The 288,358-nt window shown below is 37.2% G+C and overlaps 3 protein-coding genes and 1 long non-coding RNA gene across 10 annotated transcripts; 1 reads left to right on the top strand and 3 right to left on the bottom strand.

Annotated features, from left to right (window-relative positions):
- Positions 1-89,113: 89,113 nt before the first annotated feature.
- Fbxo5 (F-box protein 5) lies at positions 89,114-99,847 on the bottom strand. Its single transcript, XM_027939517.2, has 5 exons — positions 99,677-99,847; positions 92,798-93,512; positions 91,835-91,925; positions 90,434-90,616; positions 89,114-89,616 (listed from the first exon to the last, which is right to left on the bottom strand). The coding sequence occupies exons 1-5, from the start codon at positions 99,786-99,788 to the stop codon at positions 89,365-89,367; spliced, it is 1,353 nt and encodes a 450-aa protein (XP_027795318.1). The 5' UTR covers positions 99,789-99,847; the 3' UTR covers positions 89,114-89,364.
- Positions 99,848-100,128: 281 nt separating this feature from the next.
- Positions 100,129-127,732, top strand: LOC139706013 (uncharacterized). Of its 2 annotated transcripts, XR_011707691.1 has the most exons (5): positions 100,129-100,308; positions 117,706-117,891; positions 120,305-120,517; positions 125,277-125,402; positions 125,971-127,732. It is a non-coding gene; the product is annotated as an uncharacterized lncRNA (long non-coding RNA). The 2 variants fall into 2 exon arrangements; XR_011707692.1 differs by lacking the exon at positions 125,277-125,402.
- Positions 105,056-116,264, bottom strand: Mtrf1l (mitochondrial translation release factor 1 like). 5 transcript variants are annotated; one of them, XM_027939558.2, is made up of 7 exons: positions 115,897-116,254; positions 112,185-112,264; positions 110,747-110,930; positions 110,101-110,264; positions 108,500-108,617; positions 107,194-107,330; positions 105,056-106,269 (listed from the first exon to the last, which is right to left on the bottom strand). In XM_027939558.2, exons 1-7 carry the CDS (start codon positions 116,153-116,155, stop codon positions 106,069-106,071), a joined length of 1,143 nt encoding a protein of 380 aa, XP_027795359.1. In that variant the 5' UTR covers positions 116,156-116,254; the 3' UTR covers positions 105,056-106,068. The 5 variants fall into 5 exon arrangements, with proteins under 5 accessions (XP_027795359.1, XP_027795360.1, XP_071468994.1 ...); XM_027939559.2 differs by lacking the exon at positions 115,897-116,254 and having other exon boundaries at positions 110,747-110,905; XM_071612893.1 differs by lacking the exons at positions 105,056-106,269; positions 107,194-107,330 and having other exon boundaries at positions 108,506-108,617; positions 110,096-110,264; positions 115,897-116,261.
- Rgs17 (regulator of G protein signaling 17) lies at positions 120,506-219,066 on the bottom strand. 2 transcript variants are annotated; one of them, XM_071612894.1, is made up of 6 exons: positions 218,955-219,066; positions 152,157-152,300; positions 135,199-135,288; positions 133,480-133,714; positions 127,586-127,717; positions 120,506-125,497 (listed from the first exon to the last, which is right to left on the bottom strand). In XM_071612894.1, exons 2-6 carry the CDS (start codon positions 152,273-152,275, stop codon positions 125,309-125,311), a joined length of 765 nt encoding a protein of 254 aa, XP_071468995.1. In that variant the 5' UTR covers positions 152,276-152,300; positions 218,955-219,066; the 3' UTR covers positions 120,506-125,308. The 2 variants fall into 2 exon arrangements, with proteins under 2 accessions (XP_071468995.1, XP_027795321.1); XM_027939520.2 differs by lacking the exon at positions 127,586-127,717.
- Positions 219,067-288,358: the final 69,292 nt, after the last annotated feature.

Raw genomic sequence — 288,358 nt, 5'->3', positions numbered from 1 at the left:
GTTTACTTTTGAACATATTAATATTTTCGCTGCCAAAAAACACAAACAGATATACATAGGATTAAATAAAAATAGGATTAAAGAAAAAAAGTAAAATAGGGCATAATTGGAAAAATTAATTATATCTATATTAAATTTACAATGTAACAGAAAACACACAGAAAAATGTTAAATTAAGAAAATTGAATATGATACTCTGATAGTACCCTAAGTGGGATATATTCTAAACACAAAAAAAATATTGCCAATAAATCTCAATCTTTACCTGATAAGTTTGTTGTCACAAGTGATTTTGGTCAATCAATTCTGAAAATACTTTTTATATTGTGTAATACAGCCAATAAGAGTATGTTGCTATTGTTGAACGGGGAATGAGAATGTAGAACAAGAATTTCACGTGTTGAATTAGAGTTCAGATATCAGTATGAACTTTTTAGATAGATAAATGACAGGTAGATAACAGAAGATTCATATTACAATGTCACAGGGTTATAGTGATGTAATCTAGAAGCAATGACACTTCTGGTAGCAATAAACACATCTTTGCAAGTGGGGACAAAGAAGTACAGTAAGAGGAACATTTTATTTTGCCCCAAAGTAAGAATTTGCTTAATAACTGATAGACACAGATCAAAGGGTTATCATCAGCAAAAAGTATTTGAATGAAAAATAATAATCCAAACAATGTGGTATGAGCTATTAAATTGAATAGTGTTCCTAATGATATTCAAAAACTGAGGGTGAGGGAGAAAAGTCACACTCTTCCTTAGAGAAGAGTGGCAGCTAATCTATCTAGAAGGAATTATTGAATTAGAAGATCTCTGTGTTGGGATTATCCATGTAATAATTTATTCCATCAAGAATTATCAGTAGATGGTGGCTAAAACCACTGGTTGAAATTGTTTGTAAAACAGAATATTTGTGTCATCTGAAAGTGTTACCCCAGTATTACTAACTAATTACAAAGTATAGAGAGACACTTTTACACGGGATAATACCAAGTGATCAAATCTAACATTAATACCACAAACAGATCTTTGCCTCCTGGTTCATTGCTTTAGAAAGAACACTATTCCACCTATATAAGGTTTTTGCCAAAAAAAATGTTTTGAAGAAAATCTATTGATGAGAAAATAATCAGAGAATATTAATCATGGACAAAGGTGAATTGTGAGACATACAAAACCACTGGACTGGATGACTCAAAAATATCAATGTCACAAAACAAATATGTGGAAGAACTACTATAGATTAAAGAAGTCTAAAGAAATAGACAACGAAATTCAATTTTTAAGTGTATTCTGTATTCAAAACTTAACAAAAAAGAAGTTAAATAGGGCTGGGGATGTGGCTCAAGCGGTAGCGCGCTCGCCTGGCATGTGTGCAACCCGGGTTCGATCCTCAGCACCACATACAAACCAAGATGTTGTGTCCGCCGAGAACTAAAATAAATAAATATTAAAAGATTCTTTCTCTCTCTCTCTCTCTCTCTCTCTCTCTCTTTAAAAAAAAAGAAGAAGTTAAATAAGATATTTGGGGTAAATTTAAACAGTGATTTTGAACTACATTATGAGTCAGGCACAATATCATGTACTTTTAATCCCAGCTATTTGGGAGGATTGCTAGAGCCCAGGAGTTTAAGACCAGCCTGGGCAACATGGCAAGACCCTGTTTCAAAGAAAAAAAGTCAATATTCATGGAATTACAAAAGAATAAATACAATTTATTAATTACTTATATAGGAAGAAGAAAAAGAATAAATATAAAATAACCTATAACTCAATATTTCATTATTAGGGTGCAAATATATTTGGATTTGAATACAAAATAAAATGATCAGGCATTTGTCCCTGAAAAGAGACACACCATGAATGAGACAGTTATAAATACGATCTACTATCAGTGTGCTGCATTAGTGACGTAAGCAACCACAAACAGCATTTGAATTATGGCTATTCATTTTTCAGTGGTGAGAAAAATGTGAATTTCTTTGCTTTTGCACTACAGCTGCATTGCCAATAAAAATCATCAAAAGTCAACAACATACAAATATACTCTGTGATTAAATGTAAAAAAGAATTCAGTTCTAGGTTTTGAAAGACTTTAAAGGTATTCCCAAGTAGGTGCATATCTGGGGGTGGATTTTAAAGTCAGGCAGAATCAGGACAGCTGTTTGCTGGTGTGTTGCATTAGAAAGAAGATTATTCCACCTATTGAAAGATTTGTCCCCCCAAAAAACTTTCAAAGAGTCCTTGTTGCAGTCCTGATTAGCAAGTCCTGATTTTAAAAGTCCTGATTGGCATTCCAGACTTTTTTAATGAAGACTTGGGTTCAATACCAGTAGAAGAGAAGAAAAGAAAGCAAGGGTGGGCAGAGAGCTGGTCTGTGGGGCCGTCATCATGTCACGTCAATGGGGTCCCAGACAGCTCAGTGGGTGCTCTGAAGTTGAGGGGTCTCCCAGAGTGGAGAGGACACTAGATCTTTAAGCATACCTCCATCAGCTCATGAATACTGGCTGCTCTGAGAACAGGGTGGGTCCTTGGTCATGGTTGCTCTTGAGAGCAGAGAGAACCCTGAAGAGTCCTGAGGCCTGAGAGCCATCAGCCCACCGCACAGCGAATAGATTCTTCATACCTCATGGGGACCTGGGTAGAGTGTGACAGCTTCTGTAAAGCTGTGATAATAAAACTGAAAAAAATCACAGTTTCAATCTACTGAAAACATAATTTGTTATATTCCCTCCCCACAAGAGCAGGGACATTCTTAAAACTTTTAAAGATTTTTTTTTTTTGTAAAGATGATTTTTCAGTTTCCTTCTCTGCCACCACCGGATACTTTACTATGTGCATACATATGAGCACGCACACACCCCTCTTTGGTTTGGGATTAGAACTACATCAAATCTATGAATTATAAATTACCAGACCTATTAACAAAACTGTCCTCTCGCCCAGGAGAATGGTAGGGTTTTCACTAAAGCAGATGGCTTTTGAAACCCTAGCAACTCATAATAAAGAGAATATTATCTGAAAAAAAAAAACAAAACCTGTAACAATTTTGATGCTCAATAGTTGCAAATGATATTTGCTCATCAGTGGCAGACGGTGGAGTGGGGAAATATTTGATTCAACCAACACATAAAGTTTCCAGCCAAGACTGAAAAAGGTACTGCTTTGGCTTCTTATTTCAATTCTCATGGTATAAACAAGTGTCCTTTCCACCGTCTATTCAGTGCCATATTTTCTTTTCTTATATATCCAATTCCAAAAAATTACACGTCTAATCTCATACAACTATTTTATGCTCAACTGAAAATATCTCTCTCAAAGAGAAGTACCAAAAATCATGACAAGTTTCTTAATTCTGTTCAGTTTAAGATCTCTAGGGGTTATGAATTCTTCCTGGTAGGTCCCAAATGCTGCTCCTTATGCTTCAGCAAGTGACCAATGATGAATCCAATCCTTCTGACGTGCTCAAAGTATCACAGTCAAAGACAAACAAAATCTTCATCTTAAGGGCTTTCTTTCTAAAACAGAGACAAAGAAAGGCTGCAGAGTGATACAGTCAAAGTGACAACCACTTGCTCTAAAGGAGAACGAAGTCCTCAGGGGCTACCTGGTTGATGAAAGCTTTCCTTCTTGCTACAACTGAAGGAAGCATGGAGAAGGCCCCCTCTTGGGCACCTGGCTCTTGTACCCGCTTCCCATTGGTACATTTTGAAGGGTTGAGGATTTTCTTTGCTCATGTGAATTCAAGATTCTCTTTTCAGACTTGGGAAATTTCTGGCAATAAACTCCCTTAAAGTTTCAATTTAATGCTGGTCATTTAAATATAAACTGACTCTTGGTTTTAATTCTTGCACTATAGGAGTCTTATTCAGGAAGCTGGAGTCTGATCCCACATGATGAAGACTGGGGCCTACTTTTTCTTCTATTAGACGCAGAGCCTCTTGTTTAATTCCTAGGTCCTTGATCCATTTCAAATTAAGTTTTGTGCATGGTGAGAGATGGGGGTTTAATTTCATTTTGTTGGTAAATGGATGGTGTTGGAGAAAACAGTGCTAAGCGAAGTTAGCCAATCCCCCCAAAAAGCAAATGGCAAATGTTTTCTCTGATATAAGGAGGCTGACTCATAGTGGGGGAGGGAAGGGGGAGCATGGGAGGAATAGATGAATTCTAGATAGGGCAGAGGGGTGGGAGGGGAAGGGAGGGGGCAGGGAATTAGCAAAGATGGTGGAATGTGATGGACATCATTATCCAAAGTACATGTATGAAGACACGAATTGGGTGTCAACATACTTTATATACAAACAGAGATATGAAAAATTGTGGTATATGTGTTATAAGAATTTCAATGCAAAAAAAAAGTACATGTATAAAGACATGAATTGGCGTGAACATACTTTATATACAAAGATGAAAAATTGTGCTCTATATGTGTAATAAGAATTGTAATGCATTCCATTGTTATGTATTTTAAAAAATTAATTAAAAATAATAAAATAAACAAAATAAATGTATTTTTTACATCTAAATATATATATGTATATGTATATATGTATATGTGTGTGTGTGTGTGTGTGTATACACACACATACTGAATGTGTATGCTTTTCCAGGCTTTATTCTCCATACTTGGAACATATTCTCCATACTTTGAACCCTGGTTTCAGGATTCAAAACAAACTTAAGCCCCTGGATTCAAGGAGATGGTTCTAGTGGGAGCAGGCTGATGGTCAACAGAGATGTGATAATAAGTAAATCACATATCTTAGACAATGGTTAGTGCTTATAATAAAGAAGTAGAGCATGATCTACTATGGAAACGATGGTTGGGAGTGGAGGAGATGATTTTAGTGTCGATATGTCATTTTGTAAAGGTGAGAATTAAGCATTGACTCAGGAACTAGGGAGGTGGCCAAGCAACCAACTGACAGAACTGAATACAGAGAAATGAAAACAAATAAAATTCCACAAGGGGAAGAATGCCTGACCTGTCTAAAGAATATAAAAGGTCACTGTGGCTGGAAGGAATGAGGGCCAGTTGCAACCAAGGACATCAGGAAATATTGCAGAAACACAGGCAAAATATGCAGGTGAACCCCTCATGATTTTTATCTGGTCTTCAGATCAGCTTTATAGTAGTGGAAATAGTAGGAAACTTTTTTCTCTGGGTATTTATGTATTTCCAATGATTCAAAGATCTGTGTTTTGATAATTATTCATAGAATTGCCTAAGAACCAAAGCCAAAAATCATATCAATTCACGGCTCATAAGATCATTTTTCCCTCTCTTATAATTTGCACTATTACCTATTTCCTTTAACCTCAACTAATGTTCTTCTACCTTGCCCTTTGCTCAGGGCAAGCTGAAACTGGGGCCAGAGGACAGGTTCCTCCACTCTGAACCCTGATCTCCTGCTGACTCTCAGGGGATATTGATTCATGACAGAATTGATACCTGTTGTCAGGCAAGGAGCACAGGTGGTATTCAGGCAGGGCATTGCAAATCAGGACCCTGGCTTCTCCCCTCTTCTGCATTTTCAACTCCTTTCTCTTTGTTCTCATTAACTTTAGCTGAGATTAGACCAGAGACTTCTGGTTTTGCATTCTACAAAAGGCTCTCTAGTACACTGAAGTCCTTGGTGGACAATCTGATTGACTAAAATTCCCCTCATTCCAAAGAACTTCATACCATGGCAGAAGGAAGCAGGGGAGGGGCGGGGATTTCTGGCAACCAACTTGTGATAAGCTATAGGCAGATAGAATCTTTTACAATAAATTTTCATTAAGTTGAGAACAATATCTTTCCTTTTCTTAAGTTAGGACTGATGTTTATATCTTTCTAGCAAAGAATTACTAATGGCTGAGAGAGTAGCCAACACATTTCAACATCCTGATGTGTCCCCTCCTAATACCTATAAAGTCTCAGCCCTGTCTAAGGCTGGAGCAACAGTGTAATCAGTTCATTTTTTAAATACATTTCTCGCAACTGCAGGATCACTTAGCTAAAGTCATTCACCTACATTTTATCCTTAGCAACATGAAATTTATATTGGTTGAAAACTCTTGCACATCCCAAGGGAAGAAACTCAAAAGGGCTCAAACATGACTGGACAGTCCAGGATAATTGGCTTGAATCCTAAAATTCAAAAAATGCCTTCAGCTTTGTATATCTTGTCTCAGCTTCTCTGTGAGTGGATGGCCTCATGCTATGGACTCAAGCAAGTTAGCTATCAGCAGGCAGAGTCACAATATTAAGCAACAACCATAGCAATAGCTTCTTAGCCCCAGGTTGCAAATACCATCATCAATATCTTATCACCCTGCCCTGTCTCCAGCAATAATCTTGTCAAATCAGTTTAGCCAGAATCCCCCTCACCCCTAATGCTTCCTCTTAATAATTTTCCATCTGCTGACCACCACCCTGATCCTTAGCTATAGCCAAGATGTATAAATCTCCATCTGATCTTGTTCTGAGGGTTGAGGCTGGTCTCTCTCTCTCTCTCTCTCTCTCTCTCTCTCTCTCTCTCTCTCTCTCTCTCTCTCTCTCCCCAATCCAAACCCCCACTGTAGTAGCTCCCCTTGAATAAAGACTTCTTTCCTTTAAAAATTATCATAAGTAATTTTTTTCTTCAACATGCTGTGCCAAGCAGAGTGCTTTATTTTAGAAGAGGTCTGAATTGAGGATCCAACTTCTATTCATCGAGGAGTATGCTATTTGCACATTCTGCTAACAATGAAATATTATGCAATTAACATAAAGAACTATTTGAGTGGATTGAAGGGTAAGCTGCATAATGAGAAGCTAATTACAGGGAGAGATCCCGGCTGTAGATATTTGTAGACTATTTTTTATCCCCTGACAAAATGCAGAATATTTATATGGCATTTACATAAATCAACTTTTTAAGATTAAATGGTACAGAAAAAGATTGTTCTCCTAAACCAAGAGATAGAATTCTTCAGGCCAACTATTTCATGATCAAATTTCATGTCCTCTTGTAGTCAACCAAAATACAAATGTTGATTTTGCCACCTGTGTGTTTAAATAGAGCTGAAAAAAAAACTTAAAATTATTTTCCACTTGAAAGCATATGTAATTTGAATACTGTCGATGAACTCTTAAACACTGCCATAAAAATTTTCTTGCCTGTGAGACGAAAAGGTAGAATCACTACTTCAGTAAAATATTTAGGCTACATTATCTTCCCTGTATTCGATGACTCAATCTATTTTAGTGCTTAAGGTTTCTCAAAATGTATGCCAAGGCAAAGGAACACTTCCCCACCCCTCTCAGCTCCACCCTGGGACCACCTAAGAAGCTAATGTAGTCTAGAACTAGCTGAAGTCAACCCAGGAAAACCAAACTATGATAAACTGTTCTTGAACAACTGAAAGGCACAAACTGTGACATTTTTCTGTTATTTTTAATAACTCTAGGTACTAATTTAATAGATTTAGAAACTGATGTAGGTTTTCAAGTGATGCAGGTTTACAAGTGATCATTATATATTCCAAAACAAAAATCAAGGCCCATCATATAACATGCACTTTGACAATGGACAGAAGATGTAAAATCCAGTCTGCTCTAGAATATCTTATTCAAATGGTCTTGTTAAATAAATCTAAAATTTATTGTAATAAATGTAATAGAAATTTACTCTTGTACAGTACTTTGCAATTTTAAAATTGCTTTTGCATGTATTATTACTTCCCTACTATGCTGGGAGTATCTTAGGAGCCGAGATTTTGATTCATTTACTTTGCAACCTTTAAGCTTTGCAGGTTTCCTGGGTACTCTCACAAATTCCAGGCCCACTAGTTTTAGCAAGGGATACCTCCTCCTCAGAAGTCTGGGTTCCACCTCTACAAAGCTCTTCTATTAACTCTAAATTGAATATTTTGGGTTTTTGTTTTCTTTTTATTCTCTAGCCTTAGGTATGAATGTACATCCTGCTGTTAGTACCTTTGTCTTACAGTTTTCACATACACCCCAACCCTAAAATTCAGGTGTTAAAACAAAGGCCAATGTGATAATATTAAGAGGTGAGGGCTTGAGGACATGAGGGCTTGAAGAGCTCTACTTTTTATAAAAGTTTACTTTTCTGCTAGGGACTTGTTACCAAGTTGTTATCAACTATCACATCCCGTTCTCCAGCTGGTGAATTCCTTCTGGCTTCTAATAATAACAACTAGGAATTTTCTGCTGCTGCTAGTTTTCTTAGAAATTGGTAGTGTCAGCTTCAGGTTTCAACATCATATTTTATAAGTGACCCTGCAAAGCTTTCTTGTGTTTATGTTCAATAGAAGAAAGGGAAATAATTGAAGAAATTAAGGCAACTTTGTTTCCTTTAGTCAATTCCCTTGAAGAAAAGGAAAATTAAATATACAATACTAATAGTCCAAGTCTGGGTACCAACTGCATTATAGATAAATGGTCAAGTGAAATGTCTTTTGCTTCTTAGAGTTTTATTGAGTATTCTGAAGAAAAAATTAGTTCTCCTTGTATTGAGACCTCCAACATTGAGGTCTCTCTTGAAAGAAAGTTCCCAAATTATTCTGAAAAATAAGTTTCCGAAGGGTCAATTTCTGAAGATAGTTGATTTAGTTTGTTTTGACATAAAAATAGGCAACTACTATTCAGACGAGATTTTGCTATAGTACACACTGTTTAAAGAAACCACTTTTGTTGCATGTCTGTAAAATAATTTCCAAATCCTAGTATAAAGAATCTCCTAGACAAAACGGGGGAGATAGAATGACTCAGCCTTGTCATGTTTATAGTCTTTCTTGCAATAGTTTCCCTTTTCATTGTTACAACTAATTATTCTTTTTGGAAAGATTTTCCTTTTTCTTCCCATTTTCAAGGAAAGTCTTGAAATACTTTCAAATGTCTATTTTCTAAAAGGGAAGATAAAATTCTTAAAATGACATGATTCATCATACCTGCAGTTCCAAATCTAGCACTATCTTTCTTTGATTTTGATTACCCACAATGTGCCAGCCTGGATCACTGTACACTGGGTGTGTAGACCCAGAGCCTTCCCTCAAGGAGTTCAGAGTCTACTAAGATGGGAAAAAAGGAACAGACAGAGGACTTAAAAAAAATCTAGAAAAGGGCAAGAAACTCTCAACTGGGGGAAGATCAGAATGGGAGAGATGACATTTGGATTTAATTTAATATTGGCCTATTTCATCACATAGTCACTTGGATGTCATGTTAACGGTAGCAGGACAGATGAGACTTAAATGAATTAGAACTTAAAGTAACATTGACCCTCAAAATAGCAACTGAACTTGGGGAAATGAGACCAGTTGTAGGTTCTCTTTCTTAAAATATGATCCAGCAGTAACTCTGTCAGAAAGGTCTTGACACATCTTAAAAATTTAGACTCTTAAGATCGATTTCCATCATTGCTGATTATTGATTGGGATGAATGAGTACGAAAATCCATTTGACCCATGCTGGGAAACATTCTTGTGCATGCCTACATGTGAGACTCCCAAGAAGGATCTGGTGTGAGGTAACAAGTGAGAGGAGAAAGAAGCTGATGTTTGTTACATCTGATAGATGTTCTGACAGACAGGTGGAGCTAGAACACAGTGTCAGGTAACCTGGAAGCAGACAAGACTACAGATCCAGGGAGACCTACTGTAAGGCAACCTGGCTCTTCTATGGCTCTGACCAGAGTTTAGGACTCTGCTCCTAGGAGAAAATAGTGGGGGAAAGCAAGATAGAAAGAGTAAAGTAAATCTCACAGCCTTAAAGTGTTTCAGGCACGGGCGAACATATTCAGGATTTAGTTACTAGATTGAAAAGGCAGAAATCTAGTTGTTGGAAGCCAGACCAGAAGCACATTTTCTAGAATGAGTTTTAATTCTGATTCATTCTTTGAATCACCTAAGAAGATTTATAAAAAGAAATGTACTCCTAAACCCAATACTGGATCTGTAAAATTGAAATCACAAGGGCAGAAATAGAATTTTTTTTTTTGAGAGAGAGACAATTTTTTAATATTTATTTTTTAGTTTTCGGTGGATACAACATCTTTATTTTTATTTTTATGTGGTGCTGAGGATCGAACCCAGCGCCTCATGCATGCCAGGTGAGCGTGTTACCGCTTGAGCCACATCCCCAGCCCAGAAATAGAATTTTTTATCAAAGTTCTAGGTAGTAGTTCTGGTATTATTCAGTTTTGAGAATCTATAAACAATCACTTCCATTCTCTGTCTGTGACCTTCACAACACCCACCAACCACAGGCCATGGCTAAGACAAGAGGTAGAATCTAACGGCAGAGGAAATGCCAACTCACAAATTCTATAAATATTGCAGCAATCATGACATTAACAGCACAAAGATTCATTGAAGTTTGTTGCTGCTTTGTTTTGTGACAGTATTTAAAATAGTTCTCTGGCATATTAATACTTAAAACAGGAAAGATCCCATTGGGACCGCTATAAAATATCACAAACTATTTATAAATAGCAGAGATTTATTTTTCACAGTTATAGAAACTGAAAAGTACAAGATTAAGGAATGAGCAGATTTGATATCTGGTGAGACCACATTTCCTGGTTCATAAATAGCACCTTCTCACTTCATTTTCACATGGTGAAGGGTGAAAGAGATCCTTATCATATTTAATGATCTCATTCATGGGGGCCTAACCCTCATGACCTAATCATCTCCTAAATATCATCACCATAATTACAGAATATAAATTTGGGGAGGACACTAACATTTAGACCATAGTGGGCCCAGCCTTTTGCCTGTGCTCTGCAGATGAATATTATCATCAGGTATCACCAAGCCTTTTCCCATCCTGAGATTTTTTTCATACAGTGACCATTGACAAAGAGCAGTATTAACTATGATATTAACTTAAATCAAGCAGCATTAGCAGCAAGTAAAATAGTTTCTTGTTCCATGGTTTCACATCCCATTTTGCTATTTTATAAATCGAATATTGCCTTTAATCTTAGTTTTAATTTATCTCTACCCAAAACACAAATGATACTGATGACATTACCCAGAAGGAAAGTATGCACTAGCTAAACTGGAACCAGACTAAACTTTTTTTTTTTTTTTTTTTTTTGGTAAGGAAAGAGCAGAAGGATCACAAGACAATCAGTACCAAAACCCAACAAATTTATGCTAAAGAGTGGTGTCCAATTCCATGGGTTGCCACCCATTTGAATTTGAGCCAGGCCACCTGATTCCTTCTTCCACTGGAAAAGACCATCTCAGATGAACCAGCTGCCATGGATGTGGTTCAGAAAACTGTCCCTGAAAAAACTCTGGGCCATCTGTGCTTGCTGTTCTATTCATAGAATGTTCTCAAAATCACAGACGTGCATCCAAACCTCGCATCAAGTCTTTCTCCAACATGAGATCTGGAAACCATCACGCATCAGCTTTTCTTGTGATCTATTCAGAGGGCACCATGATTTATAGGGAAAGGTCAGGGGTATGGTAGTAACTGAGCAAGACCATGAGTTCCCTGAGGTCAGAGGTATATCTTTTCCCCTTCTGCTTGCCTGGGTCAGTCCTATGACTGACAAAACATTGGATGATGAGTTGCACTGAAGTAAGTAACACTCATGGTAAAATTACAAGGTTATTTTGTAATGGAAAAGGAAGTTTTCATGATGAAAGAAAGTTGAAAAAACATAGTCTCCTCAGTTAAGTAGCTTACCCAAGTTGTCAGGGATAGTTAGCGACCTATCCAAGGTCCTTTGACTGCATACCTGTCAAAGTAGTGGCTTCCACCTTTCATACTTATTCTGCTTTTTTTTTCCTTTTTGGTACATATTTTTTCCAGAGCCAATTCTCAACAGAATTTTTTATTGAGAAAGCCAGTGTCCAGTGAGATAATATTTATGTGGCTATTCTGACCCAGATACATTCTTATTGTCCCTAACTTAGCTAGGTTCGTAAAATAGAGGGGGAATTTCAGGGACGTGGTGTTTTACTTCCTTTTCTCCAAGGATAACAACAACCAGAAACATTACAACGATATCTAAAGACATTGATGTAAAATAGGAGAGAAGCATTCTCAACCTTAATACGCTGGTGAGGAAAGAATTGTGAGTCAACCAAGACTGACTACAGGTCCCGTATGGTATTTGCTCACTATGGCTCCACTCCTTTTTTTTTTTTTTTTTTTCAGAGATACACGCAAGAGTTTATTTGTCAGAGCTGACAAATAAAGGCCATCTCTCTATAGCATATAGAGGCAATGGTTCCACTCCTAAGAACAGCATCAAACATTAAAGGCATCACAAAAATACTTTGAAACACAGTCTGAACCCAAAGCCTATGCCATATGACATATATTAATATATCCATTTTTCTTTGTGTGTGTCTATTGTATATTATTCTGCCAAGAAGAAATGGTATTATTAACATATGTAAAAACAAACAAAAAATACTAAGGGAGAAATTGGAATACGAGACAAAAGAATAATCATTCCAAGAAGAAGATGGAACCATAGTTCATTCAGTTATTCATTCATGGGCCAGAAAGTGTTAAATGTTAGAAGTTAATGATGCTCACTCTCTAGTTTAGTCCTAGATATGGATACAATTTAGTGAAGAAGATTAAAAATGTTTTATAGTGAAGGATGCTGTCATTTAGATCTTGAATGACCCCAAAGACTCAGGTGGTACGGTTTGGACCCTAGCTGGTGCTGTGGGGATGAGGGGTACCTTGAAGAAGTGGAACTTAGTGGAAGGTCTTTAGTTCATTTTTGGCAGGCACTTGAGGGAGCTTGTGGGACCTGGAACATCTTCCCGACTCTCTTCTGCTTCCTGGCCATGAGGTAAATGGTTTTGCTCAGCACATGATGCACTACCTCACCTCCGCCACCCCCCAACCCCCTGCTAATGAGTCCAACTGGCCATGGACTCAAATCCAAAACTGTGAGCTAAAATAAATATTTTCTGTTTCTAAGTTGATTATCTCAGTTATTTTATAGTAGCAAACAAGGGAATAAAAAAGGTCTTCTTAAAGTATATTAATGAATGTGTAAAATTGGAAATTAGAGTAATGCTTATATTTGGAGTACATTTTAAATAGTTAAAACAAAAGAAACAAAAAAGAGAAAATGAGGGAGTGGAAAGGAGATCATAAATGATTTAGAAGATTATTTTAAAAAGCAAGGCAAGAGTAATGAAGTTGTTCCTGGGGCCACATTTGTTCAGTTAGCTACATACTGTCTGCACAAAACACCAATGGGCACTTTGGTTCCACAGAGGAAAACCTTTTTTCAAAAGGCAGCAGAATACAACATACACTAGTATGGCAGTAGGTAAAAAAGTGGATGTGTAACCGATGTGAATCTGCAATATGTATATAGGGTAAAAATGGGAGTTCATAATCCGCTTGAATCAAATGTATGAAATATGATATGTCAAGAACTTTGTAATGTTTTGAACAACTAATAATAAAAAAAAGATGTTGTGTCTGCCGAAAACTAAAAAATAAATATTAAAAATTCTTTCTCTCTCTCTCTCTCCAAAAAAAAATTAAATGTTTGGTGTTTGACACTGTAAAAAAAAAAAAAAAAACTTTTTCATGGCTCTGTACTAACAAGAGGAAACTTACGACCCTGCTTAGTGTTAATGGGGGTCAGTAAAGGAATATTGCATGGTTTTACTTTGTTTTCTTTGTTATTGAGGAATCTTCTTATAATTTCTCTTATTTGTGTAGAAATACCATGGATAAGAGAAAGGATTCCATAAATGGAAAATGAGAGAGAGAGAGACAGAGACAGAGACAGAGAGAGAGAGAGAGAGAGAGAGAATGAGAACAAAACAACTTAAATAAAGGAGAATAATATCCTCAGATGTTAAAAGATGGCTTAGATAGCAGAGGAAATTCTCACTTTTAAAGAAAAATGAGACATCAATGATCATGAGAAGGTGAGAGGAAGAAAGGAATGCTTTAGAATCATCTTGGTGACTTTTAAAAAACCATACCAGAGTGCACCCACCATACCAGAGTGCATGAGTGCACCCACACATCCTAGAACCTCATGTGCTTGCTGGAATGGCGTCCCATGATAGAGAATCAGAGTCATAATGAACACTACCATTGACAGGAATATGTCTTCTTCTTCAACTGGGTTGGGATGACAGAGATCATAAGGAAAGCAAGTAACAGAAGAATTAAGACAAGCAGAAATGTAATCGGCTCTTGGTTAAAACAAGAGACTCACTACTTACATAAGAGTAGGGTGTAGGAAAGAGAAGATATTCTAGTACGTGGCCTGTGAATGTACCACATTGAAAATCCTTTGGAACCAATTTAGAAGAAAAACAAAACCAAATTCCCAGCACAAATTCCATATAATTATTTTGTAAAGGAAAAAATAGCCCAAAATTACAGAAATGAAAAGCCTTTGAAATTGATAAAAGATCTGATAAGAGACAAATGAGAATAGAGAATTAGACTTTTTTTTTTTTTTTTTTTTTTGTACCAAAGATTGAACCCATGGGTGTTTTATAACTGAGCCACCACCCCTGCCCTCCCTTTTTACTCTTTATTTTAAGACAGGGTCTTGCTAAATTACTTAGGTCTTCACTAAATTGCCAAGGGTAGCTTTGAATTTGCAATACTCCTGCCTCAGCCTCTCAAGTCACTGGGATTACAGGCATGCACCGTCACACCCTGCTAAAAATAATTTTTTTTTATTCGTTCTTTTTAGATATATGTGACAGTAGAGCGTATTTTGACATATCATACATACATAGAGTATAACTTATTCTAAGTAGGATCCCATTCTTGTGGTTGTACATGATGTGGAGTCTCACTTGTAGTATTCATTATATGAACATAGGAAAGTTATGTCAGATTCGTTCTACTGTCTTTTCTGTTCCCATCCCCCATCCCTTCCCTTCATTCCTCTTTGTCTAATCCAATGAACTTCTATTCTTCCCTCCCCCCACTTATCATTGTATGTTAGCATCCACGGATCAGAGAGACCAACTTCTTCAACAAGACCTCTAAAGTGCAAGAAGTAAAATCAAGAATCAATAAATGGGATGGTATCAAAGTATAAGTGAAATTTTTAATATAATGTGCTTCTGAGATATTGGATGTGCAATCCATTTAGTTCTTACAGAAACTTTATTATGGATAAAGTATTATGCATTACCGTATAGTAAATTTCTATAAGGAATTGATTATGTAACAAAGCACCAATTATTACACACATACATAATTATTTTGATTTTGATTATTTCTGATAAGAAACTGCCTAAATCTTCCATCAAGGGTAGTCTATTTACTAAAGACTTTTCTTTCTAGCATGCCTATGTCATTGGGCTTATTTCTTTATTATTTGTCATATTTCACACTTGTGTCTTTTGCTAGAAAAATGTTAATATTCTACATTAGAGAAAAACACTAAAACTTTTAATGAAGAGATTGCTCATTTTTAATTTTTTTTTACTAAAATCACCTGCATATTATTTTTAATTGTCACCATTGTCTGGGGTTTTATGTTCCCAACTACTATTTTCTTTTTCCCCCTAGAAGAAGCTATTTTGGAGAACATCCATCCAGTGCCCTGTTGAAGGACTTGTAGACCCTTCCGTGACGCAGGTACTGACGGAATGCTGCCTCAAGCCACAGTCTGAGCCTACAGCTCCCCAAATTTGCTCAAACACAACCTTTCATGACCTTTAGAGTTTTGAAACTGAATGAATCATCATTGTAGGAAAACTGGACTGAGGCAGCTGGAGAGTCCATTTTTCAGAGCATTCACTCCATTTTGATTTGCACAGGAGTAGGGAAAGTCTGCAGAGAGCCACGTCATTTATCAAGTCAGGCAAAGCTTTCCTGTGACTTAATAGCTATGGTAAACATTTGATTCTATTTGAAATTTTAGATAATAAAAACCAAAAGGATGATTAATTCAAAGTTGGCTGTGTAAGAAAATTAAAGTTTCTGAAACTACTGCATTATTGTCACACTGACTGAACATTCCTAGGATGCACTGGACTCCCACAGAAGGTTACTTCAAGGTTACTATTCCAAGAGAATGACCTTTTTTCTAGCTGCATCTTTCCAATAGCAAAGACAGGGATCTCCTGGCCATACCTGAAAAATAACAATTAATTTGACTCATATTCCAATAGGTAAAATAGTTTGGTTTTAGGGAGATAAAGATAGTTTTTTGAAGAAAGTCCCTCTCTTACTGGTATGTACTTTATCCACATATAAAGTAGAAGGATATTATTATATATTCATGAATATAAGAATAGTAATCTAGGAGTACTCCCAAATCGTTGACTTATCAAGTGATATAGGATGTAAGGTCTGACCTTAAAGGTTTGGTTCATAAATTTTGCACAGTTCTCTCTCCATATAAAATGCTTCCCTCAAGATCCATCTCAAATATCCTTTGGTGAAGGATTTGCCACTTTCACTGTATCCTTAGCATATTAATGGGGCTCTCTTTCCTGAGCTTCATGGCATGCCCTTAAACCAATCTTATCTCATTTTCTTTGCAGGATGGCGAATTTAGCATATGTGTCAGTATCCTAAATCACTGAAAAGACTGAAAATAAAATCCTTAAGAGAGAAGTCTGTGCCTTTCCTGTCACATTATAAGTACTAGCACATAACCTAGATATAGCAGGTACTTGATATTTGTTAAAATAAACCAAAGTATATTAAATTTGCAACTTAGAATTAGATATGGTCACTCAAATTTTTATGTAATGCTCACCACTGATGAAGTTGAAGTTAAAAAAGTTTAAATTTAGAAAAATTATTCTAGTGGATCATTTATTGAATAAAATATGGAGACTTTTACAAGAATTCTTCATCCTTAACTTTTCTCTAAGAGTTGAAGTAAGGTAAAAGTCATACACCCCAAGAAGAAGCTTCTTAAAATCTTCAGGCTCCTGAGTTCCCATCCCAAGACCTCCCGGAATCCACAGGACAGCAAAAGGCACACTCTGCTGGTGTAACTGGTTAGCAGAACATTGTGCTAAACTGTGCTAATTGGGTTGACAAGCACATTCCAAATTGTCCCGTTTTCCCTCTGTAATAATAATAACACTGTGCGCTACAGAGTATAATCCAAAGGATTGCCTCACACAATGAAACGTCAACCACATTTCTGTTCCTTTCTCTGAGTGACCCCTGCTTGGGACTCAGGACGTGTTCTAGAGTCTCAATGTGAATACTCATGAGACCATCGGCAGGTTACTCATTATGAGGCATTCGCACCATGCACCATGATCAAAGCCATTCCTCTGTCGTGTTGTTAAGAAGCTGACGCACAGGCATTAAGTCAAAAAAATCACTGCATGGTCATCATCAGTCCTAACTATTCATGAGTGGATGAAATAAATGTTTTCATTATTCCAAGTATTTTCAACACATTTCATCTTGTATAATAAAAAAATTGAATATTTTCAACTTATTCTTTCATTTTGACCAAGCTTATTAGAAAAACAGAAAAGCAATTTTCTTACCCTACTTCAAATACTCCCACAGGAATCATTTCTCTAACAAAAAACTTCCAAATCACTCTTAAACCTACAGCTCAAAGAAACAAAGACAAAATTAGAAAAAACAAATAATAACCAAGCCTGTCATAAAATTTTCTTTATTCTCAGATACCCCTTTACTAAATGAATTGTCCTGCTGGCGAGGTAGCAGTCTAGACAATGAATCTATTTAGAAAGAAGCTTGGGGTTCCACCTCAATGAATGGACTTAATTGGATGTTAGGTAACATGATGGAAGTTATCGTAACCAGGATCTCAGAGACAATAAATACACCTTTGTAGGGAGCTCATGCTTGGTAATGAAGGCAAGGATGACAGAGGTGTGTTAATAAAACAATGCACAATTGCACTCCATTCTCTTTCTAACAACAACAACCATATTTATAGAAAATAAAAGGAACAGGGCTAAATTAAGGAATGGTTCCTTCACCTTAACTAGATATGCAGTTGTCATGCAGAGTCAAAGTCATAATTCATCTGTATTAGTAAACATCATAATTGTAAGTTACACCGTGAAAATCACGAGTAGTCACATCTCCAGCCAACTGTGCTCTTTGTTTTCTCTATTGTCAAAAAGGAGGCCATAATAGATGCCAACACAATTTGGGTGGAAAATGCTCTCCAGGAAACAAAGCTGAAGGAGAGGAACGTGGCGTCACCAAAGGGGCATCTGATTAAGTGAAGGAAGCCAGAGCAGACAGAAACACAGAGGAAAGCATAATGGTTATTTTGATCCAGTGAGTATTGACCACAGAGAGAAAAGGGTTTACATTGTCACAATTACTCCTATCTGACAAAGGCTAAAGGTTTCTAGGTCACGACGTACCCAGTTTTATCAAAGTGACTTTCAGATGTCACCTAACTATATAATTTATCTTTTGGTTGAAGTTAATCAAATAAAGTAGGAGGTCTTTGAGAACCTGGTTGACCCTGACCCGGCTCTATTCATTCTGTGTAGCTTGTTCAATGAGGAAACTATTTCAGTCTTAGCCAGTCTCAAAAATAACAGAAGGAACTCTTTCACGAGAACCTATACACCAGGTGGGGGAGAAATAACCATTTTCAAACAGCTTTTCTTCCCTCCACTTGATTACACGCATTATGTTTTGATGCTAGACTTTGAAGCTGGCCAACATTTTTCAAGACAAGAAAAGAACAGCTATAGTGACTTGGTCACAAACACCACAGCCCCACTGGAAGGGATGGGGATGCACAAGAACATAGTGAAACCCACACACAGATCAAGGTATTAGGACATCCAACTTCAACCTGGAGGATCCAAGAAAGGGCCAGGGCATAAAGGGAAGCTCCTTACCTGACTGCAGATACTTGACACCTAGAAAACATTCCATGCATAATCTGAAAAATAAGAAGGGAGGGCTTAAAAACCAGGTCCTGCTTTTTTTTTTTTTTTTGGCTGTTATCTATGAATCATTAATGAATCACTCTTAAGCTACCTGAGTTATAGTTAGATTTGTGTGAACTATAATATATTTGGTTATAATTATCTACTCATTTATTTTGTTTGGTGATTAATCTCTCAAAACCTCACTTAGGCATGATCAGAAATGTTTTTAATAACTTTCGTCCAAGTTATACATGCACATATTGAGTCATATAATTCTGCCAAGTTATACAAACACACATCAGGAACCAAACATCTCTATATGATTTACTAAGAAAAACAACACCCCTCTCCCCTGCCAACCCTCCCCTCCAGTCCAGGCTCCGGGTCATGGTTTACTGCTTCTGATTCTTCATCTACACATAACTTATATAGACTGACACTCCCTGAGTTTTCGGTTTCAGGAATAATCCCCACGACTGCATAACCCCTGGGTATGTGTGGTTCTCCATTCTCCTAATATTGAGAAATTATTCTTATGTTTGGTTTTATATCCAGTATCAAGTCTTGTGGTGACTTGAGCAACTGTTTTCTTCTTGAAGTTTCATAGCATTTGCTTTCTTAGTTTACTATGAAGTTATTATTAATTTATTTCTCACAAGTCCCCCATTGATGTAATTCTCATTAGTTTGAATCATGTTCCATATATTCTATTAATTTCATTTTTGACAACCTTCCCAAACCTAGTCCAATAGAAAGCACCTGTCCTCTGGGTGTGCTGCACAGGTTGCCATCCTGGGAATGTCCTGACTACCATTCTGGGATTCCCTTCAGGTCTTTTATGCATCTTATGACTTTTTTTCCCCATTTGGATGACCTCTTTTGTGAGTGGAATCATTTTCTAATACCTTCCTGATAAATGATGTATGGACCTTGCTTTATTTTCATTTTTGCTTTGAGTGTTGTTATTTAGGAATTTAATTACATTTTTCTTGATCTTTTTAAGCTAAGTTTTTTTTTTTTATCTTTGAAAGTGGCTAGAATCTTTTTTTTCCAATTGTTCTGAAATTCCACAAAATACTTAAAAGGGTTGTATTTTCATTTACTTTAACAGAATTTCAGATATGGGAAATCTACTTGAATCATATTTTTGACAATTTTCTCCCTTTGTTTTCTCTACTTTCTCTTTATCACTTCCTATGATATAGAAGTTGGTTGTAACATGCTAATCCTCTAACTTTTTTATCCTTTTGCTCCTAGTTCTTCTGTCCTTTTGCCTATTTTGTGGGATATTACTTTTTATCATTGAATTTTTTATTCAGTTTTCCATAATAATATGTTTAATTCCTATGAGTTCTTTCTTTTTCTATGACTATTCTTTTTTTAGCATTCTATTCTTTTTTTTTTTCCTACTGAGGATTGAACTCAGGAGCACTAGACTACTGAGTCATATCCCCAGCTCTAATTTGTATTTTATTTAGAGACAGGGTCTCATTGAGTTGCTAAGTACCTTGCCTTTGCTGAGGCTGTCTTTAAACTCACTATCCTCCTGTCTCAGCCTCCTGACCCACTGGGATTACAGATGTGCACCACCCACACCCTACTTAGTATTCTATTCTTGTTTCATGAATACATTGTCTTTCTTTCTTTTCTCATCCTGTTCCATTATCTGATTTTAATTTTTCAAATTGTTTTAGTTTATGTTTTTGTTTTTGTTTATGTTGGTTTGAGTTGGCAGTTTTATACCATAATTTGGATCTTGAACAAACCCCAAAGTCCAATTTGTTAAAGCCTTAGTCCCCAGAGTGGTATTGGAAGGTGGTGGTACTTTTAAGAGGTGGGACCTAGTGGGAGATCTTTAGGTAATTGGTGTATTCTCTTGAAACATATTCAGGGACCCTGGCCTTGTTACTCTCTTTTACTTTCCCACCACGAGGTAATTAGCTTTGCACCGCCACACATCCCTGTGATACTGTACCTCTTTACCACAGACCTAAAATAATGGGGCCAACCAATCATGAACAGGAACCTCCAAAATCATGAGTATAAATAACCCTTTTTTTCCTTTATGAGCCAATTGTCTCAAGTATTTTGTTAAATTAATGGGAAATTGACAAACATAGATCATTATTGTTTATTTTTGTTTCTCATCTAGAGGATTTATGGTGTCTGTTGAGTCTCAGCTATTAGGTCATACCTAAAAGTATAATGAAAAGACCTGATTGGGAGTTTTGTACAAGAATAAAGCTTTTTATCTGTGGAATTCACTTTAAGAAGGTCTGTACAGTGGTAGAGGTAAATCTTGAGGGTAATTAGCAGCATTTACAAGTACTTCTCAAGAGACCGTTACGATTTCCTTTATTTCTTAAAATATTTATTGGTGCATCATTATTAGACATAATAGCAGGATTAATTGTTAAGTATTCAAATATGGACATAGCATAAATTGAAGAATATAAGAATTTCTATGAGCAAAAGGAAACTAACTTCTTCTTAAGACAGGAGATAAAGGGATCCTTACATTGACTTAGAAAGCTTGGTAGAATTTATGACTCAACAGCTTCATCAATTTGCTCACATTTTATCATCTCAATTTTTCAGGATTCTCCTCCTTCACAACCAGTGCTGTAATTTTCACTAATAAGACCTTGTGAAGACTGGGACTTAATTTGTATTATTTTCAGTCAAATGCTGGATTGATTTTGGATTATTTAGCTATAGGAAATAAGAATTTATTTTAGGGACAACATAGGACTCTGGCCTTTTATTTACACTTTGATCATATCTCAAATTTTTATTGAGTTGCTTTCTCTTAGAAACCATAAACAAAGACCCATAATTCTTATCCATCAAAAGGCTATATGGTAGCAATCTTGCCTTCTATAAGCATTTGATTATAGAGGACCCAAGGGAAAATTGAAGTAATTCTTTTACCACCACAGGCCATGGAATGCCAGTGTCTCCTTTGCTGCTGATAAAAATGTCATTTTAACTTATCAGAACATAGAACCAATTGCAGATACTCATTCTTAGACTCATGCTCCTCTGGAATCTCTAATAGTGTCAACCGGGGATTAATCAAGAAGCAGACCTACTGTAAGCATGATGAAATAAGGGACATATAAAAGATATGAAATCTCATACAACTTTGTGAAAAGCTAGGAAATAAAGGTATTATGGGAGCACTGGAGAATCAAGAAGAAGTCACTAACCAGCCCTCCTAAAACATTGATATGTGGAGGCATGTTAGAAATTACAAGGAAATATTTGAAAAAAATCGAATTTTGGCATAGTGAGGCTATATAGAGTTGGTAAGAAAATGTACAGAGGGCTACTGCTCATGTTGGGTGGCAAACTGGATTATTCTTAGTATGTAGAACTGGCAGAGGAAAAACTAGATTCAAAGAAGGAGAGGGAAAGGAAGAGGGCAAGGAGAAGTTGGAATTTGTCCATATCTCTGGATGTGTCCCTCACTGCTAACATGTTTCTCTTCAGAGAATAATGGTTGTTACTCCAACTTCTGCTTTCTAAATCCCATACCACATTTTCATTTGGTAAACTCTAACTTGTAACTGCACAAGAAAGAGGATTCTGGGAAATGTAGTTCCCAACTTATCAAAATGTACACAATTTTATTACGTACATGAAAAAGATAAAGTCTTTAGAGGTATGCAAAAATGTCAAGGTTGTCTTATAAAGTGACACCAGAAGAGTGATTAAAACAGATGTTGGGAAAGGCAAACTCAACTAAGTAAAGTGTCTTTCAAGTAGAGTATGCTTCAGGAGATAATAAAGTGGATACATGGGTAAATGTAAAGAGATACCAACAAAGATTACACAGCTGTTGTTTTATTGTTAAAATACTTATCACATAACATAATGACTGCTAGTTCTATCCACATTGGCGTAAATGACAATATTGCATCCTTTCATGGATGACTAACATTCCACTGTGTATACATATCACACTTTCTTTATTCTTTCATTGGCTGATAGACATATGAGCTGTTTCCTTTTCTTGGCTATTGCAATAAATGTGGGAGTGCAAATGTCTCTTCAACAAACTGATTTCATTTCCTTTGGACTTGCACCCAGTGGTAGGATTGCTGGTTCATATGGTAATTCCATTTTTAGTCTTTTGAGAATCTCCATACTGTTTTTTATAATGTCTACTAACTTATATTCTATTAATAGTGTGTAAGGGTTCCTTTTCCCCTCATCCTCCCCAGCACTTGTTATCGTTTGCTTTTTTAATAATAGATAATTATTTAGCTATAGGAAATAAGAATTTATTTTAGGGACATCATAGGACTCTGGCCTTTTATATAAACTTTGATCGTATCTCATTTGATCGTATCTCACTCATTCTAACTGGAGTGAGGTGATTTCTCATTGTGTAATCTTTAAATGCTTTAACATAACTATTTCTAATTGTTACAATTAATTCATTAATTAATTTTAATTAATGCTATTTAACTTCTTCTTTAGGGAAATAAACCATGGAATTATCAGACATTGGGACCATAACAGAAATCATTCAGTATCTATCTCTGTGCTCCCCTAGTTTCCACTTGAAATATCATTTAAATTGCTCTTTTAAAATAAATAAATAAATAAATGTAGCTATCATATTGCCTACAGGACATCTTTGGTTGGGTAGAGATCTCCCAGCTACTTCAGACTCAATGTATCTGAATATAATTTTTTTCTTATCTACCAGAGAGCTAAACTAGCCTTCAGCCTTATGGGGCTGGCAAACATACCAGAAAAAAATAGGAGTTAAAAAGTAAAACAGTATGTGAAATTAAAAGCCAACCTGGAGATAGGAGGTTGGGAAGTTAGCTCAGTCTTCAAAGCCTATGTGATCAGCAAAGCACCATGAAGCCAGAGACAAGAAATAAAATAATAATAATAATAATGTCACTAAAGTCAAACCCACTGGGACAGGACAATAGTCTGTCCTGTTTTCAAAATAATATTAAGGACTCTTCCAGATGGTAAAGGTCAATTTGCAAGTGGTGAGGGGCAAAAACACATGTAAAATAATCACTAAAGTAACCTTTAGTTATTCTACTTTATTAGCATAGTAATACTCCTGAAGGTGGAGACTTAAGGTGGTAATGAGACAAATCCCATGAAGTAGCAAGCAGAAGGAGAGTGCAGGTACACTAAAACCCCACCTCTTTGTGGGATGATTTTGACAGACTGAGTCCCTGTCACACCATAGATGATATAAAGATGTATACCTTAATCTTTGTTTGAGACAGTCTAGGATTTCTGTCTCCCACATGTTACTTTACTGTGCTCAAGTATAAGAATAGAGTCCTATGTTTTATTAAAGATTTGGTGTCTCTATTCATCAGGTATATTGTCTGTAGTTTTCTTTCCTTGGTGTGTGTCTATCTGGTTTTTGTATCAGGATGATACTGGCTTCATAGAAACTGAGTGCTCCCTGCCTTTCTATTTAGTCTATTTAGGTTTTCTATATCTTCTTGGTTCAGTACGGTTAGTTCATATGTGTCTAGAAATTTGTCAATATCTTCTAGATTTTCCAATTTATTGGAGTATAAGTTTTCAAAATATTTTCTAATGGTCCTTTGGATTTCAGAAATGTTTGTGGTGATATCTCCTTTTTCATCTCTCATTTTGTGGATTTGGGTCTTCTCTGTCTTTCTTGTGGTTAGTTTGGCTAAGAGTTTATTAATCTTGTTTACTTTTTCAAAGAACCAACTTTCTGTTGTATTAATCATTTGTATTATTTTATTCTCAATTTAATTAATTTTGCTCTAATCTTAATTATTTTTGTCTACTGATTTTGGATTTAGTTATTGTTCTTTTAGATCCTTCATACGAATCATTATTTATTTGGGATCTTTCATTGTTTTTTTTTTCTTTTTAAAGAAAATGAACTAAATAGAAAAGCAAATTGTAAGCAAATGAACTAAATAGGCATTTCTCAAAAGAAGAAATACCAGTGGTCAGCAAATATATGAAAAACAATTAAAATCCTTAACAATCAAAGAATTAAAATCAAAACAACATTGAGATTTCACCTCACTCCAGTTAGAATGGCAATCATTAAGATTATAAATAATAGTAATTGCGAGGAAGTAGATAGAAGATACTCTAAGGCATTGTTGACTAGACTGCAAATTAATATGAACACTTTAGAAAGCAGTATGAAGATTCTTCAAAAGATAAGGGATAGACCCAATATATGACCCACATATCCTACTCCTAGGTTTTTATCCTCAAGCTCTAAAATTAGCATACTTCAGTGATACATGCATACCAATATTTATAGCAACACAATTGACAATAGCTAAGTTATGGAACAAGCCTAGGTGTCCCTTAATAGACAAATGGATAAAGAGAATGTGGTATAGATATACAATGAATTTTATTCGGCCATAAAGAAGAATGAGGTTATAGCATTTGTTGGTAAATGGATAGAACTGGAGAACATCATGCTAAGTGAAATAAGACAGATTCAGAAAGTCAAGGGTTGAATGTTTTCTCTCATATGCAGAAGCTAAAAAGAAATAAGGGATTTTCTTAAAAGGATATATCATGAAAACAGAAAAAAGAACAGTGGAGTAGAAGAAGGGGATTGAAAAGGAGGGAGGAAGGATCAGAAAGGGGAGGAACTAAAGAATGAAATTGACCCAACTATGTTATATACATGCATAAACACATCACACAATAAATCCCACCTTTATGTGTAACTATAATGTACCAACTAAAAAATTAATAAAAGGAAGACCAACAGAGTAGAGGAATGGAATTGGAGGAAAGGAATTTTGCAATTTCTCTTTATTTCTGGGAAACAATAGTTTATTAATTGAAATTAACTTAGGATATTCCTAACATAGTGACTATTTTTTATTCCTTAGAGGTATTCAAGGTGGAGTAGGTCTCAATACACCTTCTCTAATTCAAAGATGGAAAGAGATACATGATAGGAATGGAGGTGACCACAGGATACAATAATGGTCCCCTGTTGACTGCAGATAAATGAGACCTCAGTTGTATAGGTACAAGGAAGTAAATTCTGCTAAAATTGTACAGTCTTGTTTGAAACTCTAATCAGAGAACCCAGCTGAGTCAGACCAGCCTTTGGTCTTAGAGAACTGTAAAACAATAAATCATTGGGTTAAGTTCTAAGCTTAAGATAACTTATTATGCAGGAATAGAAAGCTGATAAGAAGGATAGAGGAAGAACAATCTTGCTTGGACCAGCAAAGAAGGCTCTAAGAAATAAGCTGGTCTACAAGATTAAATAGAATTTTGCCACATTGGGACATGTATTTTACCTAAGAAAATGGTATGAATGAAGGCAAAGGAATGTGCAATCAATGGCAAAAAATGGGAAAAATCTGGTTAGTCTATGCTACCCAGCCACTATCTTTTGTTGTTGTTGGTGGTGGTGGTGGTGGTATTGGGGAATGAATCAGTGAGCTACATCCCCAGCTCTTTTGGTATTTTATTTAGAGACAAGGTCTCAATGAGTTGCTTAGGGCCTCGATAAATTGCTGAGGCTGGCTTTGAACTCACGACCCTTCAGCCTCAGCCTCCCAAGCCACTGGGATTACAGGTATGAGTCATCACGCCCAACCAGGAACTTTCTTGATACTGTTTTCTAGTTTCAGAGAAATGAAAATTAAGTTGGGAAAGATGAATCATAAATCCCTGAAAAAGAACAAATTCTAGTTACTTTCCCTGCCCTACTTCTAAACTGAAACCAATTCATTTTCACCTTAATCTGGTCTTTACTCACATCAAATATTTAAAATATAAGCTATCTGCTTGCTTGATGCTGCACTGTTTTTGCCCTAAATTGGAAATAGATACCATTGATAAGCAGAAAGAAAATAAGTTTTGCATGGCTAACACACTCAATGAAGTTAGTGGTGAACAATTTTTTTGAGCAAAGTATCTATGTTAGTAATAGTTTATGAATTAGAGGTGGTATTTCCCTTTTATAGATTATAAAATGTAATTGTGATGACAATAACAAGGGATTATTGGAAATTTGTATCATGTAGAGGTAACATTTATATTTATTATACTAAAGTAACTAGATATATCAGAAACACTATATAGTTCACCAGGAATACTATAGCAACACACACAATACACAGACACACATTTATGTGAGGAAAAGAGTTTGATTTTTACTTAGTAAACTTTCATGCAGCGTGCTTAGAAGTTTTCACACTAAAAGAAAATGCAGCAATTATATCTGGACTCACTGGTAGTATACCTAATTGATATTGAGAATTGTGTATTGTCGTAAACTCCATAGATGTTACCTGCTCTCAAGTAGTGAAAAAAGGATTGAAATTTTATTTTCTTTATTGATATTAAATCAGAGGAGAATAGTAGACTAAGGACCTCAAAGTTTTTAATCTCCAAAAAAAAAACAAAGCAATAAAAACACAATTATTATAAATCAACCTTTTCAGAGCTCTGAAAATTATGCAAAAGTTTGTGAAAATCTAAGGAATAATTAATAAACATAAATAGTTGAATCTCAGTTTTAAAAAATCAAGATTCGTGACATTTTTAACTTGCCCTATTCCTATCTCCCTCTCCTCAACTCTGTGGTGGCTTTGAAAATGACTATCTCATAATATTGGTGCAAATCAACCACCTTACCAGTTCTGGGGGTGATCAGAAAAAAAATAGAAGCTCTTCCAAAATCTGATTATCAGGGAACTGTAATTATTTGACCTGTACAAGTTCCCTGGAAATTTTCACTCTCAAGTTTTTGGAATTCAAAGTGAGTCCAGTATGAACAGTTTTTTTTTCTTGGGATATTTTTCAAAAACAATCGTCATCAATTGTTTAACAGATGCTTGAAATTCTGGACTGTTGGGATGAACAATAAGCTAAATAATAAAACCTAACAGGAAAATCTAGGGAATGAGCTGTCCATGGAAGCTGTGAGATGTTCTGGCACATTCCTGGTTTCCCTAAACCTGTGCACAGGTTTAGGAAACACCAGAGATGATGTTAAACTCTCACCTCTGGCTACATTAAGGCTCTGTAAAAGCAGGAAATGAAGGCTATGGCAGGACATGCTCCTACCTGAGCATTAAAGGCATGCCCCAGCAGACACATAGACCAACCTGGCAAAGACTAGGAGACATATTGGATCCAAGTTTGAGGAAATCTGTGTCCAGTCAGTAGCTGACCATGGAAGAAACTGAACAGAAACTTCAAAAGCCACATACAACAAAGAATATAAACATAACAGAACTATTCAAGAAAATCAGTTTTAAAAGTCCAAAACCATTATAAATAATAAAATATTCTGGGGAGGAGAATATCTCAATTGTGCCTGAGGAAGAACAGATGCTGGGTTGATTAGGTAAACCATTCAATAAGTTAAAAATATGCTCAAAGAAGTAAAGGAAACTATAGAACCAAAAGAAAGTAGAAAACAATGTCCCCAAAAATACAGAATCAAAAAGATGTAAGTTACTTTTAAAAAGAACAAAATAGAAACTATAGAATCAAAAAGTACAATAACTGAAATGGAAAAAAAAATCACTAATGGTGTTCAACAGTAGATTTCAGCAGACAGAAGAAAGAATAGTACACTGGAATACAAGATAAGTTAGTTTAACCATTCAGTGAAATGAAAAGAAAAAGAATGAAAAAAGTGAATTTTTACAGGTCAAATAATTATAGTTCTCTGAGAATCAGATTTTGGAAGAGTTTCTACTTTGTTCTGACCACCCCCAGAACTGGTAAGGTTGTTGATTTTCACCAATATTATGAGATGGTCATTTTCAAAGCCACCATAGAGTTGAGGAGAGGGAGATAGGAATAGAGCAAGTTCAAAATGCCACAAAACTTGATTTTTTTAAACATGGATATCACCAGTAACCATATAGCATTTTCAAGAAGATTATGAAAAAATACTATAAATAATTTTATACCAACAAATTAGATAACCAAGATGAAGTGAACAAATTCCTAGAAAGACACTACCCCAATTGACTCAAGAAGAAAAGAAAATCTAAATAGATCTATTACAAGAAAATAGAGTGAATTAGTAATTTTAAAAATTATAAAGTAACTCTGAGGACCAGATGATTTCATTGGTAATATTACTAAAACTTTAAGTGTTCAATCCCATTTCTTCTCAAACTCTACAAAAACTAAAATAGGAAATAATATTTTCTAATTCATTTTATGCATCCAGTATTACCTTGATTCCAAACCAAAGACCAAAAAACTGTACATAACAATATCTCTTATGAATATAGCTGCTAAAATCTTTAACAAAATACTACCAAATTTAATTTGGCAACATATTGAAAGGTGGGTACACCATGAACAACTGGGATTTATCCAAATTATGTAAGAGTAGTGCAGACTACACACACACACACACACACACACACTCACACACACATAAAATGTTCACTAAAAATCTGCATTAAAAGAATAAAGGAGTGCTGAGAATGTATGGGATGTAGCTCAATGGTAGAGGGCTTGCCTACCATGTGTGAAGCACTGGATTCTATACCCAGCACTCAGGGAAAATAAAAGAGTAAGAAAAAGAAAAAAAAAATGAATGAAGGGGAAAAAAAATCACACAATCATCTCAACAGATGCCAAAAAAATAAGACCCCCCCCCCAAAAAAAGAAGGGTGTATTTGAAAAACTACACTCCAACAAACTTTAATGATGATAAAATCACTAAAAATCTAGAAACAGAGAACTTCCTTAACCTGATTTGAGATAGCTATGGAACCATGCAGCTTACATCACAGAAAAAGACTGAAAGGTTTTCCCCAAGATAAGGAACAAGACAAAAGTTTCAGCTCTCATATTATACTGAAGGTTTTAGACAGGACATTCACACAGGGAAAAGAAAGGAAAAAAAAAAGCTTCAGAATATGAGATCAGCAAAATTCAGTCATATTAATTTGCACTATCAATAAATAACATAAAAAATAAATAGAAAAACAATTACATCTATAATAGCTTCAAAAGAAATACTTAGAAATAAATTTAACTAAGATATTTCTCTACTCTGAAAACCACAAAATATTACTGATAGTAACTTCGAAAGATATAAATAAATGGAAAGATATCCATTTTCTTGGATAAAAAGACTTAATGTTAAGATGGCAATACTCCCCAAATGGAATCTCTATCAAAATTCAGTGTCTCTATGTGTTGCCTAAACTGAATGTCCAACTGCAAGAAAAAAAGACAACAACTGGACACTTAATTCACACCATATAAAAACATTCACTCAAAATGGATCAAAGATCTAAATGTAGCAGATAAAACCCTTAAAGAGGTTAAAAAATGGTATAAGTCTTTATGAACATTTATAGAGGAATGATTTCTTAAATATGACACCAAAAGCAACAGGTAACAGTGACAAAAGAAAATGGACTAAGATTAAAAACACTGGGGTGTCAAGAACACTACCAAGAAAGTGAAGACACATCCCACAAAATGGCAGAAAACATTGGCAGATCATTTGTTTGAATGGGTCTGGTATCTGGAATATATAAAGAACTATTACAACTCAGGAATAAAAAGAACACACATTTCAATTTTTAAATGGGCAAAGAATTTACATAGACATTTCTTCAAAGAAGAAAAACGAATGAGAACATGCCCCACAGCACTGTCATTGAGGAAATGTAAATCAAAAACCACAATTAAGTACCACTTTTGCCTGCCAGGATGATACTGAGAACAGTATCAATAACAGTAACAGCGATAAATGGCAAACCACAAGTGTTGGCAAGGAGGTGGAGAAATTGCTTCCTTCAGGCACCACTCATAAGAATGTAAAAGGCTTCAGCCCCTTTGGTTAAACATGGAATTCCCATATGACCCATCAATGCTACTCCTAGGTATAACAAGGAAAACTGAAAACATCTGTTAACACAAAACTGTGCACATGGGTGTTCACAGCAGCATTATTCCTAAGAGTCCACAGTAGAAACAACCTGAATGTTCAACTTGTGAATGGATAAACAAAATGAGGTGTATCCATACAATGAAACATTGTGTAGTCATCAAAAGGAACAAAGGAAGGACTGATATGCCATGACATGGCTAAACCTTGAGAGCATCACGGTAAGTGAAGAAAGCCAGACACAAAAGCTCACATGTTGCATACAATCTTTTACATGAAATGTCTGGAACAGAGAGATTCATAGTGACAGAGGTTACCTGGGGATGAGGGAAGAGGAAATTGGATTTTTACTTGGAATAATGTAAATGTTCTGGCATTAGATCAGTGTACAGCTGCTCAGTGTTATAAGTATACTAAAAGTTACTGATTTGTACACTTGTTTTTTAGTTATAGATGGACACAAAATCTTTTATTTTATTTATTTATTTTTATGTGGTGCTAAGGATCGAACCCAGTGCCTCACACATGAGCCATAACCCCAGCCCCAATGGTTTGTACACTTTTAAATGATTGAAATGATGAATTTTTATGTTTTATAAATTTTATCTCAATTCCTTTATAAGAGTAATTAATACTGACCAAGTACAATTTATCCTAAGTATGCAATATTGTTCCAACATATAAGTATAGATCAATATATTATACCACATAAACACTAGAATATTAAATGAAGAATCACCAAAGCTTTGCTCTTCATACTGGATGCTAATTCGTTTGCCTGATCTTTTTATGAAGTCATATTTGCAGGTTAGATTTACAAAACATTCATGACTTCTCAGGGATAAGTTTCTTAGTAGATCTTCACATTTCCATATTCACATCTTGGAATCCCTTTGTTTCATCAGTGAATATCAGAAACACCATCTGGATGAAGCTTTCAACTCGAAGGACGTCTCCATTTATTTAGAAGTTAGCAAAATTATTCCTGGGAAATTCAAAAAACAGTGGTTTGGGTTGGTGAATGAAAGTGAAAGGGAGGAGTATCACAAAACCACCTCTGGAATCAAGAGTTTTATCATAATAAGTTTGGATGAAATCAATTGTTTTTTTAAAAATTCTCTTCCTCTTGAGGGTAAAGCCACAGTACACTGGCCAGTTAATTGCTGGAGGTGTCCCACATACCACCACTCTTCACCAGAGTCACAAAGCCTTTTGTGTAATTCTGCTATTATGACTGGTTACTTCATCTCCAAACTCTCCTCTTCTAGCCACCTACTAACTCTATAATCCAGTAGTACAGATCTTTATTTTTATTTCTCTAATGGCCACATGCTTTCTCATGTGTTTAGGTCTTTGCTCTTCTTAGATCCTGATAACCTGATGACTTGTATTCACTCTTTGGAATCCAACTCACTTCTACCCTCTGTGAAGCTTTCCAAGGTCTCCTCAAATATAGGCCCACTGTATCTCTGTTATCACCGTAAGGACAATTGCACCGTGGACTTAACACTATTATGTGAACTGTTGCTCCACCAGAATGAAGGGCCTAAACTTTTTATATTTATATTCCTAACTTAGGACCCAGAACAGAGTAGTGACTCAAAGTTTGTATGTGAGGAAATGAAACGAATGTATGCATAAGTTATTTAGCACACGGTTCCCATCAATTTGATCCTCTGCCATTACCCAGCACCACTTGAGGGCACAGAGGAGCCACCCAGGCAAACACAGTGTGCACCTGGTAATGGCTTCCATGGCTGTTTATAGTACTGAGTTTAACTAAAATTGAGCTCACCAACAAGTTCAGAGAAAGCAAACAAATAGAGAGCATTCAGATTAAGACTCACTCACCCCTTTTCATTGTCCTCTCTCCCACTGAGAAGGGAAAGGGCATCTCTGTGTAGGGATGTTATATGGAACCCCCATGTGTTATCAAGACAATCTCAGGCCTTTTTCTCCTGTAGGCTAAGCAATGTGGGTCTGGATGGTAGCTCATTTTTCTTCCTTTGAATGAAATCATGTTGATAGTGTAGGCTCTATATCTATAGTACGGAATGCACCGGGGTAGGGACTTGACCCAAAAGTAGTTTGGCAAATTTTCTAAGCCAGGCCTTCACCTACTAATGCTGTATACATTTTCAAAAATGAATAACTGACACACAATTACAACACTGATAGACGCTGATGATATCTAGACCACCCATCACTCTACTCTTAGGACATCATTTTCAAAATGCTCCGCTGAATCTTTCTTCTTACCAGAGTCCATCTATCTTCATTATACAATGATGAGATTTGTAAATGACTTAAAAGAACCCTGAAGACCTCACTTCCTTACTTGCCTCACTGTTAAGATATGTAATTGGAACTTGATGATCTGATACTACCAGGCAGTCCATGGAAAATGACAAAATCCAGATGCATGACATCAAATGCTATCTTCTTTATTTATAAGATAAAATGCCATCATATTTAGACTGTCTTCAAGATCAATGCAGAAATCATGCAGAATAAGTATAACCCCCTAATCACTATTTCACTCTCAGAAGCTGCTCTTTGGAAGTGAATGTTTCGTGTTGCCAAAGGAAAGCAGGCACTGGAGTAAAGGAACAAAATTAGTCTAATATACTTATATTTCTTAGTACACATAATTAAGGAAAATGACCTTAAAATTCATGGAATTAGCAATTTTCCAGAGTTAAAGTAATTGTGATTACAATTGTTATATATGTTATTGTAGAAAACTTCAAAAAAATATTTTAAAAATTTTCTATAACCCAAGCACTGACCATAACACTGTTTTTGCTGTTGATATGGAAATTCTTGGTTCTATGACTAAAGTAGTATGGCCTTGGGGAATGGAAGGTTGGTGACACTCAATTGCTTATCCTAGGGAATTGCAGCTGGTTATGTACGTTATTCATGTGACCATTTATCTATATTTCCTTCTCTTTTCACACTTTGTTTTGTAGGGAAGAAAGGGTCAATAATCTACATTCTGATATAATTTAATGGAAAACACCATTTCTTCTTTACCACCTTTTACTTTGTTTCTCTTCTAGATGTTCTCAAATATAATAACATCATATTATTTAAAGAGGCATACAATAGCAAATTATTGCTCTTCATGGTGAAGTTATAAGTGTGCAGGAATGACTTTTATTTTTCAGTAGATTACACTGGATTAACCATGTTTTCATCAATTTAAATTCTAATGTGCTTTCTGAGCGCCAGCAATTGGAAGGACAGAGTGAAAGTGGACTTGGAGGATTTGAACACACTCCTGGGCGCTGCCGTGACTCACACAATGCCAGTGGAAGTCCCAAAAGCAAGTTCCTCTCAGAGAGGAGACTGAGACACCTACTGTGCAACACCTTCTTCTGTTGTCTTCCTAAGGAATAATACAAGTCTAAAATAGAGGGTTCCTTCTACTGTTAAAGTAATAGAAAAGACTCTTTCTTTCCTTCTGGCATTTGTTTTAGAAAACTTATTGTAATTTCTTTTTCTGACCTTTTAAGATATATATTTTTTTAATTAAATAAGCTTTTTGCCAGTTTTACAACCCAGGAAAGCTTTTCTTAAGGTCTTAACATCTTTGAACTACAGTCACCAAGAAATGTATAATCCCTTTCTCTCAGTTTCTGTGGGAGAGTGGGAGCCTGGCTCTAAGCTGAAAAGTACCTTCAATCATAAAGATATAAGAACTTTATTTTCTCTTAACATGAGGGTGATGATTAAAAAGAGGGGGCTATCCCCAATACTGAGTAAAACAAGGATGAACTATGCTAAATGTGGCTGTCAAGTCCTCTTGCGTAAGGGCCAACTATCACCTATCTTGAAAACATCAATGTAATAGATTGTACAGGACCTGGTTAAAAAAAAGCTAAAATTTCCTCCTATTTTTGCAGTCTCTTTAATTGATTGCCCTTGATATAAATTACTATCTAGTTTAATCCTCATTAAATAATAAACCTGTTCTTTTTCTTTTTTCTTCTACCTTTTTGGATAGTATTTTTTGGTAGGGGGTGGCAGGTGTTATGAGTTATGTTCCCCTAAAACTCATATGCTGAAATATCTGAACCCCCTGTACCTCAGAATGTGACTGTACTTGGAGATAGGTCCTAAAAGGTTAATGAAGTTAAAACAAGGTCATTCAGGTGGGCCCCAATCCAATATGACTCATGTCCTTATAAGAATAGATAAGACACAGATACATACAGAAGGACGGCCATGTGAGGGCACAGGGAGAAGCCAGCCATCTATCGGGCAAGAAGAGAGGCCTCTAAAGCATTGCCAACACCTTGGTCTTACCTTTTCGCCTTCAGAACTACGGGAAAATAAATTTCTATTTAAGCCATTCAGTCAATGGTGTTTTGTTACAACAGCCTTAGCAAACCAACACAGCAGATTTTGTTTGTAATTTTATTTCCATGCCTACTTCCAGACTTCCTTTATTCCTTCACTAATTCTTGCCTTCCATAAATATTTATTGAACACACTGTACATATCATGTCCTTATCCAGGTACTGAAGATGCCAGGTTTAATAAAGGACAACCTCATAGAACTTAAGACTACAAGAAAGAAAAGCAATGAAAAGAACAGCTATGAAGTGCAACAGATGAAGCTGAGAGCTTCATTTATGCTGTTTCCCAAGATCGTTCCAATGCCCAACTCTAGGCATAATCCACAATTGGCATTAAATAAATATTTGTTAAAGAGGAGAAGCATCCAAATTGGACTTGTGGCTCAGGGAGGACTTCCTAAGAAGAGGCATTTAATGGTGTGTTTTAAAAGGAAAGAGTGTGTGTGTGTGTGTGTGTGTGTGTGTGTATGCTTTTTGCAGGTAGAAAAAAAAAATTCCAGGCTGAAGCAATTATGTGTTTTAAAAGAGTATGGTATGAAATTGCAGAATACAGTTAAGGTATTTTCTGTTGCAGTAAGAGCACAGAATATTAATTTAGAAGTAAAAAAAAAGAATGAGACATCAGTGTAAAATTTATCCTTTCTAATCAGAGGCCAGTCTTATAGCTTGAATTTTCTCATGAAAACTAAGGCAAACTACTAAAGAATTTGTATACAGCAAGTGATGTTATGAGGCCAATTTAGAGGTGGAAAATCAACAATTGCAGATGAGTGAATGAGAAGGATTTAAGGCATAGAATAAGATAAACACAGATAGAAAAGAAGTCAGCTTAAAGAACAAGTTAGAAAGTAGTCTCAAAAATGAATGTTGTTAGAGTGGAAATTCTACAGGACACTGTATCTTTAAAACTGTATCTCCACTCCCCTACATATCTGTAAGCTCTTAAGTTGGTTCGAATGGTTTTGCCCATCTTGATGATAAACTCTGTCCCTTGAAGACTAATTTTATAGTAAATTAGAAGACTGGGAAATAGTGAGCGATAGCCAATTTTTCCCAGGTACTTCCTTTGTTAGTTCTTACTTTGCATTGTAGGTGTCTGAACAAATTAATGGAAGGATTTCAAAAGAGGATTTTATGAGCTCCCAGATTTAAAGAAAAAAAAAGAATCTTGTTTTGCTTTTATTTGTGTGAAAATAGTGCCCTTTACTGTTTGTTTCCATGAGATTTTAAACAATCCTCAGTAGATGTTTTATTCAACTTTGCATTTCTAGAACCTAATCCACAATATGATATTCAATAAATGTGGAAGGGAGGAAGTAAAGTCAGCAAAGAAGTAATCAGTGAAAATAATGAGTGTAGTTGTCTTGGAAGAGAATGTAGGCACTCTCGCAATATGTGTAAAAATGAAAGGCTCTTTTCACCTCAATACACCAAATCTCAAATGGCCCAGCAAACCTCGTAGCTCTCCTGTAACAGGGGCTCACTTGATGCTTTGACTATATCCTGTGTGGTATTGAAACTTACACTGTTTTTCTTTTTCCCAATCTTCTTTTTTCTAAACTTCTCCTCCCTGAGCTTCTTTTCCCCAACCTTCTTGTTCCTGATCTCTTCCGTGATCTTCTTTCCCCTGATCTTCTCCTTCCTTATCTCTCCTCCCTAATCTCATTTTCTCTGAATCACCTCTATAAAAGCCCAAAGTTCCTGTGGATGGGCAGAATCACAGGCTTTAGGATGGGAGTCCCCTGTGTTTCTCTTTTGCTAGCAAAGAAATAATCCTCCTTTTTCTTTTTTCTCAAAACCATGTCTCCGTTAATGAATTGGCCCTGGGGATAAGGACGGAGCTTTTTGCAACAACTCCAGCATGAGTGAGCGTCCACTTGAAGGCAGTAAGTTCACAGAGCCCATTTGTAGCATGTAGATGTCAGCTTCCCCTAGAGTTGATTCCGGGTATTGCACATCAAGGTTTCCAGCTTGCAGCTTGGGCAGCATGAAAAGCCAGTGTGTGACAGAGCAAGATCAGGCAGCCACAGTGCCATCATGCTGCAAAGATTTCAGGCCTGTAGCTCAGAGGAGCAGTCATGAATTTATCAGAAAGAATAAGAAAAGGGAAAAGGAGACACAGCCAGGGAGAGAGTGGATCCTCTCACAGAGAAGAAGGGCAGCATGCCTTTCCTGCCCTCCAGTTTTATGAGGAGGCGGGTCCCAGAGAAGTTTCCAAAGGGTCCCACCCAGGCCCAACTCCTGAGTTTTAGCTATTAGCAGGATTGCATCAGACTTCCAAGTCCCCACTGCACACTTAACGGTCCAGGGCAACTCCGGGTCACTTCAGCCCATGCTGGCCAGTTCTAATTATCATATCTCCCTGAGTTTTGGAATCTGATCTCTGAAGGGGCCATAAAAGTTCCCCCTTCAGGGTAACTTGTGTTCTCCCTATGGAAGGGGAGGAAACTTTTACAGTCCTACATTTCTCCTGCAGATAACAGGTGATTTGCTGAGGAATGCAGCATATCCTCTTGACTTAAGCCTGGTAGGGCTCTGCGTAAATTTCTTTTTAAAAGCAAGGGTATGGGAGCAACACAGTGGGCCCAGTTTATAGAGTTATCCCCTTAGCTCTCATCTGTACCACTTGGGCCTGTCTGTTCCATATCGAGGGGAGAAGGAAGAAGAATTAGTGAGGCTACAGTTTTCTTGGTCTTTTGCTCCTTTTTGGAACAGTGGCTTCCCTGCCTTTTCTCCTAATCAGTTACCTTATCAATGAAATAGCAGAGAGAAACTAACAAGGACACCTAGGAATGCAGGATAGAAGCTCACAATTCTGTAGCTCAGTAATTGCATTAGGTATTTTCTCAGATTCCCTGATTTAATTTAAGGTGCATTAGCAATGATTTAGGCAAACTCTGTTCCTCAACCTCTCTTCCTTGCTTAATGACTCAGTATCCTAAATAAAGAAAAGCAGGCCTTCATTTTCTTCTCAGGTATACACTAAGCACATTGCTCTAGCCAAGCATATTGCTTTCACATGGAAAAACTAATGTAAATATTTTAGTGTGTGGTTTATTTTAATCTGTTTCTATATTTTGCCATTCTTTCACTAAAAAGTTTAAATTTTTAAAAGTGTATCTCCATTTCCCTACATATCTGTAAGCTCTTAAGTTGGTTGGAATGGTTTTGCCCATCTTGATGATAAACTCTGTCCCTTGAAGACTAAAAGACTGAGAAGGTTCCCTTGTGCTTCTCCCAAGGTTTCATCCCCCACTGAGATGCTTTTCTAATCCTTGAAGTCCAGGGCCTTCTCACAATGGGTCTCCTCCACTCATTTTGATAAATTCCAAATTCTTCAAACAATAACTTGTAGTTCATAAGAAAAAGGCCTTTCACTTAAAGAGAACCCTTTGACCAACTATGTTCCAAACAACTGAAATTTACCCAACTCCTACAGGTACAACCCTGTAAAAAAAATTCTGCCACCCTTTCCTAGGGTAGAAGGCTCGACTGGAGCTTTCTCATGCTCAGGAATTTTTAGAATAAGGACTTTGCATGTACAGTGAGCTAGTTTCAAAAACATTTTTCTGTTTTGTTGCACAAGAGAATAAGTTATTCGTGGTGTTTTAAAAATGTTGGGTTGTTGAATGCTTGATGATATGGGAATCAGTGAGTTAACATTAGTGCTCTCAATATGCTATCGGTCAAGTACCTGGGGAGAGACAGCAGGCACTTATAAAAGATTTTAATGGAAGAAAAATGTAATGAAAGGACTGTGTCCACAGCTGTGGGCACAGTAAGGTGATGGACTGGCATCAGCAGGAAGCCATTCCAAACCTGAAGCCTAGGACTGTGGAAAAGAGGCTGACCAAAGCCTGATGTGGAGGAGCTCAGCCACCTCCAGAACAAGAGGCAGGAACGAGAATGGGTGGGGTGGCCCACACTCCTGCCACCCTGTGACCTCCTGCAGATTTCTACCACTGGCTGAAGAGAATGGAAACCAGAAAGCAAGGGAGCCTGAGGATGCCTTCTTCAGAGGTGATCACGGGCACAGCAGGCTGCAGAAGAGCAGAGAAAGGCAGAATGCAGAGCGTTGGGAGGAAGATGCCCTGAGAACGAGAACTGGAAGAGGGAACCTGACAGCTCCAGGCAGAGGTTGGATGGTCACAACAAAGGCATCTGCTGATCACTCCAAGCTCTGATGCTGGGACAGGCCTGCAGAGATGTCCTGAACAGGGACAAATGGCTTGGACGTTTGTAGCAGTTCAGTAAGTCATTGGATGTCATCTCAACCAAGAAGGGGACACATTCTCAAGAGTTTCTCTGAGCAAAAGTCAATTCCCAGGTAGGGATTTGGCTGTGAGCCATCTAAGAGCCAACACGGTGACATCTGGGAAACGAGGCTGGGCCTGAAGGAGGACCCAACTACATGGACAGTGTCCACTACAAAATCTTCTTGAATCAAAGAGATTCAGAAAAATAGTCATTTGCAGCAGTAGGGAACTGAATTGTCTATCTGGCTTAAAATAATTTTATTTATTATTTGGTTCTATATAAGATTTTGAGAAAAGCCCATCTTAAGTCTCAGTTAAACCACTTCCAAAACTGGCGTGTTTTTCTGTGTAGCCAAGCCTTCAAGGATTTGCTTTTAACCTCAAAATGAAGTCATCCTAATGGGAGAAGAGCATCCAACCTCAGGAGGCCTCTTTCACCAGGACAGCGGAACCAGAGCCTCTCAGGGCCCACTCTTTCCCTGCATATTTTACTTCATTTAAAAACTACAACTTCTTGTTTAAAACAAGAGTGGGATAGGCAGCAATATCTTTTTTAAAAATTTATTTATTTATTCTAATTTGTTATACACAATGGTAGAATGCAATTCATCTCATATTACACACATAGAGCATAATTTTTCAAGTCACTGATTATACAAAAAGTATGTTCACACCATTTGTGTCTTCATACATGTATTTAGGGTACATGATGTCTAATTCATTCTACCATCATTCGTATCCCTTTGCCCCCTCTCTTAATCTCCCTCCCCTTTGCCCTATTTAAAGTTCCTCCATTCCTCCCATGCACCTGCTCCCCATTGCCATTATGAGTCAGCGTCCTCATATCAAATAAAACATTCAACCTTTGGTTTTGGGGGATTGGCTTACTTCACTTAGCATTATATTCTCCAGCTGCACCTATTTACCTGCAAATGCTATGATTTTATTCTCTTTTAATGCTGAGTAATATTCCATTGTGCATATACACCAAAGTTTCCCTATCCATTCATCTACTGAATCTGGTTTGGTTCCACAATTTAGCTATTGTGAATTGTGCTGCTATAAACGTTGATGTGGCTGTGTCCCTGTAGTATGCTGTTTTTAAGTTCTTTGGGTATAGACAGAGGAGAGGGATAGCTGGGTCAAATGGTGGTTCCATTCCAAGTTTTCCAAGGAATTTCCACACTACTTTCCAGAATGACTGCACCAATTTGCAGTCCCACCAGCAGTGTATGAGTGTGCCTTTTACCTCACATCCTCACCAATACTTATTGTTGTTTGTCTTCATAATAGCTGCCATTCTGACTGGAGTGACATGAAATCTTGGAGTAGTTTTGATTTGCATTTCTCTAATTGCTAGAGATGATGAACATTTTTCATGTTTGTTGATTGATTGTATATCCTCTTCTGAGAAGTGTCTGTTCAGTTCCTTGGCCCATATATTAATTGGATTATTTGTTTTTTTGGTATTAAGGTTTTTGAGTGCTTTATATATCCTAGACATTAGTGTTCTATCCAATGAGGCAGCAATATCTTGCTTCTTGAAATGTTTATGCACAAAACATTTAAGAAGGTAAAAGCAGAAGCAAGCATGCAGGGAAAGATAATCACTAAATGTATTATTACCTAAAACAACTGCCATAGATCTTAGCTGATTCTCTAGAACAGTCCAGCAACACAGAAGTAAGAGCACAAGAGACCTCAAGTCACTTACGCTAGATGAAAATCTACTACAAAGTCGAAATATTCCTTTGATTTATAAAATTTACCCATATTCCTACCCAGGAATCCAAAGCTGGGCCAGCACCTATGGCAGCTAGGAGAAGAGCCATCGACATTCCTAACAAAATGCCTACGTGCAGGGCAGTATGTGAGGCAGATCTCAGTGTTTGCAGACAGAAAGATGTTGCCTCATGAAGTACCCTGAAAACACAGAAAACTATCTCGAAACAGTTTTCATTAAGAACGGGGGAAAGCTTATTGCTGGAGACTTCTAGTTTCCATTCTGATCCATAAAGAGCTTAGAAGTTGTCACCTCCTTCTAATGAGAAAACTCAGCTTTATTTCCAGGAACTCCACCAGGTTCTCATCCTGAAGGGAGGAAGAAAATTTCCTGTGCTTCCCACTGGAGAGAGGAAAATGGGCCCAGAGCATTCTCTTGTCCTTAGCAAAGGCCTGCCCTCAAGGAAAGCTATTTCATCATAGCCTATCTAACTTGTGGGAAGGAAAAGGCGCACACCCAGCCCCTTGACTTACCTAAAGATTATGAGGTAGAGGAAGCTGAGGACCTTAGTGAAGGTCACAGCTCAAAGTCACAGGCCCACTTAAAGATTAAGACCTAATCCTAGAGCTATAAAGTGTTCCCCAACCTCTATGCCCTACAGTACACCACATTAATAGGATGCCTGAATAATAACAGGATTACCCATGAAAGAACTGCAAGGCCCAGACCCTGTTCAAGATGCAGTCTCTAGGGAAACCACCCAACGACAAAAGAGACAAATCCAAGAACACCAGAGGAAATTTTACCTTCTGACACCAACAGCTAAAGCAAATAGCTACCACAGCCTAACTCCTAGCCAGACAAACCTAAAAGTTCACACGAAAGACCTACTTATCTAACTTCTTATTTAATTAATTATGCCTAGCTTTCAACAAAAAAGTTCAAAAGGATACTTAAAGGCAAAGAACAGTCTGAAGAGACAAACCAAGCACCAATCCCCAACTCAGCTATGCCACACATTTTGGAATGATGAGGCACATTCATCACTATGATAACTATGACTAATGTGTTAAGGACAGTGGGGAAAAACATGCAAGAAAATAGGAGTAGTCCTAGCACAGATATGGAAACTCTAAGAAAGCCTATTGCCTTTGAGTTGTTTTATGTATGTGTGTATGTATGTATGTATTTATTTAGTTAGTTATTTTTTCCTGCTTTAGTGTCACCTTCAAGGGAGAACCAAAAGTATTGAATTCATGGAATTCATATTTATAAAGCCCTGCTATTTAGTGCCCGTGTCTTATATTTATCTCACAGTAAGCACTCAAAAAATAACACAGTTATTATTATTTTTAAAAATCCGTAGCTCTTTTCTAGATACCATTATGGAATGTCAAATGACCCGCTGATTATAACAATAAACATACTTTCAAAGGGAATGCATTTTTCTTCATTCCAAGCAAAGCTGAAGAACCCACAGTCCACTGATATAACCTAACACAATATATAGGACTTCTAAATGAAGAGAATTAAAATCATATCAAGAGATTGTTTCTTTAGCAACTTCAGTAAATGAAAAAACATCTGTTATGATTATGGATGAAAAATTAAATTTATTTCATCTCTTTAATTTGTATAACATAAAATGTTAATATTTCAATGGATGAATGTAGAACTTGACAAAATAATTTTTAAAATTTATCTACAATAAGCAGGAAGAAATAGTTTTGAAAAGTTCAGATTGAAAAAGAGGTGCTCCAAAAGAATACTTCAAGGTTATAGTAATTAAATTCTAAACAGATAAAGGAAACGTGTCACTAGTACTGATCCTATATAATGAAATAAAGTAATTTGTAATTTATACTTTTATACTTCCATAACAGCAATGATTTTTGTTGCTTCTTTTGCCATATACTATGAATTCATGTGATATGTTACAAGTCAATTTGAAAACTCCATTGCAATTTGAACTATGGTTATCTTCTATTTCTGTACTATGACAAATTTACATTTTGAAATATGTTGTCTCTCTTCAGATATTTAAGTTTTTAATGATACTCACAATATTCTTGTATATTCTCCAGGTAGGTTTTATAACTAACCAATATATGTTTTAATAAAAATTTAAAAACATTTTTTTTTTTTTTTTTTTTTTTTTTTTTTTTTTTTTTTTTTTTTTTTTTTTTTTTTTTTTTTTATTGTTGGCTGTTCAAAACATTACATAGTTCTTGATATATCATATTTCACAATTTGATTCAAGTGGGTTATGAGCTCCCATTTTTACCCCATATACAGATTGCAGAATCACATCAGTTACACATCCATTGATTTACATATTGCCATACTAGTGTCTGTTGTATTCTGCTGTCTTTCCTATCCTCTACTATCCCCCCTCCCCTCCCCTCCCCTCCCCTCCCCTCTTCTCTCTCTGCCCCCTTTACTGACATTCGTTTGTCCCCCTTGTATTATTTTTCCCCTTCCCCTCACTTCCTCTTGTATGTACTTTTGTATACCTCTGAGGGTCTCCTTCCATTTCCATGCATTTTCCCTTCTCTCTCCCTTTCCCTCCCACCTCTCATCCCTGTTTAATGTTAATCTTCTTCTCATGCTCTTCGACCCTACTCTGTTCTTAGCTACTCTCCTTATATCAAAGAAGACATTTGACATTTGTTTTTTAGGGATTGGCTAGCTTCACTTAGCATAATCTGCTCTAATGCCATCCATTTCCCTGTAAATTCTATGATTTTGTCATTTTTTAATGCAGAGTAATACTCCATTGTGTATAAATGCCACATTTTTTTTATCCATTCATCCATTGAAGGGCATCTAGGTTGGTTCCACAGTCTAGCTATTGTGAATTGTGCTGCTATGAACATCGATGTAGCAGTGTCCCTGTAGCATGCTCTTTTTAGGTCTTTAGGGAATAGACCGAGAAGGGGAATAGCTGGGTCAAATGGTGGTTCCATTCCCAGCTTTCCAAGAAATCTCCATACTGCTTTCCAAATTGGCTGCACCAATTTGCAGTCCCACCAGCAATGTACAAGTGTACCCTTTTCCCCACATCCTCGCCAGCACTTGTTGTTGTTTGACTTCATAATGGCTGCCAATCTAACTGGAGTGAGATGGTATCTTAGGGTGGTTTTGATTTGCATTTCTCTGACTGCTAGAGATGGTGAGCATTTTTTCATGTACTTGTTGATTGACTGTATGTCCTCCTCTGAGAAGTGTCTGTTCAGGTCCTTGGCCCATTTGTTGATTGGGTTGTTTGTTCTCTTATTGTCTAATTTTTTGAGCTCTTTGTATACTCTGGATATTAGGGCTCTATCTGAAGTGTGAGGAGTAAAGATTTGTTCCCAGGTTGTAGGCTCTCTATTTACCTCTCTTATTGTATCTTTTGCTGAGAAAAAACTTTTTAGTTTGAGTAAGTCCCATTTGTTGATTCTAGTTATTAACTTTTGTGCTATGGGTGTCCTATTGAGGAATTTGGAGCCCGACCCCACCGACTGTAGATCGTAGCCAACTTTTTCTTCTATCAGACGGCGCGTCTCTGATTTGATATCAAGCTCCTTGATCCATTTTGAATTAACTTTTGTGCATGGCGAGAGAAAGGGATTCAGTTTCATTTTGTTGCATATGGATTTCCAGTTTTCCCAGCACCATTTGTTGAAGATGCTATCCTTCCTCCATTGCATGCTTTTAGACCCTTTATCAAATATAAGATAGTTGTAGTTTTGTGGATTGGTTTCTGTGTCCTCTATTCTGTACCATTGGTCCACCCGCCTGTTTTGGTACCAGTACCATGCTGTTTTTGTTACTATTGCTCTGTAATATAGTTTGAAGTCTGGTATCGCTATACCGCCTGATTCACACTTCCTGCTTAGCATTGTTTTTGCTATTCTGGGTCTTTTATTTTTCCATATGAATTTCATGATTGCTTTCTCTATTTCTACAAGAAATGCCGTTGGGATTTTGATTGGCATTGCATTAAACCTATAGAGAACTTTTGGTAATATCGCCATTTTGATGATGTTAGTTCTGCCTATCCATGAACAGGGTATATTTTTCCATCTTCTAAGATCTTCTTCTATTTCTCTCTTTAGGGTTCTGTAGTTTTCATTGTATAAGTCTTTCACCTCTTTTGTTAGGTTGATTCCTAAGTATTTTATTTTTTTTGAAGATATTGTGAATGGAGTGGTTGTCCTCATTTCCATTTCAGAGGATTTGTCGCTGATATACAGGAATGCCTTTGATTTATGCGTGTTGATTTTATATCCTGCCACTTTGCTGAATTCATTTATTAGCTCTAATAGTTTCTTTGTAGACCCTTTTGGGTCTGCTAGGTATAGAATCATGTCATCTGCAAATAGTGATAATTTAAGTTCTTCTTTTCCTATTTTGATGCCTTTAATTTCTTTCGTCTGTCTAATTGCTCTGGCCAGTGTTTCGAGAACTATGTTGAACAGAAGTGGTGAGAGAGGGCATCCCTGTCTTGTTCCAGATTTTAGAGGGAATGCCTTCAATTTTTCTCCATTCAGAATGATGCTAGCCTGAGGCTTAGCATAGATTGCTTTTACAATATTGAGGTATGTTCCTGTTATCCCTAGTTTTTCTAGAGTTTTGAACATAAAGGGATGCTGTACTTTGTCGAATGCTTTTTCCGCATCTATCGAGATGATCATATGGTTCTTATTTTTAAGTCTATTGATGTGGTGAATAACATTTATTGATTTCCTTATATTGAACCAGCCTTGCATCCCAGGGATGAATCCTACTTGATCATGGTGCACAATTTTTTTGATGTGCCTTTGTATCCGAGTGGCCAGAATTTTATTGAGGATTTTTGCATCTAGGTTCATTAGAGATATTGGTCTGTAGTTTTCTTTCTTTGAAGTGTCTTTGTCTGGTTTAGGTATCAGGGTGATGTTGGCCTCGTAGAATGAATTTGGAAGTTCTCCCTCTTTTTCTATTTCCCGAAGTAGCTTGAAAAGTATTGGTATTAGTTCCTCTTTAAAGGTTTTGTAAAACTCTGCTGTATACCCATCCGGTCCTGGGCTTTTCTTAGTTGGTAGTCTTTTGATGGTTTCTTCTATTTCCTCAATTGATATTGGTCTGTTTAGGTTGTCTATATCCTCCTGACTCAATCTGGGCAGATCATATGACTTAAGAAATTTATCTATGCCTTCACTATCTTCTAATTTATTGGAGTATAAGGATTCAAAATAATTTTTGATTATCTTCTGTATTTCTGAAGTGTCTGTTGTGATATTGCCTCTTTCATCCCGTATGTTAGTGATTTGAGTTCTCTCTCTTCTTCTCTTCGCTAGCATGGCTAAGGGTCTGTCGATTTTGTTTATTTTTTCAAAGAACCAACTTTTAGTTTTGTCAATTTTTTCAATTGTTTCTTTTGTTTCGATTTCATTGATTTCAGCTCTGATTTTAATTATTTCTTGCCTTCTACTTCTTTTGCTGTTGTTTTGCTCTTCTTTTTCTAGGATTTTGAGATGAAGTATGAGATCATTTATTTGTTGGTTTTTTCTTTTTTTAAGGAATGAACTCCAAGCAATGAATTTTCCTCTTAGAACTGCTTTCAATGTGTCCCATAGATTCCGATATGTTGTGTCTGTGTTTTCATTAATCTCTAAGAATTTTTTAATTTCCTCCTTGATGTCTTCTATAACCCATTGATCATTCAGTAACCTATTGTTCATTCTCCAAGTGATATATTCTTTTTCCTTCCTTCTTTTATCGTTGATTTTCAGTTCCATTCCATTATGATCAGATAGGATGCATGGTATTATCTCTACTCCTTTGTATTGTCTAAGAGTTTCCCTATGACATAATATATGATCTATTTTTGAGAAGGATCCATGTGCTGCTGAGAAAAAAGTGTAACTGTTTGATGTTGGGTGGTATATTCTATATATGTCAATTAAGTCTAGGTTATTAATTGTGTTATTGAGTTCTATAGTTTCCTTATTCAACTTTTGTTTGGAAGATCTGTCCAGTGGTGAGAGAGGTGTGTTGAAGTCTCCCATGATTATTGTATGGTGGTCTATTAGACTCTTGAACTTGAGAAGAGTTTGTTTGATGAACATAGCTGCACCATTGTTTGGGGCATATATATTTATGATTGTTATGTCTTGTTGGTGTATGGTTCCCTTGAGCAGTATGTAGTGTCCCTCTTTATCCCTTTTGATTAACTTTGGCTTAAAATCTATTTTATTTGATATGAGTATGGATACTCCTGCTTGTTTCCGAAGTCCATATGAGTGATATGATTTTTCCCAACCTTTCACCTTCAGCCTATGTATGTCTTTTCCTATCAAATGCGTCTCCTGTAGGCAGCATATTGTTGGGTCTTGTTTTGTGATCCATTCTACTAGCCTGTGTCTCTTGATTGGTGAGTTTAAGCCATTAACATTTAGGGTTATTATTGAGATATGGGTTGTTCTTCCAGCCATATTTGTTTATTTATGTTACTAAACATGGTTTGTTTTCCACTTTGATTATTTTCCCCCCTTTAGTGTCCTACCTCCCACTGTTGGTTTTCATTGTTATTTTCCATTTCCTCTTCCTGTAATGTTTTGCCAAGGATGTTTTGAAGAGATGGTTTTCTAGCTGCAAATTCTTTTAACTTTTGTTTATCGTGGAAGGTTTTAATTTCATCTTCCATCCTGAAGCTTAATTTCGCTGGAAACACAATTCTTGGTTGGAACCCATTTTCTTTCAGTGTTTGAAATATGTTATTCCAGGATCTTCTAGCTTTCAGAGTCTGTGTTGAAAGATCAGCTGTTATCCTGATTGGCTTACCCCTAAATGTGATCAGCTTCCTTTCTCTTGTAGCTTTTAAAATTCTCTCCTTGTTCTGTATGTTGGGCATCTTCATTATAATGTGTCTAGGTGTGGGTCTCTTATGATTTTGCACATTCGGCGTCCTGTAGGCTTCTAGGATTTGGGGTTCTGTCTCATTCTTCAAGTCTGGGAAGTTTTCTCGAATTATTTCATTGAATAGATTGCTCATTCCTTTGGTTTGAAACTCTGTTCCTTCCTGTATCCCAATGACTCTTAAATTTGGTCTCTTGATGTTATCCCATATTTCTTGGATGTTCTGCTCATGGTTTCTTAACAGTCTTGCTGAGCTGTCTATGTTCTTTTCAAGTTGAAATACTTTATCTTCATTGTCTGATGTTCTGTCTTCTAAGTGTTCTACTCTGCTGGTAGTATTCTCAATTGAGTTTTTAAGTTGGCTTATTGCTTCCTGCATTTCTAGGATTTCTGTTTGTTTGTTTTTTATAACCTCTATTTCCCTGTATAGTTGATCTTTTGCTTCTTGGATTTGTTTATGTAATTCATTGTTGAAGTGATCTTTCATTGTCTGATTTTGCTGTCTGATGTCTTCCTTGAGACTCCAGATCATCTGAAGCATGTATATCCTGAATTCTTTATCTGACATTCCATCAGCTGCAGCTATTACCTCTTCTAAAGTTGAGTTGACCTGCAATGCTTGTGGTCCTTTCTTTCCTTGTCTCTTCATACTGTTCGCGTTCCTTTCTTCTTGGTGAAACTGTTGTGCTATTGAATTTTCCCCCTATATATTTATACTGGTCTTGTATAGTTGCAAAGTCTCCCTCGCAGGCACGGGCGGCGGCTCTGCCCCTCCGCCAATTGGGGCAATGTGCCTACCACGCCGGCAGGCCGCTGGGCCTGCTCTGCCAGTCGGTAGCAGGTCCGCCGTCCTTGCAGGCGCGGGAGGCGGCTCTGTCCCTCTGCAGGCCGCTAGGCTTGTTCTGTCGGTGGTCGCCGTTCTGCCTACTTTGCAGGCGCAGGCAGCGGCACTGCCCCTCTGCAGGCCTCTGGGGCTGTACTGCCAGTGGGTAGCAGGTCCGCCTACTTTGCAGGCGTGGGGGGGGGGGGCGGCTCTACCCTTCCTCAGGCCACTGGGCCTGTTCTGTCTCTCGGTTGCAGGTCTGACCTGTTCTGATGGTGGTCTCAGTTCCGATTACCTTGCAGGCGCGGGGGGGAGGGGGCGGCTCTGCCTCTCAGCAGGCGGCTGCTCCTCTTCTGCCGGTGGGTCGCAGGCCCGCCTACCTTGCAGGAGTGATTGGAAGCTCTGTCCCGCCGCGGGCCACTGGGCCTTTTCTGTCGGTGGTCACCCTTCCCCTACCTGGCAGGCGAGGGGGGTGGGGGGCGGCTCTGCCCCTCAGCAGGCCGCTGGGCCTGCTCTGTGTTTGGTCCCAGTTCCCTCTACTATGCCGGCGCAGGGGGAGGGGGCGGCTCAGCCTCTCAGCAGGCGGCTGCTCCTCTTCTGCCGGTGGGTCGCAGGCCCGCCTACCTTGCAGGAGTGATTGGAAGCTCTGTCCCGCCGCGGGCCACTGGGCCTTTTCTGTCTGTGGTCACCCTTCCCCTACCTGGCAGGCGAGGGGGGTGGGGGGCGGCTCTGCCCCTCAGCAGGCCGCTGGGCCCGCTCTGTGTTTGGTCCCAGTTCCCTCTACTATGCCGGCGCAGGGGGAGGGGGCGGCTCAGCCTCTCAGCAGGCGGCTGCTCCTCTTCTGCCAGTGGGTCGCAGGCCCGCCTACCTTGCAGGAGTGATTGGAAGCTCTGTCCCGCCGCGGGCCACTGGGCCTTTTCTGTCGGTGGTCACCCTTCCCCTACCTGGCAGGCGAGGGGGGTGGGGGGCGGCTCTGCCCCTCAGCAGGCCGCTGGGCCTGCTCTGTGATTGGTCCCAGTTCCGTCTACTATCTAAAAACATTTTATCCTAAAAATAATGTGTGTATATACAGAATCATCATAGAATTATTTATTTATATCTGATTAAATTTTACATGTGTTGAGTAGGCTTGTCTTTTGCTTAAATAGTTTTCAAATTTGAATTTGTACTTCTTTTCATTAATTCTATTTTGCTCTTTCTATACTCTGTGATTTTTATCTTTTAATTATATTGTGTGTGTCTACCTTTTCCATTTTATGTCAACATTTATTATTTTCAGCAAAGCATTTTCCCCTTTTTCTTTTGAAATCAGATTTCTCCCACCCACATTTTATGGGAAATTCTTCTCCACTCTAATCTCTTCATTCAAAAGGAAGTTGCAGAACCCACATTCCAACTAGTGGTTGTTTGACCTGGGGCGACTAAAGAGATGTCTGCTACAATCTCAGTTCTTTGGCTACATTCCCTTGGCCTCGGGTCAATGAATTATGCAACATTTCTCCAGCATTACTTACACATCAAATAATAGTTATTGTTGTTGAAGAATATCAGAAGAGAATTTGTAATTTATTAGAAAAATAAAAGGTAACTAATCTTCAAAGCTGCCTTCTGTAAGCTTATTTTTTAAATATTTTTTAGCTGTCTATGGACCTTTGTTTTATTTACTTATATGTGGTGCTGAGAACCGAACCCAGTGCCCCACACATGCTGGGCAAGCACTCTACCACTGAGCTACAACCCCAGTCCTGTTCTATAAGGTTTTAAGTAGTACGGCATCAAATTTATTAAGCAATGAGAAACTTTGAATCTCTGAAAACTGTTATTTAAAAAGGAAGTTATTATGCATACTATGATTATCTTCTGTGCTGAAATAATATATCATAAGGTTTAAAAGCATGCATTGGCTTTAACACAATAAAGAATCATGAATTTCAGATAAATAAAGGAGATCCAAATTTCATCCCACCTTTCAGCATTATACCTTTCATTAAAAATCAGTTTATAATAGGTTTCTAGTTTTTATAGCAGGCAGGTGTTCAATGCATAATGAATTCTAAACATATGAATGCAATTTCCAAAATGAAATTTCACAGGGAAAGCATAGTCTGTCTATATTTTTAAATGGAAATAGCAACTATCACAGAATCTCAAATATTATTGAAAAACATTCAATGGCAATAAATCTCCAGAATTTCAGAATAAGAGACTTCTAACTCTGTTGAACTAAGAACTCAAGAGCTAACTACTAACTGAAAATAAAACGTTTAGGCTGCAGAGGTGCCAGCACCTTGCAATGCCTGCTGGGGAAGTTGCAGGCCAGTGTGCAAAACTAGCCTGAGAGGGCATTGATTTGGGCTGCTGCCAGCAAAGCTGTAGGGGTGGGCTTCCCAAAACCCTGGAGGCTTACCCCTCACTGCAGAGTATCCAGGTCCCTAGACACGGAGCTTTAGGATTTATTGTTTGCTTTGAGCAGGTCCTTCTTTCTAATCTCCCATTTCGCCCTTTTGGAATAGAAATGTTTACCTGTGCCTATCCCACCCACTGTATCTTAGTAGTATGTAACTTTATTTTTTTCCTCCACAGGAGCTCACAGCTGAAAAAGTTTGTTTGCCTGTCAGATAAGACTTTGGACTTGGACTTCTGAGCAATGTTGGAAGTTACATTTTGCATTGTAACATGGGCATGAACCCTTGGAGATCAGAAGCAGAATTCCATGGCTTGAGTGTGTTTGAGTGTCCCCAAAGTATTCATTGTGATCAAGGACTGGTCTCCAGAGTGGTCATACATGGACCTTTAAAAGATTAGGCCTGGCAGGAAGTCTTTAGATGATTGGGGATATAACATTGGAAGGGACTGTGGGACTCCAGTCTCTTTCTCTGCTTGGATGATTCAAATATGGTCTTTCCTCCACTTGTGCTTCACTATTTGCTATTTACTATCTGGTCCTTACCAGAACTCAGCCAACGCAGGTACCATGCTTTGAACTGAGTTAGATAAATTTTTCCTTTATAAGTACTGGTGTCAGGCATTTCATTATAATAATAAAAAACTGAATAATACAATATAGGTGCAAAAATCCTCAACAAAATACTAGAAACTGAATTCAACCATACATTAAAAGAATCATTCAAGTTGGATTTATCTCTGATATACAAAGATGACTCAACATATGAAAATCAGTTGATGGGATACATTACATTAATAGAACTGAGGACAAATATCACATAATCATCTCAATAGACGTAAAAAAAAGCACTTAGCAAAGGTCAATGTTCTTTCTTGAATGAAAGCACTCAACACTGAAATATATTCAGACAACATAATAAAGGTCATATGTGAAAAACTCATAGCTAGTATTATACTCAGTGGTAAAAACTGATAGCTGTTCCTCTAAAATCAGAAACAAGGCCAGTGTTATGAGCCTAATACTTGTGTCTCCCCCCAATTCCCACATTAAAACCTTAGTGTGGTATTGGAAGTCAGGACTTTGGGAGGTGACTCTGTCAAGAGGCGTCCCCAGTGACGTCTCGTGTCCTCATGAGAGAAAGAAGAGACCTAGCTCTTTTCCACCATGAGGATAAGATGAGAAGACCTGCAAAATCAAGAATGTCCTCTCCAGATGTGGAATCTTTTAGCTCTTGGTCTTCAAATTTCTAGCATCTATACTGTGAGCAATAAAGATTTGTTATTTCCCATTTTTCTCCAAAAAAGTTATCAGTACTAATAAACAAATTCAGCAAAGTTGCAAAATAAAACATGAATGTTAAAAAATTAGTTGTAGGCTGGGGATGCAGCACAGTGGTAGAGCACTGACCTAGCATGCATGAGGGCTTGGGGTTAATCCCTAGAGCTATAAGAAAAAGAAAAGCTGCATTTCTCTATACTAATAACAAATACTCTGAAAAAGAAGCAAAAGACCTAAACACTGAAAGCTACAAAATGTTCATACAGGACATTCTATGTTCATGCGATTGATCTACAGATTAAATGAATCCCCATCAAATCCCCTCCCACCAAAAAAAAAAAACAAAATCACAAATGATCCCAAATAGACAATATAATCTTGAGAAAGGACAAAACCTCACTTCAAAATACATTACAAAGCTATAGTAATCAAAGAAGCATAACATAAAAACAAACTAATAGACCAATAGAACAGAATGGAGCACTCAGACACCAAGGATAGTCTTTTCAGCAAATAGTGTTAGGAAAACTGGACACCTACCCTCAAAAGAATGAAATTGGACCCTTATGCCATGTGCCTCCTCAAATCAATTTGACATGGATTAAAGACTTAAATGTAACACCTGGCACTATTAAATTCCCAAGAAGAAAGCTTAGAGGAAAACCATTATAACTTTGGTCATGGATATGGCACTAAAAAAGCATAGGCAACAATACCAAAAATAGACCACGAGACTACATTATACTAAAAAGTGTCTGTGCACAAAGAAAACTATCAACTGAGTAAAAATCAAGATACCAAATAAGACAAAATACTTGCAAATACATCTGATTAAGGCATCTGTATCCAAAACACATAAGAAACACCTACAACCCAATAATACAATGAACAAATGAAAGGTGGGCAAAGGATTTGAACAGACATCTTTCCAGTGAAATGGCCAATAAGTATATGAAGAGATGCTCAACATGACCAGTCATCAGACATACAAATACATCACAGTATTATCCGAGTTAAAAAAAAAAAGTATTAGCAAAGATGTAGAAAAACTGTGACCTTTGTGCTCTGTTGGTGGAAATGAAAAGAGCAAGCACTATGGAAAACAGTATGGAGTTACCTAAATGAATTAAAAATAGAGCAATCCCACTGCAGGTTATTTATTTATTTATTTATTTATTTATTTATTTTTTATTAGTTGCTCAAAACATTACAATGATCTTGACATATCATATATCGTACATTTGATTTAAATGGGGTATGAATTCTTATTTTTCCCACGTGTACAGATTGCAGGATCACATTGATTATTCAGCCACGCAGCAGAATACAACAGACACTAGTATGGCAGTATGTATAAATGTGGCAGGTTATTTATTCAAAAAAATTGAAACAAGGATCTGGAGAACTCCTTTCTCTCCAGGGAGTTTTCTTGCTCTCCTCCCTTCCCACATGTGTTGGCTTCCACCTAGCCTCTGGACAGACCACTGTTAGGAGGAGCTTTCTCTCTCAAGTGATTTTGCCCAAGTCATGTCCAACATAATTTATGGCATGATGCAGTCTCCTGTGGTAATATCTTTTTCCTTGGCTGACCCAAATACGTTACAGTCTAGAGCTGCCAAAACCTTATTTGCAAAGAGCCTGATTTCTGCTTTTAATGGCCTGCCTTTTAGACCAATGGAGAATTTGAGAAACAAATTGCAGAAGAAGGAACAGCTAGCTGATGATGCTGCCAGTAAAGTGATTACTGGGTGTTTATAGGAAGACAGTTATAAAACAGTGTTGCCACACTTGCAGGTCTACCAAGAGTGGACAGCAATACTCTGTTATGGACTATGGTACCTGCTAGTTACTGTACAGAACTTCTAGGTTAGCCTTTCATATCAAATCAAATCATGAAAAAATTCTCATCTGATAACATCTTCATTTCCTGCAGCAATGTCTTCATGAAGATACACTATATAATTTTATTGACAGTCATTGTCAAGTATTGACATAGAAACACACTATTAGAAAATATTCCAAGACTGGGGAAATAGCTCAGTGGTAGAGTGCTTCCTTGGCATGCTCAAGGCCTGGGTTCAATCTCCAGTACCACAAAAAACAAAGAAAACTTCCTATACATTTGTATTTGTACATGAAGTGGCACCAGTTTTTTCATCGCACTCATTCAAGGCAAACATGATAAATTTAGTGCTATAAGAATAATACGTTTTTCTTGAGAAAGTCTCATGATTCCCCTTATATGAGAATTCAACTACAGTAGCTTTTTGTCTTAGGTTCAAATTTTCTTTTTATATATGTCTCCATCCAATGCAGGACTCAAATAATTTTTTTCAGAATTGCAATGATTTTGTGTTCTTATTGAGTTTGTCTTTTCTTATTACATTAGAGCACTTTGCTCATATCACCACTGTAGCTGACCACATGCATTATAATTACAGTTAATCACTGGCCTCGCTAGACAGTGAGCTTCTTGGATGCAGAGAACATGCCATATCCATCTTGATACCCCACCACAGAGTACTGTATGCTTCAATTGGGATAGGAGGTTGCCACAGTCTGGCTGGGCACAAATCACAAGCCACCACACAGCTTGTAGATTCAAACAGCAACTCTTTATTCCCCAACTCACACCAGCCGTCTACAATCACGTTCTGGGGAAATCCACGTTCTCTGCCCAAATCCAAATCCACTGGGCTTCTATCTCCAAAATATACTGTCTGAATCCCGTGAGAACTCCAGGGGAACTCAGGCAGCAGGATACGCCCTATTCCCAGCAGGAATAATCTTAAACCTTAAACCTGGAACCTAAACTGGGAATGCCCTAAACACGATTATCTTAAAACCGGGAACACCCTAATCTGCCTTGGTCCTTGAGCAAGGTCACCTACATTCAATGTCGCTGCAACATGTCAGCAACATGGGGTACGCTGGCAAGGAAATTGTCATACCTACTTGGCTAATGGCTCCCAGCATCTCCCCCCTTCTGATTAATTAAACAACAAGCAATGTGGCTTAAGGACCGTGCCTGGTAGGTTGTCCAATTCAACATATGGTTCTTACCCGTCATCGGAAAACTGACCTTTAGGCGTCAGCCTCCTGTCTTAGGTTGATACAACTGCAATTGGATCATACCCGTCACTGACTACCGGTCCAGCATAAGCCATTGGCCCCCAAATTTTAGACCATCACTAGCAGAAGGGAGGAGGATACAGAAATGCCACGACACCAAGCCAATTGACGGCTCCTTGGGAAAAAATGCATCACTGGTGACACCATCAGCAAAGATATGTCAGCACTACCACAATTAACATGGGGTGCGCTGGCAAGGAAATAAAAATTGCATCACTAGTGACACCATCAGCAAAGATATGCCAGCATTACCACAATTCGCTGCACCAAACGATAGTTACATAGTCCAGGCAAGTTCTGCAAGCAGTTCAAAGCAGAGGAATCTATCAATATGTCCATTTCCTCCCAAAATCCGTTTCCTCCCAAAGTAAGTTGACTCTTTGATTGAGCATTACTTGTTGAGTTCTTCACCGGCACTGGGATGGAGATAGGAATTCTGGCAATGATGCTAAAGAGACAGTATCCTGAAAAGAATTATTAAATATAATGAAAAGGAAAGGTGAAAGTAAACAAACAGATCTGTAGAGACTGTTTTAGTTAATCTCTTTGGAATCCAAATGGGCTGCTGTTCTCCCTGTGGAAAAACACAAACAGACCCCCGACTCCAGACAATCACTGGGTCAGGACCTTTCCATTGTCCTGTTAGAATATCTTTCCAAAGTACTTTAGGCTTATGTACATTTTTTTGGATACATATGTCTTTCTGCAGCACTAAGTCCTGATGAATCCAAATTTAAAAAGTTTAGAGTAAAAAGCGTTATTTTAAGTTTATCTTTGGGGGATATATACCCCTTTCCAATTCCCTCTTTTTGCTTTAATAAGTATGTTTTAATAGTTTGATGAGCTCTTTCAACTATGCCTTGTCCCTGTGGATTGTATGGGATTCCTGTTATATGAGTAATACCAAATGATGAGCAAAATTGTTTAAAAGAGGTAGAGATATAGCCAGGACCATTATCGGTTTTTAACTGTTTAGGAATGCCAACAGTGGCAAAATTTTGTAAGCAATGAGCTATAACATCTTTAGTTTTTTCTCCGGCATGAAGGGAGCCCATCAAAAATCCAGAAGAAGTATCAACTGTAACATGCAAATATTTTAATTTTCCAAATTCTGGCAAGTGTGTGACGTCCATCTGCCAAATATGGTTAGGTATCAGTCCTCTAGGATTGACTCCAAGATTAACTTGTGGTAAAAATGTCACACAATTTTGACATTGTTTTATTATATGTCTGGCTTGTTCCTTAGTTATTTTAAAACACTTTTGTAAAGTATTAGCATTAACATGAAACCTTTTATGAAAATTTGTAGCTTCTTCAAATGTAGAGAAAATATGTATGTCATGTGTAGTTTTATCTGCTAAATCATTGCCTAAACTAAGGGCTCCAGGCAATCCTGTATGTGCCCTAATATGTCCTATGAAGAATGGGTCTTTTCTGTCCCAGATTAGACTTTGTATAGTGGAAAACAAAGAGAAAACAGTAGAAGAAGGGGAAATCCTACCAGCATCTTCAAGAGATACTATAGCATTAACTACATACTGACTATCAGAAAATAAATTAAATACAGAATCTTTAAACATCAAAAAAGCTTGTAAAACTGCATTAAGCTCTACCTTTTGAGCTGATTGTTTGGGTACTAAAAATGTAAAAGTTTGATCAGGGGTAACTACTGCTGCTGTACCATTATTTGACCCATCAGTGAATATATTTGGAGCATTCATGATAGGTGTTTTTCTTGTCATTTTAGGAAAAACTACAGGATGTTTAGACCAAAAAGACAACAAAGGATTAGATGGTAAATGATTATCAAATGTAACATTAGATTTACACATGATTATTGCCCAAGTATTTAACTCATTAGCTAACTCATCAATTTGATTCATAGTATATGGAGTAATAATTTTATTGGGAGAAATTCCAAACACTCCCTTCGCTGCTTTTATTCCTTTGAGTATTAATTGTCCTACAGCCTCAGGATACCTAGTAAGAATAGTGTTAGGAGAATAAGATAAATGTATCCATAATAATGGACCTTCTTGCCAAAATACTCCTGTAGGAATATTTTTTGTTGGTAGTACAATAAATGATAAAGGCAAACTTATATCAATTCTATCCAAATGCATATTTTCCATATATGTTTCAATAATTTTTAATGCCTTTCTTGCTTTAGGAGTTAACATGCGGGGTGAATTTGGATCTGATGGACCTTTTAGAATATCAAATAAAGGTCCCAACTCTCCTGTTGGTATACCTAGATAAGGCCTTATCCAATTTATGTCTCCCAATAACTTTTGAAAGTCGTTAAGTGATTTGAGTTGATCTACTCGTATTTGAATTTTTGGTGGACGGACCATGGTTGAGGATAATAGAACTCCTAAATAATTAATTGGAAAATTTAATTGTACTTTATCTATTGCTATCTCTAGATTATAATTTTTTAATAAGTTTGTAAGTGTGGCATAACATTCCAGCAATATGTTTTTATCTTTATGTGCCAATAATACATCATCCATATAGTGAAATATTTGTAGTTCAGGATTTTGATTTCTAAGTGGCTGGATTGCTTTGTTAACATATATTTGGCACATAGTTGGACTGTTAGCCATCCCTTGAGGGAGTACTTTCCATTCATATCTCTGATCAGGACCTTCATGATTTAATGCAGGGATAGTAAATGCAAAACGTGGACTATCCTCGGGATGAATTGGAATTGAAAAAAAACAATCTTTAATATCTATAGCTAAAACATGCCAGGTTTTTGGCAAAGCAGACAATTGAGGAATCCCTGATTGAGCAGGTCCCATAATAACCATCTCATTATTAATGGCTCTTAAATCTTGCAATAATCTCCATTTACCAGATTTCTTTTTGATGACAAAAATGGGAGTATTATGGGGAGATATGGAAGGTTGTATATGTCCTTCCGCTAATTGTTGTTTGACCAGATCATGGGCTACTTGTGTCTTTTCTTTAGTCAGGGGCCACTGAGGAACCCACACTGGTCTTTCTGATTTCCAAGTAATTTTGATTGTCTCAGTGGCCCTTTCTGAAAATCCAACCCATGTCTGTCTGTTCCTTGATCTATTTGTACTGGTGCTGCTATACCTTGCCCTTGTTTTCCTAATCTTTTTTCTTTCCTAAAGCCTTGTCTAGCCCTAGTAGTGGGCGCATTAGGATTGATGTTATTTGTTAACGTCAAACCTAATTGATCTAGGACATCTCGTCCCCATAAATTTATAGGAAGATGATCCAATACATATGGCTGTATAGTTCCTTCACATCCTTCAGGATCCTTCCAATCTAATATCATAGAACTTCTATGGGGATTAGTCGCCACTCCTAGGCCTCGAAGCGTTTGAGTGGCTTGTTGTAATGGCCAATGTTTTGGCCATTCTTGACGAGATATGATGCTAAGGTCAGCTCCTGTGTCCAGTAGCCCATTAAACTCATGACCTTGAATATTTAGTTTTAGCATTGGGCGAGAATCTAAATTTAAAGACAACATAGCCCAATCTACACCTGTGGAGCCTAATCCCCTGGAACCTCTTTCTACACTATGACTAGGAAATTTATTATGTAGGCTGGGTATTATTAACAACTGTGCTATTCTATCTCCAGGTGAAATTACTGATATACCTCTTGGAGAACTAGCTATAATTTTTATTTCACCTACATAATCGGGATCAATTACCCCAGGACTTATCATAAGTCCTTTTAATGTAGATGAACTACGTCCCAGTAATAAGCCTACTGTTCCTTGGGGAAGAGGTCCTTTTACTCCTGTGGGAATGATTTGAACTCCCATCTCTGGAGTTAATACTGCTCTGGCAGAGGCGCAGATGTCCAACCCTGCGCTCCCTCGGGTTTGTCTGATGAGGGATTTAATGGACAATGTGTCCTGGGCACTACCCTGATGGTGTTGCTGGGATCCTCCACTGCCCCGTATATTTGTGGTTGTGGGCCCCGGAGCATTGGGCCCCCCTGTCCGTTTTTTGGCAATGGAGCCTGATGCCTTTCTCCACGATATCTTGGATAAATACCTGGTCTTTGTCCGTTTTTTGATAAGGGAGTACCTTCTATGGTGGTTTGAGAACGGCATTCATTAGCCCAATGTCTCCCTCTACGGCATCGTGGGCAAATACCCGGTATTCTATTCCTTTGATACCTACTTTTGTTAAACCCTCCTCCTATGGGGCAATTCCTTTTAAAATGTCCTGTTTGTTCACAATCATAGCATGTTTTTGGCCTGGCATCTAAAGCCTGTTGTACTGCAGCTGCCAAGACTTGCCCTTGTTCATTAATATCTCTACATAATTTAATATATGTGTTTAAATCTTCATGTCTTCATGGTCTAATAACCTCTCTGCAGCAACGATTTGCTTGGTCATAAGCCAGTTGTTTTATTAATGGCATTGCTTGTTCTGTATCCCCAAAAATTTTGGCAGCCGTTTGAATTAGCCTATCTACAAAGTCAGTGTAAGGTTCATTAGCTCTCTGTATTACCTTAGATAGCTGACCTTGTAAATCTCCATGTCCTTGTAAAGTCTTCCATGCCCTAACTGCGTCTGCAGCAATTTGTGCATATATAGCAGGATCATATTCAATTTGTTGCCGTTGACCCTCATAAGGTCCTTTTCCTAACAACATATCTAGATTTCTTTGAGGGTAACCAGCTGCTGCATTTCGCCTAGCTGTCTCCGTGCAAAATTCCTCATTGGCAACCTTCCATAACAAATATTGTCCTCCATTTAGTACAGATTTACACATGCTAGCCCAATCTGCTGGCGTCATGTCCAAGTTAGTAATGGACTCAACCATGCTTACCGTGAAGGGAGCTTGGGGACCATAGGTTGTTACAGCCTCCTTTAACTGCTTCACTGTTTTAAAATCTAATGCACGGTGAATTCGCTGCCCTCCTGCCTGTTCAAGTACAGGGCATGCTAATCTTTCAGGATCCCATTTATCAACTACGGGGTTTGAGGGCCACTCAGCTGTCTCCATCGGTGGGGCTGTTGGTTGAATTACGCCCTCTTGTGATAAAACGGAGTTACTAACAGCCTCCTGTTGTGGCCTTTTTCCTAACAACCCCTTTTCCTTTACATTTTCTTCCTCTGTCTGACTAGCTCGAGAGACCTTCTCTTTTGCTTGATCTAAAATGTCTTTCTCCATGGTCTGAACCTCTAACAATTTACTTAACATCTTTTCGGTTTGTTTTTTACTAATTTCTAATCTACTATAAAGATAACGCAACCCAATAAGATAGCACAAAACAAAGCAGAAACTGAATGAAACAAAAACGGAATAAAAAATCATTGTATCAATTTTCTCTTCCTCAGGGCCGACAAACTTCAAACCTTTAGTCAACCATTTTTTCCAGTTTGCCTGAGAAATTTCTAGGGATAGGCAGCTTGAAACAAAAACAAGATAAATCAAAACAATAACACATTGTTTTTTGAATTGGTCACCCATTCTTTCGCTCTTCCTGAGGGGCGAGCAATTTCACTTACCTGGAGGTAAGCTTGGAAGCTTCAGAAGTTCCCCGTACGGGCCACCAAATGCCACAGTCTGGCTGGGCACAAATCACGAGCCACCACACAGCTTGTAGATTCAAACAGCAACTCTTTATTCCCCAACTTACACCAGCCGTCTACAATCACGTTCTGGGGAAATCCACGTTCTCTGCCCAAATCCAAATCCACTGGGCTTCTATCTCCAAAATATACTGTCTGAATCCCGTGAGAACTCCAGGGGAACTCAGGCAGCAGGATACGCCCTATTCCCAGCAGGAATAATCTTAAACCTTAAACCTGGAACCTAAACTGGGAACGCCCTAAACACGATTATCTTAAAACCGGGAACACCCTAATCTGCCTTGGTCCTTGAGCAAGGTCACCTATATTCAATGTCGCTGCAACATGTCAGCAACATGGGGTACGCTGGCAAGGAAATTGTCATACCTACTTGGCTAATGGCTCCCAGCAGGAGGTATTGGTACATTTTTGTTGATTTGTTTCATTGAATTATGATATGCTACATCAAATCATTTTTGGTAGTAGGCAAAGTAAAATAAATAGTAATTCTAAGTCATACATCAGAAAGAGTATCAGTAGATTTTTACATCAGAATAAAACAAGTATTTACTGTCTTGCTTCTAGTGAAAGATAATTTCTTATGCTATTTGTATAAATAATTTCACAAGATTACTTGGTATCATTTCCATTCTGTCAACAAAATGTGATAAACATCTATCATGTGTTTTATTAACAAAAATTTCATAAAGAATACTAAATGTTGTCAGTGAAGTTTCCTTCTCAATAAAATATGCTGAAAATTTACTGTGTATAAATCACTATTCTAAGCACTAGTGGGAAATGATGAATTTGGCAGAAGCTTAAAGAATTAATGAGAAAGATATGATTTCTCACTTGAGGATTCTATTAATTAGCTCCAGCTTTCCTACACCCCAACATAGGATAATTTAGAGGAATGACAGTGAATATGGTCACAGACTTGGTCTGTTCTTGAACAGACTCTCTTGAAATACCAAAACGGAGACCTTGAAATAAGTGTCACTTAGGAACCACAAGTGAAGGTAGATGAAACTCACAGCTGTTTCCTTCAGTGTTTCCCAAAAGAAGCAGTTTTGACAGTGAGGGACCCATGGAACTAAGGACATTACCATGAAGTCCTAAGTGTGGAGGTCTGACATGGTTCAGAACATCATAAAGGTAACAGCGAATTCACAGTTTCAGGCTTCTGATCCATGGGCCCTTGGTGACCTCAGAGCCACTTTTCTTCATACCTTATGGGAAACTCTAGAGAGGGTGCAAATGATGCAGTAAGGTACTACTAATATGTGCTAACTTCCTTCTTCTCTCTCTACCTCATTAAGAATTAAATGATTAAATTATCCCATCATATCAATAAGCCAGGAACAAATATACCTGAAAACAAAACAGTTTTTAGTTAATCTAATGGCTAGTGTTACTCAGTAATGTAAATTTGATGTCAAAACAATATTTTCTTATTTTATCTTTTTTATTTCTTATAACTTCATTTTATTTATTTATTTTTTAATGTGGTGATGAGGATAGAACCCAATGCCTCACATATGTATGCTAGGTGAGCACTCCACCACTGAGCCACAACCCCAGCCCCTTATCTTTTTATTTATGTTTATTAGTGCATTGTAATTTTACATAATTCTAGGGTCCATTGTGACATATTTAAGAATGCAGATAATAAAGTTTGCTCCATTTTGATCCCCAGTACTACCTATGTTCCTTCTCTCCTTGCTCCTGGAATCCCCTACCTCTACTCTATTGATCTTCCTTCTATTATCTCTTCTTTTATAAATATTTTTATTGCTTTAATTATACATGACAATAGAATATACTATGGCATAATTATAAAATCATGGAATATAATTTGTTCTAATTCAGTCCCCAGTATTTCTCCTTCCCCTCCCTCCCACCCCATTCTCTTTCTTCTATTAATCTCTCTGCTATTTATTCTTTTTTTTTAAATTAGTGTCTTGTGAATGTACATGATGGTGACAGTCACTGTGGTATATTCATATATGTACAGAGTAAAGTTAGATCATACTCATTCCACTGACTTTCCCTATCCCATCCCTCCTTCATTCCTTTTATTTCCCTTTGTTTACTTCACTAATCTTACTTCTATTGTTTTTTTTTTAAATCCAACCCTATTATTTTGGATTAGCTTCTGCATATCAGAGAAAACATTCAACCTGTGATTTTGGGGAAACTGGCTTAGTTCACTTAGCATGATAGTTTCCAGTTCCATCCATTTACCAGCAAATACCATAAAGTCATTATTCTTTATGGCTAAGTAATATTGTGTACATACACCACATTTTCTTTATCCATTCATCTATTGATGGGCAACTAGGTTGATTCCACAGCTTAGCTATTGTGAATTGTGCTGCATCATGGCACTATGCTGATTTTTAAGTCCTTTGGGTATAAACCGAGGAGTGGGATAGCTGGGTCAAATAGTGGTTCCATTCTAAATTTTTAGAGGAATCTCCATATTGCTTTCCAGAGTGGTCCTAATTTGCAGTCCTACCAACAATGTATGAGTGTACCCTTTTTTCCCACATCCTTGCCAACATGAATTGTTACTTATATTCTTGATAGTTGCCATTCTGACTAGAATGAGATGAAATCTCAATGTAGTTTTAATTTGCATTTCTCTTATTGCTAAAGATGTTGAACATTTTCTCATACATTTGTGCTGGGAGCCATTAGCCAAGTAGGTATGACAATTTCCTTGCCAGCGTACCCCATGTTGCTTAGTGGAAGGACTCGTGGAAATAGGACATTTTGCAGTGACATTGAATGTAGGTGACCTTGCTCAAGGACCAGGGCGGATTAGGGTGTTCCCGGTTTAGGATAATCGGGTTTAGGGCATTCCCAGTTTAGGTTCCAGGTTTAAGGTTTAAGATTATTCCTGCTGGGAATAGGGCGTATCCTGCTGCCTGAGTTCCCCTGGAGTTCTCACGGGATTCAGACAGTATATTTTTGGGAGATAGAAGCCCAGTGGAGGTGGATTTGGGCAGAGAACGTGGATTTCCCCAGAACGTGATTGTAGACGGCTGGTGTGAGTTGGGGAATAAAGAGTTGCTGTTTGAATCTACAAGCTGTGTGGTGGCTTGTGATTGTGTGCCCAGCCAGACTGCAGCATTTGTGCCCAGCCAGACTGCGGCACATTTGCTGACTTCTTTGTTTGAGAAGTGTCTGTTTAGTTCCTTTGCCTGTTTGTTGATTGGGTTACTTGGGTTTTTTGTTTGTTTGTTTGTTTTGGTGTTGAGTTTTTCTGAGCTCTTTGTATATCCTGAATGTTGATGCCCTATCTGAGGAGCAGGTGGCAAAGATTTTCTCTCATTCTGTAGGTTTCATCTTCACACTCTCGATTGTTTCCTTTGCTGTGAGAAAGCTTTTAACTTTGATGCCACCCCATTTGTTGATTTTTAATTTTACTTTTGTGCTTTGGGGATCTTGTTAAGAAAGTCAGTTACTGAGCTGACATGTTGGAGTGTTGGCCCTACATTTTCACCTAGCAGGTGCAGGGTTTGTTGTATAATTCCTAGGTCTTTGATCCACTTTGAGTTGAGTTTTGTGCATGGTGAGAGATAAAGATTAAATTTCATTCTACTCCATATGGATTTCCAGTTGTCCCAGCACCATTTGTTGAAGAGGCTATCTTTTCTCCATTGTACATTGATAGCATCTTTGTCCAGTATGAGATAACTGTATTTAAGTGGGTTTGTCTCTATGTCTTCTAGTCTATTCCATTGGTCTTCCTGTGTGTTTTGTGACAATACCATGCTGTTTTTGTTACTACAGCTCTGCAAGATACTTCAAAGTCTGGTATTGTGACGCCTCCTGCTTTACTTTCTCACCAAGGATTGCTTTGGTTATTCTAGGCCTCTTAGTTTTCCAAATGAATTTCATGACTGTTTTTTCTATTTCTGTGAAGAATGTCATTGCAATTTTGATGGGAATTGCATTGAATCTGTATAGCACTTTTGGTAGAACGGATATTTGACAATATTAATTCTGCCTATACAAAAACATGGGATATCTTTCCATTTTCTAAGGTCTTCTTCAATTTCTTTCTTTAGTGTTCTATAGTTTTCATTGTAGAGATCTTTCACCTCTTTTGTTATATTTATTCCCAAATATTTTATTTTTTAAGGCTGCTATGAATGAGATAGTTTTTATAATTTCTTTTTCAGCATATTTATCATTGGAGTATAGGAATGCGAATAATTTATGGGTGTTGATTTTCTATCCTGTTATTTTGCTAAATTCATTTATGAGCTCTAGAAGTCTTCTTGTGGAGCTTTTTGAGTCTTCTAAATAGAGGATCAAGTCATCAGCAAAGATAGTCTGAGCCCTTCATTTCATATTTGTGTCCTTTCATTGTCTCTTCTTGCCTTATTACTCAAGCTAGAGTTTCATGGACTATGTTGAGTAGGAGTGGTGAAAGTGGGCATCTCCATTTTGTTCCTGTTTTTAGAAGAAATGGTTTCAGTTTTTTTTTTTCCATTCAGAATAATGTTGGCCTTGGTCTGTCTTATATAGTTTTACAAGATTGAGGTAGGTTGCTTGTATCCCTAGTTTTTCTAGTGTTTTATTAAACATTAATGAGTGCTGTATTTTGTTAAATGATCTTTTTGCATTTATGGAGATAATCATGTGATTCTTGTGTGTAAGTCTATTTATGTGATGAATTACATTTATTGATTTTCATACGTTGACCCAGCCTTGCATCCCTGGGATGAATCCCACTTGACCATGGTGCACTAACTTTCTGATGTATTTTTATGCACTTTGCCAATATTTTATTTAGACTTTTTGCATCTATGTTCATCAAAGATATTGGTCTGAAGTTTTCTTTTCAGAATCTCTGTTTATTGAAGTGATCTTTTGGCTCCTGTATTTTCTCTCTAAATTCATTCCTTACATCATCTTTTAGCTCACAGAACAGTTTATAAATTTTCTAAATTCTATCTCTGACATTTCCTTTACTGTGGTGTCAATGAAGTCTGTTGTTTAAGTGTTACGGGTTGTTTGGAATGGTTTGTTTCTCTGCTTTTTCATATTATTTGTATGTCTACCCATCTATCAGTAGAGTTCTGATTTCTTTTAAATGAAGGACTACTATGAGAGCTTTTTTCCCCATCTGTGGCTTCCAGAACTTACAGAAACTGCATTCCAACTATCTCATCTCCTAGTCTTCCTCTTCTCCTCTATTCTGTGGGCACTTTGGCCTTCTTGTCTTCCATGAGCATCCTAAGTTCAGCCCCAATTTAGGAGCTTTATCCTTGCTAACTAGGCTGTCCACAATGCTTTTCTTCCAGATTGCAAAGGGTTATTTCCCTTCACCACTCAAATTTCAGCATCGATGTTGGTGAAGAAACTTCCCTAACTCTCCCATTTAAACATAGGCCTCAATTTGGCCATTTTCTTGCCTCTTTCCTTGGTTTGTTTTCTCTATAATATTTTTGTTTTGTTTTGTTTTTGGTACCAGGGATTGAACACAGTGGTACTTTAACCAGTGAGCCACATCCTTAGTTCTTTTTTATATTTTATATAGAGACAGGGTCTTACTGAGTTGCTTCTGGCCTCACTAAGTTGCTGAGGCTGACTTTGAACTCAAAATCCCTGCTTCAGCTTCCTGAGCCATTAGGATTACAGACGTGCACCACCATGCCTGGCTCTGTAGTACTTCTTGATATGTAAAATTGTAACTTCATTTATGTATTTATTTTATTTTCCCCTACTACAACTTAAGATCTGAGACAACTCTTGTCTATCTTGCATACATTTACTGCTCAAAAAAATACTTGGTGAATTAATGAATATCTGAACATGAGTTCACCTTATTTGAAAATATCTCCATAGGAAGATAATGTTTTAATCGTCTAGTTGAATTAACTTGTAAGGAAGGATTTTTTTATTGATATTTACTCAAACTACTTTTTTCTTGTTCTGTTCTTCTCAGAATAAATCTCACATATTTGAATTATTTTCCTCAAAACAAGTCATCTCAGCTTCATCAGTTCTTTTTTAAAAAAATATTTGTTTTTTAGTTATAGGAGGACACTATATCTTTATTTTATTTTTATGTGGTGTTAAGGATTGAACCCAGTGCCTCACGTATGCTAGGCAAGAGCTCTACTGCTAAGCCATGACCCCAACCCCAATTTCATGCATTAATATTCTAATAATGTGAGTGCCTGGTTCTCCCCTGGCACCTATTCAAATTTTCTTGTTCTAAGTTCTAAGTTTTAGGAAATTAGGGAAAGTGGCCATTATAGGAATAATATTCTGACCAGTGCTGAATACGTATTCATCATCATTTAATTCACAAAGGGGTAAATGACAATCTGCTTCCTTTATTTTTTTCCCAGTGAAAATTAAAATTTTATTACTACAGTACACATACATGTAGAAATATTAAAGTTATATTCCTGAAAGTCATAATTTCTTATTTTCACCATTTTAAAAGATACAAAGATGATTTAATATTTTCATATTTTTTTAAAACACAGTTGAATAACCTTTAAAATGCGAGTAACCACAAATGAATGTTTTCTTCAAATCCTAATTAGCAATTAATCCCTTTTTGCCCTTCCTTCTTTGTCCTGAGTTTCAGCAATTTTATGTTCAGTTTGTGGGATAGCCTCTGGCATCTGGGCTGCACAAATCCCATCACTGGCATTTGATCTTGTGGAGCGTGTATGACAGGCCAGACTCCACAGCACCTTTGAAACAGCCCCTCAAAGAATCCCAAAGAGGTTAGGTTCCATTTCATGAGTATGGTAGGTTATCTTGTTGTACTGGTAGAATGAATATTACCATGGGGGACTGAGGTCTCTGATACTAGCCATATCCCTTCTGATATTAAATAGACTGACTAGAAAAGAATGAGAAAGTTTCTGAGAATGGTAGCTGATTCATCCTGTTATTTCACTAAAGCTTAAAATTTACGTGGCTTTTTATTCTTTTATCAAAGTTTTTCATTAGGTAACACTTTTTGCCAATCAGAATCTGAAGATTTATATAAAATGTAAAAAAACAGCTAGTCCTCTTACAAAGTTAAAAAAAAAACTCTCAGTATGCAAAAAAAAGAGTCCTAAATTATCTTAATTATTATAAAAATTATCTTAATAATTGAATATTGTGTAATGATGTCCTACTGGCTTCCCTGATCTTATTCTTTCATTGGCAATGGAGACTGGGTTCTGAGAAAGAATCAAGGGAAAAGAGAAAATGGTGTCTAAACCCCATCTCACCTGGCTCTATTCATATGGACTACCTTGGCATGGTCCATCTTCTTGCTTTTCAATGAAGTCAGTGTGTCTCACACACTCTCTGTGGCTACCTACATCATTTGCTTGGTTTCTAGACTCTTTCTCTCATAATTTGGTTTTATACTATCTGATCCAACTTACTCTTCAGTAAACTTCCAGTAGATATTCTCCAGTGTGCACCACACCCTAGAGTTGTCATTCCTTTGAACACACTCCTGCAACCCTGCTCTCATTCACACTCTTTCCCTCCTGCCAAGGGAGTTCACTCTCCTTATTCATCACGGACCCAAACTTCCAAGTCTAGACCAAATTACATCTCTTCCCATGAAATTGTCACCCATCTCCATTCTCCTCATGTCCAAAAACTCACACCCTCTGCCCAGATCCCAAAAGAGTTTTTCCTCTTCTTTGGATCCCAGAATACCAAATATCTCTCAGCCCCTTAGCACTGTACATAGAGTCAGTAGTAAATAAGTGCATCTATTGGTTAATTAGTTTCAAGTAGATATTTATATCTTGATTGATGAAAAAAAGTGATAATAGTAAGGACAGAAAGGAAGCAGTATTAATGATAATGAAGTAGCAAAATATCAGAGCCCAAATTAACAATTTGGAGGCTTAATAAATTGAATTGTTAATTAATAATTAATTATTTGCAATACAATAATTAATTATTTACAATACAATTTTCAACACAATACTATTACTAGTTTGAACATTTAGTGATTATATAAATCAGCTCTGCAAGCCTTTATAAACCTGTGAACCAATGATGCATAGTTTGCCTAGCTGCCACCTCTGAAAAGCCAGGTCTCACTTCTCACTAGTAAGGAGTTTGCTTTTTCTACTCAGTATTGTGCATAGTGCCTGGGACATACTCTGTCCAATAAGTATGTGTTGACTGAATTAATCTGACTAACATATTTAAAATTGTTTTAAACTACAAGCACTGACATTGAACTACTGCTAGCTTTATTTAAGTGTGACTTTTGTACTAAAATTTAGTTGTTTCACATTTTAAAACCTTAGCAACTGTGAAGTTAAATAACTGTTTCAATCTCCACTAAACACAATGATTTAAATGTTTAAAAATTTAAAGTGCTTGAAACTCAGCCCAACAATCCAACAAAACTTTGACTGGAAAAAAAAAATTGTCATGTAACATATAACATCAGTGAATAACTTGGGTCTGTGGTGCTATTGTTTCAGAGCAGACATGAAGCCTATAAGATAGCTCCAAAATTAAAAGTTACAAAAGGCTAGTGAAACCATAAGTGATGTGAGCTAAGCACTGAGTGAAAATAATATTGGTTTACATTAAAATTTCTGGTTTTAGCCATCATCATCATCAACGTCATAACATCATCATTGCCAACCAGAATATCTACCTAAGTGGTGTGGGACAAACTATGATAGAGAGCTATGGAATTAGGGATGTTGGGTACCCTGGATCAAGTTCAGGGTCCAAACACTCAAAGCACAAATGAGGAGACTCATTGTACCAAAGATAGAGCAGGAGCCACAGAAAGACATAACTGAACCAAAAGGTAACTGACACTGAGGTCTCTACTGACCATGGTAGGATCATTCCCATGACATGTGGCAACATTGGCCTAGGGGAAGGGGGAAACACAGACATGGAGTCGGGAAATAAAATGGCTCAATTTTAGGATTGTGGGAGACACAGGAGATGGGAAGGCCACTACAACAAACAAAATTTGAACAGCTGAGCTCAAACTCATTAAAGTCATACACATCCTGGTTCAGAATGTATAGGCTACAAATTCCACCAGGGAAGATATCACGTCTCTTTTGTTCACTTGGATCCAATATCTAGCACAAACTAAAGTACATAGAAGACATTAAATAAAATTTTATAAAAGGAATAAATAAATCAACAGTTGTTAATAATCACGGGTTAATTTAACTAGTTTTCTTTGTTCTCCTTGTTCATTTAGTGACTCAGAACTTTTGTTTTTCAAAAACCTGTTATCTTTCTAAGCCCTCCAAAAAGCCTAATCTACTTTCTAATTATCCCAGAGATAATTGACTTTTGACATCTTTTCTTCTTGGAAGAGAAAATTTGTGGGCATTCTTCTTTTTACCCTCATTTTCACAACAGAAAAAAAATAATTAAATCCACTCTACATAAAACAGTGAGTGTAATCTACCAAAAGAGCAACAGCTGACCAAGTTCTTTTGTTCTTTAAACTCTTCTAATCAATCTTCTAGCCCATCTTCTGTTGCAGTAACAAAATACTTGAGCATGGGTGAGTTACAAGGAAGAGAGATTTATTTAGCTCACAGTTCTGAAGATCCACAGTCAAAGGGCTGCTTCTGGTGAGGATCTTCTTATTGGCGGGACTTCAGGAGTCCTGAGGTAGTGTATGGCAAAACACAGCAAAAGTGCTACTAGCTCAAGTCTTTTTTCCTCTTCCTACAAAGCCACTAAAGTAATTATGATGGCCTCATCCTCATGATCTCTGCTAATATTTATTATCTCCCAAAGGCTCCACCTCCAAACCATTAACATACGACTTTGGGAATGAAGTTTCCAACACACAAATGCCTAAGGGACACACTCAAACCATAGCAGTTGCTATTGACATCTGAACGGATCCATACCTGACTTTCCAGAGCTTCCAGAACTAGAGAATGGGTGTCCAGCCTTACTTTCCATCACTTTCAAATTCCACCACATGCCCTCACTTCACTGGGCCATTGATCATCCTCCACCTGCCTAGAAGATTTTTTTCTTTCAATCTCTACCTCTTCCCTCCATCCCTCTTTTCTAACAGCTTTACAGAGGTATGATTGATGTGCAAAGAACTGCACATATTTAATGTGTAGCATTTAAGGAGCTTGGAAACACCATGTAGACACCATGATACCAGCATCTTGATCACCAAAATCAAGGTTATAGACATATCCAACACCTCCCAATGTTTCCTTGTGTCTCCCTTCCCTTTACCTTTTTGTAGTTATAGCTCTTAACATGAGATCGACCCTTAACCAATTTTGAAGTGCAAAGACCTTATTGTTAACATAGCTCTTAACATGAGATCGACCCTTAACCAATTTTGAAGTGCAAAGACCTTATTGTTAACCACAGGCACATGGTTGTACAGCACATCTCTAGAACCTATTCATATAGCACAAGTGAAACTTCATGCTCACTGAACAACTCCCTTATATCCCATCCTGCAAATCCTGTCAATCTCTATTATCTTCTCTGATTCTGTGAGTTTGACTACTATAGAATATCTCATATAAGAGCCATCAGGCAGAATATTATTCAGCTTTATAAAAGGAAATCTTGCCATTTGTAACAATACAGATGAACCTGGAGGACATGATGTAGCTATTCATTATTAGGCATAGCAAGGATATAAAGATCCATAAAACCTATTACACCTTATTACTCTGGTTTAATTCTCTATTTTTCCCTCTGGACTCTGTGCTATAGGTAATGTGACAGCAAGGCCTTTATCCACCTTTTTCAAAGATGTATCTTCTGTGCCTAACAGAGTCTGACACCTTGTATATAATAAATGAATGAATGAATGATTAACCTATGATACCACTGAGGCTGCATATTTCCAAACTCTTTCTGTCCACTTTTTCCAGTGCAACCATTTGGAGAAGATTAATTTACATCAAAGTCAATTTGATAATAATCCTGGTAACCACTCCACCAGTACTCTCTATATCTATAAATAAATAAATGTCCTTTATGGTCTGAATTTTTAAATGTATGATAATGTTATAAGAATAATTTAAAAATAGAAAAAAGTTTCTAATAATTAGAAATACTTACTTTAAAAATAAATGCATACTTAAAGTTCAGAAGGAGATAAATAATTTTGACAGGTATTTAGATATTCCTACCTGTTATACATAATGACTTTGTATACTCTTTGGTCAATATAACCTATTTATTATTTTCCAATTCTTAATTTTTATTAATTATGTGATCTTTATGAGCACATTTGAATCATTAAATTATTAACTAATGTGTTTTGATATTTCATCATAATCATAAGAGAAAAATCAGGCTATCAAGTATGTTGTAGGGTTTTTAAAAACTTTCATTTCTCTTTCAGCTGTGATAATAATTACAGACCAGATTCTTCAAAGTTATATTATCTAATAATACTATACACAGTTCTCATTCATGCTTACATTATTCAATCTGCATGAATAAATCTGTCACTTCGAATAATATGCTTAGGATTTCAACATCATCAATTATTCCAGCTAGTAGTGCTTTGCTATGTAAAAGCTATTAAATCAATAGTATAGAGCAAAAGTTATGTCAAATACATTTTGAATGGATTTAAAGAACAATTGGCAAAGCACTCAAAATCAAATAAACTTGGAATGAAATTAAAACTGCAGGGAAAAATGAGAAATAGAAATTAGTTCCCCTAAATTGACACATTGCTTACTGTATAATATGCAAAGAGAATTAATAATACAAAAGCTGTTTATATGATGTTAAATCACTTTTTAAATATCATTTTATTTCTGATGTTTCCCTTATAATATTATTAAGATGCTCTCACTTAAAAAACTTCTGAAGTCTATTAAAAAATGTGATTTTGAAAAAGCAATAAAAATAGTAATTTCATCCATACCCTCTATGTAATGAAAGGTAGATTATCCTAAATATAATTGTCATCTGGGAATTGATACCTCATAATTTTCTCCCCATGACTCACTCCCAAGTCATATTTTTTCTTTCTTCATTTGAGATGGTCATTAATGGCCCTAGGAAGAAGGAGCAAAGAAACCAAAAGCCTCTTTAAAGGTCAGTCTTAGTCATAGAAAAAGGAGATGGACATCTTTGCGATATGATTTCAGAGGCATCAATAAAGATTCTTATTCCCAAAATATCTTCTTATTATTTCCAAAATTTATTTCACAAGATGTAGTATTTTATTTCAGTTAGGGATAGGACCAAAAATATGAGCTCTCCAAAAATGTTACACTTGGACTTAAATTTACAGCACTGTTTATTATCAAACTATTCCACATAAAGAGATTTCATAGGTAGAAAGGCAGGGGAAAAAACGAGCAAAATACCAAGATACTGGGTTTCCATATGTGAGGAATAGTTAGGAGGGTATTTGAAATTCAAGTCTAAAGCAAGGTCGTAGAGATCAGATAGACTTGGTCTCAACTTTGCTTCTGTGAGCCCCAGTTCAAACATTTGTAAAATAAGAGCACTTAACTGAAAAACTGTGCTAGTCAGCTTTTCATTGCTGTGACCAATAAGAACGTAGAGGAGAAAAGTTCATGGTGGGCTCATGGTTTCAAAGGTCTCTGTTCACATTCAGCTGACTCCACTGCTCTGGGCCTCAAGTGAGGCAAAGCATCATGGCGGAAGGGCATGGCAGAGGGAAGCTGCTCAGCTCAGGGCATCCAGAAAGCAGAGAGGTGAAGGAGGACCCAGGACAAGATATAATCCCCAAGGACAGCCCTCAGTGGCCTAATTCCTCCAGTCATGCCCCACCTGCCTAGAGTTTATCTCCCAGTAATCCATTCAAAATATGAAAAGCTACTGATTAGCTTGTAAGTTTTATGATCTAATTGTTTCACCTCTGAACACTTTTGCATTGTCTAACACATGAGTTTTTCAGGGAACACCTCATATCCAAACCATAACAGAGTTTTCAGGCTTTTGTTGAGGGGTAGGGAGCAGAGAGAAGGGTATTAAATGGGTCAAATGAGTTGGTTGTGTCAAGTGCTTAGCTTAGTGCCTAGCACGTAGAAGCACGTTTGAAAGCAGATGTCTGGTATTGAATTTAATCAAATGTCAAATGTTTTGATCTCTCTCTCTCTCTCTCTCTCTCTCTCTCTCTCTCTCTATATATATATATATATATATATATATATATATATATACACACACACACACACACACACACATATATGTATACACACACACACATACACACACACTTTTTGTGATACTAGGGATTGAAACCAGGGACACTTAATCACTAAGCTACATTCCCAGTCATTTTAATTTTTTTATTTTGATACAGGGTCTTGCTAAGTTGCTGAGGCTGCCCTGGAACTTCTGATCATCCTGTTGTTAGGATAACAGATATATGCCACCACACTCAGCCATGATCATATAATTTTTTATTATGTTAATGTGGAAAATTATAGTCATTGATTTCTGAATGTTAAAACTGTTTTGCATTCTTGATATAATTCCAACTTATTCATCTTGTTCACAGTGTATTATCCTTGTTACACATTATTATATTCATTTACTAATAACATGCTAGAGTTTTTGTCTTCATGTTTATGAATAAGATTGGCTTATAGTTTCCAGAATGATGATATATGAACAGGAAATTAAGTCTAGGACAAAGTCTAAGGCAGGAAGTAGGATCTAAGAAGACCATCCTAAATCAGGATCTCCCAGTAGCTCTCCCTCCATTTAAACTGGCAAGAAGACTGCTCAGCAGACAAGACTTGTAGCAAGAAATCTTTTTCATGTTTGGGTATTAAGGGTAAAAGAACAAAACAGGAGAGTAACTTTCTACGTTAATAGAAACCTTAGGCATGAGTAGAGATGAAAGCATACTGGAAATTGAAAATATTTGTGTTGGGAAGGTAGAATTTCAAAGTGAAAAATTTAAGCTAAGCCTGGTGAAAAATATTTGCAAGTAAGAAACAGTTCTGAAAGATACTTTCATAGCACAAGTTCATAAGACCTACACACACACACACACAAAAAAAAACGCAGTCTCAGCCAAATATTAATTCACAATAAAGCAATTACATAAAAGAATGAGGAAATTATCAACCTGACAATGAAACAAAAAATAGATAACATAAAAGAGAACAGCAATTAAATTTAAAGCAATTAAATAAACTGTCACAGAACAGTGGTAATTAGATAAAAATAGATATTTCAAGCAAATATTCATCAAAGGAAATATACTAGTTGCTAGGGTTGCCAAAGCAAACTACCACAGATTGGGTGACTTAAAACAACAGAAATTTATTTTCTCATACTTCCAGAAGGGAAGCTGGAAGCTCAAGATCAAGGTGCAGCAGGATTGGTTTTTCCTGAGCCCGCTCTCCTGGGCTTACAGATGCACCCCTTCTTTCTGCCTTCTTGCATGGCCATCCCCCTGTGATGCACTTCTCTGGTGTCTCCTCTTCTTGTAAGGATACCAATTATATTATGTCAGGGTCCCATTCTACTCACTTTAGCTTAATCACCTCTTTAGAGACCTTACTTCCCAAAACATTTACATTCTGAAATACTGGAGGTTGGGGTTTTATATAAACCTGGAGAAGGGACACAATTCAGCCCTTAACATCTGATATAGCTGAACTACTATCAGGTTAAACAATAGGTAACAAAAATATACTGAGCGGTATGGGCTCACTACTGTGTGATAAAAGGGAAAATTCTCAGAAAAGATCTAACTATCCTGAGGCAGTATGTACAAAAGACCTGGACTCAAACTATAAAAATCATATATTGATAACAAGACAAGAAGAAATAGATAATAGTACGAGAGTTCTGTGAAAATTGACAGATGAGTCAAAAATAAGTAAAGATTAAGGTTCACAACCGCAGTTCTCAACCATGGACAGAAGTCTGTATCTTAGAAGTAAAGAAAACATATATGTTGAAAGCAAACATGAAACATTTATAATACTGAAGTTCATTCTAGTTGCCCAAGCAAATCTCAGAGAATCATTATATAAACTATCTCTTCACTGCATTTTCTATTGAAAAGTGAAGTTAAAATCAAGACCAAAAAGATAGGCCTGAAATTCTATTCATTTAGAAATGTAAAAGTATTTATTTATAAGTAATTTGTAGCCCCATAAAGAATAGTAATGGCAAAGAAAAAACACTTGGGCTGAAATGCCCGTGAAAATAATACATATTAAAACCTTTGGCCCATAGTTGATTTAGTATTGAGGAAGAAATTGATGGCCCTGATTGGATAAGCTAAAGAAAAAAACAAAATAAATTGAAATTTGTAAACAATATTTGTTTAATTCAAGAAAATATAAGTAGAACGGTGGCAGGAATGCAAAGATGAGTAAAGAAGAAATTTGTAAGGACAAGAGCAGAAACTCATGATATAGAGAAAACTAAAAAAATAAAAAGCAAAAAAAAAAAACCCCAAAAGCTGAGTCACTGAAAATACTGATAACATTTTTTTCCCAGTGGTATTGATAAAGACAAAGAGAATTCTAAATTAAATTATGTTGGAACTAAAAAGATGAATAGAGATAAAGATTAAAAGAATTCAAACAGCACATTATGATCCCCTTCATGATGGCACATTTTTAAAAAATACAAATTAATAAAATCTGTATTCTTAATAAAATGGGTTAAAAAATAAACTGGAACAAATACGTAAACATTACTAAAACCAAACTCTACGCACCAGGATTTCAATAGCAAAAAAATTGACAAGTGATTAAAATGTCCACATAGAAAATATAGTTAATCTATGTAAAGAAATAACAAGGTAGAATTGTCCCACTCAAGAATGAGACCAGTTTTCCATTAGATTCTATTCCTCAGGAGAATTCAACATGTAGTCTAATATACCTTTAAAAGTACTATAAGGAGTGGGTTAAGGGTATTCAGCTAATGAACTCTTTCTGTTTGTAAAAATATTAATTTTACTTCTCTATTCATTTGAGCATCACAAAAACTATGCCCCTAGAAAATCCTGCAAAGTGTTGCTTATGAATCCTCAGAGATCAAATTTCCATGAAATGTATTTAACTGACAAAAAAAAAATCACAATATGCTTTCTTTATATTTGGTGATCTCTTTACTTACAGACATTAAATCATCAGATCAGGAACTTGCCTCTGAATTCCATAGTACACTGAAATCATCTTCAACTAAACTCAACAGTAATATATTAAAATGTAACAAATAATGCATCACAAATATTTTCCATTGGTAATGATCTACACTAGTGCTATTGAGGGAATCTTCAATTTGACTACATTTTCAAATAGGTGGTCCCCAAACCACCAAGACATAGCCAAGGTATATGGCATGTGCGCGCTCACCCTCTATGGTAGTAGCAAGAGAGAAGAGCAAGTGAACAATGGCTGTTTCACAAAGTACAAAACCATTCTCAGCAGGATGAACCCCCTGTTTTGCTGAAATACATATCAAATTGAAAGTTAAAGCACGGTGCTTTTCAGGTGAATCCACCACAGCCATTAATAACACCATTTGGTTTCCTTCAAGGAAAGAATTCTCCAAAGCACAATGAGCTAAACTAATGCTGCTGCTTTATTCAACTAGATTTTGAAGTAAGGACAAAAAACTAGGGATATCAAATCTATGATCCTGTGCACATTTATAGAGATGTAAACGGAAAGAATTGCTACCATTTTGGTTTTGAACCAAACCAAAGATAATATCAGAGATGAATCTAATTAAAATATTCTATATTAAGGTGAGTAAATGTCGAGTCAGAGAGCTGCAAATGACTACCCAAGAGCAGTAATCAGCTTCATGTTAAAAAAAAATTTAAATTTATTTATTTATTAATTAATTATGTGATGCTAAGGATTGAACCCAGTGCCTCATGCATGCAGGGCAAACTCTTAACCACTGAGCTACAATCCCAGGCCCAAGAGTTTGCTTTTGCAGATGAAAAAATATGTATAGGTAATTAAATGAAAGAAATTCTGAAAATCATTGGAAGAATTTATTACTACTATTGTTTATAGCTTATGAATAATTTCTAATAATACTATACAGATACGTTGAGCAATAAAAAAAGAAAAGCCTACAAAGATATTTTAGTGCTAGTACTCTTATAACTTTAAAAAGAACGTTTAAGACATGTATCTATTTTTACTACAACAAATGATGACTACTACTTTTGAAAAGATATTGTAAATTTTATTAAAACTACTTTAAATTATATATAAACTACACACATTTAAAATAGCATTAAAATGGTACCAATAGGTGTAAACATGTGTAGTCTACACATAACAGATGTGTATGTATATACAATATATGCCCATGTATATATGCAACATACTATGCAGAAATGTTTTTAATAATATATTTCCATATAACTGAGACCTACATATATCACTGAAGATTTTTCTGCCTTTTCTTAGGCAGAAATGTTTTAATAATCAAATGTGAGACATCTGTCATGAAGAATGACAGTCCCATCAATTGTAGCTTGGCTACTTACCTTCACCTTGGATTTAAGAAACACATTTTGATGACTCACACATACAGCATAAGTGTACCTTAGACAGTAAAATGACTTCAAGTCATGTAATCCCCCAAATAAAAGGAAGTCAAACCTCTCACACAAGTAATCCACACAAGAAATCGTTTTTGTAAAATTGGAGGAACCTGCTCTAAATTGGCAAGGAGTGTACAATTCTAAGAAGAAATAAATGTTTTGTTTTGTTTTTTAGTTTTCCATTTAGAACACATTCCAGAGTTCCATGCTCCTCCCACCACCCAATATTTTAAAGTTTTATGGTGCCTAGCATAATTTGTCTTCCATTGCTTTACTTTTGAAACATGCTAAGCTGTGATTACTTAGTTAATGGGAATCTATCATTTGTTTTCCACAATGAATGGTTTGGTTTAGCTAGAACAGTTTCTCAAGACTTCTTGTGTCTGTAAATGACCTGGGTATCTTTTCAGAATGCTGCTTCTGACTCAGTAGGTTCGGGATGGGACTGCATTTCCGGCAAGCTTCTTGCTGATCCTGATCCTGATGGCCCGCAGCCGTCTTGCTGTGTACCAAGGACTAGAGTATTCAGCCATGTTATTCACTTCCATTGTGCCCCTCCAAACACGTGAATTGAGTGTAAAGCTGGTTTTTAAAGTTATTTTTCTCTACATTTTGCTTAATCCACTTGGCTACAGAAAACATCTTATAAAATCCCTTCTGAAAAATGAGTTATGACTCCTTGTTAGACTTGCTTGTGAATAATGAAGTGATGCCTTCCATTAGCTTTGCTTTGCTAAGCCACCGAATCCCAGTGGAAACAATCCTCATAAAGTAGTACTTAAAGGAATGCCTACATTCTTCCTCCTTACAGTATGAAAACTCAACAGTTGAAAGACTCCACCCAAAACACATTTTATTCAATACTCTCAACCTTACTTAAAGGTTAGAAAACCCTATGTAAAGAAGATTGTGTTTGGAGTTAGACCTATTTGAGTAAGGTACAAGAAATTCCAAAAGTTGATCCAAACTTTTGATCAAAAAAGTTTGATCCAAAAGTTGTATCAACTCCCTGAACCTGTTTCTTTTCCTGAAAACATGAATGTATTAGTCAGCTTTCCATCACGGAGAAGAAAAAAAATACCTGAGGGAGTCATCTTAAAAAGAGGAAAGGTTTATTTTGGTTCAGTTTCAGAGGCTGATGTTTCCTTGGCCCTGTGGCTTTGGACTTGTGGTGACAGAGGTCATCATGACAAAACCATACAGAAGAGACCTATTCACCTCTTGAAGGAGGAAGCAAAACAGAAGAAGAGATTGGGCTCCCAATACCCCTTTCAAGGGCACATTTCCAGTGACCTAACTTCCTTCTCCTAAAGGTTCTGTTGAGAGCCACAGCCAGTCGGAATGGCCCCTGGCATTTTGCCAGAAGTAATGGTTGAGAGGCGAGCCATTAAGATGATGATAATTAAGTTAAGCTGTATATAATTGCTGTGACTGGATGATGCTGGATTGAAATAGGCTGTGTATTCAATTGTATATAGACCCCTGCAGTCCAGCAATAGGGCGGCTTGGCAATAGGGCTCCTGCTACTTTGGAGTTCTCATGGGGATTCCTGGAGAGTTTGCATTGGTTGGAAAAAGTTCCGGTGGAGGGAGTTCTGGTTGGTGTGTGGTGTCCCTGAGAGGACCGCATGGGTGGCGTTTTGGGGAGTTAGGAAATAAAGTTTGTTCCTGCTTGAGTGGCTTGTGTTTTGTGCCCAGCCAGACTGCGGCAAGGTTCCGCCACCTCCCCATAGCACCATGGGGTAATGACCAACTCGTCAACACAGGAACCTTCAAGATCCATAGTATAGGTATGGGAATAAACATTATCTTCTACTTATTTAAAACATTTACTGAATACCTATGAGATAGGCACTGTTTTATCATTTGGGTCAGATCATTGAGCAAATGGTCATGGACTTCCCCATCATATGTATGTTGAATGAAAACAATGCATGTAAGCAGGCCCTGGCACATAGCTGACACTCAAAATGGCAGCAGTATAAACTTTCATAGCAACTCTCATAGAGTGCTTACTGTACGTCTGACACGATTCCAAGACAAGACAATCATCAAACCTCACAGTTGCCTGTGAAGCAAGTTAATACTATTCTCATTTCACAGGGATGAGAACACTCTTGCTCAGAGAGAAAATTAAGGAATTCTCTCAGACCACAGAGTGGATAAATAGCAAAATAGGCATCTAAACTCAAGGAACTTGGCTTCCAATACTCTACTCACAACCACAATACCTTGGAGTGATGAATTGAGAATCATTTTAAACAAGTCAGGAAAGTTTCAATGCATGTACTGAAGAAAATAGTGGCAAATTGCGTATTAGCTAGGTTTGTTATGCCCTCTGGTGGGTAAGTAAGGAATGGGAAGACTAAGTGCAGTAGGAAAAGTTCAAACAAGTTTCCTAACACTCTCGGCTCTTCTGGAGTTCCCAAGCTTAGGAAAAGGGCAGGAAAATCTAGCAACAAGACAGAAGAAAATCAAGCAAGACCCCAAGTAGGTGTGCCAGGGCAGTTTGAGGTGAAATCTCCAGCGATATAGAACAGAGGTGCAGACTTTACCAGAAACAATTTTAAGTAAAAAAGTTTCTGTCATCATTCCAAACACATGACCATGAATCTGTTGTACACTATCTTTCCAGGCATGACAGCTAAGAGGAAATGTGGCCTTTCCTTCATTGTGCTGCTATAATATTCTGGATTGATAAATTCCTAGGAGGATGCCCTCCTAAGTCCTCCCAGATGGCTTTTGCACCCCTTACGCCCTGATCTCCCAGGCAAAAGCCCATGTGGAGTAAGATAGTACTTCTTTGCTCATCAAACTATACATTCAAGTGGTTTAATACCAATGGGTGTTAACTGTCAGTTGACTGCTGCAACTTACAGATAGCATGGCATCTAATGTGACGTCACCGACACTGTATGATATGGATCCTGTGCTCCAGCTGCTGAGGGAGGGCAGAAAGTTTGCTCTCTTATGTTCCTCTTCTCTCTGTCCTTCAGTCTTAGTTGTGACAAAGTCCTCATTTCTGGGAGGCCAGGAGACTCTCAGAAAGACTGTTGCTTTGCTATTGCCCAGACTGTGGAGAAACCACCACTCTCTTTTATCTTCCTATTGGTCTCTTAGCAAGACAGGGAAGACATTAGAGATTGCTTTTATAGTTGTCTCCTGAGAATCTGTGACTTTGTGTAAATGCTAGTTTTTCTAGAGAGAAAGAACATGATCTATCATATCTTAGGCCTAGAACATGGATTCTTTAGGATGCTCATCCACTGGCATTAGACCATATATAGCTGTTCACTCTTCTACAACCTATCCTCCACTCATTTAAAGTGCTTCTAAATTACCCCTGGAATGAGAAAGTCAGTTCTTAAAAACACCCAAGTATTTTTACTTAAATTTTTCCCCAAAGTTAAAGTTCTCTATGAACTTCAAACTGCAGGAAGAAGAGGAAAACTTACTTCAAAGAAACAGAGAAGGGTTTGCAAGGGCCAGAGCAGGTTCTGCTGTTAATGTGGAGGCTAAGCCCCAGTCCAGTGGCAGATGCACTGTCTCCCAAGGAAGAGTCGGTTAGCCTGACTATATCTAGATCTTTCATTTATTAACTCTGGAAATAGTTAGGAAGCACTTTATAGGGAAAAGTGACACAAGGACTAGACCTGCAGTGGTAATAGCAGTTTCCTGTCAGTGGGGCAGGGATTAAATGAAGTGCTCATTACTGAAAAATCACAAGTGTGAGGTTCTGAAGGAAAGAAAGAGTCAATGTCTATTTAAATGAGATCTGCTTCTTCACTTTGCTAGAAAACAAGCTGTCATCTCCACATCTAGAACTTGACTTATAAGACCTGGGTATTAGGGTACTAGGGCATGACACACAGGTTACAGTGCCACAAAACTCCTAGGGTACCTATTTGTTGTATGATCTTAAACCAACACTGCCTAATAGAAACATGAAGTAAGGGATCTATGCAATCCAAAATTTCCTAGTTGCCATGCTAAAAGAGTAAACATAAACAGATAAACTGGTCTTCATAATATTTAAGCCAATATATCATTTCTCTGTGAAGTCAAAATGAAAATTGTTGATGGAGTTTTGGTTTTCTTCACACTAAGTCTTCCATATCTAGTGTGCATTTTGCAATAGCTCATCTCAACTTGAAGCCACATTTTAAATGTTCGGCAGCTATAAGTCACTCTTGCATTGGTTAGTGCAGATCTAAATTCTTTTATGTAAATAATGTTTCAAAATGTTGAAGAGAAGCAAAACTAGTGAACTTCATCACTGAGAAAAACAGGCCAATGGCCTATATCTACAAATATCTTACCTTAACACTATGTATGGACATCATTTTCTAAGCTGACAACATAAATGGAAAAGAAAAGTAATAACATCGTTCCACCAGGTTTTGTATCCAACTTCATATGAATAAAAGGACAGTGTTAAAAGAGCACCACCTTGTGGTGGTGTTTTCACATTGTTCAAGCAGAACTTGGGGTGGGGGGGGGGGAGAATAGGAAACAATCAGAGTAGAAGTATAAGAAATATACTTTAGCAGAGTCACTACCATTTTGTCCTTATGTGCAACCTTTATGGCAGGTCCTCAAGTTATGAAACAGGCTTGACAAACCAGACAGAGGACTTGGGAATGCTGAACTCTGGGTGCCAGATAACAATTCAACATGGCCCTTGGCTAATAGCAAGCAGGCTTCAGTGCTTCCATGTTAATATGGCGTTTGCTTCAGAGAGATGCGATACTCAAGTTTCAATGCATATGAGCACATCAACATTTTAGCAGAAATACTGAAATAAAAGCCCTACTATCTATAAGCAACAACATAGCTATTGGACTGCCAAACCTTAACTTTATTAGACTTAATCTGCCATTAAATTCCAACTGAACAAAAATACTAGTTAGTTCCATGCTCTGTTAGGATGAGAATACATTGGCTTAACCAGAGAAGCCATGGAAAGGGAGTCTTTTTGAAGCTAGCCATTTAGCTAAGATATTTTTGGCCAAGGTCAGTTTAAGGACCCTTCTTAAAGTAGTATGTATTTTTGCCACAATGTAAACCAACTAAGGAATCTTAGGAAATAGATTTCATTTGCATTCAGTGCAATTAGTAGATGCTGGAATACCAAGAAAAAAGTTTCAATGAGCTTTGGGGAGTACTGTGACTTTATAAAAAACATTTTTTTAAAAATACCATATATAGTAAAATACATATCTAAGTTATATATTCTCACTGATACAGAAGGCTTAAAATAATCCCTTTTTGTGATCAAATCAGCCCAAACCTATTTGGGCTTGGGAATGTGAGTTCCGTTTTTATTGAGCCCTTTACACAAGGACCTGTTGGCTTATAACCCTGTGCCTAAGCCAATATCAAATCCAGGCCAATCAATTCCAAGTCTCAAGAGTTCCAGGGAAGACCAGATATTCTCAGTATTAATTAGTATCGCGAAACAAAGAGTGTGAGACAAGACTTCTGCTCATCTATAAGTAATTGTTCACTTTCTTTTGTTCTCTCCCTCTTTTGTACTGGGGATTGAACCCAGGGGCACTTTACTAATCAGCCACATTCCCAGCCCTTTTTAGTTTTCATTTTGAGACAGTATCTTATTAAGTTGCTTAGGGCCTTGCTAAACTGCTGAGGCTGGATTTGAACTTGAATCCTCCTGCCTCAGTACCTGAGTTGATGGGATTACCGGCCTATACCACCATGACCAGCTGTTGAGTTGTTTTTAATCATGAAAGGATGTTTACATTCTTCCTATACCTGATTTTTACTCATGTAATTTTGTCAAATGCTTTTCTGCATCTAGTGAGATGATCATGTGATTTTTTTTTTTCATTTTGTCTATGTGTTGTATCACATTAATGGATCTGCATGTCAGGTTTAGGTTGACTTGGCCATGGTAAACAACCCTTTTAAGTACTGTTCAATTCAGTTTGCTAGCATCTTTTTAAGAATTTTACATGTTTGTTCAACAGAGTTGTCCTGTAATTTTATTTTCTTGTAGTGTCCTTGTCTGGTTTTGGTTTTTGTAAAAGTTGCACTTGTTTTTAATGTTAAAAAATTAACATAAAATCATCAGCATTTGTATAAACCAACAAGAAATACCCAAAAAAGAAATCATGGATCAATTCCATTTCCAATGGCATTAACAGTTAAGGAAAATTTTAAGGAGAGAACATGGTGGTTTAGAGGAAAGAAGCCCAGCCCAGCAGTTCCTTAGCACTGGACTTAGAAAAGCAAGGTGGGTAACTAAGGGAACTCACTGAAATTCAATATTGGACAGTAAAAGAAATCACAGAGACACAGAATTTAAGTTATGATATGTTACAGACATGCCAGCCTGGGGTGGCAGAGCTGGTGGCAGCCAGGTCTGCTTGAGCAGAGGGGGAGTGCAGGCAGAGAAAAAAGTGTGGCAGGAAAAAAAAAAAAACGGATCTGGAAGAACCTGTGGAACAGAGAGGGAGGCTGATCTTAATGGACTTGAGTTGGTGGAAGAAGTCATTGAGTGAAAAGCAACCAAAATCACTCAGCTCATGGGGGCAGATAGTTGGGTAGAAACCAGGGTCACCAGCACAGGAACTATTTATAAGCCTGGCCTGACAGCAAGCCAAGGCAGGAGATTGGGAACTCATAAGGGAAGTGGCAGCTGACTCAGCAGGCATCTACTAGGAGCCCCAGAATGTACCTGGACCAGTGTGACTCAAATAGGCCCAAAGAAAACTGCTAAGGAGAGCAAGCTCCCTTTGTAGTGGATGCCCCATAACAGCTAGCTATTGGCCACACAGAAGCATCTGCAATCCAGCTCTCATCCCTGCTAATTCACATCCATAGTGGTGAATGTGAGACCTGTGAAGGTTTAGACTCTGCACTCTCAAAGTAGAATGGATGGGAGGCCTGAGACATGGACATTCAGCCATTGGTATTTCCCCAGCAATAGAGGGTGTGGATTAAATTTAAAATATCCACCAACAGAATTCCAAAGTTCAGCTGGATTAAACTCCAACTACTGGAACTTTTGGTTTAGAGCTCTACACCAACCCCAATGCAGGAGTACACAGCATGTCTGTATTCACCCCTCTATCCCATCCCAATCTGGGAGACAGGAAACTAAGAGCTACTATAACCAGCTTTGGCTCTTGGCCACAACAGCTGGCAACATGCAAGGAAGACAAAGATGTTGGACTAAACAACCCAGCCCTTGAGCCAAGGGTTCAGAGCCCAAAAATGAAAAATGGAAATCCACCCATGCCGAGAATTTTGATGGAGGAAAAAAGCCCTATATTTCTCTTTTTTTTTGTCTACCCCTTTTCCCCCATACATTCCCCCTTTTTACTTTAAAATTTTTCAAACATTACTTAATTTACTTTTTTTCCCCATTCTGATTGTGTGCCATGCATTCACTGTGTGAACACATTTAATATATATATTCATATAATTTTGCTTCATTTTAATTGCTTCTTTTCTTCATTTATTATTTAGCCCTGGTTTTACTTACGTGAGATAAAACTATATTGTGGTCTGAGTTGTTTTGTTCTTACATTTGTTTTTGTACCTTGAATTTTGTCTCTTTTTGCGGCTTCTTCACTCTTTTTCCCCAATAGTAGCTAAATTTTCCTATTCCCTCTTCTACTTTTAAAAAATTTATTTTTATGTTTTATTCTTCCTTTATTATAGCTGTATCTGCTTCCTATCACCTGCTTCTTCCATATTCATGCTTAAAGTTTCTCATCTTCCCTACCCTATTTTCTCTTCATGTTAGAAATGTAGCCAGGTGCACTGACACACTTATAATCCTAGTGACTCAGGAGGCTGAGGCAGGAGGAGCTCATGTTTGAGGCCAGCCTTAGCAACATAGAAAGGTCCTAAGCAACTTAGTGAGAACACATCTCTAAATAAAAATTTAAAAGGGCTGGGGATGTGGCTCAGTGGTTAAACATCCTTGAGTTCAATCCTGGTACCAATAAATATATAAATAATAAAATTTAAAAGAGTTCTCCTTTGACCTTTCTATCAAACATTATACCAGAGGTTTTGGCCAGTAAAATGTGCCAAGAAATAGGTATACAGATTAAAATAAGAAAAATAAAGCTTTTTTTTTTGTATATGATAATTTACATAGAAAATCTGGTAGACTGAAAATTGTAACTTATTGCATTTAGCAAGGTTTCAAGGTAAAAGGTCAATATATAAGAACAAATTGCATTTCAATATATTAGGAACAAATCATCGAAAAATCAAAGTCATTTAGCATAAAAAATGTAATGGATAAATCTAACACAAATGTGCATATAATGAAAAGATAAAGCATTGCTAAAATCAGTGGAAGAATTACTGTGTTCATCATTGGAAAACTCCTTGTTGGGTTTGTTACAATCTCAGCCAAAACCCATCACGTATTTCATGCTTATTATAAAAAATAAACTGGTAAAGCTGATTATAAAATTTACACAGAAATAAAACAGAATGGACAAAACAGAAACAAAACAGCAGGAAAAAAATTTAGAGAAAAATAAAGGGCTGTCACTGCCCAATTTCAAGACTTCCAAACTAAAGAAATGAAGGCAATAATGTTGGAGTTTGAGCTACAACTCAGTGAACAAACAGCAGCTTTGTATGCAAACAGTACAGGAGCCAGGTGTCAATCCATGCTTCCCATCATATTCAAAACTGCAAATGATCATAAACTTAAGTGTAAAACTGAAAACTATAAAATATCTAGAAGAAAACAGGAGAAAAATTATTATATTCCTAGACTAGGTAAATTTCTTAGATAAAAACACCAAAAGCATGATTCAGAAAAGAAAACTAATCATCTCAACTTCATAAAAACTGAAAACTTTTCCAAAGACACTAGAAGAGACAAGGCCCACTCTGATAAAGTTCTTGATCCAGAATATATATTCTCAGATCTCAATTAAAAAAAAAAAAAAATAGACATTTCACCAAAGAAAATGTATGAAGCCAAATAACATGAATAGGTGCTAAACATTAGTCATTTGGAAGATATAAATTAAAACAATACTACTTCACACACATTAAAATGGTTAAAATTACAATGACTGACTAGCAAGTGTTGATGAAAATGTGAAATAAAGGGAATTCTCTACTGCTTGAGAACATAAAATGGTACTGGTACTTGGAAAACAATAAAATCTTTTCTAAAAATAAAACAAACGTAACATTTCCCATATAATTTAGCCATTCTGCTCTTATTTACACAAGACAAATGAAAATAACTTTTAATATACTTATAGAGAAATGTTTATAGAACCTTATTTAAAACCAACAAACAAAAGCCGGCTTCTGTGGTGCACATGCCTGTAATCTCAGCAACTTAGGCAGCTGAGGATTGTAAGTTCAAAGCCAGCCTCAGTAACTGAGCTCGGACCTAAGCAACTCAGAGAGACCCTGTCTCTAAATTAAAAAATATAAAAGAGCTGGGGATGTGGTTCAGTGGTTCAACGCCCCTGGGTTTAATCCCTGGTACCAAACAAAAAATGAGGGGAAAAGCCAACATCAATCAAAGGGTGAATAAAACTGGTATATCCAACAGCAGCATACTGCTTAATGAGAAATGGACTGCTGGTGTCCACACTTGGATGAATCTTGAAATAATGTCCAGCAAAAGCATGCAGACAAAACAATACATTTTAATTCCATTTATATTAAGCTCTTGAAAAGGCAAACTAATGTGAAAGAAAACAGATCAGTGAGTGCCTGGGAAGGGACAGGAGGAACTGCAGAACAGTAGAGAAAACTTAGGAAAGGTTATGTTCTTGGGAAAGCCTCATAGTTGTTATGCACATGGAAACTGAGGTATTTTACTTCAATAAAGCTGCTTAAAAAAGAAGAGTTTACCCCACCTGGGGAAAATTGCCACCTGACTTCTGCTGAGATGAAGGGCAAAGCCCTTAAAACTTCTCTGAGAGCCTATTGAGATGATCTGGGAGTTCCATCCTTAAATTTTAGGGGTCTTTTCTTAATTCCAAACCTCTTTCGTTTCTAGAATTAAGATAACCATAAAAATTTAAGGCAGATATTATTAAGTTCATAACAATTTTATTCATAACAAAATTTATCTATAGGTATATACAATACACTTATTTTTTACTTTGACACATAAAAATAGACATATTTACACATATACAAAAATATTAAAACCAACTTCAGAAATAAGGAAAACACGAAGACTTTACAAAGGATACATTCTTGAGAAATATATACACTGAAAAAAAAGTTTAAGAAAGGTAAACAAACATTTAAATTAACAGACTCCAGAAATTGATATTTTAATTGGCATTAATTTAGTGAAACAAGATGTCTCAAATGCTAGTTTTCCCTTTTTAAAAAAATATTTAAATTTTGTTTTGTACTGAGAATTTTAAGCTTTTTCACATTAAGTCATAAAATATTTTAAGAAGTTGTGTGTCTTGTATTTACTGGGGGAAAAATCCCAGATACATTGATTTCAATATAAAAAGCAAAAAAAATCACAACCATTTTTTTGGGGGGGTAAGATTAAAACCTAACATTTTCTAACTAACCCTCATGCACATTTATAATTGATTTAATAACAGATCACAATCTTTGTAAATTCTTTTTGCTTTTTTTAGTACCAGGAAGAGGACCCATTTTACAATTGGCTTTCAGGAGCTTGCCATTCACACAGTCTTTGGTGGAATGATAATCACACAGACACCTTGTACAATAATCAAATCCACAGCCTTCCCTTCTGCAGGTTGCACGTTGTAAATAGGAATCATATTTTGCAGGTGACTTACAGCGTATACAAGCTTTGAGGCTTTCGTTCTTTTTCAAAGTCTTGGCAACCTTAAAAAAAAAAAAAGAACAAAACCCATAAATTTCAGTAAGGACTGAATGTAATTTAGTTATAGTAAAAACAAGAAGGGTACCTCTGCTCCCCCTTACATATTTAAAGCACTACCATCACACATAAGACTTCTTTTCCTTAAGGAGACTAAATGTTCAATGGGTGACAGCATTACTTGTCAGGGGATTCAGTGGCCACTGCCACTTTTAGATATATTGCCTTTTACCTCAGGCTAGGTCTTAAATAGACACTGAAGGCTACTTGCACATCAATGAATAACTTAAATGCCACCATTTCTATAAAGCCTTCCTAGCTTCACTGAGGAGCTGGGTGCTCTTTTACCTTGAGTTCTTTTTAAGCCATCTTTTTTTTTTTTAAAGCGGGGGAGGGGGGGTATCCGGGATTGAATTCAGGGGTACTTGACCATTGAGACAAATCTCTAGCCCTGTTTTGTGTTTTATTTATAGACAGGGTCTCACTGAGTTTGTTGAGGCTGACTTTGAAGTCATGATCCTCTGGCCTCAGCCTCCTGAGCTGTTGAGACTGCAGGTGTGTGCCACTGCACCTGGCTTTTAAAGCCATTTCTGGGAGTTGAAATGAAGGGGGCAGAAGAACTATTAATTCCCTAATTGTTCTAATTATGATATAATTAAATTTCAATGAACATCAACATCTCTTCCAATTTAGAAGAGAATACATTAGTATTAAGAGCTAAGTTATATTTTGACCTTGAAAAATTCTTTTCTATTTCTTTAAAAGTTTTTTAAAAAAGTAAATGCCCCATGTTTGTAATTCATTGATTAAACATAAAATTACCTCAGAGAATTCATTGTGCCGACTGTATGTAGAACTTTTCGGATCACGTTGACTGGATAACTTTGTTTGCACACTTTTGGGGGGAGGAATGTGTGTTGCAGATTTTTGAACAGAAGCTAATGCAGTTCTGAACATAACATATTCTCTGGTTGAAGCATGTGGTGAACACTTAATGCTGTTTTCCTAATTAAAGAAATTTCAACAGGAGTTATATTTCCTTTGCTATATCAATTCAACAACCAATCACGTAGATTTGTACACATAGGAAAGGTCAAACAGGACTGAAAGGAACTTATCCCTACATCTAACGTAGCTGCACATGCTTAAACATAGCCACAATAACTATTCAGAATTTGAAGCCTAATTCTTGATGGAAAGTGAATCAGAAACTGAGAAATCACTTTATGTGTAGTCTATGAGGTATTTAATACTAAACAATGTCAAAGACAGAACAAATGGTCATTCTTCCTATCACCAGTAGAAGGCAGGAGCCAAGTATAAGTGTCACTACAGTATTTAACAGATTTATAGTCTTTTATACTAGAGTTTTCATTAATACCAGTAAAGAAATTCAACCTGGAGAATTAAGCAATACTTGTATAAAGTCATTTATTTAGTAGTAGCACCAAATTTTTGTACCTAAGCCTGTCCAATTCTAAAGCCCAAACTTTTAATCATGCATTGATCTCAATTCTTAGACACATCTATAGTTACCAAGTATTTTAGAAATATAAACATATTTCCCTTCCACAGTAAGAATCTTCCATATATTGATATTACTGTTTTTCTGGCAAGAAAAGTATACTTTTTATAGCCCCTATTATTATTATTGTTTTTTTGGTACTGAGGATTGAACCCAGTAATCCACATTCCCAGCCCTTTTTAAAAAATATTTTATTTAGAGACAGGGTCTCACAGAGTTGCTAAGTGTCTCACTAAGTTGCTGAGGCTGGCTTTTGAACTCTCGATCCTCCTGCCTCAGCCTCTCTGAGTCTTTGGGATTACAGGTGTGAGCCACCATGCCCGGATAGCCCCTATCACCAGTAGATGGCATGGCCATCACCATCTATTAATAACTAAGAATTGCAAATTAAATCTTTTTCCAAGATTGGCTAGATGGTCAGTACATGAAAACTTAAGTTATTTCTCCCTTATTAGTTTGGGCATTCTATTTCTAGAGGGAACCCAATAAATACATAAATAACTGAGGTGGAATTCCCTTTATTTTTGAATTTGGTTTCTTAATCAGTTCTGTGAAAGGCTAAAATTATTTGCAAAGCATTTTTCCTTTTGGGAAAGGGTTTCTAGATTACTTTTTTCTTTCCTATTTCACTTTTATTTCTAAAGGTAAGAGTAGTAGCAGTATATTTTAAAAAGAAAACATGAATTGCAAAGACTTACAGTAACTCTTTGCATTGCTTTATTGTATAACTGGAATGTTGCCTTATCATCTTCTAGAATCTTCTTCCAGGCTGTGCTCACTTTGGACATACTGGAAAATAAATGACCACAAAAGAAACAAATAAAGCACCAAAAATATGCTAAGATGGATATAGTAGAGAAACACTAAGTATAAAAATGAAATTTAAGTGTTTTTCAAAAACTATCCATTAGAATGGTTTTAGGCATTTGAGACTTAAGGACAGATGCCCAGGGCTAGTCATTTGGGTTTAACTGGTCTAAAATGGGGCTCAGGTTTCTATATTTTTTAAATAGCTCCTCATCAAGTAATTCTTGTATACCCAGGTTAAGGATCACTCTTTGTACTTTATTATTATTTTTTATAATATCTGAGAACACTAAATAAGTAGCCATCATTGTGATATATGATACCATGTTTGATAAAAAAGTGCAGACACATTTCGAAGTACTCTAGGACATACCACTATTAGCAGAAATCTACTTGAAAAGCCCATTATGATAACAGAAAAGGGTACAATCTTTGAGCCCCACACTTAAAAACTGGTCTAAAAATATTTTATACTTCAAGCGTGGCAAAAAGTCATAGGCGTATTAGATATGCAGACTGTAGATATGTAGTTTATCTCCAGAGACATAACTAATAAATTAGAAATTTCAGAACTAAAAGAAACAAAAGATGCCAAACAATAGAAACAGTTTTCTAACAGTGAACATGAAATTCATAATGATCACATTAAATACATACTTCTATAAGATTTTCTTTCATCTTAGTGGCACACAAGTAGTGAAATAAGTGCCAGTGATCAAACAGTCATTATTTCAATTAAACATCGTCAGACTACTACATCAGTCTTTGTATCAGCTGATAGAACTGAGATACTGAGATATCTAACAGAAATGTACAGTAGATTATACTCATATACTCTAAGCAATAATACTTACTTGATTAAGTCCATATCACTGAGCTGTGTCAAAATATTTGCTAGGAGATGTCTGAGTCCCCTTCGAAAGAGTTCACCAAGGATATCTACACATTCTAGGCCCATTTTCCTGCCAATTATATTCTGGAGTTTAAAATTTCCATTGGATATAATTTCCTTCAGCATTTCTCGATCTATTTTAGGATTTCTCTTAGCATTCTTTTTTAATGTTGAACAAACCACTTTTTCAAAATGAAGAACTGGCAGCAAGTTTTTGTTGGGATATTCTGGGCTTTGTGTCTGTAGTAGGCAGGACTGTGGGCTGTTTCTGAAATCTTCCTCGAGTGAAAAGCTACTCTCTTCATATTCATTGAGGATACTTTGCTGAGTAAATGAGGAATACCCACTGTCTTCACAAAGTCTACTGGTGTCCAGTTCTTCTATTTCATTGGGACTATTAAGTGTTTGTTGCACATGTTGATTTTCTTTGTTATGCAAGGGTTTGCTTTTAGGTTCAAGTTCTTTAGTCCTGTAGCTCACAACTGGTGACCCAATATATGATAACCTTTCATAGTTTTTAATGCAGTCTTTACAAGAACCTTCTAAATATGCAGGAGTGTAGGAGCCTTGTCTTCCACTTTCATCTGGTTTTACCAGTTTCGATTCAGAATGAACATGGTTACAATTAAAATCACACTTCATTTTGCCAGAAAAAGTGAAACCTTCTTCTTTACAACCTACAAAAAGAACACATTTACTTCTTAATTGCAAAATTTAGATTGGAATATGCAAGATTCAATAACTTTGCATTCTCTTAGAACTATGTATTGCCTACATGCATTTGCCTATAAAACTGAAATTATCCAAGTTTAATTGAAATGACAATACATGTGGAAATATTTAAATCTTATAGACATACATATTCTTGAAGACTTCAGGACAGATTGCTTTTGAATCTATATATGTGTAAAATTTGACTATTTAGAATCTACATTTGATTAAGTAAAAAACAATGGGAAAAGGAACCATATACATCTGAACACATGTAACAAATGAGGAATGTGATATGACAAAGAGTAGGGCCCAAAGTTAAAATCATCCTCAAAGTAATCACAAACATTTCCAGAATCGGTGTTTCTACCCTGGACTTTGAACATTCATACGTTAATGTATACCTAAACTCCCAGTTTTCATCTCCAAGTTTTATTCTGATTGAGGCTCTAGGTGACTGTGCAGATACACTTAAAAGTGTTTGTGTACTGTAATGAATGAACTCAGTCAAAGGGACATCTCTCTATATCTGGCTTAACGTGCTAAAAATGTTGCTATATTCAATCACTGAGCAAAGGTGTTTCATGACTAATTAACCAAAGAATCAAAGTACTTCAGCTACCAGTCAGAATTAAGACTTGACAAATAAACATGACACTCCAATCATTATAAAACCATATTTAATAACTCGAGGGGAATAGGTCAGCAGGTGTGAATTACTGTGCAATTGCTTTAAACAACTTAAGACAACATACTGGTTATAAGTAGCATAAGAGGAAAAAACAAATACTATCAACAAATCATGTAACTATTTCTGAACATTACTCATTAGAATTCTTAATTACTGATTCAATCTTAACCTTAAAAGAGTGAAAGATCTAATCAGTGCTTTTACACAATCCTCAGTGCCTAAGACATTAGTTAAGACACATGGAAAAGGCAGCTTTAAAGCAGGGTTTCTCTATCTCTACTCACTTAATTCTTGCTCTTATGTGCTCCCCGGACATGTGGCTGTTTAGCAGCCTTTACTCTTAGACATCAGTAGCAGCCCCCAACCACAAGGTGTAACAACAAATGTCTTCGGTAACCAATTATCACAAAATACAGCACAAAGGAGGTGGTAATGGCAACATTTCCTTTATTCCCAAGTAGAAAACTACAGTTTTTATGTATTAAATATTGGTAATTTGTCCATATTAATATAACTGGTTTTACTGAGAGCAAAACTTTTCAATCCAAAGTACAAATATACCTTTCTATCAAATAAACTTGCAGTTGGAGGCTCCCTTTAACTTCCTGATGCTTGACAGTGACAGTTCTATGCTTTAGTATCCCACTAAACCTAAAAATTAAGTTTTAACTAAGAGTTCAGGGACATAAAGAGTACATAAATAGGGCTGGGGTTGTAGCTCAGTAGAGTGCTCACCTAGCATGCTTGAGGCACTGAGTTTGATCCTCAGCACCACATAAATGTAAAATACAAGATATTTTGCCCACTTAAAAAAATATTAAAAAAGAGTACATAAATAAATTCTAACTTCCCAATTAACCCTAATCCTAAGAACAAATTAAGTTGTTTCCTTTATTGGTAAAAAACACCAATCAAGGCTTTTTTCCCTATTCTTGTCTCAACTAGAGAATTAAGTTTGATTTACATAGGATCACAATTTATATGAGAAGATAAAAAAGCAGAAGCAGCCTATCAAAGGCATAATTTTTACTTTAGGTGCCTAAAGCAAAGAGGCGTGAAGCTGACCTCCAGGAACTCCTTTTTCAAAGGTATATTCCCTGTTTCTAGAACCCAGATTTGGGAAGAATGTCCTATAGAACCTCTTTTATTCAACACAATTTCTTAAATAGACAGTCCTTTAAAATACAGCTAGCAATGATTCAAATATTTTATATTTGTTTAAAAGTTTGTGATTTCCAATATCCTCAAACAACTAATTAGTCCTCACTTAAAAAAAAAGTTATCATTAGCCTGTTTTGATAATGGAGCACAGTCAAGCTCAGCTAAGTAGATTGCAAAAGATCTGATCATGAGATAAGAAAGCCATATCACTGGACTGTAAATCCCCTGCTTTTTCCACTATCTCACCTGGGAATGTGGCACAAACCTGTTTACAAGTGACCAAAAAGCCAGAATTTATGATGCAAGAAGTTTTATATTCATTCAAGGTATGTATTTTCTCTGCCAGAATATCTTTTTGGCTGCCTTTGTCTGGTTAACTCCTTCCTAGTTTATTATTCACGTAAAGCTTCATGTTTCATTTTATTTTTTTGAGGGGTCTTCTTAGACCACATCAAACCTTGTTTCCTAGCTCAATCAATTTTAAATTTGTAAGCTTACTGTAAACTCCTTAACACAACTGCTATTGCTTATGATGCAATCTCAAGCAAACAATACAGTGCCTGACACAATGAAGACGGACATAAAATGTCAGCCGTTTCCTAAGATCAAGATTAGAATCTGTACCTATCACTATGGTGCCAACACTTTTCTTTTTTTGCTTTGGTGCTGGGCTTGAACCCAGAGCCTTACACGCCAGCCATTGTATTTTCATTTGAACCGTACAGAATCCCCTATACATTCAGCACCAGTACCCAACTCAGATTACCATGGTGTACATGTCACAAATAATGAACAAATATTGATGCATTATTAAGTAAAATACACATTTTAGTTGTTTTCAGTTTCTACCTATTGCTTTCTTGTGCTCCAGAATCCCATCCAAGATCCACTGTCATGTTCCAGTAGACACCCCTTGTTTGTGCCAATTTCTGACTTTCCTTATAGAATGCCCATCAATGGGGATTTGTTTAATGTTTTTTTACGGTTTGGGGTTGTGGGTTTTTAGGAAAAAAGACACAAATAAAATGCTGTCATTACGTCCTATAGAAGGTAAAAGTTATTAATATAGTAACTTATCACTTCCAATGTTTATCTTAAGCACCAGGCGGAACTGATCAGGTTATTATCCTTTCGGTTACCTCCTGATATCATAGTATTTAAAAAGAAAAATCACTATACAGCTTACACTTCTGAGAAGTGCTGACTTTTGTACTTTTTGTCTAAATTTCTATTTTTCAAAGGGGAGTAAATACATAATCTTTTGGAATCTCTCTGCAGATTATCTATTTTATCCCATTTCTTTCCTTTTTCAACCATTTATATCAGCATAGACTCATGGGTTTTGAATCATAATCCAATACTACTTAAGTTTTTTTCTCAACTTGTTCCAGCTTTCACTATGGCAAGCTCTTTCAGCTGGTGCTGACTTTCATTTGACATATCTGCAAATGACACATCATTTTGTTTTTTGAACATTCCTTATTTTTTGGTTCTACAGGATGCTCTTGGTGGTTTTTATTTGAGAAAGGAAATAAAATCTGGATACTGGTTGTAGATTTAATTTTAACATATGAAGTGACTGTAATGAATTTTTCATCTCCATAACAATACTGAAAAGTAGGTTGATTTAAATACCACTGTCAACAGGAAAGGAAGCAGAAGTAAACTGCTTGCAAAGGCTAAGAGCATGCCTTTAACTAGTCAGGTACTTTCCAAAGACCAAGTCAAGTGTTCCCAAACTCTTTGGGAACTATCTGTATCCATAATTGACCTGATACTATCCAGATAAAGGGAGAGACTATTACTTGATTCTATAGCCTCTTGAAGTTAGCAAATAGGGTCAAGAGTCCAGTTCTGCCTCTTCATTCATTTATACAATATTTAATGATAGTATGGAGTGAGGAAGACATTAATCAGGGATGACCTTTAGAGAAGGTGATATTCTGAAATCTAGAAGCCTTGTGGAAATCTGTTAGGAAAATTCCAGATTCAGGGAAACACAAGGAAGCAAGGAAACACAGGCAAGCAAAATGTAAATTCTTAATGTTCAAAAAAGAGTAATAATAGTGCTGCAACTTAGTAAGATGGGGAGAATGACTCAAATAATGTTGGAGAAGTGGAACAGTCATAGGGTAGGTTGAACCTTTGCATTGTTCCAAATAAAGGAGAGAAATTTGGTTTACATTTTAAAAAGATCATTGGTAGCTGTGGTGAAGCTGTGCAGGAAGGTAAAAGTGAAGGCTAGGAGGTTAGTAAAGTATTTTACCATAGGAGTAGAGTTGGGGACTAGGGCGACTGCAGTGGAAATGAAGATAACTGGGTAGGTTCAAGGTCTATTTTGTAGGAGGATAAAGACTTAATTATGTTGCTAATGTACTGGATGTTGATGACCAGGGAAAGTGAAATAACAATACCCTAGGAATTAAGGTTTGAGCCATCCAATGTACAGCCTTATTTACAGAGTTGGGGAAAGGCACTGACTTTTTCTCAAAGTCTGTTTCCTCATCTATAAAATGGGAGGAAGAAATTAAACTCCTTATACTCCTCAAGTTGCACATCATTAACATTTAAAAGCAGTAAAATATCCTCCAAAGCAAAAATTTGGGAAACAGATCCAAGTTCAAATGAAAATACCTGCCCAGCCTTTGTTAATTGGAACAGTGTCCTTCCATTACTATTCTCATTTTCCCTAAAACAGATACTAATGATACTCAAATACTGCATTTTAAAAAACTCTTTATTAACCAACTCAGTTCAATCATGAAACAAGTGGTATTATGACAAACTCTACAAATTTGACCTTCCATTTAACTTCCCAATCTAGACACTCTATAGAAGCCACCATGTGCACAAGGCTACACATGCTCATTCCTTAAGAATCTGAGAGCCAAGACCTATGGCCAAAGCTGTAAATCAGCCATAATCCTCAACAGAAAATTTTAGGAAAGCCTACTTTCAAAAGTATTTGGATGCGATATTTAGTTTTCTCAAATCTGTAAACAGGTAGAAATAAAACCTTGGAAGCAGTAAATGCTTTTAAGAGAGAAAGGTAGTTAGAAAACTGGAGGGAAAAAAAATTCCATCATAAAGACATCAACGTTCAGAATTTCGAAGGCAGAGTTAGGTACCAGGATATTTTAGAAGTATATATTATTGAACCCGTTAAAATTAATTTCTTTTACTACTTGATTCCTTTTCTAATGAATGAGACATTACCAAACACTGGAATACAGATTTGCTATTTTTTCCATTTGGGGCCATTTGTGAGGTAAAATATGCATTAGGACTTCATTTAGAGATGGCAACAAAGAAGATAAAAATAAGCGTTGGAGTGTCCTCCAATCTACCTAAATTTTGTAATAAAGGACTATGTAGCTGTTCAGGAATACAACCAAATAAAAATCACTTTTTCAATTCTCACAAATTGGCTAAATACCCTAGACAAATTCACAGGTTTGTATTAAAAAGTGCTTTTATTTTAACCCTTCCCTCTCGAATCTAGGCCTTGAGATTGAGTTACAGAGCAAAAAGAGGGAAAAAAAGGATAAAACTGACGTTTTTGTCTGGATGTCCCAATGGAGCTTGGTCCGATGTGGGACGGGGGGGGGGGGGGTCCTCTCCATTTGGCGGGAGTGGGGAGGAGACCCTGAAAATCCGGCGGGGTGGGTGGGCCGTCCCCTGCGGGCGCGGGACTCCGGAGGCGGGAGATCACCGCGAGCAGGATCTCCCGCGCCCGCCAGCCAGCCCCAGGAGGAGCATCCGGGAGCGGGCTTGGGCTGAGAGGTGTGCGTGGATGCAGAAGAGGGGGCGAGGAGACGCGAGGAGGGAGACGCGGGGAGAGGGACGCGGGGAGAGGGGCAGGCACCTGGCGGCCCTGGGGTGTCCCGCGCCCAGCCTGTCAGCTCCAGCGCAGGTGGGGGCGGGGAGGGGGCATTTTGGCGCCCATTCAAGCGGGTGGGGCGGGCCGACCTTCCCGGGATTAGGTGCAGCCTGGTCTGCCACCGCCCTACCTCCCCGCAGCTCAGCCCAGGTTCCGCATGGGCGGCGGGACCCCGCGGTTAGCCATCGCTTCCCAACACATCTGGCCTCCCCTTTCAGAACCCCCGACTTCTCTCTCCTCCCCATCTGAGAACCATCGCGACCGTCGCCCGCCCCAGGGTCCCGCGAGAGGCCACGCGACCAGGCTGGGGAGAATGCAGGGTCAGGTGTAGCAGACTGCGTCCCTCATCATGCACCCCTAACTGAATGCGCTACTACACTCGGGTTCCCCTCACTCACCGTCTGGGCAGCTAGGGCGCCCGGCGGCTGTCAGCGCGCTGGAGCTGCAGGAGCAAGAGCTGCAAGAGCAGGAGAAAGGCCGTGTGACGCAGCTGCAGGGGCGCCAGCTCATGCCAGTGGACTTGGGGTCCGCCTCAGGTGTGGTTTCGGCCACACCAGCGGCGAAGCGTGTGCTTGCTTCACAGGGCTGTAGTTCTTAAAAGGCGCCAGCTGGTACTTTTAAAATCTTTGAATTTGGTGCCCAAATCCTCGCGGCCCAATGAGGAGCGTCTCTCGCACGCGCGCGCCAATAGGAAGGCAGTGGGAGGGGACGTCCTCGCCCACGCCCAATTGAAGGCTGCTGAGGCGGGGCCGAGCCGCGAAGCCCAACCCCCTTCCATCCTGCTCCACTAGTCCCCAAAGATGCTGCAGCCTGGGCGGGGCCTAGGAGGACAGGGAGCCCGCGGTCCAGCTGCACGTGGAGAGAGCCTACCACGCATGCGTACACCCTCCGCAGTTCACTCCGCCGTCCTGGGAACGGCCCTCCTTCAAGCCCCATTATTAGCCAGAAGACAGCTCTGGTTTCTCCGAAGATCTCTGACGGGAACAAACGATATCCAACGTTCTTCGATCGTCTCACAAGCGGGAGTCCGGTGAGCGGCGACTCTGGTCGTCCGGGAATCCAGGCTTTCCGGAAGACGAACCCTCCCCCAAGCCCTACGGAGCCCGCCTCTCTAGGATTTAGGCGCGCTCACCTCTCCCTCCTAATTTTGCCCCTCCCCTCGTCTAAGGCCTCTGCGCAGGCGCTTTTGGCGGGAGGCCAGAGAGTTGGCGGGTTGGCGCTTGCGCACTGTAGTGCCCCGCGGTTCCCTCTTGAGCGGGCGGGGCGCGGCGGGCGCGGAGCAGGTAGCGGTACGTAGGTGCGCGACCTTGTATAGAGGCGGGGCCCCTGAAGCTAGTCGCCTTGTGGCGGGAGACTGGAGCCTGGTGTTTATGCCTTTCGGCGTGGCGGAACGTGAATCCTTGCTGTTGCGTTTACGTGTATTTTCGGCTGTAGTTGTTCAACCACCTTTGATTCCCCGCCCCCCACCCCGACGTTAAGTGTACTGAATTTGTATGTATGCCTTCCTGATTTTTCTTTCCGTGGGCTAAGTGCAAGAGACATTAGTGCTATTCAAAGAAATAAAATTCCAACTTTCTTGAACTGAAGACCTCTGGCCGGGTGAATGTTTTTCCTAGCGATGACGGGAGTGGATGTAGTAATTGTTAAATCTTTGCTGACATATTGCACCATATTATTACTGATGCCGAACCTGGTATTATTTGAGCATGCGCCTAAGTGGTGAGGGTGCATTCCTTGGACTCAGGTTTTGGCTCCTTAAGTGAAGCTACAGGATGTATGCTTTCAAAAAACCCAAATCCCCGCCTTTTACTATTTCCCCTCCTTTAATTTCCTGTAGTCTCAGGAAGGGAGAGTTGGCAGTTGGCTTTCAGTTAGTGTTCAATGCAATTGGTTCACACAGTTCCTGTGTGAGGCAGGGCCAAGATTAGGATGAGTCATACAAGTGCTGGCTGGATCCATCTTTACCTAAAATTTTTATAATTAATTCATATTTTTTTGCATCTTTTTCTAATGTTCCATTAAAGTAATATTAATCTTGGGTACTAAAATATGTTAGCCCCTTAAGTTTTGTACCTGAAGCATGTGTCCCATTCACCTTATTCTAGCCTGACTCTGGTGGTAGGTCCTGGAAATACTGGGTTAGAAAGACAAAAGTCTTTCTAAATTGACAAGAATACTAGTAAACATTAAGAAACATTAAGACAACATAAAACAATGAATCAAGAATGGGGAGGAGAGAGACATAGGTTTTAAGAACTTTGGAGGATCAGAACAGTTTCTGACGCTTTGAACCATTGTCTACATGTTGAGCTGGCAGTGCAGACAGCTACATGAGCTGGGAAGACCAGAATGCCTTGCTAGAACTCATTGAGCAAGGAGGAAAGTGGAAGATAATTACCAGAGAGGTAGGGAGAAGCTAGATCCTGTAGGGTGTTGTAGGTTTCCATGTAAACTTTTAAGAGTTTTTTCTTGCTTTGAGTAACTGTCCAATGGATTTTAGCATAGGAGTTGTTGAGTGAATATTAAAACTATATAAAGTTCTTTTATGTACTGTGCAACTAACATTAACATTAATAACTAATGTTAATTCGTTAAAGATGTTGGCATTATTTTTATTTTATGGTGATTGTGCTTTGAAGTCAATTCTCACTTTGTGGGAACTAAAACTGCTGAGTGGGAAGATTTCTGACAAACAGTCCTCACATGGTAAGATGAAAGGTTCAAAGGACCAAACTCATGACAACTAGGAGTGAGATTCAGAAAGTCCATTTACTTTTTTCTGTTATGCTTTGGAACATTTACTGGGGTCTTGGTTGTTGACTAAAAATTTTTACATTACTTCCCTGTTTGACTTTAGAAATCGTCTTTATTCACTTTATTTTCAGATATGGGCAGAGGTAGGAAATTTGAGAGTAGGGAAGGGTTCTCATTAAACTAGTTGAGCACATGGAATAGAACCTTTGTCTCTTAACCACCCCTTACAAGTGTTGTTCAGCAGGATTCCCCCCCCTCTGAAAAAGGCTGACATATTATTAGAAAAATCAAAATAACTTTAATAAGGTAATACAGTCAAGCATAGTTAGTCACATGTTGGAATAATTTGTACCACTCCTTTTCAGTTTATTACTTAAGTGATTTGAGCTTTGATTATTCTTAACTGATACTTTTAACAGGCTCATGACACCTGTTAATTTCATCTTTAGGGATTAAAGTTAGAAAATGTCAGTAGAAGCACAGACCTCTTTTTTATGAAAATCAACACCAGAGTTGCAGGGTTTTTAGGTGCAAAAGAACTCCTTAGAGAATTGCCCTTATTCTTGGTGATCAACTGCTCTTTGCAGACTTAGTGCATGCAAGACATATAGGGTGATGTATATGGGAATAATTGAAACATGGTATACTTACCCTCGTTGCTTAATATTTGTGGGCTTGCTTTATAACATTAAACATTTTTTTAATAAAGGAGTCAGGAAGTACAGGATGGAATTAGGTGCACAACATAAGGGTATAATACAACTTTGGATGGATCAAATACATTTGAAGTTACAGTGAGGAATTTTTATAGAACACAGGTTGATTCTATGCCAGGATAAGGGAGTAATCCATAGGTGTAATCCATAGGTCAGGGTTTCTCAACATCAGCACTATTAACATTCTAGGCTAGATAATTTTTTTTTTTTTTAATTGTGGAGTCTATGCTGTGCATTGCAGGGTGTTCAGCAGCATCACTCATCTCTAATTCACCTTCCCAAGGTGTAATTGTCTTAAAACATTGCCAGAAATTCCATGGGAGTTGAGGTGGGGGTGAAGCCTCCTCTGAATGAGAACCACTGCTGTGGGGATATCTTTTTGAGAGAATTGGAGGAGGTGGCTATCTGCAGTATAAGGAACAAAATGGAGGAAAGGTTACATGCAAGGGTCTTTAATTTGACGGAGCATAAGGAGGTGGATATATAAAATCACTTCCCTAATGGGGAGTCATTCTAATGCTGGATGCCAGTCATGGATGTATTGTATGCATAGTTGTAGTTTTATTTGGCAGTGGGGACCTATTACAGTGTTGAGCAAAGGAATGTTGAGATCAGAGGCTTGTTTTGTAGACAGATTAATCTGGAGGTTATTTGTAGCCAGCATTATACAGCATCTAGAGAGGATGCAAGGAGAAATCAGGTAACTAATAAAGTATACCAGGAGATAATTAATTCTGGACAAGTCAGTGGTAATGGAATTGGAGAGGATGAGAGGACATAGATCTTAGCAGTAAATTGAATGGGAAGCAGAGGAATCTAAGGGGTCTACATTTTAAATTTGAGAGAGGGAAAGTGGTACCATTAATGGTGAGTTATAGAGGATTATGATTTTTCATTTGAAAGATATCTATGGCTTCAAAACTGTCATTCAACCTAATAGAGTTTTGATTAGTTCATTTCAGTTTTGGTTCTTTATGAACAATACACCAAATTTCTAGAAAAAAATACTTCAGGTATTACTGCTTGTGATGTTATGTCCTAAAGAGAAAAGAATGGTGAAAACACAATCTTATGCATTAATGAGATAGTGTAAGGTCTAGATAAACAGATGTTCCTTAAAATAGGGTTATGTCCCCATAAACAAGTTAAAAATGGATTTCATACACCTACCTACAGAATACCCCACTACAGCAGTGTAGAATCTTGGGTGTTCATTGCCCTAATAATTGTGTGGCTAAGAGCTGAAGCTCCAGAGTATCCCACCCCAAAACTGAAAAATCCTCAGTAGTGTACCCACCTTAGGTTGGGCACCAGCTGACTCATCCTTTTCTATTCCTTAGCACACAATTTTGTCTTTAATAAAAGTACAAATAAACCAGTAAATTAATATTTTGAAGTAACTGTTGCCATACAGATATTGTGGTATCTTAGTCTGTCTTGTATTGCTGTAACAATTCCAGATAAGGTAATGTATAAAGAACAAATTTTCCTACAGTTCTGGAACCTAAGAAATCAAAAAAAAGATCAAGGCTTCAGCACCTGCGGAGGGATTCTTATGCTTCTAAGAGGGTACTTTGAGTGTTATGTCCTCACATAACAGATAGAAGGGCAAAAAGGGCCCAACTCCCTTTTTCAAGACCTTTTATGACAGCTTTTATCCATTCATGCCCTCCCTCGGGACCCAAACACTTCCCCAAAAGCCAAACCTCCCAACACGGTTGCATTGCAAACTAAATTTCCAATATGTGAATTTAGGGGGACACATTCAGACTACACATAGCATACAGTAAAGTACTATGGAATACAGATGAAGGGAAGTTAATTATTTATAGGGGACACGATGCCTTTTAGGTTGGAGCTTAAATCTGCATTAGTAAGTGGAGTAAGTTTTCTAGGCAGAGGGGTCAACATTAGTGATGTAGGCATGGTGGTGACATGCATAAGCAGTGACAATGCATGGTTTTTAATGAATACAGTTGTATTGTGTGTTTTGGCAAACATACACAAATTTGAGGGATCTTAAAATACTAAGAATTAGGATTCCAAAACTGCCTCAGTTATGGTTCTGTACTCTTATCCAAGTTTCATGGGTTTCCAGAATTCCATTTGATTAATTAGGAATAAATAGTGAATGAAGTAGGAGCCCATGTCAGCTCACAGATCATATTTGCCAGTTATTCTGCATGTGTTTATAATACACCAATATGTATTTTATTTTTAAATCTTATTTATTTTTTGCTGTGCCAGGAATTGAACCCAGGGCCTCACACATACGAAGCACACCTTACACTGAGCTACATTCCCAGCCTAATTTTAAATATTTATTGTTAAAATCCCAAATGTGTTAAAAGACAGTTTTTAAAACTGACATTTCGATCAGAGAATTTTGAACAAAGCAGATTCCTTCCATGTCAATGGGTTTCATCCCATCAATTGAAAGTCTGAACAGAATAAAAAGACCAGCCTCCCCTAAGCGAGAGTTTTCTAGTCGACTACCTAGGAATGGAACTGCGCCACTAGCTCTCCTAGGTCTCCAGCTGGCTCCCTCGTGCTGCACATTTTGGACTTTTCAACCTTAATAATCGTGTGTCAATCTTATCTTTCTATATATACATATCCTAGGGTTCTGCCTCTCTGGAAGATCCTAGATATGGAAATGCACTAAGGCTTACCATCAGTTTTGTTCATACTTTGGCAGAAACCTCCTTGCTTACCAGTCCTTCAGAGTTTGAGGTGCAATGCCAAGGGCTAATGCACCAGCTACATATCAGCTCTGGCCCTCGGCAAACCAGGAACCTTTCCATCATTGATTGGGATATACCCACACCTTCTAATAGGCCCCACTACATCATGGGGAAGTAAAGACCCTTGCAAGGGTGGTCTTACATTGTGTACTCTTGGTCTTAGGGTACTCTCTTTCAGTGTACTAAGTGTTCTTTTATTCTCACTTGTTAATTCCATTACCAATTCAATTAATGACAGGGCTTCCGTCTCCTGACTAATATGGTATCTACTGTCATATTTTAAGTTTTTTTCAAAATAGAGTTAAAGAAATTTTTCGATTAAATATTAAAATATTTAATTTTAAGGATCTTACAGAAACAAATGAGTTTATCTGTTTCTTGTACAGAAGAGCGCAAGATTTACAGCAATCATTATGTTTTACTAATGCACTGAGATCTACATTAATTATGCATTACGAATATGTATATTGCTTACCATTGTAAAAACTTTTTTTTAAGAGAATACTCATGAGTATGCACAATTGATGTGCCATAGTATTTTCCTGAGCGCATGAAATACTTTAATAACAAACCAACCTAAGCTTTTTTGGAAATAATTTCTAGTAAATATTCATAATCAGCATAGTCCTTCAGTGACTGTATAAGTTCATCCAGTAGATAATCTCCTTGCATAAAAGTCTCAAGACCATGCAGTGATTTGTTTATTCTGTGATCTGTGACCCGGTTCTGTGGAAAATTGTATGTTCTTATTTTCTCTGATCTTCCTTTAGTTCCAACCTATACATGTATAAAGAAAGATATGAGATACAATTAGATCAGGAAAACTTGGACCTACAAACTTAACTTACTCTCACTAAATTCTTGATTTACAGTTGAATCACAAAACAAGATGTCTTCAAGTTTTAACATGTTGAATCTCTAAATGACATGGGATGTGATGAAAAAAGAATGTGGGCTTTAAAATCATAAAGATTAATACTTGAATTCTGTCTCTGCCACTTCAATGCTCTATGAGTTCAGGAAATAGATTAAACTTTAAATTTACCACATAAAAATAAGACAAATGATGTCTACTGCATAGTGACATTGTATACATAATCTCTGTGAATTAATGTAGCCATCTTGAGTGTTGATAAGATGATGAATGCCCCGTACTGAGGAAGTCTTAAAAGGGCTGTGTAAGTTACAAAATTAAATATTAAATAGGAAAAAAGTTCAGTTCAGTTTGCAAGAGTTATAAAAATTTGTTTTCCTTGGGACTAGGGATTGAACACAGGGTTCCTTTACCACTGGCCGAATCTTCAGCCCTTTTAATCTTTTATTTTGAGACATGGTTCCACTAAGTTGCTCAGGGCCTTGCTAAATTGCTGAGACTGGCCTTGAACTTGTGATCCTCCTACCTCAGCCTCCCCAGGGGATTAAAGATGTATGCCACCATACTTGGCTTTCAAAGGGTTAAAAATTAAGGGAATGGGACTCAATATCTTTTTTTCAGTAACTGACAAAATCTGAGAATGCCTTTGAATATAGAAGGCAGGGGAGCAAAATTACTATAATACAGGTATATACCTCAGTCAACCTACTTGAGTTGTTTTCTACCTTTGACAATACATGAAAAGCGTTTGGACATAAAAAACTCAGTTATTTAAGAACATTTTCTATCCTGTGGAAACATTTTTTTTTTTTTTAATTCAATTTTACCTGGATCTTCCTAGCACTGTATCTTTTACTTGTTTCTTCCTCGAGATGCATATTGTACAGCTTTGCACGCAACTTTTTCATAGCCATCTCTCTATTTTTCAGTTGAGACCTCTCTTGTTGGCATTCAGAAACAACACCTGAATAGTTTTATGAGAATTAGAGTTTTAATAGAAAAATCTTCTTTACTTAATATGAAGGAATACTCCTTTTCCTTCTCATTCTTTTTCTATCTTTTCAGGGGAGAAAAACAGGACCCTCACATAAAAAGGAGACTTTAAACTTAAATAGCTTTTTATAGTTTATCAAAAGTGAAATTTAAGTCTGAACTATAGCAAAATGCATTTGCATACTGAAGAAGTATATAATTAAACAATAAACATAAACCATTCGATTATTTTCCTAGTCTCAGCTAACTACAATAAGTTTTTGAATAACAATTATAGAAAAAAGTTGAGTCATTTAACTCTATTAATGTTTTTTGAGGATTTTCTTTATTCTCATTACTGTTATTATATTCTATATTACATAAAATTTGTCCTTGAAGTTTAACATGAGGATACTCCCATATTTAAAAGAACAAAAACATCAATCTAGCACTCCCATCAACCACTTCTTGTTAATAGGACATAAGCCTATTTGAGATCAGTTACAGAAGTTCTTATATTCTTTCTAGATAGCAGAAGTTTGCTAATTCCAAATACTCATTTATAACATGTAAATCACTATATTAAGGCTGATAAAGCACACTTAGTTCCACTTGGTGTATAGTGGGGACTTAAAGATTTAGATTCAGTCCCTTTGCCTAATAGGTGTGTGAATGAACTCAATGGGAAGATGACCCTGAAATTATATGCAAAACTTTGCATGTATACAGGTATGTTTCTGGGTAGGACATCAAGTGCTTCATTTTCTCAAAGGAGTCCATGTTGCCCTCTCCCCAAAAGAGACAAGAACCAGTGGTTTAGAGCATTTTCAGATATATAACCAGTGATAATTACTTCACTGTGATCATTTTTCTTAAACAGCTAAGAATATTAAATATAATTTTCAGAAGGCCATTTAGAAAGATTGTACTTTCTCTTCATAGTCTTTAATATGGAAATTCCCTGGGTTCAGAACTCCCTCTTTTCCTGGCTTTGAGATTATCCTGCAGAGTATCATGTGCAGATTCTAAATCAAGTAATCAATAACTGTCTTTAATAAATATATAGTCCTTGGGTGACAAAAGGGTCTGTTGCAGTGGAAAATGAGTCAAGTCCTTCAGAAAGTGACTCTTTAGTTTTATGTTAAAAAAATAAGTACATACCTGTTGGAAGATGAACAATCCTGACAGCACTGTCCGTGGTATTTACATGCTGACCCCCAGCTCCACTAGCTCGCTTAGTATCGATTCTCAAATCTTTAGGATTAATCACCAGATTAATCTATACATAGAAAGAGAAGATTAAAAAGATTTTAAAAACTTACATTTATCAACTATGTAGATAAGGATGAACTGTTTAATAAATACATGTCATGTATATTATTCATGTTGAGACTTTAAAATTTTAATTTTAAGAATAGGCAATAGTTGGAATGATGCTATTTTTAGACCTTTCTTTTTTTTTTTTTTTAAAGAAGAGTAGGGAATCTAAGTATAATACAGAACAAAAACAAACCCTTCCTAATCCTCAAAAACTAGGCTTAGCTTCTCTGCAAATACTCCCTTTTTACCACATGAACAACAAAACAGCTATTATTAGAAATGTGTTAAGCTAAAATGAGATTTGTAGACTATTTCTGAGTTCAAAAAGATTAGCACAGGGGGAAAAATTGGTAGCTTGAGTGCAGGGTTTGTTTCAAACACATCTAAAGGCAAAGGTAAGACAAGTAGAAACAGCAAAAGCCAAGATGCCAAGAGTCTAGACTCAGTGGATACACTGTGATCTGACATCAGGATAACACTTTGTCTTAGGAGTCACTATAAGAAGCGCTATGTTTAAAAGTTTCCATAAGCTATGAACTGCGTTATGACATGTCCACAATCTTGGCAATAAGAATATTACCATTCCCTAAGCCCTCCATGTCTCCCTACATAATTCTTAGAGTTGCTAGAAGCATCAGATGGTAATAGGGACCTCAGTATCCCATCATTTCCTGAAAGTGCCTACCATCTCCAAAACGTTAAACCAGAAGTGACTAGTACCTAGGTGTGACTCCTGCTACTTATTCTACTTTACTTTCTCCCTTAACTGTTCCTCATCTATGCTTCACACAAACATCAGAACTAAAGAAACTCTATTAACCCTATTACATAGAGTCAAACAGCACTTTTTCTCTCAAAATTAATAACAGAAACCCTCCATTAAATTTCTTTCTCAAACCATGTATATTTCATTTTGAAAAATGTTGAAAACCTATCACTTTTTGGGAGAAGAGAAATTAAAAAACAAATACAAAACTAGACTGAGAATTATTTTTTTTAAGAATAAATAATACTCATTAGGAACTATCATAACAATGTTAATGTGATTGGGCTATGAAGTATTAACTAATTATTATCCTTGTTCTAATAATATCTGGGGATCCAGTCACAAAAAGCAAAGTCATTATTAAGGCTACCCAACCATATTTAAGTAGGTTAGTATTATTTTACCTAGAGCGATGGTCTCACAATATCTATTTTAGTGGTGGAGAAAAGTAAATTGATAAAGCAAGACTGGATCATTTATAAATATTTAGTTCTTACCATCTTTTGTAAAACTACATTTTGAACTAAGATAATTGATTCTTAGAATTAACTCAAAATATGTGAGGAAGGCCAAATACTAAGAGAAAGAAATACTCAATTCAGTAAAATTTTGAGTGTTACTGGGGAGTGGAGGACAGGGGGCACTATGCTAGAAAAGGGGGGATTACTAACCTTACCTCAGTGGGCTGGGGTAATATTGCCACTGTCATGGTGCTAGTATGGATGCGGCCTTGCTTCTCTGTCTTTGGTACTCGCTGTACCCTATGCACTCCCCCTTCAAATTTCATGTGTTTATAGGCTTCTGAACCGCCAATGCTGGCAGATGCATGTCTAAGGCCACCTTGAAAATATAGGGAAGATAGGTTCTTTTTATTATTTCTGACATTTATAAGTAACTGACTATTATACCTACTATCTTGAAATATATTTAAAAGAATCACAAAACATAAACAGAGATTGCAAATATACTCATTTTGGCAAGCCTACTTTGACATTTAATCTTTATTGCTTATGATGATTAAACATAACATTTACGGTGCTACCTAACTGACATCAATGAAACATGTAAAGGCCATTTTTAGAGACCATTAATCATTCAGCATTATTAAGTACTGAATGAATATCCATTAGACTGTATAAGCTGTTCAAAATTGCTGTGCTTGTAATCAAAATTATTAGCTAAATGATGAGCATAAAACAGCTTAAGACTTACAAGTAAGTTCTGAAGCCCAGTCATGGTCTTGCCAACCCTTTTTCTAGGTCCCATGTAGATAAATAAAATACTACTATACTGTGCCAAAATAAATTGAACAATTTACTTACCTATTTCACTTGGAAAGTATTCCAGGGTTTCAAAATGCCATCTTTTAAATGCAGCGTATTGCTGATACATATCAAACATCTCAGAAGTAAACAACATGGCCTCCTGACCCCCAACTCCTGCAGTTACCTCCAGGATCAAATCACTTTCATCAGTTTCTTCTGAGGGAACCAAAAGACAGATAATCTGTAAACATAAAATATTACCCCTCCTATAATTAAGAATTATTTGAAACTTAATAACAAGAAAAAAAGCTAAATGATCAGATAGAGGATTTTAAAATATTTAACCTAAAATTTCTCTAAGCAAATAATTTAACATTGCTGAGTACTATTCAACCATCTTGCCAATTAAAACCATATAATTAAATTGGTACTTCCATGGAGTACCAATATTATTAATATAATAAATGTTTTAAAATTCATCTTAAACTTACTGGCTTGATTTTATTTTTCCTTGGAGATCTTATATGCTTTAAAACACTTCCCTATTCAATTATTAAGAAGTAGTTGCTCCTTGTGAGCAGTACATATGCAAAAGAAGATCCTAGCACTAGTGTTTTGAAAATTAAAGCCTCAAAGGGGGGGAAAAAAGGATTCAAATCACATCTGTGTTTTTTAAACTTAATAGAAAAAACTTGTCATTTTGGAATTCTAGGACTAGCACTCTAATGTTGAGGGCCACAGCCGAGTCGGGATGACACATGGCATTTTTGCCAGAAGTAGTGGTTGAGAGGTGACGCCAGCAAGTTCTCACGGAGTTCCCGTTGAGTTCCCCTTGAGCTCTAGCGGGGATTCCCGGAGATTTCCCATTGGTTGGGGAAGTGCAGGAGGAGGGATATTTCCAGCTGCTGGTTCCTATAGGAGCTGCGTGGCGTTGGAGAGGATTCCCGGGGAGCGTGTGTGGAGTGTGCTGGTGGAGTTCAGAAAGAAAGTTTGTTCCTGCTTCAGTGGCTCCTGATTGGTGCCCAGCCAGACTGCGGCACTCTAATAGTACTAAAGACACATTCTTGCCCCTGAGGTGCCCACAGTCTGTCATCTCTTTATAACCTCTTCTACCCACTGTCCATTCTGATCCCTTAAAATAACAAGAGGGGAGATATTTTATTGCTTTTCCAGAAAGTGCTATTAATGAGACATTTGTGTTTTTGTGAGAGCTCTACAATCCTTTTGGTGTAAAAATAGGACCACATAAGTATATTTTTTCCACTTTAAAGACTAGTTTGTTGATAGTGGTAATCATTTTATAATGTATGCATTGAATACCTTCAGTAGATAAAATTTTTGTCAATTACTCCTGAATAAGACTGGAAAAACTTAAGTTAAAAAGCTTATTCTGAATACTAAAAATCTAGTTACTTACTTGTTGATTTTATTATAAACTTCTAATAAAATACATACGAAGTAATGACATGATTTGTTCTTTATACCAATACTGTACCTGATGTTTCAACTGAGTTATTTCTTTTTGACACAAAATTATTTCATTCTCTGCAAGTTTCCTTAAATCTTCGTTCTCATCTAAGGAAAAAAAAAGGCAGCAGTTGAGTTTTTCTTAACTTACTATTAAACTGCTAACAAGTCTCCGGGGTAACAGGTTTATTGCTAGTATAGCTGAAGGGAAAAATAAAATGTCTATCTTGTCATTTTAATAATTACATTAAAAACAGCATTTCTACATTAGTTTTTGTAAGCAAGTAGCTGTGAGAAGAGAAACTTTTTTTCCCCTGATGATTAAGTATAAATGAATCTAACTATTAAAAAACAAACCTCTAGTTTTCCAACTAAGGCTGTACAATAACAAATGAATACATTTAGCAAGATCAAAAAGCCAGAGAGGGAACTTAAACCAAAATTGAATCCAAAAGTAGGAAGTTATTGTCTTAGTAAATATTTCCTTAGTATAACTAAGTACCCTACTTAACCTTTATGTGAAATGCTCCTGTCTCTCTGGATTTACCCTTGTTTCATCTTTGAATTTTAATTTTTGACGTACATAATATACTCCCTCATTTATTCTATAGATAATAGACAGCCTACAAAAGGAGAAAATGGGACCCTTTTTTAGCTGTTACCAATTGTTCTTTCTGTGAAAGATCAAACTCTGTTTACAGAGTATCTGTGTGCTTATCTGTTAAGAACCAACCTTTCTGGGGTTCTGGTGATAGTAGGAATATAAGACGTACCCTTAAGGCAGGATTATAGATCATTTTTTTCTTTTTATACTTTTCTAGAGGAGAAAAAAATAATCCACAATAATAACTGAAAGCACTATGTGATTAAATATGTAAATAGCAGTACCTTTAAAGAGTTATTTTCCAGTTAGTTTTTGTGGCGCTGGAGATTGAACCCAGGGCCTTGTGCAAGCAAGGAAAGCACTCTACCAACTGAGCTATATCCCCAGCCATAGTTTATTTTTGAGTTGTGCTAAAGGAAAGAATTAGCTGAAGGAGAGCTTATGATATCAGCAAAATGGAGATAAGTACAGGACGCACTGGTGGAAAGGTAGAAAATTACATTGGACAGGGTATGGTATGGAAGAAACTAGGTGAAATGGATAATATGTGCAGTTAAGGAAAAGAAACATGAATTCTAGCTAAAACTCAACCCCTAAGTTGCTCTTAGAGCAACAGACCCAACTTCTGGAGTCTTGGGTGACATCAGTAAAATGAAAGTTCTGAACTGCATGACTCTATGAGGCCTTTCCAGTTCTGAAATGTTCAGTTCTGCAAGGCTAAGGAGATTGGAGCTAGTGTCTAGAAGTAGTTTAATTTTAAGACTACATTTTATTTAAACCAGTATATTCAAGATATTATAATTTCAATGTGTTACTAGTATAAAAATGTGAAAAACTTTTTCTTTAGTGAGGACTGAACCCAGGATATGGCTTACCACCGAGCCATATCCCCTACCCTTTTTATTTTTTATTTTGAGGCAGGGTCTGGTTGCTTAGGGCTTCACTTAGTTGCTGAGGCTGGCTATGAATTTATGATTCTACTGCCTCAGCTTCCCAAGTTACTGAGATTCTGTACCTACAGCATATCTCAATAATTTGAATTGACTAATTTGAAGTCACATTACACACTCAATAGCCACTTGTGGCTTCTGACTACTACACTGGACAGAGAAGTTCTAGAGGGTTTAGACTGAGGAATTATTCATAGGGAATGGTAATATACTAATTGTTTTGTCTTTCAATATCATACATTAAAATATTTACAGTACACCACCTATAGTTTCCCCATTCTAGAGGGGTACCTTGCTCCAACCATTAAAGTAATTGCTTATTGTCATCTCCTCTTTTCCCATCCAACTGCTGGAGATACAATGCCAGATTTATTATTTCTCTTCTGTTAACACTCTGATTTCTGGAGAATATTCCAATTCATCCTCAACAATGGTGCCAACAATAATTTTTCTTTAGAAAGATGTCACTTCTTACTAACTTTTTATAGTCTAAAAAAATAATCTGAATTTTTTGTCATGCAAGGTTCTTAATTGTCTTTCTGGCTTCAGGTTTTTCTTAAACTATCACAACACCTATTCTATTTCCCAATTTAGTATCTTTATTCTTACTGATCACTTTTGCCTTTAATTCTGTTCTCTTGATCCACCTGACAACTCCTTGCTTATCCTTCAAGATCCATTTAAAAGCCAACTTTTCCTTTTATTACACTCTGCTCTTTAATATAGAAATTAAAACATTCACCCACTTGTTTTTACTTATCTTCTTAAATATCTCTCTTCCTCATTAAGCTGTAAGCTCCTAAAAGGTTGTTCCATAATTTTTTGGTAATCAGTGGTGTCTGACACATAATAATATCTCAAGACTTCCTGAATGACAATTTCTTTTAGCAACAATTTCTAACAGTCTGTTAACATCTCTAAGTTTGATTTTTAAAATACTCCTAAAATCCACTTGGATTTTAAGACTGGCTTAAGTTATGAATCTAATTTTTCCCCAAGATATTTTTTCTCAATACCATTTATTAATTCTTTTTAAAAAAATCACATGTTGTTTTTCTCTTAAGTCACTTAGACTCTTCTTAACTCTCACACTACTCCATTAGCCCCCCCCCCCCCCCTTTTCATGGCATCTTCAATCCCATTCCAGGGTGACTTTTAAATTGCCACACATCAGGTTTCCTAAGTGATAAACCAACTCTATCATTTGCATCCTAATAAAAAAACTTCTGCTGGCTCCCTTCTGCCAACAGATAAATCAACCTCTTATCTTAGATTAATATTTGATTTTCTTTACAAAAGGGTTCCAAACTGCCATTCCCCTTATCTCTCTTCCTAGATTAACAAGAGAACAGTGGTTAAAAGAGTGAGATTTGGAGTGGATCTTATATGGAGTGGAGGCTCCATATATAATCTGTGCTGCTTTTTACCTTTATGACTCAGGTTCCTCTTCTGTCACATGGGGTTCATAGTACCTACCTCATAGCTTGTGTGAACTGGATGAATTAACCCATAAAGAAAGCTTAGTAAAGCTTCAAGCATGATAAGGGATCAATAAACTATTAATAATGGTTAGGCTCTTATACCTCTGCAACACCAACAAATTCTTTACTTGGGTCTTTTTTCTTCTCTATATATCTGTTCTCATTTATCAACTGTATAATTAATTCTGTGTCCCTCAATAAACTGCAGCCCTCTCTGGAACCTTGCCACCCAAAGTGTGGCCCATGGACCAGCAACTTGGCATCCCTGGGAGCTGGTAGCAGTGCAGAAAGTTCAGCCCATTCCAGATTCGAATGCATGAAAATCACTTGAGAAACTGTAGAAAATGCACATTCCTAGATTTAAGATCGAATCCTAAGTCGCACCTCTTTACACTGGTCTGGAGCCCGTCACTGGGTAGAGTGCCTTGTTTGTCCTTGCTCCTGCCAGAGGATAGGCAACAAATAAATAAATACAGTGGGGCGGAGCACTGTGGCAAGGGAGCACAAAAGCGCCAAAAAGGAAGAATGAGAAAAGAACATGTGTAAGTATGTCTTGACCTGTCATGCAAAACAAACAAAAAGAGGCTGCAAGTTAGTTAAGAGCTTCAAACTCAGTAGTGTGGACACCTGGCCAGTGGCTTAATGGAAAGGGCAAAGGAGGAAAAACAATCCGATCAGATGCCGCTCCCCTGGCGCGGCCCTTACCGTGCAGCAAGTGCTCCGTCTCCCGCAGCTCCCGCTCCTTCTCGCTCAGGAGTTTGGTGACCGCTACCAACTCTGGCCCCTTGACTCGTAACTGGGCTTCTGACCCTGCCTGGCGCTCGAGGAAGGTCCGTAAAGGCCCGCCGCGGGCGAACAGCTCCTCCAGCGGCGGGCTACTGCAGCTTAGGGGCCGGCGGGCTGCGCCAACAGCTCGGCCAGCCCACAGAACACGGGCAGCGCCCCACAGAAGCCCGCCCCGCATGGCCGGCCCAAAGAGCTAGGCCCATCAGAACCGGAAGTTCCGGACAGAGTAGGTCTCGCGACGCTGCACAGAGCTTGGAAATAGGGGCGAGAGCTAGCCACACCCCCGTCGAGCGCACGCGCGGGTTTTAAAAGACCTCTCGGAAGCGTTGGCGAGAACTTCCGGGCCAGCACGGGAACGCTGCGTAGTTCATGAGGGCCAATATTGAGGGGGCGTGGCGGGGGCGGAGCTCGCGGGGCGGAGCGGGGCTGTCCTGAGGGGCGGGTCGGAGAGCTGTGGGGGCGGAGCTGGCGGGGAGAGGCGGGGCGTAGAGAGGGGCGAGGCTGTCCTGAGGGGCGGGTTGGAGAGCAGTAGGGGCGTCTCCGACAGTGATGGGCGTGGCAGAGGGCGACCGGGACAGGGCTTCCCGCGAGGGCCGGCACCTGGTTCTAATCCTGGGTCGGAAAGGCCTCCTCGCGGGGTGGGTGGGAATAAATTGCTCTTCTGAGACAAGAACCAAATGAGTTTACAAAACGTGCTGTCTAGTCTTGTGTCTGCTACGTAATTTACTTGGTTTCAAGTGACTTCTCTCAGTTGCCTGTCTATCCTCACTGAGCCATGTTTTTCTTTTAATGCAGTTGTGTGAATTCTGTGTGATTACCACACAACAGCCCTGAGCGATGGTCTCCTGGGTCGGGTGTGCTGCTGGGCAGAAGAGCACTCACTGGCCTCTCCCCAGGTGGCATCCCCAGCACTGCGCACAGGAAGAACTGCCTCTGGCAGCCTGATGCTTATCACTTCCAAAAAATTTACAGATAGGTGCCAAGAATACTGAAGTTTATTGGCAGTTTTTAAAACAGTTGTTCACAGGCCACCGGAGAAATAAATACAACCAAGACAGTCCTGGGAATGCAAAGGTTAAATGTCAAATGTTCAATCTGGGATCCCCTGCGATCTAACTGTGTTAACCAGTGTCCCCATGGTGTGTTTTTGTTTTTGAGATAACTTATTTGAAATAGCTTTTTATTTTTCTAAAAAAATGAAAACATAAAAAAAAAAGAAATGGTAAATCATAGGAGCGTTTAACAAAGTTAAAATATCCTTCAGTCATCTAACCAAAACTATTAAGTATAATATTCTTTCAAAAAAAATAATTTGGGGGCTGGGGATTGTAGCTCACTGGTAGAGCTCTTGTCTAGTGTGCTCAGCGACTGGGCTCATCCTCAGTATTGGGGAAAAAAAGAATATGCATTTTTGCATTGCTTCTCTCTCTTAGCACTACATAAAAAAGGAGGTGAAATGAAAGAATGAAATGATCCTTGACATAATGGAAATAGTTTTGCTACTTAAAAGCTCCAATTATTACAATTCTTTCACTTTGTATGTTCAAGGTCCACTACTTTACAAAATTTTCTTGCTGTAAGATAGTGTTTGAAATCTATTTTATTTTAATGTTGATCCAAGAATAGAATGGGACAGTAGGTTTGTTTATACCCATTATATACCCACTAGGAGCAGTTATTTCCTAACTCTAAACTCAACTTTGATTTTTTTTTTTTTTTTTACTACAGAAATAAATGGCTGGAGTAATTTGAACTCAACATGATAAATCTCTCAGCTGAATTCTCAAAACATGTTATTTCAAGAATATATTTCATTATAAAAGGTGCAAAATTCTAATAAGCTTATAGAACAATGTAATGAATCCAACCAGAATTTATTTTTCCTCAGATTCATAAGCAACTTAAGCAACACATGTAAGTGTACCCTTTATTCCTGTAGTGTTATACCAAGGAGGAAACAATAACTTGTCTAAGGATACATTGGTGAATTCTTTATTAATTCAAAAACATTTTAAGAAAGTGAAGAAAGTCTAATGCATACGCATTTTACAATGGTGTCCATAGGTTTCCACAACATAGTTAAATGAAAACAGCTGTTGTTTGATTTACTTTGAAAATTCAAACATACTTAGTATGAGACTTCTGGATTTTCTTACACTGTTGACATGCTCAAATTCTATTACATGGTAAAAATGTAGCATTTGGGGAAGTCTACTGTTGTACATAGGTAAAATCATGAAGTAGAGTCAAGGAAAGGGGAATAAAAATCCAGAATAATTTAAACTGGAGGAAAAATAATCTTGATTATCTATGCAATTGATGAGTAACTACAGTTATTTTGGCATTGCAAAATAACCAAGTGTGGTGCCTCTTAAGATGTATTCATGCACTTAAAACTTCTTTGTAGTCCACTAATAAATGTTGGTGGAGTCCAAAATATGGATATAGATTACTAAATATAATGAACATGGTAGTAAGAAATTATACACATTCAATATGATAAAGTATATAGAATCAAACACATTAAAATTTTTAGTATTAGTAAAACATCTTAAAATAATATACAAGAAACATTGTATTTATGACAAATAGTTAAAGCTGGGGTGAAAATATCAAGTCTTTTACATTATTTCAATATTGTGTACATTGTTCAGTGGAGGGCATATAGAAAAGCACTAAGCAAAATGATTACCAATTTAAATTACCTCTTATTACAATTAATAAGATTAAGATCTTTATTATCCAAAGTGTGTGGAGGCTTAAAATAATTGCACAGGTAGTTCAAGGAAAAAAAATTTACTTCCACCTCTATTAAGCAAATATTCGACATAACACTGTTTTAGTTTTATTCTCCCATTTGATTTTCCAGCTCATTGTATTCATAGCATTTGTCATTAATCCTTTAATGAACCTAATATTAGTATTGAAAATCTACTCAGAATTTTTTTAAAACTCAGTGTAAATGTCCACTAAATTTTCCTCTAGTGTAACCTTATAAAAATTGATTACTTTATAGTGGAGAAGCCTAACAGTCAGTCCCTCATGCAGTTGATCAAGGTCAACATTAACAGCTAAGAGGATCCCAAAGTTTGAGAAATTCTCACAGCAAGAGGAGTCATGACCATGGCATGCACCTTTGATATCGTGTGACAAGAATGGCATGTTTCCTCTGGTATTCCTTCCCCAAACCAAAACTGCTGTCTAATCATGGAAATGCATCAGTCAAATCACAACAGAGGGAGGGTCTACAAAATGCCTGACCAATACTCTTTGTCAAGGTCCTTGAAAACATGGAAAGGTATACAGACTCAGCTCAGAGGAGCCGGAGGTGACATGGCAACTAAATTGAATAGGGTATGGTGAATGAGACCCAGGAACAGAAAAAGGCCCTTAGATAAAAAACAAACAAACAAACAAAAACCAGGAAATCTAAACATAGACTTAATTAATATTAGTTGATTAATGACTAATACCCCCATGGGTGTGAAGTATTTGAGGACAGTTTTTCTTGTTACTATCTGTGCAAATGAGAATTTACAGAAATGTATATATAAAACTATTTCAAAAAAGATTTAATGAAAAGTTTTCTGAAGACATAACTACTCTTACTTTTCACATGTTCATGGTAAAATTGTTAAAGAAAACCATACTACTCTAATATTAAAAAGTCTGTTATGATCAGTCTCTTATTAACTTAGCTTTAGCTCTATCATCCATTTACATATTTGGCAAATGACTTGATATTTATATTATCATTTAGAACATAGCTTTTATTTCCATTATGTATGTGTATGTGTATATATAAACATATATTGTATGTGTATTATTTATACACATATATATAACATTGTGTGATACATGTATATGTATGTGTATATATATATATATATATATATATATATATATATATATATACACACACACACACACACACACACACACATATATCTGTGTATATGTGTGACTGAAGAAATTTTTCTAGATTACAGATAAGGTGAGAAATTGTTAAAATTAAAATAGTGGTTTTGAATCATATTATTGAACAAAACAATAGTATTGTTATAATCTTCCATCTTAAAATAAGCTTGGTTATATTTTTCTGGATAATTAATTAGTTAGATTTCCAAAGTATGTTTTGCAAATATTCAAGGTAACACTGTTTTAGTTTTAAACAAACAAACAAAAACCCACAGATATTCGTGAAAAGTAGCAATTACTATTGAGCTGAAAAACTTTGATAAAATATTACATGTAACACTATTCTTTTTATTTAATTTTATTTTATTTAATCATTGCCAACCTGTAAACTAATATTCTTCATTTGCAGATGAGAAAACAGACTCAGACAGAAAAAATGATTTGCTCACCATCACAGAAGTCAGAAATGTAATTTGAGCCAGGCTTGGTGGCACAAGCCTGTAATCCCAGCAACTCAGAAGGCTGAGGCAGGAGGATCCCAAGTTCAAAGCCAGCCTCAGCAACTTAGTGAGACCCTGTCTCAAAATAAAAAATGAAAAGGGCTGGAGCTATGGCTCAGTGGGTAAGCCCCCTGGGTTCAATTTCTGGTACCCCTCCTCTCTAAAAAGAAATCTAACTTGAAATCAAATTTGTTATTCTAAGTTCTTGATCTTTCACACTATATTCTAAATGTGAATCTGTGTACATACATTTCCATTTGTAAGCATTGTGTATCACATCATCTGAATACAGCAATAAGGGTTAGAGCTTTATGAGAAGGAAATGTATTCAAACCTAGGACAGAAACACAACATAACTATTTAAAAGCTAGAATGTTATGACAACGCATAGGTATAAATCAGCAGCTTTAAAATTCTTAAATTTCTGCCAACAGAAAAGAGAAATATATGATAAATTTTGAGTTTGCATATGTATTAAAAATGCTATATTTGGTTATTTTCTTTAGCACTTAATAACATCCTTTTTCCTTACATAGAGCTTAAGTCATAGTAATCAGATTTGTCGCACACTGAGATATGTTACCAGTTAGGTAGCACTTTGTCTTCCACACTGGTTTCATTAGTCAAAGTCTAGAGCATCTCCTTGAATGAATCTGCAGAGATGTCACTGGGAACTATAGGACTACAGCTGTAAGAACAATAATTTAAAAAATTCTTATAAAGACTGAAAAGTCTGATATTTGGAAATAATACTTATTACCCTGTACACTGTTATGTGATGCAAGGATATTGTTAAGTGTTTCAGAGAAGATCTGAAGCAAGTTTTCAGTTATCAGTTTGCAACTGTACCAGGTAAGAAGTTACTAAAATTTTTTACAGATTATATATTGTTTTCTCGGGAGGACATTATATATTGATCAGAAATTTATAAACTGAAAAAAACACTCTAAGTGTTGATAAAATATACTTTGAAGGTTAGGGTCATAAACTGTCAATGTAAAATAGATGGGCAAGAAAGTTTTCTGTAAATATCTTTACTATATTTCAAAATAACTTACTAATATATCAAGCTCAAAGGGTTCAAAATACATGTTTGATATGGCTCTATACATAGACATTTTTAAAGTCTTAAAGAAATTTTGATGGTTTTCCAAAAGGTTCTTACTTCCCTATCTTCTGATTGTCTTTGACATTCCTTCCCTTTAGATTTCTTCACTAAAGCCTTTGATAATGTGTTGTTTTTTTTTATTAGCTACACATGACATTACAATGATCTTGGCAATTCATACATTTGAATCATTGGGGTATAGATAATATGTATTTATTGAAATTTAAATGGCTAAAATTATGATACTTTTGGTATTTAAAGTTAAACTGTATAGAAAAAATGAATAAACTCAAAATTAAGAATCCGGTATGATTTTAAATAAGCTTAATTGAGTGAAAATGTATATTTATTCCTCCAAAATAAACATTATTTACCTATTTCTGTAGTCCTTTTACAACACTGAGCTATCATGTAAGTATATAATACATACTTTATACTAGGTTCATTAAAGGATACTTATTTATAAACACCCCATGCATCATGACCAACTACCAGAACTGGTCACCCTATGTACATCTTTTAGGATTTTTTTTTAAAGGACTGCGTTCTGGTCTTGGCATTTGCGTTTCTTAATTTCAGTATCAAAACTGATTTGCTCTTATTCACATGTGCCCTATAACACTGTCAGAACATCTATGCTAACTCTGAGTAACATAACAATTAGAATAAGGAAGTATCGTCCATCCATTATTACTGTGATCTATGTACAAGAGCAATCTCTGAAGAAATCTGGGTCTCCAATTTATCTATATATACATAATCTATATCACGTACTTTTCTTTCCATTCTAGATACACCTGAAGTTAGGCAATTCAGAAAGTGCATTAACATCTTTCTGTGCGCATTAGCAGATTCTAACTGTACACAAAGATCATTTGGCAATCTAAAACACAAAGTGCTCCTTTTAAAGTGCTCATTTTTCCCCAGGGAGGAATTCACTCACTAGGAAAAATCAAACTCTAATAAAGCAAATATTGTGCTCTTGGAATGGTAGCATAGACACCAGTTGAGGGCTTTTTTGTTTATTATAGCTCTGTAACTTAAACAAAAGGAATTATATCATACTTAAAAAATAGATAGAGTTGCAAATACACAGACATATTCTTAGATACTTCAAACATTTTGAAATTAAATGAGAAACCATCCCATCCCCTGAAAATAGAAGTTTAGCACAGGAATGCTCACGAAGCATGGTTACCAACATCTGATGCATAAATCTGCTCTAGAGTCCTTGTCAACCCAACCTCATTATCAGGTTTCAAAAAGACACACCAAGTTCAAAAATCTGTATTCTACAGTCACCCAGGTTAGACATTAGGGCTCTTCATAAGGGCCCTTATCTTTCCCATTTGGTAAAATATTAAACATATTGTCAAACAGACAATTCATCTAATAGTCCAAAGTATCTTATAAAGATAACTTACAACTAGCAGGTCACCATCATATATAGTAACAACAAGAATATATAAAGTCTACAATTAAAAGATCAATGCATGCGAGTATCATAGTATATTACATATCTTCTAATCATGTGCACCAGTTTATTGTGCCTCAAACACACAAACAAGTATGATAGTATACCATATATGTGTACACATCATAGTAGCATAATAAACCCAATTCCAATCAAGAAAAAAAGTAAATGACTTAGGAACAATAGAACTTCGCAATAGAGGTGATGATGTTTTTAGATCTTTCTTTACTCTTTAGGAAAAAATATGACTTTTTGTAAACATCTTCATAGCTCTTTTTTCGACACATTACCAAAAACTATTATTAAATAGTAAATATCTAAGTGACATGGATAAACTATGTCTTAACACACAACACTTTCATAAAGAAAACAAGCATTTGTTAAAAGAAATGATTATAAATATTTTCTATCTTGCATTTTAACTATATTTTCATAAATAATGTCTTTAAAAGTGCTGAATATGGTAGGATAGTCAGCAACGCCAGTGTAAACAGAACATTTTGTTTTCTACTCTGCAATTTTTTTTTTTAAATCCCATTTTGTCAAACACTGCAACAGTTAAAATATTTGCATAGGGAATAGATAATAGCCCTTTTAATCATGTCTCCTGAATTCTATATAAATTAGAAAATCATATTCACTTAAAAAAACAATTCTTGAAATGTTTTAAGTTTATGGAAAAAGAAACTTACAATGCTAACCTTTCAAGTAAAATAAATTTAAAAAGAAAACCCCAAACTTGTTTTTTAAAAATATGTTTAATAAATTAAAAAATGAGAGGTAGTTAAAAATGACAAAGAAAACCTATAATTTTAATATCATCCTTAATATAAGGCCAGTGTTCTCAGTGGATATAAATCTTTTTAAAACTTTCATTTTAGGTTACTCGTTATTATAGTCATTCAGTTCAAGATTAAAAAAATAGTCTCCAGGGGATATTAATATTCAAATGTAACACGCTAATATAAATATGACAATGATTATTATTATTATTATTATTATCCTTTTTGTGCACAATAGGATATTGTTTTCTTGAATGTCAGACGTACATGCCAATGTTGGACAAGAGTTTTGTCTTAAATAGTGTATTTATAAAAAATAATATGGCAGCTAAAAGATTTGAGCACGGTACTGCCTTTTCATTATGGATGAGAATTAACAGTTTGATTTTGACATTTTTAAAATAAGTCATTCGTAACGATAGTACATGAAAACAGTTAAGGTCTGAAGTAGAGAATTATCTCTTCATAACCCTTATAAACTTTTCCTAGTATAAACAGCTCTTCACTGGATTTCACTTTCAAGGAACATATGCCACAGGACAGATGCTAGTCATCAAAATGTTTTACAGTGCTACATGTAGGCATTCTTTTATTAAGTACTTTTCTACATATTCCAAAACTAATTATCAAGCTTTTCTCTTTTTTTTTTTTTTTTTTTGTTGAAGTACATAACTTTACACAGCCATTGTAGAACTGGAGAGCCAGTCTTTAATAAATTAATTACAGTATTGGACATCTTATATATACATAGATTCATTTTCATCTATTACAATTAAAAACAATATCACTCTTTGATTTGTCACTGAGAGAAGATATCTTCAAATTGTTTTGTGCTTTGTTTACTTTTCTTCTTCTTCTTCTTCTTTTTTTTTTTTTTAACATAGCAAACGCTTCTGTAATGAAAATGCCACATTTTTGGCAGTGAACAATCAGAGGGATCCTCCCCTACGATTTGCCAACAAACATAGATAAATAGCTCTTTTTTTTTCATGTACAGAAATATTGGCTTCAAAATTAGTGTTCTGAGCACAGTATTATAGCATGTTGAATACCACTGTTACATTTTAAAAATTGCCTTTTTCTGTCTCAGATTATATTAAAAAAAATGCAAACCACAGCCATGTTTTGGCAATTATTTCTATAAGACCATATTGCACAAAAGTCTTTAAATACAGATATAAGTTATGCTATTTGATTAAATAGTACAACAACTACGTGGCAAATGAAGCAGCTTTACTTTGCACATGCAGTCTCTGGAAATACACTAGGAGACTGTTCATAGGACTACGAATACAGTTTGCTTGCAAGTAGGATGGGTGTTGAATAAAACAAACATAATTTGGCAATTCATTGTTTTGTGTGGTATTTTCTCCAAACGTCATCATGGATAACCTTTATAAAAAATGGAGACCAAAGACCATATGGTGGTATGTTCACAGTAGCCTGAGGAGTGCTATACTGCAGTTCTCCAGGGACTCAATTTCTGTATTATTAACTATTTTTATTCCCCATCCCAGCCCTCCAAAATTGATGTTTTTTTAAATGAAAATTAAGATTCAGAAGAAGAGCCGGCAGTACTTTCAACAAATGACTTATAGATCTGAGAGTTCAAAAACCTTGGGAAAGAATCTCTGTGCATTAAGGTATATATCTGAAGTTGGGCATCTTCATACATGTGAGGATTAGGATCCAACAGATTTCTATTGATCACCTCTCTAACTCGAGAATCGAGACTGACCTAAAAAGAAAATAGAGCAGATCCATTAAATCATATATTTTTTCAAAAGACCTCAATTAAATAAATGCAGGTTTTTGACATTTCAGACAAACATCAAAGAGTAAATTCAACTATTGAAAATAATGAGGTCATCTTTTCAAAGGCCACATAACCTTGTATAATTTTCTCCCTCCAATCTTTGATTTAAACAGACAAAAAACAAAAAATTAGTCTTTCTGCCAGAAATCTGGTTCACAAACATCTTGACTAACTTGGATTTATTTTTTCTATGCATTCATTCAGGAGCTATTGAGAGTTTCATTCACCAATGAGGTACCAGAGAATAACCAGAATATAAATTCACTTCCTCCTTTTCTTTAACTGTTGGGGAGTTATTTGATAATGGGATAAAACTCCATTGGCAGAGAAGAGTTCTCCGATCAAAATTAACATGCATATCAAGGCTGACTCTCAACAGTTTCTTATCCCAACAGATCCTATGGCATCACAGTAGGAAAAGAAGAATGTGGAAAAGCAGAGTGAAGCAGAAGCACAGGAGGCATTCTTAATAATGTATCTACCTGGCAAGACCCAAAAACCATCCTTGCATTGCAATACATCCAAAGATCTCTGTACTCAACAAAAAGCAGAAAAATTGCTTGAAATGGAATCTTTGAGAAAACTATAAATAGGAACTAAGAATATGTATTAAAATAATCAATGCAGTGTTATTTGAAAAGTGCATAGAAGCCAGGCATAGTGGCACATGCCTGTAATCCCAGCATCTTGGAGGCTGAGATAGGAGGATTTCAAGTTCAAAGCCAGCCTCAGCAACTGCAAGGCACTAAGCAACTCAGCGAAACCGTGTCTCTAAATAAAAAACAAAATAGGGCTGGGGATGTACTTCAATCCCTGGTACCCCCCCCCCCCTAAAAAAAAGAAAAGTGCATAGAAATGAAATTCTGTTGTGATATAGCACCCTCCTCCCATTCCAGGCTGGAACAGGTAAGGACACACTGGGAAGGGAAGAGTGGAAAATAAGTAGCAATGAGGGCATGCTTGGGGAACAGGATTGATGCTCTGCCTTGAATGGCTTGTTTAAGAAACACTCCAAGAGCCCTGACTGATTTCTTCAACTTTACTACTGAGCAAGGAATAGGAAATTGTGACCCATGTTTACTGGTCTAATAATATACACAACATACATATTTATACCTACACAGCCTGTTATAAGCATTTATCAACAGTTTCTTTGGTTCTGGTTTCTTTTCCCATCACTGTCTGGGGTCCAAGACAGTCTCTGGATGAAGCCACTCACATTCCATTGAGTGTTCCCAGATTCCTGAGCTCTACAGATAATGTGGAATTGGGTTGACTGATACACTCCAGGGATAGCTGCTAGGTTTGTCAGGAAAGGGTGATCCAGACTAAATTTCGGTGGTTTAGTTAGACCAATTTATAGATAGAAAAATTATAAGTTTCTGGCTGAACTGTGTATTTTTCTTTGTAGGAAATTCCTTAAAAAATAATGTTATGGAAGTGTATCATTTAGTTTTTCATTTCTGTAGCATTCGAAGTCATCATCAATTACCAAACAATAAAAATAGATAATTCCCCCCCCCCCCGGCCATTTTCTCATTTCATCTAAAGGTATCTTTTGCATTTCTACTCAGTGGCACAATATTGACATTAGAGTTTAAACTAATTCATCTTATTTTGAAATGGGTTGTTCTGGTAGGGTGAAGTCTTACCAAACACATGCCACTGTTTTTGTAAATGGTGGTTTTATTTTTAAACTTGAGATAACTTTTTGTTTCAATGGAGAAGAACATTTTAGATTAGTGAAATAGAAAAAAAGGATCATTTACTTCATAAATAATAGCATCATTAAGTTTAATATAATAGTCCCTTATCAGTAGCTAGAATCAATAGCTTAAAGTTATCTGAAGACAGAGAAATAAAATAACCTTAATTATTACTTGTTTTGAGTCATTCATTTTCTTTGCAAATTAAAAACTAGTAAGATAGCATACAGTAATATAGCTTAACATTTGCCAATCTGTAACAAAAGCACATTTGTTATTTCTATTTGAAAAATAAAACATTTACCTTAATATCTTGTTTGTCTGAAAGGTTGTCAGTCAAAAGAAGTGTAGAGAAGTCAATAACAAGTTTAAGCCCATGGGAATAACAATCTACAGTCTCATCTTGTGGTGTCTTGTGCTTCAGAATGAGGATCATCTATAATACAAGGCAATGGGGTGGATCCAGGCTTGGGCCTGGGCCACAATCACCCTAGGATCAGGCATCTCTAGATGGCTTGTAAGCCATCTTAACTGGGGTCCACCTCGGGGCTGAGGAATTCCTGGGAAAATCTTATCCCAAGGAGAGATAAAGTTGAGCACTACAAGAGCTATCTTTAGGCAAGGGAAGTTGTCTTCTTTCTCTGTCTGTATTACAGCAGTAACAGTTTACATACAAATACAGCTACCACGAGATCTGACGCATGAGATCTCTCTGACTACTGAGAATTTGGGAGCATTTCGTTGGCAGCATTTAGCTGCTGGTTTCAACAGTGCTGACCACTGTCAGTTTAGGGAGGTGGCAACTGCAGCTTCACAAAGATGGAAGTGATTTTATGGCAGCCTCTGTGGACTTGGAAATATTCAATCCCACAGGGAGGAGGCTGGAAGAAGAAATGAGAATGGCTTGGAAGCATAGCAAACATAGGAAACTGTCCCGTGGCCATTTCACACACTACTGGAGAGGAAAATTCAATGAGTGCTTAGGTTTCACAAGAGTATACAGGTAAAGTGGGGGGAATGAAGATAGAAATCTTGATAGTGTGGTTTGGGAAGATCTGGGCTAACCATTGGTGTACTCTGGTCAAACTTACTAGATTTCCTATGCATTGAAGAGGATTACTGTGCTTAGGTGAATACTTCTGATCTGACCTTTATTTTGTTGTTTTTTTGTTTTTGTTCTAGTCCTTAAGATATAATGAAAATTTTGACCCCATGGATATGGTTGTCAGAATTGTAGTGAAAATAATTTTCACTGAAAGTCTTTTTTTTCCCCATAAGTCTTCCTTTATGTTGATTTTCTGAACAATATTTTAATATAACTTGATTAAATACTTCCTCCCATTTTCCATCTTATTTTTAAGAAATTGTTTTACTTAGGATTCTTTTCCAAGTCAAATTCTGATCAATAATTTTGTTTTTTCATTTATAAGCACCTATCAGATTTTAACAGTTAGAACTTTTGCCACTGGAGATTTTTTCTTAATTTTAACTAAAATTATTTAAATTATTTTAACTAAAATTTATTTTCCCCACATTAGTTTTAGAACCAAAGATATCAGATTCTCCTATCAATTTTAATAAATCTTGAGCATGTGCACATTACTTATGTATTATTTTATGCTTGTTATGTCTACTGAAAATAATTATAAATTACAAATAAGATGGATGATATGATTGCATCTATTGGAGCATTCTATGAAACAGCTTTACTTTGCACATGCAGTCTCTGGAAATACACTAGGAGACTGTTGATAGGACTACGAATACAGTTTGCTTGCAAGTAGGCAAAGATATTAGTAAGATTAAATGAAGTGATTGTATTCTTGGGCGGACTCAGATGAGACAGCATATCTTGCTTGTTTTGAGAGTTCCAGCATGTGGTAGGGTGGTTGTTTCTCATTTTTATCTAAAGTTCTAAAGTTGGGTTTATAGACGTCAGTCATGAAGAAGATACTGGACAATGGAGGAAGGACTCCACATGCTTCAGTAAGAAGAGCTCCTCAGTTGGAGTCACAGGTTCCTGGGCTTGTGTTCTATAGTCACCAGATTCAACTGCAATTTCTCCTGACATCCACTTTACCTCTCTGAAGACCAGCTTCCTCTGCTGTGAAGTGTTGGCCTCTCTTCTCCTGGCTGAAGGACTTGGTGAGATGTAGATTGTGAAAACGTGTGTGAGACCCTCTTACCAACAGTGAACTTTGAGCCCAATGTGGAGAGATAAGAGGAGATGTAATAATTTATCATAATTATGAGGACGACGTTTTGATCAAACCCAGTCAGTGTCTCTGCTTTTGTGTCAAATGGAGCTTCACCTTCTCAGTTTCTTTTCTGAACACTCCTTTCTAGACTCTATCCTTCGGCCTTGCCCACTCCAACATTGACCACAACTTTTAGTTACTTATTTCCAACATGTGTTTTCTGTCTTCATAGAATGTGAACTCCATAATGGATAGGCCAGTGTCTGTCTTGTTCACCATCATATATCCAACACCCAGTCCAGAACCTGGCTCATGGGACTCCAATTATTAAAACCTGGTCTTGAAACAATTTGAAGAAATTTCTACTATGTTGGCCTCAATAGTTTCATTAAGGAAAAAAGTCATATATATACGTGTGTGTGTGTGTGTGTGTGTGTGTATATATATATATTTACATGTATAAATAACTATAAATGTAGGCTTTCTCTACATATAACAAAATGAAACATAACTCAAATTAAGATAAAATAAACTTGAGTGAAGAAAATGTAGTCCAGTCAATAATAAATGCTTCATAACTTAGTTATTATCATTTTATAAATGATGCAAATTTTCATGTTTTTTAAAAATATCTGAGTAAGTAAGGCCAGATCATTTTGTTCCCATGTAAGAAATCAAGTTTGTAGTGCCTATCTTTTATTTTGATTTTTGGTTGTAGGTATTGAATCCAGGGGCACCTAACCACTGAGACACATCCCCAGCCCTTTTAATTATTATTATTCTTTTATTTTGAGACAGGGTCTTGTTATGTTGTTTAGGGACTTGCTAAGTTGCTGAGGCTGACTGTGAACTTGAGATCCTCTTGCCTGAGCCTTCCAAGCCACTGGGATGTGGTAGGCATGCCCTACCACCCCCAGCATGTAGTGGCTGTCTTAAAAGCTGTGCTAAGATTCGAAGTTCAATCTGAGTAGGAGGACCATATTGACTAGCTCTGTCATTTGGTGGGGGAGGTTATGGTTAGTCTCTGTGCCCATTTTTATGGTTACTCTTGTAAATAAATGAACTGAATAATGAGGCTCAAAAAAAGTTAAGTGATTTATCCAAGTCACACAATTAGGATGTTTCAGAGCCAGGACTTGAATCCTATGCACCTGGACATTCATCCCATGCTCTGACTACTATATAATCAGGGATCTCCTGGATGTGACATGTGTTCTTACCAAGGAAAACAACATTTGAAGAACAATAATGCAACCTTGTCAGTAATATGTGGTGCCTGATTAGAGACTGAGAAAAGTTCACACAGGATCATCACCAAGCTAAAATAGATTGGAAAGGGCTCTAATTTCCATGATGTTTTGTGAATCAAATCACTGAACATGGCTCAAGAGTAAATATATCCATTCCTTGGCTTAAAATACAGCTTTTCAATAATTATTTTGTATAAATGAAAAGACCTACCTTCATTTTACTTGGTTTTTGAGAGTAAACAATAATCAAATATAATTACTACTAACTTGAGAAGAGAAAAACCAGGTAACTAAACAAAGGCACTTCATACAGTTGTGTAACTTAGATTCTATATCAAAAGTTATTTATAATTTATTCACAGGTCAGCACATAGGTAGCAACATGATAAAAATGTGAATTCTAACTCTTTCTCTTTTCGCTCTCTATTATATGATATTTTGAGATTTAGGGTAGGTAATGGATCAAATGTGGATGTTAGGAAAAATGGAAAAAATAAATATGGCTATTAAATTATACATTAGTCTTTAGAAAAGTTAAAAAGGTCATGTTCCTGATTAGGAAATACTATTTTAAAGACTTTGTGGTGAAATTCATGTTCAAAATAAAGAAACTAGGCCAAAACATAACTTCATTATTTTAGCAAAAAACGTGAAAACCTAAGTTTATATTTCAATAGTCAGTATCTCTGGTAACTCTCAGCACATCACAAAGAAGAAGTAATTTTGTGAAAATCAAGTATTTTACAAAGCTCCATCAACCAGGACATCTGAGAACGAGGAGCTGTGAGAACAGTACAAGTGCCCCACATAAAAACTAAAGGCCAGGACATGGGGACCATAGAAATAAAGAAATGGTAAGTACTAAATATGGAGAACACATTTTTTTCCTAACAATTTTTAAAAAGTGGAACAATTTTTAAAGCGAACCATATGTAGTACGAAGTACTGACCTAGGTAATCCAGACCCCTATCACTTTAAGACAACACACGTCACATACTCTAGGGAGAGAAATGGGCTAGATAATCTTCCCAGTGACTCTGTAATTTTGTGTAACTATAGGCAAGGACACAATGGGGCACAACTGGATCATATGGCTTATTTGCTGTATAATGCAACTTTGAAATACAAATGAGAATAAAATCATTATGCTAATAAGATTCAAGAAGAGTTGATTAGATCCTGAGGTTCTAGATACAACAGAGAACTGAAGGAAATTTTTTTTGAATGTAGAATTATTCTACTGTTAGAAATACAAGGTGATTTCAGTAATAAATGTATCAGTAATAAATGTAAAAATTTCCTACTTAGTTTCTATGACTATTTCTATATTAATGCAGGAAATGAAAAATGAATCAATCTTTTGTGCCTCCAATTTAGGAAGTTTTCTCATTTTGTAGAGAGAATACTGCTGGAGTATCTGGAATTCCAGTGACACTTTAACCTAACATATAAAAATAATTAAAGAATTTAAGTACACTTTATTGGAAGTGAAATAGTTTATGTAGCATTTCCAACTTAGAGATTGGTAAAGTAGATGAAAATGCATTTTTCAGGTCTCAGAGGAAGGAGTGCAAAGCAGGATTTGGGGGCTGGGGTTGTGGCTCAGTGCTGGAGCACTTATTTAGCATGTGGGAGACACTGGGTTCCATTCTCAGAAGTTTATATAAATAAATAAATAACATGAAGTTCCATCAACAACTAAAAAAATAAACAAAAGGCAGGACGGGGCTATCTCTAGCACTCAATGAAACACTGATGACAACAGCCCAGTCCTAGGGCACAAGAGGGCAGTGTGCAGGACAAAGGGAACAGAAAGCACCAGGACCAGATATTTAACAGTGCAGGTAAAATCACAGTAGTTTAGTAGAGACAGAAAAGGCAACTGGAGGGTAAGGAAAAGACAGCCTCCCTGGGTCCCTGGGTTCTCTCAGGGCTTGAAAGCACTCTGAAGCTCTGACACCTGGGTGCCTGGCCACACTGTTATCCCAGGGCTTCTAACTCTGTCAGCTGCAGCATTTCTCATGCACAAAATTAAATTAATTTTTTAAAAGTTAAGAGGAGCATGCTATTTGATGGCTGGAGGTGTTTCTTACTGATTAGGTATATCCTGGCAATGGGAAAACAAGCTTGCATTTTCTATAGAATAAGTAAGATAATTCCTATTTCCCACCCTTGCCCTGAAAACATCAATAGTGATAAGAGTCCATTTTCAGTGCTGAAAAATCCAATCATAGGCATCATCAAATATGTTACTGGGTTTTTTTTTTTTTTGAGCCCTTATGCCAGAAGTTTTCAAACTAGTACATGTATGAAAACAAAGTGCAGATTCCTAGGCTCTGTTTCCAAAACTTCAGATCTAGCATAGTCATGGGTAGGCCTCAAGAATTTGCTTTTTAGACCTGCTTTCATAGGAGTGATCTAGGGAGGATGTTTTGAGAAGCATCACCCTGAGGTAAATTCTTCTTTTCCATTTTAGTTTAAGCCACAGCAAGTTGCTTAAACAGGTGTTAGTTCTGAGAAGCAAGTAGACTACCACACACGGTTCAGCCAGAGATAAGTGATCAAAGAATAGTGGAGGAACCTGACTTTCAAACAGGGATATTCATGGTTTGGAAGTTCAGTAATCTGCTCAGAGAAGTCTTCTGACCTGTCCACATCCCATGTACTACCCAATTTGGATTGGACTGTGGTTCCTTTAAGGCTCTCCTTGGTCTTAGAGAGCCCACCTCAGTGCTTTCCAGATTTTTACCTCTTTTGGCGATAGTATGGAAATGTAATCTTCATATATCATTCTGGCCTTTTCTTCAATTACTTTTTTGTTCTGCTCTTTCTTTAAGTCTTCACAGGCGAGCCAGAAAAGTAGATTCTCTTCACTGTATTCTGTTCGCAGGAACTCTCTGAACAGGTTCCTTCCTGCAGGGGCCTTCATCATCTTGTCGAAATTTTGAGACCAGGACAAGACTTCATCTGCAGTGGGATTCTGGCTGCAGAGACAGAATGGGACCATTACCAAAAGCAGCCTTGACCTGGGAACACTAGACTAGGTGAAGGAGGGGAGGAGATAAAGTCTACTCAATTGCTGCCATCTAGTGGTCAGTATTTTGACATGCAGTTCAGTCTGGCAAATAACCTGCCAGGACCAGATGAGTTTTCTCTAGGTCTTGACCAACAATCAGGTAGGCACAATAAACCGGGAAAGGAGTCAGGTGATGAAATAATAAGGACCTATACACTGTATGAAAATGGTTATCATAAATTCCTAATGAAGGGGCGGGAATTATGGCTCAGCGGTAGAGCGCTCGCCTAGCACTGGTGGGACCCGGGTTCCATCCTCAGCACCACATAAAAATAAAGCATTGTGTTGTGTCCATCTACACCTAAAAAATAAATATTTAAAAATATATTAATAAATAAATAAATTCCTAATGAAGCTTGAAAATGTTTAAACCCTGACAATAGGTTGTGAGTGAATGGTACTCTGAAGCATAAAATAGATTTTTTTTCTTGACATCATAAAATAGATTTTTCTAGCTATAAGGAATAGTTTATTTTTTTCTTCTCTATCAGCCATTTATTCACTAGTCACTGGATCTCAAATAAGATCATATAGTGTGCACTTGTTATGTTTTTCTAAAATGCCATTGTAAACCAGAGGGATTTTAGGAGACATTGGGGAGTTTTAGATACCTATGTGCAGATTTTTTCATGACTACTGAAGAAACCATCATTCATTGTTCCATCTGCATTTGGCCAAAGAGGTATCTATATTTTATTTTTCTTAACCTTTCTGACCAGGTATTTAAAATAAATCTGTTACTATTCCATAATGTCTGAACTTTCTCCTTTGCTTAGAAATATTAAGTTTTTAAAAGTTTTAAATTACAGTGAAGCATAATTATGAAAAACTCCTCATAAAAGAAAACACTTACATGAATAGTCAACTTGTATTTTGACTTTTATGCCCTAGACATTGCAGTTCAATTTCTCATTTTGGATAAACTTGTCAGAGTCTGTTTATGGAAATAGAACCAGAAGCCAACTGGGTATCCTTCCCAATTGACCAAAGATGTTGGTTATCCAACATGTTTGTGTGCGTGAGTGTGTGTGTGTGCGTGTGTGTGTGTGTGTGTGTGTGTGTGTGTGTGTTTAGAGTCTTTGCTCATAAAGAAAACAACTTTAAAAATACTCTCAGAAAATGAGAGTTAAATAGGCAGTTTGGGAGGCTAATTCATGCAATAATCTCTACCTCTTTCAAGAGAAAAGATAAACGTAGTTGATGTTCTGGCTGATAACAGAGCTAATAGAAAAACGGAGGAAAAGCAATTGCAGTCACAAAACAAGATCTCAATAGACTATGTTAGCATTCACTTCACAAAGTCATTCCAAAGATCACCCTGAAGCAAGACACACTGCTTAGGCACTCAGTAGACGTTAACAGCACAGAAAACAGTGTCCGCCTCACACTCACCACTCCTCTAGAACCTGGATGCTCTCCATTTTTGTGGTGTGTGTGGGTCTTCCTGCCGTCTCCCCTCTTTCTTCATTCCTGACGGTGAGGCTGCAATGTAGCATAACACATTATTTTGTTAAGACTCAATTAAAGAATGAATTTTGGAGGAGAAACATTTCATAAGAGATTTTATTGTCAATTATGTGAGAATATTTAAAATATAGAAAAAGAAACAACACTTTTAAATGGTGGGTAAGACTGTGCCAACTGAAAACAAGAGAATAATCTTCAAATAAAGTGAAAAAGCAATTTAGAATAATCAAAAGGGAGAGTGCTACTTATTCTAACCTCACAGTTACATAATTTGGATTACTAAAAAAAATCTGAGATATTTATGTGATTATGTGCTTCAATATTTGATATATAGTTTTGTTTTGTTTTTGCAGTACTGCGGATAGAACCCAGGGGTGTTGGCCTTAAACTTTCAGTCTTCCAAAGTTGCTAGAATTACAGGTGTGTACCTTCACACCTGGCTTAATACATACTTTTATGTAGTAATATATACTTTTATATATATTTATGTAAAAAAATATATATATATATACTTAATATATCCTTTTATATATTTTCTTTAAATGAAAAGTCATTTTGACTTTGGGTTAATTCTCTTCAGTTTGTTTTCCATTTATTTTTCCCATAACAGCAAAGAAGATAAAATGTCTCAGAATCGAATACAGATTTTGTTAAATTCACACATCCTTCCCACAGACCAGGTGTGCTGTCAACCAGTCATCTGAGTTTAAGTTACTGGATTTGTATTTGACTTTGTCTTTGACCTTTCCCCTGATGATCTCCGATGCTCTGAGAGGAGCAGGCCTGCAACTCTGAAGGTTTGGGACAGGAGAGCATTGGGCAGGAGGAATCTCTGTTTCTGAGGTGTAGGGTGGGAATTCTACAGGATTACAGGAGCAGGATGATCCCATTAGCTTTAGTGACCCAAAACAAGAATAAGTATTGTCTGACTCAGATAAACTGCAGCTGATCAGTGCCTGGGGTGGAACACCCAAAGTTCAACGTGTGGACTAGCAAGGATGCAGGAGGGTGGGAAGGATAACTCTGTCCTTCTACAACTTGAGCTCCTGAACTAGCAAATTAAAGCTTCTGTCTAAAAGCTGAAGAGCTTCACTAGAGCCTGTCAAGAGCAAAGCCAGGGCAGATAACACCTCTTTCATTTGTTCCTTCTTTCATGTATTTACTCTGCAAGAGGCAAGGGAAACTTTTTTTTTTTTTTTTTTTAGTGCCTGCCATGAGCCCATCACTACTCTCTTGGGAGTAATGTTATTCTGAGTATGAGCAAAGTAATGTGTAGAGTGGATTGGCAGGTGGGGCAAAAACTCAATATTAAATGTGTGGTATGGCTGGAGTGGGTTGGAACTCTAACAGCCTGCATTTCTTTTGAGTGCCTACAAACCTCAGTCTTCCATGTTGCTATCCATTTAGGTGACATATGTGTTTCATAAGAGAATCATTTGTTTCTCAAAATTATCTGAGTGACAGTGCTTCTCTGGAATTTCAAAGTGGGTTGTTGGGGGAGATAAACCACTGACAATACTCTCTGAAATTTCTTGCATATATAAAATAAATATATGTGCATGGATATATGTGTATATATACACACAATTTTTGGTAAAATCTATAAAGATCTTTTTTTTATTTTGTTTTAATTAGTTACACATAAGATCTTTTTTAAATAGGAAAATAATACTCATTCTACCAAGCATTATTGATCTTATATGTGTGGATATACATACATATTAAGGTTCTGCAAGAAGACTGATAAAGAGATCTTTCCCTGCTTAGATAGTAAGGTCCTTGAGAGCTTATTTCTGTTGCATTCCCACATGTCCCAGAGAATGTGCCCCACAAAATGTAGGCACGCCCCATGTCATGCAATATCTTTGAAAATTTGTTCTCCATGTGCCTCTGCTGCAGAGTAACAAATCTGGAATTCACGTGCATGATTCACAAGTTTCCAAAAATGAGTTCTGGCTCTTAAATCTGTTTCTGCAATGTTTACAAACATCCCAAATGCTACCATATTAGAGTGATCGCGATGAAGTACTGGGTTGTGTTTACATCTTGCACTTCCACAGATGGTAAAATGTGGACACATATTTGGACTACAACTGCTTATAACAGATATTCAATAAACGCTTAACTGCTCCCCATTTGTGTTCTCTCTCCATCTAATGTTGGAACCTGTACAAAGAGGCTAAACTCTAGCAACTGGCAATTTATTCTCTTAATAAACTTCTCTATAATACCACTCGTCAAAATGGGTTTCAGGATTGCAATGTTCAAGCACCACTGGAAATGCCATTTTAAGACAAAGTGCAGAAGATCAACAAGAAACTGGACTGTGTGCCTGCCCTGATACATACAAGTCTGTCACCTGCCCCCAATTTCACTTGGTCCTGATCTAAGGAAGCATAGTTTGTTTGTTTGTTTTATTAAGGTGATAAACTACTGGAAATATTTGCTATAGAGCAACATCCACATATAGTCTGTGTTGGAGAAATTTCCAAAAGGAAAATATCAAATGTAAAAGTCGTAAAGTCTCAAGACTTTTTTTTTTTGGTTGCATGCATGTAATATTTATAACTAACATTTCTACTTTTTAAACAATTAACTCCATCAAGAGAACAAAACACATTTGCAGTACCCACTATGGGATTCTTGATCAAAGCTTAAATACTTTATGGATGAAAAATGTCAACAACCTGGGCTAAGTATATTAAAATAAGCATTTAAGTTCTACTGGAGATTTTCTAGAATGGTGGCTTTGAAAAAGGAGGAAATATATATGGTCCATTTCAGAAAAATCAGAAAATATGCTCTGTTTCTTGGTGAATTGTTGGTTTATGGGGGATTGGATAGTGGCATGGGGAAAGGTTGCTGCCAATTAAACAGTTTACCTAGGGTTTTGTGATCAGCGATATGTGCAAGGTCTATTATGGAAGATGGTCTACTAGTGCTAGAAGAACAACTGGCTTTCAGGAAGAACCCTTGAAATGGTGCAGATTGGATGAAAACTTTACAGTAGCCATGGTAACTCTGGGAAAGAGGATGATCATAAAACCATGTATGTTTAAACAGAAACTCAACTGAGGAATCAAGATGCTCAAGGTTAATAATGCTGTGCCACCAAGGCTCCAAGAAAGAACCACTGTCATTGGTAAAGGCAGACAGTTTCCAATATTTTAACCATCTCACCCTGTGATATCAATCTTTTTGTTGTATATAAAAGCTTTTAACTAAAATTTCCTAGTACATAAATGAAATCAACATCCATTACCTTCTGAAAAATAACTGGCAGATTATTCTTTAATATTTCATTTTCATCATTCAAAATATTCATAGCAAAATACTGTAGCTTTATTCAAGAGTTGACAATAACCTACATATATGTATGAAACACCTGGCTTATGCCACTGTGACTGGAAATTCCACATGCATAGGACAAAAACGTGCTGCCCCGGAGCTCAGACAGGTAAGTAAACATCACACGGCATGCTATCAAGAAGTAAAAATAATGCATATGGTGTTTCCAAGACACAAGCATGGTATCTATACTTTTGCAAGAGGGAATTGAGACAGGCTTTGCAGAGGAGGTAATGATTAAATTGGGTTGAAAATGAGCAGATGTTTGCCAGAGATATCTCCTGGATAAAAGGGATTCCAATCCAAGGAGTGATAAAGTTGTATAGAGTCTGGGAGCAGTCAAAAGGCACCATCTAAATGGAGAAGAGTGGACAGATGAGATGGTTCAGGGCAAGAGCCGAAAACCAGGATAAGCAGTGAAGTATGTCCTAAGTGACCAGCCAGTATGACCGGGTGGACTGCACAGGCAGATCACAACCCCCTTGGGATGATTCCAGCTCTGCTTGCTTTGTTTCCCCTTCAGGATGGTGACAATGAAGTGATCTATTTCACAAGAAGGTAAAGCAACAAATAAGAACTTGGGACCAAAAGGAAAATTATTTCAAATGCTTAATTGGATGTAAGGACCAATGAGCGGGATTCTAAAATGGGAATGTCAAATTTATCAAAGAGCTCTTAAATTTCAATGGAGGAAACAGACTTCTATTTTGCCGTTATTATAAAACACTCCCTCACACATTGCCTTCCTTACTTCTTCCTCCCAACAGTCCTGTGAGGTAAGCAGGGTGTTTATTATTAACCATTCCATTTTATTTACAAGGAAACATCACACAGTCTATTTATATAGCACAACTAAAACACAGCAGGACTAAGACAGCATCTCCCATCCCTGGACTTCTTATCTGTGCTCATTTTCACTTTGCAGGGACCGCTCTGCACATAAACGAGCTGACTGTGATGTTTTACCTTTTTGGTTATTTACCAAAATTGATTTTTTCTTCAAGGTTTGGTAAAGGCAAACCACTTATTCCAAGTGTGTCCTGAGTGTAAATGCCCCTCCGTGGGCATCACCCCACAGCCCATTCCAAAGGAGCTGTGCCCCAGGACTCAGCCTGCAATAGATATGGGTGGGTGGCCACTTGTCTTCAGTTCCCCAAACCTGAGACTACCAGAAAGGAGCTGGTACAGAAAGTTTTGAAAGAGGAAGAAAAGATGTGATAGCACTTGCTGGGGACAAGCTGCTGTGGCTTCGAAGGCCTGCCTGGAAGCCCACCTTCCTCCCGTCAACAGGAAACAACTTTCAGAGAGGAAAACAAGGGAAGGAGAATAGGACTGAGACCCTGCTTACAAAAGACTGCCAACCCTCCCCCACCCCCACAACCAAACAAGTACAGAGGCACCAGGAGGGAACAGTAGCCATGTGACATCCGTAATTTCAGACACATAAGAGCTGAGTGCAAACCTATGACCTGAACCTCATCTCCTTCATTTCTCCATTTTTATAATGCAACTTGGTTTTGAGTGGGGTTTGTGAGATGGAAATAGTAGCTAGTAATCTGTGCCTGGAAATGTTACACAACACAAATGAATAATTTTAATATAGTTAATTTAATATTTAAAATAGCATCACCTCTGTAAAAACTCTTGCATTTCATAGTCATGTATTCTGTGTCAAAAAACAGTTTTTCATTTGGTTTAAGTTTTTGCTTCAGGTACTTCAATCTCTTAAGTAAAATATTAATCTATTAAAAACTTGTCCACTAGATGGCGGTGTTACCTTTATAAATACAATGTTTTAACCAAGTCGGAGTTAAAGAATAACTAAAAAAGTTTCTGGGAGTAATTACCCATATTTGGAAGAAAAAAAATCTATTCTTACAATAAGAAGTTTTGATAATTATGTCTTTTTCTAAGCAATTTGAAAAGAGTCCTTCAATTTTTCTGTGAATGTAAACTCCAAAGGGATAAATTTAATCTTGGGAGGTATGCCAAAGTGGAACCATTTTTTCTTTTTGTTATTTAGAAAATATTCTGAATACTCCCTGGCCCAAAGTCATTGATTTGGGAATACTTTTGGTCTTCAAAGCAGGTAGTTATAATCTTATTCACATTGTTATTATGCTTTCCAATTATAAGTTAGTTTGCAGTCTACTGTCTTGTGCTGGGGGATGTAGAACTTTGGTCAAACATTCTTAGAACACATTCAGTAGATAAGGTTTTCATTATCAACAGGTAGGGAATGCATTTATGTAAAATGTTTTATGAGAACTATTGTGAGAGGGGGATCTCCAAATTATTTCAATCCCAGTTTTGAGTTGTCCATAAACCTTAGTTTCTTCTTTTGAAACATGGAAACCAAAGCACTTCATTCTCCAAGTCTTTCTCTTTGCTACTAATTGTTCCTTCTACATGAATCTGCTTGAAATGATGAGTTTTAAAACATTCCTCTTTTTGTCTGTATTAAATTTCTATTTCAAACCTCAAGCCATGCATTTTAGGCTCATCAGTATGTTCATTTGATTTGGAATGCAAACTGCATCTAACAAGTAATTGCATGGTTAAAATCTGGAACCACTCTGTAAGCTTAGACAAACAACCAAAGTTTCTTCTTTGGCATAAACAAAGTAATCTTTATTTTTCCTTAGAATTAACAGAATCAGAGGACTGAGTATTTAGATGAACTATTATAATACATACCCCATGATTTGTTTCTGTTTGTTTGTTTGGACTGGGGATTAAACTCGGGGATGTTTTACCACTGACCCACATCCCCAGTCCTTTTTATCATTTATTTTGAGACAAGGTCTTGCTAAGTTAGTCAGGGTCTCACTAAGTTCCTGAGGCTGGCCTCTAACTTGTGATCTTCCTGCCTCAGCCTGCGGAGCCACTGGGATTACAGGCGTGCACCACCATACCCAGCCACGCCCTCGGGTCTGAATCACCTTGGTTTTCAGGTTGCCTGAAATGTGAAGCTGTTCCTTCCACCCACTGTGAGCTTCTCTGAAATTTATAGGTTAGTGGATACTTTTGGGGAAAAGCAAAGGTCTGGGATGTGAGATCAAGTGGACATCTGTTTTATTAAGACATTATGGATAAAATGGCATGTGATCAACTGAGTCTTTAAATGCCTTAGTTAAGACAGAGCTTAAGCTTTTGATTTTACTTAACTTGTGTCCCTGCCATAAAAAGCAGAATGAAAAAACCACAACTCCAGCAGCTGGTATTCAGCGATGCATCTGATAGCCTGCAGTCGCTTACCCACCACCCATTTATTCCCCCTTCCCTGGTGCTTTTCAGTTACTGGATAGATGACTTTGTCTAGGGTGCAGGTCGGGGGCATCCCTGGGCACAAATGCAACGGATGACAACAATCCAGACCTGTGGGGAAACTTAACTGCAGAAGGCAGAACTCCTAACACTCCGGCAGTCCTGTGGCTGCTGGTTCTGCTCTAGGATATGCTGGGCAGCATGCAAGCTGGGGAGGAAGGGCCCAGTGATGGACTGCAGGAACAGGGTCCATGACATTAACTGACAACGTACAAGGAACACTGGAGAACACACAGCGCTCAGACCTTACCATGTTGGGTAAATTCCTTTCAGCTTGGGGCATCTAAGGGGGCTGGAAATACCTGTTAATAAAGGATTATTCAGGGGCCCTGAAGCATATACTGAACCATAAAATAAATGATTTATATATGTAGCTAATCTCATCTCACCAAGAAAAAACTGAGGCTCAGAGAGATTAAGTGACTTGCCAAAGCCTTCAGGGTTGCATGTCACAAAACTGGGACATACCCAGATCTGCCTAATGACAGTGTGGCAGTTCCTTCCCTACCTCATGCTGCCTCTTGAAAGCAGTTTCTATTTGAGGAAGATGTGACATGAGAATTTGTGTATGATGGTGTAATATGGCAACACCACCTCTACTTACAATGAAACTCATGGAGCTAATATTCCACTGATATGCATGGAATTGGTTGATTGAAATAGTTCTTTAATTTAAATAATCTAAATTTTTTGGGATATGCAGTAACGGAATAACTTTGCTTTCTCTTAGGACCAGATCCTCCAAGGTATCTGACATGCATTTATATGTGTAATCCTGATATCTGAAACAAAGATTTTATATCATTGGAAATTAAAATACTCATAATACCCAATTTGGTAGACTTATCATACAATAAGCTCCATTTTCACTGAAAAATAGGCTTCATGATCTTACCTAGGAAAGACAGAACACAAAATTCTTGAATAATATTCTAAAATGGCAGGCAGATTGTAATAGGTCTACAATACTTAGACCATAAAAAAAAGTAAACTAGGTCCAAAGGAAAGAGTGAAGAATTTTAAAAAGATGGACAGAATCAGAGCTAATACTTATTTCAGTCAGAAATGGCACAACTAAGACCCACTACTGGCAGGGGAAGGAAGGAGTAGACACAATGTTAAAACCTCATCTTTGTATTACTGTTCAGGGGAGGCCTGGAAATTCCTGCAGGTGTCCAAATAGCAACCTCATTTGTCCTGGATTTAGAGAGGTTGAAATTCATATTGTCTTAGAAACTGAATAATCTGCTTTGGTTAACTCGAGAAGGGAACTTCGACTCCCTCAAACTTAACCTTCATCACGATGTCTCAGGACCTTTAAAAAGGTGCTCCCTCGTTTTCTCTGACAGCAGCCTGTCTCTCTCCAGTTCCTCCCTGTGGCCTTAGGGAGAAGCGGGACTCTGGCAAAGCTCACCAACACCTCCTGGTTGGCCACATCACAGGTGTTTTAGGATCCCCATCGGATGGGACTTGCTGTCCCACTTAATGCAGCCTTGCCCTGCAAGCTGCAGACTCAGGTACACACAGAACTCCTAGGCACTGCGAGCTGAAATCATCGTCTCACCTTTGGTCTAAAAATGTCCTATTTGCTCATTTAATGAATCAACATCAAGTCAGACACTCAAGCAAGTAGTATGGGGTTTTCCTTATCTCTTCTCTAATCACTGTATCTTGACAGCGCCTTCTAACGTTTTCTTGAATATCTAATTCCCTGCATTCTTTTTACTGCCACTTTATTTTGGAGGCAGTAAAAAGGGTTTGGATCTGGAATGTCCCCCAAAGGCTCATGAAAGCTTCTCCCCAATCTAGCAATGTTCAGGGGTGGGGCTGCTGGGAAGGAACTGGATCATGAGGACCCTGACTTCATCAGGCATGAGCCCACTGAGGGATTCAGAGTTGAGTGGACTATTGGGAGGTGGTGGAACTGTCACAGGGGGGACCTAGTTTAGGGAGTGAATCCTTGGGGCGTGCTGTCGGGGACTTTATCTTGTCCCTGGTCCCTTCTTCTCCCTCTGCTCTGGCTGCCGTGAGGTGAAAGGCTTGCTCTAACACACCCCTGCACTATGATCTTCTGCCTCGTCTCAGGCCCAAACAGTAGAGCCAGCCAACCATGGACTGAAACTTCTGAAATCGTGAGCCAAAATAAATCTTTCCTCCTTTAAGTTGTTTATGTTGGGTATTTTGGTCACAGTGACCAAAAAGCTGACTAACACTTTCACTGAGGGTATTGCGAAAGTCTCCTAATATTTCTCTTGCTCTTTGTCTTGTCCTTCCACATAATTTCCATGCCCTTCAGAATCTGAAATATAAAATAGACTTTTTCAGCTCCTTACTTACTCAACTTCAGTCATTTCTCCTCTTTAAAAAAAGTAAAGAAGGTCCTAACTACCTCAATGGCATAAAGAACTTTTTTTTTGTACCAGGGATTGAACCCAGGGACACTTAACCACTGACCCCCAACCTCAGTCCTTTTTAAAATTTTACTTAGAGACAGATTCTCGCTGAGTTGCTTAGGGCCTCACTAAATTGCTGAGGCTGGCTTTGAACTCATGGTCCTCCTGTCTCAGCCTCCTAAGCTGCTGGGATTACAGGCATGTGCCACTGTGCCCGGCCATGAAGAACATTTTGTTATCCTCATGGCCAATCTCCCTGCAGACACAGGACCTTCTGGACTTTATATCCCAGCAATGCTACATGGATTTGATTGCTCTCTCCCCAAAACCTTGCCCTTCTTTGCAAAACTCACTAGTCCTAGTTCTACTGCTAACAACCCTCACACAGAAGGACGAAGGAAAATGGTGCCTAAGAAAAACTCTCTGGTGCTGACCTGCTCAGCACCAGCTGCCACACAATCATACTACGTTCTGAGAGAATGTGCTTGTGCTTTTTTATAAGAATTTCTGTGACACAAATTTTCATATTTTATTCAGCAAACACAACTGGCAAACCCAAATCAATCATCCATTCAGCACATGTTAAGGAAACACCTACTGGAGGTCAAATAGCATATTATGAGCCACAATGTCTTCCTGGCTATTTGAAAACACGAAACCTGAGCATATGGCCATGAAAGCACCTAGTGACGATTAACCAATATGAACTTTTGGGAATTCAAGTACAAAATCCACATAATTTGACAGAAGGTATTGACCTGATAAAGAACAGGGTCAAATGGAAGAATCACTGATATTGAAAAAAAAAAAAAAAGGGGATAGGGAGTTTTGAGTCAAACTCTGGCCCTCCCTCATGTGGTCAGCCTGGTCCAGGGCAGAGGGGGTCATGGCTCACCACTGGCCCTGGGCGAGGACTTCCCTGAACTCTGGCACACCCTGGTCACTCAGCCCAGATGGTGCTCACCACATTGTCACATGCTGTGAGTCAGCCACCATGCCGAGATCCCAGAGGTCCTTCCCAGGTCTGAGACGGAAGGACTGGGAGCTGGCTGGAGTACTGGGCTCTGGACCCCACCCACGTCTCCGCGCAGAGCCTGTTCCCAAATGCACTGCCCCCGGCTGTCTCTCCACCTACGACATCTTTCAGCTGTCTGCTCAGGATGGGCTTCTGCACCAGAGGGAGGCTCCTCTGATCCTCGGAGGACTCTTGTTTTCCTCGGAACTCCCTTTCCTCATGGAGTCCACCCCGTGCATTCTCAACCTGCTGGGGCCCACTCTCTGCATGGACCCGCCGGTACCAGTCTCTGCAGAAACTGGCCTCTCAGGAGTCTCTCACAGAGGTCACTCTTCCTACTCACCATAGGGCAAGGTGGGGCCTGGCATTTTTCTTTAAAATCCTTTGAGGTTAATGCCCTCTGACTTGCCCTGTCCCCCTCGTCTTATCCCTCATAATTCTGTGACCCCCCATGGCACCTCACAGGCAGACTCTTCCCTCTCTTTAGGCAGATTCCCCTGAACAGGGGAACCATGCCATAGGTGACCCCAAAGTGTCCCCATGGTAGCTACTAGGACACTTACTTGGTCCCTCACTGCATTAGCCAGCAAGTGCCTTAGCTCTAAATGCCTTCCTCTGGCCTGAATCCAGTTAACCTGCTGTCTCCCGCTCTTGACTGGATCATTGTTCTCCCTTCTACTCTCCCGAATAAGACCACGCAGAATATTTTCATCTACTATTTGTTTCTTTCCTGCTCATCTTTTAGTCAATAATCTAAATGGCACAATGTGATACCTTAAAAAAAGAGTAAATGCAGAGAAAAGGTACACATAGCACACCTTTGAAGGAAAAGTGTCAATTCAGTTCCGACTCTGTCAGCTCTACAATCGATAGGACTCTGGGCAGGAGTAACGCAGACTTGGCAGAGGCAGCTTAAATATTAAACTCTTTTAGAAGGTGACCTGGAAATAACACCAAATATTCATATCTAGATGCAGCCGCTTAATGAGACTTTGCTCCCTGGTATAGCGGAGTCAGGGAGAACCCCAAGAAAGCTGACGAAACCCAACAGGACAGGGGGAAATGGGCATTCAGTTAATTGCAAATGAGAGATTGAATGAATGAATGATATCTACAAGTTCCATAGTCCTAATGTTGGACTGCTGATGGTGTGTATTTGGCTTGTGAAACCTGGGTTCAATTTGGTAGATGTCTTTTGATGGTGTAGTTTATAGTTCATATAACTGATAAAAAAAATGTTGAGGAAATTCACCTATGTTCTTCTGAGATGGAGTTTTGAAACTGTTGGGTTCTTTGTAAGTTCTCTTTATCTGGTTACAAGTGCTTTGGAAATACTGTTAATCCAGGGGAATAACTTATGCTGCCTCATGGGCTGCATCTGCTCTCTGAGAGTGATAGGTACAGAGGAGGCTATTCATTGATGCCTCAGATGGAAGGAGTCAGCTTACACGTGTGAGCAGTTTTAGTTCCAGGGAGTGGGCTCTCCACCATGGTGCACACTATATTTTTTTCCTCCTTAAAAAAAAAATCCTTTGACTTTGAAAGCATGCATCTTAGTATTTATTTCCTTTGGCATAGAGCTAAAGTATGACAGCATCAGAGGACAAAACACGGCATTACTTCTGCACTGTTTTCAGTTACAGAGGCTGTAGTCCTTGTTAGAAATGGAGGGTGAGCTGCTGGGAACACTGATGAAGCGTTGAACATTCACCCAGAAAGATCTGTCCCACGGTCCAGGGACTCTGGGAAAGAATGTGTCCAAAACGGAGACGAGTTCGGTTTCAAAGGACTAATCAATTTGCTAGATTTCTTCTATGACTGATCTCTCCTGAGAAGAACCTGATGCCACGGGGCCAAGTCTTGTGGTACCTGAGATTGTGAATCTGCTGGGGAAGGTTGGATTTGAAAATAGTTCATAACAGACCGGGGAATGTAACGTCTGGAAGTATTAACGTGGATCCACCAATGGAGTGGATATTAAGAGGCCTGCATTTCAATCCCACCTCTACCACTAACACATTCGGTGACAGCCATCAAGGTCATCAATTTCCTCATCTGTAGAATTAGACGTGGCATTTTTTCAAACGCTTTGTAGTCATTGTTGTTGGTTTTGTGTATGTTTTGTTTTGTTTGTGCATTTTTTTCTCGAGCAAAAGCCTACACCTAAGTCCAACAGGTAAGACAACTAAAGACAGAACCATTCCATTGCACACTCCAGGGGGGAGCCAAGCTGTGGCCAGCAGTCCTCTGCTCCACTGTCCCCGCAGCTGTCACAGCACCAAGAAGAGACCACACAAACATATGGGAAGGATGGTAGCTGAGGTCTCCTGATTTTTATTTTAATAACTAAATATAGGGAAACCCATCTTGCTTGATGAAACACAGCTAGGACAGCCAGGTATTAAAAGAGTGATTAGCACTGAAAGACTGCTAGAAAAAACAGCCTGGGTTATTTCAATGTAACCTCTGGTGCTGTCAGAGCATTTAGCTCTCAGCTCAAAATAAAATTTTGAAAGCTCTACTTTTCTATCCCCTTTTTGATGCATGTTGTGTTTTTGAGCATTTCTGTTCTGCAATGCAGCTGATGTGTTACTTCAGGTCCAAGATCTGAATACCCTGACGGTCTTCACAGTGGTTTGTGGGGAGCCCCCAACATCTTTCAAACATTTCTTCCAGGTGCAGAACAGAAAAGAAGGCTACCACCTGAAAAGGCAGTTATTCTATTTTCCAGTGTCAACCCTGAAGCCCTAGACAAGGGGTCTTGCTAACATTATCTGCTCAGCTGTTCAGATTTGAGAGTCTCACATATGGAAGGTTTTGTAAGAGGCCAGAGTGTCCATCTCATAGCTGAGATGCAGACATCAGTCATTTATGTCAGACAGTTAAGTGGTCTAAACCTCCTTCTCGTGTCTTTTCATTATGTGGATATCTATGAGGAGAGCTGGGAGGCAGGAGAGAAACTTGTGTGGGGAAGAAGTGGTTCTTGACAAGATTGGAGAATGGGTCAGCTCAACAGCTACAAAGTCTACCCAGACTATTTAGATCTTGAAGGAAACTGTGGAAATATCCAGCAGTTAACATACTCACTCCCTGTATCCTTCCCCCAAATAAAATATAATGGTAAGTTTATAAAGATGGCAATAAATAAAAAAATGAGAGAACAGATGACAGTGAAATATGAAAGAGAAATGTAAATCTGAGAGAAATATTAAATTGTTTAAAAAACCCATAATATGTGAAGCTAGGGTGAAGTATTTATATTTATTGCTAGATATAGAAACTTATTTTCCAAGCACTATATTTCCTTAAAAGGAAGTAAAGTCAGCTACATGACAACTGCTCCTATTTGCAAGTGACAGCTATTTCATATTTTGACTTCTAACTTTTTTTAGTCCTTAAATTACATTTTTTCATGTCTCTTTTTGTTCTGCTCCTTTGACCTAGCCTGGAAAATTTGAAGAACATTTCTTTCTTTTTTTCACTCCAAAAAGCCCTTATAAATTTATTTTCTTAAGCTCAAAGTACAAAAATAATGATATTTTCAAAATGAATGTGTAAAGGAATTTTCATTTGCAATCTGATAGGATAGCATAATTAAAATCCCTGATTCAAAGCAATCAAACTTATTCTTTTTTCAAAAAATCCAACTGTTTACATTAAAAATCCCCTATCATTTGTTTTATATAGGACTTGTCAATGTGCAGACTGTACATTTTGCAGCTCAGACTCAGGCATCCATAACCCATTGCTAACAAGTGCAGTTCCTGACCACCACGCTCTCGTCTAGGACTAGCAGGGAATACCTCATGCTTGGGGATCTGAAGTATGTGTCACCCTAAAGGTGTAGAGAGTTGCAAAACCTCTTCTTTTTTGTTTTGCTTTGTTCTTGGTATGTAGTTAGTTTTCAGCAACACTTTGCTTTCATGAGTTAATTTGAGTGTGTGTTAATTAGTGCATATTTCAAAAATTAATAAAAGTCAGTCTCACTATATATCTGTGTCAGTAAAAGCAGGTTTCACTAAACAGAGTTATGTACCACATAAGGATGTTCCAGTCAGTGACAGACTATATACAGCAGGGGATGCATAGGGTCATAAAGCAGCTGAACATTTCCTATTACCTAGTGACGTCACTGCCATTGTATCATTGTTTAACCCATCAATCAAGAATTAAGGTGGTGCGTAGACAAGTTTACTGTGCTGACAATTGTACAAAAGTATAGTGTGTACAATTATGTATGGTACTTACTACTGGGTAATAAACAACTGTTACTAGTTTATGTATTTATATATATATCACATTTATATCATTAGCATGTAGTCCTACTTATGCAAAAATGTTGACTGTACAACAGACTACAGTGTTATACCAGTGGCAACATCATCTAACTCAGGCTTACCCAGTCTCTTAATTACATCAAAAGGCCACAAATGACAGACTTATCCCATCATGGTTCATTTAGGATTACACTCTGTGTTGCTTATATGGTGACAGAATTGTTTAGCAATACAGTTTTCATAATATATCCTCATTGCTAATTGATGCAGGGCTGTATTTATTTGACAGTTAACAAAGTGCAACCCAACTTCAGTATTCTATTTTGGTGCTTTAGATGTAAAGAAATTAAGAAACAAGTTTGGGCAGATAAATAAAATGACATCTGAGCATAAGAACATGGTATAATGCAAATGAGAAATAGAAGTATAATTCTGAGCAGTGTATATCAATGCATTTGCAACATTTTACACAGAATTTAAAATGGCTTTCTTTTTCAAGGAAATTTCTGTGTTACAAGTTAATTTTTAAAATTTTTATATTACTTTGAACTACCTCCTCCTTAAAGATTCTTTTTTTTTTCCTAATGTGAAATGTCCCACAGCCAATTCTTTTTTTTTTTAATGCCTTTTTTTTTGTTATTTATTTTTATGTGGTGCTGAGGATTGAGCCTAGTGCCTCACATGTGCTAGGCAAGTGTGCTACCACTAAATGACAACTGCAGCCCCCCACAGCCAATTCTTTTTAAGTGCTCACTCTGTGTTGGATACTGTTCTCAGCTTGTTGTAGGTATATGGTATCTCATTTAATTTCTATAATAACTTCATGAGGCATGAGTTCAGGTCTTATTATTATGTTATTTGGTATCTGAAGATTAGAGAGATTAATTTGCTAAAGGTCACCCAGTTAGTGACAGCTGAGGACAAAATTTGAACCCTGGAAGTTTGAGTTCAGAACCACCATATTAAATCACTACAGTGTTTCATGGATTAAGACCACAGCTGGATAATCTCTGTGGGAGTGTAAGAAAACAATTACACAATTATGACTGAAATACACCTCAACTAGAACTCTATTTCCTTCCTCTGAAATTATTAAGGCTTAAGAATGAAAGCAAATGAATCATCTATGACTTTCTCTAACAAAGAATCATCATTACCCAGTAATTTTTGTATGTATACTGCAATATCAGTCATTCTTCTGGGCCCGAGGGGTTTCTAGGTTGGGTAGGGCTTGTTCATCAAGGGCACCACTCAGAACACCAGTTTGACCACAATGATATTCTATCACATCAAAATACATCCTCGCTGGGCGTGGTTGCCCATGCCTGTACTCCCAGTGGCTTGGAAGGCTGAGGCAGGAGAATCACAAGCTCAAGGCCAGCCTCAGCAACTTAGTGAGGCCCTAAGCAATTTAATAAGACCCTGTCTCAAAATAAAAAATGAAAATAAAAAAAAAATTAAGAAAGGGCTGGGGCTGGAGGTTAAGCCTCCTTGCGTTCAATTCCTGGGTTCAATTCCTTGGAAGTTAAACGTCCCTGGATTCAAACAACAACAACAATAACAACTCAGCCTCTGTGGATGCTGGGAAATTGTTGACTCATGCTCAAGAAGGAGGCTCAACCATAATCACTTGAGCCTTTGAATAAATGTGAAGTGGTTACAGGAGAACCAGATGACCACGGCTAGTCCAGAAGTTCTAAATTGGATCTCAAAGGACCACAAAACTTAGGGTTTCAAGGAAAGTTTCATTAAGTCTAACATCCCCCTGAGGACTCTCATCTGCATAAATGTCAGGACTTGGAGTCCTACTGATTTTCTCACTGAAAGGAACTTCAGGATTTGGAACTGGGAAGATTCCAGAAGGTACCTGAGCACCTGGATGGGACCTGGCAAATCAGTTTGTCTCTCTCATTATCATTCTGTCAGTAAGGAAAACCAAGAACAAAAAGAAACCTCAGAGCCTGTCAGTGATAAAAAGCAGGTTTTCTGTATCTACTTTCTGAGTTTTTGGTGAACTGACTTGGCCTTCATTCCAAGCATGGCCTTTCAGATTGGTGGTCAGGATCTCTGCTCTTCCCTCTGTGCTACTGGGAGGGGTTCTACTCTGAAGTTGCCACCCTGACTGAATTACCTGGCCATGAACCTTAATGATCAACACCCCAGGAGGAAGCGCATAGTGAAAAACCACACTCAACACTACATGGAACACTACCAGGGATCGTCTTCATGTTCTCATACTATCATGATTCTGGTGAATACTGTTTATTTACAAATAAATAACTATGATCTTATTGTTACCCAGAAGGTTTAAGATTCATAGAGAAAAACTTGACACAGTTTTCCATTCTTTACCTATCGATTTAAGTGTAGATTCTGAGGAAATTAATATTTTGCTAATGAATGTTTGCATGAGACAATGATCTGCAGTAATTCCTACTTTCAAAGCAGTGGGGGGGGGGGGGGGGAGACTGTTAAGGTCCAGCACGCATGCTCAGGGCGCACGGTACCGACAGCGCCACCTACCAGGAGCAGCTGCAACAGCAGCACCAGCAGAAGCAGCACGTGTTGTTGGGCCTCTGGTTTCCGGGCGCTTGAGCCACAGCGGGTGCTCCTTCATTCTGGGATTGCTGCCTTTTTCGCATTGCAGCTTCTTCAGTACTCAACTGGCTGAAAGAAGGGAGAAAACACAAGGTATGTAACAAATTGCCATAAGGATAAGTTGCCTCTGCAGAAGGACGCATCGTGTCCTTAAGGGAGGAAGGAGGTAATTTACGAAAAAGTAAAACCAGTCAGGTAAGTTTTAGCAGTCAGACCAATGTTTTAGAATATTATATTCTGAAAACTTTGGGGACAAAATTCTACCATGATCTGCTGCATAAATTATAATAATTATGCTGCTGCAAAGTCAAAACCATTGGTCAGGTGAATATGATAAGGATTGAAAATTTATTTTGAACTAATTTCTTTCCTCAAGAATGCTTAAATCTTCTTTCCTTAAAGTGATCACAGGGGTGAATGTAACTCGTTTCTCCACTGCTGTTTGCAGTAAGGCAAGTGGAGCTTTACAAATCACTGTTGCAAAGTTTCTAACTCTATGAGCATCATGGGGAAGATTAGGTTTGTGTTGGGTGCTCTCTCCCCTCCTTTTTAACACATGATCTCCTTGACTGAATATCTATCTGACTCATCCTCCAAGGGCCTAATCTTGAAAGCACTGTCAACAGGACCTCCATTTGGTTGGGTGGCCCTGTTGGAAAGGCATCACCTCCCTTCCGCCAGTCTTCAAATTTTAATTTCATTTAGGAAAGGATGGAGGAAGACAAAAAGCCATCAAAATGGGGGAAATGATTTTGGTGGAATTCATACGTCATAGCAGAATTAAAAAAAAATACTAGGATACAGAATGCTCTACTTGTAACCCTATGAATCAGGACAATGACTTGCCTCCTACTGATACAGTCTATCCTGATCTAGGACTACATTACGTTTTTTTTTTTTTTTTTTTAAATTTTAGTTCAGTAGAATAATGTCAAATTAGCATGAACTCTCAGAATAGAAATTAATTCTGTTGAATGATGCTTTTCACAAATATGCAATGTATGTAAATCATACACAGTTATTGTCATATTTATGGCTAAAAATAACACTTATTAAGACTATAATATGTAACAGGTGAGCTTTTAAAAATTATATTTTTAGTTCTGAATACAATGATAGATAATCTTTTCTTGAAAATAAGACATCCTTTTAGACCACAGTGGTAGATAAATAGGGGCTAAAGCCATGGGTACCTTGTAGTTCACATGTGGAAACAAAAGGGCAAAGGTCCCACTCCAGTGGGGTATGAAATGCCACACCATGAGCAGTGGGAGACAAACTCTAGGCTACCTGCATGTAATCAGGGACTGTGGTTCTGTCACCCACATAAGAAACTGTCTAACCATTCAATGGCACCTAGCTGCAGGAGAGGGAAGTAGGGAAAGCCATCCAGATGGGACCTGTGCTGTTATAGTTTCAATCTAGGAAAGCCCCAAGAATTAGGCAGTGTAGCAGTGGTCAGAGGCGAAAAGGTTCGATTATGAGAGCTTTAACATCATCAGTGGATTCCTCCACTCGGTGGATTAATAATTTGGTGGTAATTGTAGGCAGGTGGGGCATGGCTGGCCTTGGGCTAGATCTGTCCCTGGCCCCTTCCTCTCTCTGCTTCCTGGCTGCCATGAGCTGAGAGCTTTCTTCTGTCCTGCCTTCCTTCCACGATGTTCAGCTTTACCTCACACGCAGAGCTAGGGGGTCAGCAGCTAACCATCGACTGGGATGTCTGAAACCATGAGCCACAAGAAAATTTCTTCCTCTAAATTGTTCTTGTCAGGTGTTTTGGTCACAGTGGCAAAAAAGCTGATTACCACAGATGCGAAGCAGCCCACTGGTTCAGTGACCAGGCCAGGGCTGTTTCAAAAACCTTTGCTGGGTGGCAGGAATCCTGAAATACCAATGAAAGAGCTGCTTCAGGATGGAGGGTCTTGAGACACTAGTGGAGACACCTGAAAAACCTTCCATTAGGAAGAGTGAGAATGAGAATGACACTTCTCACTCAGTGTGATGCCTGCTGTCAACAAAACAACCACCACAACAAAATCCAAATGAACACTAGAACACAGAAAGCCAACTCAATAATTTGGAGGTGAATATATCTTGACCAAATGCAAGTAAAAGAATCACCTGTAATCAACTTAACAGAGATATATTTAGGTTAAACAATGTGTTCACGGAAAGACTAGTATTCATGAAGGAAACTTAAAAAATTATAAAAAATAGACAAATATTTGTAACAAGAATAAGTGGAAATGGAAAAACCAAAAAACACATAATCATTAAAAAAGATTCAGATAGAATTGTCTCCCAAGAGCAGTACCAAAGAGAATCAGAAATAGTGCCAAAGAATATACACAGAATGCAGCAAAAATACGAAACATAAGTGAATCCAGACAAATAGAGGAGTAACACTGAAAGGCTCCAGAACACCCAGGGAGACTTTCATCATAAGGAGAGAATTAACGGATTGTCAGGGAAGTGGTATTTTAAGGGAAGTTGGCTAAGAAGTTCTTAGCACTGAAAGAAAACAAACAGCACAAAACAAAGACTCACTTTGAAAGAGCACACCACATGCTGAGAAGGATGAATAAAATAAAAATCAATCTACATTTACACATAGGAGAGTAAAACTACAGATCTACAAGATAAAGGGAAAAAAGCTAAATTAGCCACAGAGGAGTCATACTTCAGGTGACTTTTTTTTTTTTTTAGAGAGAGAGAGAATTTTTTAATATTTATTTTTTAGTTTTCGGTAGACTCAATATCTTTATTTTATTTTTATGTGGTGCTGAGGATCGAACTCAGCGCCACGTGCACGCTAGGCAAGCATGCTACCGCTTGAGCCACTTCCCCAGCCCTGTACAGGTGACTTTTAAGAAGCAATATTAGATGCCCAGGACAATGGGCAAGGGGATAATATCATCCTACAACTTCATATTTAGCTAAATAATAATCTAAGAGTGAAGATTATCTCATAAATTAACTGAGCTTATGATTTAATCTTTGCTGGAATTAACTTCTGTCCAAAGAAAACAAAATTAGAGAAAGAAGTCAGAATATACTAACAACTAAGGACTGAATTTTGTAATATATGACACTGAATTTAATGTCTGGCTAAAACAAAACTCCATCTTTCTCTGTTTAAGACTGCAATAGTTAGGAAAATGGGAGGGTTTCTCTAACCCCTCCATCGAAACTGATTTTGTAGATATCAGAATGTCTCCATATTTTAAAATCTGAGTTATTCTGTCATCTTTCACTGGGCTGCTATAGTTTGAATATGGTTCTTCCTCAACAAAACTCATGTTAGGGCTTAATTCCTCAATGTGATGCTGGTAAGGGGTTGTGGGGTCCTTAAGAAGTAACCAAGCTATGGTTGTTCCCTGCTCAAAGCACTGATGTAGTTCCAGTAACAGTGGGTCAGCTATCATGAAGGGTGTTGTATAAAGCAAGGTTGGCCCTTGTGTTCACTGACTCTTTCACATATGCCTGCTTGCCCATCTGTTTCTGCCCTGAGCTAAAGCATAATCTTGAATTTCCCAGCCTTCAGAACTATGAGCCAAAATGAAAATTTTTCCTTATAAATTTCCAAGTCTTAGATTATATATTGTAGAAACAGAAAACAAACCAAGTCATGAGCCTATTAGCAGCACCTGACACTGCAATGCACTGCATAGGTATACCTAATATGCATCAGGTGAATTCATAACCTCCAATGAGATGGCATTGAAAGAGGACTTTTAGGAGGTAATTAGGTCATAAAGTTGGATCCCTTCTGAATGGAATTAATGTTCTTATAAAAGGAATCCCAGAGAGCTTTCTTCCCCTCTTTCTGCCGTGTGAGAACAGGAGAAGCCAATGGTCTACAGTACAGGAAGGACCCTTCACCAGAACTCAACCATGTTGGCACCCTGACTTTAGACACCCAACTTTGAGAACCAGGAGAAATAAATTTCTGTTGTTTATAAACCACCCAGTCTCTGGCACTTTGTAATGGCAGCCCAAACTGAGCAAGAAAGACACACTAATAACTCCATCCCCTTTGAAATACTTTCTGCCCTTACCTTCATGGCCCACATTCCCCCTGGGTGCTTTCTATTTAACCAGTCACTTCTCACCCTACTTTGCTGTTTCCTTGGCTACAGTCATCTATCCTTAGAACTCTTCTCTGTAATTTCTTTGATAAACTCATTTAGACATTTACTGGATCTACTAGTCTGGTATACCAAGTCTCCAAACTAACATGTCCAATAAAGGTGCTTTTCCTAAATTCAGGACTCATGATCCAACAATCTACTTGACATCTTCTCTTGGCTTTCTCAACCTGTTGTCTCAAACTTCCTACATTCTAAGCTGACTCTATTAGTTTTTCTCCAAAACTTATTTCTCTCCTAGTTTTTCCTACTTTAGAACGTAAAAAGTCTCAAACTTCCAGTTATCCAGATGAAAGACTTGATATTTATTCTTAACTTCTCTATTTCATCCAGATTCCCCATCAGCAGATCAGCAAATGTGAGCCTTACCTGGTCCTCTCCACTTTCCTTTGGTTACTACCACTCCCCAGCTCTTCCCATTCCAATTCAATTCCATTCTGTTTTCAACACAGCAGTCAGAGTGTGTCTTTTAAAATATAAGTCAAATAATTTCAGCCAAGAATCTTCCTTTCAAATCTGTTCAAAATCTTCTGAAAGTTTCTCATCTTATTAAAAGCCAAATTTCTTGCAATGTAGTCCTTCATTATTTTTCTAACTGTATCTCATTTTGTGTCCTCCCAGTTCTCTGTTTAAACCACAGTGGTCTCCTGGCTGCTTCTCAGTCACATCTGATACAGTCATGTGTCAGGACCTTTGCACTTATCCCACACTTGGAGCTCAACTTGTTCAAGTCTTTACTCAAATATTACATTTATTTCATTGAAAGTTTCATTCCATGGAACCTCCCATGACTATCTCATTTAAAACTACAACTCCTTCACTTCAGCCCCAGCCTGACTTATCACCCTTCCCTTTCCTGTTTGATTTTTCTCCACATTATAGATCACAATCAATCATACTACAAGTATTACATATTTGTCCAACCAGCTAGAAAGTAAACCCCATGAAGACAGAGATTCTTGTCTGTTTTCCATCGTTGTAACCAGGTTTGACATATAGGAAGTACACATCAATATTTGCTGAATGGCAAACTTTACAAGCATTCCCATTAATGACAAGAAAAAATACAATGAAGTCTTTGCATTCAATATTCAAAGTTATTAATTTCCTATCCAATGCAATAAAACAAGAAAAGGTGAGTAAGAGTTGGAAACGAAAACACAAATCTTAAAATTTATAATTGAATGGTTATCTACAAAGAATTCCAAGTGATTGAACAGACAAGTTATTAGAAACAATTCACAAGAGATACTAGGTCAGTCTTCAAAAATCAGATGCCAATTGTAATTAATATGAATATATAACATAAAAGCATATTCAAATAAGCACAATTTTAAACAATGTGTAACAAAAAATTCTAACAATTTCTAACAATGTGTGACAAAAATTATACAAGAACTTTACAGTGATATTATAAAACTCTATCAAAAAAAAAAATAAGACCTAAAAACTGAGAGAGTTATTTTCTCAAATGGGAGGACTAAGTGTCATTAAAATGTTAATTGTCCCAATTTTATAAACTTGATATGAATGTAATAAAAGTACTAGTTGAATCATTCATGGAACTTAAAAGATGGAGTCTAAAAATGTATGTGAAAGAATAAAGAGTGAAGTATAAGCCAGGAATTTCTGGAAACAAGAATATCTGGGGGTACTTGTCCTATCAGTGTAAATAATAGAAAACCATAATAATTAGGATACTGTGGCAACAGCATAGGAAAAGATAAGTGATCTATAGAAAGGAATTCCCAGAGTGCTGAGAAGTGGAGTCAGGGACATGTGTAGTCATTACTTAGACCAGAGAATGTTTCTATATCATTTGAAATGACAGACTATTCAAAAATGGTGTTAAGATGTTTAGATTTCTAAATAGAAATATTACATCTCTAAATGATAACCCACATACAAATTCCAAATGAATAAAACACAGGTGCTGTAAACAAATTATACAACTACAAAGTAGAATAATATCACCATAGCTTCAAGAGAGAAAAAAGACTTCTTAATGGAAGACCAAGTCAAAAGGGAAAATGTTATTTTTTATGCAGTCAAATTTGTCAAAAACTTTTGAACAAACAAGGAAACCTTTTGAAATAAATAAGGAAGCCAAAAATAAAGTTTAAAAAGATGAGAACTGAACTACAACATACAAAGGATTATTAACCACCACATATAAATAACACATACAATTTTAAAATACAAATAAACTAATAGAAAAATGGGGAAATGAAATATGCAGGCAATTTATAAAAAGGGAAAATATGAAATACTCCTAAATGATATGAATAGATGCTCCAAACTAGTCGTCAGAGAAATTCAAATTAAAAAAATTATTCCACATCCAAATTTTCCATGGTTAAAAAGTCACAAAATACCAATTTGGGGAGAGAACTTGAGTAAATGAAAAACTCTCAAACATTGATGGTGGGAATGTAAATTGATAAAAATCACTTTGAACAATATTGAGGACATCTAGAAAAATTATATAACCTATGACAAATTCCACTTGCATGTTTATATGTCAGATAAAAATTCACACCTGCACATGAAGATATTAATTATGGTACATTTATTACCTTAAATTGGCAACAACCTGTTATAGATTGAATGTTTATATTCCCCCAAAATTCATATGTTGAAATATAATCCCCAATATGATGTTCTTTTTAGGTGGCCTCTGGTAGGTAATTGGGTGACTCCGATGCCTTTATAGAAGAGGCCAGGGTGCTTTCTATGTGAATACACAACAAGTACTCAGCACCTAAACCAAGAAGAACTTCCTCATCAGTCACTGAATAGCAGGCACATTGATTTTGGACTCAGCCTCCAGAACTGTGAGGCACACATTTCTATTGCTGGAAAGTCATACTGTGGATGGTAGGTATCTTGTGATCCCAGTCCAAGACAACTAAGACATAACTCATTATTGGGAATGGAGCATTGCTTTGACAACATGGAGGTAGCTTTGGAACTTGCTAATGGGTATAGGCCACTGGAGTTTTAAAGTGCCTGCTACAGAAACTATGATTGTCCTGAAGGGACCTTTACAGGTGCTTTTGGTGATGATTTTTGTGAGGAGGAGAGCTCTAGAAAAAGCTGGAACTGAACTACAACTGAGGTGGAACTGAGGAATGCACTATTATCCTCACATTGATGTTGTTGACCTTTTCTCCACTTTGTCCAATGAAGAAAGGGCAATCCTCGTTGTAACTGTCAAAGAACTTGGCTGCACTGGGCTCATGTTCTAGTGTTTTGTGGAAGTTAGAGTTTCTGAGCAATGAAATTGGCCATTACTAAGTGTGAAGGAGTGGCTTGGTTCCTCCTGCCTGCTGATAGTAAGATGTGAGAAGAGAGAAAAGACTTGACAGAAGAATTAAACAAAAAGGAACCAAAACTTAAAAGAGGTTTGGAAAATTCTCAGTTTACTCACATTGTAAAAAAATGAAGTCATGTGCCTAAGAGAACACCAGGGTGTGGCTTGATGAGGAGGTGAGGAAAGGTGTGAACCATAAACTTAATCAGCTACCAGAGCTGGAAAAATGACACTTTAAACTGAAGAAGGAGCCGGGAAGAAATGAAGAAAGGGTGTCAGGCTTCTTGGAGTTTCCAGGACAGACCATAGAACTCTTCAGCTGAAGACATGCTCTAGTCTTCAAGACAAGCCAAGAAGGACCCTAAGGTGATGTCAGCAATGGTGCCTTCCTGTTCAAAAGCAAACATTTTCAGCAGATCATGTGGCTTTTGCCCAAAGCCACCGGGTGGGACTGCCTGGAGCTGTGGGACTGGACCCCTGCTCAGCAGAGTCTTGAAGTTGAGACCCTCTCTTCCCCACCAGCAGAGCTGCTGATCCACTCTAGTGGTTCCAAAGGTGGGATCTCTACCCAAGTGGTCCCAGAGGGGTGAGCACCAAGCCACAGAGGGTCTTAAGATCTCATGGAGTTTGTCTCACTAGGTTTTGGACTGACTTGGACCTGTCACTACTTCCTCTGTCCTATTTCTTCCCTTTTGGAAAGGGACTGCATAGTCTACACCTGCCCCACCGTTATGTTTTGGAAATGTATAACTTGTTTGGTTTTACGGGCTTACAGCTAGAGAGAGATTTTATCTCAGAATGAATTGTACTTTGAGATTCACTCCTGTCTGATTCTGATGTACTTCACTGAGACTTTCATCTTTGGCCTTTAGAACTGATGCTAGAACTAGTTAAGACTTTTGAGGCTATAGGGGTGGAAGGAGTATATTTTGCATGTGATAAAGACATGAATTGGGGGACAAAGGGCAGAATGTTATAGACTGAATATTTGTGATTCCTCTAAATTCATATGAGGAAATCTAATATTCAATGCGATGTTTGGAGATGGAGCCAATGGCAGGTAACTGGGCATGAGTGGGGAGCCCTCATCAATGGGATTAGTGTCCTTATAAAAGACCTTGATCTCAGATATTCAGCCTTCAGGACTATGAGAAATAAATTTATGTTATTGATTAAGCCACCAGTATCAGCTTGCTAAGAAAGAACCATATTATTATCTTTTAAGGAATGAATAAAAAGTGACATTACTATATGATGATCTGTGTAAACAACATTTAAAATAAGCAACTTAGAACTACAGGGATCAACTTGGGGAGATTGTAAAAACAATGTTGAGTGGAAAAATAGCTGTAAAATATCAAATATATATATAATTCACAGAATTTGCATAAATATACAAATTAATAGTGCATATGTCTTCTGGAAAATACATGTAGAAGTCCTAAAAGCATAAATTTTTGTGGATCTATGACAGGGTCCTGGGAGAGGATAATGGAGGAAACATGATTGGAGAGGAAGAATTTCAACTTTATCCGATCATTTGTTTAAAAGAGATCTGAAGCAAAAATGAAATAGTAATATTATTGGAGTATGGGGGTATTTGCTTTATTATCTTTTGTACCTATCTGTATTTCATTTTTTCTTTCAGACACACACACATATACATGCTCACACAGCACAGAAGTCTTTATCTATATCCTGAAATATTGCAGAAAAATTCAGTAGTTTTCTTGAAAACTGAATATCTTAATTTTTTCACTGTTAAATACTCAATTTTGAAAAATCTGGAGGTGAATTCCATGTTGGGATGTCCAGTTGTTATGATGTAGTTCTTAAATATTCCCCCAAATCCCAGTGTTGAAGGTTTAGTCCCAAGGCACGATGCTCAGAGGTGGAGTTTTAGGAGGTGATTGGTTCAGAACTCTGACTTCATGAATGGATTAATCCATTTATGAATTCGTAACTTAATGGGCTATTGGGAAGTGGTGAAACCTTTGGAGGTGGGGCCTATAGGAAATAGTCATTGGGGGATGCTCTGGAAAGTTCTATTCTGTCTGAGGCCCCTTTCTCTGTTTCCTGGCTGCCGTGAGGTAAGCCGTTTTGCTCCATGATGGTCTACACCTCAGGTCTCAAAGCTGGAACCAGCTGACCATAAGCTGGAAACTCAGAAAACATGAACCAAAATAAATCCTTCATCTTTTCAATTCTTTATCTCAGGTATTTTGTCACAGTGGTGGAAACCTAAGTAAAGCACCGTTTATTCAAGGAATCTCTAAAGATGTTGGCTGAAATCATTTTAGAGGGAGCTAAATATTACTTATTAGATTTGCAAACTCTTCTATGTCTTTTGGCTGGCTAGAAAATCATCAAAAGCAATGCTTTCTTTGTGTTTCCTGAAGTAACTACATGTGTGGTGCCATAAATATCTCCCTTCTGGGAAAAAGTTCCTACTCACTGATATTTTTTTGAGTGTGTAGGTTCTCATACCATTTGGAGCAGATCGGTTCTATTTTTCTGACTGATTTGTATGTTCCCGAATACCGGCATTTTAGCATCTCATCTGTGTTCCAGACTAAACTTCTGACCTTCCTGGCATATGCCTATGTTGAAGAAAAGCAGCCAGCGTCCTATCACATTTTGCTACTTAGCTGCATTGTCCAAGGAATTAGACACAGAAAGCTGGGGGGGGGGGGGGGTAATACTGTCTGTGATTGCTGTAGTGACGGTGCCTAGGCAGCATTTTCCTGAGACCTCATCTACAGGTGCATCAGCATGAAGACTGGCCCACCCTCTGGTGCTGGATGGTCAGTCCTGAAACCTTTATTTGCACTTTCTTCTAGTGTGCAACTGTGAACTGTGGGGGTAAAGGGAATTGGCTGGGTTTACCAGTAAACACAGAAGAGAAAATCCCTATGACTTATATTTTTCTTTTCCAAAGTTCATCAATTTCAGTTTTAAGCACTACAAAATTTATTAATGTCATCAATAAAACATGAAAAGGTTATGCAAAATGAGCATAATAATGACCTGAAACTCAAACACTTTTGAACATGTGAAGACCAATTCTTTTTTCGCTCCTTTCCAACTCTCTATGGAGAAAGATTGTCAAAGTACCCTTTAGTTTTGCAGCATAGTGAAAAACAGGCAGAGGAAACTGGTTCCACTTTTTAAAAGTGCACAAAACAAAGACTTTAGTCAGTGAGCTGTGCAGTCCTTGAAGGGCCCTAGATCCAGAACAGAGCAGGACTAGTACACTGTGTAGCTGGTGTTCCAGAATGTTCCTCTCACACCAGCCTCACTTAAAAACATTTCATTTGGTCCTTGTAGTGAAGTGCTAGGAACATTGTAATGGAATAGTGGGCCCAGCATAATCACCCCCCCTCATTCAAAGCTTAAGTTTATTAGTAAAGAAGCAATTGCTAGAAGAAAACATAGACTCAACACTCCAACATATTGGTGCAGGCACCAACTTCCTTACCGAGAGCCCTAAAGTGCAAGAACTAAAATCAAGAATCAATAAGTGGGACGATATCAAATTTAAAAACAGCACAACAAAGGAAATGATTAAGAGTATAAAGCAAGAACGTACAGAATGATAGGAGATCTATGCTGATTGGTCCTCCAGCAGGGGATTAATACACAGAATACATAATCAACTCAAAAAACACCCAAATAACCCAATTAATGATGGTCAAAACAATTAAACACACACTTCTCAAAGGAAGAAATAAATACAAATGATCAAAAAATGTTCAACATCAATAGCAATCAGGGAACTACAAGTCAAAACTATACTAAGATTTTACCTCACTCCAGTCAGAATGGCAATTATCAAGAATACAAATAATAGTAAATGCTGGTGAGGATGTGTGGGGGAGTACACTTATGCAATATTGGTAGGACTGCAAAGTAGTACAACCATTCTGGAAAGCAGTATGGATATTCCTCAAAAAATAAGGACTGGAACCACCATATGACTTAGCTATCCCACTCCGTGGTATTTATCCCAAAGAACTAAAATCAGCATACTATAGTGATCTAGGCACATCAATGTTAATAGCAGCACAGTTCACAATGACCAAGTTAAGGAGCCAGCCCAGGTGCCAGTCAATAGATGAATGGATAAAGAAAATGTGTCATATATACACAATGGAGCTTTACTCAGCCACAAAGAAGAATGGAATTATGGAATTAGCCAGGAAATGGGTGGAACTGGAGAACATCATGGTAAGTGAAATAAATCAAAATCAGAAATCAAGGGTCTAATATTTTCTCTCATATGTGGAAGCAAGATCGAAATAAGGGAGCGGGAGGCATGGGTATCCCATGAAAACAGAAGGGAGATCAGTGGAGCAGAAGAGGGGGATAGAAGGGGAAGTACCATAAAAGAGAGGAATGTTGGAATGAAATTGCCCAAACTCTGCTATGTCCATATATGAATATATCACAGTGAACTTCACCTTTATGTACCTCTATAAAGCACTAATTAAAAGAAAACCATAAATTTATAGAAGACCAGTAGATTAAAAGAAGGGGAACAGGGAAGAAAGGAGGGGAGGAAAAGAGGAAGGACTGGAGACCAAAGCCAGTTATATTCCATGCACATATGATTATGTCAGAATGAACCCCAATATCATGGATAACTATAATGCACTAATAAAAATTAGTTCTCATCTCACTTCTGATACCAAACTTACAAACACGTGACTGGCAGTATCCCTCATCCCTACCCGCATGGCACACCACAGTATGGTGAAGTAAACAAGTCCTAGAGTCATGTCTGTCTCCAAATCTTGCTTCTGCCATCAACTCGATGATTTTTGGTTACTGAACCTCTCTGTGTTCCACGTTCCTCACTGGCAGATAATGACTGGTGATAATAGAACACACGAGAACATCAAAACCACTGTAAAGATTCAAGGAAATAACCACATAAAATACTTGGGCCAAAACTTCACCCTCACAGGGAGCATCCAAAAAAATGACAACCCTCTCATGGGAATATGGAGGGGAGTTGTTCATAATGTACCAAGAAGTGGGAGTGGTACAAACTTCTCAGGCTACAGATGTTGAAGATTTCCATCAGGATCATCTTGCTGAGAGATCATTTCGCTTCCTACATGGTGGGTTGAAAAGTTTTCGTATCCGTTGCTTAGAATTTTCCTATCTCAGGGTTCTACACAAAGGCTTACTCAGTGAAGAAAGAAGACTAATGGTTTGGGATTTTATTTTTTATTTTTTATTTTTTATTTCACGACTAACACTGTAATTTCTGTCACATGTAAATGAACTGAGTCTCAAGTGACTCATAGCACCCACAATCAACTCGTTATCCAACAATCAAACTCCATTTTAATTGCAGCCATCTCGTCATGTTTAGTGAAAGCATTCCGTTCTGCCTCTTAGTTGTTGATTCAGTGTTGAGCCCCAAAAAGGTATTTGCTAAATAAGCCAAATTTGTGAGGCCCTCTTTAGCACCAGGGTGGACAAGGAAGCAATTCGCTAAATACAGACACTTATTCTGAGTTGTGCTGTGAAGAAAAGCAACTCATTTCTCAATTTAAAATTTCTGATCACTACCCTGCTTCAGCTAAGCCAGCACAAGTCTGTATGTCTGAGTAAGTGTTCAGTGCCCCTTCCTATTTCATGACTTGCTTATCTAAAAACAGTTGTTTCTAACCTACTTTTTGCTTTTTTGTGTGTGGAAGGGGTATTTTTAGTATTTTTTTTTCCTTTTCAAAATCATCATTTTTGAGACTACATTAGAACTTTCAGAAATACAAGAAGTCAATATCTTATGTTAAGAGTGAATTAACTGGACACAGTGGTGAACATCTACATTTCCAGAGACTTGGGAGGCTGAGGCAGGAGGCCAGACTTGGCAACTGAGGAAGAACCTGTCTTAAAATTAAAAAAAATAAGAAAAGCAATTGGGCATTCAGCTCAGGGGTAGAACATCTGCATAGTAAGCCCAAAGCTTGGGCTTCAATCCCTAGTACCACCTTATCCGTACTTCAGGTGACCAGAATCTGGCTTCATCAGTGAACAATATCCACATAGTTCCCTTTCTCAGTTGATAAATAATACTTGCCAAAATGTCACATTCTGTTGAGTCAGCAATTCTCTCTTCATGTTCATGTTTACATATATGTATATATATGAACATCTATGAAATATATTAAAATGCTAAAAAATAATTACTCCTGTGCTTTCCTCTGTCTTTAAGATGTGTAATCAGAGGAGCATTAGTACTTCCTCATGTTGGTTCCTGTGCAGAATCTATTGGTCACATTTAAATGCATTGTTTGACAAGTCTATTTGATAAGAGTACCTCCTATAGCTCAGCTGCTGGGTTTTGTCCCCAGAAGATTCAGTCATTCCTATTCAACATAACAGCACAATTACATCTCCTAGTTCTGCACTTCTATTAACTTCCTGTTTGCTTCTCTGACTGTGCTTGTGGAGTGCACTGCTTTAGAGTAGGAGATCTGGACTTGAATTACAGAGGTCTGCCTCGTATTGGCCATGTGGCACTGAGCAAGTTACATCGGTGGCCTCTGCCTTTGTAAAATGAAGAAATGATATTTACTTCACTCATTAGTTATTAAGAAATGGAAGAAAATATATATTGCTATTATTACTACTAACCATAGCAGCGTGACAAAAAGCACTCGATGATGTATAATCTCAATCATAATAAGCTACTGAATAAACTTCTGTCTTCATATTCATCAGGCAAAAATGTCTGATGATTGTTCTTCAAAATTTCATGAGGTTTTTAAATATTAACTACAAGAGTGACAGATGCACTTGGTATTTGCCCAAGTTCTCACTTAAATTTTGCCCTTTGCCCTTCGTGCAGCTGGTGGACCACCAACATCACATCAGTGGGAGGTGTTAGAAATAAGGACCTTAATCCCTGAAATTTCCCCCATCTGAATCTGCATTTTAACAATATGAAATTATATGGAGCTGTAGGTGACTGGTGTCCATACTGAGCCCAGTAAGCACTGCTTCAGGTCATGTGGAGCTGTGACCTTGAGACTCACTAGATATTGTAACTGGTGTACAGAGGAGAAATAAGAAGCATGCAGAGTACTCTAGCTCCATGAGAGAAGAATGATAGTGAGGGGCTTGGTGAACAAGAAAAGTCACCCTTTATCCACAGGTTAGCATCAACCAACTGCAGTTCAGAAATATTAAATGGAAAAATTTCCAGAAATAAACAATTAATAAAATTTCAAATCCATGCCGTTCTTGCACCATCCTGCTTCACTCCCCCTTGGATGTGAATGAATCCCCTTTGTCCAGCACATGCATGTACCTACTACCTGGCTGTTGGTCAGAGGTATGGCAGCACTTGTGTTCAAATAACACTTAGATTGCTTCATAATGACCCAAAAGCCATTATACTGGTGTATAATGTACTGTGCTCAGTACTGTGCCCATCCAGGAGGTCTTCAATCCCCTCTCTGTAGGTAAAGGGCCCATCTCACTTATCCCCTCTCTGTCCTCTTTCATTCCATTTGGGAATGAATAGGTTCCCTGAGCAGTAATTTATAACAGGCCAGCTTCTCTAGCTAGACTCTGGCTTTCTAAAGTGTCTCCCCTGCCTCAATCTCCCTGGCACCTGGCAGAGGTCCCCTCTCCAGGAAATCCTGGCACAGGCTCCAGCCTTGGGAAGACACCTGGCACTGCTCCAATGTGCCTGTTATTCCATGTTGACTTAGAGATTTGGCATTTGTGAGTTTTTCCTCTAATAAGAGTCTGAGCTCTTTGAGCGCAATAACCCTATGAACTAGTGAGCCAAGTCAGTGTACAGTGTGTTATACAAGTGAAACAAGAGAGAGAAACTGCTGTCTCGCTCCTGTGGGAAGACACGGTCTCTAGCAGGCCAGATCTCGGCAGCGGACATGAAGGGGAAGGTCATTAGATTACTTAGAAATTTAAGCAACACATAAATGTCGTGCTTTTAAAAATCCATATTTGACCTGACTTGTTGAAGCTTTACTTTCTTTTAAAATGGCATCATTAGCTTAGGGTGAATGTTTTGGAAATGAGGACAAAAATACAGTAAGAGAAACTTCTGTCAGAAACACTACACAGTGACAAGAATCCCTTGCACGGCCTATTACTTTTATTGTGCCATTCTAAAAAAAAAAAAAAAAGAAAAAAGTGTTTACTATAGAGTCATAATATATTTAACTTGGGGAAGCAAGTTAAATACATTATTTAACACTTTCATCTCTGACACTTCCTGATTCATCAAGCTGTTCTGCAGAGCAGACATGCTCATTATTTCAGTCCCACATAAAGAAGAAAAGAAAGGTTTTCAAAAGGCAAAAATTGGCCAGGCGTGGTGGCGCATGCCTGTAATCTCAGTGGCTCAGGAGGCTGAAACAGGAGAATTCTAAATTCAAAGCCAACCTCAGCAAAAGTGAGGCACTGAGTAACTCAGTGAGACCCTGTCTCTAAATAAAATACAAAATAGGCCTGGGGGTGTGGCTCAGTGGCTGAGTGCTTCTGAGTTCAATCCCCAGTACCAAAAAAAAAAAAAGGCAAAAAGACTTAAAGCATGAAAAGGGAAAAATTCAATAGACAAATCAAAAACTACATTTGGGTCTGCAGCAGGAGGATTTTGAGTTCAAAGCCAGCCTCAGCAACTTAGTGAGGCCCTCAGCAACTCAGCAAGACCCTGTCTCTAAATAAAATATATAAAAGGGCTGGGGATGCGGCTCAGTGGTTAAGTACTCCTGGGTTCAATCCCCTATAGGACAAAATAAAAACAAAAACATATTTGGATAAGGGTATGAGAGATTGTTTCCCCCAATAGTAATTATTCATAATTATTAATGATATTATACAAACAGGAAAAATTGCTATGGGAATTTAATACAGACCAATGGTTAAATACATTAAGTGTGAATAAAGATATTAATATAATGTAGAAATATTCACAGAAGAAGAATAAACACACTGAATATGTTTTGTTGATGTTGTGTCTAATATAACATACCTATATGCTCCTCTGTTCTTTTTTCTACAATTCAGGTTACCTGTGATCTCTTGTACCTCCTAACACCTCCTATACTGAAGAACAGTTTTACATATGCAGCATATGAGGGAGTATATTATCTAGTCTGTCCAAAGTCAACATTTATTTTGTCTTATAGTAACAGATATCTAAAAAAAGCATTGAAAGATACAGTCAAATAATGAGTAATCTTTTGCAAAAGTCTTTATACTATTTAAGGTAAAAATTTATTGGGAGGATTTATGGTCACCTTTCCTACAGTACATTACTTACTATCTGTTTAATCAAGACATTATCTTGATTAAACAGATGACTGAGCCTTTAGCATAATGTATTTTTGGCAAACTCATCCTGGGCCTGTTATAAAGTTTATACCAAGTCAATATTTTTTGTAAATAAACATATCAACTTCCAGGAAGTACAAAAGTGATGGAATCAATTCAGTCAGCACTCTTCACTCCTGTAGCAAAACATTTACTCATCTCCGGAGGAGCAGGCAGCAGCTGTCAGAAAGGCTATGCGTGGTGATGAAGATGACAGAGGGGGATAGGCCAGACCCCAAGCCTCAGCACAGCGCTCCCCAGCCTCCCACTACAGCCACTCTCTGAAATCTTGAAAAAAGACAAGAAATAAAATGACAGGCTTTTTTTTTTTTTCTTTTTCTTTTCTTGGGTCAGCAGAATGATACAATGATTCTCTATCCTCAGGCCTCCAGGGAAGAGCACTAGTCATGAAAGGAACTCCAGCCATTCAGCTAGCAAAGAGAAAAGCTGGGAGAGAAGTGGGCATTGACAGCAATATTCAGAACCTAGTTGGAGAAAGCAGACATAGTGAATGTCTATTTCATACAGTTCTAGGGATGTTGTGAGAATATTAAATAATTTTATGTATGTGTATATGTGTGCTAAAAACTAAAAGTATAAGGTACTAAGCATGATCATGGGCACACAGTAAGTGCTCAGTTATCACTAGCTATTCATACTGCTGTCATAATCCTCACTTGACCACCTTACGGATCTTTCACCACTTTTGATGAAAGACAAGGATGTTTTTTGCTTTTTTTTCTCTGTCTCTCAAATTTCCAATCAGCCATGGAGAAATAATTTGTCAAATACTATAAAAAATTTATTAATAGATTTAATAATTTTACTATTAGATTTAATAGACAAAAATTACTGCCATATTGCCATAAAAGTGTCTAAATGCTTACTCTCACTTTCATTACTAGTGATCAGCTGCAGACCAATAATGAGGATTTTGCAACTGAACACAGACCCACAGATCACACTGAACAGTTGCATTCTCACACCTACAAAACATCAGAACTAGCATTTTTTAGGGAGAATACACTCTCTCATAGTCCTCTTACTCTTTGAGCAAGTGGCTTAAATGTCTTCATCCTGGACTATGCAATTACAAAATCAAGAGAATAACATTACCTAATTCGTGATGTTGTAAAGATAAAATAAAAGATCCCTCTAATTAACAATGGGCACAGGATGAATCTTCAATTTATGTCAATTACCTATATTTCTAAGCTTTTGTACTTTCCCTCTATGAGGGTTTTAGGATAAAGAACCTATCAAATTATTATCTGTATTCTCAGCACCTAAGGCGGTGCCCAACTGTCACAGGTTGCACAGTTAATGTGGATGACTGTCACATAGAAACATAAATATTACTAAGGAGTATGAAAAAATATAAGCAATTCATACCCTCTTGGAAAAAATGCCAGTGTGTTACTCCATTCCACACAATCACAAGCCATTAAAACATTAACCTCTCACACACACACTGCAGTTGTCAGAGGTCTCAGCCAAAGTCAGCCTCATGAAACAAGGCTTGCAGTGATGCACAATGCGGTCAGATGCAAATAGATCATGTGTGGGAAAGAGGGAAACCCATTACTGAGGACTTTCTACCTACAATATGCAACCCTAAGAACAAACCTGTGAGGTCTATTATTGTCATTTTATCTTATTTGATTTTTAATTGGTCCTGGGGATTGAACTCAGGGGCACTCAACCATGGAGCCAGATCCTAGCCCTATTTTTGTACTTTATTTAGAGACAGGGTCTCACCAAGTTGCTGAAGCTGGCTTTGAACTCGAGATCCTCCTGATTCAACCCCAGAGAGATAACTTAGTCACTGGATATCCAGCTAATATCCAGTACGGGTCTAAACTTAAACTACCTCCACAGTCTATGGTTCTTCTTCCTGTGTGGATAATTCCTAAACAGTATGGTCTAGCACAGATCCCTAGGGCAAGCCCCTTAGAGGATCCAACCAGCCATCATAACTGGAAGCCCTCATGTAAACTTCTCTGCTAGGCAATGGGCGGATTCCAGAGGCCACTGAGAACTGGTTGGCTTAGTTCATTAATGATTCCATCAATCTCTCTTGATCATCTAGGCTTCTATACTTTTCCATAACAACCCAGAATCACTAGAGTTATCTTATTCATTGAGGAAGACTATAAAAATCAGCCTTATCTGAAATACCCAATGGTGGTTCACCCTAAACATAAACTTCAAGTACTTGGTTTCCATTTCATATGAGCTATAAAATGTTTGATCCAAAATTGAAAATACAAAGATCATGGCTTTTAATAAAAGATTAACAAAATACAGAAAAATCAGTGAACTTGCATAAATTGAGTTCCTACTCTGTACAGCTCATGGTCAGATCAAAAGAAAGTATCTTGTTTCTTCATATTAATCACCCAACCGTTTTTATTAATTAGTTTGCAATGAGAGTTTGTAAGTTGGTTTGCAATAAAGGGCATCCTTTGTTTAAAAACAGGTGTGGGCAAATATAGGGCAACCCCAAGAGATGGTCCTGCCTGCTGAGGTTAGGAAATAAGTCACAGGTGGATGTGGTCATTAGAGACAAGGGGACACCCAAATAGAGAACAGTTAACAGAAAGAAGGGACAGAAGATCTGTGTGCAGAGAGGCCTTCCAGCCCAAGCTGTGGCCTTAGCTAGGTCAAGAACAGCTGTCAGCCCAGGTGACAATAAAGGAAATAAATGCTTGGACACTCCCTGGGCCTTCCCTTTGATCTGCTGTCAGTGTTCACTGTTGGTCAAACCACCAACAGGTTTTTCAGTTAGGCCTTGTATGCCAGTTTCCTGTGATGGATGCATGTAGAGAAGTGAGAAGAACATTCTGGAGGGACACATGGGGGATGCTGTCTCATGAGGGCTGCCCTGTTGGTCCATTTTCCTGTATGCCCTGCATCTTCCTGAGCCCACTGATGACAACATGTACGGAGAGGGGATCAATTTTCTTACTATTTGTTACTTACTGTGTCAAGTAGACCCCCCAAGAAGAGGAAAACAAGACTCAGATCTACCTAAAGATGGGTGTTAGAACTCAGACATGTTTTAGAAATATTAAGGTAGCTCATAGGATTCTTGAAATATAAAAGCATGAAATGTTTTTCAGCATTTAAAAAATTCTTGAGGAGAAAATACATCTCACTATCCCAAGGAAACTGCTGTTCCCACTTGTGACACAAGTGCACACAATTTCTTACATCTCCCAGGCTGTGGCTTATTGAACAATTGACTTCTGGCTGTTCATCTGCATACAATCAGTCCAAAGTCAGCAGCGTTCTATGGATGCCAAGGCACCCTTTGCAGAGTTTTAGCAAGAGGGTAAAATCCATGCAACATGAGTCTATGTCTCTTAATAATGCATGCCCTGAATTTTGTTTGAGTCTACATCTCTTCTTTTTAATGAGTCACATAAAATGCGTTATTACGAACACTATTCACTTTCAACAGCTTCCTCACTACAGAACTCCATGTTAATGTGGAATGGGTGTCAAACACACCTGGGACTCTCAAGCTACCATTATGATATGACTGTGAAGTAGAATGAAAAGAAAATGTTTCTTTAATTCTGTAATTGGTAGGAAAAAGGCTGTCATCACAATTGTCAGGCATGAAGAAGTTATAAACATGAGACAGTATATTACAAAGCCCTACTTAGCCTTGGTAAATTGGATGTCGTCAGCAGTGTTTACTATCATCTTTGGGTTGATAATATTTTTAAAAGGATTTCTGTATAGAGAGCAGTCTGTGGTTAATATCAAAGAAGGTCTATTGATTGATTGATTGATTGATTATTTACCATCTATATGGAAACCTGAGGATGGAAAGGAACTAAAATCCATTTTTCCAGCTCTTCTTTTGAAGTACACTGTTGAGAGAGAAGAAGCTTGGCAAAACAGAGGCCATCATCTGCTCCCGTTAGTGCCATTCAGTGTGGAACCAGGAGTCGCTTCCCCTGATACCCGTCACAAGAGACCATGAAATTGGGCTGATTATTTCAGGTGGATGAATTCACAAAACCATGAGTACAAAGCAACATAAATACATAAGTTAATACACATTGCTATATTTAAAAGTTTACATAGACCAAATTAGGTAATTGGGCTTTAAATGAACTGAAAATAATTTGACATTGTTATTGAAGTCATTCACAGGTGAACCTTAAACTCTGCCCCAGAATATACTCTAGCTATATTCTAGACACAAAATCAAAATTTGGAAATATACAAGAAAATATGAACCAATTCCTTTATAACATGGGCAAAAGCCCAAATCTTCAAACCATGCTCAATTTATGAAAAAAAAAACTTTGCATGGCAGAAACAAAGCAAGCAACTATCATAAACATGATTAATAGACAGATGACGAACTGAGAGAAGTTAAATTACAATTATAACTATTGTAATTTATAGTACAGAAGGTTAATTTTTAGATAAAAGAAAACTCTTTTAAAAAGAAGAAAAAGACCAAAACCCTAATTTAAAAAAATAAGGAAGAACATGTACAGATGATTCACTGAGAAGAAATAATTACTTTTTAACATAAGAAAGTTTAACCTTATATATAAAATAAATACAAATTATAATACAACTAGGTACTATTTTTCAAGTACCATATTTCTGGGTCAAAAGCTCTGTCACTTTTATGCACTACAAGGGAGGAGACAAAATTTCGACCCTCAAGGAGGGGATTCTGGCAATATCTAGAAAAGATCGTATGCATTATTTACCCTCTGATTCAGCAAGTCCCACCTCCAGGAGTCTACTGTGAAGATTCTTCTCTACCAATGAAACAACACATGCACACAATCAGACCTTATATTATTTGCAGTAATAAAAGATTGGAAATAACCAAAGTGTTCATCAATGTGGGGGCTAGTTGAATAAACTCTGATGGGTTCTCTTCACCATGAGGATTTACCTTTGGGTGGACTGTCCAACACTACTCCTGGATTGATAACGGTAGAATGCCAACTATGTCCTATTAACATTGCCTCTGGTAAAATCACTCCACTTATAAATTTCATCTGGCCTGGTAGAAAATTTGAATGAACCATAAATACCTTCACTTGGGACAGTGACTTTTCTTTTCTTTTTTTTCCAGTACTAAGGATTGAACCCATGGTCACTCACATCCCCAGCCCTTTTTTGTATTTTACTTAAGACAGGGTCTCACTGAGTTGCTTAGTATCTTGCTGTTGTTGAGGCTGGCTGTGAATTTGCAATCCTCCTGCCTCAGCCTCACGAGCTGCTGGGATTACAGGTATATGTCACTGTGCTTGGCCCCTAGAACAGTGACTTTTATAACTGGGCATAGGCCTCCTGAACACTCCTAAACTATGGTTCTGGAATTGTTACAAGAGATACTGGCTTCTGTGGAAGCCAGAGCACCTGCCCCAGCCCTGTGTCCACCCTGTCTGCTGAGGAACTCATCCAACCAAGGACTGAGCTCCGTAAGTCCCCTGTGGGCTGTGACTAGCTCCTACTGGGCTGCTGTGGGATTCCTGCTGAAAGCAAAAACTGATGCTGTTCTGCAGGTTCCCATCTTTTATACGTCCAAGTGGACTAACAATCTTTTGAGTCTGAATGGTGAGCAGGGCCTGAGAAAACTCCCTGGAGGGCACTGCACATCCATGAAGTACAGGGTGGTGCACCTGTGAGAGACGTGAGCCCGAGCTCCACAAAGTGGTGTGAAGTAATTTGAGGCATATGTGTTCAATGAGGAAAAGAAGGTGATTGGTTCTTGTGTGTGTGTGTGTGTGTGTTTGTGTGTAAAAAGGTAAATAGAATACACGTGTGTCTTTGTGAGTGCATACACACATACACATGTACTTGTTAACTTTTACAAAAAAGGACACAGGATAAACCAGACAATAAAAGTAACTTGTACAGTGGGCCAGTAGAACGAGAGTCAACGGTGACAATTAGAAGCGGATTTCTCACAAAGTAACTTTTTTATGTGGTTTTGATTTTGAAACAGGCTTTTCATGTTCCAAAAAACAAAATCAAATTCAAAAATTCTGAAATCAAACATAAACACAAGCAAATCAACACAATGCATATTCAATTCATACTATAACTATACACAGAAGAATCCATTCAGGTAATTTCTTAACAGAACACTGTGATTGTATATCCTTGGTGGGATATAAGCAAAGAAAGCTTGAACCTTACTCAGTAAGGTTTTCTGTTAGTAGTAATACTGGTGTTTTCATTATGAAACCAACATCACATGTACAATAACACAACTATGTAAAAACTAAGTAAATGGAGTGAAGAACCACTGTTTTTAATATAAAACAGATATGAAAGTTAATAAAAAGTGTAATATTACAAATGAACTAGAATTATTCACATGAGTTTTACAATATATTTGCTTGATCTTTCCATCGGAACAGTTAAGAAGCAATGGCATCTCCGTAATAATGAGCACACACAGCATCTAGATTCTGAGTCCTAATTTTTATTCCCCACCAAAAGGAATTTGAGCTTCATAGAATTAAAGCATTTGTGCCAGATAGCTGGGCCATGCTTAAAGACTAATGGTTCACTTAAAAAGAAATAGAAGCCAGTTTGAAGAGGCTCCCACTGGCCCAAGTTAGAGTACGCCTCTAAAAATTAAGGTATAATAATTTTATACACTAAAGAATTAAAGTTCCATGGTCTGTAATAACACTAAAAATGTGGACATAAATCTTCCTATGGAAAAATGCCAGGTAACAAACATAAGATGGATGATAGAATTAGGAAATCATCATCTGATTACAAAATCTATGAGGTGAAAAGCTGGGAATAATACCTCTATGTGGGGTCAAGATAGTACAGATTCTTTACTAACTGCAAAGGGGAAAAATGTACTTTCATAATGCAGCGATGTTTCAGTGCCCATTTTTAGCAAACGTTACTAAAGAGGACCATCTGACACTGTAATTGACATACTATGGGGTAGAACAGAAGTAACTCACTACCACCCTTCCCCCAAAGAACTTAACTTGAATATCATCAAGGCTCTGGACCTGATTCCACATTACAGAAATGAGGAAAACAGAGGAGCAAGTTAAGTGACATTCAAAAAACAGTAAGATGAATCCACAATTTGGGAAATTCTCAAATCCAACTCTCCTGTTCTCCCTACAAAATAAACACGATGGAGGTGTGGTGGGAGAACTGGGGTATTATTTTAGATCAAAAGAGACTACAGATATATGACCAAATGTGATGGATGAATTTGCATTCGATCCTGTGTAAAATAAATGAATAACTGACTGTAAATATTTGGAACAACTAGGGAAACTTCACTATGCTCTGGATATGAGATGATAATTTGAAATTACTGCTCATTTGACTAGGTGTGAAATGGTATTGTGATTTAGTAGCAGACAGTCTTTTTTCTTTTGTGACATACGCTTATGTATGTCAGAAGTAAAGTTTAAAGCCTTCTGCAGCTTTACAAATGGCATAGCTTTTTGTATGTTTTAGAAGTTCATAATCAATATGTTGTTATAAAAATATCATTAGAAATAAAAACTAAATTGTAGCCATTTGCAAGTAAAATTATTCTTCAAATGAGTAACAGGAAGAATAAGTGGGGAGTTTTTATGCCATTATAGAGTCAAACTACCATTTTGGAAGAAAGAAGAAAATAGTTGTGTGGGTGTGCATTTCACATTATCTAAAAAAAAATTATCTAAAATAATTGGTATTCAATAGCATATAATGTATCCAATATTGAGAAGTTTTAAATATTCTTTACCATAATCTTACAATTATATAAAAGTTTGTTGATATGCAAGGTGGGGCTCATGAGAAAAATATTCAATCATGTTTTGAAAAATCATTTTCAACTACTCTTTGGAGCAATATTGTTAATAAAAATTGTATTGTTTATTAATAATGATCACCTATAGACGTTTCAGAAGTGTCCAGTAAAGTATTATCAAGTATTATCTCTACTACCAGTTTATAACAATTTAACATTTTTTTAAAGGACCAAGAGCCAGTTGAGAGAGAGAGAGAGAGAGAGAGAGAGAGAGAGAGAGAGGGAGAGAGAGAGAGAGAGAAAACTTTTTTTTAATATTTATTTTTTAGTTTTCAGCAGACACAACATCTTTGTTTGTATGTGGTGCTGAGGATCGAACCCGGGCTGCACGCATGACAGGCAAGTGTGCTACTGCTTGAGCCACATCCCCAGCCCCAACAATTTAACATTTTTAAAATACCAGCTTGTATAGGCAGTATACACTGACTGACTTCTTTCTTTCCAAAGTATACCAGATGGAGAAACCTTATTTCCCTTTTAATAAAAGTATAATTATATTGTTTTATGATTTTAATATTTATTTCTTTTCAAAAAATTTAGGAACTATAGATAAATACCTATTTTTCTTTCTTGATTTTAAGTTTCTAGAAGTATATTTCACCCCCCAAAAAATGGTATTAATTATAGTACACACAGTACAGAGTACAGTGGTTAAGGACATGGACACTGGAGACAGACTGCTATCATGTTGAGTAAGATACTTAACCTCTGCAAAATGAGGATGACATCATGAATTTCGTTTTCTTGAATATTAATGATATAAGCAACTTTTCCTATGTGTATTTGCCAGACTTATATTTTGTAAAAACTCCATTCAAATATTGGGCCTATTTATTTCTTTCTTTAAATTTTTTTTTTTTTTTTTAGTTTAGACCTTTTACTTTCATTTATTTATATGCAGTGCTCAGAATTGAACCTAGCGCCTTGCACATGCTAGTGCCTTGCACATGCTAGTCGAGCACTCTACCACCAAGCCACACTCCAGCCCCACGGGCCCATTTCTTAAATTGGGTTGTCTTCCTATTACACTGAAAGAACACTTTATATAGTCTAAAAACAATTCCTTTGCCAATACATGCACTTCATTTTCTTTCAGTCTGTGATTTACCTCTTCATTTCATTTAATGGTTTCTTTCAAAGAGTAAAACATTTAATTGTGATGAAGCTGAATATACCCATATTTGTATTTTTGTATTCTAAGAAATCTTTGCCTATGATATCAGGCAATTTTTTTCTGTGAGTTTTATTATTTAAAATTTTTCATGTAAATCTATGATACATTTTGAGTTAATGCATAGAATAAGGTTGTTATGGTTTGGATATGAGGTGTTCCCCCAAAGTTCCAGTGTTTCTGCAAAAAAAATATTCAAAGTAACATAATTGAATTCTGAGATGTAGAATGTAGCTTAACATAATGTAGCTTAATCAGTCCATCCTAGTTTCAATGGATGGGGTTGTAACTGTATGGAGATAGGATACGGCTGGAGGTTGTTGGTCTCTGGGGCTATGCCCTGGGATGATTGTTCTTCCTGCTGCCCCTTCCCCTGTCCTCTCTCTCTGCTTCCTGACCCCACAAAGAGTTGAGCAGCTTTCCTTGGCTGTGCCCTTCCCCCATGATGTCCAGCTTCACCTTGGGCACACAGCACTGGAGTCTATTATCAATGGACTGAGACCTCTGAAACCATGAACCCCAAATAATACTTCCTCCCTCTATGTTGTTCTTGTTGGGTATTTTTGTCACAGCAACTCCAAAGCTGACAAAAGCAAAGGTAAAAGTCAAGATTCATTGTTTTCAATATAAATATCCACTGTTTCAATATTGGGTCAACTTCTATCCTATAACCATTGTTATTCCTATTCCTGTGGGTTTAATTTGAAGTCTCTAATGTATACAAATGATTTTCAGTGCCTTTATAGGAAGTCTATAATCAGCTGATGTTACTCCCCTACTTTTACTTCTATTTTGAAATTGATTTGATCACTCTAGATCTTTGCAATTCTGTATTTATTTTTAGAATCACTTTGTCAATTTCGACAAAAAGTCTCTTTGGATTTTGATTGAGATTAAAATTATTAGACATGGGGAAAATTTACATTCAAAAAAATACTAACTCTAATGGTTCATTAATATGGCATATCTTCATATATTTATATCTTCTTAAACTTTTCAGTGCTGTTAAGTAGTTTTGCAGGATTCCAGTCTTGCATGTTTTTAAAAAAGATAAATTTATATATAGATTTTAAACAATTATTGTAAATGGTAATAATTTATTTTCAATATTTCATTTTCTAATTGTTCACTGCCAGCACATAGAAATACAACAGTTCTTGCACATTAATTTTGCATTTTAACTTGCTAAATTTTCATCTTCGTTCTAGAAGGTTTTGGGTTTTTTGTTTGTTTGTTGTTGTTGTTGCTTGTTTTTTGGCAAATTCCTTAGGATATTCTACAAAAGCTATTTCTTCTAAATATAAAGACAGATTTTTTTCTTCCTTTCTAATTTGTATTTCTTTTTCATGCCATATTGCACCAGCTAGGGCATCTCATACAATGTTAAAAAGAAGTAACAACAGACATTCATTCATTTGTTCCTACGCATAAAAGGAAAGCATTCAGATGACACCGTGCATCACGGTGTCAAGTGTTGATCTGTCACAGACATTATCCATCAAATTCAAGGAATTCCCTTCTATTCCTATTTTTATAATTTATTTTTAATCACAAATGGGCAAATGGGTGATGAATTTTGTTGTTGCTGCTGTTTCACAGATACTAGTGTGATCGTATAATTTTCATTTTAGTCCATTAATATGGTTCAGTTTCATTCATTAAATTTCAAATATCAAATCAAGATTGTATTCCTGGAATAAGCCCCACTTTATCAGGATGTATTACCCTTTTTATATGTTGCTGAATTTGAATACTAACATATTCTAAGGAATTTTTTAATATTTATATAGAGAATATTTTTTTAAATATTTATTTATTTATTTTAGTTTTTGGTGGACACAACATCTTTGTTTGTATGTGGTGCTGAGGATCAAACCTGGGCCGCACGCATGCCAGGCGAGCATGCTACCGCTTGAGCCACATCCCCAGCCCCTTATATAGAGAATATTGATCTATAGTTCACTTTTGTTGATTTAGTTTTTGTTTTTTTAAAAAATAAGGGCAGTAATGGTTTTATAACAGGAGTTGACAGGTTTGTTTCCTGAAAGACTGTGAGTATTATTTCTTTAAATATTTGAGAGATTTAATCAGATATTTGGATCTTATAGGAAATTTTAACATTATGAATTTAGAGTTGCATAATAAAATTACGTTAAATTTGTTTTTCTCTTAATTGTTCTGTTTCTTTGAAGGAATTTGCCCATTTTTTATAAGCTACTCAATGTTGCCATAAAATTGTTGATAGCATCCACTATCCCTTCCATATTCTTAATATCTAGTGACACCTCTCTTTCCATTTCTAATAATTCCTGCTTTTTTCCTTCTCTTTCTCTCTCTCCTCCTCTCTCAATTCTATTGCTTTTGCTTTCATAAATTCTACTTTTTGTCTGTTTTCTATTTTCATGATTCCCGCTATCTTTATTGTTTCCTCCCTTCTGTTAATTTTGAATCAAAATTTCTCTTTCTTTTAGTATATTATTCTGGAATTTTTGTTGACTACATATCTTTCTTGAATGCTATAAAATTTTCCTTAAGCACTGCTTTAAGTGCATTATAAAAGTTGTGTTTCATCTCAGTTCAAAACATTTTCTAAATTCTCTCTTTTTTAAACTTGACCCATGGTTTATTTAATAGAGTATTGTTTGATTACTGAGTAATTGTGTACTTTTCAGATATCCTTCCTTCTAATTTAATTCAGTTTTGGACTTAGAATAAGTTAAATTAAGTTTTTCATTTAATAATTGATTTGTGATTGAGCATATGTTCTATCTCAATAAATATTACATGTTACTTAAAAAGAAAGTATATTCTCCTATGTTTGGGTGCAACATTTATGAATTTCAGTTAGTTTAAATTGGTTGATGGTGTTATTCAAATTTTTTTATTCTCTCTGATTTTTTGTCTAATTGTTCAGAAAAGAACGTTAACAATCTCTAATGTTTATTGTCATTTGAGTTTTTTTTTTTTCCCTGTTAGTTCTTTCTGTTTCTGCTTTAGGTATCTTGAAGCTATTTATCATGTGAAGTCTTATTCATGGAATTTCCCTCTTTCTTCCCTGGATATAATCTTAATTTTGAAGTCATAATGATTCTAAAGGCTTCTTATGACTACTGATTTGACAGTATGTTTTTAATCCTTTTAATCTTTATGTGCTGTACCTTGGGTATAGAGTTTTCCCTTATCCCTTTGTAACCTAGTATTCAGTAAAGATTCAGAATTACCTTAATAAGATTTTTAGAGATTTTTAATCTACAAAGATACTGTGTCTCTCTCCCCTACAAATTCCTGTCTCCATCTCCTTCAAGATTGTATCTCTAAATGTTTATCTGAATCCCAATGGTGAGAAAACATTTGTGTCTTGTTTACAAATACTCTGTCATGAGATTAAGAAAATTTCCTTTATTAGTTTTAGAAAGAGATTAAAGAATATTGTCACCATAAATTTCAGGGGTTTTTTTTCCCCCTCTTTTGGGTAAATGTTGAAATGCAATAAGGTCCATGCCATAGCCAGATTTATGGAAGACAAACATTTTCTAATTCCTTTTTTATTTTTTAACTAATGGATCATTTCCTATGGGCTAGCCTGCAGAAGGAAAAGCTGGCAGAGTAGTGAGTCTGTTTTTATGAAAATAAGGTCATTAGCACTAATTTTGATGGACACGATTCATTAACTTTTGGACAATATTGATAGGGGAGAAGAGAGAAAGAAACAAACAAGAAAAGAAACAGTAAATACTACTTTATGGCTGAAACCTTGGAATTAAAATGCAAGAGCCACTACAGCAAACATTAAATTTAAACCCCCTTATTTTAACAAAGGGAAATCTAAAATGACAAACTAAATGTGCCCGAACTATAAAATAGTATTCTTATCTTGAACAGACAATGCTAGTTTTGGCATATTGAAAGCTTTCCAGATAAAGGGTTTATTTTTAAAGATACACACATACATCCACCTATTAAAATATGCACAATTATTGAAAAAATTGTAAACCTCATTATCATGAAATAACAATGTTGAAAGTACTGGTATAGAATATCCAGATGTGAGCTTGGTTTGTCAGAATGTTGTGATGAATAACTGGCTGGAATTGGATTAATTCCTTTATTTATCAGACAGAAGCGGTGGCCACATGAGGAGGACTGGTCATCTGGAATGCAGGGTGATGGAAGAGTTTGGATACCCAAAGATGAGAGGAGCAGGACTTCTATTGCTAGCTGGAAGCTTAATGAAAGCCAAACGGGGAGCAGCCACAGTGTCCTCTCTGCAGTGCCTGCAGCTGGCCCTTACTCTTATCTATCTGCCTGGCCCCCTCAGAGATCCAGGAGCAACCTAACATCCTTTAACAACTGTACTTCTGTTTTATTCTAGAATGGACTCTAAAGCTGACATGGAGATGATAAAATATATTAGATTCAACTACAGAGGGGTCAGTGACACCAAAGGACAGACTGGGCTGTTTTAATACGGTCACACGATGGCAGTCTGATTGGGGGTGAGAAACAAAGATGTGAGGAAACAGCCAGCTCAGCGACTCTCTTGCAAGGAATGATGGAGAACAGCTGCTAAGGCTGAAGGGGCAGGGAAGGAATTTTTATTTTTCAGGAGGGAAGGGGACTGAAGGTTCCTGAGAAGACTGGAATACAATCCAAAGGACAGGAGGAGAGACTGCCTTGCCTACGAGGAGCTGTGCCTCTTCAGCCTATTAGGTTTCTAAGTACTATCCAGTGAAATGATTTGATGACTCCAGAAATATACAGATATTTGCTCTGGAAGAGCCTCACCTGGTGTACCAACAAGAAACTGACAGATGCCATGGGAAATTCCAAATGATGAAAAGAAATCCATTCCATCCATTAATGTATGTGCGAAACAACTGAGATTTGTTGTTTCATTGAATGTGTTCATAAGCTATTTCTTCGTTTATATTTGTGAATGATATAATCATGTTACAAAAATTGAGATAGTAGATTTATCTAATACTAAAAGAAACAAAGTCAGTTTTCAGATACCATTGTTTTACAATTCTTTTAAAATATGTTTTTAAATTTATGTTCAGGCTTTTTTGTATGGATACTCTTTATAATAGGGTATATGTGCACATAGTACATGGAATATTATTTGTTTCATTTATCATAATTATGCTTCTATCTTAAACAATATTCACAGTCATCACTTTAATAACATAATACCTAACTGCCGTAGTTCACTTATCTTTTTCTCTGTTGCTGGCCATGGCTATATCTACACTCAATCATGGCATAAATTTGAATTACAGATCTGGAAAGGACCTTGGTGATTATCAGGTGCCACATCCTCTTTATACAGAGAAGGAGATCAAAATACAAAGCACTTAAGCTAATTCCATCAGTATCCTACGGCAGATGAGACGCACAGTGAACATCAGACCCTGAGCTACGACAGGCGAGTGCAGCGCGGAGACCTGATTTCACTTGCTAGTCTAGTTCAGTGCTTCTCAAAGTTCTGCTCTGGAAAATGTTTATTACCAGTCCACATTGAAATAAGGGCTTGCAGAAGAATGAGGGAAGCAGTGTTATGATCACAGTCAGCTGCTGATCAGAAACTATCAGTTTACATGCGGTATCAGTTAGAGGACTATTTTTATAAGTAGCATAAGATTAATTGAATGAAAAACCACTCATAGAATGTCTGGTTCTCCCTGTCCTTATGAATGGCATTAGAAAATATTATCTTGTATTTTCATAAGCACATTTAATGTATTACTCTTATATTTTTTTTTTCTAAACAAAATCTAGTAAGTGCCCAAGAGATTGAGCTTTGAAAAATAATGCACATGTACCCACTCTGCAAGCATGAGCATAATGTGCTAACCCTGCGGGTTCAAATGACTTTACATAAAGGGATTCTCATAGGAAACTGCAGGTAGAAGAGGCAGGCTGTCCTTTTACCCTTGGCTCTTTCATCATTGGATAATTCAGCACAGTTCTTGGGATGCATATTTGTCAGTGTATGTCAGAAAAAGAGTCCCTTGCAGGATAAATAATCTATTCTGGTTTATTTTTTTCTAAACAGTAGAATATGACTAGAGGAGGAAGGAGGATAAGAATAAAGAGGAGAAGGAGGAGGAGGAAGAAGAGGAGGAGATGGAGAAGAAGAGGAGGAGGAGGAGGAGGAAAAGAAATAATAAACATAAAAGATGACACAATGCCATTATTTGCTATATTCAATGTGAACTGATTTTGAGAACTAATGATAAATTTGGATACAATGGTTTAAAAAATATATTCTATAGCTCACAGGCTATCTGAAAGTTAATTCCAAGCATGAACAAAATTACTATTGTGTCACTTGGGGAAAACAGAAGACCAGCGGTTGCTGATTTCATTTCTGACCTTATAAACTAGCCTGCACACTAGTTATGCTCAAGAGAAATTATGTGCCCTGTTTTCCTATATTTAAAAATTTCTGGAGGAAGAAATGATGCTATAGTCCCTGTGGTGGATAACATATTCAGGGCCACCCTGAAGGAAGCCTCAACTGTCTTCCAGAATACGTTATCATCTTTTGGTTCTTAATGCAATTGTATTTAAAAAAAAAAAAAAACACTGAAATCTAAACTATTAAATTGTATCCTGTGAGGGAAAAGCGTGATAGCTGAAGAGAGATGGCCTTTTTACACAGAAAGAATAGATTTAGAATGCAAGACCAGCCCAACTCAAGTGAATGTCTGGCTTGTCAAGGTGTCTCAACAGCACATCATTCCACAATGGAAACATTTTTCAAAGTTAGAGCAGAAGAACACTAGCTTTTTTTTTTTTTATTTCTCACTTTAATTCAGTGTTCACCCAGCAATATTCCCATGATGAATGTTCCCATATTTATTCATACAGGGAAGGCATGCTAGCAGTAATATTTCTTAATATGTATTAGTAAATTGGCAGTGTGATTTGCACTATTTTCTGTTCTATGATTTGGAAGTGTAAATTCATTACGTCACCATCTGGGATTTGGATTAAGTGCATTTCCCTCCATTCTTAAAAAAAAAAGTTTTGTATGTGGGGGGACTATGTGTTACAAAAACTAAAAATGTTTACTTGGGAAAATTTAGAAAACATAGACAAGGATGGAAAACATTCCATAGTTTAGGAATAATGCTTAACTTTCACATGTGAGCTCTAGCTATGCATCTGTATCTCCTCTAAGTCTTTCTTTTCTTTTGCAATACTGGAGATTGAACTCTGAGGAGCTCTACTACTGAACTACATCCTGACCCTTTTTAATTTTTGAAACAGGGTCTCACCAAGTTGCCCAGGCTGACCTTAAACTTGTGATCCTCCCCTCCTCAGTCTCCTGAACAGCAGGGGTTACAGGCGCCATGCAGGGCCCCTCTGATTGCTTATAAGCACAAGCCCACATACCAGTCAGCTGAAGCACAGGCTACCTTTCAAAAGGAAGGAATCATTCCCAGACCTAGAGCCCCCACCAAGAACTTCCAGCATTTGCCCAGTTACATCCAGAATTTCTATGGACCAGTGATTTTTTTTTTTTTTTAACTTTTCCATTCTTGATAAGAAATGCTCACTTTATGGTCAATATGTAGCAGGCAGTTAACTTGTCTCTTCAGTCTACAGATGAAGATAGAAAGTACTCTATAAATCAAATTAAAGAACTAAACCCAAGAAGCCTCTTCCACATCTGATTTAGAGAACAATATTCTGGGCTTTATATCCACTTTCAAAAGAATGAAACTGGGGCTCTCTCTCTCTCTCACCAGTTACAAAAAATAAAAATTAAAAAAAAATCAACTCAAAACGGATTAAAAACTTAACTGTAAAACCTGAAACTACTAGAAGAAAACAGGGCAAAAGCTCGAGTACCCTGGAGTAGGCAAGGATTTTCAGGACAAGACCCCCAAGGCACAGGGAAACAAAAACAAAAGTAGATAACAGGAATTATTATTCAAACCTAACAAGCTTCTGCATAGCAAATGGGACAGTCAACAGAGAAAAGAGATAACCTACAGAATGGGAGAAAATACCTACAAACATTTGACAAAGGGCTGATAATTAGAATATATTGAGAACTCAAAAAACTAAATGGCAAAACAAAAATAACTTGGTCAAATAATGGGCAGAAGACTTAAATAAATCATTCTCAAAAGAATGCATACAAGTGTGTGCACATACACACAAGAATCACTGCTCAACATCACAAATCATCATGGCAGTGCACATCAAAACTGCAATGAGCTACCACCTCAACCCAGTAAGAATGGCTAGTATCAAAAAGGCTGAAGACAGCAAGTGTTGGCAAGGGTGTGGAGAAAGGGGAACCCTCGCACACCCTTGGTGGAAATATAATTAGTAGAGCTATTGTGGGAAATAGCACGGAGGTTCCTCAAAAAAAAAAAAAAAAAAAAACAAAATTACCATGTGATCCAGCAATTCCCCCACTAAGTGCGTTACCACAAGAGATGAAGTCAGTCTGTCAAGGAGGCATCTGCACTGCATGTTCCCTGCAGTACTAGTCCTAACAGCCAAGACATAGAAACAACCCAAATGTCCATCAACTGATGAATTTTAAAAATGTGGTGTATATATACACAGCCGAACACTGTTCAGGCACAGAAGATGAACTTCTATCATTGGAGACAACATGACAGTCATTATGTATGTTTTATATATATACATAGGCACAGAAACACAATTTCTGCCTCATCTCACTCATGGGTGGAATCCAAAAATAATGTGGGTCTCATAAAATAGAGAGTAAAATAGTGTTTACTACAGGCTGGGAAATGTATGGAGGTGGAAGGTTGATCAAGAGATATGGGAGTTACAGTTAGGCAGATCAAGAAGTTCTGGTGTGCTGTTGTATACAGGAGGACTCTAAATAAGAATAATGTTCTGTACATCTGAAACACCTGGAAAAATGGAGGTTGTTTTCACCTTAAAGAAATGATAAATGAGGAGACAGTCATGTTCAATCTAACATTACTCAATATGCACACGTGAGAACATCACACATAACCCCATTAAAATGTACAATTTTTATGTTATTGTAAATAACTCTGAGAAAATTCTAGGCTTTGAGCTGATTAAAGGAAGGAGTCTTCTGAGGACTTTGAGATGGCCCAATGATCCCTTCCTCTGGGTACTCACACAGAGTGCATATCCTGAGTAGAGACAGGATTTATCAACTAACTTGGCAAAAGTGACAAAATGTTATTTCTGAGATAAGGTCATAAGAGACTGTAGCTTCTGTCTGGTCTCTCTCTCATTCCTCACTATGTCATTTTTTGCCAGAGCTCATGTGACAAGGAAATGATGTCTCTAGGCAACAACCAGGGCATTTCAGAGATCTCTTGGCCATGTCCACATGATCAGTTTAGAGGTGGATTTGCCTCCAGTTGAGTCTTGAGATGACAGCTTCTTTCAACAAATACCTGAACCACAGCCTTTGAGACACTCAAAGCCACAAGCACTCAGATGAATTTTGAGAGAAATTCTGCTGGTTTCATCACTATATTTTTACTTATGTAAAAATAAACAATCAGCCAGGCATGAATTCACACACCTGTAATCCCAGTGGCTTAGGAGTCTGAGGCATGAGGATTGCAAGTTCAAAGCCAGCCTCAGCAACTTCATGAGGCCCTAAGCAACTTAGCAAAATCCTGTCTCAAAATAAAAAATACAAAAGTCTGGAGATGTGGTCAGTGACTGAACACAACTGCATTCAATCTCTGGTACAAAAAAAAAATCAATATAGATATCGAGTTTGATATAGAACTGATCCCTTCTTTTATTACCTTGATTAATGATTTCATGTGCATTGAAACCTGACATTATTTGTAAATTTACAAGTGCCTGAACAATAAATAAATAAGCTATATTTTCCTTAAAATATTTTTTATTTCTACTGTTTAATTATTACCTTTTCATAAGTCTTTCTTATTTTATGAGTGGGATATTTTATATCTTATATAAACTCTGAGGGAATCATCATCTTATTTTGAAGTTTTCTGTCTTGTTTCCTCAAGTGTTGGCTCTTTATGAGATTGGATGTCTACTCACCTGATTTCAGAGAATTCCTGTTTCCTCATCTGCAGATGCTCTGGTGACTGTGGGGTGCAGAGTGTGGCACACTGGGAGTAACATGTGCAGGTAGCTAATTTTAGGTGTTTGCAGCTTACCTATTTATACTTCAAATTTTAAGGTAGTACCATGTCTTCTTATCCATATCCAGTACTTTGGCATGGCAGCTTCCCATAGACTATTATTATAAAAGAAAACGGAATGGATTACAACTCAGCTGTTCAAAAACATGGTTCTTATATCTCACCAAAAGATTGTCCCAGAAACATATCCTATCTTCTGTTTCTTGTAATCATGAGTTTGTAGAATCTCAAGAATTGCTTCCACCTATAAAATAATGTCCTCAGTGTTTGGACTATGGTTTCCATTCATCTTATTTCTTTTAAGAATGTTTCAAAGTCTCTGATCTGACAATGGTCCTCCCATCCTTCTTTAATTATTGTTAAGCATGCATCATAAAATGCATACTTATGTCTTATACGTGTACATGTATGCATGTGTGTATAAATGTATGTCTATATGTTTATTTTTTATTAAGTGATTTGAGAATGGGTAAGGACACATATGCAATTACTTTGACAGTTGAATTCAATTAGTAATATTCTTGAAATCAGAATTCTAAGACTTTGTCTAGAAATAGAATAAGTCAATTTTTGATAAAACTGAATATATGGGTCTAGGAGAATTGTGATACTGGGGATTAAGAAGTAGAAATGAACACTCAGAAAGTGGCCTAGTCATTTAGTGAACGTTGCCTCTGCCATCAACACATTAATGAGGTGTAGTACTTTAATCTGTGTATAAGAAAGTGATATTTAAAATACAAAAAAAAAAAAAAAATTCACTCTAAGATTGACACAGAGGGTTATACACATTTTACTCCCTGGTAGCTCATGTCTTTAGTAACATCATTTAACAAAATAAGACCACTGTGCAACAACAAAATGAAAAATAATAAATCAATGATTTAGCCAAGCATGAAAGTATTCAATAAACAGTTATATAGAATTTAAAGAAAGTTTTAATATTAGAAATTTTCTAATTCTATAGTCCAGAAAGTTAAGAGAAAAAATATGAGTTTGGTTTTACAACTAGCATGAATCTGGCATAGATTCCTACTAATTAACCTCATGGTAATAATTACTCTTACTATAAAATGATACTTGTACACTGCATTCCTAGGAATACATCATAAAAACACAAGTGATCCTAAAATGCATTCCACTTGTATGCTGAGATATTGTAGTAATACTGAATGTGAAATATAACACTATTGGATATGAAATAATAGTTAATTTGGAGAAATGTCTTGTGTGATTTTGTCAAGTGTGAACACTGAAATATTTGTAAGAAGACATCTTCATTAGTGGTGATCAAGCTAATAGTCCCATAGCAACATATTATTCAGAGATATGATGCTTAAGATCCATAATTTACATATAAAGATTCTAATACAATTGCCTAATTTTCAAAATGCTATCTCCATTCAACTGTATTCTGGAAATTTGGAGAAATTTTTTTAAAAACTAATATCTGTTTTAAATTGGTATTTGACCACAGACATCTTTAAATAAAGCCTAAGCTTTTTTACTGAAAAAGAAAAAATTCTCACCTTTGGGAATACGGGTAGAAATATGATATCCAGATTCAGTTGGAAATCCCAAGACTGTTATTTACTATGTGAAAATTTTAATTTAAACCAATCATTAAAAAGTTTTCAAAAACTTATTTAACTTTTTTGCTTTTTCTTTTAAAAAATATGGACATCATGCACCTTCTTTAAATCCACCTAGATAAGTCACAATTTTGCAAGGTGTATGACTGTTTGCTCTGCGTAACTCCTTGTGCAAATAGATTATGTCACATTTATATATTTAGATGCTAAGGCACCATTTTAACTTTATGATTTTCATGGCAGTTGTTAAAGACTCAGGTAGCCCTTCCTGAGGACAGTCAAAAGAGTTTGCTGTGTGGCTTTTGACACTGTAACTTTTATCAATACCTGTTCTATTATTGTCTCTCTAGGAAATGAGTGTTTGAGAGTTAGAATTCAAGTAACTCCATGTTAATCTGGCTGTTTTATCATCTTTCGTCTTCATCTACCTCTAACCTCTCTTTATTCATTCTGCCTTTTGAATAAAGATGTGTAATTACACACAGTTTGGTACAGAAGGGGCTTGGGATATCACAAAATCAAAGTGGCACCAATCCACTTAAAAAGACCTCTAAGTGAAATTTGGATATGCAAGAAGTCAGAACATTACTTACAAATTATCCCAGTTCAATTTAGCTTATAAATGTTTTGGAATCATATAAACACTGTTTGTCAGACTCATATTACTTGTACCTTAAGTGACTTTTGCAGTTGGGCATTCCTTTTAGTCCAGGTACCTCCTGAGAAGCACAATGTTAGAGAATAGTTATAGTTTCAATTTCCCTTCATGCTTTGCTTTCATTCAAAAACCAGTAATAGTGAGTGGAGGGTGGACTGCCCTACTCTCAATGTTATGGGGACCTAAGAGTACTAAATTTCCATTCTCCTGGTAACAAAGAGAGAGTCCTGACAATGGCTACAGATAACTGAAGATACCAAAAAATATGAAGACATTACTTAGGAAATATTATCATCAATACTAATTAGTCTTATAACCAAGTACTACATCCCTGAAGCATTTTTTAAATTTTCTAAAATACTTGCATATCTAGTGTCTTATTTGATTCTGAATTTTGAGTTAGTGTCACTCAACCATGGATAGTGTTAGGGTATGCATCTTCTCTCTATAGACATAGAGACTGCAGCTTAGAGTATCAGAGTCATCTGATCTAACAAGTTCTGCTCACTTTCTCCAGAGTTGACCTCTCAATGGTACCTAGTAGGGTCAACCTTTCTATAAGTCAACACAGCATGCACTGGTTTGGTTCATCTTTCCTTTTTCCACTAGGAGAAAGTTCACTTAATATTCCACAAGCTCCTTGACTCCCAGGAAAGAGACCCAACTCCTAACTATGATCCTTCCTTGTCTTTCTCCAAGGAAGAGTAAAACACAGGAGACAACTAGTAAGGGCACTGAGACACATCTGAGGAAGGTCATGGGTAGGACATATTGTACACACTCCACCAAGTCCACACACAGAAGAGCACCTAATCAACACAATCCTGACCTGGTAGATTAGTGAATAAATATACAATGAATACCAGTTTTCAACTTCCTGGAGTTGCAAAGTGAACTATTGAAAAGATCACTGATCCTGGAGTTAGAAGACTCAACTTCAGTCCTCCCCAAGGACTAAATCACCAGTTAATATGTAACAAGTGACTTAAATTTAACTAACAAACTAAGTTTTGGTTTCCCCATCTGTGAAATAGGGATAAAATATTCTGGTACCTCACCTGATTGTTTTCAAGCACTAAATCTGGAAGTGCATTAGATAAATACAATTATGAAACATTTGGCATGATCAAGGAATAAGGTTTTCTGCATGTACTCTTCCAAAACTAGCACACACATCCAGGACTTAAGGCAGGTAGATTGAGCTATTTAAGTAATATGCATTTAAAGCCGACAATAAGAATTTTTTTTCCATTGTACTAATAATTTCTAGTCGTCATGTCTTTGCTTTTCTCTGCTAAATTCCCATGCCTTCATCATTAATTTCCAAGCTTTTTAAAAAATCAAATACAGAAAACTCAGAGCACTAAACACTTTCAAAATGTTCCCCCCAGTTTTGTTATCAAAAAAAGCTTTTGAACTATCTTCTTAATGTTTTTTACATCTCTAATTACTTCTTTATAATTATCACATTCAAATATTAATATAACTTGGGAATTGACATAATCTTCACAAATAAAGGAACAAGGTATTTGTCTCTGAAATAACAACATTAATAATAATGCAAAATCTCAAATGTATTAAATTCATTAAGAATTTTGTTTAGTATGTATTTATGGGAATGTCTGAGTTATAATTTAAAAATAAATAAATAATAAAAAAATTATTAAAAAATAATTAAAATAATTTGAAGAAAATAGAAATTTAAGTGTAATACTCTGTGGGTAGATAATATTGATGAAATCCAGTTTTCTCTAATTCTTGGCAAGTGATTTAGACACACTGAGTAAGAGGGAGAACCACAATGTTTCATCAAGACAAATTCTTTTATTTTGAAGACAGTACATTAAAAGAAATATTTTGGCCATCCCATAATAGATTTTTTTTAAAAAAAGAAAAACAGAAATAGCAAAAAGAGTACAGCATGAAACATAAAGCACGAGAGACATTTCTGAAATAGTATTGCTATGTTCACAATTTTAATTATGTCTGCTTTGGTTTCTGGAAAAACATTGCAATTAAAAGAAAGATTTTGAAATCAAATACCAAGTGTATTTACTTCAGGGAGAGTGACCCACTTAATGACTGAATCTGTGGTATAACAGGCATTTGAATATTATCTACATACACTATTCTGCATAGAATTCAATTTCTAAAACTATCTGAGCAATTCTCCAAAATAAGTATTTTAAGAGGAAAGATCCCAAACTGGTTACCAGAATGCTATTTCCCTAATTTATTGTCAGATTATGAAAAATGACCTAATTATATCTATTATTCACATTTGCTGAGTCACTTCAGGGATACATAACTATGGGAAGGCCCTTGATTTAATCGAGTCTGTAAGAAATATTTATATCTGGATTTTCAAATACACTAAATCCAAACAATACTTAGGATCCAAACAATACTTCTTAAAATTTGAATAAAGCAGCTACAGGTCTCTAAAACACATAGTTGACTGGAAGTATCCTTGTATCCAACTAACATTTGCTAGACATCTCCTATGTCCTATATATGTGTTAGGTTCAAAAAATGTAAGGGAAACAGGAAGACTAAGACAGTCTTCAAGGAGCCAACAGCTGTGTGGATAGAAGAGAAAAGGTGTGGCTGGGAACCAAGGAAGGCTAGAGTGGGTAGGAGAGTCATGGGATTCTGCCTGGATGGTAAGAATGGGGCCAAGAGGGGCAGGATAGAAGCAGTTTCACATACACAGGTTTAGGGTTAGGAAAGGGCATGGGTTCAACAGGATGGCCGGGCTCTGTCCTTGGGGCTGGCTCTTCCCTCATTTGAAAAAACCAGGATGATAACCCCACCTACCTCACTATCTCATTGTGAAGATCTTATGAGTGCTTCTCACTCCCTATTGAAATGCTCAATAACATCAGCTCCTGCAGATTAAAGACTGCAGGTGTCATGTGGCTTCATTTCCTTATCACATTAAGCCAGCCATCTAATCTCCTTGGGTTTTTTTTTTTTTTTTTCCTTTTCTGTAACAGGGGGTGGAGCAAACAGATGTTGACTTCAAGTCCCCTCCAGCTCCCAGGTTATTACAGCTGGATAACCGCTGCTTCATACACAGCAGTTTGCATTAATTTCTAAAATGAAGGGTTTTTTTCCCGCATAAATAACATTTTCCATCACATAATTTTAAAGTCAAGTTTGATGAGTAATAGATTGCCCTTCACTTCTACAGGTTTGATGATTCATGCCAAACTGAATACCTCTAACTTTCATGTTTATTTCAGGTAAATTAGCTTTGTGTGTGTGTGTGTGTGTGTGTGTGTGTGTGTGTGTGTGAATTTTGACAGATTTCAGAAAGATGACAGCATATCTGACTAAAGTAAAGACTGCCCCTTTTTATACCAGTGCTCCTTCCTCTAAACATAACATGAGCTGTAGAGGAACCATCTAGAACCATTTAGAACCTGTTTTGTTTGGAGGCTGTTTCACTCAGTGTCTGGTTGGACTGCAACTTAAAGAGTGAGAAGTAATAGCTTTTAACAGGCTCTTTGACTTCTTTGTTCCTTAACAAAATGCAAAAAGCAGTGAACTAGTCAGCAGTTATTTGTGGTTTTTGGTGAAACATGTATCATAATTACATAAAAGAAAGAACAAATATTTCTTGACAGCAAAAGCAGGGAAAAATTCCCTGTGGGTTTAAACATTCATTCCATATGTTTTGTTTTGTTTTATTTTGTTTTAATGCAATCAGTGTTCATTGAACAACTGTTATGCGCCTAGTAGGGTTTAGACAATGGCAATCCAGAGCCCAATATTAAAAAATCTCTAGCACCCAGGAGAGAGAGGGCATCAAGGAGTTAAGGAAGGATGAATTAGTGGATCCGTGGTCTCTGTGCAAAGAATTTGGGAATGTGGGAACAGGATGTACACGGGGCAGTGGAGTCAAAGAATCAGGCAATACAGAGTTGCAGAGGTGTTGCATGAATTTGTCAGGCCTTGGTCTCAGGATATGTGGAGTAGGAAAGGGGTCAGGCAGAGGGTGGAACACCACATCACCACTAAAGAAGAGGTCAGGGAACTCTAGGAGGGGGTCCCAACAAGTATTAATAAGGGAAGGAGGATATGAGAGCCTCATTGCCCCAGCAGCAAATACTGGTGGGAAATGAAGGAGAGGGACGGACCCAAGGGTGGTTGGTGTCAGAAGTGATGAGTGGTGCAAGACAGAGTCTAATTCCCCAGGGGCGTATCTGGAGGTTTTAGGGAAGGAGAAAGACTGGCCTGGTAGGGACAATGGTGAGCAAGGATCATCTATTCCACCTGGTGGCCAGTGGTGGGAAGGGGTAAAAAGCCACCAATGGCAAGGTGACTTCATTCAGAGTCAGGCTCTGGGATCAAGAAGGTAAGAGGAGGATGCGAGAAGAATGTCTAGTAAATGCTGCTGACAGTGAAGGACACAGTGGAATGGGGAACGGGAACAAAATAGGATATAGTCTCTCAGGGACAGGAGCAAGGATGAGGAAGTGTCCTTGGAGGACAGGGTTTTCTAGAATGACTTAAATGGAGAGAAAGAAAGTAAAAACCTCTAAGATGATTGCTTAACATCTTTAATGAAGATATCAGGATCCAATGCTTCTAGATCATATAACATACATTTATTTTTGAAAAAAGTATTCCAGATATTTAACACATTCTATTCCTAAAAACAAATGCACATTGTGTGTGTGTGTGTGTGTGTGTGTGTGTTCTGAAATGTTATAAAGTACCTATTTTGGGCACGTTGCTTTTTCCCTTTGTAAATATTCTGTCTTTGGTGCAGTGATTCTTATGGTCTCATCCTCCTTCCCCAGCATGATGGTCAGCCCCCCACCCCCAGGGAAGTCCTCAGCCTCTTTGCTTCCCCAGATGAGTTATGAATCTAAGGGACAGGCACTTGAGAGAATCATCAAGTATTCAAAGTAGACAAGGCTTAACATCCCTTCAGATGATCCTCGGGCAGCTCTGTCTTAAAAGTTATGTCATTCGTAGAAAAATGGAAGAACCAGAGAGCATCATGTGAAGAAAAGTAAGACACACTCAGAAAGACAGTCTTATATCTTATCTCTCATATGCAGCAGCTTGAGGGAAAAATCAAGGGGTGATGTTATGAATGTAACAGGGAGACCATTAGTGTGGGGAAAGGTGGGAGAGTAAGGAGAGGTACTGGACAGTGAAATTTATCAAATTATGTTATGTATATGCATGAATATGCCACAATTAATCCCTCTATTTTGTATAGTTAATATGCACCCAATTAAATAAATTTTAAAAGTTATATAATACTTAAAAAATGTGTGAATATAAAGTCAAGTCAAAGTGTAGGGTTATCTACCAGAAAAGGAGAATTTGAAGTGAGATTTTTAATAAAGTCCTTTCCATTAAAAATACTATCATTTTATGGCTTAAGAGATTGAACGTGAACTTGGAATTGACTTGATAAATCAGAAAATCAGCCAGAACTACACATGCTACTTGAGGAATAATGATGAAGAGATGTACTGATGAAGTAAAAGAGAAACACGGGAGCAGATTCTTGGGGTCAACTGAAGTGACCATGTACTTTGGTCTGGAATTATCCATACTCACATCTCATGATCCAACATAAAATTTCCTAGCATTGCTTTTCACTTTCTAAAATAAAACTGACTTGGATGATAAAGATCACTCTAGATATGGCAGATTGATAAATAAAATAAACAAGACCAATGAGCTCCACATACATCTGACAAGCAGTTAAAAGAAAATCCACTCATTGCCTTGCACACACTTTAAAATGAAGGTGGATCTTTCTACCTTTCCTTCTCTTTCTCTCCTAGCAAAGACAGAATTTAGAGAAAAGTGATGCCGTCTCTTTCTATTTACTGTTTACTGCTTAATAATTTACACTGATATATTTTCAGGACTTTGAACTGATCATTGTTTAAGGATTTAGGGGAAAAGAACTGAGCTAAAATTTAAAATTCTTTGTGGGGTAAAATGAAGTTCAAGTAAATATAACCTTGACTTAATTTAAATTATTTTCCTCCTTCCTTTTATTAGAGGATAACTGAGCTAAACTCTTTTCTAAAACTTAGGGGGAGAGGGGAGGAAAGAAAAGAGCTGTATCAGTTTTAAAGGAAGGATGCTTTCTGCCATACTTTTCCCTCTTGCTGGAACTGAAGTGACTTTGTACCTCATGAATGGCTTTGTGAAGAACAATTAAAGAGTTTGGGTGGAAAAAAAAAATGGTTAGGATTCCTAACTAGTAGTCCTGTGTCCATTTCTGATTGCGACACTCCTTAGCCTAATAACTAAGGGTAAGCATATTACCTAAATCCCTACACTTCAACTTTCTTATCTGTACTGTTATTATCCCACAGGGACACACTTCTCCTCAGAGAGTTTGAGGATTAAATGAGTGTGTGTGTGTGTGTGTGTGTGTGTGTGTGTGTGTGAGAGAGAGAGAGAGAGAGAGAAAGGACTTGTCACAGCTCCTGGCATTCAGTCCTTCAAATATCACCTGCCTACTCTACTTCCAGTTTCTGATTAATCTACAGCCCTTCAAAAGAGAACTAGCTTCAATAATGACATCTTTAAGATGCCACGAGTTCCCATATCAAAGACTATATTCAGGATATTCTCCTTGAAAAGGAAATTAATACAACTTCAAAGAACTTTCCCCAAGTCATTCAAGACTGTTTAAGCTTTAATACCTAGATAATCCATTCTGAGAATTCTGATAAATCAAAATTTTATGTGAAGATATTATCTGGCAATACATATTTTTAAAGAGGAATATATTTCCATAGATTGCCATGTTTTTCTTGTCTAAACAATAATAAACCCCTATTTATGAGTTTGTCTGTTCTTTCTTCTAGAAACTCACTTCTCCTAGATACTTGTTTATATCCTGACATAGTTCTTCATGTCAAAATTTGACTAGGTACAAGTATCTGAACTGGAATTAGAATTTACACAGCAAAAGGAAAGGAAATCTATAGTTTAAATACTAATATATATTGGTCATTATTGCTAGAAGTTTTACTTGGACCCAATTTATTCTTTACAATTCTATCAGGTAAATGTTTTCTTCTCTTTAGAAATAAAACCTGAGTTTTAAACATTCTAAGCAATTTGCCCGTGTTCTAATCAATGGAGTTAAGTTTTGAACCTAGTGCATTAGATTTCAAAGTGTATGCCCATTCTACCATATATTCTACCAGCAACCATATTGTATGCTATCGATTTAAAATCATGGGAGATGTCTTTTCTGTATACCAAAGAATTCCTTCCTAGAATATAATTGGAGAAAGGTAGGGTTGTCCTTAGCAGCTCACAGCAAATAACCACAGTGTTGACTACCCACGGTTATGTGGTGGGCTTCCCATCAGTAAGATATCAGATCCACTGTCTGGCGTTCACGCCATTCCTGGAGCCATCTCTCTGGGTACTCCGGAGGAGGTATTTTGCTCTTTGGCAGACTTCTATCAAGGGAAGTGATAAGCCATATCACCTCACGCAGTCAGTAAGTCCTAACAGCCAGACACCAGAAGTGCTGGGAGAGGGACTAAGGAGACACAACAGGAAGGATCTGAAATGCAGCATGCCAGAGACATTTTATCCCTGGTTTCTCTCTAGGGGTAAAATGGGCAAAACGAACTCTTCTTCCAAGTCAAGTAAAGTTCCAAATATAATGAATGTGCATGTACACAAACACAAGAACACACAGACTCATTTTAGAATTGTCACACTCCTCAAGATGATGTGGTGTGGTCCATGAAGGAGTAATCAGCGGCTCTGGAGCTTTTTGATGTAAATCTTTAGTCTTCACTTAGTGTCTTTTAAGTTCCATACTAAGTCATATCCACATCATTCTGTAACCTATTTTCATTTATTTTATTTTGGATGGAAATAAATCCAAATGAAAGCTCACACTCACTTTTTAATGTTCAGATCAAAGGAAAAAGAAGCAAAGAATAAAATTGCAGAGACTCACGAGTTAGCTGAGTTTCCTGTCAATCTGGTTAATCAATTTTTCAGAGAAAAGAAAATTAAAGGTAGCTTAATTTTATAAATCTTGCAACTGGATGAACTGAAATACACTCTCAAGAATGCAGATTTAGAATGCAAAAGATAAGCCTGAGTCACAGACTTGGTAGAACCCATCAGCATATAAAGAAAAAAGGGAAGAAAAAATCTTTCTTGAGCTCTTTTAAAGTTATCCAGAGATAGTTTGCTGATCTGTAGCCCAGCTCACTCCACTGGCTGTCACGCCGGCGATGTCACAGATGGAGATGGTCCCTTAGTGCTCCCCAGGCCCCACTATGTATGTGGAAGAATCTAATCACCGTTGCCAACTGACAGCTGGCCTATTGGATGAATCCTAAAATATTTTTTTTCTCCAGAATATTACTTTCTTTCAAATGCTAATAAGGGCTGAGCCCAAATCATTTTGGTGCCCTCTTGAAATAAAGGAAAACTACAATACAAACATTAAGCATTCTGTTTTCATTGTGCGTGTGTCTTGTTTTATACATTCTATCTTAAAATATTTATTTATAGCCACTGCCCTGATACTCAGTGGCTGGCACTCAGTAGGCACTGAGCCACAACTGCTGAATGAATAAAATGAATTGTACAGTGAGCTCCCGCCATTGAAAATCATTATGGAAGCCTATTACATCCATCTCAGAACTTTATAGTTCAGTTAACAAAGACTGTGGCTGACAGGTGTAGCCTTTCTCTAGAACCCACCTTGCACTCTTTAGCTATTCTTTTTCAGTTTTGTGAACTGAAAACCAGGGATATTACAACAAACCATAAGATATACAGGAGGGTATAACCTCTGAGTAATGATCTCCTGCTAGATTGTTAGTAGTTTCTGTTTAACAGAAGAGTGTTTAAGGAATAATGGGCTGAAGTGGCATGTATTTTTATGATGACATCTTTAGTAATAATATTTTTATACCATCTGTGTCTGTAATTTATTTAAAATGGGCCATAAAATATTACCACCAGTTGACGAGGGCGTGATGGGATAGTGATGTTCCTGTGCCCTTCAGCAGAAGGCAGGGTGGAGAATGCTGCTCTGAGCTCTTGGCTTCTGCCACAACCTGCTGGCTCCTCCAGGACAGCAGAGCCACATGTCCTTACACGTGCTGTGCCTACCCTTTTCTCCTAGCAACGGTATTATGCTAAAGTGCAGTTGCTGGGGTTGCCAGGATATTCTTCTATTCTTGTCTTCCATGAACGAACCAAAGGCAAGAGGAAGCGTAAACCAAACCAGAGGTGGAGCCACAGGTAGAGGGACCCAGAAAAACAAAGTGCCTCTTACGAAGAGGAAATAAATTGAGCAAATTGCTTTGTTGTTAATGCTCTAAAGCTTTATCATTTCTCTTCTTTTGGGTAAAATCAGAAAAGCAAGTTTTAAAGACAACTTAGAAAATAATCGCTATTAAGCATTTTAAGACAAAATTCACCACTTTACTCATTAGAAACCACATTTTCCTGCTAGAGAAAGAGAAACATCTTGAAATTGTCAGAGCAACCTGAAGTATTCTGAACCATAATCACCATCCAGTTTTACACATAAAAGCGCTGAAGTAGATACCACATATCATTGAACAGAAGAGACTATTGATTGTAAAATGGAAACTTATTTGTGAAATTTTATGATGCGGAAGAAAAATGTGCAGGTTAGAATTATTGAATCAGTATATTACTTCATTTGATATCTCAACCAATTCTGTGATAAAATGTCTTCCTTAAGGAGCCAAACTAACTTTCTCAGTTATGCAGCTAAGAAGGGATGGAGACAGAACTCAAATCCTGTTTCACTCCTTTGTTCTTGCTTAGGCCACACTGCTTCTTCAATTCCTTGCAAAGATAATAGATAAAAATAGCCAACTAACATGCTTATAGCACTTTATAGCTGTTGATGTGTTTCTTAATTAAACTCCTTAAGATTTGCTAGGTATCATTAACCCTGTTTTTACCAATGGGAAAAACTGGGCCTAGAAAGACAGAATGACTCACTCAAGGTCACATAATTAGCAAGTGACAGAGCCAGAAATGAAAAAAAAAAAAAGATAAATGACTCTTAATCCAGAACATGTTTGACTAAGGTCAGACATTAACCAAGGACCAGATCTGAAACTGGATGGTGGACAGAAAGATAATTCAAAGAGAAAGCTATCGGTTGGACTGCAAGAGGAGCTTGTGCACATGTCATTGATTTATTCAACAAATATTTATCGAATGGCTGCCATCATCTAGGCTCTATTTTAATACCCAGGATACAGTGATGAATACAAGGCATAAAAATCACACAGAGCTTCTAAGTGCTCTGGAAAGAAACAGGGCGTGGGGGAGGGGCATAGCAATTTTAAATGGTGTTTAAGGAGGCATCCCTGAAAAGTTGACCTTTGAACAATAAAAGGAGATAAGGCGTGAGCCACGTGGACATCTGTGGAAAGAACATTCATGAAAGAAGAAAGAAAATGGCTGAGTTGGGGATGTCCTTGCTTAAGGCTGAGAAAGAAAGGACAGAGGGGAAGGTATGTTCAGAAAGGCATGGGGGCGGAAGAGACCACGAGAACTTTTGAGGTCAATATAAAGCCTTTGGGATTTTACTCAACATAAAGACTTTGGGGATTTACTCATAACCTTAGGCTGAGCAGCCTCGTGAAATCTGAAATCTGTTCTGTGCCAACGAATCTATCCTGAGATCACAAATATGTCTATTTTATCAGTCCAGTTTGATCTCGGGCTACCTAGCAAACAGATGCTACTTTTTCCGTCTTGTTATTGTATTATGAAAGCAAGGCCTCTTCTAGAGAGTGACGGGAAACTTTCCAGCTCTGTGGATAGCTAATAAAAATGCTGAGCATTTTAAGAAAATCCCCTACACCCCCACACACAATAAAAAAGACTTAGTGCCCACTCTCAATGATCTGTGAAATCATAAAGTGTTTGTGGAGGTGTAAGTATGGAATTATGATTAGTCAAAGATAACCAGAGATAATTTTGTTTAAAATAATATTTCAGGTGAAGTCTGACAGCAATATGTAACGTGAGGTTTTCCAAGTGGACAGAGGCAGCTAAAACATTCTGCCTAGAGGTAACAGTGTAGACAAAAACAAGAATGCCTGAATAGCCTTGGCTTCCTGGTTACAGATCCATCCATCCCTCCATTCATTGTGGCTGGGGCATGGCAAGCCTGAGAGGTAGCAGGGACAGACAGCAGGAAGGCCCTTGTAAAGTATCTGGATTTATGCTGCAGGCTACGGGGAGTCCCTGCCTGCTTCCACAGTACAGCATGGCACTGGGACTCACATTTGATTGCTGTGATGAAGGCGTGGAAGACAAGGGATGGAATGACAGGGGAGGCAAGGCAGGTGCTGCAATGGTCCAGTGATGAACTGAGAAGACAGAGATGGAGAAATGAAACAGACATAGGAAGCCTCAGGTAGACCCGCTTAGGTTAGGGATACAGCGCAAAGGAGCAGAGCAGAGAAAGAAGGGATTGAGGTCGCCATCGATGTTACTATGTGAGATTATGGAGATGTCATCCTTTGATGAGCACAGGGAAAGGAAAAGCTTTCCTACTGGAGAAGACAGGGACACCAGTGTCCCAGTGCCAGCAGGAGAGGTCACTCTGAGGTGGCCAGTCAGGGGTTCATGAAGCTCTTAGGACTTTTACCTTAGACGTTGAAAGATGGTCTGGATTTTTAAAGGGGTAGAGAAACACGTACAGTATTCCAGGCTTAAAGAGAAAGAGCAAAGGCCCCTAGAAGTGGCAAATTAGAGACCTTTTTCCAGGGGTAAGTGAGTCGACTCCTGCAAGTAGCAGAGGGAGGAAGGGGCTGAAGAAGGTTGGTCTTTGAATAATACACAGTATTTGCCATTTTCCTTTCGGGAAATAATTCATTTTTTGTAAGACATTTAGGTGCACCACTAATCAGCTATCCTTGATGATTATGAAAGTGATCATAATTGCCCTGATTATGTTAATTGATAATGATCTTGGTATGAATATTATAATTCTTTGTCATGTTAGGCTTTATAAACTACCCAAGCAAATCTATAGCTGTAGCTAGACTCAGTTCTTGTGATCTCCTCTGAAAATGAAATAAACATTTTAGCAATTTGGTAGTCAAACAGTGGCGCCATGTTTTTTTCCTCCAAGCACCAAATGCTGTAGTTATATATGAAGTGTCAAAAAACAAGTTTAAAAGTTTTTATTTAAATTCATTTTAATCTTACCTTGAAGTCCATACGTGTTCTTATAAGTTAAACTAAATGAATTCCGTAGCAGGTGTTTCATGCTGCTTTTAAAAAACTAATTTCACATATAAAAAAAAAAATTGCAGTCAATATTATACTTTCTGTTGCAACAGGTATTATAATCATCAAATTTTAATTCCATCTAAACAACATAACTTTTTGAAAAATTAACATTTAAAAGTCTTGGCTATAAAGACATCACTTGCTCTATTTAGCCTTAAATTATTATCAGTGGGGCAGAGAATGCCTTCTCCAGGGCCAGCATTTCCAAACAAATAAATACCAACTGGAGCATTAGCTGTCATTACCTATTTTCCTGGAATACATTTGGATTCTTTTCCTTCCTTTCCCCTTGGCAACAATCAAATCCCTAACAGCTCTTGATAATTCATCATTTCTTGTTTCAGTGCCATCCTTGAAAATTTGAAAACAAAGCCATTTGGTTATTCTGTATATGAAGTTATGAACTAAAAAGAAGAAGAAGGAAATATCACAGGTAAAAGCAGACTCAGATTGCTCCAAGTGAAATGCTTTAAGTAAATGCTGCCTCTCCTGTAATATAACCGGAAACTTGGAGTACATGTCAGTCACAGGACAATCCACAAAATACCTGCCTCCCACACCCAGGAAAGAAAATACCACATTTTCCCTCATTATTTTAGGCTGCCTCTGTCTCTTCATTGATTTCACCGCACTGTGGCTCTGCATATGACATGGCTTCCATACATAATTTTCCCAAGAATTTGGATGAAATAACACTGAATTCTTATTACCTAAATATGCATTTCAGGACCATACTACTTTTGGTCTTTTATGTCTGTTAAATGTGATCTTAATTTTTTGATGTATCTTAGAATTCTTCTGCTTCAGTTAATTATGTTCTAAATTCTCTGAAATGTACCTCCATGCCTAGAACACTTGAAAGCAAGTTTGGCAGGAAATGCAAGAAACAGCTAAGGGATGGAAGGCAAAACAGGCAGCTCATTCCTGGAGAATACCTAGGGGGAAGTCCGATTTCTAGCCTGAGAAAAATGAGCTCACTTCTCCCCCTTGTGCCCAGAACTTTGGATGCCCTGACCTGAGCCATATATTTCCTTGACTGATGGAAGGCAAAGCAGTGGAATCTCCTTCCGCTGAGAGCTCATCCCAGTATTTCTCAAACTGCATTTAATAGATTTGTGTAGTACAATATAGGTTTGAAAGTACTAATACCAAATTATATCAATTTTTAAATTATTATTATTATTGTATTCCAATTTGACACAACCAGCATGTCTTTGATACTCCATCATTTGATCTCATTTATTTGCACCTAATGTAAGAGTGAAAGAAAAGAATATATGTAAAAAAAAATACAGAGATATAGCTATCCATAGACATAAGTCTATATCTGCATCTATACATATGCATACAAATGTATATGTCAATTTGTTAGCCCTGCATCACAAAGGACTGCAAATACTGCTCTTTGCAGCAAATAATAAACTCAAGCATTAAGCACAGAAACCTCCGTCAGGCAGGCATTCTGGTCTGTTTTGTTCTCTAACAAATCAGAATCTCCTAGAACAGTGCCTGGTAGAGGGTAAGCATTCCATAAGTATTTGTTAAAAAGAGAAAATCTCTTGATGAACCAACCATACACAAAATTCAGCACGAATCTCTTTTACTTACACCTTCTTTTTTCCAAAATAACTTCCTCCTTATTATCTGAACCTCAATGTGCTGCTCATCCCTCTACTGTTGGACAATACTGCACCATCACAGAAGAGAATATGTATAGATGAGAGTGGACTTTATTTCAAATACACATTCCAAAGAGCACTTTCCCAGTGAGTTCTTGCTCTGAGTATTTTTCTTTTCAACTCATTTCCATTTTTTAAGAATATATTCTTGCCCAATGGAAATGTGATAATTTACTTCTGCTCACTGCATGAAAACAATATTCATTAACTTGGACATCCTCTTTTGAAACAATTTAACAAATTCTAATGAGGAAAACATTTGTTTACTTGTATCACAGTCAAACATGTGGTTAACTGACTAATGCAGTTAATATTATCATCAGACTCCCCCAGCATACAAGAAATACTAGATTGAAGATTTTCTGTTCTTTTTTTAAGTTGAAAATACTCTTTGTTACTTCACATGCCTCAAGTAAAGCCACTGGAGAAAGACCAATTTGTAGTATTTGCCTCACATCTTTATTCTGGCTGTGAGTTAAAATATTAAAGATAAGATGAGGGGAAAAAAAGAACCCGTTATTTTGTAGACTTAGATGATTTCAAGGTGCCTTTTGAACTCATTATGCTCCATGATTCTAAAATCCCCTGCCTGTCCATAACCTGGGGGAAATTTCTCTCTCTTAATAGCAAATGTGTACTCTAGACCCTAGAGGCAAAGCCCAATGTGATGCCTAAATAATCAAAACTGTATATTCCCCACCCACCAAGTCTAAGACAGAAAACAAATGAATTAATAAGCAAACCAAACAGACCTTCCATTAAGCATCATATACTATTCCTTAACACATGTTTTTGTTTTAATATAGAAACATTTTAAATTGCTCAAGAATGAATAAAATTGATGCTCCAGGAAATCCCTGACATTTTCCCTGACCCTTCTCCATTGATACATTTGCTTCTCACTGCCACCAACTTTAGTTCTCTCTAAAATCTTTAATAATAAATATTAAAAGTTTTCTTCGGTTCTGCCACTGACCTCAGTCTGCTGCTTCCTCTCTCCTGGTTGATCCTAACTGGACCACACACCCAGTGTTCTCTGGCTCACCCCCTGGTCTGTCTCCAGTGTGTCATTTTCTGAATTCCAGTGAGCTTCCCCCTACAGGCCTTGCTTTTCTGGGTGTAGATGGGCAAATTGATGTATCTTTTAGGCAAGTTGTGAAAGAAAGTCTTCAAAATCAAATGGGTAACATGAAACAATCTTAGCCAATAGGAGAGAAAAGAGTTGCCACAATGTAGGGCTCTTTATATACTCTTCCCATTTAGTCTTTTATAAACATGATCAATGAATATTCATGAACTTACCAGTCGTATCAGTACCCCTGCTCCTTGTGAGCGGACAGGGAACTCTAAAGGGAATGTGTGCTTTTCCCCAAAACCCCAAGTTCTTGAAATTTCCAGGACACAGCTATATCATATCGTATTCTTTATTATCTTCTTAGCTAACACACTTGGAAGAATTCATTCCATTCCTGATACCATTCCATGTAGTTCTTGCATCAATACTGAGGTGTGTTCTTTCCCATATGCACAACCTCCATTCCTCCAACACTGTGCACATTCTGTTCCCTGCACTATTCCATGTACTAGCTTGTGGGAGGAGACACACTGATACCAAATAAAGCAAATGCTATTAAAAAAAAAAAAAAACAAAAAAAAAAAACAGCATTTTTATCCTAGTGTGGATGAAGGGTCCATAGTAGGCTGAGAGTCCAATAATGGCTATTGTAAAGAGTGACATCCGAACTGAATGTGAATGATGAGAAAGTTCAGCTCTGGGGGCAGAAGTGGTGATGAGGTGGCACCCTGCTCAGTGTGCCCTCTCCCCGTATTCCTGGAATCACATTAAGGCTATCTCATATGCTGATTCTTCTGAAGTATATGAACGTCCAGCTAGTCTTTGCTCATAAGAACCATCACTGCTGTACTTAGATCTCACTTTAAACTGCACACCTGACCTTCCAAGAGTTTAAAGAAGAAACAGCAATTCAACAAACGCCTGTGACGTGAGCAGTCACTGTTGATCCCACCGTCTAACATATCACTTTCCTTTAAGTAGGAATCCATGGCATATATGCTTCATAGAATTGGGTCCAGGAAAGAAAATTCCTCTGAAAAACTGATTAACTAATTGATTAACTAATGAGTTCCAGATACCCAGGAGTGGTGGGTCTGGACTGCTGCTGTTCTGTCACACTCCCAACCTTAATCAGGGTTTGTTTCATTGACCCCCTCTCCATTTATTTATCTTGGTGGTTTCTTATCTTTATTTTGTCTCGTTTTCACTGCCCTTTGTGAAAGTGTTTTATTTAACCTGCCTAAAACCTTTTGGAAATGGATGATGTATAAAGCATTAATCACAAGTGCTTTCTAGACAATCACAAGTAACTTCCGCATTGCAAAATCTAATGGGTCATCTTGGTCCCTGGTCTTAACTCAACCTTTCTGCGAAATGACATAACTCAGCTGCTTTTTTATCTTAAAACTTTTTACCAACGCTTTTTTATTTTTTTGTGGAAGATTATTATACAGATGAATACAAATGGCAAAAAATAAAAGAAAAGCATCTCTACTTTCTTGGTTTCAAGGCATATTACAATAGTTCCCTTTTAAATACTTTTTTTTTCATTCTGACCAGCTTATGTATGAACATACATGTGTATGTATGTATGCATGTGCATATATGTATATGTATTTTTAGTTTCCTTCTTTTTCCATATATCCACCCATTCAATGCAGATATGCTCTGGGATTTTATTTAAGCTCCCATTCACTCTTCTTCTTCTTTTTTTTTTTTTTTTCTTTTTCTACTATTGACACCTATAAGTATAAGATTTCCAAGTTTTATTTTTAGCCTCAACTTCTCTCTTCGATTTTCATTCCAAATTCCCTGGAGCCATGTGAACCTCCAAGTTAGAAAGAGGTCTTATATCTCCTTCACATTCCCAATCCTTAAATTTCCTCCATAACATCTCTACCAAGTATTTACCATATGATCTCCAGGGACAGCAAACCTACTACCTTTCAAGGCAGTGCACCTGACTAATTCACTATGACTGTTGGAAAGTTGTTTCCAAGGTGTGGTGGCACCTGTCTATAATCTCAGCAACTTGAGAGGCTGAGGCTAGAGGATTGAAGGCCAACCTGGGCAATGTAGTAAGAACCTGTCTCAAAATAAAATAAAATAAAATTACTTTCAATAGGATGGCAAATTCTCTATGGTGTGTGTCCATTGTTTCTAATGCTATTCCTAAGAGAGTTAGGGCTCATGTGCATTGAAGGCCAACTGTATACCAGGGCATTACACACATCACATTATCTCTTTTCAACTCTGTCCTGCAGTGTTATTGTTTCCATTATACACTGGGTAATCTAGGTCTAAGTATTTCCCATGGCTCTTGTCCAAATGGTTCTCCAGGGGAACCACTCCATTCCAGGTTAACATGGTACAACCTCCTTCCATCCCTCTTCACGTGAATTAGTTCTGTTTTGCAAGCTTATTTCACCATCTGTATCCCATTCCCATGTGACTCGAAAAGGCAGAATAGAATAGAACTGTCATCAACTTTGTTCTGTGAACTTCATATATTATGTGGCCCTCCTGCCATATCCTAAGATCATACTTTTGCTTCTACTTAAATCAACTTATATCCCTGAGGCTTTTTAATGGACAGCACGTTGAACGTCTGTGAGCATTCTGGTGGACATGCCAAACTGTTTCCAAATTGAACAGAGCTTATTTCCTCCTTGTGACTTTGGATTCCCATGCCTTGGTGGCATCTTTATAACTCAGACTCACAGGCTCACATGTTCTGTGCCAGCTTTAAGCCTCCTGTGGGATCTTCTAAAATTTCCACTGACCAAGTCCTAAAGGCTCCGGGGAGTTTTTTCTCACAATGTCATCATCCCACAGGCTGGGCTCTTGGCTCTTCCCCAGTTCAGGCCTCACCTTCTCTTACCTGGACAACTGAAATCACATTCTGATTCCCTTTCCCTTCCTCACTGATAGCTTGATGAAGTTCCCCTTCCAAAGCCTGACCCTAACCCTGTAATCCCTCCTTTGATGAAGCTGCATGGATTCTTTGCTTATCAAGGAAAATTCCAACCTTTCACTTCAAGAGTATCACACTTTAGCATATATCTCCTTTCCAGCCTGATCTTGTGATTTCCTGTGTAGGATTTGGAAAATTGAGCCACACTGTATTTTCTGAATTTTCCTAGTTCTGTGCCTTCTTTTATTTATATTGTCCTTGAGTCTAGAAGGTCTTTCTTTTTACCTATCAAAATTCTACCTTTCAATTTTGAAAGATTGTCACAATCTCTATGAAACTTCCATCTGGCTTCTAAAGCAGAATGAATTTGTCCCACACTCCCACTGTGAATTAAGAATAATTTCCTCATGGTCAAAGGGTGGCCTCTAACCCCCATTGTTCCTCCCCCACCATCCCACCCCCATCCATCAGGACACCAAGTAAGCTCAAAGGGAGGCTGCCTCCTGCCCTGGCCTGTCTACCACATGCTAACTAAATCTGCATATGTGTATTTCCTGCCTTTTGTCCCATTTTGTCCCCTCTTCTGGAAAACTAAATCTACATACGTATATCACCTGACTTTTGATTCTATAAATTTTAAGTGTTTCCATGGGACCAGTGGAAGAGGAGATCCAGCAGCTTTTCTCCAGATTGAGCAAACTGCATAAAATTCACTTTTCCTTTTACAAAACATCTTATGCCTGTTTTTTTTTTTTGTTTTTTTTTTTGTGGAATCCAGGCAGGGTCCCGAGGAAAGGTTCCTAATAATACCATTTAACATTTCTCTCAAGTTCCTGAATTCTCCCAGCATTTTATTTCTCTCTTAGAGCACAATGATAATAGAAAATTACATACACATAGTTTTCCTCTAACTCATCTTTAGGCTCCTTGAGACTTGGCTATGTCTTATTTAATTTTACTATTCCCAGATACAGAGGAGGGTACCAATGACATAGTATGTTAATTAAGCCTGAGGAAGTAGGAAACAGAAGAGGTGAAACTGATGAGCAGCTGAACCTGAAGAAGGCTTGGAAACCTAAAGCAAACACTCAAATTCAGAACCACACAGGCCACATTAGCCGGCGCACCAAAGGAGCTCTCTCTCTCTTCCATTATTTCTGCTTGTCCCTAGTTTAACTTTTTAGTTAGTATCCTCTGAGCTCTCCTTCAGGGATATGACCTTCTTCCCCCCCCCCACCCCCCAAATCTAACCAGACAAGAACTCTCTTGGGCCTAAGTGGTCAGAGGCCAGCACACCAAGTGCCAGAGTTGATTTTGGTTATAATAAGCAGCTTCACTGAGTAACCACTTTGAGTGACGTTACTAAGCCATAAATTCACATTCTCTTAAAAACCATCTCAGTGGCAATGAGCAGACAAGCTTCTCTAGGCACACTTGTCATCCCCCCCAAGTCTTAATAAACACTGCAGATATTAAGCCACTACACTGCCCCATTGTTCCATAAAACCAAACTTAGCATGTGCATTTATTCATTGTGGCTCTTTAAAAATAATATACAAAGGACTGTACCTCATAAAAATAGAATTGACTTTATATAAGATAGATTTAGGAATAGTTGCATTTCAATAGAAAATTGTGGTATAGATTTTTTTTTTTAAATGTGACTGAATCTTGGTATCACCTACAAGAATTTTTAACTATGAAACATAACCTATTAAAAGGAAGTGAGGGGAAAGGGAAAAATAATACAAGGGGGACAAATGAATGACAGTAGAGGGGGCAGAGAGAGAAGAGGGGAGGGGAGGGGAGGGGAGGGGGGATAGTAGAGGATAGGAAAGGCAGCAGAACACAACAGACACTAGTATGGCAATATGTAAATCAATGGATGTGTAACTGATGTGATTCTGCAATCTGTATATGGGGTAAAAATGGGAGCTCATAACCCACTTGAATCAAAGTGTGAAATATGATATATCAAGAACTATGTAATGTTTTGAACAACCAACAATAAAAAATTAAAAAAAAAATAAATCATTATGAACATAAAAAAAAAAAAAAGAAACATAACCTATTGTCAGGTCAAGAAGTGTTCCACATTTTTTTCTTTCCTGGAATTAACATTTATTTAATGGAATTCTACCTCTTGAAATCCCACTCGCATTACTCAGATGTTTAGTCAATGAAATTACTGAATTAATGGGGGAAAAAATTAGCTTCTTAAGATTAGGTCATGTGAATTCACAAAACTGGAAGTAGTTACATAACGTGGCCGAGTTATATAATAATATATGAATGATATTATACTAGACGATATAATGAGTTTTAGCTGAGAGTCTTGTTTCCTGAGCACAGCCTTCCTGGTTTTTATGTGACTTTCCTTCTCATCTCACTGATGCCTGCTCCTGTATTTCCAAGCCTGTATCCTTTATCCCAGTCCCTGGACTATGATGACATAGGCATGGTGGTAGTTATTTTCCTTTCCATTCATGACTACAAAGAGAAAACACACACAACATGAGCCCTATACTGATACGCCAATCATGTGTTTCAAAATTAAACTTTGGAGACAATTCTATTCTATAAAAGGTTTTTCTATCTCTTGCTTTTCAATATTAAAAATGATATCTAAATATATTTTCAAATAAATCAGTAATTTATGTAAATATATGTGGATCATTAGACATTGAATTTCTAACAATAATTTTGTCAAAATAATTCTTCAACATCGGAAATAGAGATTACTGGACGTAATGAGCAGATGAAGAAAGTCTGAGCAGAAATTGTCAACATTATTTATTCATAAACTAGCAACAGGACAAGCAGACCCTTTATCCTTAACCACCAGGAGACGGTAAAACAGCAGTTTTTTTTTTTCTTTGCCCTGATAGATTAAACATTTGAGTTCTTGATATGTTTTAAATTTCAGACAAACGCTTACATTCAAAAATCCCAATTATATAAAATGACAACAATAAGCATCAATTTTTCTTTGAAGTGTTAGAAAAGGAATTTATTCTCTTTCTCAACTTATTTAGAATACTGCTACTACTTACATCTAATAATATTAATAAAGGGAGGACAAAATTTACCAAAACTGTAGGTAGGGAAAATGTTCATATTGCAATTCACACTAGAGGATTTAATATTTGGACTCACAGCACCACAGTCAGTCACATCAGTTTGTAAATTACACAGGTAATTGTATTGCTTTATAGCACGTGTATGCTTTAGTATCCTCATGAAAGATTGGTTTGTCCTTTTGTTTTATCTAGTGAATCTTAATCTTTCTAAACTCATAGGTCACAAGTAAAATGCTGCATGGTTATGCTAAGTAAAAATAAATAGAAAAAGAAATAGGCTTAAACTTTACAGTAGCACACATGGTTATTTATTAACAGCTCAGTCAAAGGTTTAATGACAAGTGTTAAATTTAGTGGCTGGCACCAGGTTTAGCTTACCTTCAAACTCATTCGTTCCTAATGTCAGTATCTTTCTTTACCATAAATAGGCCAGTTAGCTGTATACTCATAACATATTGCTAGGAAGGACTTGATTCATTCTTTTTTTTTCTCTTTGGTACTGGGGATTGAACTCAGGTGCATTCAACCACTGAGTCACAACCCCAGTCCCAAAATCAAACATGTATTTTTCTCAAAGATTATTATAATTTTTTTCTGCCATCGTACTATATTACAAAAAGATCCCTATTGAAGATGGAACTATGATGATATCAGGAGAGGGTGTTGTAACATTGTCATTGTATGGAATATGTGGTCCTAAGGTAGGGCAGGGGTAGCCGGTCTCCCTTTGCTGTCACAGAAACATTTCATTATATGAGGAAGATCACCCAGGGTGCTGGGGGTGTATGCAGATATTTCCTTTAATGAGGGAGAACTGGGGATTCTTTCTATGGGTAGCCTCACAAAGAGGCTTAAGTCTCCTGCCTTTGATGCTGCAGCAGAGGTTGTTAATCTACTATAGGAGCCTTTTCCAGCTTCTCTTCTCCTTATCTCCAAAACTCTGCTTGGCAGCTTGTTTGCACTTTAGGAGTAGAAGTTCCTAAATTTTGAGATCGAATTAACCTAAATTCTAAACCCTAAGAAAATCCTCACCTGGTATTTCCACCTGGTATTTAGGTGATTCCTAAGTTTACAATGACTAGTGCCCACCAGAAGAAAGCAGAATAGTAAGTTGAAGCAACTTACAGGTGCATGCCTTATGGGAAAGGGACATGTGTAATTCATCTTTGTATGTAAAAGTCATATCACAGAGCTTGAAACACAGCAGGTACTCAAGAATGCTTATGAATGAATGAATGAATGAATGTTCACTTAACGGGTTGTTTAAAGGAGCCAGTCAGGAAAGGATCAGAAGGAAAAATTGGAGAGCAACTTAACTTATTAACGTTAATTAAGACAAGTACTAGCAAGAAAATAAAATCTCTTCTATGCAATAGTTTCTTATATTTAGTTATTTATTTAACTCTAGTATACTAACACTTGCAGAGCGGTTGCCAATATGTGAAGCATTTTAGTAGACATTCTTGCGTTTAATCTTTCAACAATTTTGAGGTACATGCAATCATCATTTTCAGTTTTGCAGTTAACAATAATAAGGTTCAAAGAGACTAAGGCTAAATTCCTTATTTGAATCCCAAGCTTGGGTACATTCTACCAAATTACATGCTCTGCTTTTAAAACCTCTTTCTGACTCAGGAGGTTGAGGCAGGAGGATAGCAAGTTTGAGGCCATCTTTTGCAACTTAGCAAGACTCTATCTCAAAATAAAAAAAAAAAATAAAAGGGCTCAGGATGTAGCTCAGTGCTAGAGCACCCCTGGGTTCAAATCCCAGTACTGAAACAGAAACAAACAAAACCCCAAAACTCTTCCTTTTGAGGGCAATATTCCATATTTTTCTACAGATATCATCTATACTAATTAATATAGACTCTGCTGCTTGTGATATAAAAGAATTTGATTTTGGCAAATCGAAAGCTTAAAAAGTTGAAGAGTTGGGGAAATAGGACAGGTTTTGATAACCTTTCATAATAACATTAAAAAAAAAAATGGCTCCACACTCAACTTTGTGAAAGCCTGAGTGTTTTCAACTTTACAGAACTGTTTTTACCAGACTGAATTCATGAAGAACAGAGAAGATATGAGGTAACTGAAGAAATGAAATAAACACCTGTTCATTTTCATTTATGTCATAATTTCCCCCGGGCTGTGTCTGTTTTATTGTAATGCCACGGCCCTTGAATTATAACCTGTGTATTTCAACAGCCAATCAGCAGTACTATGAAAAGCCTATGGCCCACAGGAAGTAAATATTTGCTTTGTGAACCACATTCATTGTCTATAATAAAATTATATTTATTGACACAGGGATTTAAAAGAAAATCTCACATACACAGTTTAAGAAATTCAGAGAGATTCTAGATGTTAATTACTCATGCTAGAATTCCAATTACAAAATACTCATATAATTTTATAAAGATGTCTGCGCATCTAATAAATAGTAAAAATGCAAATCCAGTTCTATTTGAAATGAGAATGCATTTTCCACCATAACTTATTGTTTCTCTTATATTTTCCAATTATTACAAATTTTGGTTCTCCAATGACTAAGGTTTTTTTTTGTTTGTTTGTTTTTTTTTTTTTTTTTAGACAGAGAGAAGAGAGAGAGAGAATTTTTTAATATTTATTTTTCAGTTTTCGGTGGACACAACATCTTTATTTGCTGAGGATCGAACCCAGTGTCCCGCGCATGCCAGGCGAGCGCGTTACCACTTGAGCCACATCCCCAGCCCAAAACCAGGAGTTTTTGAGACCACTGACTCATGTGGAACATTAAGGAGACAAAACTTATCAAGGTAACAGATTAGATTCTTACCTTTTAATTATTGAAATTTTACCTACAACTGAAAATTCAAGATAGGGCATGTTAACCCGATAATGATTTCATAATTGAACTTAATTATTTCATTCTGATGAGAAATGTGAGTTATCGTCCCATGGGACCTCCACCCACTGCCATCTTTCCTTTCCATCCCATTTATCTTAGGAAAACTCCCAAGTTCTCCCATAACACTAAGAACTGACAGAAACAATCCATGAAAACTTAGGTGCTCTTTATGTACAAGCCTTTCAGCAGGGTGTTTGGCAAACCAATGGGTGACCCTGGGCTTCTCAAAGGAACTGGGCAAACTGGCAATCCCAGACACCATGATGGTATCCTGTGAACACCAAGGTAGACCCACTCCAGACTAACCTACCTCCAACCCTTCTGCTGTAGCCACAGTAATCTCTGTAGTCTTTGCCACAGGCAGTCTTTACATCTGAGCATTTCCTTCCCTTGTTTGCTTTACCCTTTTTAAAGAGGTTAATATTAGCAGTTAAATAAATAAGAAAAATGCATCCAAATACCAAAGTATACATGGGCAAGAGACTTTTCTTTCTCAAAGAAAAAAATAAAAATTTGCTTAAGAGCATGCTAAAAAATAATCTGATTTCTTAGTAACCAGTTTTCTTAGTTGGTGAAAAGTAGATGTTCTTACACATCAAGCTTGAAGGAAAAAACTGCATTACAGATATACATACAATTTAGGAATAAGGATGTACATCAGTTAAAACAGAAAATACTGGAAATAACATAAAGGCTCCAAAATAAAAGAAAGCCTAAATAAATTAATAAATTCATTTATAAGATGAATTTATTTTGTGGCGACTATTACATTAAAAATATGAAACAGTGATGAAATAATATTTATTTTCAAATACAACATTCTATGACATGATTCCAGTTTTTTAAACAATGGTGTAATCATGTACAGGATGAACAGGTGTTAAAGTACTCTGTATTGGCAATAGCAGTTCTTTAGACATTAGGATAATTCTAGGTACTTGGCACATACTAAGCACTATGTACTTTACATACACAGCACTCTATTTAGGCTTAAAGCCATCCTAGAAGGTGGATCTTTATTCTGGTTGTATAGCAGAGGAATAATAACTGAGGCTAAGGGCAAGTGAGTAACCCAAGATCATAGCTAATAAATAGAGGAGCCAGAACATAAGGTAAGGTCAAGTTGGGTTCATCATGTCCATTTCTGCCCACAGGACATTTATTTTCTATTTAATACATTGTTCTCCATTCTAGGGGATCTAAAATAAGCAAATATTCTTTTATAATTTAGAAACGAATCAATACTATATATGTTGTATTAAAAGCATGCATATTCATAATGTAACAGTTTAAAAAACGATTCCCTTCAAACATCTGTGACCATGGGCATGAACTTCATGGTCTCACACTAGTGTAACTGGTAAAGAACATGAGCATTCTTTTAAAAACTGTAAATTTTACCTTGGGAAACTTTTGTGAGCCATGTCAATTCCACAAAGTTTATTCATTTAAGAAGTGTTTGGCCTTTTGTTAAATGTTGTGCCATATACAATAGCAGGAATAAATGAATTTTTTGGAAATTAGAAAAATATCTTTGGGAGATAGTGGAAATGGAGAAAGAGAGGAAAAGTGGCAATATCTGTCTATCTAACATCAAAAGTCCCATTGTCTGTGTTTTAAGTTTTCCCTAAAAACTTATATGTCTGAGAATCCAAGACACCCCCCAGTAATGTCATATAATTTTAAACATCCACAATGAATTTTCACTTATACTCTCAATATAGAAATCAGATGAAACAAAATGCTTTCAGCATCACAAAGCATTATTAGTGCCATCCACTGGGTACAGAGTGGTGCTTGCCTTTCCTCTTCTGGATAATGCAATATCTTTGTTGTTAAGTAGGCAGATTTGGATTACCAGGACTCTTAGCAGAAATGCAGCTGAATTGATGCCCATCCCTCTTAGCTCTACCCCACAGTCCATGACCACCCTCTGCTTTTCCAGAAAAGTCCCTGTACTTTAGTGAATGGATTTCTAATATAAAGTTCATCATCTTTATAGCAATAGATTAATGCATAAATTCTTTCTCACTTTTAGTCTGTGAGTCACTCAGGCATTTTTATCAATTAAGATGTAGATTATTCACTTTTACTTGGCTATTATAATAAGGTAGGCGGAAAAGAATACATCTCTCTCTTTTTATTCAAAGCTTCTGATCTGTAAAGGAAGGTTATTTATTTATTTATTTATCTAGCAAAGAAGTCCACAGGAATAATGATGGACTTAGAAATTCAACATTATGAGTTCAACTATGCTTGGACCCCAGGAGATCATCCACAAAACCAAAGAAAAGCTATCTGGTAAGAAAAAGCTGTTTGCCTTAAAACTGCACAGGGACTTCAAAGTAGCTCATTGCTAATTCTCTTCCTTGGAAACTAAGCACCAAAGAGTAGTTGAGGAACCAGAGAGGAAAGAGTGGATGTCGGCAAAATGGACACCCTATGCTGTTCCCTGTAAATTGGGTAGTTTTATTAATCTTTTAGACTACAATTTCAGTTGGAAAGATGAGTGTCCCCCACTGAGATCAGGTGTCATTGCTATGGAGATTCATCTTATTTAATAAATTATGCTACTTGATCTTTTAATAATAAACACTGGTTTTCTCATTTAAAAAAACTGTAAATAAACTACTCTTCCATGGTTGCCCTAAATATAGTTTTGAAGAATATAAATATAGCAAATAAATCTATACTCCTATAAATGTGCTAATTACTATTTTAGTTCATGCTTAGTGAAGAAATAGCTTAATAACAGTAAGTTAACTGGAGAAGGGCAAAATTCTCATTCATTTGAATTAATGAGTACAAATTACCTTGGATCAGTTATTAGTGCTATAACACACATTTAGTGGACAACCACTACTATTACTACAGAAGACTTCAGAAACAATGTACTTGAAGTGTTTCACAGTGTGCAACATTTAATACATATGGCGTCTAGCACCTATGAATACAGGAGAAAAAAAAATACCACTGTCCATCAGAGGAGTGAAAAGTATTTCTCACTTCGCCAATTAAATCATTTTCCGAGGGGTTCATCACCCGGAAAATCAGTCTGTGTGAACGCCGGAAATGCAGATGGCATTCAGTCTCAGAAGTGCTTTTCTAGGTGAGAACCAAACTAAGATTTCTCATTTTGTGTGACAGCCATCCCACGAGGAAAAGAATCTCACTGTAAAACAATTTTCAAAAAAAAAAAAAAAAGGAAGAAACAACTAGGAAGCTCGCAAAGTTCTCCAGAGGAGACTCTGAAGAGAGCATTTCTTGGAGGGTCGGCGGGAGAAGGGGTGGTTCGGGACTCCGCCTGGAGCCAGGGTCCGTGTTCCCAGGGACCAGGATCCCCAGGTGAGCCGGCGTCCCGGGCTCCCGCTGGAGGCGGAGGGCGCAGGGCGGGTCCCCGCGCGGCCCGAGGGCGTCCTTCTGACCAGGCGACCCCTGCTCGGCTTCCGGGAGCCCAGGGACTCCCGGGGCTGGCGCGGGCTGCCCCGGACGGACGTGCGGCCAGCAGCCTCCCGCTCCCGAGGAGCATCTCCCCACCCGCGGCTCCGAGGCCAGCGCTGCCCCTCCACCATCCTCGAGTCCTCCGACATTTTCCACGGAGACAGGGAGGTAGGGAGAAGAGGAGAAAACGGCGGAGTGTCTGCACCCAGCCTCTGCCGCAGCCCAGGAAGAGGGAGAGGAGGAGGGAGACTGGCGAGGAGGAAGCTCTCAAACTGTGATTCCATCGATAATAAAAAGAATCATCATCACCCACGGCCAGGGAGTCTCGGATGCACACACCCGGCCGCGGCCAGGGCTTCGGTGGGCGTTCCTCGTCCTCGCCCCCTCGGTGGCCGCGAGCCCTACCCCACGCCGTGCACACCAGAACTCCCTTCCCCTTGACTGAGGGGCGGGGAAGGAACAAAAGAGACCCTCACCCCTACACACACACACACACACACACACCCAAATATTTTACCATTGCTCTAGGTACTGATTTTTGCAACGCCTTCTGCTTACACCTTCCCCACCTGAATAGCGCATTTCCCAAAGGTACAAAGATAAGGGAGAAAAAATACCACCCGAGGTGATCGGGAGATTAGACAATTTCACATTCGATTCTCTTAACAACCAACCCCCCCCCCCCAAAAAAAAAAAAAAAAAAAAATCCCTGCCGGACCGCGAGCCCCGCGGGGTCTCCCGCCATCCCGGCCCTCTCTGCCGGTTCTGCGAGGGTGCCCCGGGAGCGCGGAGACCCACCAAGGCTTCGCTGAGCGGCAGGACACTCGCCCGGTCCCTCCGCAGAGCTGGAGGGCTGCGAGCGGACCGAGCCCAGGCAGCGACGCGGGATTCAACTTCCCAAAGCAGCGGCGCCGCTGGCAGCGCCGAGACCCCACCGCCCAGCCACCTCCCGAGCCCGGGTATTAGCAGTCGCACTCTCCGCCCCCTCTTTCCTTCACCTCCCCCCCACCTTGAAAAAAAACCCATCCATCGGTGCAAAGCAGACATTTTGATGTCATTTACTTAGCACCGCTCGGCTTCAGTGGCAGCATCTTACCCGATCGCCTGGAGGTGTGGGCAGCGCACCAATGGTCCGAGGGCGCGAGGCTGGGCTGCCCGGTCCTCTTAGCAGAGCCGGTTTGCTGCCATCCGCCCAACTTCAGCACCCAGCGGGCGAGGAGAGAGGGAGAGAGGCGAGGATGGAGGGGAGGGGGGAGGGGGAGGAGGCGAGGGTGGGCGGGGAGGCAGCGAGAGCCGCTCGGCAGCGCGCATGCGTTCCGCGGGCGGGCGCAGCCCCTCGCCCCGCGCGGCCGGAGGTGCCGCTTCTTCCCCGGGCGCGCGGCCGCGTGAGTCACCGCCCCGCCCCTTGCTGGAGCCCGCGCCTGGCCGGGTCCAGCGCGCCCGCTGGAGGACCCAGTTCACGGTGCAGAACCGCTCGGCCAGCGGTCTCGCTGTGGCCACTCAAGTCCCAGCTTGGTGGAAGCCCTGGAGACCTGAGAGCCTTCCTTGAGGAGAGGAACTCTTGGACCGAGGCTCGTTCAACTTCACGTTCACCCGCAGCCCACGCTCCGTCCTCCTGGTCTTCTGGTTTGCAACCAGAAGCTTGTGTGGAAGGCGCAACGCAGCGCTGCTACTGAGGGCTCCCAGCGGAAGCACTCTTGAGTGGGGGTTCAAGAAAGTGTAAAGTTAAATAAGTTTTGCTTACCAAAAGACTGCACTTAATGAAGACTGCTTTACTTTATTCACTTTACCCAGAAATCTGACCCTTTCCCCTAAGTATTCTATCAGGTGCTATCTGGCCTAAGGCATAGGTGCTGTCTCGGGCATCTGGACCACTGGAACTGGAGTTTTGAGTGAGAGAGAGGCTGATGAGAAGGCAGGAGTCGTGGATCATTAAGTGATGCGATGAGGCTTGGGGCCTAGAGCATCTTCACACGCTTGGTGGCTACTCAGGTCCACTAATTGTTCTGTCCCCCAGTGTGGTGTTGAAGGAGCTTCAGATGCTTACTACACGGTGAGCACTAGATTGCATCTCTGATGATTAGATTGAAGTGTTTGTGAGGGGGAGGTGGGGAAGAGGATTTCTTTCTCTTCAGATACCACATATGTGGGAAGAAGAGTGACTTCCTGCAGGAATGATTAGCTCTTTCCTTATACCTAATTACAACTGATTACTTGTAAATATACATGATTTCCGTTGCTTGTGTGTTCACGTATGCAAACACTGTTATCATCATTTCAGCGTGTTGATCACCCTTCCCTCTCCAGTTGAATTTAATATGTCTCAGGGCTTGCTCCAGGGCCTCTTTCCTGTAGCTTTCTCCCTGACTTTATGTATTAGTGCTCTTAACGTGCATTTCCTGGTGCAGTTCTGCAAACTCTTCTTTACTGGTTTGTAGTGGAAGATAAGTACAGAAATTGAGAAGATTTAGAAACGTTTATAGCTATTTGACACTACCATAACATCCAAGCACATTAGTCAGTTGTACTTTGCATGTTTTATTTTTAAGGTAATTCGTTTTTGTTGGAGTTTACATAAGTATTTGTCTTAGTCCATTCAAACTGCTATAACAAAATACCGTAGATGGGGTGATTTATAAACAACAGAAACTTATTTTTCACAGTACTAAAGAGTGGGAAGTCTTCAGTCCAGATGTAGGCAGTTAGTATCTGTGGAGGGCCAAATTTCTGGCTCTACATATTGCTCTTCCCATTTGTTCTCACGTGGTGAAAGGAAGCAATGGGATTCAAGACTGTCCCTTATAAAGGCACTAGTCCCATTGGTAAGGGCTCCACCTTTTTGACCTAATCACCTTCCAAGGACCCACCTCTTACTACCATTACTTTGGAAGTTAGGATATTAGTACATGAATTTTGGGGGCAGGATATCAACCTATGAATTTGGGGAATGAGGACAAAAACATTCAGCTCATTGTACTATTGGTCCATGATGGATAAAAAAATTATGTCCTTCTCCAAGAACAATTTGAGCAGCAGTGAACCCTATATAACTCTCAGATTTATATTTTCATTCTTAGCCTCTAACAGAATTCTTTTCAGTCCTTTACTTGAAGAAGAATTAGAGTAGTAATACTTATTGAACAATTACTTCCTGCTTGAGATTGACCTGATTTTTTTCATGGTTCTTATTCTCTGTTCACAAGAATCCTACCAGGTAGATACTATTATTATCATGTTTAACAGGCATCTCAGAAGCATAACTCCGGATATCCACCCCCTCCAAACCTGTTCCTTTTCAAATTGTTCTACCCAGTTACTCAATCCAAAAATGTAGAAGTCATCCTTATTTTCTCTCTTTTCTTTCATCCTCACATCCAACTAATTAGCAAATTATGTTTTCTCCAACTCCAAAACATACCTCACTTTGTACACTTCGCTTCCTTTCCATTGGTACAACCTGGATCCAAACCACTATCATCTCTCACCTGAACAATTCAAAAGTCTCCTACTTTGCCTCCTTGTTTCTGTCCCCCATAAACCCTGAAATATATACTCCAAACAACAGCTGAATGATCTAAAAACATAACCAGGTCTAGTCATGTGTTTGCTTCAAACTCTCCAGTGAGTTTGCCTTGCACTTTAAATACAACACATAATGCTTATTGGAGACTAAAATATTCCACATCAAACTGTTCCAGCCTCATTTGCTTCTACCATGCTCCCGTAGACTGTAACTATGACACATCAGCCTGCTTCTTTCACTCTCTTGATTGAATCTAGTTCATAATACGTGCATTTCTTTTTTCCTGGTATTCCATGCTGTCAAAATTTTAAAAGCAGGTTCTTTAATATCATGCAGATATCTGCTCATATATCACCAACTCATAAAAGCATAATATGACCCACTCCATCAAGTCAAAGAGTTCTAGTCTGTTAGACTGCCTTGTTTTATTTTCTTTAAAACACTTTTCGCTCTCTGAATATATTTATTTCTTGTGTCCTCATCCCCCACTCGAACAAAGTATCTTAAGAATTTTGCCCTTACTTTTCACTGTTTCACCTGTAGGACCCGGAACATAATTTGGCACATAGCACATACTTGGTAAATATTTAGTGAATGAATGAATGAATTACAAACTAAAAATGGTGTTCTTTATCTTATGCTGATGGCTTCTCTTCTTGGATCCTAATTGCTATCTGTCAGAATCTATTGTTTTCCAAAAGTGTACAGATAGACTACATTGTTTCCTCTGCCCAAACTATCAAAGATGACTTCATGCAGTGGCACACAATCAAACAAGATACCAAGCATACAGGATAAAAAGGTATTCTTCCCTTCATGATCTTCCCTAAAGCACTTGGCTCTTTGTGCAACATTTTACAGATATGATAATTTGACTAATCTACCACTCATTTGCTTGCAAAAGACTTGGAGACTTTCATGGTTGTAGTTTTTTTGGTAATCCCTTATGCATTAGCCATAATCTTCAGTGTTAATCTTCTAGGATGTTACCTACAGTCTGAAAGATGAATAGATGGGCGTTATTGTTTAATTGTGGTGTCCTCCAACAGTACATGTATGAGTCAATGCAAGAAGATTTGGATGAGAAACGGTTGGGTTATAGCCTTAACCTAACCAGTAAATTAATCTCTGATGGGATTAACTGAGTAGCAACTGGAGACAAGTGAGATGTGGCTGGAGGAAGTGGTTCACTGCAGGCATGGCTATTGGGTATATATTTTGTATCTGAAGAGTAGATTCTCTGTCTCTGTGCTTTCTGATCACCATGTGAGCTGCTTCCTTCTGCCACACTCTTCTGCTGTGATGTCCTACTTCACCTTGAGCCCGGAGGAATGGGGCCAGCTGTCCATGGACTAAAACCTCTGAAATGTAAGCCCCTAAATAAACTTTTCCTTCTCTACAATTGTTCTGGTTCCTGTCCTTTAGTCACAGCAGTAAAATAGTTGACTAAAAAACTGGGTGTAGCCAACCACGGCCTTAATGACATTGTAGAGTTGATCATTTGTTCTCTCTATGTATAGCTAGATCTTAGGCAATATCTCCAACAAACTCGACATCATTATGACTCCATTGATAATTCAAGCCAATAATGTTTATTAATGTCAAATATATGTCTGTCATTATACTTTCTAGCTTTATTGCAAAAATATAAATGTTATATAAAATTATTATTATGTGTGACTCAGAAATGAATTTCAGTTCTGTACTCTTTGTATAGAATTAGGAACTCACTAGATTTATCATTATCAAATAGCCATTTGGTGACCTTGAAAAGCAGCTTTCAGTCACATGCATTCCCTGGGTCATAATGTGTTTTTCAAGTAGAGAGAATCCAAGTACAGTAGCGGTTTGGGTATAATGCCTTCATAGTAAGGCAGACAGGAGACTTACTGACAAAATATTAGCAGAAAGAGACATTAGAAAAGAACAGAACATCAAAATACTTATAAATATATTTCCTTATAACTGAGGTATTTGTCATTAGGAAGCTGGAATCTATCTCAATGAGTTTAGTACCCTTCAAAGGTTATTTCAGGAAGAAAGTATATAGTACTGAATTTTGTTCTCTTTCAGCACATTCTTATTCATTTAGAAGCAACCATTTACCCTTGAAAAGGAGAGGGAAAACAGAGAAGTTGGTTGAACTGACTGCACCAGCCAGGTAAATGTCTGCAGTCTGGAGTGTGGATGGCTGGATAGAATGTAGCTGCTTATGCACACTTTTTCTATACTTTCAGTAAATGGAGCTCATCATGCTTCTTCAACTGGTTTTAATCAAACCTTTGAGACAGGCTTTTCTCAGGGAACCTATTTAGATGGAAAATACTTATGTTTCTTCCTCAATATATGAAGAAAATGAGAGAAATGAAAGAAAGAAAAGGTTCTCTGCCCCCCAAATATATAAAATTGAATACACAGCTTCACATTTTATATGAACCATATTTTTTATAACTCACAAATATTCCCTTGTTTAACTTAATAGCATGAACTTGAAATGCTTGATGTTAACTTTCAGAGTAGCATTTATGAATTTACATTTCCAGGTAATTCGATGAGTCCATGGAAGTAGATATAAACACATCATGTGATTTTATCAGTTTTGTCCAATTTTGCTTATCATAAACTCCCACAGTAGCTCAGAAATGCAGAGTTGTTTTTGAATCATCCCAACTAGTTTAGAAAATTCTCATTAGATGAATCTGTCATATTCACATTCTATTTGGTCCAACAGATCTACCATGTAATGTTGGACAACAATCCTCCACTCTTCCTTAGAAAAATAGCACAATTTTTGCCTTACCAAGAGAACATGATGGTATTTAATTATTACAGTCAGATTCTTGATGGAGCAAAATTCCAGAAGTTAATGTTCAATGTTATATTATCTTGAGATTTGTGGAAGTTCCTCTTTGCTAGGTTGTAGAACAGGTTTCTGATTTATCAGACCTCCTTCCAGGGCATGATGAAAGCAAAGATAGAGACAGTGGATGATTTTGCAAGTTTCTGGTATTATTACTATATTTTGGTTCATGGAAAAGCAAATTCAGAGATATGTAAAGTTAATGGAAATCTTGATTGTGTGTCTCTAGAGAGGAACAGTTTGCTTGAGATGTTCAGTATCTAGAAGGCCCCAGATGATTAATTTTCAAGTTTCATATTGAAGTAAACTGAAATTGTAAATCAGAAGATGTGTGCTCCCATGGTAAAAGTTTTGACAAGGACTCCCTGGTTATTGATTTCCTGTGGACTAGTATCACAGTATGATATATGTTGAAGACATATATTAAAATACTTTACATAGCCTAGCCTACATTTTAAATATTAGAATTTAATATGTAACATGTATTGATTGAGTGCTCAAGTTCCATCCACTCATTTATTCACTCACCCATTCACTTAAAAAGTTCTCAGAAAACATTTATATTGACATTTGGGGAAATAAAAATATAATGGAAAACATAATTCCTAACCTTAAATATTTATGATTTATATGATTTATATACTTTATGACTTATATACTTTACATGTACGATGCAATCCCCCCAAAGAATCCATGAGTACACCTGAGATAATATGGAATTATTGTTTTCTTTCTGAGACTTGGGCCAGAAAATTATGAAACAAAATTGTGTGTTTTGTAATCAGAAACTGCACAACACAAAATCACAAATGATCAAAGTGGCCTGCTGAAGGAACAACACTGCAAACTTTGTCTTGAATGGAACTAGTTTTGAATGGCTTTGAATATCTACAATAAGAATTCAAGAAATTAGATATTGAGAATATAACATATAAATATGAAGTTACTGCTCTGCTTCTAATTGACAGCCACATAGAAAATATTTATTATGCACCATAATATGCAAGGCATTGAGCAGAGCTTTGTGAAGTTTGCCAAAATAGATCAGAATATAAGGAGTTACCTGGTCAATAGCATCTAGTCTAGAGAGATCATAGTGAACTTAGTGGTAATGGACGATCAGCCCTTCCAGTGATCTGCAAAGAATAGGGGCCATTTGTATAGACTGAGATATATGGAAAGGCATTTGGTTTGGAAGTTACAATATGGTACCATAATTGGTTCAGTGAGAATTATGAGCTATGCATAGGAAAACTTGATTATTATGGTTTGGTAATATAAAGATTTCAGAAATATAAAGTTTAAAAGTTTTAAATAGAGATCAAGGCTGCATTGTAGTGAGGAAGGTGTTAAAGCCTCAAGTATGGCAAATTTACATCATTTACATACTAATTCTAATCAATTACTAGTAGTATTGTATGGAATAGGATTCTTAGGTCACCTCTGGGATCAAGCAAGAAAAATTCTTGTGATTATTAGCAATGTCTGATATAGTGTTAGTGCTTTTGCCTAGGATTTAAAGTCTCTGTTCTAGCACATTGGAGGGTCAAATGATTTGAAAAGGGAGTCATATATATCAGGACAATAGTTCTCGAAGAATTCTCAAGCTGTTCTTTTTCTTCCAAAATTGATACTCTGAGAACAATGCGTTCAATTGGTAAATAAGCTTGAATAATGAAAGTTGATCTCTAAATTTGTTTCTTAGGATTTGATAAATTGGCATGTTAAAAACTCTTAAAAGCTCCTTGCTTAAAAAAAAAAGAAAAGAAAAGAATCCACAATGGCTTTTAAATACATGAGGAAGTTCTCCCTCCCTCTCCCTCTCTGTTTCTTTTTTCTCTTTCTCTGTCTCTGTCTCCCTTTCACACATGCACACACAGTATATGATATACAAATTACATACACGTGCGTTTTATCAGGAATCTCAATTTTATTGACTCTGTATCTAAGGTCAAAATAAAATTGACCTTTTAACCTCCATTTTTCTTATTCCATTCATTCAATTTATATTAAGCATCTGTTATGTGGCTGTGGCAAGCAGTGTTCCAAGCTCTGGTACCATATACCAAGGAAAAAAATAAAACCTCTTCCCATGGGGCTCATAGACTTAATATTAGAGACAGACAAAAATCAAAGTCATTAAGAAAATTAAATTAATAGTAAGTTACACAATTGTAAATGTTAAGGGGAAAATGTAAATCAGAAAAAGAGGAGAGGAAATATGTGTGCATGTGATTTGGGATTCTGGTATACACAAAGTCGCAAAGAAGACTTCACTGAAAAGGTAATATTTGAGTCAAGAACTGAAGAAAGCAAGAGATGACACTGACAAATGTCTAGGGAAAATGAATCACAACAAAAGGTACAGTCAGAGCAAAGACCCTGAGTGTGTCAGTCACAGATATAGAACACCAGTGAATGAGGAGTGTCCATCCATTTTCCATTACTATAACTCAATACTTGAGAATGGGTAATTCATATTGAATAGAATTTTGTTTGGTCCATGGTTCTGGAGGCTGGGAAGTTCAAAAGCATGGTGTTGGCATCTGTTCAGCATCTGGTGAGGGCTTTCTTCCTGCATCATAACATGACAGAGGCATCATATGACCAGAAGTAGCAAGCATGCTGACATGTGTCTCTCTTCCTCTTATAAAGCCACTAATGCCATCAGGGGGGTCCCACCCTTATCACCTTATTCAATACTAATTACATTTCAGAGGCCCAACCTTCCAAATACCATCAAAATATAAATTTGGAGATTAAGTTTCCAACACATGAACTTTTGTGACCACATTCACACTGTAGCAGGGACAGCGGCAAAGGATGAGGTTATAACGGAAGAAAGAAGGCAATCGTGAACTGCCTTGTAGTGTATGTTGACTTGCACTCTAGGCACCTTGGAGATCCATTGGAAGATTTTGAAAGAGGCTGGCATAAAGACAAGCCATACTTTGTAATTTTGGTGATGGAAACAGACAAAAATGAATATAAATAAATAAAATGAGAAAGAAGAGATTTGCAAAAGCATATGTAAGGCAAATGTGTAAAGACCTACTACATATTAATAAGAATGAAGCAACCAAACAGAAAAGGAGGCAAAATGAAAGTAGGACCACTCTAGCTACTGAACTGAGGATGGACAGAGTGGGGAGGAATAGATGGCAGAAAGATGTTTTGGGGGCTATTGCAATTAACTAGGGGATGCTGGACATATTTTCATGGTCGAGTTTGTAAGATTCACTGACTATGTGGATGCATTGTGTAAAAGAATTTGAGGAATCAAGAATGACTTACTCTGCACTAGTTTTCCCTTCACAACAATGTGCTTCACTTCCTACTCCCAGAGCTCTCTGATCCCCACAGCTAAGACCAAGAAGTCACCATAAACAGGCTTAACCACTGTCCCTACAGGGCCCCCTTGTGCAAAGAGCGAGGGGGATTCCAGACAGAGGAAATACAGAGAGGCCTGTCTGCACAGTGAGGCAGCTCAGTATCTATCAGCCTCATACATGTACAACTCTGGTCTTACATCCTGGCTCCAGATACTCTCCTTTTATCTTAATTCCCATGCCTCTGAATGTCCACTTTTACTGTCTCTGTTAGGAGTGCCACTATTGACCCAAGTCCTTCCATGGAATGAGGTCCAACTGTACTGCAGCTCTACCTACTTACTGTTCGCAGGAACCTGGTGGCCAGCCACCTCTGGGCTGCCAAAACATCTATCTGTTGCATGTGGTTGGATTTGTATGCTGTGGACAACTTGCCATATGGCCTGAACCTTTGCCTGTTACCATCTGTACCATCCTTTAAAGTTCTAAGTCTCTTCCCATGTGTTCAGTTGTTACCACTTCTTAAGTTAATTCATTCATTTGAGAACTCATTCATTCATGGCTGCATTTATGCTTTCAACCCAACCTTTACTGAGTACTAGCAATGGGTCACATGTACATGTTGGGAACTGCAGATAAAAGGTGAATAATCTATAGGCTCTGTTTACAAGGTCCCAAAGAATCTTCTCAAGTCTAAGACATGAATAAATGTGATGGAGTCCTGGCCTTTCAATGTGTCCTGTTATAATATCAGTCATAATATTGCTTGGTAATTGCCTGTCTATTGGGATTTCTCTCCCATAAAACTTTTGCCTCTTGTGGTTAGGGAATTTGCTTGCCCAGGTTTTCCAGCATCGGGCACAGTGTCATGTATGAAGTACCCAATAGGTATTATTGAATAATAAGCCAATAAAAGAAAGACCAGGCTTCCTGGTGTTGATGCCAGTTGAATTCCAGTTTTTAAAAAATAATTCGTTGGATGCAGAAGGAGTAAGACTATTTCAAACATGAAAGATAATTTTAGCACAGTGAAATGGCATGGGATCTTCCAGTGGGTTCAAGAAATATCAGGCTGGAGTCCAGGATGTATGTCCACATAGTGCCTGAGACTTTGCAACTATGAAAGGTGGGCAGGAGTCAGATCTACACGGCTATTGTTTCATGCTAAACAAACATTTTGGATCATTTTCAGGAAGGATATGAAGTAGGGCACATGAGACTTTTCACAATCCGATCCTTACTTCCCCTTTCCAGACTTCTGTCCCTGGTTTTATGTTCATGAAACACCAACATGTCTCACACTACCCCTGTCCTTCCTATAACACCCCATGATGCATTCTTTGTTAGGTTATTCCACTGTCCGGAGCGCCCCACCCTCATTGCCAGCATCCCCTTCTCCTGACTAGGTGTACTCACACTTCAGCTCAAGGGTGATCATCCCCACAAGTCTTTCAGAGCTCCATAACGCTCAGCAGTTCCTAAATTTCACATTCAACCAGTGCTCAGTATGCGACAAGCTTTGTGGTGAGTTCTTTGTATGTATGATTTATTCTTCACAGCAACACTATAAAATAGGTACTAATGTTATCTTTTTTAAGTGGAGAAAACTGACATTTTAAAAGTTTATTGTAAATTTTGTAGATGAACAAACTAAAGCACAGACAAATTATCTAAGGGTCAAGCGTAGCTGAGCTATCATACTTGAGGTAGGAGCTAAAAGCCCCACCATCTTCAAGCTGAACATTGCGTTGTGCTGCTTGCGTGGAATCATGTGACCCTTGCTGGGTATCCACACAAGCATCTATGTAACAGTTTATTTTAGCAATCTCAATTTGGCAGAAGATTAAGTTGACACAATTTTCTTTTCTCCAATTACAATTCAAAAACTTTCTGTGTCACATCCCTTTTTCCCACTCCTTGATATCTTGGGAAGATTCCTTAATTATCTGATCACCTTTCTTATTAAACTCACTCCAGTGTAGTCTAAATTTTTAATTTATCTTTGTCAAAACTTTTATTCTTCCCATTGCCGGGCAGGCTTTTGGCTCAAGGGACTTGTAATGAAGGAAGGCTGGGCAAGACAGTTAGCATTCCCTCCCCCGCCTCTCTTAGCTAGGATCCAGCTCCCACTGGGTCAGAGGGGGCCAGGGAGGAGAGATGTAGAGAAAAGGGCAAATCTCTCTTTATTTAACTGATCTTGGTCACGAGTCTTTGGTTGGCTGTCTGTGCTTTGGACACAGGCATGGATGGGCTGGCATTTTCATGGTGTGGCAAAGATCCAGATGCTAGCTGGCTGTGGGCACCTGTGGGACACTCAGAGGGCAGCAGACTTGCACAGCAGAGACCTCATTTATCACCTTTGTCTTTGAAAAAAGTTTTATATAGCATTCATAATAAATAATGTATGCACAGTTTTAAGTATATTAATAAAAAACACTGCCCTATATTTAATTTTACAATAATTAAAACATTTATCTCAGGACTCCCTGAGCACACACTCTTATTCTAGATTTTGTGTTAATTCATTCCTGTACATTGAAAAATATGACTACATTACAAAAATGTAATATAATACCGTTTGAAGTGTTTTGTTCCTTTTCACACAAATAACAGTTGAAAGGATCATGAAAGTCATTTCTTTGTGCATAGTGTAAAGTATGAAAGGATACCCCATTTGCCCAATGCCCCATGTATAGGATGGCTTATATATGTAAAAGATACTACATTCCCAAAGGTCCTATTTATACATAACCTGTATTTTCATTTTTAACAATAAAAAAGGATACATAAGTTCTAGATGACAATTTCTAACCTAAAAAAAAAATGACTATGTGTACATTGTATTTATCTTCTATTGCTGCTGTAACCAATTACCACAAACTTGGTGGCTTAACACAATACCACTATGTTATCTTACAGTTCTGTGTGCTTGGAATCTGGTATGGATACCACTGGGGGAGTTTCCAATTCCTTTCCTTTCCCAGTTTCCAGAGGCCACCTGAATTCCTCCGTTCCTGGTTCCTTTGCATCTTTGAAATCAGCAGCAGGACTTTTCTTCCCCTTCTTCTTTGGCTCACGACTCTCTGGCCACAGCCAGAAGAGATTCTCTGCCTTTGAGGACACAAGTGGTTGTACTGGGCCCACCTGGATGACCTCCCCTCCTCAAACTCCTTAATTTAGTCACAGCTGCTAAGCCTCTTTTGCCCTGTAAGCTACATATTCCCAGGTTCCAAGGACTGAATGTGGACATTTGGTTGGGGGAGGGCATTATTCTACTATCACAAGTACATATTTCTGAAAGATATTTTGAAGTTCAGTCTTTTTCCACATTTTATATGCTTATAATCATATATGCATATAATTAAATAGTATTTGTTCTTTTCACTTGATTTTGCTTTATAAACTTAATATTGTGTTTTGAGTTTAGCAATATTTGTAAATGAGCTGTAGTTTATTTTCATTACTACAAAGTATTCTGTTATATGAATATGGCAATAGTTATATGTCCATTACACAGTTAATATACATTTCTATAGCTTTTAGTTTGGAGCTATTAAAAACATGGCTATTATAAATCTCCTCATAAATATCCCCTAATTCATATGAGCCCATATTTCTTCAGGATCATATTTAGGTATGAAATTGAAGATATTTAAAGCATTTTAGTATCCACTTATTCACTGTTGTCCCTAAGAAATTAGCTGTCAACCCATTTTGCATTTTTTTTTAACCTATTTATCTTTTCACTCTGCGTTCTTTTAAGAACGCAGTCTTTATTCTTCCCCAGTTTCACCTCATCTTGGTGTGAATTTCTTTGTATTTACATGCTTGGAATTACTGGATCTCTGGGAACTGAGAATAACTGAAAACAAATCCAGTTGTTCACACTTTTCTACAGGTACATGTTTCAAGATTCATAGTAGATTCTTAAAACCATGGATATAATACTAAACTCTACATGTACTATGTTTTTCCTATACAGATATACCTATCACACAGTTTAACTTATAAATTAGATACAGTAAAAGACTAGTCATAATAAGTAACAATAAAATAGAATAAGTTTAGCAATATAATATAATAAAATTATGACTATATTCTCTTTCCCTTTCAAAATCTTATTGTTATAAACTCACTTTATTTATTGCAGTGGTCTAAGTTGATACAGTATCTATGTGATGAGATGAAATGAGGTGAATGATGTAGGCATTTTCACATATGCATGTGACTACTATATAAGAATTACTTGAACAAAGCGCTACAAGTACCTTGATTATAAACCTATAACCAAGGTGTCTACTAAGTGACCAATAGGCAGGCAATACATACAATATGGATACCTTGAACAAAAGGGTGATTCATATCCCAGGCAAGATGGAGTGGGAGGGCAAGAGATTTCATCATGCTACTCAGAACAGTGCACAATTTAAAACTTAGGAAACATTTATTCCTGGAGTTTTCAATTGAATATTTTTTAGGCTGCAGTTGAAAGTGGGTAGCTACAAGTGTGGAAAGTGAAACCACAGATAAAGAGGAACTACTGTACGTTAATTACCTCATTAGGGGGAGAAAAAACAACCGAATAATTTAAGTGGAAAAGAAATTATTAAAGATGTAAGCAGCAATACTTGAGCCAGAATAACTAAAACCAATAAATAAGAAAACTATACTTAATAAAAATCCATGAGATAAATAAACTATCACTAAAATTAATAAATAAAATAGAGAAAGTACAAAGATGCACAACGAGAAAAGACTAGGAGAAAACAGACATCAAAATAGAAGAAAGTTCTACAAATTTCAAAATATTTCTTCATGTACCTTTTTGCAAATAAATTTGAAATTCTAGTCAATCTTGAAATGATTGAAGAGATAGTAACAAACTCATGGGTGGGAAATATTGCTTTTTATATTTTGTTGTACCTATAAGCATTTAAAGTACATAGTGATAAGCCAGGTGTGTTTGCACAGATGGGTAGTTCCTGCTATTGGGGAGTCTGAGGCAGGAGCTTCATTTGAGCACAGGAGTTCACGACTAGTCTGGGAAACATAGTGAGTCCCTGTGTCAAAAATAAGAACAACAATGACCACAAAAATATAGAGTGGCAAATGTGGTTATATACATGCACACCTGTCTGTATTTATACACGCATATATGTAATATGTAAATCTTGCTTTGACAATATGGCAATAAATGAGTTAACAAAAATTTATAGGATAATGGTGAGGAGAATTGAAAGAGGAGTGAAATCACAAACTTCTTCCTATATAATAGAGTCAAAAGATATCATTTAAAGTGATAAATCAAGTAGTACAAATTTAATATTTTAGTGCAAAGGTAAACACTGAGAATGGTAGTCGTACTGAATATATTGGGTTGGTGAAGGAGAAGTAGGGGACAGCTAGAGCCTTGTTTTATTATTGTTAATTTTATTAAAGCTTGCACACATAAATATAGTCAGTAAACAACATAGTATTATATGGTAGAATTGAAGTCCATACAGGACTATCATATTAATACATTGAAATAGGGTTATCACACTTATCATGGGAGACTTTCAGGTTAGATCACAGAAAGTCAAAGTTATATACATACAATGTTACTCTGGAAACAAGTGGTACAGAAAAGTTAAGAAAATGGGAAATGGATAACAGTGAATTTATTGAAAGAAAAAAAAAAAGGCAGAGACTCCAAACTTGGCATTGAGTTAAGCTAAAATTCATCAAATGAAAGAAAGAAGGGCACTTCCTGAAGCTGAAGAACAAAATTCAATGTGATAATGAGTTAAAATAAGATAGTATGAATCTCAATGATGCAGAAATTACTAAAAATGTAGGTAGAAGCACATTAATAAAAGAAAATTTTAATTAGCCTCTCTTAGCCCAAGGTTATATCAATTAAAAGTAAGCAATGATATAGAGGCACTGAACAATGTAGTTTTTCATGTTTATTTTTGTAAAGTCTCTTTTTCTAATGGTATAGTATTCTCCACTGTACTTTTGCGGGTCTCTACATGGTGGATGTTTTTCCCCCACTCTTTTACTTTCAACATATTGCAACTTTAAGCTTAAAATTTGTCTCTTGTGTCTACAAATAGATGAATAATTCTAAAATATTTTTTGTCTTCTGTATTTTTATTGGAGAGTTTAATTCATCTACATTTAATGTAATTACTGATAAAGTAGAATTTACATTTGCCATTTTTATTTTTTCTACTTGTCTTTTTGTTTTTTAGTATTTTCATTACTGTCTTCAGATTGTGTTAAATACTTACTTTTTATGATTTTCATTAACTTTTAAAATTTTTTTACTGTAGAGATTTGAATTATTTTCCTATCAATTATGATTAACATCATAATTTGCAATAGTCTAGTGCACATTAATATCTTAATTTAATCTAGTTCAGGTTCAAATGAAGATCAACTTAGTTACAAAACTATACAAATTTTTTTTGCCCCAATGTAACTTATTTTCTTTTATGCTGCTATGGTCATAAATATCACCATTATAAATTGATATTCATTACTATTGCTTTATGTCTTTTAAATTTTATAAGAAAAAAGGCATAGAAGAGAAAAATGTAATTTGTACAATTTTGTGTTCATCATAGTGGTTACCTATATGATTGTCATTACTTATTCATGTTGATCTACTTATTCATGTTAGTCTAGTAATTTTCCATTTCAGCCTGAAGGACTTTGCTATTTCTTGAAGGACTGACTGGTCAACTGACAACAGAATTTTTCAGTTTTTCTTCATCTTGGAATATCTTTATCCTTTAATTTTTTTTCAGTTGTTGATGGACTTTTATTTTGTTCCTATTTATATGAGGTGCTGAGAATTGAACCCAGTGTCTCACATATATGAGGTAAGCACTGTATCACTGAGCCACAATCCCAGCCCTATCCTTTATTTTTAAGGAGTAATTCTGCCAGAATTTTTTATCAATAGATTTGTTTCCAACCCTGAAACATTTTGAAGATCTCCTTCCTCTGTCTTTCAGCTTCCATTATTTCTGAAAAGAAATTAGCTGTCAGTCTTACTGAAGATCCCTTTTTCTCTTGCTGCTTTCAAGATATTGTTTCTTTTGATAGTTTGAACATTATTTGTCTTGTTGTTTATCTCTTTGAGGATTTCCGACTGAGAGATCGTGAGTTTCTTGATGATATAAATTGTTTTTCTTCAAATTTGAAATCTTTTGGGCATAGTTTATTCAGATTTTTTTTCTTTTCCTTTCTTCTCTTTTTTTTTTTTTTTGCATTTTATTATGTATATGTTGCTGTGTTTGATGATGTCCCATGAACCTCTGATGCTTTATCAATTTTTAAAATCCCTTTTCTTTCTCTTCCTCAGACTGGATAACTTCAATTTTTCTAGTTTCAAGTTTGCAAATCTTTCTTTTGTAATTTGTTGTGGAGCTTACCATGGTTTCTTTCAACTCATTTAATACTTGCTTCCTTTTATAATATGTAACCCTTTATTGACATTTTCTATTTGGTGAGACAGAAAAATAAAAACTAAACAAATGTTCAGAGTTGGTTTTACAGGAAGCCACGAGGAAATTCAGGTTATGACAATTCTTTAGGAATGAGACCTTGAAAAAGATCAAGATCCATCCGGCTTCCACTCTTGCCAGGAATGTAGGCTGTTTTTGTTTTTGTTTTTCAATATTCCTGTTGAACTGACATCTTAGTTCACTTGTGCTGCTATAACAGATAATTTATAAAGAACAGAAATTTATTTTCTCACCATTTCTCTCCCTCCCCCTGCCCCTCTCCGCACACACACATATACTCACACGCAAAAGAGATTGAACCCACCACTCCTGCAAGTCCTCAGTCCCTTCAAGAGAACAAAGTCTTATGACCTAAACACCTCTCATCGGTTCCCACTTCCCAACACTGTTGCATTGGGGATTAAACTTCTAACATGTGAATTTTGGGGGGCTCGTTCCAAACTATAGCAACTAATAAAATTAAGGTAAATTAAAATGCCAGAATCTTACCAAGATCTCTGTGATCTTACCAAGATTTAGTCATTTACTGAAAATAACTGCTCCTAGGCTTTCTGCAAACCTTGTGTTAATCTCTACTGTTCTAAATATGTTAATTCTAACAATTTTTATTGCTTTTTTGAAGTGGAAAAATTTCAGACAAATCAAGAACCAATAGAGAAACTATTTTCCTCTATTGATTATGTATATATTTTCCCCTATGCTTACTCTTGGAACTACAATACATATTCTTCAGTTTTTAGGTCTTATACAAATTAATAAAACCATGTTATATAATATTTTATGTATAATGTAATGAATTTACAATAATATAATTCCTTTTACCTCCATCCTACTTTCAGCTATTATTATCATATATCTTGCTAGTACCTGTGTTATAAACCTCATAATACAAGGTTTTCTTTTGTGTTTAGATAACCAAATATCCTTCAAATAAATTGGAATAATTTTTTAAAATGGCTGTCCTATTCACTGGCAAGTTTACCATTGTTCCAGCTATTGAATTTTTCAATCCCAGTTTTTCTGAGAAACAGAAGAAACACTGAGTAGGAAGCATATCTTGTAGTGCAGCTTTCTAATAGCAAATTCTATCAGCATTCATTTATCTGAAGATGTTTTAATTTCATTCTCATTGTTTGAAGGCTATCTTTCTTCATAAAGAATTTTAAGTTGGTAATTTTTTCTCCTAGCTTTAAAAATGTCATTTGTCTTCTGACTTACTTTGCTCATGATGAGTAGCCAGGAAGGTCATTTTCTTTATTATTGTTTTGAATGAAGTGTGTTTTTGTTCTGTGGTGACTTTCAGACATTCTTTTTAGCTTTTGTAGTCAATAATGTGCCTAGGTAGGACTTTCGTTGTATTTATCTTACTTGAATTTCACCGAGCTTGTATCTGTGGGCTGTTGTTAAAAAAAAAAAAAAATCACATTTTATTCTGTGCTATTATTTTTAACACTTTTTTCACTCTCACATTTCCCCAAGTGTCCTGGAAATCCAATTTTACATGTGTAAAACTAATAGACAGTGACTTACATTGCCAGTTTAGTTTCTTCAATCCATTTTCCTCTGTTTCTTTATGTTGAATAATTTGTGTCAATCACCACATCTCCAAGCTCACTGCTATTTTTTTTCTGCAGTGTTCAGGAGGCTGTTAGGCCTATGTAATGCATTATTTTAAATAAAATTCAGATATTTATCAGTGATCTTGTCAGAGTCAGTTGCACTTTTGCTGCTGTGCCCGAAGAACTAGGCATTCACAACCTGCCAAAAAAGTACAAATATGCCTTTTGCTTTTCCTGTTTCTTTTCCCTTTTCTCCATAAAGTTAGTAGCTGTGGTCAGGGAGAATCATCAGGCCAAGGAAATTTTTAGCAAATAAAAATAATGCAAAAACAATGAAATAAACTTATCTTAAGAAGCTAGCAAGAGAAGAGTAAAATAAACCAAAAATAAGGAGGAAAGAATTAGTAGAGTTTAGAGAGGAATCGAAGAGAGAACAAACAATAGAGATGACTATCAAAGCCAAAAGTAAGTTTTTAAAAAACATTAATAATAATATTAATAAACCTCAATCATGCCTTAACAATGAAAGAATGAGAGAAAACCCAATAATCAAAATGAAAAGGGATTGCAAGGGACGGCATCTCAGATCTATAGCAATTGAAAGGATAATGAAGGAATAGAGTCAATGGCTCTTCCAATTAAACTCCAACAGCTTAGGTAAAACTGACAATGCTTGAAAGACACAAAATATTTAATGTGGCATGAGAAGAAATTTAGAAAATCTGCATCTTCTGATAGTTTATGAAAAAATTTAATTGTAATTTAGATTTTTCTTAAAAACAAAACTGTTTGCTCAGATGGCATCATTGGTAAATTCTACAAAAACTTAAGAAAGAAAGACATAATTTCAAACTTTTACCAGTGCAGTCAAAAAATAGAAGAAGGCAGTACACTACCGAGCTCATTTTATGAGGCAAGGATAACACTGCTTTTCACCCAAAGAGACAATCTATTTTAAACACACACCTCCCCCCTCACACACACACACAATTATAAGCCACCAGCACTCATTTAAACATAGACAAAAATTCATGACATTATTAGCATATCTAATCCATCAGTAAATAGAAGGGAGGCATATATCATAAAAATCAGGTTGTCTCAGGATGCAAGGTTGTTTAACATTAGAAAATTGATCAGTATAATCCATCATGTTATCAGAATAAAAGAGATAAATGATCATCTACATAAATTGGGAAATGTATTTGAAAAATTTATCACTTATTTATGATAAAAATTCTCAGCAAATGAGAAAGAAATAAAGAACATATTCAATTTAATAAGCAGATTCTGCTACAAACTTACAGAAAGTATTATATTTAAAGGTGAAATACTAAATGTTTTCCCCCTAAGATCAAGAACAGGCAAGAAAGTTGACTCCTACCAGTTCTACTCAGTATTATACTAGAGGTTTTATTTAGTGCAATAATTGATGGAAAAGAAACACAAGGCAGAAATATTAGAAAAAAAAAGAAAGAATATTGTATAATTTACAGATAACATGATTGTGAACATGGTAAATTTTAAGAAATCAAAACGAAAAGACAAAACAAAAACTCCAAGTAAAAGAATTAATAAGTGTATTTGGTAAGATCCAAGAACATAAAGTCAATTTTAGAAAAGTAATTGTATCTAATGAAATTTTTAGTAAGTTTCATATGAAAATCTAAAGAACCTAGAATAGACAAACCAATCTTGAAAAAGAAGAAAAAAATGAAAGGCTTAAGAATATATGATTCAACATTTCTTATAACAATTCAATATCTGAGACATTTTGGTATTTGCTGAAGAGTAGTCAATAGTTAATGACAAGAATAGAGACAATCCAGAAACAGATCCACTCTTTTACAGTTCAGTTTCAACAGAGTGGCCACTGTGAATCCAGGGAGGAAAGGGGTGTCTTTTCAACATTGAATTGCCAAGTATTCATGTAGGGGAAAACATTTAAAAAAGAACCACACCACCTTGACCTCCACTTTACTTCATGTTAAAAAATTGCAATAAATAAATTATATTTGTAATAAAATATGTACATGATATTGATACCTACAACATAAACATGGCCAAATTAAAAAATATTATATTGAGAAAAGGCAGCCTGACCCAACTGATTTCATTTTATATGAATTTCAAGAATAAGTAAATCTCATCTAGGATGATGAAACTCATCAGAGCATTTACCTCTAGGGTACTTTGGGGGGTTTTGACTGTTGTGTTTTTTGGTAGATAGGTATTAATGTGCCATGCATTTTTTTAAAATATAGCTTTCAATATTAAAAGTGACCTTTATTTGATTTGTTAAGAATTTTTTTGGCTTTATTCTACCTCTAGATGTTGAGATTACTTCATTTTTATTGCTTTTCATATATTTGTATGTTTTAATTTCTGATAAAGAATAGTGTTTTGCAGTATTAACAATTTAAATATTTTAGAAATTTAAACAAGTTTGCATTTTCTTAGTGGCTGATATTTTTGATCTGTTCATTGTACTGTTTTATAGTATATTTCCAATATCATTTAGTGTTTCATGTTCAGTTCTTTAAGTTGCATGTTTGTCTTTTCTATATGTATTTCTTTTGGTGTTTAGTAAATTTGACTTTTAGATCTTATAGTTTAATTTGCACCATTTTAGGGGAAAAAATCCATAGTCACCTCTTTTGTTTGGATACTGTTTGTGGTATCCTGTTACAAACAAGACTGCAGTTGATTCCTCACTTTTCCCTCACTACTCAAGTTGAATATCTAGGCATTGTGTTATTGTTGATCTTTACATCAGAAATTATGTATGCTTCTATTACCTCATTCACTAATTTCAAATAATTGTTAAATCTTAAATATACTTTAAGCCTTAAATATACTTAGGCTTGTATTACTTTATTTGCAAGCTTTCAGCAATATTGTTCTACTTCCTGTTAATTCGTATGTGAAAAGTATATCACACCTGCCATTATTTCTGCCTTGTAGTTTTTCCTAATGTTAGTGTTTGAATATCTGAAAGTTGCATATTATTTTTTCACCATCATTTCCATCTTTTAGTCTTAGTCCCACTAAGTTAATACTGGCTACACCTTCTACAAACATTGTGTGTATAAAACTCCTTTTTTCATAGGTTTTCCAGGAAGTGAGTATAAGATTGATATTGTTCAATATTTATAGATGGCTGTGGATTTTATTTTGAAAATAAAAAGAAAGCTTGCCTGGGCATAAACCTCTTATCTCACATTCTTTTCCCATTAAACTCTTTTTAAAAAGTGGCTGCATTCTTTTCCTAACATAAATGTTGTTTTGAGAGTTCTCATATTATTCTGATAATTATTCCCTTATAAGTAATTTTTGCTTCTTGGCTGGATACCAAAGGGAATTTTTAAATTCATCTTAAAAATACAATAATTTTTCCTTAGGATATGGCTCGATGTTCATAATTTTTGGTCATTTTCCCCAGGTACACACTATGCTATTTTAATAGTTTATTTTTCAGGAAACATTTTTAAAATACAGTTTTAAATATTTGTTCTTTTCTGTTCTTTGACTTTCTTCCTTGAAGACTTTCATTATGTGTGTATTTGTTCTCTATACCCTATCTTCTGACACATTTTTAAAAATTTCCTATTGCTGCTGTATGTAATAAATTACTATGACCTACTGTGAAATCAACCTAAATGCCCTTCAGTAGATGAATGGATAAAGAAACTGTGGTTCTTTATCCACACACACACACACACACACACACACACATACACACAATGGACTATTACTCAGCAATAAAAGAGAATAAAGTAAATGGATGGAATGCAGGTAAATGGATGGAATTAGAGAAGTAAGCCAATCCCCCAAAAGCAAAGATGGAATGTTCTCTCTGATAAGTGGATGCTAATCCATAATGGGGGGGGGGCATAGGATGAGTAGAAGAACTTTAGATTGGGAGGAGGGATGAGGGTAGAAAAAAAGATGGTGGAATGAGATGGACATCATACCCTAGGTACATATATGATTGCACAAATGGTGTGACCCTACTCCATGTACAACCAGAGAAGTGAAAAATTGTGCTCCATTTGTGTACAATGAATCAAAGAGCATTCTGTTCTCATGTATAACTGATTAGAACCAATAAATAAAAATCTTAAAAAGATTTAAAAATAACTATGAACTTAGTGGCTTTAAACAACACAAATTGGTTATCCTACGATTTTGGAAGTCAATCGCAAATGGGTTAGCTGAGCTGCGTGAGAGTCAGTTTCTCAGTCCTTTACAGCCTCTAGTGGCTGTCTGCATTAGGTGGCTTAGGACCTCCACATCTGCTGCAGTCCTCTCCCATCCTGACTCTGACTCCACTGCCTGTAGGCAACCCTGGGATTATATTGCACCTACCCAGATGATACAGGGCAACCTCCTCATCTGAATAACAATCATGTCTGTGAAGTCCTTTTGCCAAGCAAGGCAGCATATTGATGGGTTTTGGGGATTAGAATGTAGACAGCTTTGGGGGGACCATTATTCTGCCCACCATACACATAATTCCTAAATCATCTAAGCCATTTTTAGAAATTTCTGATTGATTTTTTTCCAATTCTCTTCTTTCTTATTCCTATTTGCCTTTCCGTGTCTTTTCTGGTGTCTCTTTGCTCTTCTCTCTTACTTAGTCTTTTATGAAATATTGCTTGCTTTCTACTTAGTTGTAACTGATATCTATTAATTTGTTCTGAGTTTTTCTGGTTTTTGTGCTGTTTTATCAAAGCTTTAATTCTTCTCTAATACATAAATATTACATTGTAGTTTTCATCTGTTCCATGACCTCATTCTTCTGGTGAATTCTCATTGTTTGTCTTAATGTCATTAAGGCCTCATTCATGATTTCCTTGTAATAATTTCCCATGGTGTTAGAAAGTCTATTTTTATTTTAGTTTAGTTTTTGCTCCTTTTGTTTTAATGAAGAACAAAGTAAGGCAGACTTTCTTGGATTATTCAGAAACGGGCAGGCCAAGGTAGATTTTTTCCCCCCATAGCATGGTGTAAGAACTCCTTTTTGTTTTTACAGAGATAGATTCACAATGTGTCCTCTCCCTCCTGGCCACTTGTTCATTTCTCTGGGCCACTTGTTCATCTCTCTGGGCTGCATGGCTGAGAAGGACTTCCTGCCTCTTGTTCCTGGGGTCCACAGCCCTTCTCCCAGAGCTGTGCTCACAGCATCAGGCTTTCTCTTTACTGCTTTGTTTGTCCTGTTTTTATTTCTCCATTAATAGTAAAGGATACTTTCCTTTATGTGCTGAAATCTTTTATAAAAGTATAATTTTGCTGTGGATAGTTAAGACTTACAGCATAACGCCATGGGCTACATTTGGATGGTAAACTGGGGGCCATGTGGAGCAAATGCGCATATCCATCCTCACATAGAGCTACATTTTTGCAGGACAAGAGCTGTCATAAAGCATTTTATTTTGAAGGACTTTCTGGGATTTCTCTCTGAGCATCTCAAACACCACTTCTTTTCATGCTCAGTTCTGTGCTTCCTGGTAGCAGGAGGCACTGGCCTACTGAAGCAGTAAGATTCTACTGACAGCTAGGACCAGCCCATTCATTTCTGCCTTCTCCAGATCTGTGTGACTCTGGCCTTTACCTACAACTCTGAGCCTGTGAGCATGTTCTCCTAGTTTCACTGATTGTGCTCAGATTTTCTTCCCAAGTCTCCTCTCAGGGCCAGTTCCTTCTTGGGGTATACATTTACTGGTAACTTGTGCTTGCTATTTGGTTATTTTCACTTCATACTGTTTTGTCACACAAATGTTGTTCTTGTGCATGTCCCATGGCTGTTGCTGATCTGTCACCAACATCCACCCATACTCTGTGGTCTGTGTTCCTTGCTGTCTTTAGCTATCATGATTTTTTTTATTTGGTTTTCAGGAGAAGTTCGGAGGATGTAAAACAACTACTCCACTGACAATACTATGTCACATGAATTCTAACACATATTTTGGGAGAATTACTGTAGATCCTTCATTGAGATTAGGCTACAGGTCAATGAATAAGGAAGCATGGAAAATAAGTTTTAGTCCACTGTAAGTAACAACCCAAATGGTTAATGGTGATCACTGGAAGATGAAGTTAGATTCTGGATATCTTCTGAACAGGCAGAGCCCCAAGATTCCCTGATGGTATGGATATTGGATATGAAAGAAAAAGAGGAGGTAGAAATGGCATAATGTTTTTTAACATTTCAAGGGATGGAGCTGTCACTAACTGGGAGGTACAAACTGTGGCTAAACCAAACTGAGTGGCATGTGAGTCAGATTGGGGTTAGGCTCTGCTGCAGGAATAAGCCCTGAACTCTCAATCTTTGTATGATAAGATGATAAGAAAGATGGGAAAAGTGGTTCTCCTTTAGCTTTTAGCTGTGCTGTGGCCGTGAATGTGTAAACTTTTTCTGTAGCAGGGGAAGGAGAGAGCTGGAGGATCACAGATGGTGAAAACTCTTTTGGGTTCTCTTCCTCCTTCTTTCCCCTTGCCTTTATCCTCCTTCCTCTTTGCCCTCCTTCCCTGCCCCCCTTACTCCTCCTCCTCTCCTCCATTTAGTTTTTTTTTTTTTTCCCAGAACCAGAACCACAATGGCATTCAACACTTCTGTACTTCTGCCCACATCCCATTGGCCTAAAGCCAGTTACATGAACCCAGCCAGACTGCAGATGAGCTGGGAATTCCTTTGCTGCCCATTTGAATCGCTTGTCAGTGAGTTCCTGTTCAAACACCTTACATGTCTATTACTTTATGCATAGATTTTTTTTTTCAGTACTAGAGAGTGAACCCAGGGACACTTTCCACTGAGCCACAACACCAGTCCTTTTTATTTTGAGACAAGGTCCTTGCTAAGTTGCCGAGTCTGGCTTTGAACTCATGATCCTCCTGCCTCAGCCTCCTGAGTCACTGAGATTGCAGGTGTGTGCCACCGTGTGGGGCTACCTAGGAATTCTTAATATCCTCTGAAAAGTAGTTTCTCGTTACATGTTTTTCAAATATCTCTCCCTGTCTATTGCTTGTTTTTTTTTAACCTTATTTATAACTACACTTGTCATGTGGAACATGCTAATTTTGTGATCAAAGTTTCCTATATCTTATTTAAGACATTTCTTCTTATCCAGATGTCAAGATATTTTCCTATATTTTCTTCGAAGTGTTTTTAAGCTACTTGGCCTGTTTTTCTTACTTGTTTATTTAATCCACTGGGGATTATATTTTATTTTTCCATCTGACTTAGATGTGAAGCTGCCACTAGGATATATCAAGTTTTTATTTATGTGCAGGTTTATTTTTGGTTTTTGTTTCCATTATTTCCAAAATTATCTCCATTGAGATATTTGTCTATCCTTGTGGAATAATAAAAAGTTTTCCATTACTACAGTTTTAAAATCAGTCTTGACCCCTCCTTTTGTTGTCATTTAACTTCTTCATTATTTTTATACATTTACTTTTTTTTGGAGGGGGGGCACCGAGGATTGAACTCAGGAGAACTTGACCACTGAGCCACATCCCCAGCCCTATTTTGTATTTTATTTAGAGACAGGGTCTCACTGAGTTGCTTAGTGCCTCACTTTTGTTGTGGCTGGCTTTGAACTTGCGATCCTCCTGTCTCAGCCTCCTGAGCCCTGGGATTACAGGCATGTGCCACCATGCCCAGCTACATTTACTTTTTTGTGTTCATTTTATAGTCAACTTGTCAATTTTTAGCAAAAATCTTATTGGTGTATTCATTTGAATTATATTGATTCGTCTATAATCTTGCAGAAAAACAGAATATAAATCATATTGAATTCTCCCTCCAGGGAAATTAACATTTTTGTTTCAATATTATTTTCTAATTTCCCCATATGAGTTTATCCATCATTTTTTGTTGTTTCTAGGTTTTTATCCATTTATTTCTCTTGGTAACTTGTTTTTTTTTTTCTTTCACAATTTCCTTTTAGATTTCAACATTTACAGGAAAAGTATTTTAGTATACGTTTATACCCATATGTGACTACTTTCTGAACTTTAAAAAAATTACACATTTTATCCAACAAATTTTTTGGTAAAGAATGTAGCTTTTTTAATGGTCTATATTCATTGTTTAAAATAGATAAATCAAACACTAAAGCACTTGATTAGTAATGAAAGTGTTAACGAGTGCTATAGTTGTTTTCATGATTATTATTTTCTTGGTAGACAAAAGTATCACTTGAAAGCAATGATGTATTTTTCTGGTTTATTTATTATTTACATCTCATTTCTTCTCTTGTTTTTCTTTTTTGGCGTGAGTTTGGAATATCATAAATGGTAATAGAAGTACATCTGTATTTCGACATGTGATATGATTCTTGCTGCCATGGTTGGCAAATTCTTTCATAAGGGTAGGGAACTTAAGTTCTACTTCTTACTGGCTAAGAGTTTTTAAACAACGATGAATATAAATTGGCTTATAAAGGTTGGTATTTTTTTCCATCTATTGAAATAATGTTTTTTCTCCTTTGGTATGTTAAACTTATTTCCAGTCACTGAGATACAGGGAGGTCGACTCTGAGCAGGAAGTGAGGTCTGGAACGGATATTGAGGGAATCAATACAGTCTCTGCCCACTGCATTCATTTGCTTTACAACATTCACCCCACTCATCTTCCAATGTTTGAAGTTCCAGATAAACTCATTGTAACTCCAAGGTACCACTGTTTAACACAATGAATCCATTCCTAGTACCAACACAATCAAAACAGCTCTCTGAAAGTGATTGAACCAAGTCTCACCAGTTCTTGCATTCATTTTTATGAGATGTTCATTCTTTTTTTTTATTCCATAACTCAGCAGCATCTTGATATTCTGTAATCTTGGCACTCACAAATCATTATCTGCACATCCTAAGATTATGGGTAAGTCAAAGGGAGAATAGAAAATGAAAGGCATCACTTGAAAATAAGAACATAACAGAGTATTGAAGACAATGTGAGCCACCATGACAATGCTCAGACGTTCAGCTCATCATGAGGCCATATTTGATATACAAACATTTCTTCCCTAAATACTCATTTCATATTTCCTTGGCTTTCAGCCAATATCTTTCCTGGACAGTTTCTTAAGTTCACAGGTTACTTGAACTTTATTCATGAGAGGTTTAAACCTTGATAATCCTGTCTGAAATAGGGGGGAGAATTATCGTTTTCATTTGTACAATTGCATGTGGGCGTGCTAGGAGACACCCAATATGACCTCCTGAGCAACAGACACTCCTCCTTAGCTCCAGTCATGTATCTGTAATCCTTCCTCCCTTTCAAAGAATCATTTACTGTAGACTACACTCCAGTGAATATTGTGCTTGAAGTTCTTCCTCTTGAAGGCATTCCAGTCTGATTGTCCTTCAGGACCACCATAAATGAAAAATATAGAGTCCTGACAATCCAGCTCTGTGTGGTGCCAGAAAGTAACAGAAAACAGTATGTCAACCAGGCCTGAGATTCTTTTTCTTGTCAACTAGTCAGGGGGACTTCTGAACAAGCCCCAGACATTTGCTGAAGCTACACAATAAGCAGCAGGAACAGGCATCCTGAGAATGTGGACCCCCCACCCATGTTACTGTGTATTCAAGACCTGCCTCAGAACTCCGCAGTGGGTGGGTCAGATACCATTCACTTGATGGTGTGTTACTTATCATTTGGTGTCTGATTGTCATGTGTTTGCTTTCTGTCAGAACTTAACAGCAAGCCAACAACTGTTTCTCAAACAGAGGACAGCTCCCTGTTGAGAGAGGGAGACAGGGCTTTGTCTTTAGCGTCTGCAATGATTTTGAATTTATGTGTATGGCAGGATTGTTAGAGAACTCTATTCCATCACGGTACGTCTGAGTGCTGTTGGAATCCATTGACTATCATAGCTAAAAAAAATGGCATGTACTTTTTACTATGCTCAAAGAAAAGTGTTCTAATTACTCTCCCCTTGAATTTGGGCTGGCTTTATTACTCACTTGACTAATAAAGTATGACAAAAGTGACACACAGTCAATTCTGAGCATGCCTTATTAAAGGGCTGGAGGATTCCACTGCTTCGAGTTCCAAGCATCCATGTAAGAAATTCAATTACTTCAATGCTGTGGGGAAGCTGAAGCTGCTTGTAGAGATCATATGAAGAAACCGCATGGAGGTATGTCAGTTCTGCTCAGACCCCACCCTGACATCTGACTTAACCAAGACCCAGACCTCGAGACATTGTGGAAAAGAACTCAGCCCTGCCCGCATTTCAGATTTGTGAACTAAATCCATGATAATTGTGATTTTAAGTAATTATAGCTTGGGATGAGTGGTTATGCTGTAATAGATTATTGAACTGTATTTCATAAAGTCTAGTTAGCATTGTTCCTTACACCAAAGTCTGACCCAGATGAGCCCATTTTCCAGTCTTGAACCAATCTCATGTTCTGTCAGTCTTACAAGGAAGGTAGCACAACCTTATTTTAACCATGTTCTGAAGAATTAAGACACTGTAGTGAATAGAGATGCAAGAATCTGGAAAAATTATCATTGGAGAGTTGGACATGTGATAAAGTAACTATCTTAGGTGAAAACTAACCATGAACTGTTTCTTTTGAGTTCCAGTAAGGTTGTAGATTCCTAGGAAAACTTATCAAATTTCCTGTCTTAATGTGAAAAAAGTACTCTTGCATTTTTAATTTACATATTGAAGAGGAGGTTCTTTTCTCTTGGAAGCCGGAGATGATGGATTAAATAAAATAAACTCTTTAACGTTAGGCCTAGGGTTATTTACATGAAATATAAAATTAAACAGGGTATAGTAAAAGACATAGGTTAGCATGCTCATTACCATATCTGTTGTTGTAACTAAAACAACTGCAAATACATGTAGGTACATTCCTGTTGGAGATATCTAGGCCAACTTACCAAGAAAAGATGTTAGTATTTGTGTCCCGTCCGGCAGGACACATCAACGTGGGCAGCGAACCTAGATGGGGAGGAATGAAGGGACAAGAGACAGGAAAGGTGACAGCAAGACAGGGGTCTGATCAAGCTGCAAACTTTTATTGTTCACACAGGGGTATTTATATGCTGGGGATGGGGAAGCTGTCTAATCAGCAGTTGCTGGATGTGGGTCTTAAAACTGCCAGGTGCAAGATGTCTGATGATCCTGATAACCGCAGGATGTTCCAGGGAGATAGGTGGCTGCAGGATGCCTCCCAGGCAGGATGTCTCCCAGGGGGCTGTCAGGCTAATCTTTGAAGGAGAATTTCCTTCTAGTCCCTGACATATTTGTGTATGATTGGTGCCTAGAATCACTGAGGTTTAACTTTCTTTTTATAGCAATGAGAACTCTTAGGTGATGTATGATAGAAAGTTCAAAGCTTTCCTCTTTGACAGAGATTTCTTATCTCAGCCACGTGCTCTCAGATTTGTTTGTAAAGAGCATGTGTGTGTGCATGCCCATATATCCCTTTGGACTTCCCTGGATCCACCACTGTTAGCTAAGAGCAGAACCCTTTTGGTCGCTTAAATGTTCTTGTCTTTGCAATTAAGAGGTAGTGAGCCGGTGAAGTGCTCATGCTTGAGAGTCATCTTATCTTGCTCCCTATGGCTTGCACTGGAATTTGATCATGTCTAAAAAAAATATGTAGTGATAGAGCTCCCTGAGTGCTATACTCCAATTTATAAGTTAGAGGTCAATTAAGTGTTACAGTTCTCCTGGGCACAGTGAGGTGACCTGCTGGTACGTCATGCACTGCACTCAGTCCTTGCAGTAACCTTACAACATTGCTGGATGGTAGCTTTGTGTTTCCACATTCTGTTGGGGGCGGGGTTCAGTCCTCAGATTCAGATTAGATATCCATTTCTTCTAGGAGCAAAAGCAAACATTGCTCTAAGTTTGTGTTTGCATTGTTTGCACTTGTTTGGTTTGTTATTGTGAATACGACTGTATATATCCTACCCAGGGTGTCAAGATGTATATATATATGGTCAAGAGGAATTTTCTGGTGTGTTTTTGGAGTTGTTAGCTAGTTTCTATTATTACTTGAAGAATTGTTAGTAAAAAGCATTATTGGGGTTTGGGGACCAAAAATGTTTACAATCTATCCATAAATGTTTACATTTTAAACTATTATCTTAGCAAAAAAAGATTAGTCTCACCTCCAAAGCTTGGGCTGAGCCACAATTTTTTTCACCTTGCTCATTACAACCACAACCTATGTGAGTGCTGATTGGGGAAGGCAGCATTCCTCTGTGTGTTTTTCAGGGTAAGTATCAGTTTAATCCTCCCGAAGGAGCTGGAAGAAGAGCGACCCCTCCTGAGTTCATGTCGCAGATCTCTCCATTTCTGGCTGCTCTATTTCAATGCTTTGAGTGGGAAAGCCTTGTTGGTAAGCGTGGCTGTTCAAAACAGATGAGATGAAAAACTTAAGAATAAATTGGCCATCCTTTTCCTAAGTGACTCTCATTTTAAAAAACAGAAAAGCTTCCATTACTCCTTATTTTAGAATTTTTAATGGAATGGGGTTACAAAAATGAGAAACAGGTGTTTAATAGTCTTTCCACTATTAAATATAATTTAGACATGGTATATTTATCCATTACTCATTTCTTTTTCTACAGTAGTACAAAATAGGAAATTATGAAATACCAAACTAATATAGTTTAATGGTGAATAAATTATAAAAACAAAAAAAAATTCTCTGGAGTGTGCTTTATCTTAAAACTGTATTAGGAATAGGTTATCTGCACATCTCTCTATAGAAAACAGAATTTAATGTGTTCAAATCACTGGATGCCTAATTACAGGTTACTTCCAAAGAACTGCATATCATATTTTTAGAATTGCTTTACTTAGTTTTAAAGGATGACCACTAATTTTTGTGTTGTCATGCACAGTAGCTCCCCAAAAATGAAGACCAACTTTTACACTTTGAAAAAAAAGGAAATGAGAATATGACAATGAATGTGGAGAGGGAATGAAGTCTTCAGACAGGCTTTTTTTTTTTTTTTTTAATCTGTGTTGTACAAACTCAAGCGGATCAGACGTCATCCTTAAACTATTTGAAAAGTAAATCATTTAACTACAAAGAAGACAGTAAGAAAGTACAATAAAACTAGAAAACAGTTACAAAATGGCTGCAGTAAAACCTTACCTGAGAATAATTACTTTAGGCGTAAAATGCAGCAGGTGTTAAACTACCTGACTTCAAAACATTTTACAAAACTGTAGTCCTCAAGACGGCATGGTTTGGGCATAAAGACAGATACACAGACCATCGGAGCAGAACAGAGGCTGGAAATGAAGCCTTGCATCTACAGCCAATGGAGTTTTGACAGAGTGATGAGAATTTGCCCTGGAGAAAAGACAGTCTTTTCAATAAAGGGTGCTGGGAGATTGGATATCCACTTGAGAAAGAATGAAATCTCTCAGCAGGTACAAAAATCAACTCAAAATAGATTAGGGACTTAAACTGTAAGACCCCAAATAATGAGCTACTAGGAGAAGATGCAGGGAAATGCTTCAGGATGCAGGGATAGCAAGGAGTTTTTGTACAAGTCTGAAACCACAGGAGAGAAAAAAAAAAAAAACAATAACAAATGGGAGGGGATTACATCATACCTTCTGCAAAGAAAGGAAGTGATCCACAGAGGAACCTGTCAGTGGGAGAAAATGCTTGCAAACTATTCATAAAACAAGAATATATAAGGAACTAAAAACCTCCATAGAAAAAAACACAAATAACCTTATTAAAAAATAAGCCCTAGACTAAAGTAAACACGTCACAAAGGAGAACATACAAATGGCCACCAGGTGCATGAGAATGGTCAACCATCACTCATCATCAGGGAAATGAAAATCAAAACCACCGTGAGAGAATACCTCAGCCTATGGAATGTGGTTAGTGGTGAAAAGACTAAAGAATTGGGCAGAGGACGTGTCCAAAGGGAGCTCCTGCACACTGTGGTGGAAATGTATATTAGTGCTGCCATTACAGGAAACAGAATCGAGGTGCCTCAAAAATTATGACTCCAACGATCCCACGATTGGGAATACAGCTGAAGGAGGTGAAATCAGGATGTTGAAGAAACATCTGTGCTCTTAAGACGGTTATTGCAGCGCTATTCATGATATCCAGGAAATGGAAACAACTCAAGTGTCCATCAGCTGAAGAAGGAATGAGGGAGCCGTGGTTCATACACAGGATGGAATACTATTTGGCCACAAAAAGCATTAAATCTTGTCACTTGTGACAATGTGGATGAGATCATTATGTTGAGTGAAAAAAGCCAGGCATACAAATATGGGTACCCGCAATCTCACTTATATGTGGAATAGGAAAAGTCTATCGCATTGTAGTTGAGAGTAGGATGGTGGTTTCTAGAGGGTGAGGAAGATAGGGGAGGGGGAAGGATGGGGAAAAGCTTCCAGTTAAATAGGGGAAAGAACTTTGTTCTGGTAGTGTGACTACAGATTACAGCAATACTCAGTATGTGTCAAAAAGCTAAGAGAAAGGACTTTGAATGCTTTCACCATAAATAAATGGTATGTATATGGGGAGATAAATATTTAAATATTACACTATGGATAATGTATCAAAACATAATATGAAATCCCACTAAGAGCTACACTTTTTTAATACTTTTTTTTTTACTTGTAGAAAAACATAATACTTTTATTTTATTTATTTATGTGGTGCTGAGGATTGAACCAATGCTACTTGCCTCACCCATGCTAGGCAAGTACTCCACCACTGAGCTACATCCCCACCCAATATCTACACTTTTTACATCTTTCTGTATCTTAAAAATAAAAACAGTTTAAAATGGCAAATATTATGCTATATATCTATCTTACCCCAATAAAAATATTTAAAAATATATTTGCTACTAATGTGCTTACATTAGAAAATGGAGACCTTTATAGGAAACATTCATAGTCTTGTTCTTTATAGTTGTTTTTTTTTTTAATATTTGCTTTTTAGTTGTAGTTGAACACAATACCTTTATTTTTACGTGGTGCTGAGGATCTAACCCAGGGCCTCACACATGCTAGGCGAGCGATCTACCGCTGAGCCACAACCCCAGCCCTTTGTTCTTTATAATTTTTAGGACAGGAAAGAGCCTGAGAGAAAAGATAAATAAGCATTGTCCCTGCCGAGATTTGTTTTCTGTGTAGATCCTGGTCCCCTTTTCATGTGACAGTGCTCTCCTGTGCTGTTCTGTGTGGCACACAGTTCTCTGGAGTCCATTTTACTCTCTGTCTGAGAGGCACATGGAGCCTTCCCTCCCGCTGTGCTGGTGGTGTTCCCAGTCAGCGCCTTCTCCAAGCGACTTTTACAACATCAGAAGAAGTTGCCATGTGAACTGATATCATGAGTCTCATTTGGCAACTTTAAAAATAAAGATTAGAATATTTGTGTGGTAATGAAATCCTAAATGTTCAAGACATTGGGAGTGCTTGAAGATTAATAAAATGTGAAACCAGGAAAGAGTGGAGAGAGAGTCTTAGTGGATTCCCAATTATCTGCATAATTGGAGTAGGCAATGAAACAGATCAAGCTCATTAGACAATAATACAGAAACCAATTATCTTTGATATCAGTTGTGTTTTGTAATTTTCCTGTGAGTATGGGTGGGTCTGGTGGACTGAGATTATTCCACATTTTGAGCCAAATAGAAGTTTGGAAAAGGTTCCCAGTTCCCCCATCCCACACCTGCCTGTGGGATCATCATGATGCTGTGCTTTTTGCTGAATGCTGCATCAGTGACTCCCCTTTGCCGTTCCTCCTCCATTCCCACTTGCAGTGATTCTTCCCGCCCACTGCTTGTCTGGGATTTGCTTTCCACATTGGCTTCTTCTGTCCTCAGGTGCTTACCTTCTACCTATAGTTGCACTCGGGAGACCCTCACTGTCCCCATTTAAAAAGTGCTCACTGCTCAGTTCTAGCACTTCACTTCTTTACCACCTACCTTTCTTCCCAAAATATTATTTTGGGCTCATCTGTCCTTTGTCCCTTGCTTCACCTTGTGCATGAGAGTAACTCTAACTGGTCACTCTGGATGTCTGCCTGAACCGCATGGATTATCTGTCTGCCTTCCACTGCAATTTGTATGGGGCATGGTGGGAGGGTGGTGGTGTGGAGGGTGAAGGCGTGGATGAAAAGGGAAGTCCTTTCTCTTTGCTTCAGTCCATTGAAATAGCCTTTTAATTGATCTTGTCATCTTCACACTCAAAGCCACTCTCTCTATAGCCTTTGAAAGGGTTTTTCCAAATTCAGATGTGAAAATGCCTTCTCTTTAAAAATGCTTTTTACAAATCTCTTTAATGGCATGTTTTCTTTGCATATTCTATTTGACAAAATAAAAAGATAATGGAGGAATAGGAATTACCTACCCAGGATGTGTCTAGCATTCTAAATAAAGCCACATTTTTTTTTTTCAAAGATAAGCTTCCTGGTTCCAAGGTCTATTATTAAATAATCAGGTAGACATGCAGGTTACCATCAATCTGTTAGTGGTATTAAGTAGGCTAAAGCTTTCATGACTTTTGACTTGTACAGTCTCTCTCTTTACTGAACAATGAATGTAAATGAAAAAGGACAAGGGAAAGGAATATGTATTTCAGGAGAACTCCCTATTAGAATGCACAGGACTGAATTTTTTAAAATTAAAGATCAAGTAAGGGGTCTGGGGATGTAGCTCAGTGGTAGAGTGCTTGCCTGGAATACACAAGTCCCTGGGTTCAATCCCCAGTACCATCACCATTAAAAAAATAAAAATAAAAAGCAAGTGAACTTACACATCCCAATACGCCTTCTAAAGGAGGCTCTTTAATAAGGCCATTGAAGTTTATACTGACTTTCTTATAATAATTTCTGAACTGTTCCTCTTGGTTTCTCTATCTTTACTGTTTTTCCTTCCTGAGTTTCAGCAAGCCTTATCAATAATTGTGAACATCTGTAGTGAGACTAGAACTAGAGTTTCTTCAGTGTGACTTTCCAGAAAAGAGGCATTTCTTTTGGTTGTAAAAGTCTGTCAAAAGTCATGTGACCTAGCTTTGCCTAATATTTTGGATTTCCATAAATATTCAACACTGGCTATGTTCTCTATTTATTAGTTTCAATTCCCAAATGGGACTCTATTTGTTGCCTCAGTTTCTATTCTTTCTATCCTCACCCTTAGGAAACAGTGAGTCTTTGTTCTCGAGCAACATTTAAGTTATAAGTTGTATTTATAAGAGTATTTATGACTTATGTAGAGAAGGGTTATAATTTTTTTTTCCAATGAGTCTGCTGTCTCTTGGTCTCATTATTAGAACATACCACTATCCTGTGAAAAATCCCTCACCATCCTGACCCTGTCTTTGAACAAGGTGCCTTGGAAAGGAAGCCATTAGCCTAAAATGACGAGAAGGCTTTAATCCCAAAGTCTACACAGTGGCTAAGCATGCAGACAACTTGGGAAGCCCTTTCTGTTTCCTGACTTGTAGGATGAAGAGAAGAAAATCTGTAAGGCTCTAAAATATACCAGTAGATTGACCCCAGTGACTGGTAACATAAAACTGTTCTTTTAAGCTACGGGTGACTTGTAGTCCCTTCTGGGGAGGGGAGGTCTTTAGTTATTAGGGCTAAAAACCATAATAATGGCTTTCATCGCTTTGTGGAGTGAATCTATACATATTTATAAGAGATGGTTTAGAAATTATAGCAATTTGATTCTTTGTTTATTTTCATAAACATTTACAAATTAATATAAATATCTCATGCTGTATTGTTTGTTTTGCTGGAATGCACTTATTGAAAATTAAGTGCTTAGTCATAGAACATCTGGGCAGGAATGTGGGTGACTCAGAACAAACTCATCACCATTATCAAAACTCAGAGATAACAGCTTCCCGACAATAAGCCATGGATATCATACTCTTCTACCAAGGGCCGTGGTCCCAACCATTTCTCTTCCCCAAATCTCCCCATATTATTTGGATAGATTTGCTGGCTCCAATGGTAGACTATTGGTAAAAGCAAGAAAGCATGCCATTATTATCTTAAGCTTTTTGTTTGCATTATTTAATGACTTTATACAGTAATAACCATGAAAACACAATTTTCTTTTTACGAATTATATTGATAAAGTCACATAATATGAGACTCATGAATAATAATGGGATAGTCATTTTTTTGGTGGGGAGGGGGACTCTTGTTTACAAATTCTAGCGGGGAAAAATTGAGAGGTAACTAGCCATTTTTTTTTTGTATAAACTAAATCTTAATATTAGCCTTCCTAGGCTTAATAGAAATTAATTTTAAAAAGTCATCACTGCCAGATCTAAACCATAATTCCTATGATGGTAGTTAGTATTTAAATAAGATTACATATACTTTTTTTTAGATAGAGGATTGCATAAATCTGCCTTTTGGAAACCTTTGCTTTAAATATGTTTTCAATTATATGGTGTTACTGTGCCCACAGTGTTCCTATCACAATTGATTGATTTAAACAATCAAAGATTTTTGGAAGGGTCTGGGGTTGTAGCTCAGTGATAGAGCACTTGCCTAGCATGTGTGAGGCACTGAGTTTGATTCTCAGCACCTCGTAAAAATAAAAAAATAAATAAAAATAAAGGCAATAAAGGTTCATCCACAACTAATATATATATATATGATATATCATATATATTATAGGAAGGGATTAGAGCACTTTCATTCCAAAGAGTGCTGACTTTTTCTTTTCTTTGCTTTTAAACCTTGACACTATTTGAACCAGGCTGAACCTCTGATGTAGACGTAAGGTTTGGTTTTTACTTTAGTGCCTTAGTTTATGATCTATGATATAGATTGAGGATGATATTCTGGGGTTGAAAAATGGAGAAGTTCTTTCTGGAAAGAAAAGAAATATTATCCAGGCTGGAGCTGCCATTTGGAAATTATTGACTCACATTAAGAATAACCTTAAAAATATTAGGTTATTTTTCAAATGATATTCTCAGAGGTGGACAGCCAATTTCACAATAAGAATAACTTAATCTAGTATTGATATTGCTTCAGTATTTCCCAAACACAAAATGCCACTGAGCCTTGACAGTTTCTGCTAGCCAATGGTTCTGGAGAAATCTGAATGGTTCTCCATGTGCTGTCTGGTGTTGGGTGGGTTGGCTGTTACGTCTGTAAAATTCAGATGGGTCCAAATTGAAATATAAGACAAATTAAACTGATTTAATATTTCCTCTGAATTCTAATAACTTAATGTATTGTTCTTTCTTTAAAAACATGAGAAGACTGTTCCAGAAAGTTGGAACTTTGACAGGTACAGGGTCTGAAAGAAGGCTGGACTAAATGGCTGATGAGGACATCTTGGACAACATGAAGTTTGGGAGTTCAGGTTGGGTTTTGAAACATTGCAGTTTTGCATACACGAAGTTCAAGATTTTGTCTCTGTTTTTAAAATGATGAGTCTTAACAATGAAAGAGTTTTAATTAGAAGTGTGTTTGTGGGGTGCTGACATGATTTCATATACTTTTTTTTTAAGATTATATTTGAGGAGACCATTTTACAGTGGACAAACCTGAACAGTGGTTTAGTACAGTGGTCTAGTTGAAAGAGGATAGTAGTTTTATATCTAATTTAATAAAGGCTTATACTTCATTGGCATAAATACTACGAAAGAGAACATTCTTGTTTTCTCCTCTTACTTCTTCCAGATAGACTTTACCAGATCTTGTTTTCCCATCCCCCCCGACCCCACAACATGTAAATAGATTACTTACTGCACACTTAAGACCCAGTGCAGTCCACGTTGGACCAGATCAAAACTCCATCCTCATGTTCACTTTCAGATTCTCCTCCTCCTCTCTACCAGGAACTCTCTGTTAATGGCAGGGTGCCCTGTGCTTTTCAGTACCTTCTCTCCCTTCCGCTATCCCTTCACCCTTTGGTATGCTGACATTGCCAAGAAGGGATTAAGGGAGAAGGGGTCAAATGCCTTTTCTTTTGGTTCATGATGATGTCATCCTCTCCTGACCATCACTGACTGTCTGGTTAATTCTAATGGGCTGAAGATATCCGTTTAGGGACTGCCTTCCAAATGCCTTCTTTATGAAGTACACGTGTGGGGTCTTTCTGTAGTGCTGTAGGGGCCTCCTCCCTGCCCAGGTACTTCCCTGTTCTTACTCTTACCTCTCCTGTCTCACTAGAACCTTCTTGTTGCTGGCTCTTCCTTGCTGAGCAGCCAGTCCTCCTGCACAAGGTCCTGGCTAGATGACTCACACCAGAGTAACTGCCATGGTGTCTGCTGGACCCAAGGGACACTTACTCATATGGGCCCAAGCAAATGTGGGAAGTCAAGATGTTTCTGGTATGCATCTCCAAATTGACATCTCTTTCCAGTTAGTTTTTCTCTTCACTTGAATGGTCATAAGATGCTTATAAACAGGTCTATTAGGAAATAGTCAATAGGAAGCCATTTTATAATCCCTACAAGGAATAAAATCTTGGAGTCCACTTCACCTGACTTTCTAGTGTAGTAATAGTGTCAGTGGAGCTGAATGCTATGGTGCAGACACCTGTAATCCCAGTGACTCAAGAGACTGAGGCAGGAGGATTGCAAATTTGAGACCAGCCTTAGCAACTTAGCAAGGCCCTAAGCAACTTAATGAGACCCTGTCTCAAAAGGGGATGGAGTTGGGTGCTGGGAATGTGTCTCAGTGGTTAAGCACCCCTGTGTTCAATCCCTAGTACCAAAAAACAAACAAAAAAAGTCAGTGGATCTTACTAGTCGATCCCCAAAATCACAGAACTCTCTTCTAATTATGATTTCCACTATTGTCATGGAATTCTCTCCTTCCTCCTAATCATCTGCTTATATAGATTTGCAGCACATGACAGGCTAATGGCTGAAGGTTCCATCTGGTTTTGAGATTTTTTTAACATACCCTGTAAAGGTATCTGGGACCCACATACGTTTTGGCTTTTAGAATGTGGGGAAAATTTAATTTTACATTTCCAATCATTTCCAGCTTTTGTCTGTCACCATGGGAAACATCATATTCAGAATCCTATATGGTTTGGACTATCACAATGTTAAAGGAGATGGGGATGATGGTTTAGGGCTTGATGGTAGATTGGACATGGAAGTGAAAGGGTAGGAAAAAGGGTGAGTCTTGGGTTTCTGTTGTATATTACGCTGTGGAGGTTGGGAAAACACTTGAAGGAGCCCAGGTCTTTCATAATTCCACCCTGCCCCAAGGGATGAGCAAGCAGCAGATGACATGTCACGTGTTCACCTTGGACGTTTTGAGTTTGAGTCAAGGCGAGTTCTGTGAGATGGAGATATAGAATTGTGATTATTTTTTACTAGCAATAGCTGAAACCATGAATGTGGATGGCATATAGGGGAGAGTGTTCACAGTGAGAAAGAGTACAACACTTATGCACACTCACAACTATTGAACAAAGACATCTTACAGAAACATCTGTAGAAATTAGAATGATTTTAAAGAAGTTTGTAGGGCTTCCCTCACTATTCTGTAGTCACATGTTCTTACTATCTCTACCTCTATGTATATAAAATGTGGCACAATTTGTCCAATAAACCCAAGTAGCCTGTTGGTGGACTTGCTGGGTTCCTATAGATCCAAAATATACATAAATTTATTTCATGACAAACAACTCCAACTAGGTTATCTGCTTTAGAATACAACATTCAGAGAGGACCTGAGGATAAAAACCTCAGCACCAATGGTCTGGTAAGAGAAGCCTTGTGCCCAGCTCAGGATGTAGATAGAAATATCCAGGCACAATGGACCTCAGGAGAGAGAAACCCACAGCACTGAGGGTTGGGTGGTGAAGCAGAGGCTGTGGCTGTACCAAGGAGCATTTTGAACAAGTTTGAAGATCCTGCTAGAAAACTTGAAGTGGAAAATTTAAAAATTTAGATAGAGATGGTCCAGAACTAAGATTTTTTTTTTGTCATTATTATGCATTTGCTCCTAAAATAATGATCCAGAAAAAAAAAATCAGGGTAGAGTCTCTGAAATTGCCTATTAAATATATAAAGGCTGTGTAGCGATGAATGAGTATAGCAGCAATACACAAAATTAATATTGTTCGTCACATCTTTTCCCATCATGTGTGAAAGTTTCTTTTGTTGCCGAACTTGTCCCTCAGATGCCTCTCAGGTAACTGTGATTGTCTTCTATCGGCAGAATCAATGGTTACAGCAGCTGGCCGCGCTGGGACAAGCTCTGCCGAGTAGCTCAGCCCATGACATTCTGGAAGATATGAAGATGCTCACAGGTGAATATGTAGATCCAAAATGCTGCAAGAGCATGTCACGAGGTAAGAACTGCACTTCTAGAACTGGGGCTGTCCAGAGAGCTTCTTGATGCATAATTACTACTACTACTACTACTACTACTACTAATAATTAATGATCCTTCCTTACTCGAGGAAAGAAACATCTCACCTTAATTCAATCAGAACTGGGCTAGAGTCATTTGAGACTTTAAGAAAGTAGCCCTTTTGCCCAGGCGCACACTCACGTTTTCACTTGCATGTTTATATGGCTTAGGACTCTCAGGACGTGGCTGTCTTCTCTCCCTCTTAGTGTCAAAAAGGTTAGAAAATAGCTTTTACCCCAGTGATTTTCATATGAAGAGAAATTTTTGAAAGAGTTCAATTAATATTTTACGTAAAATATCCAAACTAATGGTAGAGATTTATTTTTGAAGCATCAAAGTTTTTTTTTCTTTACATTTTTATTAAAATAATTTTATTTTTGGTAGTCTCATTAACAGTAGTTTGTCTTCTTAAAATTAATTTTATTGTATTGCTTGACTTTCCTATCTCCACTTTACTTTGTCATGGGAAAAGCTCATCTGTTACAAAGACACTTAATGTCCAACAGGGGAATGTGGGGAGGACTGTACCAGAGTCTCAGTGGGGTAAATTCTCTTGAGTGATACTTTTCTAGGGAGTGTTGGTTACCCAGGTGGCCAAACAAAGGTGTGGCTTGCCCAGGATCCTGAATTACCCCTTCTGGGGTAACTGTAGTTTCAAGGATTTGGGCTGGGGATGTGGCTCAAGCGGTAGCGTGCTTGCCTGGCATGCGTGCGGCCCGGGTTCGATCCTCAGCACCACATACAAAACAAAGATGTTGTATCCGCCGATAACTAAAAAATAAATATTAACATTCTCTCTCTCTCCTCTCTCTCTTTAAAAAAAAAAAAAAAAAAAAAGGATAGATATAAGGTTTTTCTGGCTTAGCATATGTGCTAAGGCCAGGGGTGAAGAAAGCATGGCCTATTTGGGCTACTCTGAATAGGTTAGTACAGTGGGGCACAGCAGTAAAGGGAGTCAGAGAGGATAATTTACATGAATCAGTATTTTCCACTCTGCATTCTGTGAGCTGCTGTGTACCCCCAGGAGTGTGAAGATGCCACAGAGAGGCAGAGGAAGACACTCCATAACAGAGAGCAACATCCAGAGCATCAGCCTTGAGTGAACTGTTCTCTTTTTAATAAACTCTATGTTAATATTTAAGGCCTAATCTATAAATAAAATATTTATAGATTATAAATCTATAAATATAAAATATTACTTGCATGTATCTGAAAATCCATGAACATGAAACAAGCAGAAGGTTCAAAGAGTTTTATTAGTAATCTCTTGATGATGTTTTTTTTAAAAAAGAGGAAATAGAACATTTTGCTAGAACATAATATTAATTATTGATATCTAAGAGTGTTCTCTAAGGCACATGGTACTCATACTGACTTGCTCTAAGTGGGTGTTAGGGGTCCTGAGGTACTGATTCCCTCTCTCATCAGGAGAGGCCAGGAAATCTTGGAAAAATCAGCAAATCCTGGTGGGTTTCACTACTTTGCTGTACAAGTACTATTTTTTCTCTGAATGCCATGATGTTAAACGGATGGGAAGCGTTCTGCTAAAGACCTCTTCTTAATTTTATTCTTGTTTCTGTATCATTTGAAATTTGTGTCTACACACATCATTGTATCAGAAGAGACACTCTAGCTGCCTATTTATAATATAAGAGCCCAGCCTCTATTTTTAAGTATAAATACTTTAGCAAACTATTGAAAAATATTTGATGATCAGGTTCACAAAACTTTGAGGGAAACTAGAATTATCACATGATTACTGCGCAGATACTTCTTTCGGGACACCTTGATAATCTGTGGAATTGGTTTATAAATTGCCACAGAAGATATGGAATGATTGTAAAAAGAGGATTTCCAGTCTAGCCTTCCCTCACCAGCTTTGGCAAGTTACTTAACATCTTAGGTCTCCTAACCTGTGTAATGAGGCTAATCATAACAAGACCTCATTAGTGAGTTGATTAAAATGAACAATCTCATTAGTTAATTGATAAAAGTACTTTGTGTGATGAGGCTTATCATTCATGGGAGTTGTGAAAAGTGCTAGCTATGTGGTATGTGTTAAAAAAATATCGGCCCATTGTGTTCATTCTCTGGGATCCCTGGGTAGGGTAACCAGATGGTTCTGCTTGGGTAATGATTCAGAGATGCAGGGTTTGTCTGCACAGTGATGTCTTCAGCAGAGCATTCCTGTGTTATCTAACCTCCCCTGACTTCTGACCTTTTTATGAGCTTATAAGGGGACTACTCTTTAGGCTGCGAGCAATCCAATTGCCTTTGATTACATTCCTTTTCTGTTTAAATTAGCCTGAGTTGATCTCCATTGTTTGTAAACAAAAACTGACTAGTAATCCCCATTTGGATGTTTAAGAAACAGATGCTATAACACTGAAGAATCCTGCCCAAGCTTTGCAAGTAGTGAATAGTTGAGAAGGAATTCAACATCGTTTAACCTTAATCCAATATCCCTGAGCTATATTTACTATAATAAATCTTCAGAAATGCCTTCCTTAAAGTATGGACCTTGAGTTTTATTAAGTCATCTGTGAAGGTTATCATATAGGTATTTAATAAATGGTTATACAGGTTGTTTTTGGTATTCAAAAAATCTTTTGTTTTGTTTTGAGTAATATCAGGCAATTTAGTTGGATACTAAGATATTCAATAAGTTTTTATTTTGTGACACTCTCATTGGTAAATGCTCAGCCCAATATTATGATGCTTTTGATGTCTCTCCTGTTCATTTGGAAGACTCTGTCTTGTACAAAGTACAATGTAAAAAATGCTTTTGAGATATGTTAAAATGTGTGCAATAACAAATAAGTGATGAAGTGCAAACTGTATTTTAATATATTAATGTAATTGATCAAGATGAACTATGATGAATTATTTAACAGTATTTATTGGGAAAAAATATTTATAGCAATTCCCTTCAAAGAATGATGAATGCTGTGAATTGGGATTGCCTGATTGCCTGGCTATGGACCATTTCCTCCATCACTAGTAGGTGGGCTTGGGAAGAGCTGGGTCTGGAGGAGACCTCCAACAAACTAGAGTGTGTGGGGCTTTCCTCTGGAGTTCAGAAACCATGCCATTAGTTTTAAATTCCAATGGTAATTTTGGTAAATCTTTCTGGGTTTTTCAGATGTTTACAGGGTGTAACTGGACTGCCCTGGGAGGAGAATGAAGGAGATTTCAAGTGTAAGACACTAGTTCTGAAGGCATCTTGTTATCATGCTCCTTTTTCTTCCTCTCCACCTTTGTATGGGCCGACATGAGTCTGGAGCTTCTCTGGAGTCAGCCTTCACAGATCAACTCTCTCCTTTGCTATCAGCCTCCTCTGGGTATTTTGCATGGTGGCTTTTAATCTGTCAACAGGCTTTCACTCTGTTTCTGTCTTCCAGAAATCTGTTAAAATCTCTTTTATCTTTGGGTGGACCATTCTGTCTGATGTAATAGTTTATTTGTGCATGATCGTTTTGTTGGTGATGTTGGAACTGATAGAGATAAACACTTTGCTCTAAGTTTGCATTCTTGATAAGACTTGCTCAGACTTGGTCCTAAAACTATAATGACTTTTTTGACACTTCTTTGGAAGGATCTTGTGAATTCTCCTCAAACTAAAAGAAAAAAAGAAAAAAAAATTACATTGCTATATTTATAATGCTTTGAAATATGCACGAAGCTACTTACATATTTAATATCATTCATCAAGGACACAGAGTGAGATCCTAATCTGCTATAATTGAGGCATCAGTTTTCTCTGTCAAGTGAATCCCTAAAGTTCCCTGTAAGGTGAGAGCAAGATGGACATTCAGATCCTATAGTAAATTTTGGTATTTCCCCATGATGCAAAGCCAAGGTTGTTTTTGTTTGCTTGATAGTTTTTGTCTTTGGGGAAAAGAAAAAAATAATTGAGAAAAACCTCAAAGAAAATCTTCCCTGGAATCTTTAAGAACCTCTCTTTTCTTCTCTGTCTGGCTGATTTTGAGATTTTAATATGCCTCAGGGAGGAGTTAGATCATGAATAGAGCAGAAAGTCAAGGCTACCATTTCGGTTTACATGGGAGGATGACCAAGCCAGACTTCAACACAGGAGGATTATACCAAGCACGAAGTCAAGATTTCTAACAAATGGAAATTAGGGAAAGACTCAAGTGCACAACACGAAAGTGTAGGCATCTTTACTGAGCAGCCTGATGCAGAGTTCATATTTCCATGCATGGGGGAGATGTGGATGAAGAGCTGAAAATTATTCCTTGAGAGTTGTTTTGTTCATTCATTTATTATCCATTTGTTGATTCCACAAATGTTTATTGAGCTGCTTCCTTTGAGGAGTCTGAGAATCTAGAGGAGAAAATTCTTGGTTTCTTTTTTTTTCCCCCCCTTTTCATAGAGAGGTTAGAATCTAATGTGGGTCTCAACAACTAAAGAGGCTTGATAGTTTTTTCCTAAGATCTAATTAGAACCAGACCACATCAGGGCAAGTAACAGCTCTGCTAATTATAGTTAAGTAATGTATCATTATATTTTTTAAAAATATAAATATTGGTATTTACATTAGTGAGAGGGTGGGTAGTCTTAAACTTCAGTTGAACATTGCCTCTATAACATATTATTATTATTAGCAATATTGAGGTAGAGATCTTAAAGGATTCCAAAAGTTTGCAAAGAGACTCAACAAGCAATTTTCTGAAGCCTTACTTGTAAGAAGGAAGAGTGTTTGATGGTCATTGTACTTCATTTCATTTCCTGCTGAGAAAGTAGACGTGACAACTGGTCACCCTGGCCAGATTCCAGAATCAATGTGTTGGATTTTGAGCAACACCTGCCCTTCTTTTCTGCATCCTGAAACTTACCTGAATTCTGCTTGCAATTATGAGAGTTGACAAGGCAAGTGAAAGAGAGTAGGGCCTAAAAATACCATGTACTTTTACAAATCAAGCTGAGAAAAAGTTTGATGGAAAGGAAAGAACCGAGCCTGTGTTTAACAAGCTAAAGCTACATCAAAGGGACAGAAAGAAACCGCTTGATAATAAAAATGTTGCTTTGATTGAAACTGGGCAAAAAGCCAAAGGTACTGGAGACTCAGACACACTGAATTGTTTCAGGATCAAACACTTCATAAGTCGATGGTAGATGTGAAATTTCTCTAGTAAGTTGTGAGGCTACATCAAAACAGACCCCTTGCTGAGGCTCCAGAGTTGAACCTTACTCAGAAAGTTCTTTTTCTTTTTCTAATTAAAGAATAGATATAGATACATGGATTCATTTAAAATAGATTTATCAAATGGTAATGTACAAGAATTTCTCATTGGGAATTCTGAAGACAAGTTACACTGGATGGAGTTCCTGTAACCCTTCACTATCACGTCAAATCTTTTTATTTATGTTTTAAATTCTTTACATTTACTAGAAGGCCACAAACACTACAGAGAGATTGGGGTGAGGAAAGTTCTTATTGTTTAAAGATATTCAATGTACTACCTTGTTTAATAAACGTTTATTCAACATCTCTTAGGTCTCTGATCTAGGGTACATGAGTTATATCTGTGAAAAAATAGACATATATTTCTGAATATTTGGACCAGACAATAAATAACAAACATAACACATTCATAAATGTAGACTATTATATGCTGTGGAAAAGTTAATCAGGGTAAGGGTGAGTTTGGGGTTGGGAAATGAATGGTAATTTTAAATAACTTGGTCGGACTGGAACTTGTAGAGGTGGTATGTGAGTAATTTCTTAAAGGAGGGAAGTAGATTAGCTGGTAGATATCTCAGGGAAGAGAGCATTAGCAGTGGGGACAGATTTTGTACGTGTCCGATATTTGTTCCATGTGTGAGCCACGGTCTATGGTAGAAAGAGTAGTGGGTGTCTGTGGATGTTCTTTTCTGATTTATTCTGTTTTTCAGTGAAATTACAAGTGTATGTGTGGGGAGGTGTTATCAGCTAAGAGTGAGGATGATGGGAGAGGGGAAAGGCCTTAAAGGAGACGAGAGTCTCCGACGGTCATCTGACAGTACCGGGGAGTAAAAGGATATATTAGATTCTAGGGCAGCTGTATCAGAGATCCATAGTCTGGGTGGCTTAAGCAACAGAAAACTTTTTCTCACATTTTGGAGGCTGAGACTCTAATATGAGGGTATTGGTAGGGTTTCTTCTGAGGCCCCTCTCCTTGGCTAGTAGATGACCACATTTTCCCTGAGTCTTCCTGTGTCTTCTCTCTGTACCTGTCTGTGTCCAAATTTCCTCTTCTTACATGGACTCTAGTCATATTGGTCTAAGGTATACACTATTGATCCCATTTTTACTTAGTTACCTAACATGAAATTGAGGCTGTAACTTAGTGGTAGAATTCTTACCTGGCCTGTCTGGGGCTCTGGGTTCAAGCCACAGCAATGTAAAAACAAACACACAAAAATCCCTTGTTGAGAGCCACAGCCGAAGGGGCCCCAGCAAACTTCCAGCTGCCAGCAAACTTCCAGCTGCCGGCTGATGATTGGCTCACAGCGGCCCCAGCAACATCTAGCTGATTGGCTCCTCTGCGGTGATGCTCATTGGGCTGTTTCCCTGCCCTTTCAGACCACGGAGCTGCTCATTGGGGGACTTTTTTGGCTCCGCCCACGTGACCCAGCCAATCGGCCTCAAGAGCAGGAGGATTGTGGGAGGTGGGGAGAAGCTTGTGGGGGAGAGAGAGGCTTGTGGAAAGCCGGTGGTGGCAGTTGAGGCTCTGAGGATTTTTCCTGAGAGGCTGTTTTGTTTGGCGTGTGTGGTTCTAAAAATAAAGTTAGTTCTTTTGACAAGTGGCTCCTGATTGTGCCCAGCCAGACTGCGGCATTTGGTGGCTCGCACGGGGAGCGTCTGAGGGTAAGTGAAACTGCTCGCCCCTGAGGGCAGGGCGAGAGGATGGGTAGCCATTTTAAGATTCCTCTTTTATTTTGCTTCACTTTTGTTTTAAGTTGCCTGTCCCTGGAGATGAGTGAGACGGAAGAAAAACCGCTCACATCTGAGGACAAACTATTTACGTCTGAGGAACAGATAGGGAGAAAGGACGGATGCACATGTCAGGAGGATAGAAAGGCTATAATGACTTTTTGTTGTTCCCTTTTTATTTCATTCTGTCTCGGTTTTGTTTGGCGTCATCTTGTTGGGTTGTATTATAGTAGAAATACGGGATCAGAAATTAGTAAAAAACAAACTGAAAGAGTGTTAAGTAAATTGTTAGAGGAAGGAAGCATCTCAGTAAAATCAAGAACAGTCAGGGCATACGTTGATACAATACAAAAATGTAGCCCATGGCTTTTTAAGGAGGAGTTGTTAAATATATCACAATGGAACCATCATGGTGAAGATTTAAAAAGAATAGAAAAGAAAAGCCCAGGGACTCTGCCAGTTGGCACATTGCCATTGTGGACGTTCATATCTTGTTTGCTTAGTCCAAAGCCTTCAGTTCAGACAATGGTAGAGGAAGGAGAAGACATAATGATTCAAGTAAAAGAGAAGGTCTCTCAAGTTAGTCAGACAGAGGAAAAGATTCAAGTAAAAGAGAAGGCCTCTCAAGCTAGTCAGACAGAGAAAGAAAGTGTAAAACAGAAAAAGCCATCGGGGGAAAGTTACAACAGGAGACTGCTACTAACACCTTTCTATCACCAGAGGGTGTAAGTGTCCAACCAACAGCACCACCTCTACAGGAGACTGCTACTAACACCTTTCTATCACCAGAGGACGTAAGTGTCCAACAAGGCCACCTCCATATGCTGGGAGGTCCCCAACCCCTGCAGTTGATAGTTGGGATCCTGAGACAAGATCTCAAATATTAACATGCCCTGTATTTGAGGCAGGAGGGCAGCGATTTTACCAAGTTTTAAATTTCAAAACAGTGAAGCAGCTAAAAGAGGCTGTAACAACCTATGGTCCTCAAGCACCCTTCACTGTAAGCATGGTCGAATCCATTAACAACTTGAACATGACGCCAGCAGATTGGGCTAATATGTGTAAAGCTGTGCTAAATGGAGGACAATACCTGTTATGGAAGGTTGCCAATGAGGAATTTTGCAAGGAGACGGCTAGGCGAAATGCAGCAGCTGGTTATCCTCAGAGAAATCTAGATATGTTGTTAGGAAAGGGACCTTATGAGGATCAGCAGCAACAAATTGCATATGATCCTGGTGTATATGCACAAATTGCTGTAGATGCAATTAAGGCATGGAAGACTTTACAAGGACATGGAGGTTTACAAGGTCAATTATCTAAGGTAATATAAGGAGCTAATGAACCTTATGCTGAATTTGTAGATAGGCTTATTCAAACAGCTACCAGAGTTTTTGGGAATACAGAACAAGCAATGCCATTACTAAAACACCTGGCTTATGAGCAAGCGAATCGTTGGTGCAGAGATATCATTAGACCATGGAAACATGAAGATTTAAACACATATATTAAATTATGTAGAGACATTAATGAACAAGAGCAAGTCGTGGCAGCTGCAATAAAACAGGCTTTAGATGCCAGAGACATTAATGAACAAGGGCAAATTGTGGCAGCTGCAGTAAAACAGGCTTTAGATGCCAGGCCAAGAACATGCTACAATTGTGAACAAACAGGACATTTTAAGAGGAATTGCCCCATTGGAGGAGGGTTTAACAAAACTAGGTATCAAAGGAGTAGAATACCAGGTATTTGCCCAAGATGCCGTAGAGGGAGACATTGGGCTAATGAATGCCGTTCTCAAACCACCATAGAGGGTACTCCATTATCAAAAAACGAACAAGGACCAGGTGTTTATCCACGATATTGTGGAGAAAGGCATTGGGCTCCATTGCCAAAAAATGGATAGGGGGGCCCAATGCTCCGGGGCCCAAAATCACAAATATACGGAGCACTGGAGGAACCCAGCAACCCCATCAGGGTAGTGCCCAGGACACATTGTCCATCAGATCCCTCATCAGACAAACCAGAGGGAGCGCAGGGTTGGACATCTGCGCCTCTGCCAGAGCTGTACTAACTCCAGAGATGGGAGTTCAAATCATTCCCACAGGGGTGAAAGGACGTCTTCCCAAAGGAACAGTAGGCTTATTATTGGGACGCAGCTCTTCTACTCTAAAAGGACTTATGATAAGTCCTGGGGTAATTGATCCCGATTATGAAGGTGAAATAAAAATTATAGCCAGTTCTCCAAAGGGTATATCAGTAATTTCACCAGGAGATAGAATAGCACAGTTACTAATAATACCCAGCCTACATGATAAATTTTCCAGTCGTACTGTAGAAAGAGGTTCCAAGGGATTAGGCTCCACAGGTGTAGATTGGGCTATGCTTTCTTTAAATTTAGATTCTCGCCCCATGCTAAAACTAAATATTCAAGGACATGAATTTAATGGACTACTGGATACAGGTGCAGACCTTAGCATCATCTCTCGTCAAGAATGGCCAAAACATTGGCCATTACAACAAGCCACTCAAACGCTTCAAGGCCTAGGAGTGGCAACTAATCCCCATAGAAGTGCAATGGTATTAGTTTGGAAGGATCCTGAAGGATGTGAAGGAACTATACAGCCATATGTATTGGATCATCTTCCCATAAATTTATGGGGATGAGATGTCCTAGATCAATTAGGTTTGACATTAACAAATAACATCAACCAAAATGCACCCACTATTATGACTAGACAAGGTTTTAGGAAAGGAGAAAGATTAGAAAAACAAGAACAAGGTATAGCAGCACCAGTACAAATAGATCAAGGAACAGACAGACATGGGTTGGATTTTCAGAAAGGGCCACTGAGACAATAAAAATTACTTGGAAATCAGAAAGACCAGTATGGGTTCCTCAGTGGCCCCTGACTAAAGAAAAGATACAAGCAGCCCATGACCTGGTCAAACAACAATTAGCAGAAGGACATATACAACCTTCTGTATCTCCCCATAATACTCCCATTTTTGTCATCAAAAAGAAATCTGGTAAATGGAGGTTATTGCAAGATTTAAGAGCCATTAATAATGAGATGGTTATTATGGGACCTGCTCAATCAGGGATTCCTCGGTTGTCTGCTTTGCCAAAAACCTGATATGTTTTAGTTATAGATATTAAAGATTGTTTTTTTTCAATTCCAATTCATCCTGAGGATAGTCCATGTTTTGCATTTACTATCCCTGCACTGAATCATGAAGGTCCTGATCAGAGATATGAATGGAAAGTACTCCCTCAAGGGATGGCTAACAGCCCAACTATGTGTCAAATTTATGTTAACAAAGTAATCCAGCCACTTAGAAATCAAAATCCTGAACTACAAATATTTCACTATATGGATGATGTATTATTAGCACACAAAGATAAAAACACATTGCTAGAATGTTATGCCACACTTACAAACTTATTAAAAAATTATAACCTAAAGATAGCAATAGATAAAGTACAATTAAATTTTCCAATTAATTATTTAGGAGTTCTATTATCCTCAACCATGGTCCGTCCACCAAAAATTCAAATACGAGTAGATCAACTCAAATCACTTAATGACTTTCAAAAGTTATTAGGAGACATAAATTGGATAAGGCCTTATTTAGGTATACCAACAGGAGAGTTGGGACCTTTATTTGATATCCTAAAAGGTCCATCAGATCCAAATTCACCCCGAATGTTAACGCCTGAAGCAAGAAAGGCATTAAAAATCATTGAAACATATATGGAAAATATGCATTTGGATAGAATTGATATAAGTTTGCCTTTATTATTTATTGTACTACCAACAAAAAATATTCCTACAGGAGTATTTTGGCAAGAAGGTCCATTATTATGGATACATTTATCTTATTCTCCTAACACTATTCTTACTAGGTATCCTGAGGCTGTAGGACAATTAATACTCAAAGGAATAAAAGCAGCAAAGGGAGTGTTTGGAATTTCTCCCAATAAAATTATTACTGCATATACTATGAATCAAATTGATGAGTTAGCTAATGAGTTAAATAGTTGGGCAATAATCATGTGCAAATCTAATGTTTCATTTGATAACCACTTACCATCTAATCCTTTATTGTCTTTTTGGTCATTGCATCCTGTAGTTTTTCCAAAAATGACAAGAAAAACCCCTATCATGAATGCTCCAAATATATTCACTGATGGGTCAAATAATGGTACAGCAGCAGTAGTTACCCCTGATCAAACTTTTACATTTTTAGTACCCAAACAATCAGCTCAAAAGGTAGAGCTTAATGCAGTTTTACAAGCTTTTGTGATGTTTAAAGATTCTGTATTTAATTTATTTTCTGATAGTCAGTATGTAGTTAATGCTATAGTATCTCTTGAAGATGCTGGTAGGATTTCCCCTTCTTCTACTGTTTTCTCTTTGCTTTCCACTATACAAAGTCTAATCTGGGACAGAAAAGATCCATTCTTTATAGGACATATCAGGGCACATACAGGATTGCCTGGAGCCCTTAGTTTGGGCAATGATTTAGCAGATAAAACTACACATGACATACATATTTTCTCTACACTAGAAGAAGCTATAAATTTTCATAAAAAGTTCCATGTCAATGCTAATACTTTACAAAAGTGTTTTAAAATAACTAAGGAACAAGCTAGACAAATAATAAAACAATGTCAAAATTGTGTGACCTTTTTACCACAAGTTAATCTTGGAGTCAATATTAGAGGATTGATACCTAACCATATTTGGCAGATGGACGTCACACACTTGCCAGAATTTGGAAAATTAAAATATTTACATGTTACAGTTGATACTTCTTCTGGATTTTTGATGGGCTCCCTTCATGCCGGAGAAAAAACTAAAGATGTTATAGCTCATTGCTTACAAAATTTTGCCACTGTGGGTGTTCCAAAACAGTTAAAAACAGATAATGACCCTGGTTATACTTCTACCTCTTTTAAACAATTTTGCTCAACATTTGGCATTACTCATATAACAGGAATCCCATACAATCCACAGGGACAAGGCATAGTTGAAAGAGCTCATCAAACTATTAAAATGTACTTATTAAAGCAAAAATAAGGAATTGGGAAGGGGTATATATTCCCCAAAGATAAACTTAGAATAACCCTTTTTACTCTAAACTTTTTAAATTTGGATTCATCAGGACTTAGTGCTGCGGAAAGGCATATGTGTCCAAAAAATGTGCATAAGCCCAAGGTACTTTGGAAGGATATTCTAACAGGACAATGGAAAGGTCCTGACCCAGTAATTGTCTGGAGTCGGGGGTCTGTTTGTGTGTTTCCACAGGGAGAACAGCAGCCGATTTGGATTCCAGAAAGATTAACTAAAGCGATTTCTACAGACCAAAAAGAAGATGATTTGGCTCAAATCCATAACAACTGAAATCCAAAACTCCAGTTTGGCTATTCTTACATTTGCAACAGAACCAGGATGCTTTTTTCAATATCTATTTAATTATTGCCCTTTGCCATATCATGAAGTTCTATTTTGTTTTTTGAGCTCATACAGACCTAGGTTAATGTTTTGCTGATCAGTTCTATTTTTTGACTATAGAGTTTTTAAACATTGCAATGGAGATTTCACCTGTAAAAAGTTATAAGGCCTTTACTATAATGTTATGTGTTGTATTATTATATTATGTGTGCACACTTGTGTTTTGTGTTATATGTTTGAATGTATGTATGTCCATATATCATATATGATGAGTGCTCATGATAAAATGGATCCAAATATTTTTTTTTCACGTGATTTATATGGTTTAATTTAAATTGGGTAAACAACTGTTGAGGATTGTTTTAATATGTAAACAAAAAAGAAGGTTAACAGATCTGTTTGTTTACTTTCACCTTTCCTTTTCATTATATTTAATAATTCTCTTAAAGACAATGTAAATTGTTAAGAAAATTGTTTTCTTTTAGTGCCTTCTGTAATGTTACATAATTTTTTCTTTAGCCATTATTGCCAGAATTCCTATCTTCATCCCAGTGCCGGTGAAGACAATGTAAATTGTTAAGAAAATTGTTTTCTTTTAGTGCCTTCTGTAATGTTACATAATTTTTTCTTTAGCCATTATTGCCAGAATTCCTATCTTCATCCCAGTGCCGGTGAAGACAATGTTAATTGTTAAGAAAATTGTTTTCTTTTAGTGCCTTCTGTAATGTTACATAATTTTTTCTTTAGCCATTATTGCCAGAATTCCTATCTTCATCCCAGTGCTGGTGAAGTCAAAGATAAAACCAATCTACAGCTTCTGCAATAGCCATCACTGAACTGCTTGCAGAACTTGCCTGGACACATTGTGAACTCACCTGTATGCATTGTGAACTATCTGTTGGTGCAGCGACTTGTGGTAGTGTTGGGGTATTTTTGCTGATGATGTCATCGGTGGTACAATTTTTCCAAAAGGAGCCGTCAATTGGCTTGGTGTATCTTCCTGCCTTCTGCTTGTCATGATTGTCCAGCTAAAATTTGGGGGCCAACAGAGGTGAGGCAAAGAACCTCACCCCCCCGCTGGTACAAAGACCTCTCCACAGGTGTGGCTGTATATTGGACCGGTAGTCAATGATGGGTAAGATCCAATTGCAATGGTACCAACCTAACGGGTAAGGACCATATGTACTATTGGATAACCTAAGGCAGGCACGGTCCCTAAGCCACATGCTTTTTGTTTAAACAGAGAGGGGGAGATGTTGAGAGCCACAGCCGAAGGGGCCCCAGCAAACTTCCAGCTGCCGGCTGATGATTGGCTCACAGCGGCCCCAGCAACATCTAGCTGATTGGCTCCTCTGCGGTGATGCTCATTGGGCTGTTTCCCTGCCCTTTCAGACCACGGAGCTGCTCATTGGGGGACTTTTTTGGCTCCGCCCACGTGACCCAGCCAATCGGCCTCAAGAGCAGGAGGATTGTGGGAGGTGGGGAGAAGCTTGTGGGGGAGAGAGAGGCTTGTGGAAAGCCGGTGGTGGCAGTTGAGGCTCTGAGGATTTTTCCTGTTTTGTTTGGCGTGTGTGGTTCTAAAAATAAAGTTAGTTCTTTTGACAAGTGGCTCCTGATTGTGCCCAGCCAGACTGCGGCAATCCCTATCTCCAATGAAAGCCATATTTTGAGGTACTGAGCGTTTCACACTTCAACACATGAATTGGAGGGGCGGGGCACAATTCAGCCCATACCAATAGAGTAAAAAATATAGTATGATATTTAAACACTATAGTATAGAAGACTAAGGGTAAGTATTAAAAAGGAAGAACTTCTTGAGAGACAAGAGTTTGGGGATTCCTATATAAGTTTTAAATAACCTCTTCTCAGCAGTTCTGAATTGAGCATTTCTCAGTTTCTCACCAATACCTGGGAAGATACAAATAAATGTGAAAACTCAAATAGCAACATTAAAAAATGCTAGTCTAATAAATTGATCAGATGTAGAAGAGAAAAGAAAATTGACACAAAGATCATAGAAAAACCTCAGCGATGATGGATTTTGAGTGCAGAGTTTTTCAACTCAGAGAAACTAAACAGGTGGAAGAAAGGAGAAAACTCATTGAAGCAACATTGAACCAGATAAATTTTCTACTGGAGATTAGCTATGGACTGTGGATTTCTGCACAGTAATTTACTCTCCAGCCATAAATCTGAGAATGCAATTGAACCATCACTTATGTAAGACATAGCATCATGGGCAAATCACAAAGTGGATCTGTTGGAGAAAGCTTTCCATATTCTACTGCATTCAAGGAAGAGAAGAGAGAGAAAATCTTGTGGCAAAAAAGCAATTTCAGGGGTAGAAATATCAGCATGAAGACATAAAGGGAAAAGATATATCTGAAACTAATCAGGAAATTATTGAATAGAAAACTGAGGGAGATTGAAAATAAATCTAAATAGAATGCAAGAAAACATAATTTCAATGAAACCAGATCAGAAAGCTCTCAAGAGAAACTGGCAAACTAGAGTACCATAGGATGTGATTTACAAAGAAAGAAAGAAAGAAATACTCAAGACAAACAAGATAATAAGGCATCCAAAAGTAAAATAGCAGAGTAATATTCCAGCCTGGATTAGATATAGGTCAGGACAAAAATGAAGAGGATGGGATTTGTGATGTGGAGGATTAAAAATCAAAAGTTCTTTGAGAATGCAGAGGTATATGGCATAAACAAGGAAATGAAAGAACTACTCTTATTGCTGATGAAAAAAGATAAAAAACTAGTAGAAGAGAAACAATAATCAAAGATATAACCAATTGAAACTACTTTGCATATGCCAGCTGAAAAGCTCAACTACCATGAGAACAGATTCATATTTTGACTGATCCTGAGTCTGCCAAAAGAAAAAAAAATATAAAAGATCAATTGAGCAGTCCCTACAGGTACCATGAGCCAAGTATAAAGAGATATGAAGAAAAAAAGAGGTTCACAAAAATGTCTTATGCAACCCTGAATACCAAAGATAAGTAACATATTTTGTAAAAGTTCAATATGATCTGGTACTATAACCAGCAAATTTATCTTTTGCTAGTTAAAGGAGACAAAAGTATATGCAAATATAGAAATTGTACATAATAACATGATATTATGGTGTTATTATTTTTAAAAACACTTCATAATTCTGATTGACAAAGGTGAAAGAAACTAGAGGTTAAATGATACACTGAGGAGTGCAAAGAATAAAAAAAACCCCTGTAATTTCATGATTAAGCAGATTGATGAGGAATGTTGACATGAAATAAAGTAAAAATATGTTATGCAAAACTGAAAATGAAAATGTTCAAAATATAGAAGATGAAAAAGTACAGCCAGGAAGCTATAATCCCAGTGGCTCCAGAGGCTGAGACAGGAGGATCACATGTTCAAAGGCAGCCTCAGCAACTTAGTGAGGTCCTAAGCAATTTAATGAGACCATTTTTCAAAATAAACAATAAAAAGGGCTGGGAACAAAAGAAGTGAAAGACCTCTGTGAAAACTACAGAACACTAAAGAAAGAAATTGAAGAAGAAATTAGAAGGTGGAAAGATCTCCCATGCTGTTGGATAGGCAAAATTAATATTGTCAAAATGGCCATTCTACCCAAAGCACTATACAGATTCAATGTGATTCCAATTAAAATCTCATCATCATTCCATATAGAAACAGAAAAAGCAATCATGAAATTCATTTGGAAAAATAAGAGACCCAGAATAGCCAAAGCAATCCTTAGCAAGAAAAGTGAAGCAGGAGACATCACAATACCAGACCTTAAACTATACTGCAAAGCTATAGTAACAAAAGATCATGGCATTGGCACCAAAATAGACAGGTAGATCAATGGTACAGAATAAAAGACACAGAGACAAACCCACATAAATACAGTTATCTCATATTAGACAAAGGCTCCAAAAACATACGTTGGAAAAAAGATAGCCTCTTCAACAAATGGAGTTGGGAGAACTGGAAATCCATATGTAGCAAAATAAAACTAAACCCCTATCTCTCACCATTGCACAAAACTCAACTCAAAAGCAGATCAAGGACCTACTAATTAGACCAGAGAACCTGCACCTAGTAGAGGAAAATGTAGTCCCAAATCTTCATCACATCAAATTAGACCCCAACTTCCTTAATGAGGCTCCTAAAGTGCAAGAAATAAAATCAAGAATTAATAAATGGGATGGACTCAAAATATAAAGCTTCTTCTCAGCAAAAGAAACAATCAATGAGGTGAAAAGAGAGCCTACAGTTGGGGAGCCAATTTTTGCCACACGCATGTCAGATATATCTCCAGGATATATAAAGAACTAAAAAAACTTAACACCCAAAACAAACAACCCAACCAATAAATGGGCTAAGGAGCTGAACAAACACTTCTCAGAAGAAGATATACATTTGATCAACAAATAAGTGAAAAAATGTTCAACATCTCTAGTAACTAGAGAAATGCAAATCAAAACTACTCTAAGATTTCATATCACGCCAGTTAGAATGACAGTTTCAAGAATACCGACAACAATAAGTGTTGGTGAGGATGTGGGGGAAAAGGCACACTCATACATTGCTGGTGGGACTGGAATTTGGTGCAACCAATTTTCACAGAGGTCTTTCACTTTCTTTCTTTCTCCATAGAAAGCAATATGGAGATTCCTTAGAAAATTTGGAATGGAACCACCATTTAACCAGAGCTATCCCACTCCTTGGTCTATACCCAAAAGACTTAAAATCAGCATACTATAGTTACACAGCAACATCAATGTTTATAGTAGCACAATTCACAATAGCTAAACTGTGGAGCCAACCTATATGCCCTTCAATAAATGAATGGATAAAGAAACTGTGGTATATATACACAATGGAATATTACTCAGCATTAAAAGAGAATAAAATTATGGCATTTGTAGGTAAATGGATGGAGTTGGAGAACATCATGCTAAGTAAACCAATTCCCTAAAACCAAAAGCTAAATATTCTCTCTGATAAGTGGATGCTGACCCATAATGCTGCGGGGCATGGGAAAAAATGGAGGAAATTTGATTGGGCAAAGGGGAGGGAGGAGTGAAGAGGGCAAGGGGGCAGGAAAGATGGTGGAATGAGATGAACATCCTTACCCTAGGTACATGTATGACTGCACATACACACAATGCTACATTGTGTACAACCAGAGAAATGAAAAGTTGTGCTGCAGTTATGTACAATGAATCAAAATGCATTCTGCTGTCATATATATATATATATATATATATATATATATATATATATACACATTAATTAATTAAAATAAAGGCTGGGATGTGGCTCAATGGTTAAGCGCCCATGGATTAAACCCCAGTACCAAAAAAAATTATATATCAGTAATTGCTATATGATGTTTCAGATTATATTTAAGAAAACCTGGTGTATGTTTGAGAAAAACTTAAAAATGTTACAGGTTACTGCTGGTAGAACAAATATGTTTTCTAAAACATTGACGATTACATAAGTAAAATAAAACCTTTAAAAAATCATATAATAAAGAAAACAGCAAGAAATCAGACTGAGTATGAGCTAAAATTGAGCTAAGAAAAAAGATTTGTGTGACATTTGAGAGGAATCAGACATTATTAGCATCAGCATTAAGAAGACAGCTACTTTAAATATTTAATGGCAATTTTTGAAATCACAAAGATAAAGAATCCTAAAAGCATATAAATAATGATTCAGGAGGCTATTTCAATTTCAAGATGAAGCTTTTGGATAAAGTAAAAGCAAAAATATTATTTATAAAATGAGTATCATTAAAAAAAAGTACAAAAGGTTTTCAAATAAAAGAGCATGCAAGGTTTTATCTGAATGGAGGCTTTACAATATTAGAATCACAGTGTTACAACCCCAGGTAAAAAGGTACCTGTGGTGGGAAATCATTAAATGGGGAAAAGAAAAATTAATCATTCAATGTAAAAATATAAGCTTACCAAGTGGTAAAATAAGTTGTATGCTTAGAATTTTAAACTTCTAAATGCCCAATAAAACAGATACATTAGATCAATAATAAATTGCTTATTAAATAAAAGCAGTATCTAATCTGAGAAATACTTGCAATGTTTATAAGAGACACTTGAAGTTTTTAATATTTATAAAAAAGCTTCTTAAAAACAATAATAATAATTGAATAACTTAAGAGGGAATAGGGTAGATCACAGAATGAGGCAAAAGAGCAGTTAAGTATGAAAAAGTTTAGCATAATTAGAAAACAAAGGAATGCAAAATAAAATCACAATCTGTCAACTACAAGAGTGTTTTTTTTGTTGTGGTTAGCTATTATTATTATTATTATTATTTTAAATAATAATGGTATCTTTGAGTTTGCACATAATTGTTGACAGGCATATAGATTACCAATCTTTCTTGAACACAGATTGGTAATTTGTATCAAAAGCCTTAAATTACTCATTTCCTTTGATTCACTAATTTCAGTTCTTGGAATTTATTCTAGAGGGAAAAAGCATTAATTCACACAAGAGTTTTATAAGAGAATTTGTAACAGATGTGTTTATACTGGCAAAAAACTAAAAAAAAAAAAAAAAAAAAAGAAAGGGGGGTGGTAGTGATTTCCTTACTATTGTATTTTAATAAAGACAAATCTTAAATTAGAATACTTGATAGCCATTAAAAGTTATGTTCTGAACTATATGTAATGACATGGGAAGTCCCAATGATTGTTAATATTAAATGAAAAACATCACATTAATACATTTTCTAAATATTCTTTACACCAGATCTATTAATACAGTATATTTTTAGAAAGAAAAAGATTAAAAAGAAATATAAAAATAGGAGTGGATATTTGGGATCGTAGAATTGAGCGACTTTTATATTTTAGAGTTTCATTTATAAATTAACCGTTATCATAAATCAGTTTTAATAATAAAATACTATATAAGATTTCCTAATTCTGAAAGGAAAATAATTCGAGACTATTTTCCTTAACTCAAATCACTTGTGTGTTTTTCTAAGCTAAAGTGCTTACTGATTCCTCAGGAAGAATAATCTGTCCCTCTTAGTGTCAACCACTTCATCTTCATGCATTTCTCTGGTGACACCTGGGATATGCTTTAAAAAACACATTTGTTTGCTAACATTTTTGTCTCTGTCTTTTTTATGAATATCTGAAATACAAAGTGCCTAACTAGCAAGGTATTTTTCACATATTGAAAATGCTTCTTGAACATTTGTGGAAGGAATATATTCCAGCTTGATCACAGAAATAGAACTTTTTAGAAAGAATACATGGTTTACAAAGTCAATAATACAAAGCACTTTGGATGTGGAATTTTTCATGTTGTATCCTTTCAATTTACCAATGTGAATGTTCATGTCTAAGTCATTTGGTCTGATCTTATTTTTTATCTTCTTTTAGGTTTCATAGCTATGATATATCTCACAGTAACCTATAGAGAAATGTTTGTATATACACATTTGTAATAAATTAGGACTTGACACAAATTTACAATACTTTAAAAATATTGTAGTTACATATTCGGAAAAATATCACACTTGAATTGAGGACTAAGTGTTGACAGAAACTTTACTTAGTTTCCACAAATTTAAATGTCTAGAGTCTGCACATTTGTTACTTTTCACTATATTGAAGTTCTCTGTACCTAGAGAAGTAATATTACTTTTTATCCTTTGGAATTCTAAAAAAAGGGAAAATAATGGAATAGTGGGTGTCATAGAAGCTAGTTAAGTGGCATCATGGTATTACTGAGGGACAGAGGCCACACAACAGGTCTGCCCAGGGAAGTGTGTAATAAACATGAACAATATTTCAGTTACCTGAAGGATTTTTGCGGCTATAGTTAGTGAAACTTCTATATGAAGATGTGTACATTTATTGTTTCACTTTAGTCTTTTAATTGTTCAGTCTCTCTCTCTCTCTCTCTCTCTCTCTCTCTCTCTCTATATATATATATATATATGTATTCTATATATATATATATATACATATTTGTGTATATATGTATGTATACACACATACACGAAAAAGAAAGATATACTGTGCAATTACAACCACAGGAAATACCTAATGATATTATAATAAATTATTATAATATTTATTATTATTAATTAAATACCTAGAAATACTTAATGACATCACAAAGAATGTGTCATGGCATTTATGTTTTTCCACAATCAAGAAATCTAATTTAAGTTGAATGTTAACAATAAAATTATTCTTCCTAAAAATAGGTGGTTAAAATTCTCCTCTACTTTTGCCTAACTAGAAGGACTGCACGTGGATGATAGATAACACTTGCAAAGACAAGCAAGCACAGAGATGGGCTGAAGGCAGAATTCCAGAGATGAGGTAAAGTCGAAATCCTGAGTTTTGTGGAGTTTTGCTTGAAAGACAGCTTTTAAAATTACCCTCAATCGTTAGATAACTAAAATGGCAATTATTCTGCCGCAATTGGCTCATGCGCAAGGAATTCACTCATTAGTCTTAAGACATATCCTATCAACTGCAAGTGACTGGTCTAGCTTAAAGGTAGAATGGCTTGCTGAGGTCTCAGTTGCAGTGTTCCTGAGATGTACCTTGAAAAGTTACAGATTATGAATGGAACATGTGATGCTTTCTCTTCCCCAGTCAGAATAGGTTAAGTCTAGGAATCAAGAATTAGAAGTAGAGTGCTTATGGCATGGATACAGATTTATGGGAATGACATAGGAAGGAGTCAACTATAGCAGTTATTAACTTGTTGCTTCTCAGTTACAACCTTACTCTTATTTTCTCTGCTTGTGACAATGGAGTTATATCTGCACCTTGAATCTGCCCTTTGCCAGCTGGCTTGGCATTCGGCTCTCCTGAAAAGACAGTGGAGGGACACAGGAGGGCTGGAAGAGGAGGGGGTTTTTTGCTCCTGTGTTCTGCTTTCCATGGAACACTGTCAGTGTGAAGAGAGCACAGCTGCAAATACTAGCTGTAGTGCACTCTGTGGTCCACTCAGCACCCCTGCAAGTTCGTCAACACACGGTGAACCACTTTTGTAGTTCAGCAGGAACATCCTTTAGCAAGTTTCTTGGTCACCAAAATAAGAAGACCTTCTCATGATTTCACAATGAGTGGATTCCACTGAGCTTCTTTATCTCTGCAGTGGTGACAAGTGCAGAGCACTTGTGCCGTGTCCTCTAAGATCTGAATCTCAGCCTTGCCAGCTACCATAGTTTGGATCTAGAATGTCTTCCAAAGTCCCATGTGTTAAAACCGTAGACCCCAGTTTGATCCTATTGGAAGGTGGTGGACACTTTAAGAGGTGGGGGCTGGTGTGACATGTAAAGTTTTGTCACTAGAGGCTTGCTATTGAAAGGGACATTAAGATTCCAGCCACTTCTTTTCCCCCACTCTTTGCTTGTGAGTAGGGTATTTGGCATGAATTCACTGAATGCTAACGGAGGTAGTTTTAGGCATCAAACAGAAGGCCTTCAGATAGATCTTCAGTGCTCAGCATGATTAAAGTTTGACGATGAAGTTTAACAAAGACTAAAAAATGTGAACAAGTATGAAGTTTAACAAAGACTAAAAAATGTGAACAAGTAAATATTTGGACCACATCTCTGTATGATGGTTAGTTTGCTTGGTGTTAATCCACACAGTTTCTTGAGACTTTTTAGGGAAGTTTTAGAGAATGTTCTTCAACTGCTTTTGCTTTCTTTCATTAAGAGTTTAAGTTTAAAATGCCAGTAATGCACCAAATTGGGTGAGTTCATTTAGATGACATCTACCCAATTTACTTTTCTCTGGGAACTGATGGCTCTCACATATGACAAGGTTCTAAGTTTATTGCCTAATAGTCAGTTTGCTGATATATCAGTCCACCTCTTGGGCACAGGCCATTGGACTAAAATTGAATACTTGATTCCAATTGGGCAGCATTTATTAGCAGCAATTTAGATTTTCTCAGTAAGAGAGCCTACTCTTTGCTGATCTCTAGCTACAAAATTTTGAAATCTTTCCATTTATTAAAACCAAATAAAATGGAGTTTTCTGACATACAACAGTGTGATTCTATGAAATTCATTCAAACATAGTCAATTTCCTTTAGATGAACTTTTTCAGATAATTATGCATTCAAAGTGCTATCAGGATTTTATTTATGCAATTTCTCAGCACCTTTTATATGAAATATAATAAGCTAAACCTTATATTGAAAAAATACCTGTTATGTACACATAGACCCTGAAAAGTTCAGGGCAAACATTCTCCTCACTGGCACCCACTGATGCTGATTCTTATTCTGTGCTGGAAAGAGAGACACGGAGAGTGTATTTGCTTCTGTATTCAGTCCTTGATCACTGAGGAAGGTCCAAAAGAGTGCTTGTTAGCTCCAGTCAATTGAAATGCCAGCTCTCCTTTTGCCTGTGGTTGACGCAGCCTCCACTGTAGGCCACAGAGTAGCTGTTGTCTGCTGTGGCCACTGTCTATGTGTGGGCTCTTTACAAAGCTTTCTCCATCATCACCACCTCAGAACTGAATTCCCTTTGCTGAGGTTTCTTGTCTTTCTCTTAGTAAATATGTATTGAGCACCTACCCTCTGCAAGAAACTGTGTGTGCTCCTGAGAATATGGTAGTCATAAGACACACTCTAGTGGGCTAACAGCTAACAGCTCAGAGGATAGAAACATTAATCAAATATTTATTTATTTAAATGGATAAGCATATCAATTATATATATTTTTAGTGCACAATATGATGTCTTGAAATACACATACATTGTGGAACAACTAAATCAAGGTAATTGATATATGCATTACTTCATGTACTTATTATTAGTTTATTTATTTGTGACAAGAACACTTCAGAGTCTACTCTTGGCAATTTTCAAGTACAGTATGTAATGCATTGTTATTTACTATGGCGTCAAATGTTTAAGTCAGTTTATGCAACAAACTTAATACATATTTTATTTACTCTATCACTATTCTAGGTGCCAGTGATCAAGCAGTGAAAGAAAAAAATTGATCAAATGCTGGTTACCAAGAAGTTATCCTTCTAGTCACATAAAATCACAAACAATGATACAGGCAAGAAGAAAAATTACTGAGCACAATTGCAACATAATTGATCCTGAGCCCAAGAAGATCTCATGAATTATGACGTGTGAAATGAGACCTGCAGGGCAAGAAGGTGTTAACTAGGTCAAGAGATGAGCAGAAAAAAACCACATGAGCAAAGGACCTGAATTAATCCATAATTGTGGGAAATAATTCAAAAGTAATTAAAAGTACTAGCGGTTCATTCTAAATCCCTGACCAATTAAAATTAATTAAGTGACCAAGAAACTGGTTTCTCTTGGCACTTTTTTCAACATTAATTATGTTAAAACACAATTGCCATATTCAAAAATGAATATTCATTTGGGAATTCTGATCAAGGATAGGAAAATATGGATTATATTTAGTGTAAGCGCAGTGAAAACACTGCTTATACAGCCATAATTATATAATATTTTCCGAGGCTCAAAATACAGTTAAATATTTTTGCATGTTAAATTCATGTAAAGAAAGAGAATTTTAAAAAATTCAAAAGAAAGGGAATATTTTTCTTGTCACTAGGTACACAGCACTAAAATGCTTTTTATTCATTTTTATGGTCCTATTACAATACATGTTCATTGTATACAATATGAAAAGTGGAAGAGATTATAAAAATGGAAATAGAAATTAGCAGTTACATGCCCACCAGAGTTTATATAACTTTTTTGTTTGATTTAAATTGTCTAATTAAAAATATCATATGTTCTATGTACAAATATCCTAAAATTGGATTGCCAAGATACAAAGTTTTGAAGTCACTGTATGTGTAGGTTCATTTTCTGTTGCCAATAACACAATATGACAAACTGGGTACATAATAAGGAAGAGAGGTTTCTTTATTAACTGATTTGCACCTGGTTCTGGTCCAAGGAGGGAGGCCACACTGAGAGATGCAGGCAGAGGCCCAGGTGGAACAGGGCACCACAAGCCCAGGGACAGGGAGTGCACAGGTGCCTCTCTGCCTCCTCTGATCTCTCTCCCTCTTATGAAGCCATCAGGATTCAAACATGGGGTCTCTGCCCTGGACCTTCCTAATTACCTCCCAAAGCTCCCACCTGTAGTTGGATTAGGCTCCCCTCCTAATTACTCACAAAGGGGATTAAATTTCAACACGTGTAACCTTGGGGCATGCGCTCAAGCCATATTCCCAACCACAGCAGTGTCTTTATGTGTGTGCTTTTCCTATACATTTTATGGAAGAAAATAACAAAGTTGCCAGCTGTCTTTTTTTTCTGTCATTGTTGGATTTAAATGATGACTGAAGTTTAGAAAATCAGAAAATTACTTTCTAAAGTTGCAATTTTATTTTGTTGAAAACGTAAACATGCATGTGAGTCTTTATAAAATGAAATAAATTTTCTAGAATTCTGATTATTCTTGAGGATAAGACATAATATTAGCCTAATATAAAATATGAATATTGCATCTACTATAGATATGGGATTTAATAAAATTATCTGAATAATGAGAATATTAATAATTCTTGGATTAAAATATATTTGATTTTTCTTTATTTATTATGTTCTAAGTTATTAATTTTCCATATTAATTTTACTACAGTAATTTGTTCTTCCATAATTACATTTTAAAAATTTTCTCCAAAACAGCACAAAAAGGAATATGAAAATACAGATGCAATAATTTATGTGATCTCAACTAAAATTTTCAAGACAGTGATGCAGAGGATCACTTACTAAGTTAATCAACTTTCATAACATACTGAAGATCCTGCCTACAGGTAGGTTTATGACTTGGATATGGCTGATCATATTTTCCCACTTCTTTGTCCACAGGGATGGGTGCAGGTGATTGGTGCGTCAGTCAAACAATCTTGGTCATTATTATTACTACATGTATCGATGTGGAGTGAGAGGTTTTTTTTTTTTTTTTTCTGTATAACTTTGAAGCTCAGAGCTTCTGTTGATATTTTTTTGTTTTCTTCTTTTCATTTCTTTTGCATGAAATAAATCTGGCAAAAAATAAACACACTGCAAAAGATAGCAGAGCTGAGCAGGGAAGAATTGTATAGGAGATTCAAGACAACATTTAAGCACCTGGAGATGGCAGAATTTGAAGCCTGGACTTGACAATTCTGCAAGCATATAAAAATGTGTGTATGTATGTACTTATATTTAATCTAGTTTAGGTCACATTTCTCATAATTGAAACGTAGCTGAAAATATGCAAGAGGTGAGATCCATCATCTTTTTTTTTTTAAAAATAAATGGGGATGGAACCCAGGTCCTTGTAAATGTTAAGTAAGCTCTCACTGTACTATAGAGCAACATCCCTACCCTAGATCTATACAATTGTGAAAGAACAGGTCATTTTTTAAATTTGCTCTTTTTATATATACATAAGAATGAATATATTTTGACATACATACATGGAGTATAACATATTCTATTAGAATCCCATTCTTGTGGTTGTACATGATGTGGTTTCACTTGTTGTGTATTCATATATAAACATAGGAAAGTTATATTTGATTCATTTACAGGTCATCTCTATAGTATTCAACTTCTTCGAGGACATAAAAAATCTTCTCATTCAATTGGATACCAAAACTTCTATAGTTTTTCCCAAACATGTACTGAAGTATAGACAAATTTCACCTACAAAAGTAGGTAGAAAGTATTAAAAGGCAAAAGTATTAAATATTAGTGAGTCCAATTAAACATTATCAGACTAATTTAATACTGCTTATGGATTTTTTCAATATTAGAAATACATATCAAAAGGAGGGGGAAGATGGCAGATTAGAGTGAGGCAGCATTTCTCCTATTTGCTATCAGAACTCAAGCAGTGTGAATATTGCTTCTCTCTGAGGCTTAGAGTGAAAATTCCTGACTGAAGGAGCCGTCTGCCTAGCTGAACCAGAGACTGTTCGACTCATTAAATGGATCAAAGAAACAGTCTCACTGAGTTTATCAATTGTCCAGGGAAAGATGTTCCAGGAACTATCTTGGGACATACAGCACAGTGGGACCAACAGGAACTGGAGACTCAGATCCATTAGTTCTCAGCTAAGTCCGAGTAAACCTATCTGAGCCTAGTAAAGATTTAACTGATCCTAACAAAGCCATGGAAAATCAGAAAGACATTTTTTGGAGGGGAACACAAGTTGGAGAGGCTGGAGAGAACCTTGCTCTCCCCAACCCTGCGGCTTGCAGGTGTTAACAAGGCCTGCTACAGCAGGTCAGCAAGTAAGAAGGGTGTGTGTGAGGGCCACTTGGCTCTCAACTTGCCTGGCTGACCTGTTCTGGTGACCAATCTGGCATCCACTGGGTCCCTTGCATCTGCTGGGACTGGGAACAGTCTGGCACCCACCTGGGACCCCTGGCCCCCCAGCCCTCAGTCCCCTGACTCCTGGCCCCTGACCTGCACCACTCTACTTACTAGGTCTGCAGCTTTACCTCCAGCCCATCCCCAGCCTTCCAAGCCATCACTTTGCCACTGGGCTTGCCCAGCTCTGCCCACAGCTTCTCTGCTGGCCCGCAAGGCCCAACCCCCTGATTCATCTGGCCCAGGCCAGCTAGACCTGCTGTACATGGCTAGCTGCTTCTCCCACCCAGCCACAGCCCAGCCTGTCTGGCCCACCACTTCATAGCTGCCTCAGTAAGCTGCTTCAAAACCCAGCCCGCAGCGTGGCCTGCCTACACCAATCTCCCAAGAAGAGACGTTGGGAAGTCTTAAACCCCAACTGTCAACTTAGTAACACAATAAAAAGAAAGGACTTGACAGCTCATGGCCCATACTATCATGGTTAGTTCATACCTCAAAAAGAAATGAAAATCAGTTGGGCACAGAGAGAAAACACATATGTGCAATGACTATTTTGTCTACCATAGTGGAAATGACTCCTTAATTCTTAACCTTTTAGCCAAGATTTTTTTTTTTCTATATGTGGTTTTGGTATTTGAATGTGTACTGATTGATTCAAGGACTTCTGTGCATATACATATTTGTTTCCCCTCATTTCTAGCCTTTTTATTTGAGTGTGTTATTTTTGAAGGTTAGGATTTTGGATTAGCATGTTTTGATTCAATAAGGAAACTGAAGAAGAATCAGTTGGAAATCCTTGAAATGAAGGAATCAATAAATCAAATTAAAAAAAAATCATTGAAAATAATCACCAGCAGACTAGAGAGAGTTTCAGGCAATGAAAACAAAATATATAATCTTGAAAATAAAGTTGAACACAAAGAAAAGATGCTAAGAGATCATGAACAGAACTTTAAAGAAATATGAGATGACATGAAAAGGCCAAATTTCAGATTTATTGGTATAAATGAATGCTCACAGGTACAAACTAAAGGAATACACAATCTTTCACCAAAATAATATCAGAAATTTCCCCAAACATTAAGAATGAAAATCAAATACAGGAGGCATATAGGACTCCAAAAGTACAAAATTACAACAGACCAAAACCAAGGCGTTATTATGAAAATGCCAAATGTACAGAATAAGGTTGAATTTTAAAGGCTTCCAGAGAGAAATGACAGGTTACATTTAGAGGAAAAATATTCCGGAACTCACCTGATTTCTCAAATCATACCCTCAAAGATAAGAAATCTTGGAATAATATATACCAAGCTATGAAAGAAAATGAATGCCAACCAAGAATACTACACCCAGCAAAATTAAGCTTCAGAATTGAGGATGAAATAAAAACCTTCCATGATAAACAAAAGTAAAAAAGAATTCACAACTAGAAAAACTGCACTACAAAACTTACTCAATAAAATATTTCCTGAGGAAGAAATGGAAAACAAAAGGGAACACCAGCAAAGGGAGGAACTACACTAAAAGGACAGTAAACCACTGGAGAAAGAAATTCAAATAAAAAATAGGAAATCACTCAAAATGATAAGAAATAAAAATCATGTAAAAATGTAAATGGCCTAAACGAATCAATCAAAAGACATAAACTGGCAGATTGGATTATAAAATAAGGTCCAATAATACTCTGTCTCCAAGAGACTCACCACATAGAGAAAGTCATCCACAAACTAAAGGTGAAAGGATGGGAAAAATACATATCATTCACATGGATTTCATAAATAAGCAGGGGTTTCTATCCTCATATCAGACAAAGTGGACTTCAAGCCAAAGTTAATCAAAAGGGACCAAGAAGGACATTTCATACTGCTTAAGGGAATTATACATCAACAAGACATCACAATCTTAAATATTTATGCTGCAAACAATGGAGCATCTACATATATCAAATGCTTGGCATTGAACATAGGGCTTTGTGCATGCAAGGCAAGCACTCTACCAACTGAGATATATCCCCAGCCCAATTTCAAGAATCAAAAAACTCAAAACACAATGATACTGGGTGACTTTAATATGTTTCTCTTTACACCAGTAAAATAAAAAAAATACTATGAAGACATTTACCAGTTTCTAGAGATATAATGCCTACCCAAATGAAACCAAGAGGACATAGAAAATTTTGAATCAAGAGGACAAGCAATGAAATTGAGGATGCCAACCAAAGCCTACCAACAAAGAAAAGCCCAGGACCAGATGGATTCTTAGCTGAGTTCCACCAGACTTTCATAGAAGAACTTATCCCACACTCCTCAATTTTTCCATGAAATAGAAAAGAGGAAACCTTTTCCAGACTCATTCTGTGAAGCTACTATCACCCTGATTCCAAAACCAGACAAAGACAAAAAAAGGAAAGGAAACTTCAGACCAATATCCCTGATGAACATTTATACAAAAAATTCTTAATTAAACTACTGCCAAATCATATACAAAACAAATTAAAGGTAATGCATTATGACCAGTGAGGTTCATCCCAGGGATGCAATGTTGAT

Source organism: Marmota flaviventris, chromosome 6, assembly GCF_047511675.1.
Source record: "Marmota flaviventris isolate mMarFla1 chromosome 6, mMarFla1.hap1, whole genome shotgun sequence".
Lineage (NCBI taxonomy): Eukaryota > Metazoa > Chordata > Mammalia > Rodentia > Sciuridae > Marmota > Marmota flaviventris.
Note: the sequence above shows the minus strand (reverse complement) of the source record. Positions and strands in the feature narration are given on the sequence as shown.

Coding starts and splice junctions, on each gene's coding strand:
- Rgs17 (XM_071612894.1), bottom strand. CDS start 152,275: ATGCGAAAAAGGCAGCAATCCCAGAATGAAGGAGCACCCGCTGTGGCT. Junction 135,289..152,156: donor TGCTGTTGCAGCTGCTCCTG/GTAGGTGGCGCT, acceptor GCTACATTGCAG/CCTCACCGTCAGGAATGAAG. Junction 127,718..133,479: donor CCATACTATCGCCAAAAGAG/GTAAAAATCTGG, acceptor CTTGTATTATAG/ATGATCCTCATTCTGAAGCA.
- Fbxo5 (XM_027939517.2), bottom strand. CDS start 99,788: ATGAGCTGGCGCCCCTGCAGCTGCGTCACACGGCCTTTCTCCTGCTCT. Junction 90,617..91,834: donor AAGCAATGCAAAGAGTTACT/GTAAGTCTTTGC, acceptor TTCTTTAATTAG/GAAAACAGCATTAAGTGTTC. Junction 89,617..90,433: donor GGCACAATGAATTCTCTGAG/GTAATTTTATGT, acceptor TTTTTTTTTAAG/GTTGCCAAGACTTTGAAAAA.
- Mtrf1l (XM_027939558.2), bottom strand. CDS start 116,155: ATGCGGGGCGGGCTTCTGTGGGGCGCTGCCCGTGTTCTGTGGGCTGGC. Junction 112,265..115,896: donor GACGGAGCACTTGCTGCACG/GTAAGGGCCGCG, acceptor TTTTTTCCTTAG/ATGAGAACGAAGATTTAAGG. Junction 108,618..110,100: donor TATTACCCCAGCCCACTGAG/GTAAGGTTAGTA, acceptor TTCTATGTATAG/ATTAATCTGGTGATTAATCC.